Below are 219,201 nucleotides of genomic sequence, written 5' to 3' on the forward strand. Positions count from 1 at the left end.
CACACCTGGCGCTGGCCTCAGGCAGCCACGCTGCTGGAAATAGACCTGGGGCGGAGAGAGCAGGAGCAGGGGAGGGCAGGGCGGGGGTGGGCAGGGAGGTGGCACCTGCAAGCGTGGCTGCCATTCCCACCCTCCCCACCAGGAAGCAGAGAAACGTCATCCAACAGAAGCCACCGGAACTGAGCCGGGCTGGGAAGGCTCCTGAGGGCTGAAGACCCCTTCCTACCTGGGAGGCTGCCCCGAAACAGTGAGAGTTGCAATAAAAATAGTGGCGATGCCTCACTTCCCACAACTCTCGGTGGTTCTCGAGCACTTGCTGTGTGCCCGGCTGGCCTCAGTAAATGCTTTGCATGTATTGGTGATCTCACTGAACTCCCACGGCTCCCCGGGAGCTTGTACTGTGATTAAGCCTGTTCTGCTGATGAGGAACTTGAGGTGCAGAGAACCACAGTATGTTGCCTAAGACAACACGGCCCTTGCATTAGGCGTCTTACCACTGCTCAGCTTCAGCCCACGTCTGATCATGTTGCCTCCCTGTCTAAAACCTGCGTTGGCTCCCTATTGCCCTCAAGATAAAATGTATTCAAGGACCTTCGTCACCGGGCTGGCTCTTTCCACTTCCCCAGCCTCGTTGCTCACCAATGTCTGCGTGGGCAGGTCAGGACACTTCCCAAGGCTCGCTCTCCCGGTGGGCAGGGTAACACTGCTGCACGGTGATGAGGGTGAAGGGGCTGATGCGTGTGAAGTACCTAGCGGGGCCCTTGGTGCATAGGTGGTGTTTGGTAGCCCTTCCTGCTCTGCTACCAACTCTGAGCTGGAGGCTGGGGCGGAGTTGGTGGTGTGTGAGGGGGTCTCTGCTTTCACCAAGGCTGGGGTCAAGGGCTTTAGGGTAGTCCAGCCCAAGGACTGTCAGGGCTCGTGGAATTCATCATGTTGAGAAATCCTGAAAGGCTTCAGGGCAGCGGTAGTTGGAACTAGAGGAGGGCAAAAAAGGCAAAGGAACTATTGGTAGAAATGTAAAGTGGTACAACTACTGGGCTGGCAATTCTTCAACAAATTAAAAATTCAATTACCACATGATCGAGCAATTCCACTTCTGGGTGTATGCCTAAAAGAATTGAAAGCAGGGTCCCAAAGAGATATTTTTATACCAGTGTTTACAGCAGCAGTATTATTCACAATAGCTAAAACATGGAAGCAACCCAAATGTCTGTCAACAGATGAATGCATAAACAAAATGTGATCCATGCATACGATGAAATATTATTCAGCCTTAAAAAGGGGAGAAATTCTGACATGCTACAACATGGATGAACCTTGAGGATATAGCATGGAGTGAAACAAGTCAGTCACAGAAAGGCAAATACCATGTGATCCCATTTATTATTTTTTTTAAGGATTTTATTTTTTAAGTAATCTCTACACCCAGTGTGGGGCTCGCACTCATATCCTTGAGATCCAGAGTCACATGCTCCTCTGATGGAGCTGGCCAGGCGCCCCAGTGTGATCTCACTTACGAGGGGTACTCAGGGTAGTCAGATTCAGAGAGCCAAAAAGTCGAATGGAGGGGTACCTGGCCAGCTCCGTTGGAGGAGCAAGCAACTCTTGATCTCAAGGATGTGAGTGTGAGCCCAACGTTGGGTGTAGAGATTATTTAAAAATAAATCTTAAAAAAAAAAAAAAGATTCAAATGGAGGGTGCCAGGGGCTGTGGGGGAGGGGAGTGGGGACAGAGTTTCAGTTTCATGAGATGAAAAGGTTTGGAGATGGATGGTGGTGAGAGCTGCACACTTATGAGTATCTTGAATATCACTGAACTGTACACCTAAAAATGGTTAAGATGGTACATTTATTGTACTTCGCCACAATAAAACAAAAATGGAAAAAAAGGGGCAAAAGAAACCAACTTGCATAATTGGCTTTTTTTTTTTTATCCTCACCACAATCTACAAGGTAGATGCATATACCCACTCTACACTTGATCTTCGCCAAAAGGCCGAGAAGCGATAGATGTATCCACTCTACAGGAAGGAAAGCTGAGGTCAGAAGAGGGAAGAGTCACCAGGGAATCAGGGACAGCCAGATCTGGGACCAGGTCTGTCAGGCTCCAAAGCCCATATTGTTGTTCTGCCTGCACCCAGCAGCTCTCTATTCTGGAGAATAGAGAGCATCGGCTTAGGAGAAGAGGGCCTCGTGTGCATGTGTGTGTGTGTGTGTGTGTGTGCCCAAGTGCACACAAAGAGCTTGGATGGAGGCCTAAGGCAGAATGGTTCAAACTGCAGGTACATGAGTGCCCGAGTGGAGGTGAGTAGCTGGGGTGAGGTCAACTGTGGCATGAGGAGAAGCCTGGCCTGGCTCCTTCCTCCCCGCCCCCGACTCCCCAGATGAGAAAATCGAGGACCTGTGTCTTACCCAGGCCTCCACGATGCAGGGAGGCTGAGGAAAGAAGGAAGGAGGACCCAGGTTGCCCTCAGTCGCCACCCCTCCCTGCCCCCTCCACTCCCCCAGGGCCACACCCCCACCCCCACCCCCAGGCTCGGCCTGGTCTTCTGCCTTACAGGTGGGAGTGACTCAGGCTGGGGACCTGCTCTGGTGGCCATGGGCCCTGGACCACAACGGAGCTCTGGGCCTCTCAGCTGTGATGTCAGTGGGCCCTTCCTTCCTCCCACATCTGCTTGAAAGGTCACCTATTTTAAACTCTGTCTCACCCCACCCTGTCCCTTCCCCCCAAAAAAGGATGACTTTTTCTAACCTATGTCAACCGTTCAGTTCAATATCCAAACAGCTTTCTGGGCTGGTGCCCATCACCAAGGCCTCCACTGGCAGAGAACCCCAGGCCCTGCAGAGTCCCCAGGCTGCAGAAGCCCACACCACCCGCTTTTCTTTTAGTAGACAATTTCCTGCGGATCTGCTGCATGCCAAGCACTGTCCTAGGCCCCCAGGGGTAGATCCCTGCCTTCCCGGAGCTTATGTTCTCATAGAGGCAAACAGACAACAAATAAAGAAGTCAACAAATATAGCAACAAGATAATTTCTAAATATGACTGGTGCAGTAGAGAAAGCAAAACAGGCCAGAAGATAGTGGTTGAGTGGCTACCAAGAGTGGTTAAGGAAGGCTTCTCGGAGGAGGTGACAAAGATGTAAGGGAGAAAATCCCAAGGAGAGGGAAAAGCAATTGCAAAGGCCTTAAGGTGAGAATGGATAGGAATGTTAGCAATTTTCCAGGTGGGGTTCCCCAACCAACAGTGTCACCTGGGAATTAGTCAAAAATGTAAATTCTGGAGCTCTTGGCTGGCTCCGAAGAAGAGTATGTGACTCTTGATCTCGGGGTTGTGAGTTTGAGCCCCACGTGGGGTGTAGAGATTACGTAAAAATAAATAAATAACTAAATAGATAAACAAATAAAATGTAAATCCTTGGGACCCATCCCAGATCTACCAGACGCTTCTGGGGGTGGAACCCAGTAAGCTGGGTTTTTAACAAGTCCTCCAGGTGATTTTGATGCACCTTCAAGTTTGAGGGTCACCGGGGTAGAGGTCAGGAAGACAGCTGTGTGTGGCTGGAGTGTGGTGCTGGGGAGAGGGCAAGCCACCCCTCGGCCTCATTCTTGCTTTTCCCGTTCCCTTGCCTCACCTCCTGGCCCACTCTAGGCAAAGCTGAAAGCTCTTCCAAGGCCCCTCACTGCACTCTGGGGGAAATCACACCTTTCAGCCTGGCTTGTCAGAGAGGCCCCCCAATATCTACTTCCAGCCTCATCCTTCACCCTTCTCCCTCTCAAATCTTACGCTCCCAAATAAAGCTGTTGTTCTACTTCTCCCTACTGTTCCCTTGGTCAATATACTCAATAGAATAGTCGTCATCTACTTCATTTAGCTATAATTTTCTCCCAGCCTTCAAAACATAACTCAGGACTCATCTCTTTCAGGAAGGCCTCCCCGATTGCCTAATCAGGGTGAGGGACTCCTCTCAGCTTCCTCACCAGCCAGCCTCCACGCTTCCCCATCATTGTGTTCATCACGAAGGTTTGATATTATCTGCAGGTAGAAGATTTGTTTTGTTTTTTAATTTCCAGATTTATTGAGGTATAACTGACATACACATAACATTGTATTAGTTTCGGGTGTACAGTATGATTTGATATATGTATATATTGTGAAGTAATCACCACGATACATTTAGTTAACACCCATTACCTCACGTAGTGACAAATGTTTTTCCTTAATGAGAAGGCTTAAGATCTACTCTCTTGGCAACTTTCTTTTTTTTTTAATATTTTATTTATTTATTCATGAGAGATACAGAGAGAGAAAGGCAGAGACACAGGCAGAGGGAGAAGCAGGCTCCATGCAGGGAGCCCGATGTGGGACTTGATCCCGGGTCTCCAGGATCATGCCCTGGGCCAAAGGCAGGCGCTAAACTGCTGAGCCACCCAGGGATCCCTCTTGGCAACTTTCAAAAACACAATACAGTTTTATAAACTATAGTCACCGTGCTGTACATGATCTCCCCAGAACTTACTTATAACTGGAAGTTTGTACCTTTTGACCACTTTCACTCAATTTGCTCCACCGCCAGGTTGTTTTTCCCTTTTTATTTTTTTAAGATTTTATTTATTTATTTGACCGATAGCACAAGCAGGTGGAGCAGCAAAGGGAGAAGGAGAAGCAGGCTCTCTGCTGAGTAGGGAGCCCGATGCAGGGCTCAATTGCAGACCTAAGCTGAAGGCAGGTGCTTAACCAACTGAATGACCCGGGGAACCTCCCCAAGTTATTTTTTTAAATGAATTATTTTCTTTTTTTCTTTTTATGTTTTAAAGAGTTTATTTATTTATTCATGAGAGATGCATACAGAGAGAGAGAGGCGGAGACACAGGTAGAGGGAGAAGCAGGCTCCATGCAGGGAGCCCGATGTGGGACTCGATCCCGGGTCTCCAGGATCACGCCCTGAGCTGAAGGCGGTGCTAAACTGCTGAGCCACCCAGGCTGCCCTAAATGAATTCTTTTCTATTTAATGACATAGATAATATGTGAACATATTCTTATTTAAAATTTTTTTGAACATACAGATACAGTAAAAGACCTTTTTTTAAATTTTTTTTTTTTTTAGTAAAAGACCTTTGTGATGCAGTTTGGGATCTATTCTTTTCTACATTTTTCTGGGCACTGCACATATACATACAGACCTACAGAAGCTTAAGATTCATTTTGTGTATTTTTCCCCCACGTGTCAATGGAATAATTTGGGTGAGTATTGTTTCAAAATTTGTTTTCTTGACTTACCAATGTCTTGGAGGCCATGTATGTCAGAACTCGGAGACCTACCTGACTATTTAACTCCCATACGGTATTCCAAAGGATGATGTATTGTCATTTTTCATCATTCTTCAAATGCATTAATCATATTTCTTGCTTTCTGCATGTAATGATGCTTTGACGCCCTGAGATCTTTCTAATCCTAGAGAAACCACCTTTCCTAGGGCTCACTAATTACTAGAGATAGTAGACAAGTTGCCTGAGAACCCATCTTTCATGTACAAATCAACCAATCCAGAACCACACTCCCAACCACCCTACCTAACTCTCGCACACTAAGTCAATATTCCCCCTGCCCTAAATCACCCCAGGGCTAGGCACTGGACCACTAGACACCACCTGCTAGCCCAAAGCTTGCCAACATTGGCTAAGTTCAAATTTACCTACCCTAGCTTGCCCATTCCTTTCCAAGGAAACCACAACCAAGGTTCTGTGCCCTATTCTCCCCTCACTCCTTCCACCTCCTGACCGACCCTAGTGCTTCCCTGTGTGGCCTTGTGTGGTGTGGATTGCCCCTCCTCTTTGGAATTATAAGTAGTAAAACTTCTTTCAATGGCACTGGCTTCACTGTGTTGGCACCCACTCATCTCTAGAAATTAAGCCCCAGGTACAATCAAAACACTGAATGATAGACATTTAGAGGTTTCAGTTTCTCATGGTTACAGGAAAAGCTGCCATGATCATCTTTATAAATGCCTCTTTGTACAGATGAGTGAATATTTCTGCAGGAGGTGGAGCTGCCAGGTAATAATTAGCTAATTACTCCTTGATCTCCATGAGCAATGCCCCTCCAAACCCAGCCCCTGCTCCCCTGGCCTGTCCATTCCACAGCTATTGCATCCCAGAATGAATGAGACTCAAAATAATAGGGGTGGCTCCTGGAAAGGCTTGGTGAGTGCCAAAGACCCTCCACAGTATACAACATCTCCCCTGCTACCAGTCCTCCCTGTCTCCTGAACTTCCTTCCATTTGAAACTTAGCATCACCCGGTCAAAAGAGATTTCCCCTGGAAAGTAGAACATATCAGCCAGAAAGTCAGTGTGAGCTCTCTCAGAATCATGTCACATGGACAGAACATGAGGAGCTTCCGGGCTGGTCAATGCCTGGGGATTTGGGGAGCATGACATGCCTGCGGAGGATGCAGAAGCTCCATGCCCCTTCTCACATACCTCGCCACACATCTCTTCCATCCTGGTTCCAGAATTATATCCTTTTATAATAAACCAGTGATTCATTGATAATGTTGACCCTGCTTACTGGAAGGCAATGGGCTTCCTGAAGCTTCACTGCTGGGACTCCTGTGGGTGAGGCCAGCTGCGGGGCCTCTCCTCTTCAGCCTACACAGAGCTGCACCATTCAGACATGCCCTGCCACTGAGCTCTGGTGACACTGGCCCATCCAAGTGAGCCTGTGCATTACATCTCTTTGGCTTAAGATATTTAAATATCTCCCTATCTCCCAACCCACTCTAAAGTCTTCATTAAAACATCAAGAAGGAAGGAAGGAAGGAAGGAAGGAAGGAAGGAAGGAAGGAAGGAAGGAAGGAAGGTCGGTCATGGTTTTGGGGTCAGAAGACCCAAACAAGTCACTTTGCCTTTCTGAGTTTTGGTTTCCTCACCTCCAGAATATATATAATTCACATAATAATAAAATAATGTGTATAAAGTCCCTCACCCCTAGGTATGTTAAAAACAAAAGCAAAACAAAAACAAGGCATGCCCTGTGTTCTCTACATGCCCCTCCAGACCAGCCCTCCCTTCTGTGCCCAGGGAAGTGCCTGGGCTTCTCTGCTGTCTGGTTTCCACTTGGGTTTGGCCAGTGGAAGCACCAGCAGAAGACCGGTGTTGAAAGGAAGAGAGGGGTTGGGTACTTATTGCCCTGGCTCCCTCCTCCCCACTAGCTGGGCTGACTGTGCAGAGCTCTACCTAAGGCCACAGTTGGTTTCCTACACCTACCATTCGCCCCTCCAGGCTAACAGAGGCCAGGGCTTCCTGCTGTTGCTCGCCCTGGGTGCACCTCCATCCCTTGACCCTACCAACCCCTTTAGAGATTAAAGCCCTTCATTAAACTCTCTCTCCAGGTGCCCCTTCTGGCAGGCCATCTGTTTCCTGCTGGAACGGTGACTGATGCAAGGAGCAAGTTTCCCTGTTATTATCAAGGTGTTCTCTCCATCTGTCCCTCCCCACCCTGCTGCAGAAAGAAAGTCCCTGTATCCCTAAATGCTTTGGTGCCCTAAACCTCTTCCTGAGTTTTATAAGATCGGAGTTTTGTCTGCCCAGCCCTCTTCCTACCAGCCCAGGTGTCCAGGCTCTGGGACCCTGACTCACACCAGTAAACCCATCTGGGACCAGCGGATATACCAGTATCTTCGCTGATCCTGAGAGCTAGGAGGTCAGTGGCTCTGCAGGCTCTCCTTCAGGCATTAGTAGTAATAATAGCAGTCACCGGGTACTAAGTGCCTATTATATGAACAGGTCCTGTAACTAGAACTTTCATTCATTCAGCAAATATTTAGTCACTGATGCCAGGTACCATTCAAAGCCCTGGGGATATAGCAATGAACACACACACAAGGATGCTGCCCTCTTGGAGCCCTTAGGACACGGGCTTCTGTTGTCCTAGTTATTCCCTGACGAAGGATGTTGAGGTCCAGAAACTTGCCAAAGGCACTCAGCTGGTAAGTGGCTGAGCCAGAATCTGAACCCAGAACCACCCGCCAGGAGCCATCATCTCCAAAAAATACAGGAGGATCAGGACCTCCTGTTGGGACGTGCAAAACCCCAACTCTCAGAGAGAGAGGACCTGGGAGGAGGGTGCTCTGGGCTCGGGTGGTGGGGGGTCAGGGGGGACATGGGGCTCCCATCTGTATTCCAGATGCCTGCCGTGACTAAAACATAGGGTCGGGGCCCCGGGATGACACAACCAGGGAAGGACGCTCTGTGAAATGGTGCTCCTAGCTATTACTTGTTTGTAATTTCCTTCTTGACGTAACATTTGTGAGTCATGGTCTCAGAACTTGTCTAGTTTCACAATCCGCATAGAGGATTGCAGACACTGTCATGACTCCTGCCAGCACATTCATTTTTCTTCGTTTGGGACCTCAGGGATTGATTTTGGAAGGTTGGTGGGAGCAAGGCAAGAAAAGGTAAGTGCAAAACTTCGTGTGCCCCTCCAGGGCCGGTTGCGCCATGGGTCCGGAATGGCTAAACATCTGGCCAGAGCTTCCTCTCCCCAAACACAAGCAGACATCCATTTAGTCGAGCACCGACTGTGGGCAGACCATGGATGAGGCAAAGGTGGGCGATGGTTAAAACCACAGGCTTCAGGGATCCCTGGGTGGCGCAGCGGTTTAGCGCCTGCCTTTGGCCCAGGGCGCGATCCTGGACACCCGGGATCGAATCCCACGTCGGGCTCCCAGTGCGTGGAGCCTGCTTCTCCCTCTGCCTGTGTCTCTGCCTCTCTCTCTCTCTCTCTGTGACTATCATAAATAAATAAAAATTAAAAAAAAAAAACCCACAGGCTTCAGATCGACTGGATTCAAGTTCCAGATCAAGCACCTTCAGGCAGGGCAGTTCACTCCCCTAAGCCTCAGTTTCCTTACTTGTAGAATAGGGGAAACGATAGTGCCTACCTGACAGGGTTGCTATGAGGATTAAACAGAGCAGCACATCTAAATGTTTGGAAGAGGATGTGGCGTGTTGCAGGTGTGCGTGCCACGTGAAGCATGAGTACCATCAGCAAACACAAGTCGGGAACAAACACGTGAACGTGTGCACGTCACATGTGTGTATTTATAGTAATAACTGAACTGTACTGCAGGTGGACACTGGGGTAATCACTCTTCTGCCTTCCTGCTGCGCTCTGGCATTTACGCAGCACACTTGGCAATCACAGAGAATCACCAGCGTTAATCCTCTCGCTCCTCACCTCTCTGCGGTCTCCGTTCAAATATTGCCCCTTTAGAGGATCCTGTCCAATCGCCCAATCTAACTAGAAACGTTTCTACGCCATTGCCCCTTCTCTTCCTACCATAGAACTTACTCTGATATATTCCCATTGACTTACCTGTTCCGTGTTTAGGATCGGCCCCTGCCACACAAATGTTAAGTTTCCAGAAGAAAGGGAGTCTGACATCCTGGTCCTGCCTCAATTCCCAAAGCAAAGTATGATGCCCGGCATATAGTAGGTGCTTTGAATGTTAGTTCAAAGAACAACTTATAAAACAAAACAAAACAAAACAAAACAAACAAAAACACAACAACAACTTATATGGGCAGCCCGGGTGGCTCAGCGGTTTAGCTCCATCTTCAACCCAGGGCCTGATCCTGGAGACCCCAGATCGAGTCCCACGTCAGGCTCCCTGCATGGAGCCTGCTTCTCCCTCTGCCTGTGTCTCTGCCTGCCTCTCTTTCTGTGTGTGTGTCTCTCATGAATAAGTAAAAAAAAGAAAGAAAGAAAGAAAAAAAAAGAACAACTTATACATTCCACCTTCCCAGGAGTTGTTTTCCTAATCCCTGCTTTCCCAGGGGAAGGTGATGAAGCTCTCCAGCAGGCTGGTTGCATGTGTAGCCTCAAGCATGCCGGGGGTGAGCGGGGGAAACGGTCACTGACTTGGCCTCACCTTGCACCTGAGCTGTGCCCGGGAGAGTGGAGGGATGCGGTGGTGATTGTCAGGTGCGGGGATCAGGGCCATCTGCCCGCACCCTCTGCTGGCACCCTGGCTCCCAGTTCTAGCCCTGATTCACGAGGAGAGCATGGAGGGGCTGCTGCTTCTCACTTGGCCTGTTTTTTATCTAGAAAACAAAAAGGGTAGAATAGAACCGGAGGGCTTGCTTTTTGGTTTCTTTCAAACTGAGATATGATTCACATACCATGAAGGATCAAAGGGTTTTTTTTTTTTTTTAACTTTCTTTTGCCACAAAATCTTTTCTTCAGAAATTAAGCTTTATAAGTAGATCCAATACGTAAACAAGATGGAAATGGGGGTGCTTCAGAACCTGGCCTGCTTAGCGTACCCCTTGCTCCCACCATGCCGCCCCCTCCCCACCCTCAGTGGCCTCGGAGCCATTTCAGTAGGATCCCAGGGCTCGGAGGAACCCGGTTTGACAACCACTGGACAGGAGTCGCTCTTTAGGGTCCCTCCAAGGTGCAGAAGCCCTAGGGAGCGGCGAGGGGCCCTGCTCTCCCAATTTGCAGATGTGAGTTGTTCCTTGAGCTGCGGTCCAGCTGCCTCCCAAGGGTCATGAGAAAGAAGGCAAGGGCAGGCCCAGGGCGCAGGAAGCGTAGCCGGCCAGCTGGGAGGCAGGGACAGGCACTGGTACCGTGGCCTCCTGGATGGGCTGGTGACATCACAACCCCAGGAAGCAGCTGCCCGAGAGGCCCTCGCTGTCCCTCAGGCCCCCTCTGGGAAAATCAGCCACCAGCTGTTGCAGTCCTTTCTCACTCGCTTGCTGCTCTGGACTGTCCCCTCCTGAACCTTCATCTCCAGCGGTGGCGGCGGCGGCCACTTCCTCTCGTGAAGGACCTACTGTGCACCGAGCGGCACCGCCCTTATAGCACGCGCGATCCGGGTCCTCACATCCATGTTATGAAGTAGGGACCCGCACCATCCCCATTTTACAGATGCCAAACTCAAGGCTCAGAGGGCAAGACAGATGGCAGAAGGCAAACTCCAGAGTCAGGATTTGAATCTGGTTCTGGCTGACTCACCCTATGCTCTCATTGTCAGGTTCAAAGCAGAAAAATGCAGGGTGCAAGGTGAGATCGTAAATTCCAAACCCAGCTTTTTTTTTTTTTTTTAAGATTTTATTTATTTATTCACGAGAGACACACAGAGAGAGGGGCAGAAACACAGGCAGAGGGAGAAGCAGGCTCCATGCAGGGAGCCCGATGTGGGGCTCGATCCCCGGTCTCCAGGATCACGCCCTGGGCTGAAGGCGGCGCTAAACCGCTGAGCTACCCGGGCTGCCCATCTTTTCTTTTCTTTTTTTTTTAAAGATTTGTATTTACTTATTTGAGAGAAAGAGAGGAGGCGGGGAGCACAGGGGGAGAGGCAGAGGGAGAGGGAGAAGCAGCCACTTCTTGGAGCAGAGAGCCTCATGCGGGGCTCCATCCCAGACCCTGGGATCATGACTTGAGCAGAAGGAAGATGCATAACAGACTGAGCCCCCTAGGCGCCCCCCAGACGCCCCCACCCCATTGGTTTCTTTTCTTAATGAGTGTTCCTGGCCTATTACCCAGGCTGTCTTAGGATGCCTGGAAAGGGCTTACCACACTGCTTGGCATTCTCTACACATGTTAGCTATACGTGAAAGACTACACTTAATCATGATGAAAAAATAAAATAAAATGGGGAAAAAAGAGGTTAGTTGTAACTATGACTCTCTCCATTTTGCACAGAAAGAACCCGAGGCTCAGAAGAGCAGAGTCATCCATCAAGACCACAGAACAGGTAGGTGCCAAAGCCGGAGGGTGGGACCCCAGAGTTGAGGCTGCTTCCATTAAGCCCTGAATTTCGGGACGCCTGGGTGGCTCAGTGATTGAGCATCTGCCTTTGGCTCAGGGTGTGATCCCGGGGCCCGGTACTCGTGGGGCTCCCCACGGGGGGCCTGCTTCTCCCTCCGCCTGTGTCTCTGCCTCTCTCTCTCTCTGTGTCTCTCATGAATAAATAAATAAAATCTTTAAGAAAACAAATAAGCCCTGAATTTCTTAGCTAAGATTATCCCCCACTCACACCCCGTATTAGTCTCCTTGGACTGCTGTACCAAAGGACCACAAAGTTGGTGGTTTAAAACAATAGAAATGGATTCTCTCACAGTTCTGGAGGCCAGCAGTTGAAAAGCAAGGTCTCAGCAGGGTTGGTTTCCTCTGAAGACTCTGAGAAAGAATCCTCACTTCCAGCTTGTGGTGGCTGCCAGCATTGGTACCGTTCCTTGTCTTTGGGCCCCACGATTCCAATCTTTGCCTCGGTCTTCACTAGCCCTTCTTCTCTCTATGTTTCTGGGTCTCAGATCTCTCATTTCCTGTATAAGGACACCGGTCCTTGGATTTAGGGCTCACCCTAAGTATAGGATGATCCTGTTTTTTTGTTTTTGTTTTTTTAAGATTTTATTTATTCATGAGAGACACATACAGAGAGAGAGGCAGAGACACAGGCAGAGGGAGAAGCAGGCTCCATGCAGGGAGCCTGACATGGGACTCGATCCGGGGTCTCCAGGATCACGCCCTGGGCCAAAAGCAGTGCTAAACCACTGAGCCACCCGGGCTGCCAGGATGATTCTGTTTTGAGAGCCTTAATTACATCTCTAAATAGCCTATTTCCAACTAGAGTCACATTCGCAGGTACCAGGGTTAGAATTTGGACATATCTCCTGGGGGGGACATAGTTCAACACACTACATCACCACTACTCCTCTAGTTCAGCAAATCACTGAGCACCAACAATGTGCCAGCCTTCAACCCACCAGGCATGTTACATTCATGGTCTAGGGGGAGAGGCAGACAGACACACATAATGGTGGGATTTTTTTTTTTTTTAAGATTTCACTTATTTATTCATGAGACACACACACACACAGAGGCAGAGACACAGGCAGAGGGAGAAGCGGCTCCATGCAGGGAGCCGATGTGGGACTTGATCCCGGGACTCCAGGATCACGCCCTGGGCCAAAGGCAGGCCTAAACCCCTGAGCCACCCACGCATCCCATGGTGGGATGGTTTTTAAATTAAGCATACAAATAAAGACTATGAACCACAAAAGAAAGCAAGTAATAATGTCTGGAATGGAATGAAGAAGGGAACATGGTATGTGTCCTATCAATCAATAGATATTTAGGGGCACCTGGGTGGCTCAGTCAGTTGGGTGTCTGTCTTTTTGGCTCAGGACGTGATCCCAGAGTGTCGGGATGGAGCCCCGCATCGGGCTCCCTGCTCTGCGGGGAGCCTGTTTCTCCTCCTCCCCCTGCCTGCAGCTCCCTCTGCTTGTACTGTCTCTCTTTGCCAAATAAATAGATGAAATCTTAAAAAAAAAATTTTTTTTAGCAGGATATATTTATTAAACACCATGTACAAGATTCCTAGGGAAAAAATATATGTCTGAAGACAAGCAACACAGAACTGAAGAATGAGCCTGAACCTTAGCTTTGGAGGCAGAAAGACCACAAAGGCAGGCTTTAACCTATCTGTGCCTCTGTTTTCTCACTTGTAAAATGGGGATACTAACAGCACTTGCCTCACAGTTATTACTGTATTGAAGTGAAATCATTCAAGCATTCAGTCAGCGAATATTTATTGTACATCTTCTATGGGCCAGGCATGTAATGTATAGTAAGGAGTTAAGAAGATGCCTGACACCATAACCACTTAATGTCAGTCCTTATGCTCTTTGTCCTAATTCACAAGTTAGGTTAAAGTTTGGGACAGAAATACGTGAGAGGTCACAAGGCAGGACAGGCTAAAAGCCAAGAAGAGAGCACGAGATCTGTGCATTTAGGAATAGTGGGGACACAGCCAGGAGGTCTGCAAATGCTTCCTGGGGGAAACGGGCTTGGAATCAGACCCTGAAAGATAGATAAGAAGGGGAGGAGGGAAGACTCTCTGGGGCAACAGTGGCATGAAAGTAAGATCCGGGTGTGAGGAAATCGGTTGGTAAGAAAAGCAGGTTTGGGCTAGACCCTTCCTGCAGCATTCTCGGCTTTTGGGTGGGGGGCAGCTAGAGCACCAGTGAAAGAAATTTCTAAACCCAAAAGGAGCGATCAAGGGTAAGCACAGAGGAGACTGTACTTAACCATATCACAAGTGTTTGCATTTCTTTAAATTTTGCTCCAATGTTAGTATCACTTTTTCTGCAGGGCATTTCCTGCAGGGACTAGTTCCATACATTTCTAGTAATTTAGCTTGCGTGTCTTTCCTATTCAGCAAGGCTCCTTGAAGGCAGAGGCTGCCTCTTAGCCCAGTGCAACCCTGGTGTCCGGCTCAGCAAGCACTCAATAAGCATTTCGTTGAGTGAATAAATACTGCGATATTTCTGTTTTACGCAGGAGCGTGAAACTTTGGAGGGCATGCTAAAATTAACGTTTCCTAACCTGGGGGCAAGTCATCTTGATCTGCACCATCTCCAAGCCAGGCAGGATTGTTTAGTTGGAGACAGCTACTAGACAGCTGGAATGACCAGCCTGGAATTTAGCAGGACAGAGCCATACAGAGGCCTTGCTAAACTAAACCTTACGAGCTCACATCGGTTGAGGTGGTGTTGCTTTAAACTCAGCCAACCAAAGGTAGATGCAAAAGACTTTCTTAAAACAAGCCAGCACCTTGAGACTTGAAACAGAACAGAAAGGGAATTCATAGGACTCAGCCTTGTCTCCTGGCTGGAGACCCTGAGATCTGGGGATGCTGGCTAGGCTCTGTGTTGAGATAAGAAATGCCAGCTTCTTTAAGGTTTATTTTGTTTTTGGAGCCACCAGATCCAGTGGGCGGATCATGCCTTGAAATAGAAGCATCTCGAAAAGCCTGTGAATCATTTCTTAGTGCCGGCCTGCAAGGTTTCATATCCTGTTCTCGGCATTACCTTGGGTGCTGTGAGCGTGTGTGCGCGCGTGTGTGTATTGTTTTCGGGGTTGTTTGCTTAGGATTTGGTTTTGAAACTTTTACTTTCTTTTAATAGCTTCTTTCTTTCTTTCTTTCTTTCTTTCTTTCTTTCTTTCTTTTCTTTCTTTCTTTTTTTAAAGCTGGAAGAATTTTTCAAATGGTTTTTGCGAGAAAGTTCAAACCCTGGAATGACTAAGTCTCTGGAAGAATTTGGACTTTGTGAGGGGAATTTGTTGGTATTTGGTATGAATCACCCGGTCACTGATTTCTGCAGTGAGAAGATCTTTTGGAAAGCTTTTAGGTCAACCCCCCCAGTTCACACATGGGAAACTGAGGCTCGGGGAGGTGAGGGGCCAAGGCCACACAGCATGTCAATGGAAGAGAGGAGACTAGAATGTAGGTCTGACTCCCTGGAACCAGCTTCGAGTTTGCGAGAAGCTCTCATGCACACAGTCTACATTTAGGTGGGCACATCTTCAAGATCAATAAAGGAACAGAAAGAGAAAGAGGGTTCTGAAGTGTTGCAATTCAAAGAGTGTAGGTTTAGAAGGGGCAGAGAAGGGAATGAATGTGTGAAGGCATTCTGTATGCATTACCCAGTTTAATCCTCCCCAGATCCTATTAGAGCAGTGGTTCTCAACCAGGGTTGATTTTGCTCCCAGGGGACGTTTGGCAAGGTCTGAAGATGCTTTTGTTTGTCACAACTTCTGAAGCGGGTTTGCTACTGCATCTCTCAGGTAGGGGCCAGGGACGCCACTAAAATCCTATAACGCACAGGACAGCCCCCACAGCAAATGTCAGATGTCAGTAGTTCCGGGGCTGGGAAGCCCTGCTCTGATGAGGACACTGAAATCCGCTATCTCAATTTAACAGTTGAGAAAGCAGAGGCTCAGAAAGTATAGCCACTCATGGGGTCTTAGGCAAATTCCCTCACTTCTCTGTGCTTCATTTTCTCACATCTATAAGATGGAGCTAACACCACTTGTTACGATGTTTAAGCAAGTTAACATCTGTCAATCACTTAGAACAGTGCCTGGCATATATTATTATATGACTTGTTGCTAAAAAGGTAATAATAATGAAAATGGGCCAGCACACACAAAAAATAAGTGGAAGAATTATAATGAAAGTCTAGGGGTCACTTAAGGGCATGGGAGCTAGAAGATGGAAGAGCTTCTGGGGTGTGCAGGGTTTTGTGAACAGGTGAGGCACGTGGCTGCCCAGGTGACATTTCCATCCTCGTGGCCATGAAGTTTTCCTTCCCAAAACTGCTACCTTAAATGCAACTTCATCTTTTTATGTTAAAATGATATGCACTGTTAAACATGAATACCTTGGGCAAGCCTGACACAGCGAGCCACTACGAGCCATCAGTAACTGCTCGTGATAGATTGGTTGACGAGTTCCTTCCCAGCAAGGCGGCTTGCCATTCCCCGCCAGCACCCCTGAACCACCAGTCATGCCCACACCCACCAGCACCAACCCCACATCCTGCCCCCACTTGCACCCCATATGAAGACCTCCTCCCGACCTTCCCACCTTCGGCTCTGACAGCCCTTTCACCCAGCCCGGGGCCCAGTCCCTGCTCATTTACTTTGGCCCTCTAATCCTGGCCTCAATCAAGGATCCTATTCCTCCCCTGGCGGCTGACACCTGCCAGCTCTCTGAGTGGTGACCATGGCCTGCCTGCTCAGCCCAAGTCTCTCAGGGCACTGGGATGGAAACCGGGCACGGATGTCTCCCCTCTGCCTGGGATCCACCTCACAAGCCCGTCCTTTACTACAACAGGTGACACTGACCGAGAATTTTAAGCTAAGTATCTCCTGTGCTTACAATAGTTCTCACCAGCTGTGCCCCACTCTCTCAATCCCAGATCTCACTGGGCTAAAATCAAGGTGTTCGCAGGTTCAGTGTTCCCTTCTGGAGGCTCTAGAAAAGGATCCATTTCCTTGCCTTTTCCACTGTCTAGAAGCCACTGACATTCCTTGGTTCATGGTCCATTCTTCCATTTTCAAAGCCAGCAGCATGGCACCTCTCTGACCCTGTTTCCATGTCATCTCTTTCTCTGACTCTCCCCTTCTGTCTCCCTCTTCCACTTTTAAGGACGCTTGTGATACATTGCACCCCAAAAATAATCCGGGATACCTTTCCTATTTTAAGATCAGCTGATTAGCGACCTTCTGCAACCTCAGTTTCCACGTGCCATGTAACAGAGCACATGCACAGGTTCCAGGGATGAGGATGCAGACATCTTTGGAGAGGTCATTAAACTGCTGGCCACATTAACCAGCAGAGAGTGGTGGGAACCATGACAATCCAGACAACACATCCTCCTCCTAATCCAGGGAGCTGCCCCAGCTGATTTCATCACACATGAATACAGGTTCACTATGGCTGGATCTACCGATATTTATTTACTTACTTACTTACTTACTTACTTACTTATTTATTTATTTATTTATTTATTTATTTATTTATTTATTTATTTTCTTCTTTTCTTTTTTAAAGATTTTATTTATTTATTCATATCAGACACACACACACAGAGAGAGAGGAAGGCAGAGACACAGGCAGAGGGAGAAGCAGGCTCCATGCAGGGAGGCCGACGTGGGACTCAATCCCGGGTCTCCAGGATCACACCCCGGGCCGAAGGCGGTGCTAAACCGGCTGGGCCCCTGGGGCTGCCTTCTTTTTCTTTCTTTTTCCTTTTCCTTTTCCTTTTCCTTTTTCTTTCCTTTCTTTCCTTTCCTTTCTCTTTCTTTTAGAGTAGGCTCCATGCCCAGCATGGAGCCCAACATGGGGTTTGAGCTCATGACCCTGAGATCCAGATCTGAGCTGAGATCAAGAATTGGATGCTTAACCAACTAAGCCACCCAGGTGTCCCTGGGTCTACCAGCATTTCAAATGAATCTGGAAATTTAGTGTTTCAGGTGAAATTTTCCAATTTTGAAATAATTTGTTAAGGCCCCCTCAATTTTTTTTTTATGGGCTAGGTTTGGCCTGAGGCCACTCAGGTGTGACCTCCAGATCCACCTTCACCCTATCAGCTGTAGTGAGACAATGAGATGTTCTCTGGATTTACAGGCTCTGCAGGCTCTGGGGTATGAGGAACAAGCTGCGGTGGGAGGGAATGTGGTCAGGAGCATCGCGGGGTACCGGTGGGGATTCCTGGGGGGAAGTTTGGAGGGAGAGGGGACCAACCATTTCCCTAAGGGACCAACCATCACCTGCAGGAAGCAGTGATGCATCAAAGGGTACAGGAAATCAGGCAGAGGCTGACCTGAAGAAATCAACCAGAGTAAGGTAGGCTTTATGCCTCATGACTTCAGAACAAATTAAGCACACACTTTCTAATTTCAAAAGGTATCAGTTCTTCCCTTCCCCTTGAAAAAACTAGCAAGACTGGCAGGTTGGGGGATGGCAGGAATGGGGGGTGAGAAGGAGGCTTTTCACCGTGTGCCTTTTCATGCTTTCTGAATTTTGAGTCAGGTGTGTTCCCTATTTAAAACATTACATTGAGATCCTCTTATAAATTTAAAAATATTTCCATATACGATAGTTCATGTGAAAGGTATAAACATAAATATAGTTGTCATGGTGACTCTACTGCACTCCCATGAAGATGATATGTGTGACCTCATTGCAAACAGGTTTAGAAATGGTGAAATGGGGACGCCTAGGTGGCTCAGTGGTTCAGGGACCCCAGGATCAAGTTCCACATCAGGCTCCTCATGGGGAGTCTGCTTGTCCCTCTGCCTGTGTCTCTGCCTCTCTCTCATGTATCTCATGAATAAATAAAATCTTTAAAAAAATGGTGAAATGTTGAAAAATTCCTTTGAACTTATCATCTTACTGCTGCTTTTCCTTATCCTCACACACCAGGACTTCAGGAAACCAGACTGGAGTTTTCTTTTTTAAGAAGTGTCTACACCCAATGTGGGGCTCGAACTCACAACCCTGAGACTGGGGTCTTCTTGAGTTCTATTCTATTCCATTCTCAATGGCAAAAAGCAGGGTGCCTGGCTGGCTCAGGCAGTAGAGCAACTCTTGGTCTTGGGGTTATGAGTTCAAGCCCCACATTGGCCTAGAGTCTACTTTTTTTTTTTTAAGATTTTATTTATTTATTCATAAGAGACACACACAGAGAGAGAATGAGAGAGGCAGAGACACAGGCAGAGGGAGAAGCAGGCCCCAGGCAGGGAGCCCAACGTGAGACTAGATTCCGGGTCTCCAGGATCACGCCCTGGGCAGAAGGCGGCACTAAACCGCTGAGCCACCTGGGCTGCCCTGGCCTAGAGTTTACTTAAAGAAATAAATAAATGGCAAGAAGCTAAGGCTCTGACATCATTTGGCTTGTCCTTCCCACACTGAGTGACCTTGAGCAACATACCTAATTTCTTTGAACCTTAGTTTCTGCATCTGTAAAATGGGAATAATAATACCAACATCATGGGTTGTGATGAAGATTAATGAGTTAATGTAAAGTTAAATGTAAATGTAAAGTTCCTGAAACAAAGAAATCAGCACCCATACACATTGACTTGAATTATTAACTATTTTTTTCTATTCTCTTTTAAGCTCGTTTCTTTTGAGTGGGGAAATTATTAGAACCACAACTTAAGACACATAACATAGGCAGTCTAAAATAAAGTGAATTTAACCCCTGGTGCCCCAAATCCTTACAACCACCCAAGGGAGTATCATTGTCTCTATTTCACAGATAAGAGAACTGAGGTTTGGAGTTAGTAAGCAAGTTTACTCAAGGACACTGTGCAGATTGAGGAGGTAGAGGCTCGAACTGGGTTTCCAAGCTTCCAGATCCACTGGCTTTCCATTCAAGTCTGTTCTATGGTGTGATTATAAAATAACAGGGTTTGTTTGTTGGGTTTGGGGACAACCCCTCCCCCACCAGGGCCCCAGATCCACTCGACTCCAAGGTGGGGGTCAGGTCAGGTCTCTGGCTCATATTCTGGCCTCAGCTTCAGAGCCAAGTTCCTTTGTCCCCTGGGAGGGAGGCAGTGTTGGGGAGGGGGTGTCAGAGCATGGGGGCTACCACACATGACCCCGGCCCAGCTGCTGCTGAGCTTTCTCACGGAGGAGGCTCTGTCAGCGTCCCAAATCTGCAGCCTCCCCCTGACCTTTGTCATCTAAGCAGTTGCTGCAGCTTGAAAACATGTCTGGCACCAAACTGGTGCGTCAAATGCCCCCGGAAAGATGGTGAGCACAGCGCAAGCAACCCTCATCACGTGGGAGAGCCCAGAGGTCAGCAGTGCAGCTCTGCAGGCTTCAGATCCGGCTCCTTCACTTCCTGGCTCAGCAGCCTTGGCTTCACCTTTCTGAGATATCCACATCTGTGGAATGAGATAACAGTAGTATCTATCACAAATGTTGGGATACTTTCCTTTTTTTCTCTCAAGAATTTATATATTTATTCATTTGAAAGAGAGAGAGCACAAGTGGAGGGAGGAGCAGAGGGAGAGGGAGAGGCAGACTGCTAGTCAAGGAGCTCGAGGAGGGGCTGGATCTCACAACCTGGAGGTCACTACCTGAGCCAAAATTAAGAGTTGGGCACTTAACTAACTGAGCCATGCAGGTGCCCCAAGTAAACTTTTTTTTAAAGGCACTTTAGAGGCACCTGGGTGGCTCAGTCAGTTAAGAGCCTGACTCTTGGTTTTGGCTGGGGTCATGATCTTGGGGTGATGAGTCTTGAGGAGTCTGCTTGAGATTCTTTCTCTCCCTCTGCCCCTCCCCTTGCTCATGTGCGTGCTCTCTCTCTCACTCTAATAAATTTTTAAAAATGAAGGAGCTTTAATGAGGTATAATTAACATACCATAAAACTCACCCACTTTAAGTATACAATTCAATGATTTTCAGCATATTTACAGAGTTGCAAAACATCACCACGACAATTTTAGAATATTTTTATCAACTCCTCCTCCCCCAAAAAACTGTTCCATTAGAATTCACTCCTTTTGGGGATCCCTGGGTGGCTCAGTGGTTTAGTGCCTGCCTTCAGCCCAGGGCGTGATCCTGGAGACCCAGGATTGAGTCCCATGTCAGGGTCCCTGCATGGAGCCTGCTTCTCCCTCTGCCTGTGTCTCTGCCTCTCTCTCTCTCTGTGTCTCTCATGAATACATAAAATCTTTCAAAAAATAAAAAATAAAAAAAAGATTAATTTATTCATTTGAGGGGGGCTGGGAGGGACAGAGGGAGAGAGAGAATCTCAAGCAGATTCTCCACTGAGCCCAAAGACCAACGTGGGGCTCAGTCTCACGACGCTGAGGTTAGACTTGATCTGAAATCAAGAGTCAGATGTTTAACCAACTGAGCCACTCAGGTGCCCTTCACGTAGCATAATATTTTGGACTCTATGTGTTGCATATGTCAGTACTTAATTCCCTTTTTAAAAAATTTTTATTTATTTATTCATGATAGACACACAGAGAGAGAGGGGCAGAGACATAGGCAGAGAGAGAGAAGCAGGCTCCACGCAGGAAGCCTGACATGGGACTCGATCCTATGACTCAAGGACCATGCCCTGGGCCGAAGGCAGGCACCGAACCGCTGAGCCCTCCAGGGGTCCCCCTCCCTTTTTTATTGCTGGATAATATTCCATTGTATGGAGCTATATCTATTTATTCATTTATCAGTTGATGGACATTTGGGTTGATTCCACTTTTTGGCTACAATGAACAATGTGGCTATGAGTGTCCATGTACAAGTCTTTGAGTAGACACATGTTTTCATTTCTCTTGGGTGGATGCCTACAAGAATTGCTGGGTCATCTGGTCAATTTATGCTTAACTTTTTAAGAAACTGCCAAACTGTTTTCCAAAATTTTCCATTCCCATCAGCAATGTATGAGGGTTTGTTGAGAGAATTAAATGAGGTAATTAACATAATGTGCTTACCATAGTGCCTGGTCATAATGAATCTTCAATAAATGGTAGCTGGTACTAACCGAGATCTTAATAGAATCAACACTACCCACGGTACTGCTGCCTTCTTCCCTGAAAAGAAGGTGGATCTCAAAGAGACAGTCATTCTAAAGTATTAATGTCCATATTCTTTATGTTCTTAGCCTGGCATATAAGGCAGGTATCCCACACACCCCACCTCCATCTACTTATCCAGTCTTGGCCAACATCCACCCCCCTTCTAGCTTCTGCCCAAGCAAGCTGGTTAGCACTTTTGCTCACACCATTCTCTGCCTTCTTCCTTCCTGTCTTCCTCCTGCCCGCTCTTCATGTATTAAAATCCTTCCTGGGGATCCCTGGGTGGCGCAGCGGTTTGGCGCCTGCCTTTGGCCCAGGGCGTGATCCTGGAGACCCGGGATCGAATCCCACGTCGGGCTCCCGGTGCATGGAGCCTGCTTCTCCCTCTGCCTGTGTCTCTGCCTCTCTCTCTCTCACTGTGTGCCTATCATAAATAAATTTAAAAAAAAATAAAATAAAATAAAAAAAAATAAAATCCTTCCTGGCCTTCAAGACTCAGCTCCGGTATTCTTTCCTCTCTAAGGTCTATCTTGGTTCTCTAACTAATTTGATCAGCACGGTCCAATAGGTTTCCACTAGCCATATCTAGTGGAAACTAGTTACCGAGCACTAGAAATGTGGCTAGTCTGAACTAGATGTGCTGCATGATAAAATGCATACCAGATTTTGATGTGCATGAAATCACGTGTATGAATTTTGATGTGTGTGAATTTTCACCAGTGTGAAAATTAACATAAAACAAGTAGTTTTTTGTGTTAATTATATGTTTGAATGATAATATTTTGGGGTGTTTGGGGTTAGGTAAAATCCATTATTAAAATTAATTTCACCTGTTCTTACTTTTCAAAAATGTGGCTGCTGTGAAATTTTAAATCCCATATGTGGCTCCCACTTGTGGCTGCATCATAATTCTATCAGACAGCATTGGTGTAGAGCATCAACATCCCCACAGTTGCTGTTTATTGAGCACCTATTTCTTACATTTTTCTATTATCTGATGTAATGCTCACCACAACCCTGTGGGGTAGATATTATGAATATCTCCCTTTTTGGCAGATAAGGAAGGAGAGGGAGGGTGTGCTCGCCCCAAGGTCACACAGCTGGACACTAGCAGATTCAGTATTCAAATTCAAGTTGTCTGACTCCAAAGCAGATAGTCTTCCATTGGGATTTTGCTGCATAGACCACTAAAGCTTTGGGGGTCTCCATGGGGTGTCTTTGGCTGGAATTAGGACAGCTCTGCATGGTAATGAACCATGCTAATCAGAAACTCTGAATGCTTGTCTTTCATAAATACAAAATGAGAAAGCAGATTAATTAATAGAGGCAATGAATTTGGAATAAATTGGATCTGTGGGTAGAATAAAACGCTGAGGATCACTAATCTAAACAAATATCTCATTTTGCAGGTGGGTAAACTGATGCCCAAAGATGACAGCATTTGCCCAGGATTGTCAGCTAGTGGCAGGGCCAAGTGCAAAAGCTGGGTTTCCAGGATTCTAGGCCGAGGTTCCCTGTGGGTACCTCCAGGTCTTTGCAAGGATGATCTCTGCCCCAAGCCACTTCAAAGGCCTTTGTCTTGAATCAGCCTCCTCCCTCCCCAAGCCCTGTCCCAAGGACTAGACAGGGAGGGGGCCAGGAGACCCAACCCATTTCCATCAGGGTCCCAAGGCCACCGTCCGGTCCTGGGCCAGGAATACCTTTCAGAGTCTGAACCAAACTGGGCTGAAAATAATACTGAACCCTTGGAGGCCTCAGAGAGCCCCTGTTCCTAGTGGACCCTGGTCTAGCAGGCCAGGCCTCCCCAAGTCTCCTCCCTATGGGCTCTCTGGGTTCCCCCAGTCTTCCCCTTGCCAGCTCTCATCTGCACTCATACGTGTGTGGAGGGAGAGGAATGTTTAAACAAACTGCCCACATCTCAGGTTCCCTCTTGCCAGCCCGCTCCAAACAGGCAGGAGACTGTGCTCAATCCAGCACCGTCCCCAGGAGCCAACCCAGGAGAGTCCCAGCCAGATGCACAGACAAGGAGCCACCAAGAGATAGAGCCACAGCAACAAAGAGGCACAGAGTGTGTCCGAGACAAAGAGAGGAGATAGAGGATGGGTGTTTAGATCCAGATAAAGAAAGACACGGAGTAAGAGACCAAGAGACTAGAAATGAGAAGAAAAGGGTGGAGGAGCAAAGGAGATTCGCGAAGAGGAAAACTGGAAAAACGCAAAACAGAAGACCGAGAAATGAGAATTTGCGAAAAGTGGCTGAGGGACAGACGGACGGGGCAGGAGCGCGAAGGGCGCAGAAAGGCCGGGCGCGAGGGCGCGAGGGCGCAGCGAGGGTCCCCGGGGGGCGGCGCTGGGGTCCCGGGGAGGGGGGTCGGGGCGCGAGGGGCGCGGGGCCCCGAGGGGGGGCGCGGAGGTCGGGGTGGGGTGGGGGGGTTCGGGCCCTTCTCCGGGAGCCTCGCCCCGCTGCGCGGGTCCCCGCAGCCGCATTCCTCCGGGTTTCCCACACGCTCGCCATCAAAGAGTCCCCAAAGCCCAGCTTTGCCCGCGCCCCTCCCCCGCCAGGGCTGGAGAAGCCTATTTTTCACCCCCTCCTGGTCTTTAATCTGTTGTGGGGAAAGAAAGCGGCTTTTGTTGGGCGAGGGGCTGCGCGGGGGGCGGGAGGGGGCGCGGGCGATTGTGTGTCTCGCAGCTGCGCGCCTGGGGCCGCCGGGGGTGGGGGCGCGGGGCGCGGGCGGGAGGGCGGGGGGGGGGCCGGGGGCGCGGGGGGCGGCGCGGAGGGTCAGGCGGGGCGACGCGGGGCGCCCTGGCGCAGGCCGGGAGGGCCAAGGTCGGAGCGGGCCAGGATGGGGCGGCAGCCAGGGCGCGGGGTGAAGGCGGAGGGGGTCGCGCGGAGGGAGGCGTGGCGGAAAGGCCACCCGGGCGTGCAAGCGCATTGTCCCCTTGGCCCCGTTTGCACCTGGCCCGATGGACACATACGAGGCGGGCCGTGAGGGAGAAGGCTGCACACCCAGGCAGGCGCGTACCGGGCGGGGCCCACGGAGCGGGGCGCCCCGGGAGACTCACCACGCATCCAGATAGGCCGCATCGCTGCGGAGACCCACACTCTCACCAGGGCCCAGGCAGCCACCCTCAACAGGAGGATCCCCAAACCCAGAGGCGGGTGAAGGGCACACGCTCAGGAAGGAACACAGGCATTCAGAGAAGAACCCACTTCTCAGAGACATACACGCATCCACTGCCTGATGCCGTGAGGGTCTGTTGAGCAAAATGGATTTCAAATGTTGGATTTCCTTCTCCTTCCATCCTCAATTCCTCCTTAATACAACCCCCCACCCCCCATTCTCCAGCATTTGCTTCCCTCTAGTTGGTAACCTGGTTCACGCACAAGCTTTGGACTCAGGCAGCCCTGCTCTGCCTCCCAACAGCTGTGTGACCTTGGGCAAGTCACCTCATCCCTGCGAGCTTCCACTGATATGAGGATGGAGAGAGAGAAACTACATGTAAGATGCCTGGCTCACTGTTGGCACCCAGCAAAAGTTGCCCTTTATTAACCTGCTGATGCTTGAGCCACTGTAATGATTACACTCAGGAGCCCCTTTAGCTGGCAGGAGGCTCTCTCTGAGTTGCAGTCTCTGCTTGTGCTTTCAGACACCCCTGCGTTTCCAGCTTGCTGCAGGGCTGGGCCGGTTGGGGGTAAGGGAGCCCTTTCCTCTCTGGCACGGACACCTGTGTCCCAGGTCAGATTCCCCCTCTTGGACTCAGTACCTACCCTTGAAGCCTTTGAACTGCAGCTGGGACCTAGGCCAACATAAGACAATATCTGGGCAAGGCCTTGGCGGGCTGGTGGGGGTGGGGGGGAGGTCGCTTTTTTTTTTTTTTCTTCCTTTGGACTTCATCTTTTTTTTTTTTTAAGATTTTATTTATTTATTCATGAGAGACACATGAATAGAGAGAGAGAGAGAGGCGAGACATAGGCAGAGGGAGAAACAAGCTCCATCAGGGAGCCCCATGTGGGACTCCAGGATCACACCCTGAGCCAAAGGCAGACACTCAACTGCTGAGCCACCCAGGCATCCCTGGACTTCATCTTTCTAAAGCCTTTTCTTTTCTTTTCTTTTTTTATTTTTAAAGATTTATTTATTTATTCAGAGAGAGAGAGAGAGAGAGAAAGAGAGGCAGAGACACAGGCAGAGGAAGAAGCAGGCTCCATGCAGGAAGCCCGACGTGGGACTCGATCCCAGGTCTCCAGGATCACACCCCAGGCTGCAGGCGGCGCCAAACCGCTGCGCCACCAGGGCTGCCCTCTAAAGCCTTTTCTGACCCCTGTTAGTAGGAGCCCAAATCCAATTGTTGGCATCTGCACCAAAGACATTATGCCTGAGAGTCACAGAATCAGAGTCATCCAGTATAACGTGAATTTGACTTTTAAATCCCTCCATCCCCAAGTGGTCTCCTAAAAGTGATGACTGAGGTGGAACTTAATTCAGCACTTTACTAAGTGCCAGGCACTAGGAGGTATACTGAAATCAGAGAGATAAATACCACCTGGCTGCAAAGCAGGTGAGATATATGCCCTGTATGGTGGTTGGGAGTGTTCAGAGAAATCCTGAATGAAAGTGCTATGGAAATAGAAAACCTCTGCAATATATTCATTTCCTTTTTGTTGTTTTTTTAAGTTACAGTTAAACTCCCACATTACCTGCTGATGCTCTCCAAATGCTAGAAGTTCCAAATTGTCCCTGCTTGACAAGTTGTTGCTGGCCATACTCATGGGCCAAGAAATGCTAGGGTGAGAGAACCAGTCCTTCATGTCTGCACACTGTGTGTGGTTTGAATATGTGTCTCCATCCTTGGAGAATTTGAGCCAATAGACCTGGATTCAAATCTTGATTGGTGGGGTTTTATTTTCAGCCAGCTGTGTGACAAATCTCTTTGAACTTCAGGATCTTTGTCCTAATAATACTTACCCCAAAAGCCTCTAGAGCAGATTATGTAAGATAGAGTTTATAAAAGACCCAACTTAGGATAGGTTCTCAGAAGATAAACTCCTTACCTGCTTCTCTGTGGGTGTCTACCCCTCACCCCAGATGCCAAGTGAGCTCCTGGACATCCCATGGCCACTGCCTACCTGTTGGAGCAAGAGGCTAGTGAATTTCAGGGTGGTCTGGCTGGACCAAACTAGGCTGGATTTGGGTTAGAAGAAGGAGAGAGGGAGGAAACTCAATTCCAAACTGACCCTTAAGAACAGAAGTAGTCATTCTGCACTTTAGGAATAAATGTCCTTTAAAGCATGGACAGGAGAGGGCTTTTGAGGGGAAAAACTTGAAATTTCCAATGCTCTCTGAATCTCTCTGCTTAGAAAACAAAGGTTTTTCCCGTAATGTCCCCAATACCAGTGTCTGTCTTCCTATCAAATGCGCGCGCACACACACACAAGCTTTTCTCTATCCAGTAGAATAAAACACTTTCAGGACTGAGCTACCTTCCCAAGAAGTCCCTTGAAGGCACAGATGGAAAAGCATAGGCACGGAAGAAGGACACAAGCTTTGAGACAGGCAGACATGGGTACAAATCTTGGATCTGCCGCTTACTGGCTATGTGATCTTGGACAAGCATATTAACCTTTCTAAGCCTCAGTTTCCTTGTCTGCAAAATCCATAATGGGATAATGTATGCGAAGATGAACAGTTATGATTCAATGAAAGATGAGGATGAGGATGAGGGTGAGGATGATGATGATGATAGCACCAAGTACTTCTTAACTATAGAGTAGCCTATCTTGGAGACTGCTGAAATACCCACCCCCATAAGGACTCAAGCCTTGCATCTCCATGCTTCCTACAGTCCCCTTCAGGGTATTACCCACATTCCTGAGAACAGTCTCAGCAGGAACCATTAAACTCACCTGGCATCACCTATTCTACTCACCAGGGGTGCATCACACCGTAGCACAGAAAAATAACTAATTGGTTCCCACAGCACTTTCCAATCCTCCTCCCCTTCGGTCCTCCCAGCTGAGGTAAGTGGCTATCATTTTCCTCCCCATTCTACAGAAGACACAACTGAGGCAGAGTGAGGGGAAGTAGTCCATACAGGAATTTGGAGGCTGGTCTTGACTCTGAATTCCCTGGGGTTTCCTTGTATCACATGAGTCTCAAGCAGCACTTTGAGGTCTAGCCTCGCTGAGGGGAGAAGGAGCCGTTCTTTTTTTTTTTTTCCTTTCTATTTTTTTTTAGAAGTCCATTCTTATGTGAATGGCTAGAAAGTGCTCAGCACACAGTTACAGGTACTTTGAGAGCAAACAGTTACCTATTAGGAAATGCAGCATCTGGGGGTCTTCTGAGACCACAGCAGGCCACTGTAATGCTAATGAGGGCTAGGGAACAGTGTGGACAGGGAGTCAAGTTAGGGGAGGTCAGGGTTCTGCCCCCCCCCCCCACAGCTGACATCCCAAGTAACCTTGGGCAAGTTTCTGAGGTTTCCTTGATTCCAACTTTACAACATAAGTGGGGAAAAAATAGATAGGTAGATAAATAGATAGAAACTCAGTTTAGGCAAAAAGACATCTGCAGTTCTCATCATCATTACTTTGGCTTTGAAAACGACAGCTCAGAGACCCCCCACCACTTTTTAAAATTTTAAAGACAAAACAGTATCACTTAATGGTTCTGCCAACACTTCAAAAAATCAGAGAACACAACACTGAATTTTTTTTTTCTCTTCGTCTTCTTCTTCTTCTTCTTTTTTTTTTTCTTTCAATTTTGGCAAAGGAAGATTCAGTTCCTGGAAATGCTTACAAAATGATTCCTGACACTGGGAGGAGATAGTTTAAAAAGGAAGAAGGAGATGGCAAAGAAAAACTACATACATATAGAGATCAAGGAAGAAGGTGGAAGGAAAGAAAAAAAAAAAACAAAAGGAAGAAAAGAAAGAACCAAAAGAGGGAGGGAAAAAAGACTTTGAAGGGCCCCAATTCAAGGAACGTTATCAAGTTCCCAGCATCTGCAATTCACCAGCCGCTCTCGGGTCGGGGAGGCGCAGACCCCGCCCCTTTCTCGGGTGTCGGGCGCCCATTGGTGGGGGCGGCAGTCGCCGACCGGTGACTGCCCGAGGAAAGGTTGCCTGGGACACGCATCCCTGTGTGAACGCATGACGTCCCACCCTGGCGCCAGGCTGTCTGGGGCTGAGTCTTAGATCAACACAGCTGTGGGACCGGGACCCACAGCTGGGCAAAGGAGCGGATTCCTCAACAAAAAATAGGATTGTGAGAAAAGTTCTGAAACAAAAACAGCGCAGACAAAAGCCTTAATGACATCCTTTCATAAAAATAAAAAATGCAAGAGGGGGGAAAAAGCTGGTAAAAGGAGCAGAACTGGGAACAGAAAGTTCAGAGGCATTTGGAATAAGAGGCTGAGGCCCCGCCACCACTAAACTAGTTGCAGAAGGCCCGAGCTAGCCCCTCCAGTCTGCTGTTGGAAAAAGAAGTCTCTAGGGTTCAAACTTTATTCAGTGTCCCCAACCGTCCCCTGCTTCTTTCAGAATTAGACTCTTAGGTTGGAGAGGACCCCTAGAGGTCTTTTGCACCCCTCTCCCTCCCCCTCCCCGCCCGGTCCCCCAGTTTTGCAGAAAATTCTGCCCAGGAAGGAAGGAAACTCGTCCAAGGCCACATTGCAAGTTATTGGCATGGCCAAGAGAGAATCTGCTTGCTAATCCCACTGCATCCTTCTACTGCCTTGTGTCACACAGCCCATGGGCATTTCAGCCTGAAAGCATCTTGGGAAATAGTAAATGTGAAGATGCTTTGCAAACAGGTACGCGAGCCTGAGGCATCAGTGGTAGCAACAGAGGAGGGGAAAAGGCAAGAAGAGAACCTGTAGGGACCTGTGGACTGAACACCTAACACACACCTGGCCCCATGCTGTGTCCCCAGGCACTAAGGAGACTACCAGATCTGGTGGAAAGAGCATATGTCAAGTGCCTTGCAGAGCAGAGGCATGCAGTAATTATTTGTTGAATAAATGAGCTAGATCTAATTAGCCTTCGTTTTTATAAATTGGGAACTTGAGGCATGGAGAGTTGACTTAGTTCAACATCATTAGTAAAAGAGAAGAACCGGGATTTGAACATAAATCTGCCTGGCTCCAAAGGCCATGATTTTTCCAGAACACCCTCCCCCCCAACCCAGGCTTGACCATTTTGCACAAACCACGGAAGTCTGCGTGATAGAAAAGGAAAGGGTTTTCTATTTGGTCACTCAGGAGTCTGCGGAGCCACCATTTTCCTTTCCCATGACCAAATAGCTGGCATTCTCTTCTTCTGACGTCTGTAGCATTTATAGACTGACTTGTGCACTTACAGGTTATTTTCTTCTTCCTCATGCTAAAAAGTATAAGAAACTTGGAAACATTAACATTCTAGGGAGAAATCTTTAGAAGACCCCTTTCTTGGGACACAGAACCTTGTGTGGTATGATGGCAAACAATAGGACTTCAGGGCTGAGTCTACCATTAGCTGTGGTGTGACACTGGACATGTTTTTATAGCCCCTCTCTGAGCCCTTTACTACCCCACACCTGCCTGTCCAAATTTCATAAAGCCTTAGATTTCTAGTATTGGGAAGGATTTAAAATAATCACTTAGCACCATCTCCCCATATTAGTCACAAGGCAACAAAGGCCAGGGTAAATGGGCTTGTTCAAGATCGCATGGCTATGTGGATTTCCAGTCCAGCGTCCTCTCTACGATTATTATTTTGAGATTCTCCTAGCTCTGAGCTCCCATTGTCCTTTTAATTAGTGCCACATACTATAGAAATCTTAATTGTTTCCTGTGTTAATCTTGTCTCCCCAAATTGTGAGATTCTTGAGAGCAGGAGCCACTGTTCTGTGTAAGATGACTCCATAAATATTTACCAACTGATTGATTTAGGAAGCAACCATTGGGGGAATCCCACCTGGTCAGTTCCAAGATGAAAACCAGCATTTTGAGGCTGCAAATTCCCAAAAGTTCTGGGAAGTGACAAGAAGACAAGAATACTGAGTGCAATGTCCTGTTGCAATACAGGGCTTAGCTTCCCTGTTCTCTGATCCCTTTCCTGGGCTCTCAGATAGAGCTGGAGCTATTTCAGTGAGGCTAAGAATAATCAAGTCCAGGTGGCCCTACCCTTCCATAGCAGAAAGGGACAGACAATAGAGTGATGAAATTACCAAACTATTGTTTTCTGCATAGAGGTGTGTGGAAAGTGTGGGGGGTGGGGGGATGGCAAAGCAAGAGTTAAGAGATTGACCCCCCCCACGGGGGACCCCTTGAAAGATTGATACAGAAATCATCTTGTCTGTCGCCCCATATTTAAAACTTGGTCCAAGATTTTAATCAAACTCACTTCCAAAACACAACTGGCAAATATTTGGCTCCTTATGGAGCGCATGGGGCCAGAGGGTGGGAGCTCCTTTCTCTCCCCATGCAAAAATCACGGATTCGGCCTGCTTTCTTCTTCTTCTTCTTTTTTTTTTTTTTTCCTTTTCCCCTGTTGCTCAAATAGTGTTCTTTGCTCAAACCCCCTTCCCCTCCTCCTTCTGCAATCTCAGCCCTAGCCCAAATCTGTTTTCTTCATTGTAAACTCAGCTTCACCGCAATTAATTTTTTTTCCCCTCTGGTCACAAGATAATTCCTGACGCCAGTGAGTCTGGAGGTCAGACGAACAGCAAATTGGGGAACAAGGCGGCACTAATTCCTTACAAGTTTCCCTTGAAAAATCCTTTGCTTTAAAAAAAAAAAAAAAAAGCTTCTTTGCTGTTCAGGGATTTATGACCTCAGAGGAGCTGTGGGTTCGAACTAGTGTTGGGCTGTGGGTGGACTGGCAGGGGGCAGGGGAGCTCAAAGATCTGGGGCGCTGCCAGGAAAAGGCAAATTCTTAAAGTTAATGGTTTTAAGTGATTTTTTAAAATCCTCGCTGGCAAAGAGGCCTGCCTCTCCCCAGTATCAGCGCTTCCTCATTCTTTGAATCCGCGGCTCCGCGGTATTCGGCGTCAGACCAGCCGGAGGAAGCCTGTTTGCAATTTAACCGGGTTGTGAACGCCCAGGGCTGGCGGGGGCGGGGCCGAGGCGCGCGTTTTGCATAAAGGGGCGTGGCCCCGACCGGGCTCTATAAGTGGGGCCGCGGCCGGCGTGCGCGCGTTGCCAGCTGCTGTCGGGGCTCCCTGGCTCTCCTGCTCCTCTCGGCACCTCCGGCCTCACTCTGCAATATGAAGGCGCTGAGCCCGGTGCGCGGCTGCTACGAGGCGGTGTGCTGCCTGTCCGAACGCAGCCTGGCCATCGCGCGCGGGCGCGGCAAGGGCCCGGCGGCCGAGGAGCCGCTGAGCCTGTTGGACGACATGAACCACTGCTACTCGCGCTTGCGGGAACTCGTACCCGGAGTCCCGCGAGGCACTCAGCTTAGCCAGGTGGAAATCCTGCAGCGCGTCATCGACTACATCCTCGACCTGCAGGTGGTCCTGGCCGAGCCCGCCCCTGGACCCCCCGACGGCCCGCATCTTCCCATCCAGGTGCGTGGGGGCGTGCGCGGGAGGTGGGGCGGGCTCGAGCTCCGGAGCCGGGATGCTGCTTGGACTCCTGAAACTCCCAAACGCCGGGCATCACTTTACCCTCTTTCTCCTCGTCTCAGACAGCCGAGCTCGCTCCGGAACTCGTGATCTCCAACGACAAGAGGAGCTTCTGCCACTGACCTGGCAGCCCTGGCGCCTCCAGGTGAGTCTCCCCGCCGTCGCCCAGGGGGTGGGGGTGGGGGTGGGGCGGTGCTTAAAGCGACAGATCTTGGAACTGGTTGGCCTTTTAAGCGATTATTGCCATCTCAGTTTGGGGAAAACGGGGCGAGGGTGGGGCGAGAGTGGCTTAACCCTCGGTTCCATCAAATGAATGACAGAACCAATTCCCATCCAATGTGCGTTTCCACCTTCCGCGCGCTTTGCCCCTGCCCTCCCCCAGTGGCCAAAGACAGGGGGAAAAGTAGGCGCAGGTAAATAAAAGAGCCGTTCTGTCCGTAGTTGGGAGTGTAGGCTTCTCCCAACTAGTGTCAATTCCAAGAGGGCGGGGTGGTTGCAAGCTCCGCCTGTGGTCCTTTGGCGCCAACTGGGTGGGGGCAGCTTAGGGCTCAGAGTTATCAGCTGGAGGTAGAGACCAAGTTTCCTCCCTGGCGCCGGGCAGTCTGCGGACGGCCCCCGCCTCGGCGCGCTCGGCGGAAACTGATGGCTCCCTGGTCTTCTTTCCTCCCCCGCCCAGAACGCAGGTGCTGGCGCCCGTTCCGCCTGGGACCCCGGGACCCTCTACGGCCGGAAGCCCGAGGGCATGGATGGGCCCCAACCTCGCCCTGCCCACTTGACTTCCCCAAACCCCCGCCTCGAGGCTGGACCTGGCGCCCGGGAGCGGAGGACTGTGAACTTGGGTGGCCTAAAGAGCCAGAGCTAGCTCTGGGCACCAGCTGGGCAACATCTCCCAGCCCCCACCCCACCCCCAAGTTTTAAAGACTGTCTTTCACAGTGTGGAGTTGGGGGGGGGAGTGGCTGCTCTCCAAAGTCTGCCAAGGCAGCAGTAGAGCTGGTCTTCTGGTCTCCTTGGAGAAAGGCTCTGTTGCCCTGATTATGAACTCTATAATAGAGTATATAGCTTTTGTACCTTTTTTGCAGGAAGGTGACTTTCTGTAACCATGCAATGTATATTATTAAACTTTTTATAAAAGTTAACATTTTGCATAATAAACGGTTTTTAAACACTTGAGTATATGAGTATGTAATTTGTTTCCTTAAATGCTAATGCTCTCATAAGGCTGAATGTAGGGGAAATATAGATGTCCTTCTTGGACCTTGGGAAAAGCAAACTTGCTTATTAAAGGGAGATGGAAAAATGTCAACTAAGACTGGGGGCGGGGGCAGTGGAAAGAGTTCCTGCTTGGGAGCCTCATATCCATTAAGGGTGGGTGCAGAGAAGATCCTGGCCCTGTCCCCTCATTTTGTGGATGAGGGGAAGTGACTAGCACAATCTCACCCGGCAATTTGGGGGCTCGGGATAGAAATTGGGTCTCCTGAGTCCCAGTTTCTTAGGTCCCTTAGCCGTTTTGCTACATTACCCGATGGCTGTCCTCTTCAATGTCGTTAATTATTCATGTCTTTCTAGCAGGGGATGTGGAAGAGTGGCGTCTCACCTGGTGCCCAGACAGGGGTGGTGGTTGATAGACCCATTTCAGAGATGAATAAGCAGATCAGGGCCTGGTTTCATTTCCCTCCTCATGCTCTCTGGTTTGGCTTCCTCTTGGGCTTCCAAATTTGGAAAAAGAAAAAACGGGAGATGGGTTTTTCTCATCCCTCAAATCCCCAGCCACTCTGATCAGAATGATTTGGATGCTGTTTGGGGAGCACTAGTGTACCAATCCCTCTTCTACCACCAGGTAATTGGAAGACTGAGCCTAAAGTGGGAATTTGAAGCAGCAGCCCCACACCCCTCATTCCTTCTGATATTTCCTTCCTATAGCACCTCCATTGGGAGTCTACTCTGTGAACATCTTTATTTCAGAAATGGAGAAACTGAGGCTCAGTGGATAATGGGTCTGGGCCAGCTTCTTACAACCCCTTGAGAGAAAGATGGGATTTTAACCCAATGACAGTGACTACAAATGTAGTGGAGAGCCTAAGACTGGTCATCCCACGGTGCCAGGTCCAAGAGTGGGGCAGAGGGCAAGACCCCCAAACCACACCATCCCTCCTTGCCCCCCACCAGGCAGCTCCCCAGGTGGGCTCCACCAGGCTCCTGGCCTCACCAGATTCCTGTTTATGATATGAGCTCATCTGTGTTGGCCCCTGGCATGAGTTACTTCAATATTTCATAACAAACAGGTCATGTCATCACCCTTCATGCTTTAACCCTGGTGAGCTTTCAGGGGTGAACAGGGGCATGTGGTGGGGAGGCAATCTGTCTTTGCCAATCAGCTGACCAGCGATTCCTAACCTGTTTTCCTGGCTTCCTCTGATGTTCTAGTGGAAGGTATGCGCACTCCAGAAAATATATACACATACCTTTGCAGAGTGTTAGCAGACCTCTAATCCCCTAGGAAGTCCTCAGCCCCCATGTGAATAACTCCTGCCTCAAAACCAACCTGCCTCCCAACCTGGGTCTACCTTGGTTTGTTTTGTTAGGTGTGCTGTGCTGGCTCTGGTGGCAGCCATGCAAGGGTGCAAATTCTTGCTTTATCACATCCTAGCTGTACAATGCAGGCTAGAGACTGCCTCCCTTGACCCTTGGTTTCCACATCTATGTAAGATTGCTGATCCTGAGCCATCTACTCTGAGGCACCTGGCCCTACACGAGACCATTAATTGCAGGAGAGCCAGGCACTGAACTCTTCATCCACCCTTACTGCCACAGCATGCTGCTTCCTGCTCACTCAGAAGCTGTGGGACTGGGGACGGCTAGAAAAGAGCCAAATGGCTCATCTGCCATGTGACCTTGAGCAAGCCACTTTACCTCTCCAAGCCTCTCTCCTTCCTTTGCCCGACAGCTGGCAGTTCTCTTACAGCCTTCTCCCTGGACAGAAGATAATGGTGGGAAAGGTCTTTGAAATGCATCACACACCTACAAGGTATTATTAAGCTAATTCCAAGGAAATTGCCTGTCAGGTCTGCTGAGACTGAGCTCTTCAGGTGGCTGGGACAAAAGCTGAAACCAGGATGCCAATTCATTAGTCATTAGAGAGTGAAAGCAATTTGGCCGCGGGTCGGAAAACTCTCAGAATGAGGATAGTGTCGTCTGTCATAATCACCTACCGGGTGCCTGCCAGGTGTCAGGCTCTGTTTTATCTTAATTTTTTTCTAATCCTCACCACAACTCAGCAAAGCTGGTATCTTTATTCCCATTTTACGTAAGAAACTGATTCAGAGAGGCTGAATAACTCGATGCAGGTCACACCGCAAAGAAGTGGCACAGCAGGAATGAGTAAACCCAACTCCACGTAGCTTCAAAACCTATTCTCGTGTCTACTCCAGGACAGCTCTCCTCCCTGGCCATTCCCTGCACCTGGTACCTGTGCAGTCCCCAGTGGGTGCTTGCTGAATGAAAGACCCAGGGCCATCGCGGGGTCCCTCTCCCTCATTTGTGATTGGGGTGATTGATGGTACTTCTGTTGCAGGTTTGTGACGCGGATTAGAGGTAACGCGCGCAAAGGAAGCATCTACCAGGTTCCCCGAAACACAAGATTCACTATTAACTGTCTTGCTTCGTGATCGCGTCGACTCTGAAATAGGCACCTTTGGAAGAGATTTTTTACTTTGTAAATAAAACAGGACAGGCAGGCTCAGAACGGAGGAAGGAACTTGCCCGTGGCCACACGGCTCCTAAGCAACAAAGCAGGGATTCAGATCCATGCCCGTGACACCGGGGACGGTGCCCTTGAGAGGAGGCCGGTTACAGGCGTCCCCAGCTGGGGATGCGCCCAACAACCTTCCATTGTGCGCGTTCCCGGCCTCGTCTCCGCTCCCGGCCAGCGCTCGCCTGCGTCGCCCCGGGCTCCGCGCTCGGGCCTGCGGGCGCTCGCTCCTGCCCGCCCCGCGGCCGCCCCGCGCCCTCCGCCGGCGCCTCTCGCCGCAGCTCCTGCGGCCGCCGCTCGCAGCCCGGGCGGGGGCGGAGCCTGGGCCCCCACGTGGCCCGAGCCCGGCGGGGCGGAGGCGCGCCCGCCCCGCCCCCCGCCCGGCGACCCGCGCTGCCCCCCCGCGGGCCCTGGGGGCCGCTCGCAGGTGTTCGCTGGCGCCCGGATGTCTGAGCTCTGGCTCCGCTCTGGCTCCGGCTCCCTCCGCAGCCTGCGGGCGGGGCTCCCAGCCCATCCGGAGCCTCGCGGCGCCCCCGCCGCTCTGCCAGCAGCGCGGCCTCCCAGTTCCCAGCCTCCCGGCCGGGCCCCCCCACCCAGCGGAGTCGCTGACCCCACGGCTCTCCCGCTGCCCCCAGCTGCGCTCGGGCCGCTGCAGCCTCAGCGCGCCCCCACCCCGCTTCCTGCCTGGGCAGGCTTTGCCCTGGCCCGGCGGCCGCCCTGGATCGCACCCCCGTTCCTTCCTTCCTTCATTCTTTCAGGCAACTCGCATTCCTCGAGCGCCTGCGACGTGCCCCGCACAAGGCCCATCCGACCTTCCGAGGGTGGCCCCGGGCCCGCTGGGGTGCTCCGGGAAGCCTCGCCCTCCGCCCCAGTCTCCCTCCCCGCCCCGCCCCGCTCTCCTCTCCCGCGTCCTATTTCACTCACAATTTAGCGTTTCATGGTTCTCTGGTTATTTCTCCTCCTGTTAAGGGTCAGTCGGTGGCAAGGTCAAGGGGTCTCCTTGTGACCCAAATCAGAGGTCAGTCTGAAAGGAGGGTGAGGGGGCAGAGTGTGGCCAGAGCTGGGGTTCAGCCAGACTGTGGCAGGGTTTGGGGCAAGTCTGGATAGGAGTGGGCAGCAGTCAGTCAGCCTGTGGCCTGGGTTAACAGACACGGTGCCAGGGTCAGTCTGGGGAGCGTCAGTGCTGGAGGTTAGTGAGTCAGTCCTTGGTCGGATCAGTGGGCAGACCAGATCGGGCTAGTAGGTTCTCCATGACAAGGATTTGGCCTTATCTTTGACAAGCCAGATAAAGGGCGGGGGCTGGCTGTAGCCCTCTGAACTCAGACTCCTTTGACTGCATGGCTGGGGGGCTGACTGTGGCCTCCCCTCTTCACCACCCAAGCTGTTGGACTGACCTTCCATCCGGGGACACTCCCTCTCTTCCTCAACACCACCACCCTATTCCCACTTTGTGCCAGATGTGGAAGGCAGAACTCTGATTGGGCCAGACCACGGTCACAGGGAGCCCAGGTGGACAGTAACTCGGGGACCACAGCTGGGAGGTCTTGGGCTTCCTTCGAGCCCCACCCTGAGGCCACCCATGTTTGACAGCTAAGTTGATGTGCTTCTCTGTACCTTTTGCTGTTTGTTCATAAATCTAAAGCTTGGGCAGCCTGGGAGGCTCAGCGGTTTAGTGCCACCTTCGGCCCAGGGCGTGATCCTGGAGACCCGGGATCGAGTTCCGCAATGGGCTCCCTGCATGGAGCCTGCTTCTCCCTCTGTCTGTCTCTGCCTCTCTCTCTCTCTCTCATGAATAAATAAATAAAATCTTAAAAAAAAAAATCTAAAGCTTGCCAGGGACGGAAGGGCCCTTATAGGTCACAAATGCGGCCCAGAGAGGGTAAGGAGCCTGCTCAGGGGGGTATACAGAAAGTTCATAGTCAAGACAGGACACGAACCCAAGCCTCTACCTTCCTATCTAGGGTTCTTTCTGTGATACCCGCTTGCCCTGAGCAGGGATTATTATTCCCACTTTAGGGATGGGGCAGCTGAGACTCTGAGAGGCTTAGGGCCTCACACAGCTCCAGTAGAGGGACTGCCAGCCCCCTCTCCCCCCTACCTTCCCAACCTTCCATGCACCCTGAAGATCTGTAAATATGAAGTCAGGGATGGTGATTCCCTAAAGCATTGCCTCCTTGTCATTGCCACCCAGCCGCCTCCCTTCTGCCCTCATTAGGAGCAAATGAAACAAGGGTGGCCAAGCATGAGCTGGAAGCTGGGGAGGGGAGAGAACACTTTTAAGAACTGCTGGGGAAAAGCTTAGCCTGGTTCTTATGGAAACATATGGAACTCATTACCCTAAGTCGAGGTGGTCGCCGGCCAGCTGGCAGTTGGTTGGTTTGGGGCTAAAAGTGTGCGTCGTATGGCAATAAGGGTACCCAAGGCATGACACATTCTCTAGCATACCCCTCCCGCTCACTGATCCAGGTTCTTCCAGAACTTGGTTTGGTTTCCACCTTATGCCATTTTCTAGCGTGTGCGTGTACACACACACACACACACACACGTTTAAAAATAAGGGTTTCAAGATACACCAGGGTATTAGGCCACTACCAGTCATGCAAGGAGATGACGCAGAGACCATCAAGACAGATGACACCCCCATCACACACACACCCTGGCTCACACTCATCTCTCCCCCATCAGGCCCCCTGATAGGTCTTGCAGTGGGTCCAGATGTACAAAGGGTTGATTCCAGCTTCCATCGAAGATTCAGGTGGGTCCCCAGGAGCCTAAATGTCGGTCTCACATCTTGTCAATCACATTGTTCGCTGTAGACTTGACTCCGTATTCAAAGAGAGCAGCAAGAAGGTGTCTTCAAAAGACGCCACTCGCTAGCACTTGGCATGTTAGTCTACAAGGTAGCAAGAGGCTTGGGGGGGGGGCTCCCTCCATTTCCCTTATATGAGACTCACAGATATTAGGGGACCTGCCGGAGGTCACCCTGGAGTACACATCAGAGCCCAGGTCTCTAAAACAGCCTCCACATCCAGTGCTGTTGATGTCAGCAGCTCTTTTAGAACCCGGTACAAACCAATGGGTCATACAGAATTGGCCTCAGACGGCCACCCTGGCCCTCCCGCACTTTCTCCCTGTGAGTCCGGGAATCAGATAGATGCTGGCTGAATCCTGACTTTGCTGTGTATCAGCTGTCCCTTTACAGGTAAGTTATTTATCCTTTCAGAACCTCAGATGATTGCTTTGATGATTAAATTAGATGCCATATGTGAAGTGCCTGGCACTGGGTAACCCCAACCAAAGAGCTTGCTAGGCATGGTTGTCACATTCCTAACATAATTTCCTTGCTCATCTTTCCAGCGTGGCAGTGTTGTTGACATAAACCAAGCACAGCATCTCAGCACTGCCTGCCTGCCCTCCGCATGTGCCCTTCAGAGCCCTTTCACACACACCCAGAGCATCTGATCAGCAGGACAGCCAGATGCCTCAGGAGTAGAGCAGGGACTAAAAGTAGGACTCCAGCTCAGTGCCTCCACTTGCAGGCTGTGGCACGTTGGACAAGCTCCCTCACCTCTCCGAGCCTCAGTTTCCTCCCTGTAATCCTGCCAGGATCCTGCACCCTGTCCACAGATTTGTGGGGACGATTTGGTAAAGTATCTGGAAATTCACCGGCACATGGCAGATACTCGATAAGTCACAGCTAGCTTTACTGTTCCTAGTTCACTGGAAGGGAAACTGAGTCCCAGAGCAGGGAAGTGACTCATCCAATGTCATGGGGAAAGGTCTCCTCACAGAGCTAAGGCTTAAAAGCCAGATCTTTACACTCCCAGTTAGTGCCCAGCTACTACTTTCTCATTATTGGGATTTGTAATTATTTCATGATGGGTGTGTGTTTTTAGCTGGTGGAGAGATGGAGATTTAGAGTCTGTGAGCCTGTCCATTTTCAGCCTGATCCAGAACCAGCTCACTCATAGAAGTACCTCTCTCTAGAAGAGTACGGGAGTTAGGGGTGGGAGTAGGAAGAACATGACCTAGAGGCCAGAGGACCTGGAAGTCAGAGGTGACATAGTCACGGGTGCGAGCAGCAGCTTTGTGGTCATACAGGGAACCCCCCACCCCGCGCCCCACCGTTCAAATCCTGTCTCTGCCACTTCTTAGCCATGTGACCAGCCAAAGGACACTACCTCTCTGAGCCTCAGTTTTTCATCTGTAAAAATTCCCAGTGGCACCTCTTTCAAAGGATCATAGGAATTAAGACAACAGAGGTAGAGTACCTGGCACAGGTGAGCTGCCTGCGGTTGGCAGTCCTCATAATTTTATCAGGGAAATCAAGCAGGAGCCAACTGCTTCTTTATCATCCTCATCCTCATCTGCACGTCTTGTAAACGTTCAATTGAACTAACAATGGATAATACAGATTTTCTAATATTTGGCTATTGAAATGCTTATGTGTGCCCACCCTCCTCCACTTCCTGGCTGTATGAACTTGGACAAGTTACTTCTTTTCATCCTCTGTTTCTGCATCTATAAAATGTGTGTGTGTTGGGGGGGTGATAACAGCCCCTCCACAGACAGCTGCAAGAATTAATCTAGTTCACATACAAAACTCTCAGACTAATGCTTGGTACCTAAAAAGAGCCTCCCAATACTAGCTGTCTTTTGTTATCTTAAAATATCACGTGAAGTTTATGTTCTCATACATTCTATAGCCATCTGTGCTTTAATATAAACTTCATCATGTCTCAATTTTTCAAGTAAAATCGACATCTCGGGAAGATGTACAGATTTGGATCACATGGCTTCGTGAGACCCGGCACCCAGCCAGCTTCATACACGGTCACACATGTGCGCACACCGAGGTACATAGACACACACACTTTGAGAAAGCCGCTCTACGCTGTGCTGCTTCCCAAATGGGCTGCAACCAGCGCTCTTACCTTGGAGAACTGCCTACACTCTCCCTCCCACTCATCATGCTCTGTGGAGTGAGACAAGAAAGAGTGATCACCTCTCAGCGGGAGCATATTCTTTGGCAAAACTGACTTGGGAGCCAGTCTGGTCTCCAGCTCTTTTTTTTTTTTTTTTTTTTCTTTTTTGGTCTCCAGCTCTTAACCAGAGGGTTAGAGCCTTGGTTCCAGTCCTGGCTCCATCCCCTTATTGCTGTGCACATAGCTTCACCTCTCTGAGACTTGGCTTCTCCTCTGTGAAGGGGGCTGACCACTTCTCCTTTTCAGGATTATTGTGGGATTAAAGAAATGCATAGAAAGTGCCTGGCACATAATGGTGAGTGGTTCCATAAATGAGAGCTGTTGAGAGCTTGGCTGTTTTTTTTTTTTTTTAAGATTTTTTTTATTTATTCATGAGAGACACACACACACACACAGAGGCAGAGACACAGGCAGAGGGAGAAGCAGGGGGTCTCCAGGATCAGGCCCTGGGCTGAAGGCAGCGCTAAACCGCTGAGCCACCAGGGCTGCCCCCCCTTTTTTTAATTCAGAAAAAGCTACCTTTTACATATTCTTTAATAAAATGGGGCCACTGTTTGTATGCCTCACATAATATATTTTATTCCTTTTAAACACATCTGTTAATCCAATAAAGGTATTTTCCTGCAAACATTTTATTTCCTATTTTATTCATATTTTACAAAGTCTGGACAAATCACTGAAGCCCACTGAGGCTCCATTTCCTTATCTCTAAAAAGGGAAAAATGCCTTCCTCATGAGCTTGTTTTGAGAATTCAATGAGATGCTGTATGTAAAAGTGCTTTGCAAAGTCAAACAAGTGGAAGAGAGTACTTTTTTGCACTCGTCCTTCCCTCTCACTAGGATGAATTCCTCAAAGACAGGAGTGAGTTTTGTTTACCTTTGCATCCCCAGCATTGAATGTGTAGTAATACATTTAATAATAACAGTGATGGTGATAAGAACTTTGATTTCTTGAACACCCACTATGTGCAGGGCTCTGGACTAAGTACATTGTAAGGGAGGGAAGAGAGATAGACATTTAGAGGTTTTTGCTTCCCTCTGCTAGTTTATTTATTTTAGAGAGGAGGGGAGAAGCAGAGGGAGAGGGAGAGAATCTTAAGCAGGCTCCATGCCGGCGTCTAGCCCAACGTGGGGCTCCATCTCACCACCTTGAGATCATGACCTGAGCGGCCATCAAGGGTCCTTAGTAGGTCCTTAACCTACTGAGCCACCCAGGGGCCCCCCTCTGCTGATTATTTAAAGATGAAGGAATTGTTTTACTTTCACATGGGCAACTGCTGTCTTCCATACTGCAGATAAATTAATCTCAGTCCTGGGTCTTATACATGGATTGGCCAATCCAGTTAAATAACAAGAATAGTAATCTTTAGTTCCCTTATCTATGAGATGGGTTTATAAGCAACTTGCCTCATATACAAGTGTCCCACAAATGACAGCTTTCTCTCCCTCTTCTCTCCTCCCCACCTACATGTACCCTTCCCTTGGGGAAGATGGTAACAGGGCAAGATGAGGAAACCCAGCAGCAGGTAGCTGAGTCCCTTCACCCCTCTGGGCTTTTGTTTCTTTTTGGCACAGGGTGGCAGACCTTTCGGGAATAATTTCCTGATTCTGAGAAAATCTCCCTTATCTGCCATAGTGCTGAAGATTCAACTCAACCAAATACCACATGCCCCCTATGAGCACGTGTTGCATGTTCCAAGTAGATTTAAGTCCTAGAAGGCAGAGTTGTGTGTTAGGGGTTTGATTTCTATTTCCTTAAGCATTTTCTTCATCATCTCACTTCATCCTTTATAAGCCTTCCAAAGTCCCCAGGTCACAGATGAGACAGCTAAGTCCAAGAGAGAGGAAGGGCTTTGGTTAAGACCACAGAGCCAGTCTTAGGACCCAAGACATGCCAGGAGCCTGTGTGAGCTCAGGTGCTCTCTGAATACTTTCTTCTTTTTTCTTTAAAGATATTATTTATTTTTATTAAAGAAAAATAAACTCTATACCCAACATGGGGTTTGAACTCACGACCCTGAGATCAAAAGTTACATCCTGTGTCTGTTGGGCTCTGCACTCAGGAGGGAGTCTGCTTGGGATTCTCTCTCTCTTGCTCTCGCTCTCTCAAATAAATAAATCTTTAAAAAATAAAAGAGTCACATGCCGTACTGACTGAGCCAGCCAGGTACCCCCTCTGAGTACCTTTTTGATACCAGGCTCTGTGCTAGGTACTTTCTCCTGGTAATTTTATTTTATTTATTTTAAAAAATATTTTATTTATTAATGAGAAACACACAGAGAGAGGCAGAGACACAGGAGAAGCAGGTGCTCTGAGGGGAGCCCGACGAAGGACTAGATCCCAGGGTTCTGGGATCACGCCCTGAGCCAAAGGCAGCCACTCAACCACTGAGCCACCCAAGTGCCCCTCTCCCAGTAATTTTATAAAGCAGGTCTGACCCCACTTTCCAGATGAGTAAACTGGGACTTGGACAGGCAAAATAAGTCACTCAAGTGAGATAGAAGTCAGGGACAGAATCATGATTTAATCAGGGCTGATTCCCAAATGTGGGGGTTTTATTTCCTACTTTGAGCCCCCTGCAGGTTTGCTGTTCTGGGGCCTCTTCAAGTCTCTGCAGTGGTGGTGTCATCCACCAAAGCAAGGAGTGATTTCCAAGGCTGACCCTCCTGTCCCACCGTTAGCCCCAGCCGTGGGGTCAGGGAATTCTTAGAGCAGAGCACACAGAGCTCCTGCTGCAGCCAGTGATCTGCACCAAGTGCTCCCCATCCCCAAAGCCCATTGTCTCCCCAGGAGACAATACAGATAAAGGACCCAGCCTAGTGGGCTGCCTGCATCAATCTGTAACCATGGAAACCCCCAGGGAGACAATTCCAAAGCTCCCCCAGCCACCCTCCGCCCTGCAGCTGTGGCTCCAAGAAGAAGGGGGCACGGCTGATAATCGCCACCCCCCACCACTACCACCACCAAATGGGACACAGCTGGGCTCTCCTCCCCACGCATCCCGCCCGCCCCTCCGTCCCAGAACTGGGGCCTTGGATGCATTTTAGGCCTAAAGTTCATTTCTTTTGTAAGAAGGTCAATTCCATGAGATTCTGGCACGGGCTGGGATGCATCCCAGGGTTAGGCATAGGGGGCAAAGGGCTCAGCAGAATCCTTAACACCACCCCCCCCAACCCAACGGTCTTCGGGGCCCCCGGGAAGGGATTAGGTCCTCAGCTCGTGACTCCCCTCTGGTGGCCAGTTGCTGCAGTTGCGGTGCTCAATTGTCCGTGGAGGCTCTAAGAGGAACAAAATTTACCTCTTCTTGGGTATCTACTGTGTTCCAGACGCCCACACATATTGGATCTGGTCCTCATAACCACCGTTCTAGGTAGGTATTCTTATCCTACGGCACATACCTGAAGCCAAGGCTTGCAGAGGACATCCTGAAGGAAGGATAGATAGCAGAATGGTCAAAGAGGACGAGCCCGGACTACCTGGCGTCAAAACCTGCCCCACCATCACCAGCCCTGTGACCTTGGGCAAATGTCCTAGACTCTCAGAGCCTCAGTTTCTTCATCCGTAATGTTGGATGATAACAATACATACCTCATAGGGATGTTATGAGGATTATATGAGTTAAGATTTATAAGCCTTTAGAATGGTGACTGGCACATAGTAAATAAATATAATTCTGGGCCCTGATACTCAAGCTGGGTGCCTTCAAGGCATATCATTAAAGTACTCCTGGCCTCAGTTCTTTCAGCTGCAAAATGGGGCTGGTCCTGGCTTCCAGATGGGGCTGTTGTGATCTCTGAAGTGGATGTGGGGTGTGAATGAGCTTACTTTGCTACTATTAGCATTGTTGTTTGTGATCTGCCTGTTGGGGGAGGAATGATCATGAGGGCAGGGGACAGGTGGGATCAGAAAGCAAGAAGTATGGTCCTCTCTTCACAAGCCAGGAGAAGGTGGTGTGGTGCCTGAGAATACTGGACCCTATGACCTCTTTGGCTCCACAGGACCCCCTGTTTCTCCCATACAGGGACACAAAGAGATTCTGATGAACAGAGGCTCCTGGTTCTGTGAACAGAGGCTTTCCTGGAAAGAGCTTGGGAGTGGTCTTTCAACGATTCTAAAAAACATTCAGAGTTCAGTAAGCAATTCTCCCGCTTTTACTCTGTGATGGACATTGGGCTGAACACAGGGGTGTAAAGATAAAGAAGACAAGGAATGGCTTAAATCTGGGGACAGAACAGAAGACAGGACAGAAAAACAACTGTAATTACACTGTGAAGTTATGACAGCCTGAGATTCCTAATAGGACATGGGGAGCAGAATCAGAGTCAGCTTCTGAGGCCTGGTGGGTAGAAGCTGTCACCACCCATGCCCATGCCAGTGTCACCTGGACTCCAAAGACTGAATGTCCTGTTTATTTCAAAAGTATTCTGAGTCTTATTTTTCAATGCCAGTAATTGCTCTGGATTCTTGATTTTGTGTCCCTGGTTTCAGTTCTGCCATTCTGAAAAGTACCAGGATACCCATTTTTACTGAGCATTGTTTGAGATCACAGTATTCTCAATGGCTTGTGTATCTGAGAAACTCCTGTCTGGGAGCAGACCTTTTCTTTCCTGGTGGAAGAGAAGAGAGGACAGCATAGGCAAACAAGGAGAGCAGGGAGATCAGAGGGGGCGTCAGAGGATGTATATATATATTTTAAAAGATTTTATTTGTTTGTTCATGAGAGACACAGAGAGAGAGAGGCAGAGACACAGGCAGAGGGAGAAGCAGGCTCCATGCAGGGAGCCCAATGCAGGACTCGATCCCAGGACCCAGGGATCACGACCAGAACTAAAGGTGATGCTCAACCACTGAGCCACCCAGGCACCCCAGAAGATGTGTATTTGATCAGAGCCTGAGGTTGCTGGGTGAAGGGGGCAGAAAATCAGAGGGGCTGGGGGCAGAGGGGCCAGGCCATGGTGGGGAACTTCTTGCCAGACCTTAAGCTAGAGAGTGACAAGATCCGGTGTTTTGTTTCGTTTAAGATTTTGTTTATTTATTTTAGAGCATGCAGGCACCAATGGTGGGAGGAGCAGAGAATGAGATTCCCAAGCAGACTCCTCACCCAGCAGGGAGCCTGGTGCGGGGCTCCATCTCATGATCCAAGCGATCATGACTCATGAGATCACCCCCTGAGACAAAACCAGGAGTCAGTCACCCAGCCGACTGAGCCACTCAAGTGCCCCAGTTTTCTTTTTACAGATTTATTTATTTATTTATTTATTTATTTATTTATTTATTTATTTATGATAGACATAGAGAGAGAGGCAGAGACACAGGAGGAGGGAGAAGCAGGCTTCATGCCAGGAGCCCGACGTGGGACTTGATCCTGGGACTCCAGGATCGCACCCTGGGCCAAAGGCAGATGCTAAACTGCTGAGCCAGCCAGGGTTTGTTTGTTTGTTTGTTTGTTTGAGCAGGGGAAGGGGCAGAGGGGAGAGGGAGAGAAAGATCCAGCAGACTCCCAGCTGAGCTCAGAGCCCCACGAGGGGCTCCATCTGAGGACCCTGTTCAATCTCACCACCCTGAGACCATGACCCAAGGGGAAATCAAAAGTCAGACACTTAACAGACCAAACCGCCCAGGTACCCCTAACAGGTGTGCGTTTTAAAGAGTTCCTGCAGGAAGAGGAGAGAATTAGCTGACAATCACAGGAATCATGGGTGGCGCTTGCCTATGCTATTCAGGGCATCCCTACTGGAACTTGAATCCGATTGCCCTCCTACAACGTGGACCACCTTCACGGGACCCAACATCTCTTCAAAACATCCCCAGGGTCTGGTCACATCTGGAAAGAATCTGGCCAATTTGGTAGCCGCCTCCCCACCCCACCTCCCCCCGGGCCTTCCCAGCAGGGCTGCATCTTTCACACCCTATTACACCTCCCCAGCCCACAAGGGCTGACTTGACCAGAAGAAACAGCCTTGCAGGGTTTGGGGCAGTTGGCTGAGTTCACCTCTAGGTGGCACCCTTAACCATTAAACCCCACCAGCTTCCACCCAAACACCAGAGAGAAGAGAGAAGGAACTACAGCACACCAAGCACCTAAAAGCACCTTCTTAGGTGCACATCATTATCTCTGTTTTACAGTTGAGAAAACGAAGGGTCCGAGAGAGATGAAGTCATGAGTCCAAAGTCACAGAGAGAGGCAGGCATAGTGCAACTTAGCTTCCCTCCAGCCTCCATTTCCTCATCCGTGAAATGAAACTGACCCACCTCTGGCGACACGACTGGATTTTCTGGCACTATGGCTCTGCCTATTCTGGACATTTCACATTAATGGAATCATGCACTAGATGGCCTTCTGTGTCTGGTTTCTTCCACTTAGCCTACTGTTTTTAGGGTTCATCCATGTTGCGGCTGGTGTCAGCAATTCATGCCCTTTTTTGACTGAATACTGTTCCATCGAATGGCTATGCCACCTTAAATGTATCCGTTCATCCTTTGATGCATAGTTGGGTTGTTTCTACCTCTTGGGTGTCATGCATAATGCTGTTGTGAACATTCATGGACACATTCTTGGGTGAATGTTCATTTTCAATTCTCTTGGGTATATATCCAGCAGTGATAGTCCCGAGTCTGATGGTAACTCTGTGTATAACTGTTTCCCAGGGTGGCTGCACCAATTTACATTCCTACTGGCCATGTACGAGAGCTCCACCTTCTCCACAACCCGGACCCTTATTTGATTATGGCCATCCTCGTGGGTGTGAATCTCATTGTGGTTTTGATTTTCCTCTCCTTAATGAGCAGAGATTTTTTTTCCTCCTTCCTTCCCACCGCTCCCTTTTGGCTTCTCTCTTGATTTTAGATTCATGTGAACAAGCTCCCCTGGGGAGTCCCAAAACAGGAGATCTGTGCCTTCAAGAAGCTTCTATCAAGCATTTTGTATTTTGATAAGTAGGACTTTGAACAGAGGGAATCTGAGGAATTTTTCAGGAGAAGATATCCCAGGCATGAGGCACACCAGTTGGAATACAAGTTTGCTTTGGTTTGGGGACTTTTTCTTTCTTTCTTTCTTTCTTTCTTTCTTTCTTTCTTTCTTTCTTTCTTTCGATTTATTTATTTATTTTAGACAGTGAGAGAGTGTGAGTAGGGGTGGGAGGGGCAGAGGGAGAGAGAGAATCCCAAGCGGACTCTACACTGAACACAGAACCCAACACAGGGCTCGATCCACGACCCCAAGATCACAACCTGAGGCAAAACCAAGAGTCAGAGGCTCAACCAAATGAGCCACCCACGCACCCCAGTTTGGGAACTTCTCCAGAGCTTTGGGGTCTGGCTGGAATAGGGTCTTCCTTCTTTACCAGCTGTGCAGCCTCAGGCAAGTTGCTTAACGTCTCCCATGCCTTGGCTTCCTCATCTGGAAAATGGGACTAAGCATCCCTAACTTATCTAGTTGTGGGGCACTTTCTTTCCACCCCCAACAACATCTGCAGCACTGGGACCTCGGATTCATTGGCAGAATGTACCCTCCTTCACCTGGGGTCCTGGAGATAAGCTCTTTATTTAGAATGGCTCAGTGGTTCAGGAGCCAAACGTCTGAGTTCAGTTCCTGGTTTCATTTTTAACCAGCTCTTGGTCAAGTCTCTTCCCCTACATGTGTGAGCCTCAGTTTCCTCAACTGTCCAAACTGTACCTGTGTTATAGGGTAGTTAAGATATTTCAACATAGGGTGGTGCCTGGGTGCCTGAGTCGGTTAAGTGTCTGTCTGCTTTTGGCTCAGATCAGGATCCTGGGGTCTTAGGATGGAGCCCCACATCAGGCTCCCTGCTCAGTGGGGAGTCTGCTTCTCCTTCTGCCCTTCACCCCCCCCCCCATGATCTCTCTCAAATAAATACTTTTAAAAAAGGTATTTCAGCATAATAATGCAGGTAAAGTGCCTAGCTGGGTGCTTTACACTGAGATGTGAACAATCATCACCATCATCATTGACGGGAGGTCTACTATGTGTCTGGCACTCTTAGGGAGGAAAGCAGGAAGATGAAGACAAGCACAGGTCCCGGAGTTTCCTTGAATGTCTGACCTCAGACTCTTTGCTCCTGCCACTCCACCATCTGGGTTGGGCTTCCAGGGTGGGTCAGATTTGAGCAAGTGGTGGGGATGGGGATGGAAGGGAGGAGGAGGGGCCTTGTGGATGCCGAACCATGGAAGCAAAGCCTGGAAACAGGAGCATGTAATGTAGCACATACATGGAAAACTGCAAGTATTTTGGTTTGGTTCCACCGGGGCTTCTTCTGGTCCATCTCACACAGATCTTAGCTCAAATATATTAAACGGCTCCTGCGCACCCCTCTAAGGACTTCATAGCCAACACCTTATTGAATCTGCACAGTAAACAAAAAGATCACTTTTGCCATCCCCATTTCAAAGATGAGGAAACTGAGGCTCAGGTCTGTGACCTGACCAAGAGCACAAGCTGGGAATGGATGGGGCAGCGATTCCAGTTCCAGGAGACAGATTATAGATGTGAGCCACAGGAATTAGTCGGTTCCCAGGCAGTGAAACTAAAGCCAGCCCTGGCGGCCCGAAACTCAACCACAGAGAGCTGGCTCTTGGCCCCCTCACTGGCTCCCTTCTTTCGTCTCAGCCGCACCCTGCCACCCCCAGATCCCTTCCTGGCCCTGGAGCTCTGCTCCTTCCCCAAACCTGCTCGGCCACAATTTCTTCCAGGATCCCTCATCTGTAAAATGGGGATAATAACAATGCCTGTCCTGGAGGGGTGTTGTGAGGGTCATTACCACTACCATCTCAATAGTGTCTCGAAGTCCTGTGAAATCGGCAGAGTAGAAGCCTTGTCTGTACTTGATGGTTGAGAGGTGGAGCAACAGCCTACCCAGGGTTGCTCAGCTAGGAACTGGAGAGTGGGACTTGAATCGGAGCCTCATTGTCACTAAACAGAGGTTTGTTTGTTGAGTCAGAACATGCTAGGTGCGGAAAGAGGGCAAGAAGCACTCTGACTGGAAGAGGAGAGGCAGGCGGGGAAGGCTTCCTGGAGAAGGTGAGGTTCAAGCTGGGCCTTGAAAAACAGTGAAATACGTAGACTGCGGTGAAGGAGTCTGTGTACTGGAGATAAGGACAGAAAAGTAACCACAGCTGCCACTTCTTGAGGTTCTTTAGGAACCAGGCTGTGTGCTGACAGCTGTACATTATCTCATGAGATTTCCCCACAATCCTATGAGGTGGGTGTTAATAGGGATGAGAAAGGTGAGGCTCAGAGAGTTTATAAAACTTGCCTGGGTTCACACGGTTGGTAAAGTGATTGGGTCTGGATTTGAACCCAGTGCTGTCTGCTGGTAAGTCTGGGCTCTTGATCACCTTGCCTTAGTGCCACCTTATCCTGGAGACCCGAGGACAAGGACCAGGTATTAAGCAGGGGACTGACTCTGGAGGGTTTCGAATGCCAGCCTCTGAGGTGCATAGAAATCACACAGCACCAGGCAGGAATCAGCGGACCTGGAAATTGAGCTTCTGGAAGCTCCACCACTCACTAGCCAAGGTCACTTTTTGGAGCCTTTGCATCTCTCAACTGGAGAGACCAGGAATGTAAATGGATGATCAGCAATGAGGGTTTTGAATGAGGAAGAGAGAGGGAGCTCTTGTGACAAAAGGATTGTTTCGGAGACACATGGAGATGTTAAAAAATATTGACGGAGTGTGTGCTCTGGGACTGCCACTGAGGACAAGACAGAGCTCTGCACTCTGGACCCCCAGCTCCCATCCAGGCCTGCAAGGGGTAGGGCACAGCCTGGGAGGGAAGGAGAGAAACCTTTTTTTGAACAAACAAGTGCTCAGAAGCTGGACTGTACAGATTGGCCTGCCAGTTCTCAAGTCAGTGAATCTCTCTGTGTGATCTTGGGCAAGTTACCTAGCTTTTCCGCCTCTCCACCTTTACCAGGAACACCATCACGCCTCCTCCCAGGAGTCAAAGAACTAAAACAAGTCATGCAGTGACTTAGCAGGGTGCTTGGCATACCATAGGCACTCAGCAGACGTTAGTATCCTCCTAGGAAGAGGTGTAAACAGTTAGGCTCCACCCATAGCCCCCCTGCCAAGAAAGAAAACAAGCTCCTGGCTTTCCTTTTTAGCGGGACAGAAGAAAGGGTATAAAAGCATATGTGGGGCAGCCTGAGTGACTCAGCGGTTGAGCGCCTGATCCTGGAGTTCTGGGATCGAGTCCCACATCGGGCTCCCTGCAGGGAGCCTGCTTCTCCCTCTGCCTGTGTCTCTGCCTCTCTCTGTGTGTGTCTCTCATGAATAAATAAATAAAATCTTAAAAAAAAAAAAAAAGGCATATGTGCTAAGTAAGCAGCCATGCAAATTAACCAAAGGCCTTCGGCCTGGGTAATGTCTGGGCTCGGGACAGGACTCCGTGTGCAAATTCGCCACCTCCGGGGCAACACGGGCCTATTCCTCAACCGGTCCCGCGCCGCTCCGGTGGCTTCTGCACCGAGGGACGCAAACCAGCCTCCCAGCCCGGTGGGCGGGCTGCTAGGGCCGGGGCGCGCGGGCGCCAGCAGGTGCGGCGGCCCCTTTAAGCAGCACAGCTCGTGTTGCAATCGCAGCCGAGGGGACGGGTCCTTTCCGGGGGGTGGAGCCTGTGCCTGTCGCGGCGGCCAATCAGAGCGCGGCGTTTTCCGCGGGAGATCCGAATTTCGCGGCACGCAGTTTGGCGCTAAAAAAAAAAAAAAAAAAGAAGAAGAAGAAGAAAAAAAGGAGGCAGAGAAAGGCTTGAGAGCCGGACGAGAGGGAGTCGGTGCAATCGGCCCCCCTTCCCCGCCTGCGCGCTCCGCCTCTCCTCCGAGCGCCCGGCGCCCGCAGAGACCCCTGCGGGGAGCCGGCCGGACCCTAAGCGCCGAGGCCGTCCGCGGGCGCGGGGCGGTGCGGGGTCGCCGCCGCCCTCCCTCGGGGCGGGCCAGCCCCGGCCGTGCCGCCGCCCCCGCCGCCCCCGCCGCCCCCGCCGCCCCCGCCGCCGCCGCCGCGGGGCGATCTCCAAGCGGGGATCTCCAAGCGCCCTGGGCTCGGCGGCCGGCCAGGAGGGGAGGGTCCGGCCGTGCCCCGCGGGCGTCCATTGGCGGCTTCCCCGGCGCCGCGCCATGCCTCCGGCCGTGTGAGCCTCCGCGGGTCCCGAGCCCGCAGGTGCCCGCGGCGCGCCAGCCCGGGTGGGGAGGGGGCGCGGCGCTCGCCATGCTGCGGGGGCCCCGGGCCCCGGCTGCAGCCGCCGGGCCGCCCTCCAAGGCACTGCCCGCGATGAGCCCTACCGAGCCGTGGCCGCCCGGCCTCAGCAGCCCCCAGCTCTGCCCGGCCACCGCCACCTACTGCACCTCGCTGTACCCGCAGACCGTGCCTCCCCCTGCGGCGGCCGGCACCTGCCTCGACGCCACCCCGCACGGACCCGAGGGCCAAGCGGTGCGCTGCGTGCCGGCTGGCCGGCTGCCGGTAATGCTGGGGACCTGCCCCCGCCGCCCCCCGCTTCTCCCTGTGCTGTTGCGGGTGCGGGGAAGGAGGGAGGAGCGCCTGGGACCCAGGAGGAGTTCGGGAGGGAAGAGAGAGCTTGCAGCTTCCAGAGCGCCCCGCTGCCCTGCACGTCTGAGTAGAAGAGCCTTTCCGTTTCGGGCTTGGATGAAATAACCTCATCCTGTGCCGTGGAGTGGCGTGAACACTGGATGGAGGAGTGTGGAGACCCAGCCCACTACCCCCCAGGGCACCGTGTGACCTTGGGGAGGTCCACGGAGGCGACATTGCCACCATTCCTTCATTCATTCATTGTGTGGTCCAGAAGCCGGTAGTGGGCATCTGCTACCGTCCAGGTATAGGGCTTGACCTAGGGGGACTTGAAAACGGGGGCAGGGTTGGAGTGTCTCTTAGGTCCAGTCCGGCTTGGACAGACTTCAGATTTCCAGCACAGCCAACTCTTTCCCAATTATCCGCCCTCCCAGACAGCGAGTAGCAGGTGCAAGTTGGGGGCAGGCCCCTGGGTTGCCTATTCAGATGGACATTTCCTTTCTCAAGCCCCCCAGGGGCCATTGCCAGGGAGGGCCCAAAGTGTGGTGGCACTAGGTACAGGGTGTGTTTTGTGGGAGTGGAATTCCTGGAGCCCTTGAGAATGGAAACAACCATAGGGAAGGGGTGGGTGGGGTGGGAAAAGCCCTGGGGGAACTGGGTGCTGGGTGGGGAGCCTGGTTTCTGGTCCTGACTGCCACTAATTTACTGTGTTCTTGGACAAGTCTTGGCTCCAGTCCGGACTTAGATTTCCCTTTCTTGAAAATGCATGTGTACATGGGGTCCTTGGGCTAACTCATCTCGGGTCATTTCCAGCTCCAGGTCCTGGGTTTTGGAAAGAGGCTCCAGGGAGGGGAGGTGGGGCTGTTGCAGTTTGCTTAGTTGTGAGTGGTGAATAGTCAGGTGCAGAGATAAGACCATCCCTCACTGCCGTAGAGGCATCTGCTCGGACCCGGGTCAGTGAGCAGACACAGACCCCCAGTCCTCCCTGGATACATGCTCCCTGCTACTGGAATCTTGCTTTGCCGGTGCTCAAGGCTCTAAACTTTCCAGAACCTCTTCCTGCTCATGATTTCCAACTAGGAGGAAGGAGGCAGGGGTGCTATTCCCATTTTGTAGATCAAGCAGCCAAAGATAACTGACAATGGGTTATCTCTCTTATGTTCAGCATTTTACAGCCTAAACCAGTTTTGTACCCTGTGAAGTAGGAGGCATGAGTAGCTCCAGGGAGAAACTGAGGCGCAGAGTGAGGATGTGATCTGTCCAAGGTCATACAGGGTGATATATGACCAAGGCTGGTGGTCATCAGTTTCTTCTCTGGAGCCGTGACTTTCCCAGGACTGCCTGACCGAGGAGCTGGCTTGCCCCCGGGGAAGGGGCTCAGTGGCGGGTGCAGTCTCCTCTGGCCAGCTGCTTTCAGGCGCTCAGGCGGGGTTTCAGTGGCTGCGTTTCAGTAACAGCTGTGGTTTTGAACTGCTTCCCTCCCAGAGGAGCCCGGGTGCATCTGTCTGTAGCTCCCTCCCAGAGGGGCTCCGTGATCACAGCAAGAATGGTTCTCTTTTACTGAACGCCTCTTGTGTGCCAGGCACTGCTTGGCACTCTTCACATTCGTTATCTCGGCCAAGATGCCTGGGATGAGGCATCTTACAGATGAGGAAACTGAGCAGAGACGTGAAGTCACTTGTCCAAGTCACAAGCCAAGAAGTGGGAGAGTCTCCTTACATCAGACTACCCTAGAGGCTTGCCAGGCCCAGAGCCCCCTCTCCTGTCAGATGCCCCATGGCCCCCAGCCCTGTGGGCAGGCCTGGCCCCCTGCTTACTCATTTTACCAGGGTGTGACCTGGAACAGCTCCAAACCCAACCCTGGGTGTGGCCACTGTTTTGTGGCCAGGCTGCAAAGTGCAGGGTGAGCAGGATTTGTTGGGGAGCTGCTGTTTAAAGGGACCTCAGAGATGGCAACCAAGTTCAACGGCAGAATGAAGGCCTGGGCCCTGGTCTCCTCACTCCTTGTCTGAGGCTCTTTCCAGCACCCTCCGGGGAAGGCTTGGGATGCTCCTCTATGGGGTCCCTAGTCCTGCCAGGCACATCACGTATTCGGTTTCATTTTTGCCGGGAACTGTGAAAGGATTCTGCACAGTTCTCCTTCCTTTTGTCTGTCTTTTCCAAAGTCCCCCTGAGAACTATGAAAGCAAAGGAACATTTTAAGGAACAACCATACAAGGCGGGTCAGATGTGGAAATGCAGGCTATGGAGTGGTAAAGCTGGGGTCTGGAACACTTGCTCCTACCCCCGTCGTCTAAATTAGGACTCAGGGCTTAGGAGAAGCCTGGCTCTATGCCCTGTGTGACCTTGGGCAAGTCTCTTCCCCACCTTCGAGTCCCACCTTCGTCACCTTGCCACCCATGGTGAAGTTGTGTCTGGTAGTCTCTGACCCTCTGGCTTCTGGTGCTGCCGGAGGAAGGAGCTTTGCTCTTCTCCCTTGGGGTTGGCAGGGGGAGTTCGAATCCTAACCAGGCCTTTAAGAAACAGCCAAAGGGGCTGCCTCCTAGGAGGGTCCAGGTTAGAGCCAGGCTGGCCTGGGCTCTTGGCACATCTCTCTTTTTTTCAGTTTGCCTCTGAACTCCCCCCATGCTGGTACCCCTGGGGCTTTAGTGATAGCAGCTTCCTTGTGTGAGCAAAGCGCTTTGTAGCACTGTCGCTGAATCCCGGACGAGGTGGAGCAGATATCCCCACTTCACAGGTGGGGCTCCAGAGGTCAACTGACTTGCTGAGCTCCCCCAGCTAAGAAGGAGGCAGGCCCAGGTGGGAACCCCCATGGATGTGACTCCCAGGCCTTTGCTCAGGCTCTCCTTGGCTCTCCTCTTTCTGGGCTTGTCCTTTGCCACCTCTGTTCTGTAGGCCCAGGCCCATCTGTGGGCTATGCCCTAAGGTATCAGGGAGATGGCCTTGGAAAAGGGACATTTTGCTGCTTGAGGTATAGGATAAGGGAAGGGACTGAGAAACGGAGGGAACTGGTATGTCTGCATAAAGTAATGGGGGAAGGTGGGCACAGCCAGGTCTTTGCTCAAACTGCAGAAAATTCTCGGGGAATGGTCATGGGATAGAGCTGAGATGGCCTAGTATGTGGTTTGGGGGCCAGACAGTCCTGGGTTTAAACTCTGGCTCTACTCTTTGCCCGTGTGACCTTGGGCATGTGTCTTACCCTCTCTGAGTCTCCACTTCTCATCTGCAAGGAGAGATTGCCAATACTGATGTTGCAGGACTGATGAGCACGTGATAGGCCCGATGCAGATATTCTGTTCAAGGTCCTTCCTATCTTGTACCCGCTCTTCAGGTAGTGAGGTTCTTCCTCCTGTGTTCTGTGAACTCAGCAGGGCCTGGCTCCTGTTGGGTGGGGGAGGTGGACCTGGTTGGGGTGACTCTGGGCTGTCCCGGCTCTGCCTCAGGTAGAACTCAGCTTGACTTCCCTTCCTCTCCTTGCTCTTGGCATTCTTCTTGAGGGATGTGTGCACGGTCCTGGGATGGACAAATTTGACCAGGATTGATAAAGACCTTGGTGCTCGCCAAGTCCCGGTTACTTCAGCTGTTAAATGGGGGTTGGCAGTGCTGGGGAGACTGTGAGGCGCTGAATGTTGGGGCTTAGCCCGGGGCATGTGGAAGGTCTCAATGAATGACTGGGCCTTTCTCTAGAGACAAGATAGGTCACATTCCCTAGAATCTGGGATTCAGCAGCTGAGAGGTTAAGAAAAGAATATTCCAGGGGATCCCTGGGTGGCTCAGCGGTTTGGCGCCTGCCTTTGGCCCAGGGCGCGGTCCTGGAGTCCCGGGATCGAGTCCCGCATCGGGCTCCCGGCATGGAGCCTGCTTCTCCCTCCTCCTGTGTCTCTGCTTCTCTCTCTCTCTCTCTCTCTCTCTCTCTGTGTCTATCATAAATAAATAAATAAATAAATAAATAAATAAATAAATAAATAAATAAATAAATCTTTAAAAAAAAAAAAAAAAGAATATTCCAGAGAGACTTCAAGAGGAATGAGCAGGGAAGTGTTTGGATCATGTCCAGGTTTGGCTAGGGGTGGAAGCCTCATATCCAGGCTTCTCAAAAGAAGGAGAGTTATAGGACAAGGGGAGGGACAGTGAGATGGAGGGAACTGGTATGCCTGCATAAAGTAATGGGAGCAGGTGGGCATAGCCAGGCCTTTGCTCAAACTCCAGCAAATTCTCAGGGAATGGGTGTGGGATAGAGCTGAGACAGCCTAGTATGTGGCTTTGGGGTCAGACCTGGAATCAGTCCGGGAGGACTTCCTGGAGGAGGCAGGAGCGGGGAGGGGAGCTGATGGCCGGAAGAGCTGTCACCACTTCCCACACCTGTCACCCCAGCTGTGCTCAGCAGCAGTTAGAAGTCTCAGCCCTGCCGAGCATGACCTCACTGTCAAAGGTTAAAATAGACCTCTCTGCCCCAACCAACTTAGAGGTGTCTGGGTGATTAGGGAAGAGGAAGAAAATAGGCTTGGTGGCCCCTGAAGGGTGTGTCAAGGAAGAGACCAAGCCTGGATTTCAGGGAAGGGACTCTGTATGTTCTGAACACCTACTGTGTGCTGAGCCACAGGCTGAGCACTTTGCAGGACTTATCTCCTTGATTCCTCACCACGGTCCCTCAAGGTGGGTGTTCTCTGCTCCATTTTACAGAGGAGGAAACTGAGGCTCCTGGATGTGGAGCGCTTCCCCGAGTCCCACACACACAGCAAGCCCGTGAAGGAGCCGGGAGAGTCAGGTCCAGGCCTCTGACCTGTGCCCCAGTGCCCCAGTAGCCTAGCCCTGCCCCTGCCCAGCCCTAGCAGGAGAGAGGCCCCTTCCGGGCCAGTGCAGCTTCTGGGCCTAATTGGGGCCTGGTGGCAGCGGGGTGGAGAAGAGCAGATGGGTCTGTGGTTTGATTTCCCCAGCAGGTGTTTCCCAAGCTTGGCGGGAACAGGCAGGGGGAGCAGGGGGACCTCAGCTGTTTGTCCTTGAGATGCAGGGGAAGGATTCATTGTCTGCCCCTCTCAGCAAAGAAAGAATGGCAAATGGAGTCTATTCAGGAGGCCCTGGGGCCCCGGGGCCCTGGAGCCGGAGCCCAAACATGGGGGTGGGGAATGTTTGCTCTGCTTCCCGAATTGGGCACCTCCCTGGGGTGTGGCACTGAGCCAGGAAGTCCCCTGGGCCCGGGCGGATGCCCAGCCCCACCCTGATAAGGGCCAGCTGTGGGGCTGTGATGGGCACCAGGGCAGGCGGGCCAGCTGCTTTTGCACTTGCTGGGGTGGGAGGCTCTCCCCAGCCTGATGTGGTTTGAGTCCTACCCACTCCTTCCTCCCTGCATCATCCTCTGGGCGTGGGGGTGGGGGGTGGCGGATGTAGAAGTGACCCTGGGGCCTGTAATTAAGGAACCTTGAGGTCTTGGCCAGACTGGCTTCCGTAGCCTTCGAGTACCTGGGCCTCAGGATGAGAGTGTCGTGTGCTCCTCCGAAAATGGGACTCCCTTTCCCCTGGAGGCTCACTTGGCCAGTCGCTGCTGGGTCCTCACCAAGTGCAATGAGGTTTCACCAGGACTGGGGGTAAATCGAGGCAGAGAAAGCAGCTGCTGGTGGCCTCTTTTCCCCGACTTGGGGTGGGGGTAGACTGAAGGAGAATGATTCTCAAACTCTGCCTCTCTCTCTCCTGTCTCCAAGGCCAAAAGGAAGCTGGACCTGGAGGGGATCGGGAGGCCAGCCATCCCTGAATTCCGGACTCCCAAGGGGAAGTGCATTAGAGTGGAGGGCCTTCCCAGCCCCAGAAGTAAGCCCAGCTCATGGGGTGGGGGCGGGGGTGGGGGGTTCCGAGGGCAAGCTGGGCGGGCAGGGGCAGAGGGCAGCAGCAGCCTCACCCACATCATCAGGAGCCTATTTGTGGCGCACTTCCCGGTTTACAAAGCAGATGCCTCTGTGCTCTCTCAGGGGACCTGCCTGTAGGGCACACTATCCCCCTTTCACTGAGGAGGCAGCTTGTGTGACTTGCCCAAGGGCACACTGCTGGTGAGTGGGGGTCAGGACTCCAACCCAAGCCAGCACTGCTTCTCCCACGCCATATGCCACTCTCGTGACCAGAACGTGATGGCTGGTGTTGTACTTGGGAGCTTTTCTTTTTTTTTTAAAGTTTATGTTTTGTTCAGTCTGACCTTTTCTAAAAGAGAGAACCCAGGGGTGCCTGGGTGGCTCAGTCGGTTGAGCATCTGCCTTTGATTCAGGTCATGATCCCAGGGTCCTGGGATCGAGTCCTATGTCGGGCTCCGTGCTCAGCTGGGAGTCTGCTTCTCTCTCTCCCTCAAGCTACCACTTCCCCTGCTTGTGCTCTGTCATAGAAATAAATAAAATCTTTAAAAAAGAGAGAATCGGGATCCCTGGGTGGCTCAGCGGTTTAGCACCTGCCTTCATTCCAGGGTGTGATCCTGGAGACCTGGGATCGAGTCCCCCGTCGGGCTCCCTGCATGGAGCCTGCTTCTCCCTCTGCCTGTGTCTCTGCCTTTCTTTCTCTCTGTGTCTCTCATGAATAAATAAGTAAAATCATTTAAAAAATTAAAAAATTTAAAAAAATTAAAAAGAGAGAATCCAGCTTAAAGAGGAGCAGGGCTAACCAGGGTCTTTCTCCCACAGGCAGAGAGCTCAGTGAGTGATTCAAAGGGAAGTGAAGCCTGGATTATTCTAACTCAGCAGGCTCAGAGATGAAGATCCAGGGGCTGCCCGGGTGGGTGCCTTTTGAAAGCTAAGCCGCCGGGAATTTCTGCTGCTTCCTCCTGATATGTTCAGTCAATACCCTGATTCCAGTCGGAGTTTTAGAAACTGAGAGGGAAACAATAGTTTGGGGGGAGGGGGTCAAAGGCCCCCATGAAGAAAGTATGTTCTTAGGTGGGAAGCATGAGGACTCTGGTCACTCCTCTTGTGAGCCTTGGCTATCTCGTCTGTAAAACGAAGCACAGCTAGATCAGAAAGTTGGCCCTCCCGTCTGTTGATCGGTGGAGGCTGCCTGGAGAATTTTATTGAGAGATAGTAAGCACGCTGATCCGTTAGTAGTGTCTGCCAAGGGTGCGAAACCTGACAGAAGCAGCCTGTGTGCCAAATGCCTGCCACCCGGATGTGGACGGATCGTAAAGTCCCCTTCTGGAGGAATCTGAGGCTCTCCAAAACTCAGTTTCCAGAACTCCTTTGGCCACGAGCTTGCTGTATGATTTGCAAGTCACTTGATTGCCAAAGTCCTCTTGCGGTTTAAGATGCTGCAGCTGGGATGTGGTCTTGTGACATCAACCTCATTAAGAAAGGATCTTTTTTCATGAACCTGCCCTATTTGATAGTAGAGGACTGATTCCTTTCAGATAATCATTATCAGGCTACAGGTGGAAAGAAAAAGCAAGTCTAAAAATGCTCTCGAGTCCTGGCGCATCGTCCTGTTTCTCCATCTACCTAATTCCAGATTCCTGACGTAGCTGGCAGGAGAGGGGAATGGTTAAGAAGAAAGACTCTGGAGACCCTGGATTTAAATCCCAGCTTTGTCACTTTCTAGCTGAGTGAGCCGAGCGAGTTGCTTTCCCTGTCTGTTCCTTGGTCTTCTCATCCATAAAATGGGGATGGCTGTACAGCAGACTTATAGGGTGTTGTAAGATTAAATTTGTTGTCTATGGAAAGTGCTTGGAACCGTGACCTACACACAGTATTTGGTGGTGGTTGTGGTGGTGGTGGTGGTGTTGCTACGGCTGCCCTGAGCTATGGTGGAAAGATGCTCTGAACCAGCAGTTAAGACGCTTGGTTTCCATCCTGCCCCTGCCCCTACCTGTGAGGCCTTAAACAAGTCGCTCCCTCTCTAGGTATCAGGCTCCCTGCCTGGACAGTGGTGGCGAATGACCTCCTGCCTCACAGTGCTCTGTAAACTGGAAAGTGGTCGCTCCTGTGTTCTTGTGAAGGGTGGTCCTTAATGGGTCCAGCTCAGTGGACCCCAGGTTGGCTCTCCCTGAGTAGTAACTGGGACCCTTTCCTCCTCAGCCCCCAAGTCCCCTGGAGAGAAGACTCGGTATGACACGTCGCTGGGGCTGCTCACGAAGAAGTTCATTTACCTCCTGAGTGAATCCAAGGATGGGGTCCTGGACCTGAACTGGGCGGCCGAGGTGCTGGACGTGCAGAAGCGGCGCATCTACGACATCACCAATGTGCTGGAGGGTATCCAGCTCATCCGTAAGAAGGCCAAGAACAACATCCAGTGGGTGTGAGTGCCTGGGCTGGGGCCAATGGCACCAGTGGGTGCACACGTCATGGGTGAAAGTGAGGGGGGGTGATATCCAATGGGTGTGTGTCAGGGCTGGAGCTGAGAGCAATAATCTGATAGGCTTGCATGCTGGGAGCAGAGCCAGTGTATTTAAGAGGCATTTCTAGGACATGTAAAGACCTAAGAGGACCCAGATCCTCTTGAGTTAGGAATCTCAAGATTCCTGTCTTCTAGCTTAGGAAAGTCTCCTGGGAGCTGGACCATACCCACGCTCCTTCCAGCTCTGAGATATGAGTCCTCCGGGCTCCTTTCCTCCTGCAAAGACCAGAGCAGACCTGTAACCCCTGGCATGACCCTAAGAGAATCCAGACAAGGCATTTGGGGGAGGCTGGGACATAGGGTGGACAGTGTTGAGAGCCCCTCAAAAGAGGGATCAGGCTTGACTTGTTTCTTTTCCCTAGCCCAACCCCCGAACTTCAAGTTCCAATTCCTAGCAGCTCCCTGGAAGCGAGGCAGGACCACTGATTGGCACAACCCAGGGGGCACTGTGTAGACCATGCGAATGGCCTCATTCTGGGGTTCCTCGCCATCTGTGCAGGTCTGCCCTGCAGCCCTGGGGTGGATGCCCCTGGATGTGGACTGAGACTGAACTGGGGGGACTGCTCTGTTCCCAGAGGCAGGGGAATGTTCGAAGACCCCACCCGGCCTGGGAAGCAGCAGCAGCTGGGGCAGGAGCTGAAGGAGCTGATGAGCATGGAGCAGGCCTTGGACCAGCTCATCCAGAGCTGCTCCCTGAACTTCAAGCACCTGACTGAGGACAAGGCCAACAAGAGATATCCTGTCTGGTGGTGGGGTGGTGGGGGGTCAGGGAGCAGGGCCCTGTTGCATGCTCAGATCTATCCTGAGTTCGTGTGGTACCTCCCTGCACAGGCTAACTCGCCCTCCGGGTCTGGCAGGTCTGTGTCTTCCTTCCTCCTTGGCTTTTTCTCACAAGTCTATCAAAGTTACTCTCATCACAAAAGTAAGTCCATTTCTTTACATCTGAAAAATGGAGGAAAGAGAGAAACCGTTGCCACCTAACACAGCCATTGTCACTTACCTATACTATACACAGGGTACAGGTGATTAAACATAGCGTGGGCCTGCTATACACAACATTTTATATCCTGCTTTCTTCCACTTAGGATTATCACCATAGACAGTTTGTTTTTAAATATTTTATTCATTCACTTGACAGAGAGAGTGAGAAACCACAAGCAAAAGGGAGCAACAGAGGCAGAGGGAGAAGCATGCACCCCGCTGAGCAGGGAGCTCGATGTAGGGACTCAATCCCAGGACCCTGAGATCACAACCTGAGCTGAAGGCAGATGCTTCACCGACTGAGCCACCCAGGTGCCCCCACCATAGACAGTTTGATTGATTGATTGATTCATGAGAGACACAGAGATAGAGGCAGAGACAGAAGTCTGACAGAAGACAGACAAGTCCCCCAATGTGGGACTTGATCCTGGATCCCAGGATCACGACCTGAGCCGAAGGCAGCCACCCAACCACTGAGCCACCCAAGTGTCCCCCATAGACAGTTCTTAATGTTTACAAATCCTCCCTATTTGCTTGATCCACATGAAATTGTTGCTATTGGAGCATTTTTTTCTTTTTAAGATTTTATTTATTTGAAAGAGAGAGGGAGCATGAGCAGGACAGGGGAGAGGGAGAAGCAGGCTCCCCAGGACCCCGGGACTACAGCCTGAGTAGAAGGCAGACGCTGGACCCACTGAGCCACCCAGATGCCCCTGGGGTTTGAATTTTCACCAGTTGCTTCTCTTGACTCTCCTGCCTCTACACTGGCCTATGTGACTTACCAGGACATCCGTGCCGTTGGCAACTTTAAGGAACAGACGGTGATTGCTGTCAAGGCCCCTCCACAGACAAGACTGGAAGTGCCTGACAGGAACGAGGTGAGTGGGGGGGGAGCATTTGGTGGAGAGCAGGGTTAGGAGGGTCCCAGGCTGCTCTGTAGGCTCTGTCCCTGGCACTGCCTGGCCTCACGCTTCCCAGATCCATTCTGGTGCCCAGAGCAGGATTGGTGGTCTCTGATCTAGGGCAGAGACAGTAGAAGCTGGAAAGGACAAGAGACGTCAGATACTGGCCCAAGAAAATCTCCGGTCCTGGCATCTTTCTGCATCCCACCAGCCCCTGCTGTCCTGAATCCCACATACCGTGGTATTTGTGCTCACCGTAATCCTACTAACCATGCCTAGGTTCAAGACCACAATTCTTTTTTTTTTTTTTTAAGATTTTATTTATCGATGAGAGACACACAGAGAGAAGCAGAGACATAGGCAGAGGGAGAAGTAGGCTCCATGCAGGGAGCCCAATGTGAGACTCGATCCCCAATCCTGGGATCAGGACCTGAGCCAAAGGCAGAAGTTCAACCGCTGAGCCACCCAGGCATCCCAAGACCACAATTCTTAATACTCCCTTATGAGTCCCTCTGTGCTCTGACCTCACCTGCCTCTTCTCTCATTGTGCTTTGCTTCAGCCACACTGACTTTTCTGCAGTGTCCCCACCACATTAAGCTCATCTCCAGTATAAGACCTTCTGCTACCCTCTCTCCCACTGAAGTGCTCTTCCCTTTCCCTGCCGGCTTTACTGCTGTTCATCCTACAGGTCTCAATTCAAAATCACTTCCTCAAGGAAGCCTTCCCCGATTACCCCCCAGATTTCATAACTACCTGGGCTTTTCTATGGCACTTAACCTCCATTTCTGGGATATACTGGTGATTATGTGATTACGTTGTAGTTTACCTATTAGAGTGTAAGCTCTACAAAAGCATGTTGCATTTCCGGTGGCACTCCCAGCCCAGAGCTGGACACATAATACGTGCTCAAGAAATAATTCGATTAATGGAAGGACATTAAAATAAATGAGACCCCACCCTTGCCGTGAAGGAGCTCAGGACCTCGTGGGAAAAAGACCCAAGCAAGCAGTCATGCTGCCATTTATAGACTTAAAGGTGCTGTGAGGGCCCAGAGAAAGGACAGCTGGAGGAAGAGCCCATAGATGGTTACATGTGTTGAGTCCTAAAGAATGAACAGGATTTTTGTTAGGGGAAATAGGGGGAGATGTGCGTATTAGAATGGCACGTGTGTAGTTGATCATGGGAGGGAAGAAGCAGGAGAGGGGAAAGCCAAATATCAGGACTCTTGGTTTCAAAGCCCAGTCCAAATGGCTTAAGTGGGAGGGAGGGAGGGGGGGGTGACAGATCCAGAGGGGAGATTTGGAAATTGCAGGCAGGGCTAGATGTAGAGCTCAAACTGATAGGTGTAGAGTTCAAACTCAAACTAGAGCTCAAACTGACTTTCGGTTCACCCCATGCCCTCTGTCTTCCTCTGCCATTCTTTGTGCTGCATCCATTCCCAGGCGGGCTCCCCTCTTCCGGTGGCAACGGTAGCTTTCGTGTGAGACCAGCTGGAGGTGGGGGGCCAGTTGGGAAGGGGGTTTCCATTTCCAAGTCCGGCATGAGTCCTGGGTCTGACGCTTGTGGACTGAGCTGAGTCATGTGCTTCCCTGAACAAGTCACCATCACTGTGATTTTCCCAGCCTGCACCCCAAGCTCACCTGGTGTGGTTGGGAAAGGTGTTGTCCCCCCCGCTCTCAACTACGTGACTTGAGAATAGGAGTGGAGTGGTTTCTCAAAGGAAAATCAAGATATTCTCCCTCAAAGAAGGGAGCTTGGGGACCAGACAGGCAGAAGGAGCAGATGCCCGCCACAGGTCAGATGGGGCAGGCGGCAGGGCCCAGCTCAGGAGTTGAGCTTGCTCACATGGATGGGTGTCTATGGATGTCCATCCGTATACCCCAATCCGTGAGTCAGTGCCCTGCTGCCCAGAGCCGTGACCTGGATTCTCTTCTGCCTCTAGGAGAACCTGCAGATCTATCTGAAGAGCACCCAGGGGCCCATCGAAGTCTACCTGTGCCCAGAGGAGGTTCAGGACCCGGACAGTCCTGCCAAGGAGCGCCTCCCCCCAGCCTCCACCCTTGGCCCCAGCCCTGACTCCACCCAGCCCAGCAGCAGCACTGACCCTGGGATGACAGACCCCGTGGCATCTTCAGGTAGGACCCTCTGTCCAGAGGGACAGGAGGTGGGGAGGGCAACCAGCCTTAGAGTTTCCTCTTACGTGCCAACATTTGTTGGGCAGCGAAGGGCCAGCTTGCCATTTACACTTTATAAAGCATGCGTGTTCTTGTCTCAATGGGTGTCTCTGATGGTGCTCTGGGGCAGAGGGGTCCTGGGTTTGAATCCCAGCACTTCCAGTTACCAGCTATGTGACCTTGGACACATCACCTAACCCCGCTTTGCCTTAACCTCATCTGCAAGTTGGGCGTCGTAACTACGAGTATCTACTTCCTAGGATGTGAGAATTGAATGAATGAATATAGGTAAAGCACTTGGAACAGTGCCTGGCAGTACTGCTAGCTATTCTTATCAATGTAAATCAGCCACAACTGCTAGAACCACACTTCTTTTTTCCTTTTTTTTTAAAGATTTTATTTATTTATTCATGAGAGACACACAGAGAGAGGCAGAGACACAGGCAGAAGGAGAAGCAGTCTCCATGTAGGGGGCCCGATGTGGGACTTGATCCTGGGACTCCAGGATCACGCCTTGAGCCAAAGCCAGACGCTCAACCATTGAGCCACCCAGGCATCCCTAAAGATTTTATTTTTATTTACTCATAAGAGACAGAGAGAGAGAGACAGAGACACAGGCAGAGAGAGAAGCAGGCTCTTGGTGGGGAGCCCGATGCGGGACTCAATCCCAGGCCCCTGGAATCACGACCCAACCCAAAGGTAGATGCTCAACCACTAAGCCACCCAGGTGCCCCATAACTACAGATTTTGGGAAGGAAAGTTCAACTAAGATTTTTTTTAATTAATTAATTTTATCTTTATTTTATTATTTTTCTCTGTAACTAAGATTGTTTAAACCACAACTACATACAAGGTCCAGCTACTGTCACATTATTCTTCGTAGCAATTCTTGAGGTAGGCATAACTGTTCCCAGGTTAGAGGTAAATAAACTGAGGCAGAGAGATGATGCGACTTGCCCAAGTTCTCCTAGTTAGGAGAGAGCAGAACTGTGTCTTGACCCTTGGTCTCCACACTCCTAGCCGAGTCCTCTCTCCGTGAGCTTGGAATAAATCAAGGAAGGGGCTGCTGAGCTGACCCTGTCTGGGAGGCGGGCCATACAGCTAAAGCTGGCCTTACGTGGTTGGGTGGTTGGAAGCCTGCGGCAGTCACCAGGGGGCAGATAGGCAAGGAGAGGTCCGGGGGAGGAGTCTGGAAGGAATGGAAATGAGAGCCTGGGAAGCCCCCTACCAGCCCCCCAGGATGGTTTTTGCCCTTTACTGGCATCATGCATCACGTCAGACTGACAGCAACTTTGAGGCCATGGAGGCTATTGTTCAACTTTCTTTTTTTTTTTTTTTTTTTTTTTAAGATTTTATTTATTTATTCATGAGAGACAGAGAGAGAGAGAGAGGCAGAGAGACACAGGCAGAGGGAGAAGCAGGCTCCATGCAGGGAGCCCGATGCAGGACTCGATCCCGGGTCTCCAGGATCACACCCTGGGCCGAAGGCAGGTGCTAAACCACTGAGCCACGCGGGGATCCCAAATTTCTGTTTATTTTAGCAGCAGAATCCCTTTCAGTAGAACCCTGGTGTTTAAACAAACCGGAGCTCAAGCAGGTCTGATGGAAGAGGCTTGGTGGGGCGTCTCCAGAACAGAGGCTGGATTCCATTTCTTTAAGTCAAAGGGTCCACGAACTGCTGCCTGCAGGCGAGAGCTGGCCTGTTTTTAAGGGGCCCATGAGCTATGAAAGGTTTTCATGTTTTTATTTATTTATTTAAAGATTTTATTTATTTATTCATGAGAGACTGAGAGAGAGAGAGAGGCAGAGACATAGGCAGCGGGAGAAGCAGGCTCCATGCTGGGAGCCCAATGTGGGACTCGATCCTGGGTCTCCAGGATCACACCCTGGGCTGAAGGTGGTGCTAAACTGCTGGGCCACCTAGGGATCCCGGTTTTCATGTTTTTAAAGAGTTAGGGGATGGGAAGAAAGTGACGGGGACTGTAAGTATCCCGCCAATCCTAAAATACCATCTGGCCCTTTACAGAAGTTTGCTGAGCCCTGAGCCAACCCAGCCCTTCGTTTTTTGTTTGTTTGTTTGTTTGTTTGTTTGTTTTGTTTTATTTATGATAGTCACAGAGAGAGAGAGAGAGAGAGAGAGAGGCAGAGACACAGGCAGAGGGAGAAGCAGGCTCCATGCACCGGGAGCCCGATATGGGATTTGATCTCGGGTCTCCAGGATTGTGCCCTGGGCCAAAGGCAGGCGCCAAACCGCTGCACCACCCAGGGATCCCCTAGCCCTTCGTTTTACACATGAATAAGCTGAAGTTCAGAGAGGGCAAGCGACTTCCCTAAGGTCACACAGTAAGTTGGTGGCAAAGCTTGGACAAGAACCCAGATGCTCCCCTCCCCCCAGTTCTTCTCTGGTGACCTCTCCTGTGTCCTGGTCTGGTCAGGGGACCCGGGCTTGTCCCTGCACCAGCCATCTGCCCTTCCGGGCACCTCCCAGGGCCTATCTCCCACTCCAGACCTGTGCCCCACCCTGTGTTCCCTCCTCCTCTGCTCTGCTTTCTCACTCTGCTGTCAACAAGAGCGCAGCTCTTCAGGTTAGAACCACGTTCACGTCAGATGTCCTTGGAGACCTGGGGCAGAGGTGGGGACCCTCCAGCATAAGCAAGGGTGAGGTTTTAACCTGGGTTTTACAGAACAGCTGTTCTCCCAGAAGAAGTAGAGGCTGACAGAGCACTTGGTGGGGGCCCAGAAGCCAGCTCTATGCCAGGGCTCGTGCCATGGGTACCCTCTCCACCCTTGTCATGTGGTCTCTCTCTCTCTCTCTTTTTATTTTTTTAAGGTTTTAAAACCTTTCCTAAAGGTTTTAAAGCCCCGCCACCGGGGCTGCCCCCCCCCCTTTTTTTTTAAGATTTTACTTATTTATCCATGAGAGACACACAGAGAGAGGCAGAGACACAGGTAGAGGGAGAAGCAGGCTCCATGCAGGGACCCCAATGTGGGACTCGATCCCGGGACCCTGGGATCACGCCCTGAGCTGAAGGCAGACGCTCAACCACTGAGCCACCCAGGCGTCCCACCATGTGGTCTCTTAGTGATGTCCCTGGCAAAGGGAACAGAAGGACATTTCCTGGAAGGCATGCACGTGTGCCTCCCCCCCGCCCACACACACACACACTCAGTCTGGTCTGAAGCAGTCATTTTGAGGTCTGAGCACCAGGAGCCATACCTGGTCTTGGGACCCAGGTTCTGGCATCCCCAGGGGCAATCACTACCCCCTGGGACATCAGTGTCTCTCGTCTGTAACAGAAGGGTTTTGGTTAAGCGTTGCCTCTAACATCGCTCCAGGCTCTGACATTCTGAGGTAAACCTAAGTGTGGCTACAGCGCCAGAGTTGACGCTGGGAGACAGGGAATTGAGTTTGCATCTCACTGTGACTTGGTGTCTCAGCCCCTCAGAGCCACTCTTCTCCCGTCTCTAAAACCAGGACATTTAAAGCCCTCATGATTACTGGGTGGGTTACAGGGAGTGAGACAGCATGAATGTGATTTTTAATTTTTATTTTTTTAAAGATTTTATTTATTTATGAAAGACACACACACACAGAGAGGCAGAGACACAGGCAGAGGGAGAAGCAGGCTCCATGCAAGGAGCCCAATGTGGGACTTGATCCCAGAACTCCAGGATCATGCCCTGGGCCGAAGGCAGACGCTCAACCACTGAGCCACCCAGGTGTCCCATGAATGTGATTTTTTAAAAAGCTTCTGTGAACCAGCCGCCTGCTCTGTGTGGTTTGGAGATACCAAAGTGAGTCTGAGCCATCAGAGTGTGGTGCAGGCCTAGACAGGATGAAGAGCACCGCCCTTGTGGGTGTGATGAACAGCGCCAGAGAGCAAGGTCCGGCCAGGCCCACAGCAGAAGCTTCCACGCGCCTTATCTCCCTGCTGTTCAGCATGTTGGGGAGGTGGAGCCTCATTTCTCCTCAGAGAACACTGAGGCTAGTGAGGGGTGGGGCTGGGGTCCCAGCTGGGTCCGTCCCCTCCTCCCAAGCCAGGCCTTCTAGAACCCCTGCAGGTCTCAGCAACATGCTAAAGAAACATTGCATTTTTTTTCACTCAAATATATTTACTTGGCTCCTTTGAGCCTCTATTTCCTCATCTGTAAATAGGGGTCACAATTTCACCTCCTGTGGGGCCACTTGAGTGTCTGAGGAGGTGAAACACGCCTCTCCTTGAGCACAGAGCCAGCCATGGTAAGCCCTTGGTAAACTGGAGCTCTTCTCACTGACGAGGGCAGCACTTTTCACTGAATCCTCTCAGCAACCCTGTGAGGTGGGTAGGATCACCCCCATTTTAGAGGTGAAGAAGCAGAGGCTCGTCCACATTAGGTCACTTGCCCACAGACACACTCAGGTGAGTGAGGGGCTGATCAAGCAGGCGGACACACCAGCACAGCTGTATTTTCCAAGGAATGCTTGGTTGGGGCTTAAGGCATGACTCCAATGGTGAGATTCTGGGCATCAGGATATGTGGGGGACGGGGGTCCCGGTGCCTATTCCTTGTTCCTGTGTAGCAAGTCACCCTGTGACCTCTAAGGAGAAATGCACTTGGTGTGCTCCAAACAGCCAAGCCAGTGTCACTGGAGAGGCTGAGTGTGAGCAGAGGGAGGCAGGACAGAGGGAGCAGGAAGTCAGGCAGGCACTGGATCATGCAGAGTCTTCTCATCCCCGGTGGAACCTGGATTTTCTTCCCAGCCATTTTTAAGCTAGAGCAGAGTCGAGGCAAGGTGACCGGTAAGGAGGCCCCAGTCGCACTCTGGTGGGAGACGATGGGCTAGACAAGCGTCACAGCGGTAGAACTGGAGAGAAATGGGCAGCTTGCAGAATTCATTCGGTTGTGGCAGTGACCCATCTCACTGCTGGGCAGGATGCTGTGGAAATGGCAGGATTATGTGTGATTCTCGGGCCTTTTGGCTTAGGCAGCTGAGTGGGTAGTGGTCCCTTAATTGAGGGGAGTTTGGTTTTGAGGAGTTTGGTTTTGACATGCTAAGTTCTGGGGTTAGCTGAGATACCTAGGCAGAGGTATCTGTGTCTCTGCCTGTGTCTCTGCCTCTCTCTCTCTGTGTCTCTCATGAATAAATAAATAAAATCTTAAAAAAAAAAAGATTTTATTTATTTATTCATGAGAGACACAGAGGGGCGGGGGGGGGGGGGGCGGGGGAGACACAGGCAGAGGGAGAAGCCCGCTCCATGCAGGAAGCCTGACGTGGGACTCGATCCCGGGCCTCCAGGATCACGCCCTGGGCTGAAGGCGGCACTAAACCGCTGAGCCATCTGGGCTGCCCGCCAAGGAGGTTTAAAAAGAAAACCAGAAAAAAAGAAAAAAGAAAAGAAAGCCAGGAGAATCTAGTGTACTAGAGCCAAGTAAAGAAGGTGTTTCCAGAAGGGTGTGAATAACTTCGCCAGATTATGCTGGACGGTCAAGTAAGATGAGGCTGAGAACTGACTATTAGGTCTAGTGATAGGAGGTCACTGGTTGAGTGGCATGGTGGGGACAGACCCCAGGTTGGAGGGGTTGAAGAATGAATCATGATGGGGGGAAGTGGAGGGTAAGTACAGGCAATTCTTGAGAAATTTTGCTATAAAAAGGAGCAGTCAACTGGGTGGGAATTGGAAAGAGTCATGAGGTCGGGGAGGATGCTTTTTAGGAGACCTCAGAATGTGTCTGTGCGATGATGGGAATGATCTGGGAGAGAAAGAAATTTGGTGATGCAGGAAACAGAGACTGTGCTTTCAGCGTCCAGAGCTTTGATGGTGCAAGTGGGTAGGATTTTTTTGTTTTATTTAAAGATTTTTACTTTTAAGTAATCTCCACATCCGGTGGGGAGCTCAAACTCACAACCCTGAGATCAAGAGTCACAGGCTCTTCCAACTTCCAGACGCCCCAAGGGGTAGGATTTGGGGAGCAAGAGATCCCACCTCCTTCAAGAGTTGGAGAGAGAGTGTGGGAGAATGAGGGCGGTGGCTAGAGCTGTGCCCAGAGAGGGAGGGTGTCCCGTGTCACTGGGTGTGTGGCAGGAGAGAAGAGGATGCACAGTCGTCCAGAGAACAGGAGAACTGTTCTTGTGCTCCAGGTCCAGGTATGACCTCTGTCTGCTTGTCTCCAGCGCCAGCGCTGACTCCCCAGCAGGTTCTGCAGCCGCCAGCCCCCCCGCCACCACCACCACCGCCACCACCGCTTGTCCCCCTGGAGGCCACCGACAGCATGCTGGAGCTGCCACACCCACTTCTGCAGCAGACTGAGGACCAGTTCCTGTCCCCAACCCTGCCATGCAGCTCTCCCCTGATCAGCTTCTCCCCGCCCTTGGACCAGGACGACTACCTGTGGGGCCTGGACGGGGGTGAGGGCATCAGTGACCTCTTCGACTCCTATGACCTCGGGGACCTGCTGATTAATTGAGTGGCCTTGCCTGCCGTCAGCAGCCCGCCCTGTCTCTACCTCCTCACAGATGGACAGGCCCTCTGCCCGCACAGGGACGTGGGACACAAGGTGTTGCCCTCAGGGTATGGGGGCCTCTTCTCTGTCTTGCCCCCCAGCCAGCCGAAGCTGTCTCGGGGTGCGGGCATGTAGAGGATCTGGGGGAGGAGTGTATCAGGGTTTGGGTCCTCTCTTTCCTGATGGAAGCTGGGCCTGGGAAGGCCCGTCCAGCTTCTGACCTCTGACCTCTGACGTGAAGGGCCACAGGTGAGGCAGCCAAGTCCAGGGAAAGGCCCTGCCCCTGCCTTTGGCTTTGGGACCAGGGATAGAATTAGGACCCTGAATTTATCAAGAAGCACTTAATGCCTTTGTATTTATTTCAGGTTGAGTTTTGTTTGTTTGTCTTCCCTGAGTTTTTAGCAGGGAGATTGTTCTAGTTTCTAGTAAGACTTCTCAGACAGGCCCAGTGCGGTCTACTGTCCAAGGGCCGGCTGGGGCTTCCAGGGCCTCAGGCCGCCTCCCGGATTTCCCCGCAGCAGTGGGCTGGGTCGCTGGGGAGCCGTCCAGTCTGCTAGAAGGCTACTTGCACTTAGGCCTCATAATGCCAGTAGGTGGTGGCCACAGGCCCTTTGGCTTCTCCTGCCCCTGGTCTCCAGCTGAGGCGCAGCCTTGGACTCCTGGTCTCCTCTGTCTCAGAGATGGCTGCCGGGAGCCATCCCAGGGGCGGCTCCTATGGAATTCCCTACCTCTCCTTCCCCTTAGAGCATAGTGACCCTCCAGGGAGTCAGCACTGAAGAGCCCCCGGGGAGGCACAGACAGGAGCGTGGAAGCAGCTAGAGTGGCTGCCTAGGGCACTTTTCCTCCATTTTTGCCTCTTGCTTGGGACAAGGGGTGTCTTACAGTGAGGGAGGGAGCGGCAGTCCCCCATAGAGAAAGATGGGATTAAAACAAGAAACTGCCAGAAAGCACCCCCTCTGGTAGCTGCTGGTACTATCCTCCCCTCCCTAGAAGGATTTTTTTGTTTATTCAAGGAGTCGTTCTTTTGAAGATCTCCTCTCTCAACACCCACTGTCACACAGACCTTCCTCGTCCCCCCAGGACGGAGGTGACCAGGACTTGGTGGCATTTTGGCTCCTTTTGTCAAGGGAATGCCACAGGGCTGACAGGAGGAGTCTTCACTGCAGATCAGACCTTGGCAGCTAATGGGGAGACTGGCTTATGTTACCTGTCTCAGGGTCCTGAGGTCTCTTGCTCTCCGCCCCCGCCCCGCCACGTCCCACCCAGAGGCTTGTCCATCCCACAGTGTCTCTGAGGCCCATTTGGGTGTGGGTGTAGGGGAGGGGATCAGCTCTTCTCCCCACCCAACTTGGGGCGGGGCTGCCCTGGGCTGAACCAAGGCTGTGCCCTTTGGAGAGAGGCCACCCGGGATGGTGGTCTAAGAGGCCTGCCACCCACCCTCAGGGAGCTAGGTTTCCTCAGGGGCTCAGCTGGGCAGCACTTTTTTTTTTTTTTTTTTAAGTTTGTAGCATTAAGTTGGTTTTAAATATGTAGTTGGCCTCATGGGATTGTTCCTTTGCTGACCAGAAGCTGGCATCTGAAGTTTAGGAGGTGGACTTCTTTAGAGGGGGGGTCTGATGTGAGCTAATTCCCATACGGGGACAGTCATACCTTGTCATTTTCGCAACTTCCCTTGGCCCCAAACTATGCCCTCATAGGAATCGTCGACAGGTCACAGTTGCCCAGCCCTGGAAACAGGGCTAATTTTGTCTGCTTTATGGAAATGCTTTGGCCTCCCCTCCCCAGAGACACTCAGGAGTCTCATCAGAAATCTCTTTGGAAGCCCACCATATCCAGAGTCAAGGGATGACCTTGGCCCTTGGGCAGGGGATGGGAGTGATGCGTGGAATGTGCATGGGGGCAGAGGGGCATGGGAGTCCGGCCGAGATGGCCTTGCTGTTCTGTGGTCTGGGGGGCTGCCATTTACCCATGTCCCATCTCTGAAGACCGATGTTTGACTTCCATGCCTTTGGCTCTGTCTAGAGTTTTCTCCTAGAATTAAATCAGAGAAAAGGGAGAAGAGGCCTGCAGGACCCACTGGGAATGGGTTTAATAGTAAAGTCTGGCCAGAATGCAAGCTCATTCCCCAAATGCCCAGACATAGTGCTGGACAGAGGGGCTGCCCCTTGGGCCCGTGGCCTGTGCCCTGAGCAGCTGCCTCCGTCCTGGGCTATCCCCTCCACACCCTGCCCGGCCCCGGGACTGGACCGCCCAGGCCAAGCTGCAGACTGTGGGGAGTGACAAGCTCACGCCTCTTTCTTGCCAGTGACACACTTGAAACCTCTCAGAGTTCCATCAAGTGCTGTAAGAATGCATTTTGGATGGTTATTTCCTTTAGGGGCCATGTAAACTTTAGAACTAGGGGTTGAAGAAAAGCCACTTTGCTCTCTGACCCCCAAGTCACCTGTGTCCCCAGGGCCGCCAGAGGCTCAGGGGCTCCAGGGAGCGTAGAGTTGGAGATTCAGAGAGATTTCCTCAAACCAGGGACACGCTCCCATTTCCCTTTCCATTAAAAGTGTTCTCTAGACTAGCATGGTGGTGTCCCTTCTCCACAGCAATGCTGTGGTTGGACCAGTGTTTGCTGTGGGAGGAAGAGGGGGATTGTGAAAATCAGAAAGCTGGTTCTGGGATGGTTTTGACTTGACTTTCCCTCCCCAAGTGTTCTCAACCTCCGTTCTTCCCTGTGTTTGGTTCTTAGTAAAAGCGTTGGGGTGTTCCCACATCCGAGTGCCGTGTGGCTTTAGTGCATTTGAAGTGAAAACCTTTTTGGGGTTGTTTGCAAGCAGCTGTCTGGTTCTCATCATTGTGTCCCAGGGTCCCCACCTCATCCCAGGACGCTGTTCTCCCACGAGGACCCTGGGTGACCAGAAGCCCAGCCAGCCTGCTGGTTCCTGGGTGAGGGAAGAAGCTTTGTATACGGCACATGTGTCTCAAGGGTGATTAGGCCCAAGGGAACCTGGTCCCTGTGCTGGGACCCTATACAGGTCTTTTACCTCTGGGCTGGTTTTACACTGGGTCTTGCCTTGATGAGCACCATGTAAACCTCCTGTTGTGATAATTGGGCATTAAATGGCAACTCTAGACACCTTGACTCTTGTGCTTTCTGAAAATCATTACTGAGTGTGGTGTGGATCTGGTCCTCTCAGGTCGAAGGTGGGGATTATCCTGACCACCTGGCTGGTTTCTCCCCAGAAACAGCCCCTCTTTCTCACATTGGCTTATTACCAAGCCTGAAAATTTACTATTAAGCCACTGAAGAGTTAGCAGCACCCAGATTTAAAATGTGAGCACCTCCCCTGCTCTGCCACCATCCCCTCTCACCTGGACTGCTTGGCAAGCTGGCTACCCATTCTTCTCCATCCCATCCTCCGTGTCACTCTTCTCAAAGTATGGTCCGGGGACCAGCATTACCAGGGAACTTGGGAGAAATGCATATTCTCAGGCTCTGCCCCAGACCTTCTGAAACTCAGAGTGGGACCCAGAATCTGGAACTTAGTGAGTCCTTCAGGCAGCTGCAGTTGGAGTACTCATACCCTCCACCACCGCAGAGTTCCCTCTAAAGTGCAGTTCTGATTATGTCACTCCTGTTTAAGGGATGGCTCCTCTGCACCCTCACTGGCCACTGCGTCCCACCCACCATAACCACATTGGACTTCTTAGTTACCGAAAATGTTTTCCCTCTGGGGATCCCTGGGTGGCTCAGGGGTTTAGCGCCTGCCTTCGGCCCAGGGCGAGATCCTAGAGGCCTGGGATCGAGTCCCACATCGGGCTCCCTGCATGGAGCCTGCTTCTCCCTCTGCCTGTGTCTCTGCCTCTCTCTCTCTCTCTCTCATGAATAAATAAATAAAATCTTTAAAAAATGTTTTCCCTCTGCTGGCCCTTTACACATACTGTTCACTTCAGCCAGCGTGCCTTCCCTTCCATTCCAACTGAGAAGGTGCCTGCTTACTCCTTAAGGCCCATATCAAGAGCCTTTTTTTTTTTTTTTTAAGATTTTATTTATTTTATTCGTGAGAGACACAGAGGCAGAGACACAGGCAGAGGGAAAAGCAGGCTCCCTCTTTGCGGGACTCGATCCTAGGATCCTGGGATCACAACCTGAGCCAAAGGCAGATGATGTTCAACCACTGAGCCACCAGGCATCCCAAGAGCCTTTTTTATAGTTTGCTTAGATACTCAATGTAACCATTAATACTTTGCACACAGATATAGTTCTTTATGGGTTATTAAACACCTCTTATGTGCTAGGCACAGAGGAGATTGAAGTAAATAAAAGTAGTCCCCATCCTTAGGATGTTCATGAGACACAGATGTATAAAAATACAATTACAGGGATCCCTGGGTGGCGCAGCGGTTCGGCGCCTGCCTTTGGCCCAGGGCACGATCCTGGAGACCAGGGATCGAATCCCACGTCGGGCTCCCGGTGCATGGAGCCTGCTTCTCCCTCTGCCTATGTCTCTGCCTCTCTCTCTCTGTGTGTGACTATCATAAATAAATAAAAATTAAAAAAAAAATCTTTTAAAAAAAATACAATTACAAATAACCTGATGGCTGCAGTAACCTACATTATAGGAGTAGGAGGGAGGTTCATTAGGAAAGGCTTCCTGGGGGAGGCGATGCCCAAACTATGACTTAAAGGATAAATAGGATTAGCCTGGAATTAGGATATATGGGGGATAGGAGACCTCCCTTCCAAGCAGAACAATGAATATTTTCTGTCCTGTCATTCAGTAGACAAGAGAGTTTCATGGAACACTGTCTGCTGCCCCACCTTGGCCAATTTGGAGCTTTTGCCCTGGGAAAGCCCACCACGCCAAACAGGTTGACACAAACCCTGAGGGCAGTGGGATGGGGGCCTAGGTTAGACCTAGGGTCCTGTTAGACCATGAATAGTTAGACTAATGAGAAGGGTGTGAAACCTGACACCAAGAAGTCAGTTTACATGGGACATCTGGGTGGCTCAGTCTGCTATGCAGCTCCTTCAGCTCAGGTCATGATCTCAGGGTCCTGGGATTGAACCCCACATGGCTGTCCTTGCTCACCAGAGAGTCGTCTTCTCCCTCTCTCTCTGCCCCTCCCCCTGATCGTGTGCTCTCTTTCTCAAATAAATAAAATCTTAAAAAAAAAAAATAAAGAAGTCAGTTTACGCGGAAGGCATGAAGATAATCTCATCCAGGTAGATGAGTCAGGTCTGAAGCTTAGGACATTAGTAAAGACAAAGGAACATAAAAAAGTTGTCATATGTTGAGATTTATGTGTGTCTGGTCCCAGTGCCATGCTAAATCCTTCACACATCATAATCTCCCTGAGTTTATGAAGTCAGTGTTATTACCATAATCTCCCTGAGTTTATGAAGTCAGTGTTATTATAGATGAAGAAACATTTAGTTTATTTATTTTTTTTAAGATTTTACTTATTTAGTTGAGAGAGAGACAGAGACACAGGCAGAGGGAGAAGTAGGCTCCTCTCAGGGAGCCAGGTGTGGGATTCTATCCCGGATTTGGGATCACGCCCTGACCCGAAGGCAGACACTCAACCACTGAGCCACGTGGGTGTCCCGAAACATTTAGTTTAAATGAATTCTCAGGTAACCCTCATACTTAGCCGATGGGAATGTAAAAGGGTACCACTACTTGGAAAACATTTTGGTAGTTCCTCAAAAATATAAAACTACTGGGGCACCTGGGTGGCTCAGTCGGTTAAGCATCTCTTGATTTTTTTTTTAAAGATTTCATTTATTTATTCATGAGAGACACAGAGAGAGAGAAAGAGAGGAAGAGACACAGGCAGAGGGAGAAGCAGGCTCCATGCAGGGAGCCCGACATGGACTCGATCCCGGGTCTCCAGGATCACGCCCTAGGCTGAAGGCGGCGCTAAACCGCTGTGCCACCTGGGCTGCCCCTTTTTTTTTTTTTTTAAAGATTTCATTTATTTATTCATGAGAGACACAGAGAGAAAGAGAGGAAGAGACACAGGCAGAGAAGCAGGCCCCATGCAGGGAGCTGCATCTCTTGATTTTGGCTCAGGTCATGATCTCAGGGTCATGGGATTGAGGCCTGAGTCCAGCTCCGAGCTCAACAGGGAGTCTGCTTGAGATTCTCTCTCTCCCTCTGCCCCTCCCCTCTCTCTCTTTCTCTGTCTCTCTGTGTCTCTCAAATAAATAAATCTTTAAAAAGCTAAAATTGCCATAGGACCCAGGAATTCCACCCCTAGGTATCTATTCAAAAGAAATGAAAACACGTCCATGCAAAGACAAGACATGCACATGAGTATTCATAGCAACATTATTCATAATAGACCCAAACTGTAAACATCTAACTATCCTTCAATTGGCTCTTATGAATAGAGTTATGAAAATCTTCAACAAGATACTAGCATGCAAAATGCAGCAACATATAAATAAAAAGGACTACACACCATGGGATTTATCCCAAGGTTAATTTAAAATCTGAAAATCAGGGGCACCTGGGTGGCTCAGTCAGTTGAGCATCTGACTTGATTTCAGCTCAGGTCATGATTTCAGGGTTGTGAGATCGAGCCCCACGTTTCAGTGTGCAGTCCCACTGGGTGTGCTGCCTGCTTGAGATTCTCTCCATCTCATTCTTCCCCTCCTTGTCCCCCCAACAGGTGCTCTCTCTCTCTCTCTCTTTCTCTCTCTCTCTTTCTTAAAACAAAAATCTGAAAATCAATTAATGTATCAGCAGAATGAAAGATAAAAACCATGTGATCATTTCAATAGATGCAGAAAAAATATTTAACAAAATTCAATCACTTTTAATCACTTCATGATTTAAAAAAAAGAAAGTCATATGCCTGAAACTAATATAACACCATATGCTGACTATACTGGAATTAAAATGAAACACTTAAAAAAAGAACAACCTTAAACAAACTGGGGATAGCAGGGAACTTTCTCAACTTGATAAAGAGCATCTATGAAAAACCCACAGCTAGAATCATGCTTAATGGTAAAATACTGAATGCTTCCTCACTCAGATCAGAAGATAAGGATATCTATTCCTTCTGTTTCTATTCAACATTGTATTGGAGGTTCTAACCAGGGCAATTAGCCAAGAAAATTATTATTATTAAAGATTTTATTTACTTATTCATGAGAGAGAGAGGCAGAGACACAGGCAGAGGGAGTAGAAGGCTCCATGCAAGGAGCCTGACATGGGACTCGATCCTGGGACCCCAGGATCATGCCCTGGGCCAAAGGCGGCGCTAAACCTCTGAGCCACCCGGGCTGTCCAAATTATTAATTTTTAAAGATTTTGTTTATTCATGAGAGACACAGAGAGAGAGAGAGAGAGGAAGAGACATAGGCAGAGGTAGAAGCAAGCTCCATGCAGGGAGCCTGATGTGGGACTCGATCCTGGAACTCTGGGATCATGCCCTGAACCAAAGGCAGTTGCTCAACTGCTGAGCCACCCAGGCGTCCCTAGGCAAGAAAATTAAATAAAAGTCATGCAGATAGGAAATAAGAAAAACGAGCTCTATTTGCAGGTAACATGATCTTGTATATAGAAAATCCTAAGGAATCTGTTAAAAAAATATAAAACTGATAAATGAGTTCAGTAAGGTTGTAGGATACAAAACTGACATACAACAATCAGTTGTATTTCTATGCACTAGCAATGAACAATGCAAAAAATGAAATTAAGTAAATAATTTAATTTACAATAGCATCAAAAATAATAAAATAGTTAAGAATAAAGTTAACAAAAGAAGTGCAAAACTTATATTCTGAAAACTACAAAGCATCGTTGGAAGAAATTAAAAAACACTCAAGTAAATGAAAAGACAACTCAATAATAAAAATATAAATAACCCACTTAAAGGATATGAATAAATATTTCTCCAAAGAAGATATACGAATGGCCAAAAAGCACATGAAAAGATGCTCAGCAATATCAGCCACCCATCAAGGAAATGCAAATCAAAACCATAAGATGTTGGGGTGTCTGCTGGCTCAGTTGGTGGAGCATGTGACACTAGATTTCAGGGCTGTAAGTCCAAGCTCCACGTAGGGTTAGATATTACTTAAAAATAAAAATCTTAAGGGATACCTGGGTGGCTCAGTCTGTTAAGTGTCTGCCTTCACCTCAGATCATGATCCCAGGGCCAGGATTGAGCCCCACTTAGGATCCCTGCTCAGCTCAGCAAGGAGACTGCTTCTCCCGCTACCCCTCCATCCTCTCATGCTCTCTCGCTCTCTCGCTCTCAAATAAATAAATAAATAAAATCTTTTAAAAAATAAATAAAAATCTGTAAAAAAAAAACCTGTAAGATCTCACCTCACATCGACTAGGATGGCAATAATCAAAAAGACAGTTACAAATGTTGGCAAGGAAATGGAGAAATTAGAGCCCTTGTACACTGTTAGTTGGGATGTAAGATAGTACAGCCACTTTGGGTTTTGTTGTTTTGTTGTTTTTCGCTTTTAAAGATTTTATTTATCTAGGAGAGAAAGACAGAGAGACAGAGAGATAGCGACAGAGAGAACCAGCAGAGAGGAGAAGGAGAAGCAGACTCCCTGCTGAGCAGGGAGCCCTACAAAGGGCTAGTCAATCCTAGGACCCCGGGATCATGACCTGAGCCAAAGGCAGACGCTTTCACGGACTGAGCCACCAAGGCACCCTAGTACAGCCACTATGAAAAAAGTTTGGTAGGGTCTCAGAAAATTAAACCTAGAACCACCATGCAGCCCAAGTGATTTCACTCCTAGGTACATGCCCAAGAGAAATGAGCGCACATAAGCATGTCCACACAAAAACTGCACAAATGTTTGTAGCGGCCTTATTTATAGTAGCCCAAGAGTGAAACAACCCAAATGTCTATCAATTGATGAATAGACAAATAAAATATCGTATATCCATATAGTGGAATATTCTTTAGCAATAAAATAATATACCGATATCTGCTATAACATGGATGAACCTCGAAAACATGATAAGTGAAAGAAGCCAGACACAAATGGCCACGTATTATATGATGTCATTTACACGTAATGCCCAGAATAGGAACATCTATAGACTGAAGGTAGATTAGTAGTTGCGTAAGACTTTAGGAGGGTGGGGGAGGGGAGTGACTGCTAATGGGTACAGGGTGTTAATAGGAGGGAGTGATGAAAATATTATGAAATTGATGTTGTGATGGTTGCACAACTGTGAATATCCTAAAAACCACTGAATTGCATCCCTTCAGTAGGTGAATTGTATGGTGTATGAATTATAACTTAATAAAGCTTATTTTATAAAAGGACAAAAGGATCTTATTGGAAGCATGAAAATATCCTAAAGCTGATTTACAGCAATGGTCATAGTTACTTGATAAAATTTCATTGTATACCTGAAATAGGTGAATTTTATATTACATGGAACATACCTCAATAAAGTTGTTTTTTTAAAAAAAAGAGTTCCCAGGTAATGCAACCAATGAGAGGCAAGGCTGAAAATGTATGTGAAGGGGAGAATTTTCTAGAAAATAATAAATTTACCCAAATGGACTCAAAAAGAAATAGAAATCATTAGCTAATTTGACTTGGCATTCAGGAGTTTCTGACTCCAAAATGACACCAGAGCCAGATGGATTTACAGACAGGTTTTATTAAACTCTAGTCTTGAACATATACATTTTTCAGAGAATGAGACAAAGGAAAGTCAGTCATTCAATTGATTTTATGAGGATAGGATAACCTAGATCTCCAAACCAGAAACAGACAATACAAGAGAAGAAAATTACAGAGGAGTTCCCTTAAACATAGAGGCATAAATCCTTTTTTTAAAAGATTTTATTTATTTACTCATGACAGATGCACAGAGAGAGGCTAGGCAGAGGGAGAAGCAGGCTCCACAAGGGGAGCCTGATGCAGGACCCCATTCCAGGACCCCAGGAACACGACCCCAGCCAAAGGCAGACGCTCAACCAGTGAGCCACCAGGTATCCCAGAGGCACAAATCCTAAATAAAAATTAGTCAAATAGAGCCTTGCAAAAAAAAAAAAAAATCATAGCCAAGTTGGATTGATCCCAGGAATGCAAGCACATTATTTGCTACAAAATTCCAAGCTTTTCTCATGTGCACGATGTGATGTGACATAGAAATGTTACTTTTTGGAAGTTTTCCCAGGAACCTGTTGTTCCTCATTTACTCATTCAACAAATATTTGGTGCCTATTAAGTGCTCAGTACTGTTCTGATACCAGAGCATCACATAAACTCCTGCCTTCAAAAATGGGAAGAGAACAATATATGCAATCCTCCACATTAACAAATTAAAGGAAAAACCCATGAAACCCATGTGACCATTTCCATAGATACAAGAAAAGCACTTGAAAAACTCAACACTCATTTATGATTTTTAGAAACCTGATACATGAAAATACACAGGAATTACTATTTTATAGCAAATATACTCAATGGTAAAACCTTAGAAACAAGCCAAGGACATCTACTATCACTGTTGTAAATCAACACCATCCTGGTGATTCTGGACAAAGCAATAAAACAAGAGGGAGAAAAAAAGCCATGATCTGACTACCCCAAATCCAAAGCAATGAACTACTGTGCTCTCCTAGACAAGAGTCATTTATTTATTGAACATTTACTGAGCATCTACCCTGTGCCAGGATGGGATCATAACTACCACTCCTCACTTGTCAAGGGTATTGACCTTTTTTAGAGTTGGCTTCTGGACAGCCCGGGTGGCTCAGCGGTTTAGCGCCACCTTCAGCCCAGGGTCTGATCCTGGAGACCAGGGATCAAGTCCCACATCGGCCTCCCCGCATGGAGCCTCCTTCTCCCTTTGCCTGTGTCTCTCTCTTTCTCTTTTTCTGGGGGGGGGGGAGGGGGGAAGTCTTCCTCTTTCCATGAATGCACATGGCAGGTGTACGTCTGCAGCAGAGCTCTTATGGTACGTGAAGGGTTCTAGATTACAGCAGGGAGTGCTCACTTCAGCAGCACATATACTAGATTATACCAAGGAGATCAGATGTCCCTGGGGGTTCTAAAGGAGAGTTTCCAACAGAGTGCAGCAGTGTGACAATAGTACTTTGTTACATGTATTCATATATTTTGTTGATCTCTTGATCCTTCCATCAACTCTAGGAAAGTAGAATAGTGTTTTAGTGAATCTCAATTCACTGGTGTCAGGCTCCTGCCAATCTTCAAGTGACCACAGCCACGAGTGACTACCAGGATGCCCAATGTATCTGCTGCATGGTGGCTGTGTTGACCCAATCAAGGCACACACCCATCCTGGTACGTGCACACACACATGCACACATGCACGCTCGTGTGTGTGTGTGTGTGTGTGTGTGTGTGTGTGTTCCTTCAAAGGGCTCACTCATCACCAGGCAGGTTACTTTCCCGGCATGGGGACCACTGCCCTCTGGTGGCCACTCTGTCTAATGCCAAATTTAGGAAAAGAATTACCCTTTACTGAGACCGTTAAGGACCAGGTTTTGTCTTATATAATCCCCCCAAAACCTTATAAAATAGGCATTATCCCCAGCGAGGCTCAGAGAGGTGAAGCTACTTGCCTGAAGTCACATAGCCAGAAGTGATGGACTGTCACTAGGGTGAGGCAGGAGGTGGCGGCAAGAGAGACCCCTCACCTGCTCCATCCTAACCCCAGCTCCGGTGATGGCACAGGAATGGAATCAGGTCCTGTGCCATCACAGGCTCCTGATCTTAACACCTGGTGGCTCAGCCACCTACTTTTTATTATGAGGGTTCCGTTCTGACCTTGGATGTCTCCTTTGTGTGTGCAACGCTAGATGTGCGAAGCAAAGACAGCCTTTTCCATGAAGAACGTGACTTGGGTCCTGCAAATGTAGGTGTCAGAAGACTCCTTGCTCCTGGAGCAGCAAAGGAAGGAAAGAGAAGAAAATTACAGAGGAGTTCTCTTAAACATAGAGGCACAAATCCTTTTTTTTTTTTTTTTTTGAAGATTTTATTTATTTACTCATGAGAGGCTAAGCAGAGGGAGAACCAGGCTCCCGAAGGGGAACCTGATACAAGACCCTGTGTTTGGTGTCCTAGGGAATGCGTGTTTGGTGTCCTAAGGGAATAGGTCCTGGGGGGAAGCCCGAAGGCGGTGTCCTGGCCACAGGAGTCTTCTTCCCCAGGCAGTGCATCCCCTGAGACAAGCCAGTCAGCACCACGTAGGCTCCTTAGAGGTGCTGGGGAAACGTTTGTGGGATAAATGACCACACACTTTCAGCAGTTGGTCTGCTCCCACTGTGACGATATACACGATTGTTATTGTACTGTGTGGTCATGAGGCACAGAAGGAATATGCTCACGGTGTGAAGGGAATGAGCATTCCTCTGACCAGACATACTTAGCTTGGCTGTTGTAGCTCTTCTCATTTTGCCACCATTTTTCATCAGGATCCAAGCCAGAACCAATTCACAAGTTTAAACTGAGCAGCCAGACACAGGGAGAGGGCAATTGCAGAGGGAGAGCTCTAGGACATTAATTCAGCACCAGCAGGGTGCCCGGCACTGTCCTAAGCCTGGTTCTCTTTACATCAACACTGTGTTGGGGGTGGGTGGGGGGACAGAAGGAGGAGAGAATGAATCCTTTCAGAGATGAGGAAGCAGCCCAGAGAGGGCAAGGGATGTATCTGAAGTCACACAGTGAGAGGAAGAGCTGAGATTCGTGTCCAAGTCTAGCCTCGTGCCAACACCTCGACTTCTGTGCCTGTGGTCCTCAGAGTGTTCCCCAGAGCAGCAGCATCAGGATCACGTGGACACTTGTTAGAAATGCAGATTATCAGGTCCCACCACAGATCTACTGAATCCAAAATTGTGGGCATTGGACCCAACAACCTGCGCTTCAGCAAGCCCTCCAGGTGATTCTGTGTGTTCTCCAGTGTGAGAACCATAGACCATTACTATAATGGTCCCTGTACTCCGTCCACACTCAGACAGAGACCAACCAAAGTGGGACAACCCAGTCAAGACATGCTATTATAGTGCCAGGGGAGGGGGAGAGTTCTGGGGTTCTGAAAAGGTTTCATGGAAGAGATGACACTTGATCCTGGCCATGATGAGTGGAAGGACTTTAAAGATCATAAATGGAAGAAAAGCCTTTCAGGCAGAGCAGAGGCAAGCAGGCCAGGAAGTGCCTGTTCACGAGGGGGATAGAGGCCAGTGCATGAAAAGTCTTGCCTACCAGGCTCTTTATCCTAGAGGCAGTGGGGAGTCATGGTAGACTTCTGAGCACAGGTATGGTCATAGCTCGAAGTCCCAGAATGCCACAGCATTTTCTTGCTTACCCACCGTAATAGGCAAAATAACGGCCCCGGAAGATGTTCATGTTCTAATGCCCAGGGTCTGTGAATATGTCATGCCATATACAAGGCAAGGGACAATGAAGATTGCAGATGGAATTAAGGCTGATAATCAGCTGACCTCGAGATGGGGAGATTATTCTGGATTATCCAGGTGGGCCCAATGTAATACAGGCTCCTTATCAATGACAAAGGGAGGAGAGTCAGAGCCAGAGTCAGTGAGACATTTCAAGATGCTACACTGCTGGCTCTGGAGATGGAGGAAGGGGCCACGAGCCAGGAATGCAGGCAGCCTCTAGAAGCTGGAAAGGCGGAGCATCAGATGGGCAGACTCCGGAAGGAACACAGCCTTGCAACACCTTGATTTTAGCCCAATGAGACCCATTTGAGACTTCTCACCTCCAGCGCTATCCCTTCTGGGATAGACCTCCAGAAAACTGTAAAAAGTCTTCTTTTCTTCAATCAAAAACAAATACTAACATCGGTCAGCATTTTCATTTTCTTTTTTTTTTTTTTAAGATTTTATTTATTTGATCCAGAGAGAGAGAGAGAGAGAGAGCAAGAGAGAGCACAAGCAGAGGGAGCGGCAGGCAGAGGAAAAGGGAGAAGCAGGCTCCCCACTGAGCAGGGAGCCTGATGCAGAGCTCAATCCCAGGACCTTGAGATCATGACCTGAGCCGAAGGCAGGTGCTCAGCCGACTGAGCCACCCAGGGGCCCCCTAGTCAGCATTTTCTCTTCTTTTCTTCTTCTTCTTTCTTCTTCTTCTTTTTCTCTTCTTCTTCTTCTTCTTCTGTTTTTTTTTAAGATCCATCCATTTATTCATGAGAGACACAGAGAGAGGCAGAGACACAGGCAGAGGGAGAAGCAGGCTCCCTGCAGGGAGCCCGATGTGGGACTCAATCCCAGGACCCCAGGATCACACCCGGAGCTGAAGGCAGATGCTCAACCACTAAGCCACCCAGGTGCCCCCTAGTCAGCATTTTCTAAGTGCTTACAGTGTTGTATACTTTATGAACATGCTCCCTTTAATCCTCACAATACCTCCATGGCATGGGCGTTATTATCTCCCTTTTCCATTTGGGGAAACTGAGACTTGCCGGAACTAATAAGGAGCACAGCCAGCACTGAAACCCACACTTGTCCCCAAAGCTCGTCCGCACTAGGCTTGAGAAGACTTTAGCCCACAATGACAGCTTCCACTTGAGGTTGCCTGGGTGGGCTTCAGCCCAAGGAGCTGGGGGCCTTTCTTGGCTGGAGCAGGGGCAGGTGGTTGGAGGACCCTGGACATCCTCCCGCTCTCATGAGGAGGCTGGTAAAGACCTGCCGTGGGTCTGCTTTCAACCAGGCCAGGGGAGACAGAAGCCCAGGCTTGGGGCACAGGCTCACAGCCAGACTGCCTGCGTTTGTCTCCTGGTCCCAGGCAAGCCCCTCACTACTCTCTTAGTTTCCTACTCTGTAAAACAGGGATAAATAATAGTACCTACCTTCGAGAGTGTTCTATGGGTTATGGCATGTCTCTAACGGACTTATACATTACCTACACAGAGCGAGTCTGATAACTGTTATCATTATTTGCTTTATCATTTCATCTCATGGGAGACCCACCCCACCCCAAGCCCCCTTCTCAGGAACAGTGGTGGTGGTGGGGATAAGCCATGCTGATGGATTCGCACATACACCCTTTTAATATGAATATTTTTACATGTTCACAAAATATCTCTTCAGGAGTTCTCAACCTTTGGTGGGTTTGTGGACACTTAGGAACTCTGATGGCAACTACAGACCTTTATATATCTGATCAGTCCATAATTTTCTCTGAAAATTGCCTCTGGGTGCACAGGGATGGGTCCTAGCAGCTATGCTTGGACTCTGTGGGTGCTGGTGGGCCTCCACAGCTCACAGGGAGTCTGGCCCACCCTCATGGACATCCAGGGCTACTTCCTCCAGCTTCCCAGCTGTGCAGGTTGTGCACTGCCCAACTCTAAGGGGCACCATGACCTAGACTACAATTCATAATCCTGGAGTTGTACAACAGGGAGCCTTGTGAGAGTTGGCTACCCAACTCTCTCTCAAGGGAATTTAAGAGTTGAGATTCTGAGATTAGTCTCTACTGGTGGCTTGAACTGAGAATATGCAAATGAAGACCATTTGGCCCTAGAGAGTAGCTGTTCTTGGTGCTTGAGTACCTGCCAGTTTCTTGTGGAACCCTTGGGTAGGAAAGATCTTAGACAGCTTGAAGCCACAGGATCATGGAGCTCACAGTATAGCAAAGGGTGGGAGTGGGTCTTTACACACATGTACACACACTGGGAGTGAGTGAAAAACAAGGAAATGTGAAATGCAATGGGGAAGCACGGGGACTTATGGGAAGGGCACCAGACCATCTCACAGCCTCAGGGAAGGCTTCATAAGGCAGTGACATCTATGACACCTGGGTCATGAGGATGAATAGGAGATGTCCAGGCAAAGAAGTTGGAAGAAGAGTGCAGGGAAAAGAAATAGCCATGCATGAACAGAGAAGTGGTGGTCTGGTGGCCTCAGGAACTGGGCAGAGGTCAGTTTTCTCCTCCTGAGAGGGAGGGTTGAGGGAGGGAGATGGGGCTAGATTGGAAGGGGCTTATGGCCTGGCAAAAAGTTATGGGCTTGATCTTAAGGGTGGGGAGAAGCGCCTCTTTGCATCCACTTTCCCTTGGTGATCCTCATTGTTCACTCCTTCTAGTCTCTGGTCTCATCTCTCCCCATGACCTGAAACGTGAATTTTCCACTCCCTGGAACTCAGCCTCAACTCTCCAGAAGGTAGACAGATCAGAGAGCAGTGGAAGAAGCAAGAACTTTGACATTAGATAAGCTTGGATTCTAAGTCTGCTTGCCACTCACTAGTCATGTAACTTTGGGCATCAGTAAAATGGGAATAATGACACCTACTTGATCCAGCAAATATTTACAACATTCCTACTATGGACCAGATATGGAGACAATAACTAACATTTAATGAGCTAAGACGTACTATGTGCCAGGCACTATTGCCAAATCCTTTGTATCCATCACCTCATTTAACCCATTTCTATAACATTATGAGGGAGGTGCCATCCCCCCCCCATTTTACAGATGAGGAAACTGAGGCCCACAGAGATTAGGCTATTTATCCAAGGTAGATAGCAAAGCCAGGATTCAAACCCAGGTGGTCTGGCTCCAAAGCCTGGATACATAACCTGGCTTCCCACCAAGTCCTAGTAAGGACAGAGAAGTCCCTGCTCTCACAGAACTTATGTTTCTTTTTTTTTTTTTTAAGATTTTATTTATTTATTCATGATAGTCACAGAGAGAGAGAGAGAGGCAGAGACACAGGCAGAGGGAGAAGCAGGCTCCATGCAGGGACCCCGACGTGGGATTCGATCCCGAGTCCCCAGGATTGCGCCCTGGGCCAAAGGCAGGCGCCAAACCGCTGTGCCACCCAGGGATCCCAGAACTTATGTTTCAATTAGAGGGAATAAATAATAAAACATAGGTAAATTAAAAAAAAACATAGGTAAATAAGAAAAGCAGCATGTTAAAAGGTATAAGAGCTAAATAGAAAACAGATTGAGCAGAGTAAGGGTGATAGAGAGTATGTGGAGAGACAGGTGACTACAGTTTTAAATGAGACAGAATAAGCATGTGGAGACAGTTGAGCTAAGTCTGGAAAAAAGCTGACGGAGTGGATCATGTGGATGTCTGTGGAAAAAGCATTCTAGGAATCAGCAGCAGCCAGTGTAAAGGTCCTGTGGTGAGTGTGTGCCTAGTACATTTAAGGAACAAGGAAGTCAGTGTGAATGGAACAGAGGTGGAGAACAAAGGGAAGAGTAAGAATAGATGATATCAGAGAGAGGCAGATGATGTAGGGACTTTCAGTCCATGTAGAAACTTGGCTTTTAGTCTGAGTGAAATGAGGAACTATTAGAGGCTTTATAGAAAAGATTTATTTATTTATTAGAGAGAGCAGGGGAGAGGGAGAGAGAGAATCTTAAGCAGATTCCCCGCTAAGCACAGAACCCAATGTGGGGCTCGATCTCATGACTCTGAGATCATGACCCAAGACGAAATCAAGACTTGGATGCTTGACTGAACCACCCAGGTGCCTCTCAGAGGGACCTGAAGCCCCTTAGAGGCTTTTAAGGAGTGAAATTACATGATCTGACATGATATTTTAAAGAATCCTTTGCTTCTCTGTTGAGAGTAGACTATAGCGGAGCAAGGGTAGAAGCCAAGAGACCAATTAGAAGGCTCCTGAAGTAATCCAGGCAAGAGATAATATGGCTTAAATCAGGCTGGGAGCAGTGAAGTGATGAGGAGTGGTGGATTTGGGATCTATTTTGGGTGTTTAGATGCAACAGATATCTCACTGTGGGGAAGCTTTGGGGAGGGAAATCTAAAGTTCAGCTTTGGATTCGGTAAGTTCAAGATGCCCCAGTTGTGTTCCAGGAGCACCAAGGAGGCGATGTAGGATGTAGGAGGCTGAAGTTCAGGAGACAGGTCCAGGGTGCAGTTAGGAGCTTGGGAATCATTAGGATCCAAATGATATTTAAACTAGTGGGACTGGGTGAGATCATCAAGGGACTGAACACACATCGGGCAGGAGATGACCGAGGACTGAGGTCCTCGGTGTTACAAAGCCAGAGAAACAATAAGAACTGACATGGGAGATTGAGAAGAAGCCACGAGGGAGGGAGGAAGAAAATCAAGACAGTGTGGTGTCCCAGAGGCCAAGAGAAGCACACATAGCACAGAGGAAGGCACCAGGAAGGGAGGCCAAGCAGGGGAGGACGTTGCACTGACTGCTAGGTCCAGCAACGTGAAGCACACCACTTACTGCGAACAGTTGCAGTGGCTGGTGGGAGCAAAAGCCCCAACAGAGGGAATTAAAGAGAATATTGCACTTCAGGTCTCTTTGAGGGACTCCTGTTGTCCCTCGTGGCTCCATGGAACCTGCTTCCAGGTCCCTCTGAGCTCATTTTTCATCCTCCCCAGCACTCAATCCCAGTGACATCCTGGGTTCTCCTCCTGACAGATACATTTTGCCTGTAATCCCAAATCAAGCACAGTAATCCAATGATGCCACTGAATGATGTCGAAGCAGCTGCTCCCGACTCTAAACTACTGGGTGCATGCAGAAATGAAGAGAAGCTATCTTAAGAGGTTCTATTTAGAAGGTGATTACACTGAAAGAAAGCATTTGCATTGGGTACATCCTTACTTTTTTCTCCTCTATTTTGTTCCAGTATAAACATAATCTTGGGCACAACATGATACCCTGATACCCAACACCTATCGATTACCTCAGTGAGTTCCCTAAGCATGGAAACTTAGGGAAAATTGCAGTTTAATTGAGTTGCTCACATAATATTTCAACAAAAGCAAAAGGTTATTTTGCTGAAAAAAATAATGGGGGAGAGGAATTGGATATGGTGAAGACAGCAGTGACTCTCGAGGACTCTACCTGCGAAGGGGAGCAGACAAATGGGGCAATAGCTGGAGGGAGAAGTGAGATCAAGAGGATTTGCTTTAGAGGCTCCTGGGTGGCTCAGCCGTTAAGAGGTTAGGCATCTGCCTTTGGCTCAGGTCATGATCTCAGGGTCCTGGGATGGAGCCCCATGTTTGCTCCCTGCTCAGGGAGGAGCCTGACGTCAGCTCCCTCTCCCTCTCTCTCTGTCCCGCTCATGCTCTCTCTCTCTTGCTCACTCTCAAATAAATGAATAAATACAATTTTTAAAGATTTTATTTATTTATTCATGAGAGACAGAGAGAGAGGCAGAGACACAGGCAGAGGGAGAAGCAGGCGCCATGCAGAGAGTCCGATGTGGGACTCGATCCCGGGACCACAGGATCATGCCCTGGGCCGAAGGCAGGTGCTAAACCGCTGAGCCACCCAGGGATCCCCAATAAATAAAATCTTAAAAAAAAAAAAGAAAGAGGTGATTGCTATATTATGAGAGCTGTTATGGCATGCATCTGTGCCGATGGGAGTGGATTTTCTGAATCGTCTTTTCTCCCTGCTTGGGCTCATTCTGGCCCCAGCTCCCTCACATTCTTCAGGGCTCAGCTCAGCTGTCCTTCCTTCTCTGAAACCTCTCCAGCTTCTCTGAGCCACACACCCAAAGGGCTCTCTCTTCCCCTCCCCACCCCTCATTCCCATAGCACCTCTTCAAGGGCATTTACAGTCTGGATCTTATGATTATTTGAGTGCAAGTTCCTTGAGAACCTCCCTATATCGTGCCAATCTTTATATCCACAGCTTCCCCCACTGCTCATTTGCCACTTAGGAATCCACCTGTAACAACCTGGTGAATGTTTGTTGAGTGAATAAGTAAATTTCCAGGAGTCAGATTTGTACAGATTGGTCTAGGGGCCTTGAAGCAGCTATTTTATAAGCAGAGTGTCTCCAAGTCTTCCCTTGAAATAGCCCTGGTAAAGTCTGAATGGTTTTGTAGGGTGGCCCGGGGAAATAATAACTTGAAAGAACTGGAAGTTTCCTTGAAGGCACATATTTTCTCTGAAAATTCCCCCAAATTTTGTAACCTACACTGATATAGTGCCGGGTTTATCTGATTTCCCTGAAATACTATAATTTATTTATTACTTATTTAATTTCCTCCCCAAAATGTTGAAATTAAACTTTGGTTCAGAAAGGGGCCCACCGTACTAGCACATGTCTCTCAGTCCGAGCACCTGACATAAGACTTGACATTGAAGTAGCTGCTTTACAAAATAGGAAGGAATTTGTTAGCCTGCAAGATATTACAACAGTATTTTGCCTCTGGTAGGTGGCACTTCTTAATGATAGGAGAGAATATATGGAACATTTAGATCTACTTCACTTGCAAGAGATGATATTTTCAAGTTAGGTAGCATAGCTTGGTGATTAATAATAATACAAAACGAGAACGGGCTTCCAAGTCAGGCAGACCCAGGTTGGGATCTTGGTTATATTGCTTGTTCATCCTGATTTTACATAAATTAATCTCTCTAAGCTTTAGTTTTCCCACCCATGACACAGAGATGGGCAAGAATAGTGTTACCTGCTTCACTGGGTTGTTGGGGGTGGGGAGTATTGAGTGAACCATTGCTTGTATAGCCCTTGGCATTGTGACAGGTACATAGTAAGTGCTCAGTAAATAAATAAGTGGGCCAGAGACCCAGATCAGCAAACAGGGCAGTACAGTGCACACTGAGAAGTGCTGTGGCAAGGTATACCAGGTCCTGGAGAAATCTCTAGGACGTTGGGGAAGGCTTCCTAGGGTTGAGACATTAAATGTGGGCATCTGAAAGGAGGTCGGGGAGTATTACAGGCAGCAGGCAGGATACTGAGAGGGCTCAGATCATGTCAGGGATGGGCAGTGGGATGAGAGATAAGGCTGCAATTGGCAGGAGCAACAAGATTGTGCAGGACCAGCTAGCCATGAAAAAAAAGTTCATCTTTCACCCAGAGAGCAAATGCAGACCATTGAAGAGTTCTAAGCAGGACAGTATCAGATCAGACATGCAGGGCTGGGGGCAGGGAGGGCTGTGAGGAGGTGAGAGGTGGCGTGGCCTGGACTGGGGTTGGGCTGGAGAAGAAGGTGGCCATACTGGTGAGACCTTAGGAGACAGTGATTAAGACTCGACTGAGTGAAAGTTGGTGGAAGGAGATGGGGGAGGATGACCCCGAGGGGGTACATGGTGGTACCTTTGACCAAGACAGGGACAGGGAAGGAGCCAGGTCCAGGGGGCAGGGTACAAGATGGTGAGTTCAGTTTTAGACTTGCAGAGTTTGAGAGGTCCGTCTGTGAGATAAGCATGGGAAACCATACCATGGGCCATTGGATATACCGATCTTAAGCCAAAGAAGGGTCCGAGCTGGAGCTAGAGCCTTGGAAAATGGGGTTGGCTCAATCACAGCCCTCAAATAGATGCAGGTCCTAATTCCTGGAACCTATAGACATTATCTCATATACCAAAAGGAATTTTGCAGATGTGATTAATTTAAGGATCCTGAGATGGGGAGATTATCCTGGATTATCTGGGCGGGTCCTAAACATAATCACAAACGTGTTTATAAAATGGAGACTGAGGGAAATTTGACCACAGAAATGAAAGCGGTATGATATGACACAGAAGCAAGATGCCCTTGAAGATGGAGGAAGTTGACTATAGGGCAAAGAATGTGAGAAATGCAGTTCTAGAAGCTGGGAAAGGTAAGGAGAGATGGATGCCCACTTACTGTCTCCAGAGGGAATGCAGCCTTGCTGGTACTTTGATTTCAGCGCAGTGAAGCTCATTTCAGACTTCTGATCTCCAGAACTGTAAGAGAATAAATGTGTGTTACTTGCAGCCCCCACATTTGCAATAATTTGCTACAGCAGTTATAGGAAACTAACATAAGAAGCTTCAATGTTGGGCAGTCCGAGTGGCTCAACGGTTTAGCACCCCATTCAGCCCAGGGCCTGATCCTGGAGACCTGGGATCGAGTTCCACGTTGGGCTTCGTGCATGGAGCCTGCTTCTCCCTCTGCCTGTGTCTCTGCCTCTCTCTGTTTCTGTCATGAATAATAAATATAAATAAAAAAATTTTTTTAAAAAAGAAGCTTCAATATTAATGGTGTGAAGGAAGCTGGTGGGGATAGATCCAAGTCTCCAGGAAACCTGGGTAGAGAGAAAAGAGTAAAGGGTGTAGCAGCTCCCAGTGATTCCAGCACTTAAGATACGTGCAGAGGAAGAACCCAGGGAGCAGCCACAGAGGGAGGAAGACCACCAAGGAAAAGGAAAACAATTGTCTCAGAATTCAAAGGAAAGACTGTTTCAAGAAGGAAGGAATGGTTAACCTTGCAAAATGCTCCTAGAAGTCAAGCGAGAGAAATGACTGTTGCATTTTAAGAGAGAAATCCTAGTTGACCTTGAAATAACACTAAAGGAATTCCAGCTGGAAACAGACTAGAGTGAGTTTAATTAAGGGTGACTGAGTTCTATTTCACAGCATATTTGCCCTGTTCCCTCCAACAGTCTATACACAGTTTTTCAACTATTAACTCTATTACACAAGTAGTATATGCTCCTTACAGAGAAGTCAGGGTATAGAAATTAGCCAAGAGAAAAAAATTACTATTCATAATATCCTCAGCAGGTAATATCTTAGTGTTTATTTTTTTGGTGTGTGTGTGTGTGTGTGTGTGTGTGTGTGTGTGTGTGTGTTTTCTGTCAAGTATGTAATACTCTTAATCACCTTATGGAGTAAAATACTATTAGGCCACTTTAAGAGTTGAACATTCAGGTTTGGGGCAGCCTGGGACTCTTGATTTTGGTTCAGGATCTTGGGGTTGAGCTCCCTGCTGGGCATGGAGTCTGCTTAAAATTCTCTCTCCCCCTGCCACACTAAAAAAAAAAAAATGAAGAAGAAAGAAAAAGAAAATTCAAGTTTAGAGAAGCTAGCAATCTGCTCAGGTGCGTGCAGCTGGTCAACAGCAGCAAACAGGATTGCAACTTAGACCTATCAGATTTCAAAGCCAATAGTCTTCACCGCAGTGCTTCCCTGATTTTTTTTTTTAAGATTTATTTACTTATTCACGAGAGACAGAGAGAGATGAAGCAGAGACATAGACAGAGGGAGAAGCAGGCTCCTCGCCGGAGCCTGATGCGGGTCTCCATCCCGCATCCCGGGATCACGACCTGAGCTGAAGGCAGCCCCCCAACCACTGAGCCACTCAGGCTCCCCATCTTCCCTGATTTTTTTACTAAAGGAATCCTTTCCATAGGGCTTCAGGCTCCAGAGCAAAACCTAAGTGGATTTCTATCCGGAACCCGAAACTTCATCCACCCAAGGATATACGTGGTTCCCGAGAGGCAAGGGTTAATAGTGGGAGGGAGTGGCAGTCTTCAGCCCCGTCGGGACGGTGAGCCGGGTTGAGGAATGAAAGGCACCATACTGAGCCCTAGAAGAAGGAGGGCAGGGTGAGAGGGTCCGCAGAGGGGGAGCGGGTTGCTCAGCGCTTATTCGGTACATGCACGTGTTAGGTTCTTTCCCTACAACATCACAATTTAGTGGGCATCATACTTCTCACTTTGCAGAGAAGGAAAGTGAGGTTCCAACAAGAAGGAATGTACTTTCCCCCAAATCCCACAACTACCCAAGGGCACCGAGCCAGACGGAACCCGCAGGGGCCGAAGCCAAGGGGCGAGTGGGAGGCTCCGGTGGAGCGCAGAGCCGAGGCCGAGGGCGGGGTGCGCGGAGCAAGGGAATGGTGCAATTGGGAGCGAAGGGGGTGCCGAGACCGGGTGGGCTTGGTGGAGAGATGGGGGCCGGAGTCGGGGTGAGGCTGAAGGGGAGAGATCACGGGGGCCGGGAACGATTCCGTAGAAGACGCAGGGCGCAGGCAGGAGGCGCGCGGAGGTGGAGCACCCGGGCGGTGGGAGCGGGGCGGACTTGGGAGGCCCGGGACGAGGAAGAGAGGGGGCGTGGCCGTGGAGGGGCCGCGAGCGCGACCGGGAGGAGAAGCTTCCCGGGAGGCCGGGGGCGGGGCAGTGAGTCAGGGCCGCAGCTCTCAGGGGCTGGGCGAGCTGGGGGCGGGGCCGGAGCTCTCAGGGGCTGGGAGCGCTGGGGGCGGGGCCGGAGCTCCCCGGGGCTGGGCGAGCTGGGGGCGGGGCCGAGGGGCCGGGGGCGGGGCCGGGGGGCGGGACAGCGAGTCAGGGCCGGAGCTCTCGGGGGCGGGGCGAGCTGGGGGCGGGGCCGGGGCGGAGCTGAGTCAGGGGGCGGAGCTCTCGGGCCGGTCGTCCTGGGGGTGGGGCTGGGGAGCCCGGCGAGGGTCCAGGGGCGGGGCTCCGGGGGCGGGGCCGGGAGCCCAGCGCGGGGCCGGGGCCCGGCTGACCCGGCTAAGGGGGCAGTGGGGGGAGAAGCTGCAAGGCCGGGGGCGGGGCCTAGGGGCGGGCGGGGTGGGGAAGCTCCGGGCTCCGGGGAAGAGGCGGCCGTGCGGGAGGCGGGCAGTCGGGGCGGGGCGAGCGGCGCGGAGGAGGCGGGGCGTGCAGAGGCCCCGACGGCGCTGGCGGCGGGGCTGTGAGGCCGCCCAGCTCCGTGCAGCGAGCGCCCCCCGCGCCCCGCTCCAGCAGTCCCGGCGCCCCCGCCCCGCGCCCGCCATGCCCGAGCAGCTCAGCGTCGCCGAGTTTCTGGCCGTCACCGCGGAGGACCTCAGCTCCCCGGCTGGGGCCGCCGCCTTTGCCGCCAAGATGCCCCGGTGCCGGGGGGCGGCCCTGGCGCGGGAGGAGGTGAGGGGGCCGAGGCGGGAGGGTCGGGGGTCCCGGCAGGGCCTCTCCTCGACCTTCACGGGCGTGACCGGAGCTGCGATGGCCCTTACCGCGCCCCGGAAACCTGACCCCTCTCTAGATCCGTGAGAACCGAGGGCATCTCCAACATCGGCGCCCGCGCTGTGCGCTGTCGAGTCCGGGGGAGGGTCCGAGGGACCTGGGGGTGGGGGGGTGGCTTAGGTCCTCTCGATAAGGGACTTCACAGGTCGGGGTCATCACCCCAGCGCCCTTGTTCACCTGCCCGGTCGCACGCGAGTTTGTGCAGCGCCTCTCTGCATCTGTTTGGGGTTTCATCTTTGGAGCCCCACGAGTTTGCTCCCCGAGTCCCTCCCCTGCTGGGAAACAGGCCTTCCCGCCTCGGTCCTGAACTTACTTCTCCTCGGCTGCAGGGAGGCCCCCTCCCCCTGGCTGCTGGTTCTGAGATTTGGCCGGCGCCTGTGGAATGAATGCGAATGAGAAGGCGCCAGGAGCCGGGGTTCACCTTGGCCAGGCTGTTGGCAAGTTTGTAGTCTCCCTCCCCTCCCCTTCCCTCTTTGTCTTTCCCAGAAACGCGTCCCAGGCCTTCGCCCTTGCGGGCTGCCGCACCCCATTCCCGGCTGTACTGGAGTCCGGTCCTCCTCTGCCGACCTGCTGCGCTCTCCCGGGCCTCTGCAGGGGCAGTTGTAGGGCAGACACCCTGCCGCTTTGGGCCCGGGGAGAATAATGTGCTTGTGCAGCTCCCTTTCAGGGGATGCCCCAAACTGGGTGGCATTTTGGACCTTAGCAGGGACTCTCCTCTTCCATCTTTCACCATAGGGGTATTGAGTGCCTACTGTGTGGCAAATGCAAAGCTCAACGGTTCAAAATACCCCGGGCCAATGTCTTGAGGAATGTCTCCTCCGCCCCTCCCTGGCAGGCTGAATCCCCCATCCCAGAGTCTATGTGCATCTCTCTGTAGGGGGGATAGAGGATTGTGGAAAGAGCATTCACTTTGCCAGAGGCAGAGCTGTGTTCAAATTCTGGCCTTGTCGTTTGCCAGCTGTGTGAGCTTAGGTATGTGACCCGATCTGTTTGAGCCTCATTTTTGGCATCTGTAAAATGGGATAATAATGTTTACCTCACAGGGCTATGGTATTAGGGTGAGTCAGTGTGTATAAAGCATGCATCTTGATAAATGGAATGATTACCGGGTTAATTGATGGATATTTTTAGACAACGACTGAGCTTCTTTTGTCCTCCTTTCTCTCACAGAGCCTCGCCTAGTGCATTGCACCTAGTAGGGTTACAGGCTTTCGTTAAAGTAAGAAGCAGCCAATGACGTTTTGGCTGCTTTCCTTGGAGTCTACCACCTAGGAATGTGGATTCTGTTTTTCTGGGAGATTCACAGGGAAACTGTCATCCTGGTTGGGAGAGTGCTTTCTGAGGTTTGTCTTCATAGCCTCACGTTTCATGACCTGGAAGAGTTCAGTGCCATTTGCATCCCTAGGGCTTTCACAGTTCACTCTCCTCTCTGGGTTGTTCATTAAAATGTTAAATCAGAGCAGGAGCAGGAGCAGGAGAAGGGGCTGTACTATGAACGTTTCTCCAGGGACAGAAATGCCCATTTATGCCTGTGCATCTGGCCTTGCCTGGCTTAGTGTGTGTCAGCACTTGTGTGTGATGGTGGTGGGGTGCAGGGGGGGAAATTTCAGGGGGAGCCCTTGGAACTGGTCTGGAGGCTGTAGTAGACTCTGGCCAGGGCTCAGCTTTGTCCCAGTTCAGGCTAGACAAAAATCTAGCCTCCTTTGCCTTCAGGACTTTGGTTTGGTGCATGTAAGGGTTTGTTTTTGCAGCAGGAAAGTCTGTGACACCCAAACACAGCTTTTCTCTTCAGCATTTCAGTGTCAGAAAAGTTAGAATCTGACCTTTGGATTGGACTTTCCTGAGGTTTCCTGTTTGATTTTGCATTCATGTTTATATTTACATGCAGTTTGATGCTGGCATCCGCCTACCCCCCACCCCCCAGCTCCCCCACTCCATCCCTACCCCCATTCTGGTCATGACTAACCCACCCCCAGGCCTGAAGCTCCATTTGGCTGAATTAAAATACAACAAATTCTTAAAGCAAGTCTTCCAGTGCCTGCTGTCTTCCTGGGAGTTACTAGAGACTCTGTCCTGGGACTTGCAGCCCTTTTTTATTTTTGTAGTCCTACTAAGAAGGACCCTTGGCAGGCCACTGAAAACTAGAATGTCAGCATTGAGCAACCCTATAAGATAGAGATCACCTATCTTAAAGAGATCACAAACTCTCATTTAAGTTGGGGAAATTGATGTCCAGAGAGCACAAGAGACTTGTCCAAGCTCTACCTCTGAGTAATAGAAGAATTGGCATTGCTACCCAAATATTCTAATCCCTGGTCCTATTCTATTTCTTTCTGAAGTCCAACTGCCTATTCTCCCTATGTAGTGTCTCTGAACCTCAGTTATTCCACTCTTAAAATGGGTCTAATAATCCCTCCTTGATTACCTCTTCTAGGTTGTTAAAGACTTTTGTTTTTCATTGTGAGACACTATACGAATGTGAGAGAGTATTAAAACAAATAATTCTGTCAACCACTCTTTCCTGTTCTGGGCCCCTTTACAGTCTTCATCTTATTGGCATTCACAAGAACACAGGTAAAAATGGGCCCAAGAAGGTTAAGGCAATCTCCTCGTGTCACATAGTGGGTCTGTCCAGTTCTCCATGCCATCTCTGGGCTAGGCACCAAGGACGTAAACATGCTGCTCTGGTTTGCTGGCTGTTTGGGGAGATGTGGCCTATCTTAGGGAGATAAGTAGGAATCCCAAGAATCTGTCCTGAGTGCCTAGAAAGAAGTACAGAAAGGTCTCATAAGAGGCCAGTGGGGTGGGGGAGTTAGAGAACAGTGAGGACTGGTGCAGTCAGGGAGAACTTTCTGGAGGAGGTGACTTCCAGATGGGTCTTGAAGGCTGGAGGAACTCCATCATTCAGTGGAGAGGGTGAGTGAATTTGGAAACTGGTGGGAAGAGAATATATTCAGGAAGCAAGTAAGCCATTTTGACCAGTGCTGAGAATTGATGCTATATTATGCATCTCAACTTGTGAACTTATATCTCCTACTAGATTTAGATAAAGTAGTCTTCCACAAATAGGAGATCTTCCAAGGCTTGTGTTTCATATATTTATCTGAAGGTTAATGAAGTTTTAATTGCACAAAGGGCAAGATAATTTTTTATTAAGTTTTAAATTTGGGCTACTGTGACTCAGGTGGTTAAGCATCTGCCTTTGGCTCAAGTCATGATCCTGGGATCAAGCCCCATGTTGAGCTCCCTGCTCAGTAGGGAGCCTGCTTCACCCTCTGCCTCTGCCCCTTTCCCTGCTTGGGCAAATGAGCATGCTCTCTTTTTCTCTTACTGTCTCTCAAATAAATAAATCTTTTACAAAGTTTTAAATTTTATTTATTTATTTTTTAATTTTTATTTATTTATGATAGTCATACAGAAAGAGAGAGAGGCAGAGACATAGGCAGAGGGAGAAGCAGGCTCCATGCACCGGGAGCCCGACGTGGGATTCCATCCCGGGTCTCCAGGATCGTGCCCTGGGCCAAAGGCAGGCGCTAAACCGCTGCGCCACCCAGGAATCCCGAAAGTTTTATTTATTTTTTTATTTTTTTATTTTTTATTTTTTTTTAAATATTTTATTTATTTATTATAGTCACAGACAGAGAGAGAGAGAGGCAGAGACACAGGCAGAGAGAGAAGCAGGCTCCATGCACCGGGAGCCTGACGTGGGATTTGATCCCGGGTCTCCAGGATCGCGCCCTGGGCCAAAGGCAGGCGCCAAACCGCTGCGCCACCCAGGGATCCCGGAATCCCGAAAGTTTTAAATTTTAATTCCAGTATAGTTAACATATAGTGTTATAAGGACATGATCATTTATAATTTAAAAATTTAAAAACATAACAGAAAAAGCAAAAGTCACCTCTGACCGAGCCTCACAACCCTTATACTCTCCCCAGAGGTAATTGCTGTGGAAGTGTGTGAGCTTCCCAGTGAATGTCCTCAGAGAAGATACATTATCGTAAGAGGGTGGTGCTTAGGAGGAATGTTTACTTCGGTTAGTACCGTGTCTTATATTACATAGTTCATACTTTATTGGAGTCAGATTTGTCTCTTCCATTGTGGCTTTTTTTTTTTTTTTTGAATCTCGTTTTTACAAAGAATTTCGTCATTAATACTCTTGTGTATTTTATGTTCTGTTTCATCCTCTGTCTTTGTTTTACAAAAAATAATAAAAATCGTGTAATCTTAGAGACTGTTTGCAAGAAACATAAGCCTTCTCAAGCTGTTTCTGTTGAAGGGAAACTTGTTTTGAGGAATTAGAGGTGCCTCGTGGGACTGAAGCGTGGGAAGGAGGAGCAGAGCGCACCAGGGCCTCGCTTGAGGTGGGGAAGTAGTCAGGAACAAGGCAGCTGCTTCATCATTCTGGCTGCCTTGCCTCTGCTTCTTTCTGCACCTCTGAACAGCGCCTTTGCTCACTTGTCATCACAGGACCCAAAAGGTATCACCCAGTCTTCTTGGGAGGACAGGTGGCTTCAGCCCTCCAATTAATGTGACCTCGTGAGTCTAGTGTCTATAGGTAACCAAGCCAGTCTTGTGTCCCACTTTCCGGTTCCTGGCAGAGAGCTCGATCCAGCTTCTGGATTGGTTCTAGGAGTGGCTTTTCACCCCTGGTTTCATCAGCAGAGGCCATGGAAGGGCAGACTTGGGCAGGGGAAGCGTGGCTACAGACCTGTGCTTGGGAGGGAGCGCTGCTCAGAGAAGAGAGGCAGAGCCTGGAGAGCCCCTACTCCCCATGTGTCCATGGCAGTTGTGCTTTGTGTGGCACAGCCTTAGATCCAGGGAGAGGCACTGTGCTCATCCTGTTTTCTGCCTACTTGGTTATCCAGGTGTAGATGGACCTGTCTGGAAAGCTCAGGTTTAGTGGGATTAAAAAGATGGAGAGCTAAGGGCACCTAGGTGGGTCAGTTGGTTGGGCATCCAATTCTTGATCTCTGGGTCATGAGTTCAGGCCCTGCGTTGGGCTCTGCGTTGGGTGTGGAGCATACTTTAAAAACAAAACAAAACAAAAGGACAGCTAGAGGGTGTAGCATGACTTGGAAGGCTGCGATTGCCAATTCATCACTTGGGCTTTTTGCTGGACAGTGAACCCAATCATAGTGTCCAAGGAATGGATGAAGCCAGTCCTGCTGAGGGACACAGCAGTCAGCATAGTGCCTGGGGACTGCTCCGTGCCAGGCCCTATATTACGCACTGGGTAGATACACTGCTTTTTCAGAGAAATACAGGCCTAAGCTCCAAGAGCTTACAAGTCTTCTGGGGAAGACAGCTAGTAAACAGATTAACAAACAAGGAAGTAATTTCATGTTGTGATAAATGGCATGAAGCCTCATCCTCCTGGTCAAGGCCTTCCCTGGGGTTTGGCCCTGGGTCCTCATTTCTTTGCATGCTAGCCTCTGCCCAGGCACTCTCACCCATACCCATGGCCACGGTCCTCTCTCATCTTTAAGTGACTCACTTACATTTGTATATCCAGCCCAGACCTTCATGTTTAGCTGCTCACTTGGCTATTTCACTTAGACATCTCAGCGTGTCCAAAACCATACTCGTGACTTCCCCCAAAGGCTGGCCCTTCCAGTATCTCCTTCTCCATGAGTGGTACGTCCCTCTATTCTGTTACACCAGCCAGAAACCTTCTACCTCCTCATGCATCCTTCATCACCGGGGGGGAGGGGGGGGGGGGAGGGGGGCAACAGTTCTATAAACATCTCCACAGCCTACCCACTTCTCTACATCCTGACCCTGGTCCAAACCAGCATCACCTCTCCCCTGGCGCACTACAGTAGCCTCCTAACTTCTGTCTCCGCTTTTATTCTAGGTCAGTTCTCCATGATAGCTCTATATCTCTCCTTTGCAGCACACATCATGAATATATTTTGTATTTATTTGTATAATGATTTTATTAAAATTTGATTTCTTTTTTTTTAAAGATTTTTATTTATTTATTCATGAGAGACAGAGAGAGAGGCAGAGACACAGGCAGAAGGAGAAGCATGCTCTCTGTGGGGAGCCCAATGCGGGACTCAATCCCCGGACGCCAGGATTACACCCGGGGCTGAAGGCAGGCGCTCAACTGCTGAGTCACCCGGGCATCCCTAAAATTTGATTTTTCACTAGATTTTGACTTTCATGAGAATAGAACTTAATCTCACCACTGTACCCCTGGTATTTAGGAGTATTAATAGAGAATAATGATGTGAGGGTGCTCCGGATAGAGGGAACAGCTTAAGTAAAGGCCCTAAGGCAGTAAAGAATCTAAAGTATCTGTGACACTTAAAGGAGGCCAGAGAGGCAGAAGTGTAGTGATGAGTAGATGGAAGAGCATGACCAGATGAGTTTGGGAAGGCAGGCAGGGGCTAGGTCATATTCAAGCTTGTAGGCCCTGATAGCAGTTTGGGATTTTATCTATTTTGCAGGCAAGCAGCATGATCCAATTTCTGTTCTAGAAGGATCATATCAGGTGCTGTGTGGAGATTAGATTGGAGGGAGCAGGAGAAGACCCAAGGAGAAGACCTAAGACCCAGCTGCTGTTGTAGCTGCAACAGCTGTTCATAGAAGAGATGATGGAAGTGTAGATAGGGCCATGATTGGTGTAGGAGAGAGGTGGACAGATTCTAGAAGTATTTTATAAGTGGTAACATCAAAATTTGTTGATGGAGTGCATGTAGAGGGTGGTAAAAAAAACCAACCCCAGATTCCTAAGGAAGAGTGCCATTTACTCTTCCCTTGGAGGGGGAAATCTGGCAGAGAAATAGGTTTTGGGGGAAAGTCAGGAATTCTGTTGGTACAATCTTGTAGTTCTTTGAGACATCCAAGTGGAGATGTCAAGAAGGCATTTGGAGTTTGTGTGTTTATTTGTTTCGGATATATAGTTCTGGAGATGAAAGGAGTGGGCTGGAGACATGCATTGGAGAGTTGTCAGAGTTGAGATAGTGGGTTTCAAACTTGCATCTATGTAAGAATCTCCTGATATCATTCCCAGCTGTATCTTTCTTAGGCTTCTTATTGCAAGCAACAGAAACCACCCTGAGCTGCTTTGCACAAAAAAAGGAGTTCATTGAAAGGGAATATTCAGTAGGTCACAGAATTTCTGGGAAGCTGGAGAACTGCAATGAGGTGGCTGGCAGGATCTCAGCCAAAATCATTCCACTGAGCCAGTTTGGCGAGGACACTGCTGCCATGTGCTAAATGCCACAACTTGTTATTATCCCTGTCCTTGGAGACTGGGCTTCTTCATTGCTGTTGCCACCGGCGTGAGAATGGGTCTTCCCCTCTCCACTCCTGATTCAGAGTCTGCTGTGAGTGCCTGATTGGCCGAGCCTGGCTCACACCCCTGTACCCTAGCAGCAAGGGAGTCTGGAAAAGCAAGAATTTGGTCTTGTCAGCTTTTGTAGGAGGTGAACTCTGCCAGGACTTTCACAGCAAGTCATTTCCCAGATGGAGGACAGAGATTCAGATGCCAGATTGGCAAAAAATGACAAATGTCCTTGGCCAGTTTGCCAGCCTGCAGGGGGTTGCCTGGGAATCTGCATTTTAACCAGCACCCCAGGAGATGCTCATGCAGGCAATCCATGGACCACATATTCATGCATTGCATTAGCTGGTGTTTAAAGCTGAGGGAATGGATGTGATCACCCAGGGAGAGGAATGAACGAGGCCTGGGTCCAAGCTCTGGAGAGCTCCAGGGCCGAGAGATTAGGAGGGGAAGACAAGTTAATAAAGGAGGCTGAGAGGCGCCTGGGTAGCTCAGTGGGTTAATCATCTGCCTTCAGCTCTTGGTCATGATCTCAGGGTCCTGGGATGGAGCCCTGCATTGGGATCCCTGCTCAGCAGGGAGTCTGTTTCTCCCTCTGCCCGCCCCCCCACCCCTGGCTTGCGTGCACTCTCTCTCAAGTAAAGAAAATCTTAAAAAAAAAAAAAAAAATAGGGCAGCCTGGGTGGCTCAGCGGTTTAGCGCTGCCTTCGGCCCAAGGTGTGATCCTGGAGACCTGGGATCGAGTCCCACATCGGGCTCTCTGCATGGAGCCTGCTTCTCCCTCTGCCTGTGTCTCTGCCTCTCTCTCTCTCTCTCTCTCTCTCTCTCTGCATCTCTCATGAATAAATAAATAAAACCTTAAAAAACAAACAAACAAAAACTGAGGCTGAGAAGGAGATGTCAGTGGGGAAGGAGGGAACTGGAGAGAGTATAGTGCTGCAGGAGCCAGGAGAGGAATGTTTCGAGGAGGGAGCAGTGCTCAGCTCGGTCAGGTGCTGCCTAGATGTCCAGAGGCAAGATACGAAAATGGCAAACACAACCCCTGAGCGTGGCCACGCGGATGACCAGGTTCCGAGCAGGGCCGGTGCTGGCTTCCCCTCTGTGCCGGCCTGGCCTGATGCGAGGAGTGGGCAGCTGGGCAGTTGTCCTGGGACGGGGAACAGAGGCAGGGGGTGATGGCTGCAGACCTGAGCCGAGAGGCTTTTCCAGGATGAGCTTAGACCACAGCCCTGTCTGAACCTCACCTCGTCCTGTTACCTGCCTCTGCACGAGGGCAACAGGTAGAGCCTCCTCCCCTCTGTAAACATCAGTCTTCATTGTTCGCTTCCTTGCTTGATGTTCAGCTGTTTTTGGCCACCGGGATGATGCAAGCGGGTTTGAGAACAGAAACTGGAACTTTAGGTCATGGCAGAAAGAAATGCTTTCCCCTAAGGCAGTTTGGTAGTCTAGCCCTCAGGCAGACGTTGTCTTGCTGGAAGATCCTTTGTTTGTTTAGATATTTATTTATTTACTGGAGGGGGAGGGATGGGGAGTGAGGGGGAAGGAGAGAGAACCTCAAGCAGACTCCCTGCTGAGCATGAGCCTGACATGGGACTCTATCTCATGACCCCAAGATCATGACCTGAGCTGAAACCAAGAACCGGGCACTCAACCAACTGAGCCACCCGGACACCCTGCTAGAAGATCCTTTCCATGGGCCTAGTGCCTGGGCCCAGAGCACATGAGGCAGTGAGGCCCATGGAGGCACCGTGAGTTCCCCAGACTCCAGGGCAGAGCCCTGGGCGCCCTCTGTCCTAGGAACATTGTGCCTGGGCCTCACTGGGGTCAGTGAGTGGGCCTCACTGTGGAGGGTACAGGAGGCTGACCTGGGAAGGGTTCTCGAACTCAGCTGGCTTTTGACCTTGACTGAGCTTTTAAGAACTTCAGATGCCATAGGCTCCACCCAGACCCACTTTTTGAGACTCTCCCAGGAGTGAGGCCTGCACAAGTAAGCAGTTCAGAAGTTCCCCAGGCGACTGCTGAGCAGTCAGGGTGAAAATGATTGTGGTAAGCTATGGCCTGCCCACGTAAGGTCATTGAACTTATCGAACACCTGCTGTGTGCAAAGCGGATTTTAGGTTCTGAGGGCACACAGATGAGAAGACAACGCCCCCATCTGGAAAGGATAAGGACTTACGCCCATGAAAAGCTGACAATCCACAGCATCTAAAGATGTGGCTGAGGTCTATGGAGAGGATCCAGTGGCTGATGTCAGACAAACCTGGGTTTGGATTCCTATTGGCCATGTGACCCCAGGCAAATGACTTCACCTTTCCGAGTCTCAGTTTCCCCATCTGTAAATCAGGGGCCATACAAACTATCTTGTGGGGTTGTTTAAGGGGATAACCTATAGAGTGTCTAGCATATCCCTGGCACATAACAGACACTTAACTTTCTAAAAGTCCCTTTTACTAAGAACACAATTACACCTGCACAAGGGATGACTAAAGAGATCAGGAACTGCAAACAGAAAATGAGATCATTGCAACAGGGATGAAGCCATTACTACGAGTGAATGCTAAAATCGTCCCAGTGGTGCTGGCACCAAAGCAGAAAGAGGAATCTTGTGTCCCCTGCGGGCGTCTAGGAGTGAAGAGCTGAGCCCAGTTCTGCACAAGGCAGATTCTTCCCTCAACTCTGCCTTTTGCTGCCTCTCAACCGTTCATTTCTTCCTCAAATGGTGGTTTAAAAAAAAAAAATTTTTTTTTTAAATTTATTTGACAGAGAGAGAGCACAAACAGGGGAGGGGCAGAGGGAGAAGCAGGCTCCCTACTGAGCAGGGAGGCGTTTGGACGTGGGGCTGGGTCCTAGGATCCTGAGATCATCCAGGATCCCAAGATTATGACCTGAGCCGAAGGCAGACGCTTAACCGGCTGAGCCACCCAGGCGCCTCTCATCAAACATTTATTGAGAGCCTCCCGGAGTCTTAGTCCTGACTGTGCATTACAGTCTTCTGGGTTGCTGTTAAGTAGATTTCTTAAAATTAAGAGAAAATTCACTATTTTAACCATGTCAAAGCATGCAGGTCAGTGGTCATTATTCACAGTGCTGGACAGTCCCCACCACTTACCCCAGAACATCTCACCCCCAAAAAGAAATGCTGTGCTCCTTAGTAGTCATTTCCCACGGGCCCTCCCCCAGCCTCCTCTTCCCTCGGGATTTGCCTATTCTGAGTATTTCATATCAGTGGAATCCTACGATATGTGCCCTTTTGTGTCTGGCTTCTTTCACTTAGCGTAATGTTTGCAGGGTTCCTCCTTCATGTCCATCTGGGATGCTTTAAAAGCAATAAAAATAGGAACAGCAAACACACCAGGCAGTGCTGTAAGCATTTCCCAAATCTAAGCCCTGTAATCCCATAAGGAAATAAGGCACAGAGAGACAGACAGCTTAGTAAACAGGATCACCAAGTAACTTACAGGATGCCCATGCAAGATCTTTTACATATTTATCCTAAAAAAATTATTCCTTGATGATCTGAAATTCAAATATAACAGCATGTATTTTATTTATTTTTTGCTAAATCTGGCAACTCTACTAGCAGTAAGTAGCAAAGCCAGGATTGGGACTTGGGAGTGCTTGACCTCTCACTCCATGGGTCGTGCCTGACTGATTTTAACAGGTCTCAAGTGAGGCTCTGGTATCCTTACCTTTTTTTTTTTTTTTTTTAAGATTTTATTTATTTATTCATGACAGAGAAAGAGAGAGAGACAGAGAGAGAAACAGGCAGAGGGAGAAGCAGGCTCCGTGCAGGGAGCCCGATGTGGGACTCGATCCCGGGTCTCCAGGATCACAACCCTGGGCTGAAGGCAGCGCTAAACCGCTGGGCCACTGGGGCTGCCCATGGTATCCTTACTCTTTGAAGTGCTCCAGGTGATTCCCCTGGCAGCCTGGGGATGTGGGTCACAGGGCCTGGGAGGACAGAGAAGATGTTCACTGGGCAGGAGAGCTACCCTGCTGCCCTCCCCGTCCGCTGGGCCCTGGGCTACTTGCTGAATGCCTGACTGCACTCGGTCCTGTGAGATTGATGCTGTTATTATCCCATTTGATGGATGGAGAAATAGAGGGTCTGAGAAACTAAGTCACTCGCTCCAGGTCACCTCAATAAGACTATCAAAAACAGAATTCGGATCTCAGAACAGTGTGATTTATGGAAGAGCTGGAGTCCTTAACCGCTGCTGCTGCTTCTCTGTTCCCATAGGGCCTTGGTCATAGTCATTCATTCGTTTACCCATTTATTCATTCTACAAATGCTTGCTGCTGCCCACGTGCCGGGCCCCGTGCTGGGTGCTGTCCATGCAAAGGCAAATGAGCTGATCCCTGCCCTTTGAGTCTTCAGCTCTAGAGGGAAGTCAGACATGTGTGGTACGTAAGAGCCACGAATGCCCTGATAAAAGCCTGTAGTGCACACAGGGTGGCACAAAGGCGGGTGGGATGAGTTCTGGAGGGGTCAGTTCTGTTGAGGGAGGGAGGTGGTGACCTAAGCTCAGTCCAGAAAGATGAAGTGCCTACTAGGTAGGATCGGGGAGGAACTCTCTGGCAGTGGGAACAGCATGAGCAAAGGTGTGGCAGCTGGCAACAGCCTGACATGTTGAGGAAATGGCAGTTTGGTAGGACTGGAGTTTATGGGATCAGTGATGGATATCCAGTTGGGTGCAGGGAGGGGAGGCAGGTGACCCTTTGCTCCCCTATCCAGGGAGGCCAGGCCAGGCTGTCTGTCTGCAGAGTTGGGTGGAATTCAGGGCTTGGGGCCAGGAGCCAGACGGGAATCTAAGGCGATCGGGCCGGCAGAGTTCTTGCTCTCTTAGCTCATCACTGCCTAGCAGTCTCCCGAGAAAAATCCCAGCCAGGAAACTTGGGGTTTGCAGAGGCCTCAGCTTATGTTGAGGGTGCGGCTCCCTTCCTGAAACCCCTCTTCCTGCCCGCTTCCCACCACCCTACAAGGGGCAGCCCGTGAGGCCAAGCAGCTTCCCTGGCCGGGGAGACCTCTGCAGGGGCCCACAGAGGGGGCCCACGGCCAGTCACCGGCTCCAGCAGCAGGAAGGAAAACAGCGAGAGGCCGAGGGACCCTGAAATAATAAATGTCAGAGCTGGCAGGAGCCTTCCGATTCCCGCCCAGCCGCTCTGTTCCAGACTCCAGATGGGAGCTGAGAAGTCCGCCTGGGAGGGAAGAAGACCAAACCAGGTCACAGCAGGGGCTGTGTAGACCTGGGGCTGACCCTAGGTCCTGGCTCCCGGGCTCTGCAGTTTGGCCCATGCAGGGGCAGCAGGCAGGCAGGGCATGGGCATGGGAATGGGCCTCCCCAAGGTGGGTGATGCAGAGCTTAGCTGGCAAGGGCCCTGCCCTGCTCTCTGGCGCCTCCTTCTGACTGCCCCAGCCTGGACTCTCGGGCCCTGGGGGGCTGGGGCCTTGCCCATCCAGATGAAAACCATATGGAGACCTGCTCTTGTGGTTGGCTGAGTTTGGACCAGCCCTGCAGTATACAGGAACAGGACTCTGAGTCCCAGAGCATTGACCTAGAAGGGGATTTAGCACTCACGTCCATCAGCTCTAAGGTGTACAGATGGGGAAACAGAGGCACAAGAGGAAGGAACTTACTCAGAGGGACACAGAGGGGCTAGTGGCAGAGGCACACCTAAAATCCAGTCGCTCTCTCTTCCCTCAAAATGTTTCTGCACTATCTCTCAAGATGCCTGGCATCCACCATTAGAAAAAATACGGCCTAATTTAATCTTCACGGTAGCGCTAACAGAGATAACAGGCTCAGCCGGGAGGGATTTACCTCGTGGTTTGCTGTCACATGATAGTGAGACAAGGCTCTGGAAGCTAAGGGCTCTACCCTTCTGGAGCTACCTACGTGACCTTGAGCCAGTTGCATCATCTACCCCAGCCTCGGTTTCCTCATCTGTAAAATGGGAAGGGTAATAGCTATCTCAGTGTCTCTGGGAGGAATAAATGAGGTCAACATAAAGTGCCTGCCCCAAAGCGATCACTCAGTAAGAAGGGGGGTGATTGGATTCGTGTTAGTAAGTAGACTCACTCTGGGACCTCGGAATCATTCCTTCCTGTTGTGTGAACTGCTTTGGGTTGGGCCAGTCTCTGTTCCACCCCCCTCGTGCCTGGGGGATGAGTCTACACCCTTTTCTCCCACTCGGCCATGGGTCTGCAGCCAGATCCTAGAGCTGATCATTCTACCACCAGAATTTACCACGTCACTCCTCTCTTGTCCAGAGCCCTGCGGGTGTTCCCCCTCACTCGTGGGGTAAAACCTAGGAGTCTGGTTCAAAGTATGGACTCTGGGGCAGCCCTGGTGGCGCAGCGGTTTAGCGCCGCCTGCAGCCCAGGGCGTGATCCTGGAGACCCTGGATCGAGTCCCACATCAGGCTCTCTGCATGGAGCCTGCTTCTCCCTCTGCCTGTGTCTCTGCCTCTCTCTCTCTCTCCCTCTCCCTTTCTCTCTCTCTCCCCCTCTCTGTGTCTCTATGAATAAATAAATAAATGATTTAAAAAAAAAAAAAAGGGGATCCCTGGGTGGCGCAGCGGTTTGGTGCCTGCCTTTGGCCCAGGGCGCGATCCTGGAGACCCGGGATCAAATCCCACGTCGGGCTCCCGGTGCATGGAGCCTGCTTCTCCCTCTGCCTATGTCTGCCTCTCTCTTTCTCATGAATGAATAAATAAAATCTTTTAAAAAAAAAAAAAAAAAAAAAAAAAAAAAAAAAGTATGGACTCTGGAGCCTGACAGCCCGGGTTGAGGTTCCACCACTTACTAGTTGTACGAGCCTGGGCAAATGCCGAAACTTCTCTGGACCTCAGTTTCCTTATCTGTAAGACCTCCTGGGGTTATTGACAGGGTTACATGAAATGGTACAAAGTAGGTCACACGTGGTAGAGCATGTGACTCTTGATCTCGGGAATGTGAGTTCAAGCCCCATGTTGGGGGTGGAGATTACTTAATAAATAAAAGTAAAAAAAAAAAAAAAGAAAAGAAAAGTATGTCACATGCTTACAACACAGCCTGGCACGTGGTAGTGATAGAAGCATCTGGTCAGCTCTCACTGCGAGCTTGGTCTCCCAGGGGGTCGTTCTGGGCCCTGCTTGGCCCTGACGGCTCACTGTAGGCCCTGCTAAGGTGCTGCTCCAGGAAGCTCCAGGCTGGTCCTCAAATGTGGGAAGCATTCCTGCCCAGGAATTTGCCAGGCACCTCTCCTCTCTTGGAGTCGTCTCTCCATGTCTCACTGTGCTCCACCAATGTCTCCTCGTTTTTTCAAGGCCTTGGAGAAGCATCACTTTATCTCAGTGTGGGGCGCTCACTCCTCATCTGTGTCCTCCCACAGCCTTCTCTCCTGTTCTGGGCTCCCCAAGGGCCTCCTCAGCTGTTTGCTTTTTGTCCTGTCTCCCAACACCAATCGTGTCCTGTCTCCACCCCCCCTTGAGTTCAGGACCCGAGCTGACATCCCTCTTTCCCCAGCACCCGTGCAGGGCCTTGGTACAGCGAGGTGCTCAGTATGTGTGACTGAGCGCCTACTGTGTGCCGGGGACTCATTAGAGCCCTTAGCCAGGCTCCTTCCTCTGCCTCACTGGGTGGAGGTCAGGTTTGCAGATTTGAGCTTCCCAAGCAGACACTATTGAAGGCATGGAGCAAGCTGGGATCGCCCTAGAGGTGGGATGCTGGAAATACTTCTCAGTCCCACCCTTGCCCTTCCTTGCTGGCCACCCAGGAAGGGCCCAGGGGGGTTCCCTGCCTTTCTCTGGATCTGGTAGTCAGGCAGGTTGGACGAGAAACAGCCAACTTTAGAGCCTGATGTGACCAGGACAGCTCACGTTTGCGTGGGCTACAGGCTTCCCAGTCTTTTTTTTTTTTTTTTTTTAAGATTTTTATTTTATTTATTCATGAGAGACAAAGAGAGAGGGAGGCAGAGACATAGACAGAGGGAGAAGCAGACTTTCTGTGGGGAACCCGATGGAGGACTCAATCCCAGAACCCCAGGATCACGCCCTGAGCCGAAGGCAGATGCTCAACTGCTGAGCCACCCAGGGGTCCCTGCCCCGGTCTTTAGATGAGTCTGTTCTCAGTGGGAAGTGATGAGCAAAGGGGACCATCCTTCCCATTTTGCAGGTAAAGAGCCTCCTGTTGGCCAAGAGATGCTGGGGACTTGCCCAGAGTCTCAGAGCGAGTGAGAAACTGGGTCTGGAATAGACCTGCCTCCACATCCTGTGTTCTTTCCACCATGTGCCCTTTTGTCACTAGGCTGCAGAGCCTGGAGGCTGCCTCTAGCCCAAAGGTCAGCCTTTACTCCTTCCTGCCCCTCGGAGACCCTTCCAGCTGATCCTTGCCCTCCATGGGCCCTGCACCCCCAGGCCCTTGGCCCCCCTCGGGCCAACTTCTCCAAACCCACTCTTCCATCCCATTCCCTTTGTTGAAAGCTGTGCCCAGACAGCTGTCATCAAAAGGTTCCACATACTAAGGGGGCCTGGGTGGCTCAGTCAGTTGAGAGTCTGGCTCTTGACCTTAGCTTGGGTCTTGATCTCAGGGTCTTGGTCTCAGGGTCATGAGTTCGGGCCCCACATTGGGCTCCACACTGGGCGTGGAGTCTACCTAAAAAGAAAGAAAGGAAGGAAGGAAGAAAGGATCCCTTGTCTTCTTGTTATTAACTCTGTACTGTAGAAATTTTCAAACACACAAGAGTAGACTCGCCCAGCTTCAACAACTATTAATATTTTCCCAATCTTATTTTTTTCATCTACTAGCCCTTACTTTTTTCTGATTATGGAGAATTTGGAATTGTCACAGAGACAGAACAAAATGATGAACTACCTCCATTTACACGTAACCCAGTCCTCCCCTCCCCACACCCCCACCTGTTTTCCTGACTCTTGTCTTATTTTGAAGCAAACGCCAAAAATTTGCTTAAATTCCAAACAGTTTTTTAAAAAGCGAAGTGAGGTCCATACGTTGCCATTTGTCAGTGTGTGTGTTTTGAGCCTCTTAACGATTTCTCCTCCATCATTTTTGGTTTCGTTTTTTGCAATCCCCTTGTTAAAGAAATCAGTGACTTGTTCTGTAGTTTCACATGGTCTGTGCTCACTGTTGCATTCCCCAGGCGTGGCTTCACGAATTTCTCCATCTGCATTTCCTGTACGTTGGTAGTTGGATGCAGAAATGAGAATCCCTAGGGTTTTGTGTGTGTGTGTGTGGGGGGGCAGGGATGTTACATATTTTATATTATATCATTTCATTAAATGTTTTAAGTGTAACTTGGCTTGCTCATTAAAACGTAGTATTTTAACTTTCACATTTAATATGTAGTACATGGGGGATGCCTGGGTGGCTCAGTGGTTGGGCACCTGCCTTCGGCTCAGGTCATGATCCCAGGATCCAGGATCGAGTCCCACATCGGGCTCCCTGCGAGGAGCCTGCTTCTCCCTCTGCCTGTGTCTCTGCCTCTCTCTCTCAGTCTGTGTGTCTCTCATGAATAAATAAATCTTTAAAATAATAATAAAATGCAGTACATATAATTTAGCCATCTTTGTGGACGTCAAAGCTCAGAAGAGCCAAGATTCTGGCCCTTACAGGGTGGATCCCTTCTTAATGTCAGAGTTTCATTGACCTTCCCACGGAGTCATACTTTTAGTGTTGCTTGAGAAGTTTGTAAACGGACAAAAAGTTACCATGAATTCAAGAATGTTTTTTGTTTGTTTTGTTTCGTTTAAGATTTTATTTATTTAACAGAGAGAGAGAGAGAGAACATGCACAAGCAGGGGGAACAGCAGGCAGAGGGAGAGGGAGAAGCAGACCCCCTCCGGAGTAGGGAGCCCTACGTAGGGCTCCGTCCAGGACCCCGGGATCATGACCTGAGCCAAAGGCAGACACTTAACTGACTGAGCCACCCAGGCGTCCCTCAAGAATGTTTTTAAAGACTTTTTGTGGCTTTTTTTTAAATTTTTTTTTAAATTTATTTGAGATAGAAAGAGGAGCAGGAGAGAGAGAGCATGAGCAGGGGGAGGAACAGAGAAGAGAGGGAGAAGCAGACTCCCCGCTGAGCAGGGAGCCTGATTCAGGGCTTGAACCCAGGACCCTGGGATCATGATCTGAGCCGAAGGCAGATGCTTAACTAACTGAGCCACCTGGGTGCTCTGGGTTTTGTATCTTGTTGATCCTAACGCTGCATACAGGTTTGGAATGTGGTCATGCTAATCTGTGAGACTTGTTTTTTGGTCTCTAATGCTTTGTGTGAGTGTGGCTTCATGGGGCCTGGGGAGTAATTCTGTGGACATTTGGGGTCTGGGCAACTCTAAATGACAAGGGGGTTAGAGTCTCATGGTTCTGGTCCCAGGTGCATCTCTGTTACTTTGTGACCGTGAGCTCAGGCAACCTCTTTCACCTCCCTGAGCCTCACTGACTTTTCAGCCAGATGGGAACAAAGGCAGCCACTGCCTTGTTGGGGTGCTGTGGGTCTTACAGGATGGATGTGAAACTGCTTTGTAAACTGTAGAGTCTGTAAAAGTGTTGGTTTGTATTCTTTCCTTAGTTTGTTTACATTTCTGAGATCTGAGGCAAGAAACTCATCTGAGCCTTTGGTCTGCAGTCTGTAAGATGAGGAGGTAATGTTAGATTATCTCTAATATTCTGTGATTGAGTACTGTGGAGGTGGGCCAAAGCAAAGAAAGTGGTTTTTATCTCCTGTGCCAATTCTAGTTTAACCGGTAGAGGCTACCTGGGAGAATATTAGCAGAATGATGAACTAAGTCCAGGGTCAGTGGGAAAAATACTGAGATTGATTAATGATGCCACAAAAGTGGTGCCTATGCTCCATATTATACTAATCCAAAGGAGTGAATGTCTAATGGTGAAATTTAATCAGCAGCTCCCAACGCCCTAGCTTTTGCTGCTCTGCTCCCTTGCCTGAGTCGCCATGGTTACCACAGCTGGCTCTGGGAAATTACAGGAATGAAGAATGGGTCCTATTGATGAATCCTAACCCAGGAGGGGGGTATGCAGAAGGCCCTTCCAAGCAGGGCAGCTGGGCATGGCCCTAGTGCTGCCATCTGTAGTCTTTTGCTTGTGGAGAACACGAATCAGAGAGCCAGACACAGTGTGGGGAGGGGGGCCGGCTGGGGGAGGTAGGGGCACAAAGGGGCAGTGCCACCAGCTGGAATTCAGCCTTTGTCTAGGGCCAGCCAGGCGAGGCTGCCCAAAGGACTCCAGCTGGTTTTCCAAGTTTAGGCACGTCCCTGACGGTCTTGTGTCTGCCCTGCCTCTGCCTGACGCCTGCCCAGGCTCCTGCATGGAGCCGCTGACCCTTAGCTTTGAGAGAAATCTAAATGGCCATCGCTACTAATCCCAATGCCAGTGCCTGAGTCATGGTCTACTCCCTGAAGTCCTTGAATACTTCAAGTGGGGGGGAGCTCACTCTCTCCAAGGGTCGCTTACTCTTCCTTAGGAACCTCTTCCTAAGCAGAAATTTGTTTTTTCTCCCTAAATTCCACCTCTCAGCCCTGAGAATCCTCCTCAGGCCCAACATGCACAAGTTGGGATAGCCCTCGGAGTATTTGCAGTTGGGGCATCATGGTCCACCCTCTTTTTTTGTCACAAGTCTCTACCTGCCCCGTCCCTGTTTGAGGGATGCTGAGGGGATATAGTAGAGGCGCTTGAGTTGGGGTTCAGATTCAGAGGTAGACCCAGTCCCTAGATCAAAGAAGCCATGCCCCTTAACCTCTGTGGGGCAGCTTTGGTGGTCGGGAAGGAGCATCAGCCCTGGATTTGGCCAGACCTGGGTTTCAGTTACAACTCTGCCAGTGTTCGGCATTATGTGACCTGACCATACCTAGACATGTTCTTTCCCCCAGCAGCTTCCTCTATAAAATGCCAGTGGTGATGCCTACCTCAGAGGGTGGCTGGAAGGATGACAAGAAACGTGCCTGGCACAGCACAGACGTTCACAACATGTACCATCTTGTTCTGTGTGACTGCCAGTGGCCCCTCTGCACCTGTCATTCACACAACTTGCTGAGCAGGATCATTGGCGGGTGGGGAGAGGATCTTTAATTAGCTCGAGAAAGGTTGAGAAATTCCTAACCAAATTCAGTTTAATTTTGGAATAGGTAACATTATTAGCTATCAAATAATGGTGTTCTAAGCATTTTGCCTATGGAATTCATTTCATCTCCCTAACAACCCTGTGTAGTAGAAACTATTATCATCCTCATTTCATGAATGGGGACATTGAGGCAAGAGCAGTCACAGAGCAAGTCCCTAATGGAGCTGAAATTCACAGCCAGGTAGTTTGGGGCCAGTCCCATACTTTCAGCTGTGATGATTTATTGCATCTCAAGGGTAGAATTAACCAGTGATTCGCAAACTTTAGCGGGCATTGGAGTCACCTGGAGGGCTTGTTAAAACAAATTGCTGGGCCTCAGCCCTAGATTTCCTGATTCAGCTGAAGAATTTGCATTTCTAACAAGGTCCAGATCATGCTGATGGTTCAGCGGCCCCACTTTGAGGATTTAAGAGACTTCCCTGAATCCAGAGACTGATTTTGTTTGTTTGTTTGTTTGTTTCTAACCTATCCAGTCTCAGACATGGGGAATGAGGGCTGACCTCATACAGAGGCAGAAAGCAAACCACAGTAAGATTCACACTCATTAATTTTTTCCAAATGCCTCAAGCCTTGGCACAGGCTGCCATGCCTGAGATCTCATGTAAGCCTCACCAGTAACCCTGAGGGTTCAGTGGAGAATATAAAAATATTATATTATGTTTCTCCTATTTTAAAGAAGAGGATATTTGGAGATTGCTGTGCTAACATGGCCAGGAGAGGTAGTTTTGAGGAGACTGGGGCTAGAATCTCAGCCTGTGACTCATTGTGCTACAGTAACGTCATTACAGGAGTTCTGGAAACCACTGTGCCTTTCCCCAGATACCTTCCCATCCCCAGACTATGAGCAGAATTTTCTCCTTAAAGCTGTATTTCTTTGGCTTTAGCATTATATCATAGAGGGTGGATATTATCAGTCATTTATGCCCCAGTGTGAGTAGTATTCAGATATTCTCTTGAGAAAAGGGTGATTAGAATTCTCCTCTCTTGGGGCACCTGGGTGGCTCAGTGATTGAGTGTGTCTGCCTTTGGCCCAGGGCGTGTTCCCAGGGTCCTGGGATCAAGTTCTGCATCGGGCTCCCCATAGGGAACCTGCTTCTCCCTCTGCCTGTGTCTCTGCCTCTCTCTGTGTCTCTCATGAATAAATAAATAAGATCTAAAAAAAAAAAAAAAGAAAAAATTCTCTTTGAACACTTCTATATTTATACATCTGGGAGCCTCTTGTAAAAAGAGCCATGCCTGGTTAAAATGGGCACCAGTAGATGCTTGTTGGAGTGAACCAACGAATGGATGAATGAATGAACGAACAAATGAATGACGTTCCTCCCTTTTCCCATTCTTCCCAGAGCAAGCCCCCTTGTCTAGCAATCCTACCATTTATACCAAGTGCTCCCCACACCACCTCACAGTGTACCCTTAGTCTCTTTCCTGCCTGTCCCCTGCCTACAATCAAGATCACAGCTTAATAGCTTTTCCCTATTTCTCCTAAGGGCTATTCCCTATTTCCCCTGGGCTCCCGGATGCCTTGTCCACCTTCTATTATAGCTCTAATCACATTGCAGGTATCTACTTATATGGCTCTTTCTCCCCCTAGATAGTGATGTCCCTGGAGAGTTGAGACTGTGTCTTTTACAGAGTGCGAATGCATAGCAGACACTCAATAACCAGTTGAATGAATGAATGAATGAATGAATAGATGTGAACCTTGGTTGCTCAGAGCAGTAGGGGCAGGAATGGTATCTTGCCAAGAAGTCATTTCCTGATATATGTCTGACAAGGTCATCAAGTGGTAATTTGTTGGAAATTAAGGTGACTTGCTTGCCTGTACCAGCTAGAGCTAGCTTCAGTCACAAATGATAGGGCACCTAGCATAATGTGACTCATATAGATAGACATTTATTTCTCTTCCATATGAAAGAAGTCTTCAGATAAGTGGTCCAGGGCTGATAGAGTGGCTCCCCAATCACCAGGGACAAGGCTACTACTTTGTTGCTCCACCATCCACAACACATGGCTTCTTCCTCATGGTCCAAGATGGCTCTAGACAACACAAATGCATTCTAGCCAGGAGAAAGGTATGACAGAGGGTGCCCTTCCCTTTCTTCCTTTCTTTCTTCTCCTTTATTTTTTTTTAAGAGAAAGAGAGAGAGAGAGTGCAGGTAGAAGGGAGGGGCAGAGGGAGAGAGAATCTCAAGCAGGCTCCACACTCATTGTGGAACCTGATGTGGGACTTGATCTCATGACCCTGAGATCATGACCTGAGCAGAAATCAAGAATTAGATGCTTAACAGACTGAGCCACCAGGCACCCGACATCCCTCCTCTTTAAAAAATACTTAATTTTTTAGAGCACTGTTAGGTTCATAGCAAAATTGAGTAGAAAGTATAAAGAGTTCCCATATACCTCCTACTCCACGAACAACCTCCCGCACTGTCCCTGCCCCACACCAGAGGGGTACATTTGTTAGAATCAGTGAACTTACACTGACACATCATTATCACCCCAGATCCATAGATAGGGTTCACTCCTGCTGTTGTACATTTCCTGAGTTTTGACAAAGTCATAGTGATATGTATCTGCCATCAGTGTCGTGCAGAATAGTTTCACTGCTCTAAAAATCCAGGTGCTCCACCTGTTTATCCTTCCCTCCACTGGCAACCACTAATCTTTTTATTGTGTCCATTCTTTTGCCTCTTCCAGAACGTCACATAGTTGGAATCAGACAATATGCAACCTTTTCAGATTGACTTCTTTCACTCAATAATATACATTTTCTTAAAGATTTATTTTTAAGGAAACTTTGTATAGCCAACCCGGGGCTTGAACTTACAACCCCAAGATCAAGAGTCACATGCTCCACCAACTGAGGTACCCCTCAGAAATATACCTTTAAGATTTCTCCATGTGTTTTGTGACTCGATAGCTCACTTCTTTTTAGTGCTATTTCATTGTCTTCCAAGTTTTAGCAGTTATGAGTAAAACTACAATAAACATCCACGTGCAAGTTTTTATGTGGAAATAGGTCTTCAGTTCATTTGGGTAAATACCAAGGAGCGCAGTTGCTGTATCATATGGTAAGAGTATGTTTAGTTTTGTGACAAACTGCCAAGCCGTCTAGCAATGTGGCTGCAGCATTTTGCATTCCCACCAGCAGTGTATGAGAGTGCCTGTTGCTCCACAGCCTCGTCAGCATTTGATGTTGTCAGTATTTTGGATTTTGGCCATTTTAATAGGTGTGTAGTCCCTCCCTTCCTTTTAAGAATACTTCTGAAAGCTAACAAATGAAATATCCACAACATGACATAGTCAGCATTTAGTCATATGACTACATTCAGCTGCAAGGTAAGCTGGGAAATGTAGTCTATCTTGTGAGTGACCAAGTGGCCATCTGAAAAGTCAGGGATCTTATTGCTAAGGAAGAAGAAAGAATGGAGACTGGAAGCCAACCAGCAGTCTCTGCCACCCTGCAGGGAAGAGAGATTCTCTTAAAACAGCTTAAGCACGAAGACCCAAGGACAGGAAGTGTGGAGGAGGCTCTCAGGGTGTGGGGTCTGGAGATTTGCCAGAAACCAGAGCAGCCTTTTTCTTCTGCTTTTCTGCGGCAGCATGGGTCTCATTTGCTTCTTTCTATACATCTGCTTTGTTCTCTTCTCTTTGCGCATGGTGGGAAGGATGTCCCAGCTAAGTACTTCAGGTCAGTTAGCCAGCTTCCCAGAGCCCAATTCCAAATTCCTTGGAGAGAGAAGCTGTTTGGGCTAGCTTGGGTCAGGTGTCCAATCTGGTCCAGTCAACTCTGGGTAGAACAAACAAGGTAACAAGGACCCACCTCTGGGGGGGGGGGGGGGACAGTGTTCCGAGAATAGGTGTCATGGGATGGGAGACTCCCCGAAAAGAATCTAGAGCGTGGACATAGACTTCTCAGGTCCATGTCCTAGGACTTTGCAAGATGTCGTTCATTTAGGTAAACAATTATTGGATATTTTCTGTATGCTAGGGACATGGATCTGCCTTTTAGGGAGCTTTCTTTTTTTAAAAAAAATTTATTTATTTATTTATTTATTTGAGAGAGAGAGAGAGAGAGAGAGTGTGTGTGTGTGTGTGTGTGTGTATGAGCTGGGGGAGGGGCAGAGGGAAGGAGAAAAGCAGACTCCCTGCTAAGCGTGGAGCCCAATGTGAGACTCAATCCCAGGACCCCAAGATCATGACCTGAGCCAAAATCAAGAGTCAGAAACTTAACCAACTGAGCCACCCAGGTGCCCCCTTTCTAGGAGTTTTCTTTTCTTTCTTTTTTTTTTTTTTTCCTTAAGATTTATTTATTCATGAGAGACAGAGAGAGGCAGAGACATAGGCAGAGGGAGAAGCAGGCTCCCTGCGGTGAGCCTGATGTGGGACTTAATCTCAGGACCCCGGGATCATGCCCTGAGCCAAAGGCAGATGCTCAACCACTGAGCCACCCAGGTGTCCCTCTAGGAGTTTTCTAAGTCTCCTAGGAATTCGTTCCGTAAATTAATCATGTCTTAGCTTTCCCTTTCAAGTCCCAAGATGGGGATCAAGGGCTTTGGTGAATGCGTGTTTCCTCGTCTGGATCCTCAGGGACATCTGTAGTGATGTCCCAGTTCTCCCCTCTTGTCTTTATTTCTCCGGTAGAGTGTCTTAGTTCCTTAGCTGATTCAGATATGGCCCTCTCTCCCCCCAGCTCCCTAATGCCTTGACTTTTTTTCTTCAGCCCTGGGATGGGCCTCCACTGTCCCAAAACCACATGCCCCAAACAGGAAATTGATACTCAGGGAAGAGAATGTTCACTTTCTAGTCCCTGTAGGAAAAGTACTCATAATTTGATGGACCCTTCTAGCGGCAGCAGCAGGTGCGGGTAAGGATCATATGTACGGTTCTTTGAGGACACACTGTGCTCAGCACCAGCTACACCCTCTCTGTGCATCATCTCCTCCCTGTAATCCTCATAACAACCCTGAGAGGCAGGCATCGTTTCATCGGCCTTACCGATAGCTGATCACGAAGCTCAGAGCGAATAAGAGACTTGCTTGGGGTCACGCAGCATCTGGGCAGTGGAGCTGAGCTTCAAAACCAGACCCCTCTCCCTCCAGAAGCTTCCCACATGCCACGGGCTGCGGAGACTCTCCACATTACCCCTGACGTCCGCCCTGTGTGTGCCCTCCTGTGCGAATCACATAGAATCTTTGGAGAAACCCTTCTAAACATGTTTGCTAACCCTTGTCATGTTGAAGGTAACTCTTTGGCAATAAACTCTGCTCCCTTCTTAGTCACCAGACAAAATAGGTGGGGCTGGGGTCTGGGTGGGCCTGGGGAGGGTGGATGGGTGTGTGGATGGAGCACTGTACTGGAGCAGCCCCTGGAAGCCCAGCTAGGCTGCTGCCCCCGTTTGGCTCTGGGCCAGGCCCTGGCCTCTCTAGGCCTCAGTCTCTTCATCTGTGGCTCTGTCAGCCCTTTCTCAGCCCTACCGCTCTGTGATTTCCAACTTAACTAAGCATTTCCTAAGGGGTCCGTGAGGTTGGCACTTCTGCACTCACTGAAAGAGGAGTGTGTCGGAGATTTTGATCTTGGGCTGAGCCTCCACTAAGGCCTGTGAGACCTGCTTCTCCGCCTCCCACCTCCTGGCCTTCCCCACCACCTGCTGTTTGTTATGCAACCCACAGAGGTTGCTTGGTGCTGTCCCACCAGTTCTTTCCAGTCAGGGCTGAGTGTGGCCCCTTCTGTTTATTGAACCTGGGATTTGATGAACAAGCCTTCTTTCATCTGTGTCTTCGAGAATACAGAGATGTCCACATTCTCTCCTTTGGTCTTTTCTAAGCATTTTGTATATATTTGTCACAGAATTAATACCCTCAGCACCTCCAAGAGTGCTGCATCTCCATTTTGCAGACAGAAGACACACTCTGTGCTCAGCACCCAGCTGAACCCTTTATGTGCATCATCTCTCTCTCTTTTTTTTTTAAGACTTTATTTACAGAGAGAGAGAGAGAGAGGCAGAAAGAGAAGCAGGTTCCAGGCAGGGAGCCCGATGTGGGACTCGATCCTGGGACCCCAGGATCACGCCCTGGGCCAAAGGCAGGCGCTAAACCCCTGAGCCACCCAGGGATGCCCTATGTGCATCATCTCATCACATAATCCTCCTAACAGCCCTGAGAGGCAGCCTTCATTTTCACAGATAGCTAATCAGGAAGCTCAGAGCAAAAGTCTGTGGTCTTCTTGGAGTGCTATGACTGATCTGTGGTGTCCTGTGTGGTCTGGGAGGAAGAGGGTGGTCCATTTATGTTTGGTGGGGGACCCCAGGGAAGAAACATTATATGTGTATTTGAAGGGTGGGATCCTGGAGTCAGGCACCCCTCCCAGCCGAGCATCCCTGAACTCTGTCTGCATTTGCTTCCAGATCCTGGAAGGAGACCAGGCCATCCTGCAGAGAATAAAGAAGGCTGTGCGGGCGATCCACAGCTCCGGCCTTGGTGAGTGAGCCTGCTTGATGCCCCACCTGGCCAAGCAGCCCCTTCCTCGGCCCCTGCGTGGAACTGACTTTGCCTTTCCTTACCTCCACAGGCCACGTGGAGAATGAGGAGCAGTACCGAGAGGCTGTAGAGTCCTTAGGCAACAGCCACTTGTCCCAAAACAGTCATGAGCTGTCCACCGGCTTCCTGAACTTGGCTGTGTTCACCCGAGAGGTGGCCGCGCTTTTCAAGAACCTGGTGAGGCCCTGTTCCTTTCCCAGCCAGCCCTTAGCCTAGGCTCAGGGTAAATCAAGTGAGTCTAAGAGCCAACTGAGAAAGATTCCACCCTGCTCCAGGGTTGCCCTTGACTTCTGGTCTCCCTTGACCTTGACCAATGACCCAATTCCCTTTCCAGTTCTGACCTACCATTTGCATTCTTCTTCTCGGACTTCCCCTACGTCTTCTCTAGTCTTCTCTCACGCGCTCTCTCTCCATCTCCTCTGTGGTGAGTGTCCAGCCGCAGAGAGGAAGATGCCCCTCTTCATGGCAGGGAAGAGCCCCACAAAGAGAGGACTCCCCAGAGGAGGTTTGGGAGAAGGGAGGGCAGACTCCGGGGTTCCTGTCTTTGTGCCACTGCCTCCCCTTAACCCCCGTGGCCCTCTGCTTTCCCAGCTGCATCTGCTGTGTCCCCAAAGCCCAGAACCTACCCCCCATCTGCCCCCAACAAGCATCTTAGCTCCTGCACATGGCCCAGTGCCCTCAGGTTCCTGCCTGTGGTTTTTTCCTGAGATACAAACTCTTCCCGTGAACAGGCATGGTTCTCAGTACCTCACGTGTGTTAACTCATCCTGGAGCACAGCTCTGTGGGTTTGGTTTGATTATTGTCCCCACTTTTTGGGCCAGGAAACTAGGGCAGGAAGTCAGGTAACTTGCCCAAGCTCATATAGCCAGATCTGAACCCAGCTTGTCTGGTTCCAGCATCTGAACACAAGCCCGACTATGGCCCCTGAGGAAAGCCCATGTCTCACCAGGCTCCGCAGCATTTGGACTGGCTTTCATGGCTCTACTCGCTCCCTTGCCTGGTCCCTGGCTGCATCACCTCTGAGTGACTGAGCACCCGACCTCAGGCTTAGACTCAGGCCTTGAATCCCTGCTCTTCTGCTCCCTAGGTGTGTGACCCTGGGCAAGTCACTCAATCTGCCTGGGCCCCATCTGTGAAATTGGGCTAATAATGGCGCCCACCTCACAGAGCTATGATGAGGTTTTACATGAGTTAAGTAAGCACTCAGTATTAGTAGTTCCTGTTGCCGTCTGTCACTATTATAGCACTTTGCCTAGCCCCACCTCTCACACTGTCCTCTATGGAGGTCATTTTGAGTTCAACTGAATTTGTGATTGCTTTTGTCTTTACCTCTTTTCTCCCTGCTTTGATCAAACTAGGGTTTGCTGAGGGTCTCCTCTGTGCTGGGCAGTGTCCTGGAGGGGGAGAGTGGCACAGGAAAGAGGCTATGCCTTTGAGAGCCACAGTCAAGTGGGGGAGGCAGGAACTCAGATGTGGGATGTCACCAAGCATGAACAGCAGTGCACCACAAACTCAAGAACCCAGGAAGTTTGGGATGCCTGGGTGGCTCAGTGGTTGAGCGTCTGCCTTTGGCATGGGGCGTGATCCTGAAGACCCAGGATCCAGTCCCACATCAGGCTCCCTGGATGGAGCCTGCTTCTCTCTCTGCCTGTGTCTCTGCCTCTTTCTCTGTGTCTCTCATGAATAAATAAATAAAATCTTAAAAAAAAAAAAAAAAAAAACAAGAAGAAGAAGAAGAAGAACCCAGCAAATTAGGTCAGACACCTGGTGCTGCCAGAGTTCAGAAAAGGGAAGGTCATGGAGTGCCTGGGTAGCTCAGTTGGTTGAGTGTCTGACTTAGCTCAGGTCATGATCTCAGGGTCCTGGGATCCAGCCCTGTGTTAGGCTTCCTGCACAGTGGGAAGTCTGATTTTCCCTCTCTCTAAGCCCCTACCCCTACTTGTGCTCTCTTTCTTATTTATTTATTTATTTATTTATTTATTTATTTATTTATTTATTTATTTATTTATAAGAAAAAGGAAGGTCAGCATAGGCCATGTCAGGCCTGGAGTCAGTCTCCAAGTCAGGAAGGCTTCCTGGAGTAGAGGTGACCCAAGCTATGTACCTTGAAAGGTGAGCTGAACTATCAGACAGGCAGTTGGGATTATAAAATGATAGAACTTCAACTCAACTTAGGATCTTTTTTTTTTTTTTTCAAACTAGGATTTTTTAAAAAGGAAATTGATAGGCCCTTGTAATGGGAAATCCAGGTATGCCACTGGCTTTAGGCTTCTTCTCTATTAGGTAGTTTCTCTCTGTGTCTGCTCAGTGGACAAGATGGCCCAGCAGACCCAGATTCACAATATTATCAGAAGAAAGAGTCTTTCTCCCCTGACTTTAGCAGAAAGTTCCAGGAAGGATCCTGATTGGCTGGCTTGAGTCAGGTGCCTGATCCAGTCACTACAGCCTGAGGATGGGGCACTCTGGTCAGCTCTGACTCCTGTGTTCACCTCGTGTGACCACAGGGGGAGGGTTCCCCACGTGACAGGGGGAGACGAGGAGCTAGCCAGATACACACAACAGATGGGCACTTCAGGGGCCTTCAGAGTCAGAGTGTGAGGGGACAAGTGAGGGTACTCAAGGCAAAGGAAGAGATGGGATTGACTTGGATGTTCCAGGGCTGGGAGGTGAGGAGGCCGGCTTCCTCAGGGGCAGGGATAACAGCTCTTAGGGAGTCTGGCCTCCCGCCCCTGCTCCCTCCACCCTCACTTCTCTCTCCCCACCTCCTCTAGCCCTGGCGCTGTCCTTCACCTCCTTATGCTTCCCTGTGCCCTCGCCCCTTGGGGCTGGACAGATGGTCACCCAGGGTGGGGTATGGGGGGGATCTCTGCTCTTTCCAGGTTCAGAACCTGAACAACATTGTCTCATTCCCCCTGGACAGTCTCTTGAAGGGGCAACTGAGGGACGGGCGACAGGTGAGTTCCCATTTGGGGAGTGGGGGTTCCCAAAGGCGGGAGGATGGAGACTGTAGGGGCAACAGGCCTGGTTGGGCTGAAGCAGGAGGTCAGGTGAGGCTGTCACGGTGGGAGTGCGGACCCCATTTTAGGGACCCTCGGAAGGAAAGGAAGGCCTGGCTCTGGGGTCAGCCTAGGATGGCTGACCTCCCATCTGCCTGGGCCCTTAAGTGAAATAGGTCAGCCCGTTCAGACAACAACACCCCGAGGTGGGTTCTGTAGGCACTGTCATCCCTCTTCTGCAGCCAAGGAAACCAAGGCTCAGGGAGTTTGGTAGCCTTACAGTTAACATAGCTCGTCGGTGGAGGAGCCAGGGTGGGATCTGGGCTCCTGACTCCCATGCTTGGCTCCTCTCTGCACCTGGCAGCTCCCATCTCCAGGCAGAGCAGAACTCAAAGTAACAGAATAATCTCCCTGAGAAATCTGCCCCAGAGGCCCTGGCCAGAAGCTGTCCTCCCCCCACACCCCCAGAGGCTTCCCTCTTGCCTGAGGCCACCAGGGGCCTGGGAACCACCCAAACCAGCCAGGCAGCTTTTTCACCAGGCTGACTGGGGCAATTCTGAAGGGTGTGAGCTGTCCCACCGGATGAGGCTTGGGCAAACTAGGCCAAGGATCAGCGAGGTCTCCCTGGCTTGCAGTGTGGCCTTGGGTAGACTTCTTAGCCTCTCTGTGCATGTCCCTCTACCTGTCCCCTTCCTATTGAAAGGATGGTCTAGTACCAGGCAGGAGAAACGGGTGGGATAGAGTTAGGGGAGGAGTCTGACCTTCATCTTCCCATCCTCATCCTCATGGTGGTCTGCGTCTTCTGAGGGAGAGGACTTAGGGCAGACCCCCAGAATCTTCCCACACCTCAGGCCAAGGCCCACCAAGCCCAGCTGATTCTTAGCAACTAGGGGAGGAGAGGGTCTGCCTTGAAAAATGGGGCCAGTTGGATCTGTTTTGGGGGGGGTGAGGTTTATAGTAAGGGCTTTGGGAGAGGGGTTAGTTGGGAGTATGGCTGAGCAGCATAGGGGATAGGGGAGCATGAAACTACAGAGTCACCCTAAAGGTAGCAAAGTGTACTGTTGATTCCAGACCCCAAGTCCTCCTTTGGGGAAATTGTTCTTTTGAAACCACAGGATTCCAAAAAGCAGCTGGAGAAGGCGTGGAAGGACTATGAAGCCAAAATGTAAGTGGCTGTGGTCAGGGTGGTTTGCCCAGGGGAGTAATACTGGTGTTGCAGCAGGAGGCTTGACACCGAGGAGAACTTCAATGCTGCCCAAACATGTCACCCCAAAGTGCACTCATCTCACTCTCTAGAGGTGTTTACCCAGGGTAATTTATGCCCAGGCCTGATGGGAGTCTAGGGGCTGGACCGTGAGACCACCAAAGAGGAGCAGTTATGAAGGGACCCCAGGATGCTACTCTCAGAGGCCTACCTGCCCAGTGGTGCCAGACTCGGGCAGAGGGAGGGAAAGAAGCCACTTACCGTTTCCTGAATACCTCTGCGTGCCAGCCACTTCATTCTCCCAACCACCAACCAGGAGGTGTTAGTGTCCCAGTTGTCAGAGGAGGAATTGGAGGCTCAGACAGGTTAAGTCACTTGCCCAAGGCCACACAGGTAGGCAAGGTAGAAGTGGGATTCACACTCCTTGATCCTCTTTCTGTAACACCAGGCGGTGTCTATGAACATTTAGTTGGGTGGACATAGAGGAGGAAAGGGAGTCAGTGTCATACCCAGGCCTCTTGGGTACACACCATACTCCAGACCTCTCACCAGCTACTGAATCATCATGGGGACAGAAGGAGCCAGTTCCCCCAGAGCAGAGACTCCTTGGGCTCTGTCTGCAGGACTCTGCTGGGGCTCAGGCAGGCCTACCATACCTCAGATCACCGTTTGCTGTTTGTAAAATTTTGTTTTCTTTGCATTTTGCAAAAGCCATATGGGTCCGTTGTGAATGACTTAGAAAATAAGGAGAAGCAAAAGAAGAAAAAAAATTTAATTATCCTTAGGAGAAGATGAGGGCCACCTGGGTACTAGCCAGTACTTCTCTGTTGTTTGAATATTTTTAGATAGTTTGGACAAACCCTGTCGTTTTATCACTTAAAAATGTGGGGGCAGGGGAAACTCCCAAAACCAAGAGGAAAATTCTTATTTTCCAAAACTAAAACATTAACATCTTTCTGGTCATTTTTCTATATATAAAGAAATATTTTTACAAAATTGAGGACATAATAATCATACTGGGTTTTTTTGTTTGTCTTTTTTACTGAAAAATACATCATGACCATCTTTCTACATTACATATTCTTATGCAACATCACTTGAATGGGGCACTGTGTGCTAACATATGCACGATCCGTAACGTATTTTGTCTCCCCTGTCTTTGGGGAAGCATCCTTGGAACTAAACCTTTGTTCCCACCCACAATTATTCCTTTTGTAGGGTTGATTCTAAGAAGTAGAACCTGGAGCTTTATTATAAGCCAGCCCCAGGGCCACGGGGACCTCCCGAGTTTGAAGGAAGCCCGGGACTCCCCATGCCAGCAGCATCTCCGTCTACACTGCAGTTGTGCATCTAGATTCTGGGGTGAAGGGTGTAAGAGCTGTGCTGGGCATGGCCATCTGCTCTCATGAGAGCCCTAGGGAAAGGCATGCACAGGCAGGCAGTCTTTGTCCCTGGGATTTTGATGTGGGGTCACCACAGGGCCTGCATCTTCGTGAGTTACCCTGACTAGGCCCTCAGCTTCGCAGGACACCATCTACCAAATGGAAAGAATAAGCCCTGCTCCACTGACCTCCTCCAAGCACCTCTGCTTTTACCAGATTTCCATCTTGATCTCACCTGTAAGGGTTTGTTTAAAGAACAGACTCTGTAATTGATGGGGAGAGAGGCTTGGTGAAGGTTATCCAGTGAGTTATCACCAGGGTCTGGACTAGAACCCAGAGCTTCTGAGTCCACTGCTCTTCCTGCCATGCTCCGTGGCCTCCTGGCTCCTGCCGTGCACGTTACATAGGTTGAGCTACATTCCTGACACAGGTGTCTGTGTACACTCCTTTTTATGAGGGCTTCAGAGATAGCTAGTTGTTGGCGAGCCCTGGGTTACTGTGTCATTTCTACCTCATTCTTACCAAACCAGACTGGACAGCACCTGGAAGGCCCCAGAATAGCATCTGTCGGATACCACCAGGAGTCTCACTTCTTGGTTGCTCGTAGAAGAGGGGGTATCCCCTTTCTACCTGGAGCTGCTAAGAAAGGCATCCCAGGCCCTATGCAGGGGCCTAGTTTTTCTAGGCTGTTCTATGGGCAGGTCTGTTTCCTCATCTGAAAAATGGGGCCAGCAATAGCTTGTAGGGTTATGTGGAGATGAAATAAGCACAACGCCTCTTCAGCCCCTGGCACTGCAGGTCAACAAGTATTTATTCATCATCTTTCTGAGCCAGAACTGAGACCAGGATAGCACAGCAAGGGGCCAGGAGGCAGGAGCCTAAGCCTCTGCTCCTCACATCCCCCTGACCAGATGGGGACAATCCTCCTGACCCTAGGACAATCCATCACTTCCCTTCTCTGGGTCTCAGCTTCATCTTGTGTAAAACAATCTCTGATTGTGACCTTATCAGAAAATACGCTGCAGGGGGTTGAGTGAAACAGGTGATACGGATTAAAGAGTACACTTATAGGGCGCCTGGGGGGGCTCAGTCTGTTCAGCGACTGTCTCTTGGTTTCGGCTCAGGCGGTGAACTCAAGGTTGTGGGATCGAGCCCCAACTGGGGCTCCGTGTGGGGCTCTGCACTCAGTGGGAAGTTTGCTTCAGATTCTTTCCCTCTCCCTTCCCTCTCCTCCCACTCATACTCAATGCACTCTCTCAAATAAGTCAATAAATCACTTACTGTGATGAGCACTGAGCAATGTACAGAATTGTTGAACCACTATACTGTACACCTGAAACTAATATAACACCATCTGTTAACTATGCTGGAATTAAATTTTTTAAAATATATTTCTTATTTATTTATTTATGATAGACAAAGAGAGAGAGAGAGAGAGGCAGAGACACAGGAGGAGGGAGAAGCAGGCTGCATGCAGGGAGCCCGACGTGGGACTCGATCCTGGGACTCCAGGATCGCACCCTGGGCCAAAGGCAGGCGCTAAACCGCTGAGCCACCCAGGGATCCCCTGGAATTAAATTTTAAAAATTAAATAAATACATTTTGAAAGAAAGAAAAAGACACCATGCCTGTCACCAGCTGGAGGAGCCAGGCAGGGAAGGATGGATGGAGCAAATCTGAGGCACAGTTTTGGTTACTAGTGCCGTCCCTGAGGCCATAGCATCAGCATCAGACAGACCTGGATTCAAATCTTAGCTGTAGCACTTAACAGCTGAGCGATTTGTGACTTGTCCCAGCCTCAGGCTTCTCAGCTGTAAAATGGGGTTTTACATGGTTCCTGCCTCATGGGGTTATCACTTTAATACGTGAGGGGTTTGGTGGAGCACCCAGCACAATGTTAGTGCTTAAAAATAATAATTAGTCATAATGGCAGCTGATACTTATACTTACCTAAGAGCTTCCTTTTTTCTGGGAACTGTGATGAGCTCTTTACATCTGTTACCAGATTTACTTCCCTTGACTGGGAAAGGTGCTATTATTTTCTCCAATTTATAGGAAAGAAGTAAGGGGAAAAAGCACCACCACAATCCCTACCTTAGTGGATCCTGCTGGTTTGTAAGCAAGGAGAGGTGGGTCGATAAATGATGAAAATACAAAGTGATGGTGCCGTAGGTACAGTATCAGCACTGGGGTGGCAGAAAAGACAGGTAATTTTGTTGAGGTGCAGGGAAGGGTGGTTGGAGGAGGCATCGCAGGAGAGGCGGTTCCAGGTGTCAGCTTGGCAGGTGCAGGGTTCATTTGATTCCTTTCCTCTCCCACCGTCCTCCTCACTGACCCCCTCACTCCCCATCTGAATACTAGGCTGTTCCCAGTGTCCCCTTCTCCATTTTTCTTAGTCTCCTCAGTAACTAGCATTTCCCTACTTCTTGCTCACTATTCATTTTACTCCTCTTGCGGCAACTCCCTTCAAAGGAAATAAAATATCTCCAACATTTGAAATGTTCATAAAATACTGGTGAAACTTTGAGGGCAGAGAGGGAATAGGAGTTGCTCTTTTTGGGCCAGGGTGTGAGCGAATAAAAAGCATTCCCCAGCTAGTAGTATGAGGTGGCAGGTCATTTCAGGGGAATGTCAGACTTGGGAGGGTGAATCTCTGTAGATTACCTTAGCTGAGGCTGAGGGACAGAGCTATGGTAATTCATGGAACCATGCATGGTACTTTACAGCTTGTCTTCATCCTTAGTTAACTAGCTTCTGTCCTTTAATCTCCACTAGAGCCTATTCCAAAAAAATTTAAATAAATAAGGAAGCATCCTATGCTTAAAAAAAAAAAAAAACATTATTGAAAGGAATCATCAGAGGTACCTGGGTGGTTCAGTCCATTGAGCATCTGCCTTCAGCTCAGGTCACAATCTCAGGGTCCTGGGATCAAGCCCCACATTGGGTTCCCTGCTCAGTGAGGAGCCTGCTTTTCCCTCTCCCTCTGCTGTTCCCCTTGCTTGCGTGCTTGCTTGCTCTCTCTCTCAAATGAATAAATAAAATCTTAAAAAAAAAAAAGAAAGGAATTACCAGTGGTTATTACCAGAATCATCTATATCATTAGCATCATCATAATCCAGCTGTTTTGAGGGCTGACCATATGCCGGGGACTGTACCATGCATTACACCATCTGAGAACAAGGCATTATTTGTCTCATTTCTGACATGGGAGAACTGAAGCTTAGAAAGTTTATAAAGGCTAAGTGAGAGAGCTGCCATTCAAACCCAGACTATGCATTTCTACCCACTGTACCATACTGTGTTTCCTTTTTATCCATTTACTCTGGAGCAGATGTCTTTTTTATTATTTATTTATTTACTTACTTATTTATTTTTAGATGTCTTTTTAAAAAAATATATTTTATTTATTTATTCATGACAGACACAGAGAGAGAGAGAGAGGCAGAGACACAGGCAGAGGGAGAAGCAGGCTACACACAGGGAGCCCAATGCGGGACTCGATCCTGGGACTAGAGGATCATGCCCTGGGCTGAAGGCAGGCACTAAACTGCTGAGCCACCCAGGGACCCCCTGGAGCCAGATGTCTTTCAATGTTAGTACATATAGAGCTTCCTTGTCCTTTTTTAACAGTTGCATAGTATTCCTCTAGCTGGCCATAGCATAATTATTTAACTACTTCCTACTAATAGATGTCTAGCTTAGTTTTCCTTTTTTACTATTGAAAGCTAGGGTAGCAACATATATGGGAGATTCCCCTGCCCCTTCCAGCCGCTTTGCCTGCTCTGTCTCCCGCGCTCCCTAGCAAGCTGCCAAGCTCACTGCTGACATGCTGCAGGCCTAGCCATCACCACTCTGCTGCTCATCTTCAGATCCCACAGAAAGCATCTGTTGTGACCCCCAGGCCCAGTGCGCAGGGTCAGTCCCCACCTCAACTTTTCCACTACCCTGTTACAGTCTCCCCTCTCAGGATATGATAAAGCCTTAGGGAAATGAAAAGTAGCCACTCTTAAGGAGTTTTTTTCTAGAAAACCTATAGAACTGCACGCTAAAGCAGTGGTTCTCACTCAGGGGTGATTTTGCACCCCCACCTCACCCCCAGGAGACATTTCTGGCTGTCACAACTAGAAGATGCTACTGGCAGCTTGTGGGTAGAGGTCAGGGATACTGCTAAACATCCTACATCCACAGAATTATCTACACCCACATCAAAGAATTATCTGGTCAAAGTTTCTTTAGTTCCATGGTTGAGAAACTACTCTATGGATCTCCAGGGACAGATTCTGCATATAAACACTATCCTGGAGGCCAGATCTCGGTAAGGCCTGGAACTTTAAAGCCAAAATAAACTATGCCTAGGCCACTGCTTCCCCAGTTTACAGATGGAAAAACTAGGGCCTAGAGGGACCTATGATAATAATAGCTGTATGGTCTTCTGTGTGCTAAGTCTTTTGCATCCTCTGTCTCATCTGGGTACCGATTAGGATCCCCACATTTTGCAGATGAGGAGACAGGTTCAGAGAGCGGAAGTGATGCTTGTAATATATCCCACAGCTGTCTTTGCTCAGGGCTGGCACCTACTTGAAAGCAAAACTGATAAGCAAGACATCTTCACGGAGGAGTTGCGGTTACATGTGCCCAGCCCCAGATGTGGAAACGCTTTCCTGGCTGAGAGTGGGTGGTATGATGGGTGTGGGATTTCCAGGAAATCATTTATGCACAGATCCACCCATCCCCGAAGAAAACGGCCAACCCTTGAGATCTGTGGGGGCAAGGCCCAGGTTACTTTTAGCTACAAGCACGGGAGGCATCTTCATTTACAAAGAAAAGAACAAGGGTTTCCTAAACTTTAAATGGGAAGCTCTGTGGCTCAAATATGAAGTATGAAGGCACTTCGTGATCCTTTAAATCACGTGGTCCTAAATCCCTTCCAGCAAAATCATACTGGTCACCCCCAAACCCACCTGGTCCTCACCTAAACCCATCACTTCCTGCATTAAAACCTTCAACTCCTGCCCATTGCCCTTGGGAACCCTGACATGATCCGAATCAGGCCCTGCCTTATCTGGTGCCTCTCTGTACCTCCCCTGGAACCACTTTCTCCCCACGTCCACTCCCGAGCCCTGATGCCTCCTGCCTCAAGCTCTCACACAGTCTGAAGCTTCTGGCTTCCTCCAGGCGGCTTCTCAGGCTTCAGATCTCACCTCCAGCCGCACTTCCTGAGCAGCCCGATGAGGTCAGATCCCCATTTTAGTCTCCCCTTGCCCTCTCCAAGGCTGTGATTTGATTTGCGTCTTTCTCTAACCACCAGCTTGGGGACTCCTGGATCATCCTCCTTGTTCACCCTCGTTCCCCAGCCCTGCCATATACACCGCTGGCATACAGAGGGCCCCCTCACTCTCGTGTGCTTGTGGCAGAAGGGAGCACAGAGAGGTGGTGGGACGTGAAAGGGGCTATAGCGAGAGTTGTACAGGCCTCTCTTTCCTTGGGGCCTAGGGCCAAGCTGGAGAAGGAGAGGGACCGGGCCCGGGTGACAGGAGGGAGCCTTGGGGAGGTGGCCCAGGACACGCAGAGAGAGCGGCGCGTCTTTCAGCTGCACATGTGTGAGGTAAGGGGTGCTGCAGGGGTGAGGGTGGGGTAGGATGTGTCTGTCTTCCCCGCCTGAGTCCCCAGGGGTCCAGTCACAGGTCCTGGCCAAGAGAGACATCACTAAGGTTCAGTGGTGGCGAAGAAGTTCAGTGATGGTGGCCCCTTGCCACTGCTGCTCACATTGCACCCTTGGCCCTGCTCTTTCCTCAGTATCTGCTGAGAGCCGGTGAAAGCCAGATGAAGCAGGGTCCCGATTTCCTGCAGAGCCTCATCAAGTTCTTCCACGCTCAGCACAAGTAGGTTTCTTCCCTGTCCGCACCCCCATTTCACCCCTTAACCCTTCAGGCAACGCAAAACGAAGCCCGTCCCCAGGCCCTTGAGGACTCTGTGTGTCCGTGCCTTGTTGGTTATGCTCTCTAGTGGGTGCTCACCATGTATCAGGCACTAAGTGCTTTACGCATTTGCTCCTGCTCCATCCCCAGCAACCCTGTGAATGGGTAGTGTTATTATCTCTGTATATCCTCAGATAACTGAGGCTCAGATTTACTAACATCACACAGCTTGTCAGTGAGATCTGGACCCAGACGACTTGGCTCCAGAGAGCCGGCTCCTGGCTGACAGGGGAGACTGCCCCCAGGTGCCCTGTGATCCTTGGAGCACCTCCTCCCACACTTCCTGCTTCTCTCATGCTCACCCTTTTCATCCCTTGTTTGGCCTCATACCTCTTAGCTTTTTCCAAGATGGCTGGAAGGCTGCTCAGAGCCTGTCCCCCTTCATCGAGAAGCTGGCAGCCTCTGTACATGCAGTAAGTTGGGCCTCACCCTTGGGCACCTGGTCAAGCCCCTGTCTTTCCAGGAGAATCTGTGGGTGTGGAGGGGCTGGCTGCCACCCTGCTAGTCTTGGTCTGGGCTGTGCACCTAGCACACCTGCCAGCTGATAGTGGGGCCCTGCCCTCTTTTGCACAGCTGCGTCAAGCCCAGGAGGAGGAGCTACAGAAGCTGACCCAGCTCCGGGACTCCCTCCGAGGGACACTGCAGCTTGAGAGCAGAGAGGTCAGCTCTTGAATCATCCCCAAATGAATACCTTCTCCCAAGGCCCACCGTGGAGGGGGGGAGAGAAGGAAGACCCCACTTCAAAGGTCCCTTGAGAAGTGTCCTCGAGAAAGACCCCTGCAGAATAAGGCTCTTCCCACCCAGATGCCCTAAGGTCTCCTTTGCCTATCCGAGGAACAGGAGAACCTGAGCCGGAAGAACTCGGGAGGTGGCTACAGCATCCATCAGCACCAAGGCAACAAGCAGTTTGGCACAGAGAAGGTGGGCTTTCTGTACAAGAAGAGTGATGGGTAAGTGACTCAGGGAGCTTGAGTAACTTGCCCAAAGCCACACAGCCAGTAAGTGACAGTTGGTGGAGCTGCCCAATGGGACTGTTCTCATCATTTACATAGACTGAGGGTTCCAGGACCCTCCGCCCTGGCAATGCAAAACCATCAGAGTCCTAGGCACATGAGCTTCTGCTAGAAGTCACCATTGTTCCTAATATGAAAAGGAAAAGTGGCAGATGGCACTTACTGAGCACTTGTCATGCCCTAGACCTTCTCCAGGCCCTTACCCTTAACCTCTATAATATACTGAGTATGCCTGGAATATGAAAGTGTTGACTGTGCCTTGCTCCCTGGTTTAAAAAAAATCAGCGTATAGGGGATCCCTGGGTGGCTCAGTGGTTTAGTGCCTGCCTTATGCCCAGGGCGTGATCCTGGAATCCCGGGATCAAGTCTTGCATCTGGCTCCCTGCATGGAGCCTGCTTCTCCCTCTGCCTGTGCCTCTGCCTATCTCTCTCTGTGTCTCTCATGAATAAATAAATAAAATCTTAAAAAAAAAAATCAGCGTGTGAAATGCAAAGGCTCCATGGGATGTGTTCAAGTTTCTACTTACTAATCAGTTTTTAATCAGAGGAGAATAGCTTTGTCATACTAATTAGTATTTACCTCTTACAGAGATATTTAGTAGCTTTGGATTGTGCGTTTGCTAATTTTATTTTTGGGGTCTCAATATTTATCTTGCTTTATACTTAATCATAATGCATGTGTTGTGGTAAAGAGTCTGATCCTCCTTTCAGACTAAGAGTTCCCTAAGGTTGGGAGCTGTGTCTCCTTATCAGACTAGAAGCTCTCAGAGGGCCAGTGTCACATGGTCCCCTTTAGAATAAAGATTTCCAGAGAGTGGGGGTATGTTTCTCTCCATCAGAAGGGAGCCCCATAAAGTGAGGGGTGTAGGGGTTAGGAGATGGAAGAGGTGAAGAAGTGTGGCTAGAGGTCATACAGGAGGGGCTGAGGACCTGGTCCAGGACTCTTTTCTGATACAGGGGAATTAGGTGTGACCCTTGGGTCAGTGTCTCTCTATCCCTCTGGGCTCTAGAATTCGAAGAGTCTGGCAGAAAAGGAAGTGTGGAGTCAAGTATGGCTGCCTGACCATCTCACACAGCACGGTGAGGCCTGGAGGGGTGGGGGTCTCAGGATACGATCAATGGGTCCTCTCTTCACTTCTGAACAAACAAGTGTCAAACCCCCTCTCTAGCCCTGGCCCCCAAACCTGAATCCAGGTTGCTGCAGACCCCCAACGGGAGGAAGGAGGACTCAAAGCTCCCAACCTAGTCTTGGCCCACACCCCACATCCATGAGGTGCTGGGAGAGGGGAGATATGAACTGGAACAGGACTATTATGCCCATTTAACCGATTGGGAAATGGAAGCCGAAGAGTCTAGGAGATCCAGAGAGTAATGTGGATTTTCTGTCCTCAAATTCCCACAGATAAACCGGCCCCCAGTGAAGCTGACCCTACTGACGTGCCAAGTGAGGCCAAACCCTGAGGAGAAAAAGTGCTTTGACCTGGTGACCCGTGAGTAGTCCCTGTTTCCTCCCCCACAACTACCCAGAGCTTCTCTAAGAGACCTATTAGCTCCTGGGAGGCTTCAGTTAGGGACCTTTGTCTAATTCCACATGTGTTTATCAAATAGCTGCCACTGCAGGCATCAGATAACTTATTAGGCCCTGGACACTCTTTTTTATTTTTAAAGATTTTATTTATTTATTCATGAGACAGAGAGAGAGAGAGGCAGAGACACAGGCAGAGGGAGAAGCAGGCTCCATGCAGGGAGCCTGACATGGGACTCGATCCTGGGTCTCCAGGATCCCGCGCTGGGCCGAAGGCAGCACTAAACCGCTGAGCCAAAAAAAAAAAAAAAAAACACTAAGCCACCCAGGCTGCCCAGGACACTCTTTTTAGAGGCTTCACTCCACATCCCATTAAACATTACAATGTACCTACATCCCACATTATATATGATTAATTCTGTAAAGTAGATATGAATGGATTATTTCTTCCAAATTTTCACTCTTCATCCTTTGGAGGCTTTTATGCTAGGCTTTACGTGGGGCCAGTGCAGGCCAAGAAAGACCTAGATCTCATCCTCGGGGAGGTCTCTCTGGCAGGGATGTGATGTGGGAACTCAGAACTGTAAAATGATGGGGAGCATCCAGAAGAGAGGTGCAGATATAGCACTGTCAAAGATAAGGGAGGGTAAGGCCTGCCCTGCTGTGGGGAATTGGGAAAGGCTGCTTAGAGAGCATTTGAGTGGAGCCTTGAAGGACACAGAATGCAGTTTAGGGGAGGACGTTTCAGGACAGGATTGGCATGATGAAAGGCATGGAAGCAGGAGAGTGGGTCTGACCAGCACAACAGTCTGGCAGCCGGTACAGATTGGGCGGGGGGGGGGGGGGAGTTGGAGAGCGGGGAGACCAGACAGGAGGCTGAGGACTCAAATGGGGTGGTAGCAGTAGGTTCAGAGGATAGCCTGACTCTAAGGTAGGTGGGGTCCTGTGCTCTGGGAGACCTCCCTAGACGCTGGGACAGAGGGCGTTGTTGGGATCCTCCTTTAGAGGTGACTTCTGAGAAACTGCCCATGCTGCCAGCCACTACCCTGCCAGCCATCACCCTCCCCACTCCCAGCTAGGCGCAGCCTGCCTCCGCAGGCACAAAAAGCTCCACCTGGACCCAGCGGTTTGGGTGAGGGCTCCTTGGGCCCAGGGCATCCACAGGATTTCTCCCCTTCTCCCCACAGACAACAGGACCTACCACTTCCAGGCAGAGGATGAACATGAGTGTGAAGCGTGAGTGACCCCGCCCCCCCCCCATGGCCTGCTTGGGGGTGGGGTCAGGGGAGTCCTAACTACCCCTAGCCTCGGGGGACCCCACCCCTGCGGGTATCACTCCCATGTCACCCTGCGTCCCCCTCTAGGTGGGTGTCAGTGCTACAGAACAGCAAGGATGAGGCCTTGAGCAGTGCCTTCCTCGGGGAGCCCAGCGGCGGCCCGGGACCCTGGGGGGGCGCCGGGCTGGACGGGGAGCCCCAGGACCTCACGAAGCTGCTCATCGCGGAGGTGAAAAGCAGACCCGGGAACGGCCAGTGCTGCGACTGCGGGGCTGCAGGTGGGCCGTCGGGGCGGGGAGGGGGGGAGGGGGCAGCGGAGGGGAGGGCCCCCCACCTCCAGGCACGAGTTGGGCTCTAACCTTGCAGACCCCACGTGGCTCAGCACCAACCTGGGCGTGCTCACCTGCATCCAGTGCTCGGGCGTCCACCGCGAGCTGGGCGTGCGCTTCTCGCGCATGCAGTCCCTCACCTTGGACCTGCTCGGCCCCTCCGAGCTGTTGGTGAGGGCGGGGCGGGGCCAGGGGAGGGGGCGGGGCCCGGGGAGGGGAGGGCCCGGGAGGGGCGGGGCTTGGGCCGACGGGCTCCGCCCCGGGGGTTGTGGGTCCCGTGGATCCGGGACGCCCTCGGGTGGGTGGGGAGGCTCGGGGCTCCAAGGGGGCGCTGTCCTAACCGCCGGCCTTACCCCCACCTCTCCCGCGACCCCAGCTGGCCTTGAACATCGGAAACACGCGCTTCAATGAGATCATGGAGGCCCAGCTGCCCGCACGCGGCGGCCCTAAACCCTCAGCGGAGAGTGACATGTAAGGGGACTCCCAGGTTGGGGGGAAGGGGGGCGTCCTGGCTGGGAATTCTGCTTCCTCAGGTCCATAGTCTCCGGAGGGTCCTGGACCAGAAGTCTGGGGAGAAGGGAGCCACACATCGGGAGGGGTCCAGGACATGGATGGTGGAAAGGAGACCCGGAGCTCCTGTGGGGTGGTTCCAGGGGTCGCTGGATGGAAACGGCCCTTGCCCTGAGATGGTGGTTGACTTCTGCAGGAACACACGCAGGGATTACATCGTGGCCAAGTACGTGGAACACAGGTTTGCGCGCCGGTCCACACCCGAGCCCCAGAGACTCCGGATGGCCATTTGCAACCGGGACCTCCTGTCCGTGCTGGAGGCCTTCGCTAACGGGCAGGACTTCGGACAGCTGCTGCCTGGGCCCGAGGGGCAGGTGAGGACCACCCCCAAGGGCCACTTACACCCCACCGACTTTCTACTCCCCAGTCCTCTTTGGGTCCAGGTGTCCCTCCGCCCTGGCCCGCCTCTGACATCTGCTTAAACCCCACCCCTCAGAGGGGTAACCAGGTCAGAGCACTTCAGTCAGACAGGCCGGGGCCAGAGTCCTGGCTGCGTGATCTAGGCAGGTTACTTAACTTCTCTGAGTCTCAGTTTCTCAACTGTGAAATGAGTTAATGATAGCACCCACAGGGTTGGAGTGAGAATGAAGTCGTGTGTATAAAGGGCCAAGCACATATTATGTGTGCAAGAAATGTTCATATCTTTCTTCTTGACTAGCCTTGGAAACGGGTAAGGGTAAGTCAGATTAGATCAGGGAACGCTATTGCATTGGTGATTCTAGTAACAAACATCACATGAGCGGGGGATGGGGGTAGGAGGGGAAGGGTATCAGAGATGTTTGAAAGGTTGAATTGACAGGAGTTGCTCACTGTAGATGAAAATTGATGTCCTGCCTTGGAGCTGTCTGTCTGATATCTTGGTGGGGCTGTCCAGTGGGCAGGGAGGGGCAGCACTTAGGTGAGGTAAGAATTTGGAACAGCCTGCAAATGAGTGATAGCTGAAAGCATGAGGTTAGCTGAGCTCTGGGTGGGAGAGCTTGAGAAAGAAGCACAGAGAGAGAAAGCCTAGTTTGGGAGGCACCTATTACTGGGGCGAGAGGAGACGGGGCCGCTGAAGGAAGCAGTGAAGCAATGGTCTCTCACCCTCGTCCCAAACATGAGGTACCAGCCCTGCAGTCTCTTCTCTTGGGGCCCTAGCAGCTTTATATCTGGAGGTGTCAGGGGCAGCCAGAGTTCAAGAGGATAGTGCTGGGCTGCAGGCAGGTGAACTGGGGGAAATTCAGAGGTCTGGACGTGTACCCAGGCACCTGGAGAGCTCGCCCTGCACTTGGCTGTCAGAATCGCCAGCCAGGCCTCCCTGCCCCTGGTGGACTTCATCATCCAAAATGGGTGAGAACCTCCCTGCCCATCTGCCCACCTCCTCACCCACCTCCTTATCCTCCCCCTCTCCCCCGTCCCTTTGTCTTCTCCCCAGTCCTTCCCCCTCCCTCTTTTTTCCCCTGACTTTGACCCCTTCCCCTGTCCATTCCCCCTCCTTCCTCCCTGACCCCCCACCCACAGAGGTCACCTGGATGCCAAGGCTGCAGACGGCCACAGCGCTCTGCACTATGCTGCTCTCTACAACCAGCCTGACTGCCTCAAGCTGCTGTTGAAAGGGAGAGCTGCGATTGGCACAGGTGGGTGGCCACCCACTCCACAAGACTCCCATCCCTACTGCCCCTGGTGGGAACTTCCTGCCTTCTTCCTAGACTGAGAGCCCTGGTAACAGGCATGGACTTTGCGGACAGACTTGGGTTCTAATCCTGGCTTGCCTCTGACTACCTCTGTGGCCCTGGGATTTGTCCACTCACCTCTTGAACCTCATGTATAAAATGGGTATAATATGACCTAGTAGACCTGCTGAGAAGATAAACATTCCTGAAAGTACCTAACCAAATAAATACTAGCTGAACTCAAATAATAGTGATAATGACAGCCACTACTTACTGGTTAACATGTGCCTTGTAACGCACCAGGTGCTCTACACATGGTAACTCATTTAATCCTCACAGCAGGGACGCCTGGGTGGCTCAGTGGTTGAGCATCTGCCTTCGGCTCAGGTCATAATCCTGAGGTCCTGGGATCGAGTCCCGCATTGGGCTCCCCATGGGGAGCCTACTTTTCCCGCTGCCTGTGTCTCTGCCTCTCTCTCTGTGTCTCTCATTAAAAGATAAATAAAAATCTAAAAAACAAAACAAAACAAAAAACCCTCACAGCAATGTCATCAGAAAGTTACAAGTATTACATTCATTTTATAGATAAGAAAATCACGGCCCAGGGAGGCTTAGTAACTTGCCCAAGTTCGTACAGCCAGGAAGTAGCAGAAGCAAGATTCAAACACAATCTGATTCCAGAGGCCCATCTTAACCTCTAAGCTATAATGCCTTTTGACCCTGACCATGACCCTTGACTTTACCCCTCACAGTGAACGAGGCAGGAGAGACAGCTCTGGACATAGCCAGGAAGAAGCAACACAAGGAGTGTGAGGAGCTGGTGAGGTCTAGGAAAGGAGGGGAAGCCCCTGACCCTTCCTCTCTCTCTGCTGAGCCCCTGACCCTCTGAACTGCCAAGGCTTTGTTATTGGCAGCTGGAGCAGGCCCAGGCTGGAACCCTCGCCTTCCCTCTGCACGTGGACTACTCTTGGGGAATCTCCACCGAGCCTGGCTCTGACAGCGAGGAGGATGAGGAAGAGAAGGTGGGTCCCCACCCCGTCTCTTGGGCCTTCGTTAGACAGCAGACAGAAAGAGCCAGACTGGACCTGGTGGGGAGGGGAGTAGGGCTGAATTAGAGGAACCAGATTGTCCTTTCTTCCATACTTTTGACTCTGCAGCGCTGCTCCCTGAAGCCCCCAGCCCAGGCCCGCTGGGCCAGTGGGAGGATCGACCTCAGCAACAAGACCTATGAGACCATCGCCAGCCTGGGACTAGCTGCCCCTCAGAGCCAGAGTGAGGTCGGCCCTCCACCTTTGCCGGTCAAAAACCTTTCTCGAACCATGGTCCATGGGCGTGCAGGACACGCCACTGGAGGTATGGTTGGCTGCCCAGAAAAATGCTCAGCATGCCATTCCTGAGGGACTGCTAGGTGCCAGTGCACTAAGAGGGCATGTGATAGTCCGTGCTACCCTCCTACCCTCACAATCACTTGTCAGGTCGAGGTTATCCTCCTTATGGGTAAAGGAACAGAGATGTCAAGTAACGTGTCCAAGATCCCATAGCTAATAAGTCCCCGATGTGGGAATCAAACCCAGATCTGTCTTATTCTAAATTCCTCAATGCTTTACTTAAATAAAGAGTGAAGGATTTATTGACTGTCCACTGTGTCTCTAGTATTTTGGGGATGACTGAGACACAGTCTAGTGGGGGAAATAAAAGCTGGAGTGCGATTCATTACAATATTCGACATAATGGTATAGAATGTAAATCCCACTCAACCTTCCCTAAAAAAAGAGTGTAAATCTCAAAAGGACAGGAACCTGAGTGTTCTGTTGACTAGTATTTCTCCTGCACCTAGTACAGCGCCTACCTGGCTGTCTCAAGAACTATTCATTGAATGAACAGGCTGGTTGTGGGAGCTCAAGAGAGGGAGGGGCATGTCCTATTGGGACTGACGGGTGGTTGAGGAAGGCATCCTGTCAGGGTAGCACCTGAGCTGAGCTGAGGGATGAACAGAGGAGTCCGAACTGGGGAGCATGGGGAGCAGAAGCAAGATAGTGCATCAGTGTGGCCTGGCTCTCAGAGCAAATGAGACAGAAGCATGGTGGGGAGACGTTGGCAGGGACACCAGACAGGTGGGTGAAATGGGGAGTGGGGGGCAGCCGTGTTGGATAGTAAGAGATAAAGACAGGCTTTGTCACTTTTGATTCCAGATCGTTCTGAAGTCCCCAGCCTGAGCTCAGAGCCCTCTGGGGCCCTTGAGAGCCTAGGCAGTCCACCCTGCACCACTTCCAACCTCACAAGCCCCGTGGAAGCTGCGGGTCCAGGCCAAACCCCATCCAGCTCTGAGGAGGGCCCCTCCCGACCCAGCCTGACATCTGGAACCACCCCTGCAGAGATGTACCCCCCAGTCAGGTTCAGGTGAGAGCCCAGCTATGCAACTGAGCAAGTTTCCAGACCCCTCTGTACATCATTTATTTCCCCACCTGTAAATGGTGCCTGCCTAAAGACTGGGACACCTCCCAGCTCAGAGGCCCATGACCAAGGCAATATGCTAGCCCTTAGTAGAGGGTGAATGGACCCTTTGCTTTCACACACCTGCCCCCTGAGTCTGGCCTGGAAAGCTGGGAAGGAGCCTGGGACCCAGACCGCTGCAGATGGAATAGAGAAGGCCCAGTCCTGCCCATGGAGCTTCCAGAGGTCCTCGGTGGAATCTTGGCTGTGTCCCTTCTCCAGCCCACGATCCAGTCCTCCCTGCCCTGCAAAGAACCCTTTCAATTTGGAGCTTGGGGAGTAGATACAAGAAAGCTCCAGAGCCCTCAGGAGGCTAGTTCCAGGCCTCTGCAGCCTGTAATGGACCCAGCTAGGAGCCTGGAGGACTCTCTACCCACCTGTCTTAGGCCCCAGCCTATATCTGAGCTCTTTCTCCCCCTCTCTAAGAGGCTGGCATGAGGTCACCTTGGCCTTTCCCTGCCTTCCAGCTCCGAGAGCACTCGTTCCTATCGGCGGGGTGGGCTGGAGCCTGGAAGATCGTCCCTCAACCAGGCAGCCTCTGCCCAGAAGGAGCATGCTGGTATGAGCTCTGGGACTGTGGTTTGAGGGGTGGTGGCAGGACCCATAGGAGGCAAGAGTTAGTCAACAGTAGGTGGTTGGGGTAGAGGACCTCTCCCTGTGACTGGGGTACATATGAGGCCAGGTGGCCACAGTTTGGCCAGTCCCTGTCCTGGTGTACCCCCTTCCCACTCCAGCCCAGGACTCATGAAGCTGGAGAGAGCCCAGGTCCTGAGGGACGGCAGAGGTGATGAGGCCCGAGCTCTGGATAACAGGGGAGGTTAGCAAACCTGTGTCAGCCAGGCTGGTGGCTCACTGCCCTGCAGATGAGGTGGGATTAGGGCAGCCTGTACCGGCCCATGGTTTGCCTAACTGTCCCGTTGATTAGGAGTCTCCTGGAATCCTCTCACGCTGCCAGCCCCCAGGCATAGAGATGTGACAGGGACGAGGCAAGAGCTGTCACCCTTAACCTGACTGAATCACGAAGTATCTCACAGTTACCCACAGTTAGTTGAGGAACCGGGGAGTGGGCACAGGACAGAGCCAGCGTGGCTGAGAATGAAACTCCTGCTCCGTGTTCCCCTGGGGTCCCTCAGGGGTGGCTGTGGTTGTCTGCTCTGGGAGTGGGAGACAGCAGGGCCAGGAGTTGGGTATCTCTGAGGAATTGGTCATCTTCACTCCATCAAAGTCAGGCACCAGACACCGATCTGTGTCTACAACCAGGTACCATCGCCCAGCATTTAGTAGATACTGGTCGTTCAGATGGGTGTGATAAGAAGAGCTCGGGCTGTAGGAGGTAGGGGCCTCAGAAAAGTGGCTTGGCTTCTTCAAGCGTCAGTTTCATTGTCTGTTAAATGGGGATGATTTCATGAATCTATCATAGGACAGTGATGGAACTGAGGGAGATAAACAGCTGGTGTATAATACAGGCACTCAGAAAATGTCAGTCTTCATTCTTCTCTCCACAGGCTGGCTCCACTGAAGGAGAGGGCCCAAGGATGGGGGTTTTCCTGGAAACTCTGTGCAGCTTTTACAAGACTAGCTCCTTGCTGGCCCTTACATGCCTGAACTACCCCCATGTTGGATCCCAATGTTCAGAGCTGGGACTTGAGCCCACAGGACCGGGGAACTGAAGTGTCTGTTCCCTTGGGTCTTGCTCTGTCTGTCCCTTGTGCATCTGGGGCTGGCCTTCCTCCCTGCCATGGGCCTATGCCCCCTGCAAGGATTTGGGATCCTTCCAAGTTAGGCCTGATGGCAGCTCTTCCTCTCTATCCCGTCACCACCCAGGGAGCCCTACGGCTGGGTCGGAGTGCTCTTGAGCTAGCTGTGGCTGCAGAACCCTCAGTCTCCTCAGACCAGAACTGTGTTTCTCCCATCAGTCTGGGGGCTACATAACAGTGGGACCAGCCCACCTTCATCATCCAGACCAGGGATTCTGGCCCCAAGGGACTGTCTTCTTGAACATCCATCGATCTAGTATTCCTTTACTGAGTTCCTCTCTATGTCCAGATGCCACATGAGTAAGATAAGGGTCTTACAGATGTGGTCCCTTGCTGGGACACTGATCCCAAAGGCTGGGCTTGGGAATGGGCAGGGCTGGATTCCAGGGAATGGTCCCAGGCCCAGGGGCAGACAGGTGATCAGCTGGCTTACACCGACGTGACATTACACCATCTACAGCTCACATCCATTCTGGTTGGCCAGTGCTCATGCGGTACTGGCTGTTAGGTAAACACTCAATAGCACTCCTTTCGAGGGACAGCACAGCCTTCCCGGGGACCTCTGTCCAATTCCCCAGCCAGGAAGTGTAGACTAGGAGTAACCCCTATTTGCCTACTCTCCTTGATGCAGCAGGAAGGAAAGGAATGGTCTGGGATGATTGATCTTCCCTTCTCTCTTTTTTCTTTGGTCAACTCAGGAGCCTTCCAGTCTTGGGGAAGGAAAGAGCTAAGAACGGAGGAAGGAGAAAATAAGAACAGGAGGGCAGGGACTGAAGGTTCTGCTTCCCAGTCCCAGAAGTGTCACCGTGACTTTCAGCCCCATATTTGAAAGCAGATACAGCTACGCCATCATCAGTCTCTAACACAGTTGTATGGGCACCGGGCGCTGGGCCCTGGCAGGGATGGGCCAGGCCAAACAGGAGAGGCCAGCGGGTGCCAATGGCCAACGAAGCAGTCTGGCCCTGGAGGCTGGGCTGTTTACCCTGGAGACCTGACTGGTCTGGGATCCCACAGGAGCAGGGCTGTCTGCTGGGCCCTCCAGTGTCTGGTTTTGCTCATCTCAGACTTGTTATTCCACACATCTCTAATAAAAGATTTTTTTAAATTAAATTCCAGTAGTTCCATTTGTGTGATCTGACGAACAATAGGGACTAGGTAGGAATCCTAGGGCCTGGAATTCTTTCTCTGGATCTACTAAGGAAGAGGGCGGGGTTTGCAGCAGTGCAAACAGTTTGTAACCTGGGGCAATTTTGCCCTGGGGGATGTTTGGCAATGCAGACTTTTTTTTTGGACCACTCCCAACTGGAAGGTGCTACTGGCATCTAGTGGCTAAAAGTCAGGGGTGCTGGTAACCATCCCATGGTACACAGGTCAGCCCCACAACACTGCATCATCCTATCCAGAATTCCAGACTGTTAACAGCGCCCAGGTGAAGAAGCACCAGTGCAGAGGAAATATGCTGTGGGGTGGGGGGGATGGGGAGACCAGCAGTTGAAGTCGGCCACAGTCCTTGTCTCAATTTGAGGTCCCCAGAGACAAAGATTTGGGGGCAAGTAGTTTATTATTTACAAAGTGATCCCAGGAACCATAATGAGGTAAGGACTGGAACAGTAGGTCAAAAAGCAATAGGGAGTGTGTTAATGAGAGGTTACTATACTGAACTAGGGTTTATCTTGGGGACCTTTGAGAGACGATGGATTAGAACATGTCTTCAGGGCGCCTGGCTGGCTCAGTCAATAGAACATGAGACTTGATCTCCGGGTTGTGAGTTCGAGCCCCACATTGGGTGTAGAAATTGCTTAAAAAAAAAAAAAAAACATATTTCTGAGTTGTCCCACTGAAAGTGACACTGGTCTCTCGCTAGCTGAGGGGTCTTTCCTGGGGGTGTTAATTCCCAAGCACCTCCAGCCTGCTCTGAAGCCCTCATTCCAAAACGTGGGAAGGTGATGCATCCAGGAACTGCCTGCTGTGACCTCTAAGAGAGGACGAGTAGACAGGGAATATGGTAGGTACCAACAGTGTCTGATACGGTTGAACTGTGCAACCCTGGGCTTCTCTGAGGCTCAGTCTTCCCATCTGTACAGTGGAGGGGTTGGTCTTTATGTTTACTTAGGGTCCTTTGAGTCTTGATGATGTAGATGTCTTGGCTTGTGCTGAGGTCATACAACTCAGGGTGGGAACTGTGTGGAAGTTTGAGAAAAATCAACTCTGTTTATTTTTTAAAATGGAATCTTGGAGCACCTGGCCGGCTCAGTCAGGAATATGTGACTCTTGATCTCAGGGTTTTAAGTTTGAGCCCCACATTGGGTGAGGTTACTTGAAAATAAAATCTTGAAGAAGAAGAAGAAGAAGAAGAAGAAGAAGAAGAAGAAGAAGAAGAAGAAGAAGAAGAAGAAGAAGAAGAAGAAGAGGAGGAGGAGGAGGAGGAGGAGGAGGAGGAGGAGGAGGAGGAGGAGGAGGAGGAGGAGGAGGAGGAGGAGGAAGAAGGAGGAGGAGGCAATCCTAAGTAACTGCAGACCGCTGTCCCTTCAACCCACCTGGGAGTTGCTCAAACTCCCATCCCAAACTGATAATCTAACCTCCTAAAAGTGGCCCCAATGCAGGTGTTGTCAGACCCCACTCATCTCTGGCTTTCTCCCCTATTTCCTCCCAAACCCACCTCAATGCTACAGCCCCACCAATATTTCAGTTCTTCTGACCCTGACACGCCAAGCACACTCCCATCCCTAAGCCTGGCACATTCAGAACTCCTGGAGGACTGTTTTGGTCCTCTGGATGCCCAGGGCTGGAACTGCTGGGCATGTAGTAGGTGCTCAATAAACATATGTCGAATGAATGTTCCTTCATCTCTTATGTGAACACTCCCTTCCTGCCCCCAATTCCCACCCTGCACTTCTGCCCAAAGTTTAAACTTCGTTTCTTCAGAGCAGATGACACCTCCACTGGTGCAGGTCCCCTCAGATGTGTCCTTAAGGTATCCTCATTTCTTTCTGACCCTCATCCCAGTTGTGATAATACAGAATTGATTGTGTCCAAATTTGCTTAGGTTTCCTCTTGCCCTTAGACTGCATCTCAAGCTTGCTGGGACTAGTCTGTCTTGTTTATCACTTGAACACTCAAAACGCATTTGTTTAATGAAAGAAAAAAAACCCCACCCCTTCCTACCATAGTCTCAGCAGCAGCAGTTAGAAGCCAGATGAGTGGTGATCCAGGCTGGGATGGAAAAAAAGTTCTCCCAGGAAAGTCTGGAGATGTCACGGAACACCCCAAGCAACAGCGCCCTACTGTGTACACGGCACTGATCACTTTTCACGCCTCCCCTGGGGGTCCCTAAGCGCGTCTCCCACTGAAAAGGATCATTTTGTGTTCATGAAGCTCACTAGTTCAGGACTCTTCCCAGGTCTGCTGGGGGCACGCTTGGAAGGTCGTTCTAGAGAAACACAGATGTGCGCACAGCCGTGGGGGGGTGGGGGGGGGCACAATTCTGTTTGCTTCCTTTCACGGAAGATGACCCCTCCAAACCCAATCCCACTGGGGAGGTAGTAACCTGACCTTGAATAAATAACGGGCACCCATGCAGCTGGATCGGTATTTCGCAAAGTCTGGTGCATTAAGAATCTCCCAAACCCTCACTGCTCAGAAAGCAGTCCCAGGGGCAGCCCGGCCGGTCGCACTCGGAGCTTATTAGAAATACAAAACCTCCTCGCAACAAGCAAAATAGACGGAACCAGAGGGCCTGGAGCCACGTGTCCACAGGCCGTGTGCGCGGAGGAGCGAGCACCGGTGCAGCAGAGCTGGATTTAAGCACCGCGCACGAAACATGACCCGAGGGCACCGAGCAGCCCGCGCCGGGGCGCAGGACGGAGCTAGGTCCGCCGCTTCGAGCTGCGACGGTGCAAAGACGCGGGAGCCAGGACTCGTCCCGGGGCGCTGGGGGCCCCTCGGGCGCCAGGCTCCGGTGTCGGGCCCGCGGCGCCCCCGCAGCGCAGCCTCCCTTCGGCAGCAGGGCCGAGGCGGAGGGCCCCGTCTCGCGGCCTCGTCCCCCTGGGAGGCGGCCCGGCGGCGCGGGCAGACTTTGCCCGGGCGAGTCCTTGAGGTCTATATTTAGCGCCGTCACCCCTCCCCCTGCGGCCGCGAGGCGGGCGGGCCGCGGGGGTGTGGGAGGGCCCGGCCCCCGCCCCCGCCCCGGGCGTGTGCGTCCTGCGGGTTTGGGGCCCGCGCGGTCGCGCGCCCGCCGCCCTTGCGCTCCCGCGGCCCCGGGCCCCTCGGCCGGCCGGGCGTCGTGCGCCAGCATGGGCCAGGAAGAGGAGCTGCTGCGGATCGCCAGGAAGCTGGAGAAGATGGTGGCCAGGAAGAACTCGGTGAGGCCGCGGCGCTGGGGCCCCCGCCCCCGGAGGCGCGGCGCGTGCGAGCCGGAGTCCCGGGGGCGCGTGCTGGCCCGGCGCCCGGGAGGCGCGTGCGGGGCGCCGGGCCCGAGGGAGGCGCGGCTGGCGCAGGGCTCAGCGCCCCGGGGGCACTGCCGGGAGCCCCGGGGGGCGTGTGCGTGGCCCCGGGCGCCGGCCCCGTGGTGCGGGGCCCCAAACGGCGCTGGTGCACGCCCCTCTGGGAAAGAGGGGTCCAGGGGCCCCGGGCAGCTTATGCAGGGCCCGGCAAAGCGAGCGAAGAGCCGGGGGACCTGCGAAAGGACTTTGGAAGTCCCAGCACTCGAGGCGTGTGCAAAGTACCGGGAGTGGCGGCGACAGCGGGGCGGGGAGGGGGACGGCGGAGGGCGGGGGGGGGGGGGGGGGGGATGGATTACAAAACCCCGGGTGGCCCGAGAAGGGGCAGAGGAACTTGAGCCGATGCGGGGTGCCGAGCCGCCTCTGTGCCTCTCACCCCACTAGTGGATCTGGGTCAGAGCCCCCCTTGTGACCGCGGGTCCCACAGCCTCCCAGCTGCGGGCGCCAGGAGCGGCTCTGCTCGCAGCTTTCCCTTAAGTTGGCCGCAGGGCGGGGCCCCGCGGGCGGGCGGGGGGGGGGGGGGCCGAACAGGTGCCGGGGCAGCCGCAGCGCCCTCGGGCCGCGGGGCGGGAGGGGCTGCGGGCCTGGGCTGCGGGGGCCCGCGGGAGGAGGAGCCCGACCCGAGGGGATCCCACGGCCCTACCTGCGGGGCCCTGGACTTGAAGTTAATGTTTGATCTTCACCGTGATCTTTGCCTCAAGCGGGCGGGCGGCCACGGAGTTGCCTGGCCAGAGCAAACTTGGCCTTGGGTCTCGGAGGGCCTGGGCACACCCGGGGAGGGAAGAGAGGAGAGCGTCGCCCTTGGGACTGCTCCCCCACCTCACCCTGGACCGGGGGCCTTCTCGTCCCACCATCCGTAGCCTCCGGCTGGAACAGGACCCGTCTTTCCAGCCCATTCTGCAAAAGAGATGGCCCCTAAGGGAGGTTTTAGACCAGGTTAGCACCAAGAATCACTAGAGCCCTGGAGTGTCCAGCAGCCCTAGAGCAGACACAGAGTTGGTGTCTGTATAAAGGCCAGAGTCTACCAGCTTCCTCACCCTAAGAAGGAGATGAGATTATCTACCTCCTGGGAAGGAGTGTCTCTGCTTGGAGTGGTGAGGGTGGAAGAGATGGGAAGCCCTGGGGAGGACTGCACGGGTGCTTTCCGAGAGCTACAGAATGACACTTGGCTTTTGCACAGCCAGGCGGGACAGAGAAACCTGCGGGATGCTGGGAGCCCATCACCTTTACACGCCCAGCCTCCACCCACCCCACATTCCCAGATCCTCCAAAGCCAGTGAAACTGAGCCTGGAGTCAATGGGCACTTTCCCAACCAGGAGTCGTAGAGCTCAGCCCAGGTCTTCGGAGCTAAATTCCACATCACAGCCCTGTGCCTTGCTGACCCCAGGCTTGGGCCAGGAGATTCTAGGCTAAGGGGTGGGGGGTGAGGGGGTACAGGGACACCTGAGGAAAGGCAGCTTGGGGGATTTAGAGCTCCGACTGAAGAGGAGGAGACCTGCCCTGCCCTCCCCGCCTCACGCCTTTTATGGCCCTACGCTCCCCAGTCTGCTTTCCCTTTCTGGGCCTCAATTTCTTCTTCTGTGAAATGGGAAGAGGAAACTGTATGTCTTGGGAATGGATTCCTGTGGAACTACCCAGAAGTCTCTCCAGGAAAGAGGCAGGTCTGGCCGCAGGGTCTCTGTAGCACAGAGCTCCTCTGCAGCCACGTCTGCGCCTGGGCTCTTGGCAGCATCTGGGTGGGCACAGAGCTCTGGGCCTGTGGCCGAGAGAGGTGGGGCCTGCTCTGGGAGCAAATGTGGGCCCGCCCAGCAGTGGTTAGGGAGAGGAGGACACACTTCCTGTAATAAGACGGATCCTCCACGTTGCAGCTCAAGCCTGGGACTCGCTTCCAATTGCTGAAGTCCCAGCAACTTGCTTAGGGCTTTTGTCAGATGCTGTGAGTGTACAACTGAAGCAGCTTCAGACATACAGCCAAACACCAACAGCCACAGCTACACATACACATAATTACACACAACAAACACGGCTAGGCACACACAGCCACGCACAGCAATAGCCAGACAAGCATCTATACACAGAACTGGACGTGAGACATGGCCACTGGTGCTAATGTGACAGACGCACTGACCATTATACTTCCAGGAAGACACACACGTGAGTGCACAGCACAGCCACCCCCATACATGCAAAGCTACAGATTTAGCAAACAGCCATACTTACACATTCAAGGATTTTAACACGGGCATCATCGCACAGAGATGGACACACTGCTTGGAGCTGCATATACACAGCTCCACACATACCAAAGGTACTGCTGGCTGCACATCCCATCCCTGTATACAGGTAGACACACCTGGCAACTCTTGCACCTGGCTTTGTAAGCCCAGCTCCAACCCGGCTCATGGCTGTTCTTTTCCAACATGACCCAGTTGTACAGTGTGACATACAGAGACACACACCCAGTGGTGAGCTGCAACCAGCATAATATCCATTGTTGATTTTTCAGGAATTTTGCAAGCTGGTTGTTAAATACAGCCATTATGGTATTTTCTTAATTGACTCTAGTTGACAGCCAATGTTACATTAGTTTCAGGTGTACAACATAGTGATTCACCAAATCTCTATATTATGCAGTGCTCACCACAAGTGTGACTACCACCTGTCACCATACGATGCTGTTAAGATGTCACTGACTACATTCCCTATGTAGAGCCATTTATTTTAAAAATTAAATGATGTGGGGAATCCCTGGGTGGCTCAGCGGTTTGGTGCCTGCCTTTGGCCCAGGGCGTGATCCTGGAGTCCCGGGATCAAGTCCCACATCAGGCTCCCTGCGTGGAGCCTGCTTCTCCCTCTGCCTGTGTCTCTGCCTCTCTCTCTGTGTGTCTTTCATGAATAAATAAATAAAGTCTTTAAAAAGAGAGAGAAAGATTACTTTCCCTCATGAAAGGTACTTTAAAAAAATTTTAAATGATATGCTTAGAATTAAATAAATTATATATATTTAAGATATTTATTTGACAGAGTGAGAGAGAGAGAGCGCGCAAGCAGGGGGAGCAGCAGGCAGAGGAAGAGACACAGGCTCTCTGCTGAGCAAGGAGCCCGGTGTGGGACTTGATCCCAGGACCCTGGGATCATGACTGAGCCGAAGGCAGACGCTTAACTGACTGAGCCACCCAGGCACCCCTGAATAGTTTTATTTTATTTTATTTTATTTTATTTTATTTTATTTTATTTTATTTTATTTTATTTTTATGAATAGTTTATTTTAAAAACAAAGGTACTGGGTGTCTGGGTGGCTCAGTTGGTAGAGTGTCAGACTCTTGGTTTCTGCTCAGGTCATGATCTCAGGGTCGTGAGATAGAGCCCCACATCAGGCTCCACTCAGCTTGGAGTCTGCTTGAGATTCTCTGCTTCTCCCTCTGCCCCTCTCCATGCTCCTGCACACATGCCTGCACGTGCACTCTCTCTCTCTCAAATATAAAATAAAATCTTAAAAAAAAAACAAAGGTAATAAACACTCCAAAGTCATCACTGCTAGTTATTTTACTACATTTCACTACCGTCTATGGTCTAGAGCTGATTTACTTCTATTACATCAATAGGGTGGAAATAGGGTTTAATGGTGTGGTACTGTACATCTCTCCCCAGTACCTCCTTTAATTCAGTGACATGTTGGTAGCCAGAAATTGGCCATGGGAGGATTGTTTACACTATAGATACTGACAAACATTACAAACCAGGCGGCTTTTCTTTTTTTTTTTTTTAAAGATTTTATTTATTTATTCATGAGAGACCCAGAGAGAGAGAGAGAGGCAGAGACACAGGCAGAGGGAGAAGCAGGCCCCATGCAGGGAGCCTGATGCGGGACTCCATCCTGGGTCCCCAGGATCACCTGCTGGGTTGAAGGCAGGCGCTAAACCACTGAGCCACCTAGGGATCCCAAGGCGGCTTTTTTGTTTGAGAGCTGGGTGTTAAACGTTGAGCAACATGCCCCTGCTCTGACTCATGCTGCTACTCCGTGGTTGCACGTGTCTAAATAGCTGTATGTCCATACCTACACAGTTTGTATAGTGGTTAGAGCCATAGGGCCTGAGCTCAAATCCCAGCTCCATGCCTCGTAACTCTGGGCAAATTATTTAACCTCCTTATTTCTTGGGTTGCGGGTCTGTGAAAATGGGCTAATAACTCGGTAAGGATGGGAGTAGTAATAGCGTCTACCTCGCAGGGCAGGGCCAGTGTGAGAGTGAGAGCAACTAATGCAGGTGAAATACTTAGAGCAGGGCCCACCCAGCACAGAGTGAGCCTTGAATCTAGTGGGGCATGTAGAGTTGTGTGTCCACAGGTGTGTGTGTGGGCACGCACATCCACAGGTCACGCCTCCGAAAACACACTGCAAACCCAAGTTCCCAGGGAGGCTGAGGGCTTGCGGAGGGCAACCCTTGGGATATGGTCCTGGCACAGAAGACTGGCGGGGCAGGGAGCTGGCAGCTGGAACCACACAATGAGACCAGGGCAAGGGTCATGCCGGACACAGTCAGCTGGTGCTCCCCAGGGAACTGGTCTCAGGACAGGAGGCAGGGCTGGCCTCTAGAAAGTGGGTGGAGGAAGGAGAAGGCTGAAATGGGGTAGGGGTTGCTCAGGGCCTGGCAGCCAGCAGATTTGCAGATCTGAGGTTCCTTTCTTCCCTTCCCACTCTCCCTTCCCGTCTCTGCTTTCTGCTTGAGTCACTCACTCAGGGAGCACTGAGCTGTGTGCTGAACCCTGAGGTTTCAGAGAGTAAAACAGCCCTCTTTACTCAAAAGAAATGAAAGTGTGTGTCTGCACAAGGACTTGTGCGTAAATGTTCCTAGCAGGTTCATTTGTGGTAGGCCCAACTGGAAACTACCCCAGAGCCCTACTGACAGGTGAATGCAGTATATCTCTATAATGGAAAACAACTCGGTAATAAAAAGAATTATAAGTAAGTAAGTAAAATAATAAATAGAATTATTGATCTACTCATCAACATAGATGAATCTCAATTACGCAGAGTGAAGGAAGCCAGATGAGAAAGGCCATCACAGTACTGTTTAAATAAAATCCTTTAAGGGACACCTGGGTGGCTCAGTTAGTTAAGCGTCTTCCTTTGGCTCAGGTTGTGATCTCAGGGTCCTGGATTTGAGCCCCACATCAGGCTCCCTGCTCAGGGGGGGAGCCTGCTTCTCCTCCTTCTCCCTCTGTCAAAGAGATAAATAAAATCTTTAAATCCTTTAAAACGCAAGTGCATCTACAATGACAACTGAATAGGGTGGCCTGGGCCTGGGGTTCGGGTGCAGGGAGGGAGGGGTTACAAGGCGGCACAAGGAAACTTTTGGGGATGACAACTATGTTCTTTCCTTGATTGTGATGATGGTTTCATGGGTGTATACAAACCTCAAACGTGCAGTCTATTGCATGTCAGTTATATCTCAGTAAAGCTATTTTTTTAAAAAAAGGCACGATCCTCACAGTTGGGAAGCAGACACAGACACAAAAGCAATATCCAGAAACCATGAAGTAATTAATTTTAGAGAGAAGAGATGGGGAGAAGGGACAGTAGAAGGGACAGCAGAACTGTGGCCGGGTCAGGATGGGTGGTTAGAGCTGGGTGCCGACTCAGAGGGGTGTGAGGCCAGCTGGGTGGTGGGAGATGAAGTTAGGGAGCTGGTCTGGGGGCAGAACCTTTGCCCTCTCTCTCTCCCTCTTTCTGTCCCTTGCCTGTCCTTCGACCACTTATCTACCTGTATCCCGTAGCTGAGCAGTCTCCCCTTACCTCCTGTACCCCTCTTTCCTGCCAACACCACACAGTGTAGGAAGGGGCCTGGGACAGAGTCTATGGCCTCCGTCCTCACCTTGTGGCCTCCCACAGGAAGGGGCCCTTGGCCTGCTGAAGAAGCTGAACAGCTGTCAGATGTCCATCCAGCTACTCCAGGTGGGGCAGGAGTGGGGACCCTCGGGGGGCTGTGCCTGAGGGTTGGGGAAGAGGAAGGCCTGGGGTGGGGGAGACCCCCAAAGGTGGGGTCTAAGGTTTCTGAGGGGAGGGCCTGGGCACAGGAGGTCTAACACTCTGAGGGTGGAGACCGAGGCCCTTAGATTGGGAATGCCCGTGAGAAGGATTGATTTGCTTTCCTTGATACCCCAATACCTCAGCCCTGGGCCTATGGGATCCAAGAGGCCGGTGATCCAGGGAGAAGGAAAAGTCGCCCACTTTCAGACCCTCCCTGTGTTGCCCACACTGCCCAAGCATTCCCCAAAGTTCTTGGCCCTGAGAAAATCAGCACAGACCCAAGCTGTAGTAGCCAGAGCTGTGTCTTAAGTTGAAACTTGAACTCAGAGACACCAGGAGGTGGAAGTGGGGAGGGGTCCTCAGCAGCAGCCAAATCCACCACGGCCTCAGCTTCTCCCCCACGCTGGGTGGTCCACCAGTGCTGGGACCGGGCAGGTCAGAGCCTTAGGTATGGGACTGGGGTTGTTACATCAGCCAGGGCTCAGGGGAGGCTGGGGTTCTGGAGAGGCCGGGGCTGGGGAAAGGGTGTGTTGGGCCAGGGCAGGCCTTGCCAATTAGGGCGGCCAGTCCTGCGTGTCCCTTGTAAAACCAGCCCCTGACCCTCTCACTTTGCAGACAACCAGGATCGGAGTCGCCGTCAATGGGGTCCGCAAGCACTGCTCAGACAAGGAGGTGGTGTCTTTGGCCAAAGTCCTCATCAAAAACTGGAAGCGGCTGCTGGGTAAGAGCGGGGAAGGCCAACTTTGGCTGGGTTTTTCTCCCATTCTGGGTCTGGCTTATATAGCAGGCACTCGGTGTGTGTTTGTTGAATGACTTGATAAATGACAGATGGCCTCTTAAGTGGGGAATGCCAGTGTTTGTCTACACAGTGCACCATTTGTAGACGTGAGTTTTTGGGTACGTGTGCCTATCTATGTATTTCCATGTGCTCGTGTGTTCATATGCGTAGCACATGTCCATATACACACATTTGTATGAATATGGTATGTGGGCAGATGTCTTTCTCTCCCCCTATGTGAGCGTGGATTTGCACGCATATGTACATGTTGTGTATGCATCTGTATATAAATGTGTTTGTGTGTGTGTGCAGGTGTGTTGGGGGGTGTGTGCAGCTGTCACTTTGTGCCCTTTGCTTCTCCCTCCCCAAAGCCATGGTTGGTTCTGTTGAGACAGAGCTGAGTTTGGGAACAATGCCATGCTTTCATTTTCAGACTCCCCCGGGCCCCCCAAGGGAGAAAAAGGAGAGGAGAGAGACAAAGCAAAGAAGGAAAAAGGGCTCGACTGTTCCAACTGGAAGCCAGAGACAGGCCTTTCTCCACCAAGGAAGAAACGAGCCGAAGAGCCCAAAGAGAGGTATTTTTTTCTGGGATGAAGAGAAGGGGGCCCACACTTGTCATGTCCTCCGCCAGCGTCCCTCTTTATATAACTGGAATTAATCCTCATGTCCTGGGATGAGGGACTGCTCTCATCTCCTATGTGTGGGGCTCCCTCTGGGGTCTTCTTGGGCTTTATCAGACAGACCCATAAAACCCAGATAGGCCATCCCCGGACTGCCTTCACCGGGAAGGACGCCGGGGCAGGAGGCGCAGCTTGCCAGCAGAGCAGGCCCAGGCGTCTCTCATCTGCTCGGGGACCACACAGCCTCCAGAGCTACTCTCAGGCCCACCCAGGTGCAGGTAATGAGGCCACAGTGGAGGGGGGATCCCCTTAACTTAGAAGTTGAAGCTGCCAGGATCCCAGCAGGATTCAGTGTACTCAGGGCAGCCCCCAAAATTTATGTTTTTCCACTAATTATTTATATTTCATTCAGAGCCCTTCCTGTCTAGACATAATTTACCAATCAGGGCTCATTTGCCATAAGCAATGTTGCCTGGTAACGCAGCTGACATCGCACCCTTGTCAGGGTTCCAGGTAAATGGGGCTAGGAACTAACTTAACAAAAAAGTAAAGTGTTTTGTTGGCTCTCTATTCAACATTTCCATTTAGTGAGGAGGAAGCCGAAGGTTGGGGAGCAGGGACTTTCCCAAGAACACACAGCTATTATGTGGCCGAGTGGGATCCCATCTTTGTCAGACCCCCAGACCTCTGCTGAGAAGAATAGAATAGTTGTTTGTCTTAACTCTGTGCCCATCCCCCCTTGGCCACCTAGCCAGGGTCTCCCAAACTGCATGACTTCAGATAGACCCAAAAGCCTTATATCCATGATAGTAGATAAAAGCCTTCATTGATGTATAAATCAATCTTACCTGTTCCCTATGTGACTAGAGCACTTAATTCCTCAAGTGGGTGGGAAGGGTCTGCAAGGACAATTGTTCACCTAATGGATAAGAAGGCAGTATTAGATAATACTGAATAGTATTTGATGGCAGATAATAGTAGGTATTATATGGATAATGTCATCTGTGATATATCGACTTTTTAAAAAGATTTTATTTATTTATTCATGAGAGACACACAGAGAGAGACAAAGACATAGGCAAAGGGAGAAGCAGGCTCCCTCTGGGGAGCCCAGTGCAGGACTCGATCCCAGGACCTTGGGATCACCACCAAAGCCGAAGGCAGATGCTCAACCACTGAGCCACCCAGGCATCCCAATATGTCAATATTTTTAATGAACATACTTTTTGACCTAGTATAGTCACTATAAAGAATTCATTTTAGGGTGGTCTGGATAGCTCAGTTGATCAACTCAGGTCATGGTCTCAGGGTCCTGGGATCGAGTTCCGCATCAGACTCCCTGCTCAGCAGGGAATCTGCTTCTCCCTTTACCTCTCCCCCGCTGCTTGTGCTCTCTCTCACGCTTGCTCGCTGTCTCTCTCTCTCTCTTTCTGAAATAAATTTTTAAAAAATCTTTAAAAAAAAGAGTTCATTTTAAGGAATTAACCAGGTTAGAGGCACCCGCTGGCTCAGTTGGAAGAGCTTACAACTCTTGATCTTAGAGTTGTGAGTTCAAAAAAGGAATTAGCCAGATTAAAGCATAGACTAAATGTTGTATTTGTAACATTTTTCTGCTGGCATTTCTGAAACATTTTTAATCTCTGAACTCTTTTTATTTATTTTTTTTAAATTTTTATTTATTTATGATAGGCACACAGTGAGAGAGAGAGAGAGGCAGAGACACAGGCAGAGGGAGAAGCAGGCTCCATGCACCGGGAGCCCGACGTGGATTCGATCCCGGATCTCCAGGATCGTGCCCTGGGCCAAAGGCAGGCGCCAAACCGCTGTGCCACCCAGGGATCCCCGTCTGAACTCTTTTTAAATGAATGTTTATTATAATCCTATACAACAAATATTTTGCAGAAAACGCTTTAGGGAATGATGCTGTAGAAGGAAAGATCTTACCCAGGAGGGAGATATATCTCCATCACGCTACTCCCACTTTGGTCTGTGCAAATAGCTGTGGGGCAAGGATCCTAAATATCCTTCCATGCACAGAATAGTCCTATGCATTGAAAAATCACTTATTATGTTTAAAGAGCCGATAGGGGGCAGCCCTGGTGGCACAGTGGTTTAGCGCCCCCTGGAGCCCGGGGTATGATCCTAGAGACCCGGGATCGAGTCCCACGCCGGCGCCCTGTGTGGAGCCTGCTTCTCCCTCTGCCTATGTCTCTGCCTCTCTCTCGCTCTCTCTGAATGAATAAATAAATAAATCTTGAAAAAAAAAAGCCGATAGGGCCTCCGTGGAGAGGCAGTGCTAGGTAGAAAAAAATCTAAAGACGTGAGAAAATGTTCACTAAGTATTAAGAAAAGCTGTGTGTGTATGATAGAGTATATACAGTATGATCCCAGTTTTATAAAAATTAAGTAAGTGAAGGGCACCTGGGTGGCTCAGTCAGTAGAGCGTGTGACTCTTGATCTTCGGGTGGTGAGTTCAAGCCCCATGTTGGGTGTAAGGTTTACAAAAAAAAAAAAAAGTTAAATGAGTTTTATGTATATGTATAGGAAAAAAGATGAGAAGGATATATACCAGGATGGTGATAGTGATTATATCTGAGTGGTAGGACTGAGAAGTTTTTTTCCTTCTTCTTTTTGCAAATTTCTCTCTTATTTTTTCCAATAAATATGTGCTATTTTTTATTAAGTGTTCTTTTTTTAAAGATTTTATTTATTTATTCATAGAGACACACACACACAGAGGCAGAGACACAGGCAGAGGGAGAAGCGGGCTCCATGCAGGGAGCCTGACATGGGACTCAATCCCGGGTCTCCAGGATCACACCCTGGGCTGAAGGCGGCGCTAAACCGCTGCGTCACTGGGGCTGCCCTGTGCTAATTTTTTTTCAAGATTTATTTATTTATTTATGATAGACATAGAGAGAGAGAGAGAGAGAGAGAGAGAGAGAGAGGCAGAGACACAGGAGGAGGGAGAAGCAGGCTTCTTGCAGGGAGCCCAATGTGGAACTTGATCCCCTGACCCCAGGATCACACCCTGAGCCAAAGGCAGATGCCTAACCACTGAGCCATCCAGGTGTTCCATGAAACTGTTTTAAAGAAAAATATATCTGTGATTATAATTAGGAAAAGCTTCATATTCTGTCTTCTATGATAAAATTTTAAAATCTGTAGTTTTGGGTTTCTTTTCACAATGATCATTGCTTTTGAAATCAGAACAGATAGGGTTGCCTGGGTGGCTCAGTGGTTGAGTGTCTGCCTTTGGCTCCCAGTGTGATCCTAGGGTCCCGGATGGAGTCCTGCATCAGGCTCTCTATAAAGAGCCTGCCTCTCCCTCTGCCTATGTCTGTGTTTCTCATGAATAAATAAATAAATCTTAAAAAAGATAAATCAGAACAAATAATATTTTAAAAATAAACAAGTAAAGCGATAAAAATCAGTTGTAGAAATAATGGAAAATACAGAGAAAAGGGGAGAAAAATCACCCACATTCTCACCACCCAAAGACAGTCACTCAATATTTTGGTATATGGTCTTTCTTTCTATTTTCTTTGGCTGACTTTCTCTACAGTCATCACCAATTTTATAGTCTTCCTAAAATGGAATACTTGTCAAATGGTTCTGTAATCTTTTTGTTGTTGTTCTGTTCCTTTCATTGTGCTCACTTTGCAATTTTATTCTACTTGGAGAAATCCTGACATCTAACTTTTCATATGGCATGTTTTAATTTTGCAAAGGGGATAGAAGTTTGGCTGGAAGGGAGTTAATGTTTCCTGAATATCACTAGGCCAGCTCTACTAGTGCTTCCCCTGTGTTCATGCTCTGGCTGGTTTGGCCACATCTGGAGCAGGTCTGAGCATCTTGACCAATGAAGAACCAGGATGGAGAGGGTCTTATGAGATAAAATTGAAAAGACTAGAGGGTGGACCATTGGGAGAGGATACCAAATGGGATATGGGACTACCTAGCGTTTAGAATAGGGAGTATAGGCATCTGGGTAAAGGCAACAGCCTGAACACATACATTTCCTTTTGCTCCATCTCTGAATCCCACTAAAGAATAATTAAAGGGATTTTTTTAAAGGCCTATAAGGATGACACGTATGGGAGATGAGACAATTGGAGAGAAGAAAGCCAAGTTCTGGACTGAACTTGGTCACTTGTTCACAACCTTAAACTCTGAGACTCAGTATTGTGGCCTGAAAAACGGGCATCATTTTCTCAGTTTTTTTTCCTCTTAAAAATAAAATGTTTTATTTGTAATATATCCTAAATATATTTATTGTTTTAATTTAACTATTTTGTATTATATTTATTTTATTATACAGGTAATTACTTGCTCATTATAGAAAGGTTTTTTTTTTTAAGATTTTATTTATTTATTCATGAGAGACACAGAGAGAGAGGCAGAGGGAGAAGCAGGCTCCTCTGAGGGAGCCCAATACAGGACTCCATCCTGGACTCTGGGATCAATCCCTGAGTCGAAGGCAGACGCTCAATGGCTGAGCCACCCAGGTGTCCCTGTAGAAAGTTTTTTTTTTAAGATTTTATTTATTTATTCGAGAAATAGATAGAGAGAGAGGCAGAGACACAGGCAGAGGGAGAAGCAGGCTCCATGCAGGAAGCCTGATGTGGGACTCGATCCCAGGTCTCCAGGATCACGCCCTGGGCTGAAGGTGGCGCTAAACTGCTGGGCCACGGGGGCTACCCCCCCCCCCACCCCCCACCCCCAGAAAGTTTTAAAAATAGGAATGCCTGAGTGGCTCAGTGGTTGAGCATCTGCCTTTGGCTGAGTGTGATCGTGGGGTTCAGGATCAAGTCCTGTATGGGGCTCCCCACAGGGAGCCTGTTTCTTCCTCTGCCTATGTCTCTGCCTCTCTCTTTGTGTTTCTCATGAATAAATAAAATATTTTTAAAAAGAAAGTTTTAAAAATACAAATAAAATTTAAAATCCATTGTCCAGAGACAAGCATATATAATAATGTAGAAGTATCCCATGTTTAAATATATATATATCAAAAAATAAATAAATAAATTATATATATATATATATATATATATATATATATATATATATATATATATATCGTTTATGGGTGCCTGGGTGGCTCAGTTGGTTGAGCATACAACTCGGTTTTGGCTCAAAGCATGATCTCAGGGTTTTGAGATGGAGCCTGGAGTCAGGCTCTATGCTCAGCGCAGAGTCTGCTTGAGATTCTTTCTCTCCCTCTCCCTCTGCTCCTCCCCACTGTGTCCCCCCACAACACTCATACTCTCTAAATATATATATACATACATACTAAATATATATTTATCATTTATAATGATCATTTATAATTATATATATCTTTCCAGACTTTTTTGCATGCATCACACTACCCATAAAATACTTATTGTGTCCATAACATGGAACTAGACTCTCTATATTATTTTGTAACTTTTTGCATGCATATATTTATATCAACAGTAAGGCATGTTTACTGTAAAAAGTTTAGAAACTCAAACACAGGTGATCCCTGGATGGCTCAGCAGTTTGGCGCCTGCCTTTGGCCCAGGGTGTGATCCTGGAGTCCCGGATCGAGTCCCACATGGGGCTCCATGCATGGAGCCTGCTTCTCCCTCTGCCTGTATCTCTGCCTCTCTCTCTCTGTGTCTCTCATGAATAAATAAATAAAATCTTAAAAAAAAAAAAGAAAGAAACTCAAACACAAAAGAAAATAACAGAAATAACCACTGTTAATATTTTGATGTGTACCTTTCTCGTCTTTTTTTTTTTTTTTTTTTAAGACAGGCCTGATGGGTAGGGGGGAGAGAGAATCTTAAACAGGCTCCGCACCCAGCAAGGAGCCCGACCAAGGGCTCAATTTCATGACCCTGAGACCATGACCTGAGCCGAAATCAAGAGTTGGATCCTTAACTGCCTGAGCCACCCAGGTGCCCCTACATTTAACATCTTGACCGTTCTCCTGGGACATTATACTGTTAATGCTAGTTTACTTTTCTCTGTGAAATGAAGCTCTCACTGAGGCTAAGAAGGGAGTGAGGAGGTTGTCTCTCCACCTTGTAGGGAAAATTAAGTTGGCAGGGGTCTGATTTCAACTATATCGGTGAACTTTTCTTTAAAAAAAAAGATTTTATTTATTTATTCATGAGAGACACAGAGAGAGAAGCAGAGACAAGGACAGGGAGAAGCAGGCTCCCTGCAGGGAGCCCGATGTGGGACTCGGTCCCAGAACCCCCGGATCACGACCTGAGCCAAAGGGAGATGCTCAACCACTGAGCCACCCAGGTGCCCCCGGTGAACTACTACCATTATTTATTATATAAATACTAACCATATTAGTGACATTTATTTTTTTTTTAATTTTTATTTATTTATTTATTTATGATAGTCACAGAGAGAGAGAGAGAGAGGCAGAGACACAGGCAGAGGGAGAAGCAGGCTCCATGCACCGGGAGCCTGATGTGGGATTCGATCCTGGGTCTCCAGGATCGCGCCCTGGGCCAAAGGCAGGCGCCAAACCGCTGCGCCACCCAGGGATCCCCTATTAGTGACATTTAAAATAAAAACGAGGGCCACCTGCCTGGTTCAGTTGGTGGAGCATGTGACTCTTGGTCTCGGGGTTTTGAGTTCAAGCCCCACGTTGGGTGTAGAGATTACTTAAAATCTTAAAAAAATAAAAATGAAAAAACATTTGTCCACAGTGTGCCACTTCCAACAATGAAATAGCTTTTGGATGTGCTCTTCTCTGCCAGTCCTGATCTACTCATATACATAATTTTTCTATTCCTATAGGCAGAGGGTACAATTATGTCCCTGTTGATCTTCCTGTTGTATTCTAAGCATTTTTTTTCTTGTTCCTAAATCCTTTTCATAATGATCATTTGCAATAACTGCAGAATCTTTCTAGTTTGCTCTAAAAAGGGAAGCAATGAAGAAGGGCCAGAAAATGATGAGTCTCAGGGGTTGAGGCTTATGTTTTCCCTTCTTTCTTCCATTGCAAGAATTCCAGCTTCCTGGGGCACCTGAGTGGCTCAGTCGGTTGAGCATCTGCCTTCAGCTCAGATTATGATCGGGGTCCCTGCTTAGTGGAGAATCACTTTCTCGATCTCCCTCTGCCCCTCCCACCGCTCATGCACTCTCTCTCTCTCTCTCTCTCTCTCTCTCAAATAAATAAAATCTTAAAAAAAAAAGAAAAGAAAGAATTCCAGCTTCCCACTCTGGCCTGCACCTGTCCATCCCCATGGGGCATTCGAGGAGGAGTCCTGCAGGGGAAGCCCCAGGATCCAGTGAGGGATTGGAGGAGCATGTGAAGAATGCCCTCTCTCTTCCCCTCTCCCTCTTTGCTGCCTCCCTTCTGTGTTGAAGCTGGGGTGAAGGTCTGGAGCCAAAGGAGTCTGGTCCATGGGATAATCAGGGCCAGCCCCTGAAGCTGCCTCACCCACTGTCTCCCACGCCACCTGGAGGGAAACATTGGAAATGTTTCCCGCTGGAAATCCGTGCGGGAACATTGCACAATCCAGAAAACCAGAAATCAGGTGCCTAGCTAGGACTAGTTTTCCACAGAGTGGAAAAACTTCTATGTTCTCAAAACCGCTGGAGGGACAGGAATGTCTTCTTCCCAGCCACCCCCAGGTGACTTTCTTCCCATTTGACAGGGAAGGGAACCCATACTCAGAGAAGACCTGCCCCGGGGGCAGGACCAGGATTGCAACTCATGCCACTATCTCCCTTTCTAGAATACCTGCTATATATGCTTGTATGTCCGAGGGAAAGGAACTGGAAGGAATGACCTCAAAGAACGGTTGCCACTGGGGAGCTTCGTTTACCCACTTTTTTAGTTTTTATATTTCTGTATTGTTGGGCTCTGCAGCGTTTGGCAACAAATATATTTTTTTAAGATTTTATTTATTTATTCATAGAGACACAGAGAGGCAGAGACACAGGCAGAGGGAGAAGCAGGCTCCATGTAGAGAGCCTGACGTGGGACTCGATCCAGGATCTCCAGGATCACGCCCTGGCTGCAGGCAGCGCTAAACCGCTGCACCACCGGGGCTGCCCGGCAACAAATATTTAAATGGCACCTACTTTGTGCAAGGCATTCTTGTATTTGCTTGGAATAAGCCAGTGAATATATTAGATTGGATTCTGCAGAAGCAGACCCTGAGACACAGATTCAAGTGCAAGGGGTTTACCTGGGAAGCGATTTCAAGAAATGCAGAGAGAGGAGTGAGGGAGTAAGATGGGAAGCGAAGGGAGCCAGCCCAGGGTGTGTTAGTGGGCTGCTGCTGCTGGGCAGCCAGGCTTCAGTCCTGCTGGGGAACTCTGGGTGACAGTGGAGGACACACCTCACCCCAGGAGGGCTGAGGACACTGTGGTATTTATCCACCAATTCCTGTGTGTGGGTTGAAGGCCGCTCCCAGGGTCATTAGCTCCAGGGCTCTTCCAGTCCACCAGGCCGCTGGCACAGGCTGGCACGGAGGACTCCCTGGGGCACAGGCCAGGGGAGCTCGTAGCGTGGAGCCCATGGGTCCCAGTGCACTGGGGGAGAGAGTGCCCAAGGGGATGTGGGCTCTGCAGGAACAGTGTCCGCCTGGTGAACAAGCCCCACCGCCGAGCTCTGTGCTTGCAGAATTTACAATGGGAGCTGGTCAGACAAAACACATGATCGGTAAGGCAGTGATGTAGTATGTTGGAGGAGGTGCTGCACCCGGCTTACAAGGAAGCCTGGGCGGGGGCGGGGGGCAGCAGTTAGCTGGCTCATCCCCTGGAACATGCAACTCTTGATCTCAGGGTCATGAGTCCAGTCCCACGTTGGGTGTAAAGATAAAAAAAAAAAAAAAGAAAGAAAGAAAGAAAGGAAGGAAGGAAGGAAGGAAGGAAGGAAGGAAGGAAGGAAGGAAGGAAGAAGGGAGGGAGGGAGGGAGGGAGGGAAGGAAGGAAGGAAGGAAGGAAGGAAGGAAGGAAGGAAGGAAGGAAGGAAGGAAGGAAGAAAGGAAGAAAGAAAGAAAGAAAAAGAAGAAAGAAAGAAAGAAAGAAAGAAAGAAAGAAAGAAAGAAAGAAAGAAAGAAAGACAGACAAGAAGCTTGAGTGAATGAAATGGGGAGTGATGGTTACAATTTACAGACTGATTGGCTACCTGGTGGCTCAATGGTTGAGCATCTGGCTTTGGTTCGGGTCCTGATCCTGGGGTCCTGGGATTGAGTCCCATATTGGGTTCCCCATGGGGAGCCTGCTTCTCCCTCTGTCTATGTCTCTGCCTCTCTCTCTGTGTCTCTCATGAATAAATAAATAAAATCTAAAAAAAAAGCCCAACAATTTACAGACAGATTAAATTTATCATAAAGAGAATGTAGCTACATGCATTTTGGAGAATAAAAACAAATTTTCACCTCTGATCCCATACCCTAATATAACCATGGGTGTCCTTCCTTTCTTTCTTTTCTTTTCTTTTCTTTTCTTTCTTTCTTTCTTTCTTTCTTTCTTTCTTTCTTTCTTTCTTTCTTCTTTCTTTCTTTCTTTCTTTCTTTCTTCTTTCTTTCTTTCTTTCTTCTTTCTTTCTTTCTTTCCTTCCTTCCTTCTTTCTTTCTTTCTTTTTCTTCTCTCTTTTTAAGATTTTTATTTTATTTTTTTAAGCAATCTCTACACCCAATGTGGGGCTCCAACTTACAACCTGAGATCAAGAGTTGTATGCTATAGCTGCTAAACCGGCCAGGCTTCCCGGTTTTATTTTCTTTGCATCTTTTTTTCCCTCCTGGGTGTTGGTTTTCTTGTGTGACTTTAGAAACCGTATACATCTAATTTTGTGCCCTATTTCACTTGCCATTTTATCACAGCTCTAGTATCTCCAAGGCCTATGTTCTTCTCTCTGCTTCTCCTAAGTAAGGTGCCTGTCAGGGGAGGCTAAAACTGATCTCCAGCTCCTTGGCTCCTTGTGAGAATAGGCAGTCCCAGGAATGCCAACCTCTGTGGACTCCCGCTAGCAAAGGCCTGCCTGAGAGCAAGGAGTGGGGGAGACTGCTGAGCATTAGATAAAATAATTAGTAATACAAAGTAAAGAGGGCGGGGTGCCTGGCTGGCTCAGTCAGTAGAGCATGTGACTCTTGACCTGGGGGTTTCAAGTTCAAGCCCCAGTTTGGGTATAGAGGTTACTTAAAAATAAAAAAAATCTTTACAATAAAAGAAAATTAGTGGGACACCTAGGTAGCTGAGCAGCTGAGCATCTGCCTTCAGCTTAGGGCGTGATCCTGGAGTTCAGGATCAGTTTTGCATTGGGCTCCTTGGAGGGAGCCTGCTTCTCCCTCTGCCTATGTCTCGGTCTCTCTCTCTCTCTCTCTCTCATGAATAAATAAATAAAATCTTTTTTAAAAATTAGTAATACATGGCATAGCTCATGTAATGTATATGGTATGTATTAGGCTTCCTTCCCTTGATTGCTTCATTTGATGGAGGGTATGTGCAGGTGACTAGCCCATGCTACCTGGAGCATCACCCACCTGCAGCTGTGGTCCAGGTGGGCTCCATCATCCTCAGCCCAGCATGCCTGACTCCCAGAAGCTTTCTCTCCAGCCTCTGAGCTCTTTAGCATCAGTACTGGTGCTAGTTTACAAGAGTCTCATCTCCAGTTTCTCTTCTTTCAGGAGAGATTCTGTGGACTCCAAGTCTTCAGCCACGTCCTCTCCAAAAAGGCCATCGATGGAAAGGTAAAAGAAGTCCTGGGCTTCTCCATCCCAGAGGTCCTGTTCAGCACGTGTTCCCCTCTCTGCTTTCATGGGAGAAGCCCTGGGGCAGGGGAAAGAAGGAAGCCTCATTCATTATGTTGCTTCCAAATTCTAGGGACCACATAGTAAGACTGAATGGACTCTGAATCAGAGGTATGGCTCCTTCACTGGGGTGGCTGACGAGTCACTGTTGCCCCATTACTATCTAGGGAACATTTTCAAGGTCAAGTTGAACCCATGAGGAGAGAGGTCTTGAGAGTCTATACCTGGAGTGAGATCTCTGGGTTTAGTTACCTGAAATAGCATAACTTATCAAGTTGTTTATTCATCAAATATTTATTGAGGGGCAGCTATGTGCCAGGAAGTGTTCTAGGTGCCAAGGACACAGCAGTGAGCAAAAGAAACATCCCTGTGGTCATGAGGCCTATATTCTAATATGGGGTGTTAGGCAATACATATAATAAATAAATCAGGCAATGATTTAGAAGGTGACAAGCATTATGGAAAACAAGAGAGCACAGTGAGGGGGGTTGGGAAGGATGGTCATCAGGGCAGTCAGGAGAGCTCTCTTTGAACAAACCCTTCGGGAAGCCTGGGCGGCTCAGCGGTTTAGCACCTGCCTTTGGCCCAGGGCGTGATCCTGGAGTCCTGGGATCAAGTCCTATGTTGGGCTCCCTGCATGGAGCCTGCTTCTCCCTCTGCCTGTGTCTCTGCCTCTCTCTGTGTGTCTCTCATGAATAAATAAATTAAATATTTAAAAAAAAAGAAAAAGAACAAACCTTTCAAAGAAATGAAGGAACTAGCCAGGCAGATACCGGGTTCATTCCAAGCCCAGGACCCTAAGTGGCAGGGTCAAGAAGTGATGAGGTGGCCAGGGCTGGAGTGAGGGGGAAAGTTGGAGGATGGACTGGAACGGGAGCCACAAGGTGGGGAATGTATCAGAATGGCTCTGGCTGCTGTGCTGAGCATGGGTTGTCAGGGCTGAGGGCAGGAGCAGAGACCAAGAGCAGAGACCAGCCAGGAGGCTTTTCAAAAGTTCAGGCAAGATATTATGGTGGCTTGGACCAGGGTGGCAGCAGTGCAGGTTGGGGAAGTGACGGACTCTAGAGATAGTTTGGGAGGAGGGGTACAAGAGAATCTGAAGCATCAAGGTGACTCCAAGACTTTTTGCTTGAGGACCTGAAAGGACAGAATGGGGGAAGATTGTTGTGTCAATCAGGCTGCGACAGGAGACGCTGGAGCTCAGGTTTTGGATGTGTTGGGTTTGAGGGGTCTCCTAATCATGCAGGTGGAGAAGTTGAATAGGTTATACCTTATACTTAGGTTATACCAAGCTAGGATTAAAGAAGAACATCTGGGCTAGAAATCTAAGATTCAGACCCATTAGCATGTATCTAGCATTTGAAGTCACAAAACTTGATGAGATCACTAACGAGAGATTATGACTGAAAGAGGGAATGTGAACTGTGGTCCGGGGGAGATGAGAGGTTAGAGCAGGAGGCAGTGGATTAGAAGTGGATTAAAGCTAATGATTCGTGTCCAGGGACCATATTGGATGGTGGGGTAACCAGGTGTTGGCTTCTAGGAGACTATATGTGGAGGCGCACAGTTATTTTAGTACCAGTAAGACTACCACTGGATAGAAAAGAAGAGGCACAAAAATTAGGCTGTTTAAGGCTTTCTGAAGATTAAACATCTGAAGATGTTGATGGGGCCTCTGGATTGCTCTGTTCCAAAATGGCTGCTGAGTGCGAGCTGGTGAGTGGAGGCTCCAGGAAGTTCTGCTTGGAGAAGGAGTCTGAGGCCACATCATGCCTCTGAAGAGAAGAGTTCTGTGGTCGTTTGGCAATGTCTTCCATGAATGAGGCCTAAGAATGGAAGCTCCAGGGTCATCCTGGTTCTACACCAGTGGTTCTCAATAGGGAGTCATTTAGAAATTTGTGGAGGCATTTTTGGTTGTCATGACTTGGAGGGTATCTTAGTTCAGGCTGCTGTAACAGAATGTGGGCTAGGTGACTTAAACAACAGACATTTATTCCTCACAGTTCTGGAGGATGAAAAGGCCAAGATCAAGGTGTGAGCCAACTCAGTTCCTGATGAGGACCCTATCCCTGGCCTACAGATGGTCACCTTCTCACTGTGTCTGCACAACACACACACTTACAAAGCGAGCTCTGGTCTCTTTTCTTCTTGTAAGGACAGTAATCCCATCATGGGGCCCACCCTCATCTAAACTGAATTACCTCTCAAAGGCCTCACCGCCAAATGCTATCACATTGGAGGTTAGGGCTTCAAAATATGAGTTTATAGAAGACACAAGCATTCAGTCTGCAATGGGAGAGGGGAAGGAGCACAGCAGCATTAAATAGGCAGGGATCAGAGATGCTAAATGTCCTGGAACATGAAGGATATCCCTGCATAATGAAGAATTGTTCTATCCCAAAAGGAAGCACTGACCACTAGTCCAGTCCTGGGTGTGATGTTATAATAAAAACAGTTCATGTTTGTGTAAGGATTTATACTTCCATACTCCTTTCCTGACTTTGCCTCGTAACCTTGAAGTCTTCTGACTCCCTCCCATAATGCATTCTTTTTCTGAAGGCCAGTCAAGCAGAATATGTTTGTCCTTAGAGCAGCTGTGCCATTTCGTGCTGGTTCTGTATTGGGGTGGGGAATCCAAAGGAATACAAGCATGTCTTGTAACTGCACCTTACCTACCACCCAGACTGTTTCCTGCACTCTCTACCTCTTGATTTCATCTTTCTCTTCCATTTTTCCATCCATCCACCCATCTGTCCATCCATCCATCCGTGCATTTGGTGAGCATGTTCGTTGAGCACCTCCTTGCAAACCTAACATCCTCCAAGGACCAAGGTTATGTGCACACAGTAGGTGACTGGTGGAGACCACAGCAGCCTGGAGGGTACTTGTCTGTCTGAAGGGGGCCGTCACTATCTGGCCCAGGTGTTTGTTGCTTTGGAGAAATGCAGGTCCAGCATGCCATGTCTTCCTATTTTTTAAGGAAAGCTGGACATCTAGATATTCATATGAAACTTCCAATTTTAAATATTGACAATGTATTCATATTTTCCTAAGACACAGTAGGGCAAACAAAATACATTTGGAGCTCAACCAGGCGCAGCCCCTAAGCCCAGGCAAAGATTTAAACTCATGATCTCTGCCTTTATACAGCAGATCACTAACATAGAGGCAAGACACCAAAATATTTTTTTGTTTTTGTTCTTCAAATGCTTTTTAAGAATGTTTTTCAAAGATATAACATTCGATGGGAACATAGGAAGAGTGTCTCGGTATGACTTGAGAAGTCGAAGAAGACTTCATGGAAGATGCTGTATTTGTGCTCAGAATTGAAAGATGAGCAGTTTGCTTGGTAAAGGCAAGCCAGGAGAGGGCAGGCCCGGCAGTGGGACTGGAGCATGCAAAGGTGTAGTGATGTGAGCGAGCGTGGTGCTCGGGGAAGGGAGCTGGAGCGTCAGGGAGCAGACTACGAAGGGCACCCCCGGGTGGAGGAGGAAGGTTGCACTTTATCCGCTGCCCTTGCCGAGCTGTCTGAATTGTTCGCTTCTCACCGGCAGCGAGGCTTGCCTGGTGGTGTAGTGACCCCAGTGTCCTCGAGGTGGCGCGGCAGGAGCAGCGAGCGGGCCTCCAGGTGCCTCAGCTCCGACCTGGGGCGGGAGAATTTTTCTAAAGGCTTGATGATGTCAGATCCCAGGCTGGGGCAGGCGCTGGCACATCCGGGGAGCAGAAGGAAGCGGTTGATAAATTCGACGCCCCAGGGCAGTCCGGGTGGCTCAGCAGTTTAGTGCCACCTTCAGCCCAGGTCCTGGTCCTGGAGTCCCAGGATCGAGTCCCCCATTGGGCTCCCTGCATGGAGCCTGCATCTCCCTCTGCCTGTGTCTCTGCCTCTCTCTCTGTGTGTGTCTCTCAGGAATAAATAAATGAAAAAAAATTTTAAATGCTTTAAATCCGACGCCCCACCCCCGCCAGGGATGCCCTCCCTGCAATTTGTCACAGTTTCCAATCCTGTGCAATGAAAGCAAAATGAGCGTGGCTTCCTGAAATGCAGGGAGACATGAATTCCAGCCAGCCAGCTCCTAGCCAAGGGAAGGGAGGGGGCTGGGAGTGCCCTGCCAGGAAGGTGGGGGGTGGAGTTTGGGAGGTGGGGGAGTGGTAAATGCAACAAGCAGTCTAACCTGGGAAACTTCTCAGCCTTTTAGAGACAATGTGTTGAAAAGAACTTGGAAGGCAGGCAGATCTAGGTTTGTGGTGTGACTCTGCCTTTTGGTGGTTGGATGACCTCAGATAAGTCAGTTCAGCTCTCTGAACCTCGGTCTATTGATCTGCAAAATGGGGATAATTATGAACCCCTCATTATGAGGATTAAACGAGGTATCAAAATGCTTAACACTGTTCCCAACCCATATAAATGCTCCGTATGTGCATAATGCTTGGTAATAATAGACTTAGTGCGGTAATCTATGTAGATTGGCTAACACTTCATTACTAGAATTCTCTTAGATGCTTTAATCCTCTCAGAGACTCTATAAGATGGGTACCGGTGTCATCCCCATTTCTAGCCCAAGGTAACATAGCTACAAAGTGGTGGTGTCAGGCCTTGAGCCTTGGAGCTTCACTCTGGAGCAGCTTGGGTTCTTAAGGAATATGCCACCCCATGTAGACATTCCCCAGATGAAAGTTGTTGTTCTCATGCCTCCCAAGCAGCATGCACCAGCTCCCCTGATGGTTCCTCACTGGTGAGTCCTGACGTTGCGGATGTGGTGATGGGCATGCAGGTCAGTGAGACCCAGTGCCAGGAGGAATCCGGGCCTCCATCACCACTGGGGATGGGCTGGCCTGGGTCGTGGGAGTTGGCACTGCCTCAGAGAGAGATCACTCCCTTCATTCCAGGGAGCAGGGTCACCAGCCTTCCAAAGAGGATGTGTCACCCACCCAATGCAACTGTATCTAGGCCCCTGGATGTGCCTTTTATCTCTTTGTGGCCAACTCCCTCAACTCGTCCTAGATTCATTCATTCAACAAAGATTGGTGGAGTGTTGGCCCCGAACGCTGTTCCAGGTGCTGGAAAACAGTGGTGAACCAGCCGAAGGGGTCCCTGTACACTGGAACCTGTCATCTGGAGATGGAGGCAGACAATGTTTATAAACACACTGCTTGTTAATTCTAGATTCTAGATTTGGGTGAGTGCTATGAATGAAAGAAACCAGGTCACGATGTGCTAGGGAATTAAAGGGCAGGAATAGGCTGTGTGGGGAGTGTAGTTAGGGAAGAGAAAGAAGCAGCTGGGGGAGGGTCTTCCGTGACCTGAAAGGGAGCATGGCATGAGATTAGGTCAGAGGGGAGGCAGAGGCCAATGTCGAGGGGCTGGGAGGCCACAGTGAAGAGTTAGACTTGATGCTGTTGAGGTTTTGAAAGGGTTCCCCCAGGATTCTGTGTGGCAAGTGAGTTATAAGGGGAAGAGGATGCTGGGAGACCAGCTTCGGGGCAGTTACACCTGTGCAGGTGAGAGCCTGGTGGCCAGGATCAGGGTTAAGTGCAGGGAGATTTCTTCTGGTTGCAGGCAGCCCCTTAGGCTCTAGAATCTACACCTTTTCCAGCCTGCCCTCACCCACACACCTTTCCCTCCCACTGAAATCTGACTCCTGCAGATTCCCAACCTTGTGCCCTGCTGCCAGGCCATCAGTTGTCAGGCAGGGTTGGGTGGAATCCAGGGTAAGTTCCTCTAGAACAGAAAGGTTCAAACTGCATTTAAAACATAAAGCTAGGAAATCCCTTTGGATGAAATTGTTCGTAATTCAAAATAGAAACCTTGCAAGAGCAGAGCCTTCCTTCCCCAGCCCACCTCAGTCCTGAGGCAGCACTGGGGCACCTTTGATGAGCCCCAAGGTTCCAGAGAACACAAAAGTCCCAGTGATCCAAGGGTGTCTGTGGTGACAGGGGGCATCCAAGGTCAAGCCAAACAGCAAGGGCTGAGGAACAAGGAGTTCTGAGGAATCTACATTGAAGAGTGCCCAGCAGGATGTTGGATATTGGATCTTATAACCCCAGATTTTTAACACTGGAAAGCCTAGACTACTCAGTCAGCTTCACTTTCGGACATGCCTCCGTGGGTCTGACTTTTCAGAAGCTCAGCATCTTCTTCCTGAAGGGAAGAAGCACATCCATAGTTCCAGAGCTGCCTGGTGCAGCTGCCCACGCTGTGCACTGTACAACTCTGGGAGGTTCCCAGCTGACAATATGAATAGCGCTCCCTGGAATTAAGAAATGCAGCAGCCCTTTGGGACCTCCCCCAAGGGCTCAATGTGGTTAAGACTCTGGTGTGTAGGAAAGGACCCTAATTTCTTCAACTCCTATTGGTCAGTTTTTCCTAGGAGGCCTGTAGGCTGGCTGGTGGATCCTGGTGGGTTACTGAGATAAAGGTGGAGGCATCTTGACTGCCTGGCACCCACCGCAAGAGTAGTGCAGGAGCAGCTCTGAAATGGAGGGAGTTGTGCAACCGTCACTCCATCCTCTCATCTGTGAAATGGGGCCAGCAACTTGACTCGCAGGGTTATGGAGAGCAACAAATAGCAAACAGGCAATAAACGGTGGCTTTGGTTTTTACCTTCCTTAGCAAGCCCAAGTCTGTCGCGTCCCTTCTCTCCAGCCCCCTCCCCCCTCACACTCCAGCTGCCCTGAACATCGCCCATGCAAACCCCAGGTTTCCCTCGTCTGTGCATTTCTGCCAAGAGTGCATTTTCCCGTCCACCCCTCCAGCAGGCAGCTCTTGCTCCCCAGCCCTTGTGCAATTTGTTGGACTGCATTGCACTGCAGTGTGTGACCTCTTTGAGCTTTCTTAGGCCATGCGGTTACTAAGGGCTGGCCTGGTGATACTAATTGGCACGGGTCACCAATGGGATGCTGGAGGATGCCTCTTCCATTGCCCACCACCCTCTTTGCAAGGACTTGAGAGGGACCAACAGCAGCTGGAGTCTGAGTTTCAGCCTAGTTTTTTTGGTCACATATATCAGTACTTCATTTTCTTTTTTTTTTTAAACTTTTTTATTGTGATAAAATATATATAACAAAATGTGTATTTTAACCTTTTTTTCCACCATAGGAAAAAAAAGATATTTTGTCATTCGAATGCATTAAGATTTACCAAAGACATAAAACAGATTAGGTATCATTGCATATTTCAAGTTGTATGGTTATGCTTATTCAGTGAGCTTCCTATATAGATTCTTTTTGTCAAAGTATACATGACATAAAATTTAGCCATTATAACCATTTTTTAAGTGTATGGTGGCATTAAGTACATCCACATCGTTGTATACTCACCACCACCATCCATCTCCTCAAACTTTCTCATCCTCCCAAACTGAAACTCTGCTCCATTAAATGCTAAATCCCCATTTCCCCCTTCCTCCACCACCCACGCCACCATCCTACTTTCTGTCTCCCTGGATTTAACTATTCCAGGTACTTCATACAAGTAGAATCACACAGTATTTGTCCTTTTGTATTTGGCTTATCTCACATATAATGTCCTCCATTCGTGGCAGTTCACCCATGTTGCAGCATATTTCAGGATTTCATTCATTTTGTGACTGAATAAATATGCCATTGTATTATTTTCCATGATATCTGTTCATCTTCACTGGATACATGAGTTGCTTCCACCTTTGCTGCTAGCTCCTTGAGAACAGGAAGACAGGAAACCTATCTGAGCCATCAGCTTAGAGTAGCAACTCCTGATAATCAGATTTTTTTTCAGATTTTTTTTTTTAAGATTTATTTATTTATTTATGATAGACGTAGAGAGAGAGAAAGAGAGAGAGAGGCAGAGACACAGGAGGAGGGAGAAGCAGGCTCCATGCCGGGAGCCCGACGCGGGACTCGATCCTGGGACTCCAGGATCACACCCTGGGCCAAAGGCAGGTGCTAAACGGCTGAGCCACCCAGGGATCCTCTTTTACAGATGTTTTTAAAAAAAACTAAATTGGGGTGCCTGGGTGGCTCAGTTGGTTAAACATTTGCCTTTTGGCTCAGGTCATGATCCTGGGGATTGACCCCCATGGCTCTCCCTTCCCTCCCACTCATGCTCTCTCTCGCTCGCTCTCAAATAAATAAATAAATAAATAAATAAATAAATAAATAAAATCTTAAAAAAATAAAAAAATACCAAAGTGTTTCTCATTACAAAAGTACATATACCATTCAGAGACGATTTATAAAATATGGATAAGCATAAGAAGAGATTGAAATCTCCTGTAACCCGGTCTCAGAGGGATAATTGCTATTATAAGGTGTTAGAGTCTGAATGTTCCTATGTTGAAGCCCCAACACCCAAATTGACTGTATTGGGAGATAGAGCCTTCCTTTATAGAGGTACTGAAGGCTAAATGAGGTCATGAGGGTAGAGCCTTGATCCAGTAGGATTAGTGTCCTTCAGAGAGACACCTGCTCACCCTCTGTCATGCGAGGAGCTAGCAAGAAGGAGGTTGTCTACAAGGGAGAAAATTGAATTGAGCAGCACTTGGGCCTCAGACTTCCCTGTCTCCAGATCTGTGGGAGATATCTATTGTACGAACCATCCAGGCTGTGGTGTTATAGCAGCCCAAGCTAAGACACACAGTTATCCCTCCAGTCATCTGTACATGTATGTATATATGTACACACATGACCCGATGCAGGACTCCATGCCAGGCACCTTGGGATCACGCCCTTAGCCAAAAGCAGACGCTTCTGTATTTGTGAGTGGTTTTTTTTAAAGATTATTTATTTACTTATTAATGAGAGACAGAGAGAGAGAGGCAGAGACACAGGCAGAGGGAGAAGCAGGCTCCATGCGTGGACTTGATCCCAGGACCCCAGGACCACACCCTGGGCTGAAGGTGGTGCTAAACCACTAAGCCACCCGGGCTGCCCTGTATTTGTGAGTTTGTTTTTTTTAAGATTTTATTTTATTTACTCATGAGAGATACAGAAGGAGAGAGAGAGGCAGAGACACAGGCAGAGGAAGAAGCAGGCTCCATGCAGGGAGCCCGACATGGGACTCAATCCTGGGTCTCCAGGATCACACCGTGGGGCTGCAGGCGGCGCTAAACCACTGCACCACCGGGGCTGCCCTGTATTTGTGAGTTTTTAAGCCCAAACCCAAATGAGGTCACTCCTAGGCACTGTATCACAGGAGTTAAGAGTAGACTTTGGAATTGGGCAGACCTAGGTTCAAATCTCAGTGGTGTAACTCTGTTTCCCCTCATCTGCAAACGAGGAGGAGAACAGTATCTACCTCCTAGGATTACTATGAGAATTAAATTAGAAAATGTTCCTGAAGTGCCTGGCGCAGTGCCTGGCACATGGTAAAAGCCAACCCTCTTCAGTGGTGGTAAATTCACTGTTCACTGGACTGTCAGCTCCTCGCGGGACGGAGCTTTCCTGACTTTTCTGCCCTACCCCTTGTTCTTAGCACATGACCTAGTAAATATTCATTGAATGAGTGAGTATGTGGTTCAATGAGATGGTAGAGCAGCTAGCATGGTGTCTAACGGATTGTAGCATAGTTTTTTTTTTAAAGATTTTATTTATTCATGAGAGACACAGAGAGAGAGAGAGAGAGAGAGAGAGAGGCAGAGACACAGGCAGAGGGAGAAACAGGCTCCATGCAAGGAACCTGACATGGGACTCGATCCCAGATCCCGGGATCATGCCCTGAGCCAAACGCAGACACTCAACCGCTGAGACACCCAGGCGTCCCGGTAGCATAGTTTTGGGTGTAGTGATAATACTCTGTAACCAGCAGAGCAGAGTGATTGGTTAAGAGTCTGGGCACCAGAGTTCAACTGCCTGGGTTTAGGTTCTGGCTTCCAGATGTGTGACCAGAGTCAAATTATCCTAAATGGGACTATCTACAACTCACTTTAAAATGCAAGCCTAGGGCAGCCCGAGTGGCTCAGCGGTTTAGCGCCTCCTTCAGCCCAGGGCCTGATCCTGACGATCCAGGATCAAGTCCCACGTCGGGCTCCTCTCCTGGAGCGGGCTTCTCCCTCTGCCTGTGTCTCTGCCTCTCTCTCTCTCTCTCTCTCTCTCTCTGTGTCTCTCATGAATTAATAAATAAATTCTAAAAAAAATTAAAATGCAAGCCTAATATGGAGATATGAATAGCAGGTAGCCTCATGGGGGCGTTGTGAGGATTAAATGAGATGATCCATGTCAAGTGCCTAAAAATAGCACCTACCTCATGGGGTTGTCATGAGGATTAAGGGAGCTCACCCATGGAAACATCCAGAATGGTGCTTAGCGAAGGCTTTATTAGCTCAATGTCAGAATGTCTGTTTCTGTTTGTCATCCTCAGATCAAACAGCAGCAAATCGAAAGCAGAGACCCCCAAAACACCCACCAGCCCCTCAACCCCCACCTTTGCCCCCTCCGTCTGCCTCCTGGCACCCTGCTATCTCACAGGGGACTCTGTGCGGGACAAGTGTGTGGAGATGCTCTCGGCAGCCTTGAAGGCCGAAGGTGAGAGGGCCTGGGCCAGGGGTGGAGGAGGGAAGGGTTTCCCAAGGGCAGATGAGATGCGGTCTTTCTCAGGAGTGGTACAGGACACTGCAGGGCGCTGTACGGGCAGGCGCCACTGCCAACACCATGTCCTGCTGACACCTGTGCTTCCCAAATCTCTTTTAGATGATTACAAGGACTATGGAGTCAACTGTGACAAGATGGCATCGGAAATCGAAGATCATATCCTTGAGCTGTGCCAGGGCTGTGGGTGCCTGGACTGTCCAGCAGCAGGGGCTCCCAAGTTCAAGGGACCCAGGACACTGAAGGGGAGGGGAAGGGTCCTGGAGACAGTCCCCTGCTCTGCCTCTGAACTGGAGTTCTTAATTCTAGCTAACATGTATTAAGTCTTGCACCTGCCAGCCTCTTGCTAAGCTGTTTAGAAGCAGTACCTCGTTCAAGGTTGAGAACAATCCCACAAGGTAGGTCCCCTGATGAATCCCATTTTATAAGGGAGGCCACTGGCTCAGAGAGGTTAGGTCTCTTGCCAAAGCTCATACAGCTGACAGTAGTGATTGAGTTGGGATTTGAACCCAGAAAGTGTGACTCCAGAGCCTGAGAGCTCAGTCCCTGTGCCAGACAGGCCACATTGTCACCTGGCTGGGTTGCGATGTCAAGTATCAGAGTCGACAGGGAGTGCAGCCTTTCTCATCCTCTGCCTTCTCCTCTGTTCCATCCTCTGAAGGTTGAGTCCCAACTACATACCAGGCAGTGTGATGGGCAATTGATGCTTCCTGCTTCTGGCAATTCTCACAGTCTCTAGGAGGCAGAGGCTGTTGTTTCCATTTTACAGATAAGGAAACTGAGACTCAGAACTACTGGGTGTCAGGGCTTGATTGAAAACCCTGGCCTTTGGATTCCATGTCCTGAGTTCTTGCCCTCTTTACAAGGGGGCTTTGTAGACAGAGGAGGTGACCACCGAGTCATGTGGGCCCCCTACACCAAAAGAGTGTTGTTTGGGGAAGAAAATCCCTCTCTGCAGTGTCCCACTGAATGAATGCATGGAATATCTTTTGCTGGAGAAATAAAGCTTTGCATCTCAAAGGGGTATAGAGGGAGGGGGACAAATCTCCCAGGGAGAGGGGTTCTGAGTGTCACACTGAGATGTGAGTGACCCTTTTAAGATGTGAGTGACCCTTTTAAGCCTCCTGGGCTACCCAGGGAGCTCAATCAGGTCTGCTGGGGAGGGTCCCTGGTCCAGTCTGGTCTGACCATGGTCAACAAGCTCACCTGCTGCCACGTCCTGTGTGAGGCCTACCTGTATATCCTCAAACGTGCTTGCTGGGAAGTCCTCTCCACCATCATTTAATTATTAACCAGCGCATCTTGGGCTGTTCAACACATCACCAAGTACATTCTCATCAGTCCCAGTTGATTCAGGAACACAGAGCACAAGGTATCAAAATCCTGAGCTTCATATTTTCTTTTTTTAAGATTTTATTTATTTATTCATGAGAGAGAGAGGCAGAGGCAGAGGGAGAAGCAGCCCGATGTGGGACTTGATCCCAGGATCCTAGGATCCCAACCTGAGCCCAAGGCAGATGCTCAACCACTGAACCACCCACGCGTCCCCTGAGCTTCATCTTTTCCTCTCCAAGCGGTCGTTCCTCCAAACAGGTCCCTTCTACCTTCAAGCCCAGGTTGAAACAAAGGCCAGTGATTGGTACCCGGTGCCACTCCTGGCCTTTCCTCCTTCCCTTCCTCCCTCTTCTGAAGGACAGGAAATCAGAGCTGTATTAAGCCCTTTACCTCTTTGTTCTTAGAGGATGGGACGTGAGGGTGAGGGGGAGGATAAGCTCCAGGGCTTGAATGCTCTCTGTCCTAAAAAGATCTGCCCTGTTTGGAGTGACCTCGCACTACCGTACCTCTGAAGGGGTCAGTGACCCCAGGGCCTGTGCTCCACCTCGTCCTGCCTTGGGATCTCAGGAAACAGAGACAGAGTCAGGAAGAGGCTGCTGACAGTACTGCCAGGCCTGCTGTCCCCACCTATCAAGCAGATTCACACCTCCAGGAATCCCAAACACAGAATTTTTTTTTAAGATTTTATTTATTTATTCATGACAGACTCAGAGAGAGAGAGAGAGGCAGTGACAGGCAGAGGGAGGAGCAGGCTTCATGCAGGGAGCCTGACATGGGACTCGATCTTGGGTCTCCAGGATCATACCCCGGGCTGAAGGTGGCGCCAAACCGCCGGCCATCGGGGCTGCCCCCAAACACAGATTTTTTTTTTAAACAAAATTTTTGGCTTTTACATGCATTGTGGCATATTCTTTCTTTTCATGTTGTTATTATACAAACAACATTAAAACAGCAATAACAGACAAAATAGATGACACCACCTTCCCTCCCACCGCTTCTAGCAAGTCAGCTGTTCCACGTGTCCATATTCCCCACAGTCTCTTTCTCGTATATGGCTCTTCCCAGCAAAGGGTTTGTCTTCCTGGTTCTGCTTGGCGGAGGAGACCAAGACAATGCGCTGTGTTCCCTGGGCTCCTCCGGAGGCTAGAGAAGGGAGGCGGGGTGGGCGACCTGTCTGGGATGCTGCGCCCGCCTGCCTGGGAAGAGAAGTCCCTGCGGCCGGTGGTCAGGGGCGACTTCCTGCAGTGGGAGTGGAGGGAGCCTTACTGGCAGGAGGGGATCTGGCTTCCAGCCCTGTCTCTGCCGGGAATCTGCCCTGTGACCTTGAGCAGGGCCCTCATCCTTCCCAAGCCTTAGCTTCCTTATCTATTAATGAGAGAAGTAACTCTGACCAGCAATTCCCAAAGTGGGTTCCACGACCTGCTACTAGGTATTCCTAGGGGAAAAGGGGGTGATGGGGGGGAGGTGGATCTGTGCTCGACTATGTTGGGAACACGACTGAAGATTGAACAAAATGGTGTCTTGATTGTAATACTTCTTTGAGCCTTTGACATGAGGCTCCTAATCTTATGTTTTCCTCTGATAGCTGGTTCCAGAGGCCTTTTGAAACTGGGGATGAGTTTTATCACTGTCCTCATCTTACCAGGCCCTAAATGTTGAGCACGTGATGTCCCAGACACCAGGCTGGTGCATCATGCTAGGTGTAGCTTGCTGAATCCTCAGAATAGCCCCATATTTTATAAATAAGGAAACCAAGGCACAAAGAAATGTGATTCATCTGAGTTATTCAAAAGGCTCAGACAGACCCAGGACGCCCATCCCTGGGGTCCCTGACACCATAGAGCTTGCTATGGCCTGATCTCACCATGGAAGCTGTTTCCTGTCCCTGATGCATAGCTGACCCCAAATGCCCGAGCAAGAGCTCCACTCTGGGAGTCAGAGGCCACATAGATGCCCAATCCCTGTTCAAGTCCAAGGAGGGGAACATATGGTCCTGGGGCTCCTCGGGCTTCAGGGAGTGAGTGGCTCCCTGTCCTTCTGTGCCCTTCCATGAGTGGCTCGCTGGTCCTTGACCATGTCACATATCTACCAGGAGCTCAAGAGCACGGACATGAAGTACCGGAACCGGGTGCGCAGTCGAATCAGCAACCTCAAGGACCCCAGGAACCCCAGCCTGAGGAGGAATGTGCTCAGTGGAGCCATCTCTGCTGGGCTCATTGCCAAGATGACAGCAGAGGTGAGAGTGGGGGCTGGGACCTCAGCGTGGTGGGGTGGGGTGGGGCCTGGGACCAGGTCCCTGCTGCTTTGCCCACGTCTGACAGGCAGCACCTTGTGGCTCAGAGGAGATGAGCTGGGGGCTTTTTCAGCCAGACCATCTCAGACCCCCCATCCCTCCAGGCTTCTAGACCATCAGGATAGTGGACACAGCTAATATGAACTAAGCACTGTGCTAAGTGCCTTAGGCTCATTGGCCAATTATGTCTTCACAGCATCTGAGATAGAAGTGTTTAGTATCCCCATTCTACAGATGAGGATATTGAGGCTCAAAGAGGTTAACTGATTTGTCTACACACACAGCTAGAAGATGTCAAAACCAGAGGCCCGGCTGACTCGGTTGGTGGAGCATGCAACTCTTGATCCCAAGGACTCTTGGGAGTTTGAGCTCCACGTTGGGTATAGAGATTACTTTAAAAAAAAAGAAAATCTTTAAAAAAAAAAGATTTTATTTATTTATTCATGAGAGACACAGAGAAAGGCAGAGACACAAGCAGAGGGAGAAGTAGGCTCCGTGCAGGAAGCCCAATGCAGGACTCAATCCTGGGACTCCAGGATCATGCCCTGGGCCAAAAGCAGATGCTCAGCCACTGAGCCACCTGGGTGTCCCAATAATAAATCTTTAAAAAAAAAAAAAAAAGAAAAGAAAATGTCAAAGCCAGGAGGCAAGCCGTCTGGCCCCAGACCACCCAGTTTTTATGGCTTTGTTATCTGCCTCCCTCTTCTGTCTTGTTCAGTCCTGGTCCCAAGCCAAAACAGCCGTGCCTGTCTCTGTGAAACAAGGTCCAAGGTGGGGAGACAGGCATAATTTCAAATTTGTACAATACAGAGGTGGTAAGTGCCATGATAGAGCCACTCTAGGAATTTATAGCTTGAGAGGTCAGGAAGGGAAGGGAAAGGAAACAAGCCTGTTCAAGGAAGTATGCGCGCTGGTTACAAGCTTCAGGACTGTGCCAAACTGCATGGGTTTGAATTCAGCCTCTCTCACTTAGCTGTGTGATCCTAGACAAACTACTTAACCTCTCTGGGCCTCACTTTTCTCATCTATAAAACAAAATAATAATAAATATCATGGGGCACATGGGTAGCTCAGTGGGTTAAGCATTTGACTCTTGGTCTCAGCTCGGGTTTTGATATCAGGGTTGTGAGTTCAAGCCCTGTGTCAGGCTCCCTGCAGGGCGTGGAAACTACTTAATAATAATAATAACAATAATAGTAATAATAATAATAATAGCTATCTCATGAAGGATTGAATGAGTTAATATATATGAGTGTTTAGGTTAATATACGTAAAGCCCTCCCCAGAATTTGTATGATAGGTTTAGTTACTGACCATTTTGTGTAACCCCAAGCACCATGCTATGAAAAGGGAAATATTTATACCCATTTTATGGATGAGAAAAACTGAAGCCACCTACGACTAGGAAGTGACAGATGAGAATTTGAACCCAGATCGGTTTATTTCGGAGCCCTACCTCTTGGAAACCCCTTTTGTGCACCCTCAGATAATGAGTGGCCGTTTGTTGCCAGAGCTGATAAAGGAGATTCCCCACCCCCCCCCCAAAAAAAAGAAAGGAGATTCCCTGCAAGCCCCACTAAATCAAAGTGGCCCAGACAAGGGAAAGGGAAATGCATCGGGATCCTGGAGTCTGGCTGTGCCTCAGAACGTCTGGGAGCCCTCTGAAACTGTTGGCGAGGGTGTGCCTGTGTGTTTGTGGTATGTGTGCTGAGTATGTATGATGTGTGATGTGTGTGGGGTGTGTAATGTATGGAGTGTGTTTGGTATTTAGTATATGTTTGGGGGGTGCAGGGGTGTGTGTTGGGGGAGAGATGTGATAGGTGTATGTATATTTCTCTCTTCACTGCTTTCCTCAAATACCCAAAACAAGAGTGAGCCCCGGCTTTAGCATAAAATAGGGGAACTTGGCACAGGTGGACCAGGGTTATCTTTCTGCTCAATTCAAAATATTTGATCTTTTTAGGCAACCAGCAACATATTCCCAGAGTTACAAATTGCAACTTGGCTTTACAGTGTCTTATCTTTCCTTGCAAGGAGAAGCTTTGACTTTTATGGAAACCTGGCCTTGTGTTTCCTCTTCCCTGTCCCCCACTCTCTGGCTCCAGGATCCCTTTACTTCTTTGTATGTGCTTTGTAGGAATGCTATCCAGAGACTCTTCCAGGCAATTCAAGGCTAGGGGAAACCAGGCCAGGAGAACCAAGAGCAAGGTCTAGGCGCAAGTCTGAGCCAAACCCAGGAAGTTCCCAGAAGCTAGAGGTCAGAATGGAGCTGAGTGTCTGGATTAACACAAAGGCCTCAGAAGTCCCAGCAAAGGAACTGGCCAACTCAGATATGTAGATGGTCTGGCCCCACCCAAGGACTATTCACTAGAACAGAACAAGAGAATCAGGTGGTCAACCCATGCCCAAGAAGAGGCCAACCAGACCAAGAGGAGCAAGCCAAGAACTTACCAGGCCTTCCACAGGGCCAGGCACCGAGGATCCTACCCCCTTGCTGGAAGCCTAGGCATCGAATGCAGAGACCTTCATCCTGAGGTCATCTTTTGCTCCAGGCAGGAAGTTTCTTTAAGAAATATAAGACAAAAAAAAAAAAAAGAAAGAAAAAAGAAAAGAAAAGAAAGGAAAGGAAAGGAAGAAAGGAAGAAAGGAAGAAAGGAAGAAAGAAAGAAAGAAAGAAAGAAAGAAAGAAAGAAAGAAAGAAAGAAAGAAAGAAAGAAAGAAATATAAGACCATTTTTGCTCCAATAAGAAAAATAACAGCTTGGGGTTGGGCGGCCTGCTGTGCTCTGGCTCAGGGGACAGGGAGCTGCCATTAGCAAGAGCCTGGGACAGCAGATGCCCTTGTATGGGGATGTCCCTCTCTGCATCCTGTGTCTTCCTAATTCTTCCCTCATTCTTCCTTCCCTCTTTCCCTCTCTACTCAGACGTATCCTAGAGTGGAATCGATTCTAAGATGAGCTTTAGACCTGTTGAGTGGATATACCATCAGCCTCACGAGGAGAGGGGTTTTATCTGTAACCTGCTCACCCAGCACTGAGACACTCATCCCTGGCATGTCAAAGCTGTGCAACATATCGGGTTCACCTTTAGTGCTCCTCCTCTAAAGATGTAAACACATGAGGACCAGTGTCCTCTCCCACTCCATTCTCATCCTCCTTTCCGTCCTTATTATAGTCCCATACTACACTGTAGTACTCTATTTATTCCATGTGGCTTTGACACTGCCTCCTCCCCGATGAGGCCAGGCAGAGACAGGTAAATGGATTGGTGAGTGGGTGTCTTTCTGTTCTCTGTTTCTTAGCTGGCACACAAGACCCCCTCTCCACAGTCTGACGCCCAGCCCCATCTCCCACACTTCTCATCTTGAACACACCCCAAACGTCCTTCCCCAAAGACCTGTTATTCTTGTCTGATCTTTTGTGTCTATTCTTCTCGGTCTCTAGAATCCTGTCTGTCTTGGGAACTCCTGCTTATCTTTCAAGACTGGTTAAGGCATCAACTTCTTTAACGAGCCTCCCCTGCCCCCAAGCAGCTGGCCATCCTACTCTGGGCTTCCCCCTGTACTTTGTATTCTTCCGCTCTAAGTACATCTCACGCTATCTCGCTATCTCGCAATCCTGTCTAAATACTTGGCCACTCTACCAGACTAACATGACCTGGGGACAGGAAACAAATCTTCCTACCTGAATCCTCAGGGCTCAGAAGTAGCCGTCTGAGGGAGTCAGTGCCTAGTAGCTCAAGAGAGGTGATTCCGTGTAGCTATTTCCAGCTCTGCATTCGATTACATGACATTAGTAGCTTGAAATTGGCCGTTGTAGGAGCATTTACACCATGGAAATTGGTGAATGCTACAAACCAGGCACCCCGAAGGCCAAGGCCCCATTCACCAGCACAAAGTGCAGTTAAAAGCATTCAGTAAATTGACATCCAATACATTTTGAATGAATGAATGCATTATGCCCTGGATTTCTCCCCAAATTAAAGTTAGTTGCTTTTTGCTTATATGACCCTGGATTGGCTTGTTTTTCTGTATACCCCTGCCAGTGGTTAGGACCTAGTCCTTGAACTTGATATAGTCGGACTTAAACATTTGGGTGCACCAGAATAACTTGAGGGCAGACTAGTAAAATTCCCGGGGGTGCCCTTAGGATTTTGGATTCAGAGGACTCTGCATTTCATCAGGAGGCCCAAGTGGTTATAATGCAGTGGTCAGCATGCTACAATCACTTGATCTTTGCGCCAACTCTGTTTTCCATGGTTGAAGGAGTCGGGATAGATAGCAACAGTGGAAATGTTTAGCCAGCACCAAGTCCTCATTTTAACATTAGCTCTGGCCATCCTCCCTCCCCCAAACCAACCTTACCTAGAGCTCTCTCCAGTTTGTGTTCCCTTCTCTGCTGTCCTCTGGCAGAGGCGTAAGGGGAGTCAAATGCCCAGGGAGATGGATAAAGGTAGGACCTGGATAATGCAAATGCTGAGTGTCTGCGGTGAGCTGATGGGAGACAGGACATTCTGTTCTATAGGAGCTTAAAGAAAAAGATGTTCTGTGATGCAGGTGAGCAGTTAGCTGTGTGAACCCAGGAGCTTCCGGTCCTGCTTGGGTCAAGGTGGCTGCAGCAAGTCATGGAGTGTTGAGGTCAAGGTTCCCAGCAGTCAGAATAGACTGGGCAGTGATTACAGTTTGGACAGGCACTGGGCCAAGTCCAGACCGGATGGATAAGGGGAACATCACAGATCAGGGGGTCACGGCCCAGACAGCTCATGCAGGAAGGTTCAAGCAGGTACCCAAGGTCTTGGCAGGCAGGGTGAGCACCGGATCTGGGGAAATGTACACAAGATATTGACTCTGGGGCAGAAGCTATTTGCCTTCTGCTCTCCCACACGTGCCCTCCTGCTCTTGGCCCTGTCAGCCTACAGGCTTGCCCTTTCACCCAAAGCAGAATGGAGACTCTGGGTATAGCCCTTTCCCAGCTGGGGCAAGGCCAGAAGTCCAGGCCTCCCTCCTTGTACTCAATCCAGCATGTTCCCCTCTCCTCCGTTCAGGCTCTCTAGAAGCCGGGTGGGGCACAGGGTCCCTGGGACTCTCTAGCCCTGAAGGGGCAGACTCATTTCTCTCCAGGAAATGGCCAGCGATGAGCTGAGGGAACTGAGGAATGCCATGACCCAGGAAGCTATCCGTGAGCATCAGATGGCCAAGACAGGCGGCACCACCACTGACCTTTTCCAGTGCAGCAAATGCAAGAAGAAGAACTGTACCTATAACCAGGTGCGGGAGAGGGGGCAACGGGGGCATCGGAGGTGGAGAACCAGGGGCAGCCTAGAAGGGAGCCCGGGGGAGAAAGGGCTAAAACTCCGGACTGCAGAGAGAAGGGCAGGTCTTAGTCCACCACCATGATGCACCTGTGGCTTCTAGAAAATGTTCTCCTGCATGTAAGATCACCCAGGCTTGTGTCTATGAGACATGGCCAGCATGCTCTAGCCTGACCTGTAGCAAGAATAGGACCAGTCACGGACTTCTGTAGAGTCACAGATGCTCAGAAAGAGACTTAGCCATAGAAAACTAGCTCCCTCATTTTATGCACAGGGAAACTGAGGCCCAGACAGGGGTCAAGGTATGCAGCTTTGTCCAAGATGGCCAAGACCATCATAAATGGCAGAGGTAGTAACAAACCCAGATCGAGACTTTTCTGCCTGCCTGCAGTACAGCCAACGTGGCAGCCAAGCTGAAGGCGTTTAGCCCCAGGTGTTCAGGCTGAGGACCACTGTCCCAGCACAGGGAGTCGCAGAAGGCTGTGGAGGCCCCTTCTCTGAAAGACTCAAACCCCAAGAACCACCTTCTGTTTCTGGGTGGTACATATTATGTTCTTGGGGCACCACTATGCTTGGATTCTAATTTATACCTGGTCATTCTAGAACTCTATTCATTCTTCCATCTGCTGGGCAAGCAAGATTTATCAAGAGCACCTTGCCCGCGGGAATCTGTGGCTGCAGCAGAAATATAGCCAGCCTTGCCATTCTGGAGGAGCGTCTCAAAGAATTCCCCTCAGGGATTCAGAGATGTTGGTGCAGCCTCCTGCTTTCTTCCAAGCACATTTCCATGTGCAACGATGAGCTTTCTGTGCATCTTCTCCCCCCAGAAGTAAACCGCCCATTAGCCAAGTTTTCTCTGCACAGAGAAACCCCAGGGTTATCCTCCCTCCGGTGTTACCATTCTCCAGTAAGGCGGCTGCGCTAAGCTGTGGCCTCCTGGCCCGCTGCTGGGCTTGCTCAGGGCCCGGGGGACGGACTCCCAGCGCACGTCCCATTCAGAGCTGAGTGTCCGCACAGTAACATATCGTGGTCATCCAGGGTTGGCTGTAGAAAATCAGGACTGTCATTGTTAAATCTGCAAATCCAAGGGATTTGCTGTGGGAATCCCGACTCCTGCATCTGTCTGGTTCGGTTGAGGGCGTGAGGAACTAGGAAATGTGACATGAAACAGTCCCGGTGATCCGATGATCTTCAAACTGCTTTTCCTCTCTGGTCCTCAAGTCTTGGGGCTCAAGTCTTGCGCCTCTAACATAGGGAATGAGGGAAGGGCACCTGGGTGGTTCAGTCAATTAAATGTCCTTACTCTTGATCTCAGGGTTGTGAGTTTGAGCTCTGCATTGGGCTCCATGCTGGGTGTGGAGCCTACTTAAATAAATAAGCATGTAACTAAAAAAATAATAATAATAATAACCAAGTAACTAAATAAAGGAAAGAACTAGATGATCTTTAAGGCTGCTTCCAGTTCCCTGAAGTTCTGATCAGTGAGGCATAGATGATAGGGCGTGTTGAGAGATGAGTCAGAAAATAATTCCTGTAGGAGATGAGCCTTGAGGCAAGAGCAGAGAGATGGGTTTGGAAGGATAAAGAACAAAAGTGAAAGTGCAGAGGGCTTGTTGAGCCAGTGAGGTACTGGAGGTGAGCTGATGGCCCTGTCCGGGGAGGGGAGTATTACGCTATGGAGTTCTCAGTGATGAAGGAACGGCCGGAGTAGGGTGAGAATAACGGTGCCAAGCTCTGGGATTTGGACCTACTGCTACAGACAGTGGGAGCTATGGCAGGTCCTAGAGCATGGGGTGAATTCCTGAGTGGTCCAGCTCTTTCTCTCTCTCTGTCTCTCTTTCTCAGGTGCAGACACGCAGTGCTGATGAGCCCATGACTACCTTTGTCTTATGCAATGAATGTGGCAATCGCTGGAAGGTCTGTATGTCTCTAACTTTCTCCCTCCCCTGTCATCCACAGCTGCTGCCCCACATAAGGAGTACTATACCCACAGCCAAGAAGGGGGGCTCACCAGCCTGTGCAGAGTGGGTCTGCAGAGCTGGAGATAGTGGCGGGTGGTTGTTGGGGAGGCGGGGAGAGAGTGCATGTGCATGTTTTTGTTTTGGAAGGCACCCAGCGGGGGTGGGAGCAGCAGCCCACATTTTATCACAGGATGGGCAAGTCTGTCATCTGAGCACAGATGCAGTCAGCCTCCTGAGATCCACAGAGGGGAGGAAAAACAACAGCACTCTGCATTTGGACCGCACCTCTTTGCAGAGTGCTTTCACAGATGGGATTTCCTTTGAACCCTGCCACAGCTGGGGATGAGAGGAAGGCTGAGCCCTGTCAGGGACATTGCCACCAAATGCTCCTAGGTCATCCTCCCTTCGTAAGACAGCTCCGGAAAAGGCCTACATTACCCAAGACTATAATCTGGGCTGTCCCAGCCCCTGCAAAGGCAGAGGTTTTGTTTTCAGGCGTGGGAGCCAAACAAAGACTCCTCGCAGAGTGCTCCTTCCTGCCCCGTCTTCTGAAAAAAAAAAAAAAAAACTCAATGCGATTATGTGATCAATGTCAGTTTCCTGCCGCACACGCACTGCGTGATGCCTGGGCCACCTGAGCACCAGGCTGCAGGTGCTCCAGAAGCTCTGAGGCACTTAGCCAGGAGCCCAGACCGACTGGGAGTCGTTGGGAACACTGGTTTTAGGTCCCACTCTACCCTACTTGTTGTGTGGCTCTGAGCGTGTCACTCACCTCCCTGAGCAGAAGGGCGATGATAATGCCTTCCTCCCATGGTCGATGTGCAGGTTGTTACATACGCACACACTTTGCCAACAACTATGAGAAGCGTTCCTTACAATATTACTCTCACTTTCAGGCGAGGAAATTGAGCTACTGAAAAATATTTAGTGAGCATAAAGCCACACAGTTTGGAGCGCTGAAAGACAATACTCCAAATTCCCGATGGGTTGAGTTTTCTGCAACCTTACTAAGGGCCTTGATGGCCCTGAGGCTTCATTAGAACTGCTGTGTTTGTTAAGGTAAAAGTCAGGTGATTGTGTATTTTTCCTTTATTTGCCTATTGAGCACTTAGGGATGGGGCCAGGTTAGTGGCCCAGTGGTTTAGAGCATCAGCTTTGGCATCGGGTTCAGATTCTAGCTTTATCACTTACAAAGTGACTTTGCTAAGTGACCTGAACTCTCCAGACCTGAATTTTCTCACCTAGAAAATGGGGGTATTAATATCTAGTCTACAGGGCTGTTTTGAGGAATTAGGGAAAGTAATATAAATAAAGCATTAACAGGGCACCTGTTAGCTCCTACGTTATCTTTGTTAGATCAAATAAAAAAAGGTCTTCCTGCCTCCAAGTAGACATAGCCTTGTACCAGGCCACAGAGCTAGGCAAACATGGCAGGAGCTAAGTTTCACCCCCAACTTGCCCTGTGGCCAGGTCTCTTGTGCAGTGCACAACCTGTATGACCATACCAAAAAAAAAAAAAAAAAATCCCTGAGCACCTATGTGCTGGCACATAGGAACCACCATCCTTATTGTTCTGAGTTTGTTACCTACTAGTATTATGGGAGTTTGGGCAAGTCACTTAACCTGTCTGAACTGCTTCTTTACCTGTGAAAATGGGAGTGATATATGGTGATCACAAGGATGTAATATTACTCAGCCAAGAGTAAGTGCTCGATAAATGGTAGCTCTTATGATTATTACTGTTAGGAAAAGGACATTGTGCATGCTCTGAACCCAGGTCCTCCTCCATCATTCCTAGTAGTTGGAGAGGCAGGGTCCACTAGAGATGGCAGACACATGACTTCTGATAACATTTTCAGGAAGTATCCATTGCCGTATGGGAGGCCTAAAGTTTAACCAACTGATTAGTAATAATCACATGACATTTTTGACCATGAATTAAAAGCCCACTACATGCATCACATTTCCTATGATTTATTACCTGTTAGCTTCTTACATTGGCCGGCATTATGATCCCATTTCACAGATGAGTGTTTTGCTCAAGGCCACACAGCTAGTAAGGGCAGAGCTGGGATTTGGACTCTGGTTTCCGTGGCTCCAGACACTACTTTCTTTTTCGTGTCCCCTCCCCCTCCCCCTGGCTTCCTTGGGCGACACAGGGAGAGCTCTAAAATTGTATTGCCTTTTTGGTTTTGTAGTTCTGCTGATAGAACCGCCAGCCAGGATTTCAGTGAACAAGGTGAGGAAGAACAAAGAGAACGCACTAAGCCATTGTAGCTGGAGAAAAAAATAAAAATTAAGATGAAGAAAAATGCTGAACTCTGACTGGGGTCTTAGGGATCAGAAGGAGAATTCTTTTGCAAATTAATAATCAGTTATTAATATTCATTCGCTAATGGGGGAGCCTAACGGGGGTTCAAAGCTAAGAGTCTGTGTCGATAGACCTCTTGCAGAAACTCAGAGACTTCAGAGCCTCATGGCTGAGGTGTCATGTCAGGCTGTGGGCTGGCAGTCCCTTGCTTGGAGTCCCTTCCCTCACATCCCAACCTCTCAACTTTTTCTGAATTGAAAAATACCAGTCGGAAACAAATCTTACCCCATCCCACCCCAGAGTCACACGTGTGGAGCAACTGGCACACAGCTTGGCATAGGCAGATGGGACTCCCATGCCATATAGAAAGATCTCTTCCCAGACTCTCTGCTACTCCCCTGGTCAGAGCTGACTTCGGGGGCCTTGGAGGACTCCAGACCTGGTCCCTCAGGCAGGGAGCAGATCATCTTTGGCTCCAGCTTTCTGACTGAAGGGTACAGCGATGCCCAAGCCTGCAGCCTCTGGGAGATCCTGAGGCTCAGAACCTGCCCAGGCCCTGGTGATGCACCCTTCATAGCTCTATCTGTGGCCTGAGCTTCAGAGAAAGTCTGCAGGGCATAAGGGACCTTGTGCTCTTCCTGCAATGACACTGGCTTGCTTTTTAAGCTGATAAGCTTTAGGAAAATCTGGAACCTTCTGGAAAATGGTTGGGAGTGGGTCAGTGGGCATGTCCTGGGTCTCAGTCTCTGACTGTCCCTTGCCTTCTGACAGCCCCCAGGCTGAGCCTTCTGGACTCTGTGTTTCCTAAATGGCCTAAGTGCAGGAGTCCATGAGCTCCTGGGAGCTTGGGGAAGTCACTTAACCTCTATGGGCCACTTTCTTACCTGTAAATACAGGAGTGGCATGAGTGCCTACTTCACAGGGTGATGGTGCAGAGGCCCCTGGTTCTCGTACTCCTGGGTTCACTCTTAGGGCAGCTGTTGGGAGTGACTTCCGCCCAAGTTCCTTATATGCCCCAGCATCATCCAGTCTGGAATTGAACATTGCCCTCCTCCTTCTACCCATCAAGTGCCTCCTCCTCCAGGTGAAACCTGTCAGGAAACTGTGCCTAGAAATTTGCCACCATCTTCAGCTTTATAATAATCGGGTTTGGGGTGGGTCGTTCAGAAGGACGAAAAAAAATCTCACAAAAGACGAAACACACAGAACTTGTAAATGGCAGAACCAGGACCAAAACCCTGGCCTTCTGCTTCCTGTCATTGTGCTCGATGCTCTGAAAGCTCTGGAGCCGTACACAGTGCTTAGCCCCTACCTTCCAGGAATTCCTGGGCTGGCAGGGAAAGAAACCCTAAGCAGTCTTCCACAGGGAACAGGATGTGATAAACACCATGCCTGAGGTCTGAATATTACTCACAGGAGTGTGGAGCCCTCCTGCTAACACAGCCAGGTGCTTCCTAAACTTCAGTAGGGGCTGGAATCCCCTGGGGATCATGTTAAAATGCAGATTCTGCATCAGTGGGTCTCGGCCCTGGGGGTGGGGATGCTAAGATTTTTCTTTCTTCCTTTTTTTTTTAAACTTTTATTTATTTATTTATTTTTGAGAGAGAGAAAGAAAATCTGCACACCGGCAGGGGGCGGTGGGGTGGGCAGAGGGAGAGGAAGAGAGAGAGAATCTCAAGCAGACTCCATGCCCAACCCAGAACCTGTGAGTTGGGGCTCGATCTAATGACTCTGAGACCATGACCTGAGTGGAAATCAAGAGCCAGATGCTTAACTGAGCCACCCAGGCGCAAACCCCCTCCCCATTTTTTTAATTTTAATTTTGTTTTTTTATTTTAAAAAGATTTTTATTTATTTATTCATGAGAACCACATAGAGGCAGAGACACAGGCAGAGGGAGGACTAGGCTCCATGCAGGTAGCCTGACGTGGGACTCGATCCCAGGTCTCCAGGATCACTCCCAGGGCTAAAGGCAGATGCTCAACCCCTGAGCCACCCAGGTGCCCCTTAACTTTTATTTATTTATATTTATTTTTTAATTTTTTTGATACTTTTTTATTTTTTACAAGCTCCCAGGTGATGCTGATGCTGCTGGTCCACAGACCACACTTTGAGTAGTAAGGGCTTAGATACCCAGATTTTTCTTTTGCATGATCGAATCCTCCATCCAAATGTCTAGAAACCCAAAGCAACAATCACCAATTATAACTGTTGATAAATGTTACTTGGGGCTGTTTAAGGTGGCGCCGTTGGGGGTGACTTTGAGTAGTCACAGTCTCAATACCCATTGTGCTCCTGGTATCATGGGGAGTTACAGCACAGGAAAAAATACAAACACTGAATCTCCACCCTCAATAACCTTACTGTTTACAAAGGAGATGAGTCAGATTAAGCAGCACAAGAGCCGCACATCTATACAGTACAATACACATCTACGTTCACAAAAGGACACAGAAAAGCATGAATAGGCCTCAGACTGTGTTCATCAGTATCCTCCTAACTGGTCTTCCTGTGTCCCCGCTGGACCCGCTCCAGTTCATGCTCGCCCCTGTGCTGGCCGGGATAGGCTTTTCAAAATTGCAAGTCTGATCGTGTTTCAGTCCCTACGCCACCACCCTGCCTTTCAGGCCTTCTTCCATTCTCCCCCACTGCATCTGGCAGGGTCCACAGGCCCTGCAGGGCTGGCTCCTCAGCCCTGCCCCCATCCTGGGTGCTCCAGCCACACTGGCCATGTGGTGCTCTTTCTTGTCACACAGTCCTTGCACACAGCCTGTTGGCTGGGATTCATGATTTAACCCCCTCTCCTCCTTCATGTCGAAGACACAGAGGGGGCGAGCTGCAAGGCAGTTAGCATGAACTTCTGCCACCAGGAAGGCTTCCCAGGGGAGGAGAGATTGCTACCTTCCAGGAGGAAAAAGACTAGGTCAGGGAAGGTAAAACAGAGAGGCCATGCTTTGGATGGAGGAGAGGCCTTCTCACCTGCAACATCATGGCCAAGGGACCTTAAAAACAAAGTACGTTCAATTCTGATGGCCAACTTAGAAGATACTTACTAAAGGTTACAGGAACCTGTAAGACCATATTGCATGAGAAGTCTTTCCTAATAGGCTCATCCAGACTCCCAAATCTCTGTCTTTACAGCTGAGATTCCTTGGGCTTAAGTCTTCCATCACCAAATGTCTATCTGGATTTCTCCTCTTTTTTTAAATTTTATTTATTTATTCATCAGAGACAGAGAGAGAGAGAGAGAGAGGCAGAGACACATGCAGAGGGAGAAGCAGTCTCCCTGCAGGGAGCCCGACGTAGCCCGACGTGGGACTGGGCCAAAGGCAGGTGCTAAACCGCTGAGCCACCCAGGGATCCCTGGATTTCTCCTCTTAACACACTGGCCCTCTCAATACACTTAATCTGAAACTAAACTCACATCTTCTCTTTCTTAAGTGCCTTCTTCCGTCTTGTATATTTGGCTACCTAGAACCATCTCTGACCCTCCCCTTGCCGTCTTCTCTGTTACCGATTCTATGTCCCTCCCTCGTACAACCCTGCTCAACACTAGCAATATTCTTTTGGGGTTTCTTTTTTCCTGCACTGATGCAAAGATCTCCTACTGGCCTCCCAGCTCCAAGCATCCCTATCTTACCTTCATCTGCCCTGTGAGGCCCTGAGCATCATTCCCCCAGTCTTCTCCGCTGGATTTCCTCCAGCAGGCAAACCTCAAACTCCTTGGTTTGACTTTCAAACCTCCTCTCCTATATCAGGTGGCTTATCTACCACCTCTGCTGTCCCTTTGTTCCAGCCTAAGGGAGCTAGTTGCCCTGTCCTCGAAACCCTGATGGACCTTCGCAACTGTGACTGCCTATTCTGATCCCCCTCCCCCACCCGGTCCTAATCTCACCCATTCAAGCCTCACCTCAGGTGTGTGTCTTAGTTTTTTTAATTGAAGTATAGTCGACGTACATTCTTAGTTTCAGCTGTACAGCATAGTGATTTAACAATTCTATTATACATTACCCAGTGCTCACCACAGGAAGTATAGCCACCATTTGTCACTGTACAACATTATTACGATATTATTGACTATATTCCCTATGCTGTGCTTTTTGTCTCCATGACTTATTTATTTTAAACGATTTTGTTTATTTATTCATGAGACACACAGAGAGAGAGGCAGAGACATAGGCAGAGGGAGAAGCAGGCTCCCCAAGGGGAGCCGGATGCGGGACTCGATCCCAGGACTCTAGGACCATGCCCTGAGCCAAAGGCAGACACCCAACCACTGAGCCACCCAGAGGTCCCAACTTATTTATTTTATAATTGAAGTTTGTACCTCTTAATCCTGTTTACCTAGTTCACCCCTCTGCCTGCCTCCTTCCCCAGATGCACATCTTCTGTGAAGTCTTCTCTAATCCCCTGGCCACAAGAGATATTCTCAGAACTCCCACAGTGCTGTAACACTTTCCTAATTACACTGCATTCTACCATGATGATGATAAGGATTTCTTTGTATCACAGTATCAATAACACCTATTAATTATTGAGCATTTATTAGCCAGGTCTTGGGCACATGATGTAACTTCTCTATCTCTGGTTTTCATCTGTAGAATAGTGGTAATAATCACACCTGGCTCAAAGGGGTGTGAGGATTCATTACAATCATACCTGATACAAAGTACTTGATTATAAATGTTATCGATTGCCATTACTGTGGGTATAGGCACTTGCTTTATATCGTCCCCACTAACTCTCACACCCTACTAACTTGGTTACTATTCTTATACTCTTTTGTGTTGTTTTTCAAAGATTTTATTTTTTTAAAGATTTTATTCATTTATTAGAGACAGAGAAAGAGAGAGAGAGAGAGAGAGAAACAGAGGGAGAAGCAGGCTCCATGCAGGGAACCCAACGCAGGACTCGATCCTGGGACTCCAGGATCATGCCCCGGGCCAAAGGCAGGTGCCAAACTGCTGAGCCACCCAGGGGTTCCCCTCAAAGATTTTATTTTTAAGTTAATCTCTACACCCAACATCTCGAACTCACAACCCTGAGATCGAGTCAGTTCTATTGACTGAGTCAACCAGGTGCCCCCATTTTTAAAAAAAAGATATTATCTACTTTTAGAGAGAGAAAGAGAGAGAGACGTAGCGGGGAGGGGCAGAAGAAGAAGGAGAGAGAAAATCTGAAGCAGACTCCACGCTGAGCCTGGAGCCCCACGCAGGGGTGATCCCATGATCCTGAGATCATGACTTGAGCTGAAATCAGGAGTCAGACACATAATTGAGCACCCAGGCACCCCCGGGTGCCCCTTTTGAAAATAGTGATAACATTCATAACATAAAACTTATGATTTTAACCTTTTTTTAATGGAATGCTTCACGGATATGCATGTCATCCTTGCCCAGGGGGCATGTTAATCTTCTCTATATTGTTCCAATTTCAGTATTTGGGCTGAGAAAGTGAACACCGATCTTAACCATTTTAAATATATACACAGTTCAGTAGTGTTAAGTACATTCACATCATTGTGTAGCCAATCTCCAAAACATTTTCATCTTGCAAAACTGAACCTCTATACCTATTAAGCAATTCCTCATTCCCTCCTCCCCAAGCCCTAGGCAGACACTATTCTGCTTTCTGTCTCCATGAATTGTATTATTATACTCTTTAAAAAAATTTTTTTATTTATTTGAGAGAGAGAGAGTGTGTGGGTGCACACGAGTGAGCACAAGCAGGAGGAGGGACAGAGGGGGAGGGAGAAGCATGCTGAGATCATGACCTGAACCAAACTCACTTAACCAACTGAGCCACCCAGGTGCCCCGTATTATCATACTCTTTTCACAAACTGAGGATACCAAAGTTCAGAGAGTAATTTGCTTCTAGGAGACAGAATCTGGCCTTGAACCCAGGCCCCTGTTCATGCTCTAAACCACTTTGAAATATGGCTTCATCTCACAGAGCGTCTGTGATGTGTTTTACTTTCCTCATTGTAACAATGATGGTGCCCTATGCTGGTGTTTTGCCACCATTCTCACTTTTAGTCCTCACAGCAGCCCCGAGGTCCTTGTGACGGGTCGTGTCCTATCTCCCCAGCAGTGCGTGGTACAGAAGTGAGACACAGTAAGCATGTTTGGTGAATACGGGCCTATCCGAATGCCTTTAGGTAGGCTAACTCATAATAAGTTTGTTGTATGTTTTTAATGCAATTGTTTACATTTTTGGAAAATGTTGATCCTCTTGGGAGAAAACCAGCTGAAATTCATGAGCTCCTAAAGAACTTCCTAGTCCTCTCCACTCCCCCTCCTCCTGCAGAGTCAATCTGCTCTTCTCACCCCCGCCAGCCCCCAGGCCGCTCCCCATCTGTACTTCATCACCAGCTCTGCTGATCCACGGCCAAAGGCTGAGACAGGCAGGCAAGGAGATGTAAGAGACTGTCCCTGCTCGGCCTCCTCTCCCTGCCATCCACCCCCACACTCTTCCTTCTAGCCATGCACAATCCTGGCCATCTTGGAACAAGCTCTGTCCTTTCACGCCTCCCTGACTTCGCACATGCTGTTCTGGAAGCCTGGAATGCTTTCCCTCCCCTCATTCTCCACCTCCAAGACTCCTACGGTCTTTGCAAGCCAGCTCAGATGTCACCTCCTCTGTGAAGCCTCCTCCCCTACCCTCTGCTATGGTCCGCCCCCTGCTCTGCACAGACTTGCTCATCATATACTACTGCGTTTGGACTGCAACGAGTTGGTGTGTCCCCCATGTCCCCAGCTCCTTGTGCCGGGATGACGCTTCATCTCTGCACTGAGCAGGGATCAAGAGAAGCCCGGGGCGCTTTGATTTTTTTTTTTTTTTTGATGTTCCTAGTATATTTGGAAATGAAGAGATGGCAAGACAAGTTCACAAATAAATATTGAGGCACGTTTTTCCATATTTAATAAATTAATGCTTCTAATAAAAAAATCACACCGTAATTGTGCTGCTTACAAGATGATTATAGGACTTGTTAAAATATAATAATTTATAGTGCTCCACAGGCAGAGCAGCCTGTTAATAAGAAACAAGCTTAAGGACACAGAAGGAGGGTCTTTGATCAAATTGGTCAGTGGAGCTGACATAATGTATAACCGCATTTGGAGATAATGTCCAAAGCCTAACTTGGAGACCCTGGCCCAGTGGTTCTTCTGGCCCCTTTCCATGAATGAGAGGCTCTGCGGCCACCTCTGTACACAGTAGATGCTAGGGGTCTGCTGAATGATGGGAACACATGCAGCTTTCCAAGTTAATTATTGAAAATTCACAGACAATAAGTATTCCTGAGAAACAATGAAGTCCTGAACAATGGGGCAGGAAGCCACCTCCTTCTCCAGTGACCCCCCAACCCTCAGAGTCCCACTGAAGGCTGCACCAGGAAGCCCCTCACCCACTGTCTTTCCTCTCCTTCTTCCCCAAGGGTACCAAATGCAGTTGGGCTTTCCCTTTGCTCTCAGCCTCTCTTCTCTTCCACCCTCTTGAGGGTTCCAGGTGAAGAGAGAGAAAAGCACTTACAGAAAGAGGCCAGTAGCCAAGCTGGGCTCTGAGAGAGAGAGAGAGAGAGAGAGAGAGAGAGAGAGAGAGAGTCGTCCTGCCCCCAGGCAGGCCTGAGGAATAAAAGAAACAGTGAGAGGACAAAGAAGGAATTAAAGCACTGGAGCAAGGGGGGAGAGAGGCCTAAGGAAGTTTACAAAGCAATCTGTCAGCGAAGGGATGAAAAGGGAGCCCTGCTGGGCTGAGAGGCTCAGGCGCTCAACTCACCTTAGGCCCAATTAGAAACATGCAATTACTCCGCCAAAGTCTGAACTGACCCCCACCCCCCTTCCTTGTCCCAGAAGTTTCTCTGAGCGTGAGGCCTCGACTTGCTGCATTCTGGCAGCCTCAAATACCTCTGCTCTACTGGGCTCAATCTACCAATTTGCTTGAATTCACCAAACTGGCCCAACTTCCAATTCCCTCTGGATTTCCAGCAGAAACATTGTGAGGTGAAGGTCACCAGCAGATTCTCACACTCTTGGGCCACTCCAACTTCCTTGATTTTTCTGAGCCAGTGAAAATATCCACAGGCCTTTCTGGAAGTCTCCCCTGCCACCAAAAGCAAGATTCATAATAATAACAGCTATCATCTGAGTGTTCATTTTGCGTGGAGTGCTTTATGTCACCTCACTTAGTGTTCACCACTGCTTCAGGTATGACTGCCTTGTTTTACAGAAAGGGAAATGGGCCTGGAGAGAGTGAATGACTATCTAAAGGACAGGCAGCCAGGATTCCAACTCAGGTCTGTCTGACTCAGTACCCCACGCTCTTCCCACTATGGACATTGTCTCTCAAGGACTTGAGGATGCCCTAAAATCCCTTTTTTTTCTTCCTTTTTTTGGGGGGGGGTACCCAAATAAATTTCAGATGGGGTAGGATGGTTCGATTCTGAGCTATCTAAAGAATTCCTAGCCTCACAGCTGGGGGATGAGGAGTGGGGGTGAGAGAGTCGGCCTCATGGCTGGGTAGGGTCCTAGTTCTTTTTAGACACTTGAGTAATTTAACCATAAATAACTGGGTACTGGGAACAGGACACTCACTAATAAAAGCATAGCCTAGAGTCATGTTGGGGGTGGGTGGGGGGGATTCAAGTCACTCAGTGGGTGGATGTATCTGCAAAACAAAAGAAAAGCCCCTTTCCCAGCCCAGGCAGAGAAGTCTCCTGTAAAGTTAGAGACAACAGGCTTCTGGGCACGTAGCCAAGGTTCTGGGGATATTTATAACTTGAAGAGGGTGGGAGTCCCTAATAAGCTGCTATATTCTTTTTCCATCACTTCCCTCTCCAAGGCTACAGCGAGCTCAGAGCGCTTCCCCACGCAGAATGCCTGCTTTCCCCAGTGCTCGGCTCCCATTGTCTAATTTTCTCATCCTGGCTGGGGAGAGGGAAGGCTGCAAGTCCTTCCGTTCGGAAGAGCTCCAGTTGAATGCAGCTTAGCTGCTGCTGGTGTGTCTTGGCTAGCTGCTGTGGCCTCCGAGCTCTGCCGGGGAGTCTGTGGTTTCCCGAGCTGTCTGCGAGTCTTCGGGATCCGCCTACGATCTTTGAGCTTCGCCTGCAAGCCCGCGGACTTGAGATCTACCTGCGGGGCTGAGATACCCGGGATCTGCCACTGAGCTCCAGAATCTTTCCAAACACCCCGGGGTCTGGTCTCAGAGAACTCTGCCTGCGGACTTGGAATCTGTTTGAGGCCTCTCGGATCCTGGAGCCGGCGATCTAGCGGACCCTTCGCGGGTCAGGAGGTGAGTCTGTTCTTTCCCCAACTCGGTTTTTCGGCTTCTCGGCTTCCCACCTTCATCCGGTCAGGGGCCGCTCGGAGGCCCAAGAGCCTGTCGGTGCAGGACAGCGTCAGAAATCCTTTTGGGAGGCAAGCCTCAGGGATGGTAAGGACCACTCTTCTCGCTCCTCCCCAGGCGCCCTAGCCCCCACCCTCACCTCTGATTTTCCTCAGGGTGTTCGCTTCCCCTCCGCTGGGCGCAACTCACCCCGTCCCTCAAGGGGCGCCCTCTTTAGAAGGACAAGGGTGGATGCCCCTATAGGGTTAATAGCGACGGGCCGGGCCGCCGCCTGGCCGGCCGCGGACTGCACTTAGCCAGCGCACGGGCGGCGCGGGGCCTCCCGGGAGTTGTAGTCCGAGTGGCCGGTGAGAGTGCCGCAGGCGCTGCTGGGAGACGTAGTGCGTGGGCGGAGCTCAAAGTTCCAGCGCGGCCGCCGAGTCTCCCCTGGGGAGTGGGCGGCTGCCGCTCTCCTCTCAGGGCCCGGCTGTCAAATGAGGGCTCATCCCAGAAGAACCCAACACGGGCCAGCGCTTGAATTAGGCCCGACGTCGAAGCTGAGGCCCGACTCAAGATAAGCTTCTAAGGTCGCGAGGAGATGCAGGGCAACCCCTCTGGCTTAATCGGGCTGCGGTCTCCAAGAGAAGAAAGCGGGAGATACTCCGCCCCGGCTAGGAGGACGCGCTTCTTTCTTCACCCTTTTGTTCTTTTCCCTCCTCGGGTTTTGGCCTCTGACTGGCCTTTGTACGCCGGAATGGAACTCCAAGTCCCGGCAGGCCACGGGGGCCCGCGCAGGCGTGATGGAGGTGCTCAGCCACGCTACAAGAGGCGGGCCTAGTTTGCGGCATCTAATTGGCAGAGCGTTGGGCGAGCTTTGCTCGCTGATTGGTCGAGGTAGCTGCCGGAAAGGGCCCAGCCTTGAGATGGGAGAGCGGAGGCGTTCTGTGGGCTGGGCTGAGAGCCTCCTCCCCGACACCGCGTCGGCTTGACCCCGGCCCGGGAGGGCCCCAGCCAGGGGGCTGTCTTAGTGGATTCTGGCGGTGCCTCCACCCTCCGGTGGCGGAGACACAGAGGGCGGGTCGCGCTCCAGGGTCAGGGAGGAGAGTGACCCGGCCCGGGTGCAGGGCCCTCCCCACCCGCCTGGCGGCCAGAACTCCAGCCCTGGGGAGTGGGCAGGGCCTGTTTTCTGTGCCTCACGCCCTGCTTTTCGCCTCCTCTAGCGCTGTCTGCTAGCTGCTTTTCCTGCTCTCTCTTCTGGGAGGCGAACCCTTGAGTCCGAGATGGCAGCCACCCTGCTCATGGCTGGGTCCCAGGTAAGCCGGGGGTGGCTTCTCGGACCCTGCCTCTGCTTACCCGCCTTGTCCCGGCGATTCTTTGCTCTGCAGATCCCTGTTGGAAATGCCCTGGGATTAGTAATTCGCTCGCTTTGGTATTCCGCGTCTAGGAACCTCAGTACCAGGCCAGCGTAGCCACCAATTAGCATTTATTGAACACCTGCTGTATGCCTTTAAATACCGGAGAGGCGGAAAAGATGGTTGGAACAGACCCTCCCCGTCTGCTTACGGGTCTGTAGGGAGACAGACACATCCGATTAACCGTGATACAACGTGATAACGGCTTTATTTGTCGTAGGAACAGAGTGCCGTGGTGCGGTAACCAAGAAGCGGGAATGATTAATTCTCGAGTCCGAGGGAGGCGTGGAGCGGAGCAGGTGGATAGGGGCACTGAGGAACGGTTGGTACAGGAACAGGGCCTTTAAAAGAATCGTAAGATTTCACTAGTCTGAGAAAGAGATTCCGGGAAAAAGATAACCTTGTGAGTAAAGGTATGGAGTGACGTAGGCGCTGCATGTGTTCCAAGGAGAGTACCGCTAGAAGACGAAGTTGTGCAGTGGGCAGGGATTATCTATCTGGTCGTGGGGGCCGGAGCAGTCAGCTGGTACATGGCTCCCTTTTCTACCACGTCTCTTCTTTGCCTGTTTATTTCTTCTCTCGACTCTTCAGATCAGAATTCATTCCTTTCGCCTTCTCAACAATTCTAGCCACGTCTCTAATTGCAAGAAGAAAAACTGGTGCTAACCCCCAGATACCAAGTAATGAGGAAGCATTGTGTGATTTCAGGCACCTGTGACGTTTGAAGATATGGCCATGTACCTCACTCGGGAAGAATGGAGACCTTTGGACCCTACACAAAGGGACCTTTACAGGGATGTTATGCAGGAGAATTATGGAAATGTTGTCTCACTAGGTAAGTAAGGATTCTTCTCTCTCTTTTTTCACCCCCACGTTTTCAAGACTCTCACAAAGTGGCTTGACTCTTTCATTGCAAGCTAGTTGTTTGATATTTAAAGCATTTAATTGGCAATTGGCTTGGCAGTTGGCTTGGGTTGAGTCCTCAGGCAAATCTCTGAGTGCAGGTACACCAAGGTCATACTGTCTAAAAAGAAAGACTGTTTCTGCCCATTTTAGAAACATTCAGATTTCGTATGCCCTGAGTCATCCACCATGCTCCAGCCTGTTTGTACAGATCACTGACCAAACAGGTCTGACATAATGGTGCGTGCCAGGATGTCAAGGCCTCTGTAAATGGTGGTTTTACTAGAAGATGAGGAGGGTTCTCACCCAGGTTAATGGAAGAGCAAAAACCACATTTTTGTATTTATTTTGGCTTCAGAGCCCTGGCTGTGCCTGAGGTCCTTTATTTATCTGGAGCAGGTACTTGTCTAGAGATGTTTCAGAGTCAGTCATAGGTTTTGAGTGCGTCAAATATTATTCCAGGAGAATCATGAACTAAATCAGATCACAGGGATCCCTGGGTGGCGCAGTGGTTTAGCGCCTGCCTTTGGCCCAGGGCGTGATCCTGGAGACCCAGGATCAAATCCCACGTCGGGCTCCCGGTGCATGGAGCCTGCTTCTCCCTCTGCCTGTGTCTCTGCCCCTCTCTCTCTCTCTCTCTCTCTCTCTCTCTCTCTCTCTCTCTCTGTGACTATCATAAATAAATAAAAATTAAAAAAAATAAATCAGATCACAGGTTCTATGAGGAAGGGAAGCTTTTTTTTTTTTTTTTTTTTTGATGGTCTGCAAACCTGTCTTCTCTTAGCTATCCTTTGTGCTGAGTGTAACTAGAATAAACAGTATATCCTTGAGCTGAACGGTCTTTTGACTCATTTCATCTCCTGATAAGACTTGACAGAAGTTAGCAGTCATGTATGGTTTACTAGGTAATCTGCCACTCACTAGGACTAATTCTTTTTTTGTTGTTTTAAAATATTTCTCTAGCCTTTTCCAGAACAAAAGGCAACAACTATAAGGGGTTTCCTTTTAAACTTGGGCTCTTCCTGATGTTCCAAGATTTTTGGATCTTTCCTTTAGAAAAGCAACTAGAAATGAAGTTATTTAGCTAGATATATTGCAGTCTCTGATCCAAATATTCTACTCGATCTAACAAAGCAAGAAGTGAGAATCTTTTTTTTTTTTTTAAAGATTTTATTTATTTATTAGTGGAGACACACACACACACAGAGAGAGAGAGAGAGAGGCAGAGGCACAGGCAGAGGAAGAAGCAGACCTCATGCAGGGAACCCGATGTGGGACCGGATCCTAGGTCTCCAGGATCACACCCTGGGCCAAAGGTGGCACTAAACCACTAAGCCACCGGGGCTGCCCAAGAAGTGAGAATCTTAAGGAAATGTGAGTTGAAATGGCTACGGTCCAGCTCAAGGGGCACTTGTTCAAAGGATGGCAGCATGGAAGAAACATACACATAGAAAACCAAGTTCCTTTCCCAACTAAGTTTGGAACTGAATTAAATAATTTTTACAAGGTTTCCTTACCTCAAGTCCCTTTAGAACCTTTTTTTTTTTTTTTAAGATTTTATTTATTTGAGAGAGAGCGAGAGCGAACAAGTGGTGTGAGGGGCAGAGAGAGAAGCAGAGGGAGCCTGATGTGGGGCTCAATCCCAGAACCCTGAGATCATGACCTGAGCAGAAGGCAGTTGCTTGACTGAGCCACCTAGGAGCCCCAAGACTTCAGAACCTTTAATGTGTTAAATGGCATGTGAATTTCTAAGAAGAGGTTGTTGGATGCAACATTTACTGAACGAATTTATCTGTAGGCCCTTTTCTCCCAGGATACCTAGTAACCTCTTTGTTGAAGAGTATGCTAAGAAACACAACTTGGAAAATACAGTGTCCGGTAGAAAGTTTCTTGTGGACAATAGTTGTGTATTTTCATTTTCTGAAGACTATATTTTAATGTCAGAATGTTCTCTCAGAATGTTCTGAGCCAGGCATTATTTTTGCATTTTCCAACCTTCCCTTCTCTATTCACATTAAAAGGCCGCTGGAAAGTAGCAAGTAATGTTTGGCAGTCACCTTTCCTATCAACTAAGACTTGATATAGCTAGACAAAAATTTGTTTTTTCCATGCTAACCGAATAGATTCTTAGTAACTATTAGATAATGGTAATAATGAAGGCTTGAAAAGTTAAGAACATACACAATCACACATAAAATATCTAGGCCCTTGGTTTTTAGAGATTTTAATATAGAGACTCTTATATTTTCTGTTTCTGGCTCTTTTCTTTCAAAACACCAGGAATATATACAATTTTCGTAAAGAACCATTAACTGAATGGTACAAAGCATAAACTGTTATCAGACCTGGATTTGAATCTCGGCTCCACCATTTACTACTCTATGAGCTTGTCCAACTCACTTCTCTGGGTCTTGGATTTACCATTCATAGAGTGGAAATCATCATGATGCCCGACTCAGGGTGGTTGGAGGTGATTCTGGTGAAGAATTTAGCACAATGCCTGGTACATAGTAGATAATTTGTGTGTGTGTGTATTTGTGAGTATTATCATTATTCTTTACCCTTTATTACAGATTTTGAGATCAGGAGTGAGAATGAGGTAAATCCAAAGCAAGAGATTAGTGAAGATGTAGAATTTGGGACTGCTTCTGAAAGACCTGTTGGGAATACTGAGGAAAATGCTGAAAATGAAGAGGGCTTTGAAAGCGGGGATAGACCAGAAAGACAGTGGGGAGATTTGACAGCAGAAGAATGGGTAAGCTATCCTCTTCAACAAGTTACTGATCTGCTTGTTCACAAGGAAGTCCACACAGGCATCCGATATCATATATGCTCTCATTGTGGAAAGGCCTTTAGTCAGATCTCAGACCTTAATCGACATCAGAAAACCCACACTGGAGACAGACCCTATAAGTGTTACGAATGTGGAAAGGGCTTTAGTCGAAGCTCACACCTTATTCAGCATCAAAGAACACACACTGGGGAGAGGCCCTATGACTGTAATGAGTGCGGGAAAAGTTTTGGAAGAAGCTCTCACCTCATTCAGCACCAGACAATCCACACTGGAGAAAAGCCCCACAAATGTAACGAGTGTGGGAAGAGTTTCTGCCGGCTCTCTCACCTAATCCAGCACCAAAGGACACATAGTGGGGAAAAGCCTTATGAGTGTGAAGAATGTGGGAAAAGCTTCAGTCGGAGCTCTCACCTAGCTCAGCACCAGAGGACCCACACAGGTGAAAAGCCTTACGAGTGTAATGAATGTGGGCGAGGCTTCAGCGAGAGATCTGATCTCATCAAACACTATCGAGTCCACACGGGGGAGAGGCCCTACAAGTGTGATGAGTGTGGGAAGAATTTCAGTCAGAACTCTGACCTAGTGCGCCATCGCAGAGCCCACACAGGAGAAAAGCCCTACCACTGTAATGAATGTGGGGAGAATTTCAGCCGCATCTCGCACTTGGTTCAGCATCAGAGAACCCACACTGGGGAAAAGCCATATGAATGTAATGCTTGTGGGAAAAGCTTCAGTAGGAGCTCTCATCTCATCACACACCAGAAGATTCACACCGGAGAGAAGCCCTACGAGTGCAACGAGTGTTGGCGAAGCTTTGGTGAAAGGTCAGATTTAATTAAACACCAGAGAACCCACACGGGAGAGAAGCCCTATGAGTGTGTACAGTGTGGAAAGGGTTTCACTCAGAGCTCCAACCTCATCACACATCAGAGAGTTCATACAGGAGAGAAGCCTTATGAATGTACCGAATGTGAGAAGAGTTTCAGTCGGAGCTCAGCCCTTATTAAACATAAGAGAGTTCACACTGACTAAGTCCTATAATTACAAGAGAGGATTCATTTGAAGGTACAATTTAATTTGATATCAAACAGCTCTTTGAAGACTGAACTGCTTTTACCATACTGAATTTCCTTGTGGGCCACAGTTTAAAATATCAAAGAAGATAAGCCATTTGTAATTCTGACCCACAATTCTGGGAATGTTCTCCCCTCCTCCAAAGTAATGATTTTTATCCACTCAATATTAATGAAGTACTTCATCAAATTCAGCCCCACAAGTAACTGGGAATCTGAAGGCCAGGGGATAAATGCTGGTAAATATTCAGGCCTGGATATGGAGTAAATCTTTAAAAGTTATTTCTCTCATCCTTGGCCCAAAGAACAATGCTAGGGGAAATTTTGGACTGTAATAGGGTGGTCACAGCTGCTTGGGAAAAAGACAACCAGAGACTGCCTGAATTGCCACACCTATTCACTCTCCATAGTAGTTGGGCACACACATCTTCCCCTTCAAAAGGCTTTTCCCTTGATTTGCTCATACATTTGTATCTTTCCATCTTCCTGAGGGCAAGATTCAGCATGATGAAGGCAATGATCAAAACTTTTCCACATTGTTTCTAATTTAACTGTATTAAAGCTTGCATCTTTGCAAAAGCTAACTGAAGATACAGATTAAAGGAAAATTGAGACACAGGTTTGGGGACCAAGGACTCATCAGTGGCGGTGACTTTAGTAAGAGATGCCCACTGTTGTTATTGCCATTAATCAAAATGTATTCATTTTCTTTGGGGATCACTGTAGGAAACATTGTAGGGAAAATGTCTTCAAGGAAAGGTAGGACCATACTGATGGTGGAGTGTCAGGAGCAAGTGGGATTGACCACTTCAGGGAAGGAAACACAAAGTTCCTCCCCAAGGAACACCACCAGTCCTTTCTGTGTTCTTCCCCCCTCTATCCTTTAAGATCAGTTCTCCTTATACTGCTAACTCTAGGATTTGATAAGGGCCACATCCCAGTGTTTATCTTGGCTTGCATAAGGGCATGTGTAATGTACAGTAAAACGTGTATTCCTGTAATTTTTTCAGTAGCAGAAACAATTCACACAGAATTAGCATGTTCTTGGGTGATGTTGATCATGTGACAAAACTACAGACAATTCCAATGTGAGAAATGTCCTTTTGTTTCCATTTTTTCTAAAGAAAAAATTTAAACACTAGTGCTCTAGTGTATGCTCTCCTGTAAGATCTGTCTTTGTACAGAACTAAGCACTTGTTTATGTGTATCAGTCAATCGTGGGAGATAATGACTGGGTAGATTGATTGTCCTGTTCTCGGACTGAATTATCTTCTCTTTGGCCTAGTCAAAAGGAATTAATAAACCTAGATTGGAATGTATTTCCATCCTCTCAGTTTACAGATACATGTGGTTAAAATGAGAGTTGACCCAATTTAAGCCTGTTAGAGTCAGTTCTTATCCCAGCCCACATAGGAATTAAGCACTACCCCAGATGATGCTTACCCAGGCATTTGGGGGTGGCAGTGTGAAGGGACTAGAGTAAGGAATATATATATTTTTGAGAGTGCCCCAAGTTATTTCTACTGTGCTTTACTGTGAGTGTTGTAACATTTTAAAAATACTTCTGCCATAGCTCTTTGGGACTTGGTGTGTTAAGGAGCCAGTGGTCTCAGGAAGTATACGAAAATGAGTCATTAGGACCTTCAACTGTGTGGGACTGCATTGTTTGCAGTGACACAACCTTGAAAGTAACAAAATGAAACACCACTCCATCAAGGAGGTTTCTTTATGTTGCCACTCCCACTTAAAAACAAACTCAACTAGGGCAAGGAGTATGTTTTGTGTTCTATACAAAATCTAGCCGACTGCGGGTATTCATATTTTAATTGTTGAATGACTTACATGTTCTTGATGACTAAACTCAAATATGTCTTCTCCTGTATCAGTGTTGCTAATGGTTTTGATGAATATCAAAAGTTCTCCTGTTGTTTCTGTGAGCCACAATGGGCATCAGCTTTGGAGCGGCCGCAGAAGACAGCATCCTCATGACCCAAGTATCTATCACTCCCTTTTCCTTCTCTACTCTCCTGCCCCCTGCTACCTGTTCCTGCTGCTGCTGCTTTTGGCTTCTTAGAGGTGAGTGGCTCAAGAAGAGGCTTTTAAGTGCCCCAGCCATCTCTCCATACATGTAAACTTCAGCTGGGAAGTTAAAAGGGCAAGGGCCACACCAGCTGTTTCCTCTCTTTTTCCCAATTGCTGCCCATTTGCTATGTTGAAATTTGTGTAGAACTTATGCATCAGACTCTCTTTGCTAATGCTTTTTGCATGTCTTCTGCTCCCAAGTCTCTGGCTGCTTCTGCGCATACCCTGAACGCTTTGTGCCTGTTTTTCTATGGTTGTGGAGAGTGAGTGAACAAGTAAGTATGTAGAGCAGTTTTCGTATGGTATTGGTCGCAGTTATGCTAGTGTCTATCTACATCTGTATTCTAACAATATTCTATAATTAAAAGTATAATTTTTGAAAATCAAAAAACTGAGAATTATTTTAGTAATCCAGCACTGATTCATAAAATGGCTTTTCATCAGATTCATTAAAATGGGGCACAATTGTCTTTACATTAATGCATTTGTACAGACATTCTTGGGAAAATTTGGGAATACGTTGTTTTCACACATTGGTGAGCCCTCTGGATATTGCCGTACTTTAGAAAGATGCAAAAATCTGGCTAGTTTCCTATGAAGATTGGGCTAGTGGCAAAAAGCATGGAAATATTTGGTATGAGTACCTCATTAGCTTTGGAGAAGGAAAAAACAAACTAAAAGCAGAAATGAGAGAAGCTCGTGTTCCTTTAAGGAGATATTTTTGGGTATCTGTTGAAAATGCTAAAACAATTTCTACTGAACTAGTATTGAGATCTCAGAACAGATACATTTTAGAAACAAAGGCTCTCTATTCATGACACAGTTACACAGTTTGCCTAAGGCAGTGATTATGTATTACTAGGGTGTGGCCACAATTTTCAAATTACTTACAAGTAATTTTATGAAACCTGTCTTTAAAGGGAGGGCCAGTCGAGGCAGAGGTAAGGAGTAGAAGTGCTTTAAATTGGGGGGAAAAATACAAATATGGAAGAAAAAATTGTAACCCTATAGCCAAGACTTGGAAAAGAGATTTTATCAAAACATTTTTTTATTCTATTTTTCCTTTCTACACATTCAATAACTTTTATTTCTGGGAGGAAAAGTTAAAGGAAAATGTGGGCGCACCTGGAGCCACCGCTTTAAGGGTATTTGATATGCTAATACTTCACCATTATTATAATGGATCAGAGTTCCTTTTGTGTGAGCTGTTCTCTAAGAGGCTAGATTAGGGCTTTGCTTCCAGACCTCTAGGACACTGATGAATACACTGAAGTGATAATTTGTTAAATGGTTCCCTACTGTTTCAAAAGTTTGGTGTTTGAAAAGGAGTTACCATTCCCTGGGAGAAATGGACTTTTCAAGCATTGGTTAGATACCCATCTCTGGTAGTTTGGGCTATCGCCGTCTATGGGAGACTTCAAGGTAAAAAGGTTGTTGGTGAAAAACAACCGAGGAGTGAAACTAATAGATGAAAATTACCTTGTAACCTAGAATCGTTTCATAGTTAATTCCATTTTTATTTTTATTTATTTATTTATGATAGTCACAGAGAGAGGAGAGAGAGGCAGAGACATAGGCAGAGGGAGAAGCAGGCTCCATGCACCGGGAGCCTGACGTGGGATTCGATCCCCGGTCTCCAGGATCGCGCCCTGGGCCAAAGGCAGGCGCTAAACCGCTGCGCCACCCAGGGATCCCTAATTCCATTTTTATATCTTTTCCTAAATGCTTCTGGTTCAAAGTTTGTATCATTTTCAGTTTTTCCAAAGGTGGTTTTGTTTTTCCATCTGAGAGAGATCCCTGCTAATGAACTCAAAATCTCACGTTGAGTTTCACAGCAGCCTCTACACCCAGCTGCTTTGTAGACACCTCCATTTGGAAATTACCCAGGCAACATAAAATCAAACCCCAAACTGACCTTACCACTTTCTCCAACCACCACCCCCAGCTGTTTCTCCTGTATGTATGTACGTACGTATGTGTGTATGTACATATGTATTTATTTAATCCATTTTAGAAAGAGAAGACCTACACAGGAGAGGGAGGGAGAGGAAGAGAGAGAGGGAGGAACTCTTCAAGTAGATTCCCCACTGAGCAAAAAGCCCAATGCAGTGCTTGACCTCAGGATCCATAAAATCACAACTTGAGCTGATACCAGGAGTAGGACACTTAACCCACTGAACCACCCAGGTGCTCCTCCTGTATTTCTTAACTCAGCCATTGCCTGGTTATCCAAGCTAGAAACTTGCATATCATACTCCACAGCTCCTGGTTCCTTTTGGCACCTTCCCCAAACCAATAAATATTAGTGGCATAGTCATTCAGTCTTGTCCAACCTTGCTCTCTCTCCTTGCTCTCTCACCACTTACTGTGCAGCCTTGGACAAGTAAGTTATTTTTTCCTGTTTCTTGGATTTCCCATCCATAAAATGGGGGTGATGATACCTATCTCATAGAATGGCAAAGAAATAAGTGACATAATGGGCTCTACAGTTCTTCAGATCATCACCAGGCCACATCTTGCTTACGTTTTTTTCTTTTTAATTTTACCTAATTAACATATAATGCAATATTGGTTTTTGGAGTAGAATTCCGTGATTCATCACTTACATACAACACCCAGTGCTCATCACAAGTACCTTCCTTAATACCCATCACCCATTTAACTCATCCCCCACCCACCTCCCTCCATCAAACCTCAGTATGTTTTCTATTGTTAAGGGTCTCTTTTGGCTTGTTTCTCTGTCTCCTTTTTTCCTTTTATCTCTTTGCATATGTTCAACTGTTTCCTTTCTTAAATTCCACATGTGAGTGGGATTACACCGTATTTGTCTTTCTCTGACTTATTTCACTTAGCATTAATATACTCACTCTAGCTCCATCACATAGTTGTAAATACTTTTTAAAAATATTTTTTTAAAGATTCTTTTTTTTTAAAGATTTTATTTATTTATTCATGAGAGACACACAGAACGAGAGAGAGGCAGAGACACAGGCAGAGGGAGAAGCCGGCTCCATGCAGGGAGCCTGACATGGAACTCGATCCCGGGTCTCCAGGATCACACCTGGGCTGAAGGTGACACTAAACCGCTGAGCCACCCGGGCTGCCCTAAAGATCCTTTTAAGAGAGAGAGAGAGAGAGAGAGAGAGAGAGGGAGAGAGCAAGCTAGCACGGGATGGGGCAGAGGGAGAGAGAATCCTGAAGCAGAGAGCACAATGTGGGGCTTGATCCCAGGACTCAAATCATGACCTGAGCTGAAATCAAGTTGGCTGCTTAACCAATTGAGCCACCCAGCTATCCCTAAAGATTTTATTATTTTTTTAAGATTTAATTTATTCATAAGAGACACACCAAGAGAGAGGCAGAGACACAGAGGGAGAAGCAGGCTCCATGCAGGGAGCCCAATGTGGGACTCGATCCCGGGTCTCCAGGATCAGGCCCTGGGCTGAAGGCAGGCGCTAAACCGCTGAGCCACCCAGGGATCCCTAAAGATTTTATTTTTAAGTAATCTTTACACCCAACGTAGGACTCAAACTAGAACCACAAGATCAAGAGTTGCAGGCTCTTCTGACTAAGCCAGCCAAGGCACCCCACATCTTGCTTACTGAAACCATCTCCTAATGAGTCTCTTTTCATTTTAAGAGAGGGAAAGAGAGAATCAAGCAGGCTCCTTGCCCAGCTCAGAGCCTGAAGTGGGTCTCAATCTCACAACCCTGAGATAATGACCTGAGCCAAGATCAAGAGTCAGATGTTGAAATGACTGAGCCACCCAGGCGCCCCAGGTCTCTCTTCTATTTTCTTCTTTAAGATTTTATTTGTTTGTTTGTTTGTTTGTTTGTTTATTTATTTATTTATTTATTATGAGAGACACAGTGAGGCAGAGACACAGGCAGAGGGAGAAGCAGGCCCCCCACAGGGAGCCCAATGTGCGACCCCAGGATCACACCCTGAGCCCAAGACAGATGCTCTCTTCTATTTTCTACCCCCTTCAGTCTATTCTGCTTTGCTGGAGCTAGATCTTTCTGAGGGACAAATCCTTTTCTTGCCACTGTTCTGTGTAAAACCTTCTCATGCTTCCCATTGCCAGCTGCATATGGTGAAACTCCTTTGGTGTGATTTTTGAGGAGGTCATCCTTGCTCTGGCCTCTGCCGCCCTCCACTGTGCTCATTTTCAGTTCTCTGCACTATCTACACTCTCCAAGCTGCATCTCTTTCTCTCCACTCTTCTGGTCAACTCCTCCTCATCCTTCAGGCCTCATATCTCACTTGTTCTAGGAACCCTTTCTTGATCCCACAAGACTGGATCAGATGTTTCTTTTCAATATTCCATGGGTTTATCCCAATCAAAGCCCTTTATCCCTGTTTCATAATTGCCTGTTTACTCTCATATCCTCCATTAGACTTTGGTACCCTTGAAGAAGTCCTTGTGTCTTGCTCACCATTGTATCATCAGCTGCTAGCAAATGTTTGACTTCAGGTGTATAGTAGGCAGGCAACAGATATTTGTTGAATAAATGAGAAAATATGTATAAACTCCATTCCCCTCAGCAAGGCCGGTGGCTTTAGTTCTTATTTGTCATCACACAAGCTACTCACACAAGAATTGTAAAGATTCTGTCATTGCATACCTGGTGGGGCCTTATTGCAAGAGGAAGAAGTCTCCCTGAAGTGATATGACCCATTTAAGTCACCTCTCCCTTCCCCCATATAAAGCTTGGATCATAAAGACACTCACCCCTAATGGTTCCTGTGTTTAATGAAACATTGTCATCTTTGGAGGGTTATCTCAGAAGACTATGGCAACTTTGGAGTTGTGTTGTATGGCAGGCTGTTAATAAAGGGAGAGCATGAGCAGGATTTTAAGCTCCCTGTTCTAAGTTTGATATTTGGTCAACCTCTGAATTCTCCAAGCAGAGCACATAAACCAATGGTGGCTAATCTTTTACAGGAAGAATCCAGATTCCTTTGAGGATCTAATGGAAGTTTTTTGGAACATTTGTTTTTATTGAGTTTTGAGAATTCTTTTTTTAAATTTTTTATTTATTTATGATAGTCACACACACACACACACAGAGAGAGAGAGAGAGAGAGAGAGAGAGAGAGGCAGAGACACAGGCAGAGGGAGAAGCAGGCTCCATGCACCGGGAGCCCGACGTGGGATTCGATCCCGGGTCTCCAGGATCACGCCCTGGGCCAAAGGCAGGCGCTAAACCGCTGCACCACCCAGGGATCCCAGTTTTGAGAATTCTTAAATGTTTTGGATACAAGTCCTTTATCAGACATATGATTTGCAAATATTTCTCCCAGTCTTTGGCTTGTCTTTTCATTCTCTTAATAGTGTCTTTCAAAGAACCAGGTTTAAATTTTGATATTCAGTTTTTTGATAGGTTTTTAATCCAAGATTTCCTTCTCTAGATTTCCACATTGATAGCTCTTGAATCATAGCCCTTAAAACTTTGGTTTTTAGGGATCCCTGGGTGGCGGACTTGATCCTGTATCTCCGGGATCACGCCCTGGACTGAAGGCGGCGCTAAACTGCTGAGCCACCTGGGCTGCCCAAAACTTTGGTTTTTAGCAAAAGAAAGAAGCATGTTTTCTGGACTTCATTCTTGTTTGTTTGTTTTGTTTTGTTTTGTTTTGTTTATTTATTCATGAGACAGAGAGAGGCAGAGACATAGGAAGAGGGAGAGGCAGGCTCCCTGCAGGAAGCCCAATGCAAGACTCCATTCCAGGACCCCAGGATCATAACCCGAGTCAAAGGCAGACATTCAATCACTGAGCCACCCACGTGCCCTTCATTCTTGCTTAGTTACATCCATTCTAGTGGAATTTGGGTTTTAGCCTAAGTAGTACTGCCATTAGATTAGGGCAACAGGGCCACACTCTGAGCCCTGCTCTGTAAAGGGCCTAATGTGGCTCTCCTCCAGTTGCACCTTTCCTCATGGGACTAAGGGGACATGCCCATCTGAAGCTCATACCTCCCCCCTCCCAGTCTAGATCACAAACTCCAAGTATCTAGGGCCTTGGAATTCTTTGCCCAAACAGCCCATTTCCAAGATTCTTCCCTAGGTTGTTTTGAGGGCAAATCAACCTGCATGTGTGTATCCCTAGGCCTAGGTTTGGAGGATAGACTAAATTTATACTTGCAGGTTGGGTAGCCTCACACAGGTGGACACTAGAGCACTCCTAGAATGGGACAGAGATAGAATGGGAAAAGAGGGAGCAGGTCTCTGTACTCTTTTCCAGTCCTGGTTCCAGGTAAGCTATCAAAAATTTCCAGGACACCTAGCTGGCTAAGTAGAAAGAACATATGACTCTTGATCTCAGGGTCATGAGTTTGAGTCCCACATTGGGTGCAGAGATGACTAAAAGTTTTTTTAAAATTGGGGGGTACTCAGCTGGCTCAGTCGGTAGAGTGTGCAATTCTTGATCTTGGGGTTGTGAGTTCATGCCCCACATTGGTTATAGAGCTTACTTAAAATAAAAATTTACATGAGTGACTTGTGAGAAGGAATCAGAACCTATGACATCCAGATTTCTAAGGTAAATGATTTGTTGTATGGATGAGTATACTATGAATGGAGCCAGAACATACAAAAGAGAAGGAGCCTGGGATGGGTATCAAGATTATAAGTCATCTAACAAAACTTTGTTGAGTGCCAATTTATGTACTTGGCATAAGACTGAATGAGATGAAGACTCTGCCCTTGTAGAACTTATATACTGGTGTAAGAAATGGGCAAGACACAACGACATTCATAACATCAGGAGATAACACAAACAAGGAAAGGAGAGTGAAGGGGACTGCTATTTTAGAGTAGTCAAGGAAAGCCCCTCTATATTTTTTTGTAAATTTATTTTTTATTGGTGTTCAATTTGCCATCATATATAATAACACCCAGTGCTCATCCCATCAAGTGCCCCCCTCAGTGCCCGTCACCCAGTCGCCCCCACCCCCCGCCCACCTCCCCTTCCCCCACCCCTAGTTTGTTTTCCAGAGTTAGGAGTCTCTCATGTTCTGTCTCCCTTTCTGATATTTCCCACTCATTTTTTCTCCAGGAAAGCCCCTCTAAAAAGATGACATTAAGGGGATGCCTTGGTGGCTCAGTGGTTGAGTGTCTACCTTTGGCTCAGGGCATGATCCTGGTCCAGGGATTGAGTCCTGCATTGGCCTCCATGCGGGGAGCCTGCTTCTCCCTCTATGTCTCTGCCTCTGTGTCTCTCATGAATAAAAAAATAAAATCTATTTTAGGGATCCCTGGGTGGCTCAGCAGTTTAGCGCCTGCCTTTGGCCCAGGGTGCGATCCTGGAGTCCCGGGATCGAGTCCCGTGTCTGACTCCCTGCATGGAGCCTGCTTCTCCCTCTTCCTGTGTCTCTGCCTCTCTCTCTCTCCCTGTGTCTAAAATAAATAAATAAATAAATAAACAAACAAACAAATAAATAAATAAATCTAAAAAATAAGAAGATGACATTAGGCTAGAACCTGGAATGAGCCATCAGGATATCTGGGGAAAATGTTCTTAATACTTAATTTACTGAAGAAGAAATATAAGGTGGTGAGGCAGTGCATGGCATGCTTGAGGAACAACCACCAGGTTGGTAGGGGTGGAGCTCATTGAGGAAAGGAGCAAAAGGTGGGAGATAAAAAACATCTTTAGAAACTAGGTGTCGAGTTCAAAGAACCCATTACATCCAAACATATATTCATATGCCTAGCACATAGTTGAAAGTATGAGTCTAGAGCTCAGGATTAAAAGCAGGGCTGTAGATAAAGCCATGGGAATAGCTAGCACGGAGATGTGTAAACCATGCATGTGAATGGGTGGCCTTCATAAAGTGTGAGAACAGTCTCAAGGATGAAATCCGGGGAACACCAGTAGATAATGATGGGCGGAGGAGAGGACCTAGGAAGTATTACAGAACCCAGAAAATCAGGAGAGGAAAGCACAAGGCCAAGGATGGGGCACATTTCAAGATGTCCAGACAGCAAAGATATCTAGTGAAATACTGTATTTGAAACTTTTTAAATGGAAAACCTCTATGTGAGTACAAGGAATTAGTCTTGTTATTCTTGATGATAGAACTTGCCCCTTCTAATGGATATATCAACTTAAGGGTAATGAAAATTTAGTTATATATACATAATCTATTTATAATCAATTCTTACTCTTTTATTAGATTTTAAAAGCAAGACATAAGTTATCCTGAAGGAGCAGGACTCATAATCCCTGTTAAATCTGATTTGGGTAACAGTGTATTTAACTTGTATATTTGAATATGTGTAATAATTCTTAGAATTCTTTGAATTCTCCTGGATTTGGGTTAAAAGTTTATAGTAACACTTTCATAAAAGATTTGCAGATAGAGCTCTTATGTCTGCCTATAGGGAAGACTTAAAATAATTAGAACTCAATGGACCAAATGTTATGTCCAGCAATATCCTAGCACTTGATTTTGGAATTTGGGTGGCAGGTGCTGCTGCCGCCTGTGCTTCTCTCTTTATAAGGCTGCAGAGTTCAGTGTCAATGGGTAGATGCATGAAGTTCCTGGTGGGGAGTTGCTGGGGAATCTCATTCCTGAGTCTCTTAAATTCTTCCAGGAGACCAAGCATTCATTGCTTTTAAGTTGGATCTAATAATCCTAAGTAAACTTGAAAATCGATTCTTGCTTTCTGGAGTTTGATTGGGGGACTGAAAAGGAGAGCTCACTTTTTTCAGTTTTTCCATATTCCCTCAACAGAACCCAAGGGGACGAGAGAACACAAGAAAACAAAACAAAACAAAAAGCAATAAGGACAAAAAGAACTTCAAAATCAGAGACTTCCAACATAAGGTTTGAGAATATGAAGGCTTAAAAAGAGGGAGGTTTATTTTTTAAGTGTTTTTCTTTTTTTAATTTTTATTTATTTATTAGAGACAGAGAGAGAGAGAGAGAGAGAGAGACAGGCAGAGGGAGAAGCAGGCTCCATGCAGGGAGCCCGAGGTGGGTCTCAATCCCAGGTCTCCAGGATCACGCCCTGGGTGGAAGGCGGCGCTAAAGCGCTGAGCCACCGGGGCTGCCAAAGAGGGAGGTTTAACTTAATTGGTTTTGATGCGCCTCTTCTGATTGTGTAGCATAACGATTAAGAGACTAGAATTTGGGGGCGCCTAGGTGGCCAGTTAAGCAGCTGACTTTTGGTCTCAGCTCAGGTCTTGATCTCAGGGTCCTGAACTCAAGCCACAAGTGGTTCCACTCAAAAAAAGAAAAGAAGACAGACGGACTAGAATTTGGAGTTACACTAGAGTTTGAGTCTCCACTCTAGCTTGGGCCTTAGTTTCTTCATCTGCAAAAGGGAGAGGATACATTTTGATACTTGCCTCACATACTGCCAGAATTTAAAAGAGGTAACCTGGTAAGTGTTTAACAAATGTTCACTAGTAGTATGAAGTCCATATAGGTATGATCTTTATGGGTCATTTTCCTTTTTTTAAGATTTTATTTATTTATTCATGAGAGACACAGAGAGACAGAGGGAGAAGCAGGCCCCTGGCAGAGAGCCCGATGCAGGACTCGATCCCAGATCCTGGAATCATGTCTTGAGCCAAAGGCAGAAGCTCAACTGCTGAGTCACCTAGGCGTCCTACATGGGTCATTTTCTTTTCTAATAAACCTACTCAAAGGACTGTTGCTTCCCAATGTTGAGACTTGTGAGGCCACAGTTGTGTTCTTAGATACTGTCATTTTTCAGAACAAGTTCCAATTGCATCGTGAAGCCGATGTGCAAACCATAGAAAACGTCATTATCTTATTCCATAGTTTGCTTGGGACTCTAAATAGTATCTTCTAACTTATCAGATTGACACTAATGATTTTTTTAAGATTTTATTTATTTATTCATGAGAGACACAGAGAGAGGCAGAGACATAGGCAGAGGGAGAAGCAGGCTCCCTTTGGGGAGCTCAGTCCAGGACTGGATCCCAGGACCCCAGGACCATGACTGAGCCAAAGGCAGATCCTCAATCACTGAGTTACCCAGGCGTCCCGACACTGATGATTTTTCGACGGGTAAAAATATGTACCCTACAAGCAAAGAAACTGTTGATGCTGAGAATTTATTATTTTTTATTTATTTTATTTTTTTAAAGATTTGTTTGTTTATTTATTTATTTATTTATTTATTTATTTATTTATTTATTTATTTATGATAGACATAGAGAGAGAGGCAGAGACACAGGAGGAGGGAGAAGCAGGCTCCATGCCAGGAACCCGATGCGAGACTCGATCCCGGGACTCCAGGATCGCGCCCTGGGCCAAAGGCAGCACTAAACCGTTGAGGTATCCAGGCTGCCTGATAATGAGACTTTAACTGAAAAGTAGCTTGGTGAAGTAGCTTTGAAGTCACACAGAGCTGTTTCAGTCTTGGTTTCAGCTGTGTGGCTTTGAGCAAATGTTTTAACCTCTCTGAGACTTGTTTCCTCAATAAAGTGGGAAAATATTATTTATCTTTAAGGTTTCATTTAAGGATCAGCAGTAATGGGATGCCTGAGTGGTTCAGTGGTTGAGCTCAAGTCGTGATCCCATGATCCTGGGATCGAGTGGTACGGAGCCTGCTTCTCCCTCTTCCTGTGTCTCTGCCTCTTTGTGTGCCTGTCATGAATAAATCTTT

The 219,201-nt window shown here is 49.3% G+C and overlaps 5 protein-coding genes, 5 long non-coding RNA genes and 1 other non-coding gene across 20 annotated transcripts in view; 6 read left to right on the forward strand and 5 right to left on the reverse strand.

The window, feature by feature from the left end:
- The window catches only part of LOC112660511 (uncharacterized), an 11,043-nt gene extending 10,682 nt beyond the window's left edge, over positions 1-361 (reverse strand). The window contains exon 1 of the long non-coding RNA XR_003136990.3: positions 227-361. This is a non-coding gene — a long non-coding RNA (uncharacterized LOC112660511). The remainder of the gene's footprint in view (positions 1-226) is intronic.
- A 7,988-nt stretch (positions 362-8,349) lies between these two features.
- Positions 8,350-15,395, forward strand: LOC118353929 (uncharacterized). The gene is made up of 3 exons (XR_004813626.2): positions 8,350-8,456; positions 11,711-11,762; positions 15,041-15,395. It is a non-coding gene; the product is annotated as an uncharacterized LOC118353929 (long non-coding RNA).
- Positions 15,396-19,441: 4,046 nt separating this feature from the next.
- On the reverse strand, positions 19,442-37,505 carry LOC112660228 (uncharacterized). Its single transcript, XR_004813623.2, has 6 exons — positions 37,169-37,505; positions 35,407-35,466; positions 34,091-34,202; positions 26,949-27,023; positions 21,813-21,911; positions 19,442-20,251 (listed from the first exon to the last, which is right to left on the reverse strand). It is a non-coding gene; the product is annotated as an uncharacterized LOC112660228 (long non-coding RNA).
- Positions 32,052-33,666, forward strand: ID3 (inhibitor of DNA binding 3, HLH protein). Its single transcript, XM_025447711.3, has 3 exons — positions 32,052-32,438; positions 32,558-32,640; positions 33,172-33,666. Exons 1-2 carry the CDS (start codon positions 32,139-32,141, stop codon positions 32,615-32,617), a joined length of 360 nt encoding a protein of 119 aa, XP_025303496.1. The 5' UTR covers positions 32,052-32,138; the 3' UTR covers positions 32,618-32,640; positions 33,172-33,666.
- Positions 37,506-44,234: 6,729 nt separating the features above from the next.
- On the reverse strand, positions 44,235-50,107 carry LOC112660241 (uncharacterized). Its single transcript, XR_003136790.3, has 3 exons — positions 50,008-50,107; positions 44,629-44,655; positions 44,235-44,508 (listed from the first exon to the last, which is right to left on the reverse strand). It is a non-coding gene; the product is annotated as an uncharacterized LOC112660241 (long non-coding RNA).
- A 2,233-nt stretch (positions 50,108-52,340) lies between these two features.
- E2F2 (E2F transcription factor 2) lies at positions 52,341-74,799 on the forward strand. The gene is made up of 7 exons (XM_025447642.3): positions 52,341-52,705; positions 58,471-58,576; positions 60,811-61,030; positions 61,705-61,863; positions 62,874-62,988; positions 64,956-65,148; positions 71,341-74,799. Exons 1-7 carry the CDS (start codon positions 52,454-52,456, stop codon positions 71,631-71,633), a joined length of 1,338 nt encoding a protein of 445 aa, XP_025303427.1. The 5' UTR covers positions 52,341-52,453; the 3' UTR covers positions 71,634-74,799.
- A 21,274-nt stretch (positions 74,800-96,073) lies between these two features.
- On the forward strand, positions 96,074-145,627 carry ASAP3 (ArfGAP with SH3 domain, ankyrin repeat and PH domain 3). Of its 4 annotated transcripts, XR_003136617.3 has the most exons (26): positions 96,083-96,274; positions 122,208-122,280; positions 122,372-122,517; positions 125,221-125,295; positions 126,453-126,502; positions 133,417-133,528; positions 133,720-133,805; positions 134,239-134,314; positions 134,475-134,561; positions 134,742-134,851; positions 135,925-135,994; positions 136,317-136,404; positions 137,627-137,675; positions 137,804-137,994; positions 138,083-138,216; positions 138,422-138,516; positions 138,752-138,929; positions 139,859-139,944; positions 140,116-140,231; positions 141,020-141,087; positions 141,182-141,289; positions 141,425-141,620; positions 142,460-142,667; positions 143,228-143,319; positions 144,266-144,817; positions 145,216-145,355. XR_003136617.3 is itself a non-coding variant. In XM_025447218.3 (25 exons), exons 1-25 carry the CDS (start codon positions 96,146-96,148, stop codon positions 144,277-144,279), a joined length of 2,637 nt encoding a protein of 878 aa, XP_025303003.3. In that variant the 5' UTR covers positions 96,083-96,145; the 3' UTR covers positions 144,280-145,627. The 4 variants fall into 4 exon arrangements, 3 of the variants coding, with proteins under 3 accessions (XP_048961828.1, XP_025303003.3, XP_025303002.3); XM_025447218.3 differs by having other exon boundaries at positions 144,266-145,627; XM_025447217.3 differs by lacking the exon at positions 144,266-144,817 and having other exon boundaries at positions 96,084-96,274; positions 145,216-145,627.
- A 2,667-nt stretch (positions 145,628-148,294) lies between these two features.
- TCEA3 (transcription elongation factor A3) lies at positions 148,295-190,970 on the forward strand. Of its 4 annotated transcripts, none has more exons than XM_049105910.1 (11): positions 148,295-148,387; positions 154,908-154,970; positions 155,661-155,766; positions 156,257-156,398; positions 167,078-167,140; positions 177,534-177,697; positions 177,863-177,918; positions 181,176-181,331; positions 186,507-186,653; positions 188,543-188,614; positions 190,857-190,970. In XM_049105910.1, exons 2-11 carry the CDS (start codon positions 154,950-154,952, stop codon positions 190,863-190,865), a joined length of 936 nt encoding a protein of 311 aa, XP_048961867.1. In that variant the 5' UTR covers positions 148,295-148,387; positions 154,908-154,949; the 3' UTR covers positions 190,866-190,970. The 4 variants fall into 4 exon arrangements, with proteins under 4 accessions (XP_048961867.1, XP_048961858.1, XP_048961868.1 ...); XM_049105901.1 differs by lacking the exon at positions 148,295-148,387 and adding an exon at positions 148,716-148,878; XM_049105911.1 differs by lacking the exons at positions 148,295-148,387; positions 186,507-186,653 and adding an exon at positions 148,716-148,878.
- A 5,353-nt stretch (positions 190,971-196,323) lies between these two features.
- On the reverse strand, positions 196,324-196,430 carry LOC112660718 (U6 spliceosomal RNA). The gene has a single exon (XR_003137158.1). It is a non-coding gene; the product is annotated as a U6 spliceosomal RNA (small nuclear RNA).
- Positions 196,431-197,868: 1,438 nt separating this feature from the next.
- Positions 197,869-200,699, reverse strand: LOC112659937 (uncharacterized). Its single transcript, XR_003136591.3, has 2 exons — positions 200,455-200,699; positions 197,869-200,348 (listed from the first exon to the last, which is right to left on the reverse strand). It is a non-coding gene; the product is annotated as an uncharacterized LOC112659937 (long non-coding RNA).
- ZNF436 (zinc finger protein 436) lies at positions 199,688-208,949 on the forward strand. Of its 4 annotated transcripts, none has more exons than XM_025447175.3 (4): positions 199,688-200,261; positions 201,515-201,607; positions 202,415-202,541; positions 205,183-208,949. In XM_025447175.3, the coding sequence occupies exons 2-4, from the start codon at positions 201,575-201,577 to the stop codon at positions 206,433-206,435; spliced, it is 1,413 nt and encodes a 470-aa protein (XP_025302960.1). In that variant the 5' UTR covers positions 199,688-200,261; positions 201,515-201,574; the 3' UTR covers positions 206,436-208,949. The 4 variants fall into 4 exon arrangements, with proteins under 4 accessions (XP_025302960.1, XP_025302961.1, XP_025302957.1 ...); XM_025447172.3 differs by lacking the exon at positions 199,688-200,261 and adding an exon at positions 200,969-201,100; XM_025447173.3 differs by lacking the exon at positions 199,688-200,261 and adding an exon at positions 201,739-202,005 and having other exon boundaries at positions 201,205-201,607.
- The last annotated feature ends 10,252 nt before the right edge of the window (positions 208,950-219,201 follow it).

Source organism: Canis lupus, chromosome 2, assembly GCF_003254725.2.
Source record: "Canis lupus dingo isolate Sandy chromosome 2, ASM325472v2, whole genome shotgun sequence".
NCBI lineage: Eukaryota > Metazoa > Chordata > Mammalia > Carnivora > Canidae > Canis > Canis lupus.

What these genes read in the sequence shown, in the direction of transcription:
- ID3 (XM_025447711.3), top strand. Translation starts at nt 32,139, where the DNA reads ATGAAGGCGCTGAGCCCGGTGCGCGGCTGCTACGAGGCGGTGTGCTGC. An exon ending in GCCCGCATCTTCCCATCCAG is followed by an intron (nt 32,439 to 32,557) that starts GTGCGTGGGGGC and finishes TCCTCGTCTCAG; the next exon opens with ACAGCCGAGCTCGCTCCGGA.
- E2F2 (XM_025447642.3), top strand. Translation starts at nt 52,454, where the DNA reads ATGCTGCGGGGGCCCCGGGCCCCGGCTGCAGCCGCCGGGCCGCCCTCC. An exon ending in GAGGACAAGGCCAACAAGAG is followed by an intron (nt 61,864 to 62,873) that starts ATATCCTGTCTG and finishes TCCTGCCTCTAC; the next exon opens with ACTGGCCTATGTGACTTACC. An exon ending in AAGTGCCTGACAGGAACGAG is followed by an intron (nt 62,989 to 64,955) that starts GTGAGTGGGGGG and finishes TTCTGCCTCTAG; the next exon opens with GAGAACCTGCAGATCTATCT.
- ASAP3 (XM_025447217.3), top strand. Translation starts at nt 96,146, where the DNA reads ATGCCCGAGCAGCTCAGCGTCGCCGAGTTTCTGGCCGTCACCGCGGAG. An exon ending in GATCCACAGCTCCGGCCTTG is followed by an intron (nt 122,281 to 122,371) that starts GTGAGTGAGCCT and finishes TTACCTCCACAG; the next exon opens with GCCACGTGGAGAATGAGGAG. An exon ending in AGGAGGATGAGGAAGAGAAG is followed by an intron (nt 141,290 to 141,424) that starts GTGGGTCCCCAC and finishes TTGACTCTGCAG; the next exon opens with CGCTGCTCCCTGAAGCCCCC.
- TCEA3 (XM_049105901.1), top strand. Translation starts at nt 148,810, where the DNA reads ATGGGCCAGGAAGAGGAGCTGCTGCGGATCGCCAGGAAGCTGGAGAAG. An exon ending in GCCGAAGAGCCCAAAGAGAG is followed by an intron (nt 156,399 to 167,077) that starts GTATTTTTTTCT and finishes CTCTTCTTTCAG; the next exon opens with GAGAGATTCTGTGGACTCCA. An exon ending in TTGCCAAGATGACAGCAGAG is followed by an intron (nt 181,332 to 186,506) that starts GTGAGAGTGGGG and finishes ATTTCTCTCCAG; the next exon opens with GAAATGGCCAGCGATGAGCT.
- ZNF436 (XM_025447172.3), top strand. An exon ending in TGCTCATGGCTGGGTCCCAG is followed by an intron (nt 201,608 to 202,414) that starts GTAAGCCGGGGG and finishes GTGTGATTTCAG; the next exon opens with GCACCTGTGACGTTTGAAGA. An exon ending in TGGAAATGTTGTCTCACTAG is followed by an intron (nt 202,542 to 205,182) that starts GTAAGTAAGGAT and finishes CCTTTATTACAG; the next exon opens with ATTTTGAGATCAGGAGTGAG.